A 288,358-nucleotide genomic window follows, 5' to 3' on the forward strand; every position below is an offset into this window, starting at 1 on the left:
AGCAAAATGTACAAAAAAGACAGCCAGTTCACCCATGACACAAGTCCGTATTCGACGTCTAGCCATGTCTGAGGACGTCAAGAGACGACGTGGAAACCGGCCACTAGGAGCAATAGTAAGCGCTGTTACCTTCAAGTAGGCTTGCTCCCCCGATTGATCAGTTTGGCTGCTGGCTAGCGATACGAAGAGTCTTGGTGGTTGCAGACTAATTCCATTTAAAAATTATGGAGGCCACTGTGTTCTTGGGGACCTTCAATGCTGCATAGATGTTTTAATACCCTTCCCCATATCTGTGCCTTGACACAATCTGACATGGTCTCAGAGATCTACAGACAATTCCTTTGGGTTTTGCTCTGTCATGCACTGTTAAGTACGGGACCTTATATAGACAGGTGTGTGCCTTTCCAAATCATGTCCTACTACCCTGCGTCTGACAGACACGGCGGTTGGAACCAAAAATCTCTAATTTTATCAGACCAAAGGACAGATTTCCATTGGTCTAATGTCCATTGCACATGTTTCTTGGTCCAAGCAAGTCTCTTCTTATTATTAGTGGGCTTTAGCTGTGGATTCTTTGCAGCAATTCTACCACGGAGGCCTGATTCTCCTCTGAACAGTTGATGTTGAGATGTATTACTTGAACTCTGTAAAGCATTTATTTGGGCTATAATTTCTGAGGCTGGTAACTCCAATGAACTTATCCTCTGCAGCAGAGGTAACTCTGGGTCTTCCTTTCCTTTGGCGGTCCTCATGAGAGCCAGTTTCATCATAGTGCTTGATGGTTTTTGCGACTGCACTTGAAGAAATGTTCAAAGTACTTGAAATTTTCAGAATTGTCTGACCTTCATGTCTTAAAGTAATGATGGACTGTCATGTCTCTTTGCTTATTTGAGCTGTTCTTGGCCATAATATGGACTTGGTTTTTTACCAAATAGGGCTATCTTCTGAATACCACCCCTACCTTCAAATTTTAGAAGGAAAGAAATTACACAAATTAACTTTTAACAAGGCACACCTGTTAATTGAAATGCATTCCAGGTGATTACCTCATGAAGCTGGTTGAGAGAATGCCAAGAGTGGGCAAAGCTGTCATTAAGACAAAGGGTGGCTACTTTGAACTGTCTACATGATTCCATATGTGTTATTTCAATGTCTTCACTATTATTCTACAATGTAGAAAATAGTCAAATAAATAAAAACCCTTAAATGAGTAGGTGTGTCCAAACTTTTGACTGGTACTGTATAAGCTATTCTGTTTTTTATTTGTAATACATTTACAAACATTTCTAAAAACGTTTTTTTGCTTTGTCATCATGGGGTATTGTATGTAGATAGATAGATGAGTGAAAAAAAAATATTTAATCAATTTTAGAATAAGGCTGTAATGTAACAGAACGTGGAGAAAGGGAACGGGTCTGAATACTTTCAGAAAGCACTGTATACCTAAAGGGTCCAAAAATCTAAATCAAGTAGCTAAATGATCCAAGGTATCTTAAAATAGTTCCATATGTTCCAAATTACCCCGCACTAGCTAAATCAGGGGCAGGATTTTACTTTTAAGGGAAGACACGCCTCTGGGGCGTGCCACAAGAGGTGAAAACTACGAGCTCAACCTTTCTCTCTTGTCATGACTACAGAAGAGGTCTTCCTCCGATTGAAGTTCAGTGCGTTTTCCTTCGACCCGCGCACGAAATGTCAACGATGGGCAGCTCTCTGTGCGCCGCGGCACTTTTAGCTTTCCTGGTCTTTTCTTTAAGTCTTTTTGTGAACAGTTGGCACTTCAGAGTTCATAAAGGAATTTTTACCAATGGAACTATTGAGGATGGTTTTGTTATGGAGCGTAACGGATTAGTTCGAGAACTCAACGAAAGACGCAAGGAAATTCTTCCTTTCCTCATCTCTTCTGGGGTAAAGAGGTTATTGGATGAATCGGGACACTTTGGGCAGCACAAATCATTTGAAAGTAAACATTTGGATGTTAGTTTGGAGAATGAGAGTGACGTTTCCAGTGGATCTATTAGAATGAATAATGATCATATTGGCTGTGATCAGCTTGTTGATATGAAAGCTGTGGATATCCTTGGCTCGGGCTATACCAAAATAGTACTTAAAGTTTTGCTATCGGAGGGACAGTCTGTGGCATTGAAAACTGTGTACGATCAAGGAACTGACATGGGGAGATGTCTCGAGGATTTTAAAGACCCCTTGGGCTGTCACGAGCTTGTGTCTTTTAAACTGAAAAAAGAAATAGTTTTATTGCAGAGACTGCAACATCCAAACATCATAAAGGTACGTGAATAAAGTATTATTCATTAAATAAATAATTAGCCTAAGGTAAACAGTAGAATATAACTTTATTGATCTCCAGGGTGTATATTTAAGGAGCTAACTGCTTCCCTGTGCCTATATGCTCTGCTGCATGTGGAATATTGATGAAAAGCCTCACTGCATCTGTAGGACCTTCCCATGTAATTCAATTACACCTCTTGAATCTCCCCTGATCTTGAGTCACACAGCTGGAGGAGATACAATGCCCCTTTCTATCTGTTAACCTAGAATAGGTGTAAAAATCCCCAAAGTCTATTATTACGGGCAAATGTGCAACTTGAATGTAAACAATCCTAACCTGTTTACAGGCTACCGTGTAACACAGTTTAATGAATACCTTTATGAACGCACCTATTCACTGTAATAGGCCAGAGTAGAACACCACATTGTACTGGTAGGTCCTGAGAACATGTGTTTTGATATTATTATGCTGCGCTCACATAATTTTATCCCTATGCTTTACTAGTTTACATTCCCGGTGTCAGGTTTACTGTGACACTAATAATGCAGTATAACATATTTCCTTTCTGCAGCTCCGAGGCCACTGCGAGGACAGTGTGGGGGCAGGAGGCATCACAGCCATCCTGGAGCAGGGCTTCCCACTGCAGATGATCCAGCTCCTACAGAGCCCCTGGGAGGAACGATTTCGGGTAAGAAGACCACTAGGCCCTCTGTCTCTCTCTGATCTCTCATCACACACACACACACACACACACACACACACACACACACACACACACACACACACACACAGACACACACACACACAGACACACACACACACACACACACACACACACACACACACACACACACACACACACACACACACACACTTAATCTCCCTCTCTCTTCCATGCCCCTCCTCCTCCACATCCCTGGAGAGAGTGTTAATCAGGAGTGGCCCACCCCCTGGCTCCCTCTGGGGCATACCTGGGGTGGGGATGGGAGGGATGGGGGTGGAGAAGGAGCTGCTGTTGGAGGATGACATTCTTTGCCTGGAATGGATTAACCCAGGCCCCATCTCCATTCCAACTGAGCCTGATCAAATACTCTGAAGGACAGATGTCTGCATTTAGGCGGATCTCGAATGTCGGTCCCCTCTTCTCATGCCTTAAGCCCTCTACTATCTTCTAGTGTGCGTAGTGCGTACTGTGTGTGTGACACTGATAGTGTGTGTGTGAGGGAGCATGCATATGAGTGTGCATGGGTATATGTCCAGAAGTACATAAATGTTCCTGTTTCCTTCAGACCAAGTAATTTCAATCATCCACGAAAGTGAGAAATGAGTAACAGTGAGCAACAGTTAGGGGTGAGGTGTTAAAGGAACACTTATTTCAACGTGCCTGGTCTCTCGGAGCAAAACGCTTCACCGCTGTAGAGTCATTCAAAAAGGTGTTTGGTTTCATCCACCTCTGTTTTTTATAGCGCTGCGGCTGCACTGAGAGACGTTCAACAGACTCGGCGGGTTACCTAATGTCCCAACTATGTTTGCAGCGTGACAAAATCATTTTCTGCCGCGTCAACGCATGGCAAATGCTACCCGTTTCATTTCTTTGTGGGCTGTGCCAACACGATGCTTGTTCCACCACTTTGTTTCATCTTGACAATTCTTCTATGGCTCATGTTGTACAGGGATGCAGTAACAAGCATAGATGTGATGTGATGCAGCAACTGCACAAATGTTCTGAAAAAGCAGTGTGATACAAGAAGAGTCTTTGTGCAATATAATTCGTTTTCTTCTTCTTTCCTTTTTTAGAGTGGGTAACACGTTACAAGATGTTGCCCATAAACCTGTGTAGTAACCCTTTAATTACACTTGTAACAACAATGTATTACAATGTATTTTCTTGCACATATTTTTTACATACCACAGGACATAGGCGAAAGAGCAGACTGTCAGAATAATACTATCACATATGATGACATCATCCCCATATCACCAAGTACATATGACATATACTGTACATGTCAATGGACAACAGAGTAGACAATGGCAACCATAATGTCAACAACATCCAACCTGTACATTTTTCCCTCAGGTTTGTTTGGGCCTGGTGAGGCTTCTCCACTACCTCTCCCACTCCCCTCTGGGTTCAGTGGCTCTATTGGACTTCCAGCCCCGTCAGTTTGTCATGGTGTCTGGGGAGCTGAAGCTCACAGACCTGGATGATGCCAGCGTGACGGAGCCTGCCTGTCAGATGGACCAGGACTGCATCTTACAGTTCCCCCTTCGCAACTTCAGCCTGCCCTGCTCGGCCCAGGGAGTGTGTGAGGGCCTAAACGAGATGAGGAACCTCTACAACGCCTACAGGTAATATAGCTGCACTCCCATTGCTAGGCTAAATCTGGGTAAAAAAATACAGAGCCATTTTCAAGTGTTTTACCAGGTTGGTGAGATGTCATTGCTGCACTCCTAGGGATAGTTTCCCAGATCCAGATGAAGCCTAAGTTTCTGCTAGACTAAAAAAACATGCTTAACGGAGTCTCTCCAATAACCAGGTTTCCATCCAACCATTTCATGCCGGGACAATCTTATAAATGCCGACAGACAATTTGTTCGTTCGACATGGTTGGATATTTTTCCGTCTGTAAAATTAATTATGCGAGAAATGGCAGTGCAAATATTGATACAATAACCATCATATCAAAGTAAACTTGGAGTCACGCGATGGAAATCATGCAGTTCATGAGGCTATAGATCAAATAAGGGTGGTGAAAGTGCAATTGATTAGCTTGATGGAATTTAACCACAAAAGTTATTTTTATGTGCCCTATGTCATCATGCACATACCTTTATCCATAATAAGTCAGTTTGATAGAAACACATCTCTAGCTGTGGAAAGTAAAATTTGTCCTACATTTTTGTTTAAGCATTGGAAAGGTGGGTGAGATGTGTTATAGCTCGCTTTGTTCTGTGACACTGCCATTTTGTAGGCTACATATATTCACTCATGATTCTGCCAGGTTTACTGCATGCTTGGTTTAATAGTGTGATGAAGAGTCAACATTTCATGAAATATGTGACGGGACTTGTCTAAATGAGAAGTGTTTCTTTTACCCTGCCTCAGGTATTTTTTCACCTATCTGCTGCCTCACCAAGCCCCGCCTGCTCTGAGACATCTGGTGGATCACATCATGAACTCAACGGGTGAGGACTGGAGTAGACTGAACATGACCCGCCATTACTATTAATCATTTGGAAAGACCAAATATGGCCCTTTCATATGTCATGTTAAAACCTAGAGTTTTTCCCTAACCATGTGCGCCTGACTAGGAAAATCTTTAGGCCCAAGTTGGAGTTGGTCATACTCTTCTTCTAGGTGAACAATACCATTTCCCCCACATATGAACATAACTAGAGTCAGGTGTTATGACCGACCACATTAGCCTGACCAGGAAAAACAAATTGTTCACCTATGACCAAGCGTGTGACCAATTCCAGGGGTGTTTCCACTCATACCTTTTTTGTGCTGACCAGTTCCGCTGTGTTTCTCCAGGAGAGCTGAAAGGGGATGTGAATGACACGCTGGAAGCTTTTGAAGACATGTTCCATCTGTACAAATCCGGCCTGCACCTGGACAACATGCCTTCGTCAATAATCAGAGGTATGAAGTGAACCCCTTCTTACCACAGTCTCCTGTTTTCTTTGATTCTTTGGTCTAAATGGCTTTTACAGTGCTCCAGACTGGCCCAGATCCTGCAGCTGTTTTTTCAAGCTGCTCAATGGTTTATACGGCTACATTATGAGTAGTAATCATAGTAAGCTCGGGAAGTGGATTGATTGGACTGAGTCTGGAAATATGAAGGAATGCTTTAGACCAACAGTGTTGTGATATATTAACACTGTAAGCTGCTAGGTCACGGCAAAGCAGTTCACAGTTCCTTTTTAGAACTCTAGTTCTCAAGTACGTGTCTTCAGTTACAGGCAAAATTGATTCCTGGGCCTATAGATCTCATGAATGGTATGTTGACTTTTGAGTATCTGGAACTCCATAGACAGAGGATATACATGGGAGACTCACTGTCCAAGACTTAAAATAAAACAGATAATCCCAATGTCTTCCCTTTTTCCAGATGATTTTCTTCTACTGAGTGTTCTTATAAAGAGCCTTCTGTTTGCCGCACTAATGCCCCAACTTGGAGCGGTTGTTCCCCTATTAATATGCCCCTTCCAACATTTTTACCCCCGGCCTTGTAGGTTTAGGTGAAGGAGTACCAATGGAGTAACATGACATCCCTGCCATCTTCCCCTCACTGTGAATAAGTTGTCTTCTGTTCTGATGTTGGGTCGGAGGGGGTCAGGCGTTCCTAATTTGCAGCCCATGAAAATGTTTAGCAGATGAGTTTGGCTCAGGCCCCACAACGTCTCTGAAAGACTGGTGTTTCTTCTCCCCCCATTAGATTATGCAGTCATGAAAGGCATGAGCACCTCTGGAAATATGGAATACAGATGCTGGCCCTCGTACAACCACCAAGGCTGCATGCTGTCGGTGCACAGCGACAAGGAGGCGGCCTTTATCTGTAACTCCCTTCCTCAGTGCACTAGCTTCAGCCTGAGCGACCAGAGGACTTGGACAGGTTAGTGTCACTGACTGTCAGCCTTGAGGCATTGACCGAATTGTGGTTGTCATCTCGAGTGGAACTGGAAAATGATTTATCTTTGGGAACTCCTAGTTGTCATTAATAAGCATGCCTAAAGCATTCACATTTAAACCCCTTAATACTTAAGTAAACTTTTATGGGTGCTCTCTTTATTGAACATTTGGCCTTTAAACATGATATCAAGCTCCAGTTGAGATGTACTGTAATTCTGAGTCACTGAAGAACTTTACTTTGGCATTTTTGTTATTTCTTTGCCTTTGCTTGTCTGCAGGACGGCTCCTCGCCTCGTTCCAAAGTGGTTTCAGCCATTTGGTTACAGATGGGAACTCGGAGGTGTATTTGAAAAAGACTAAAGCATCACCAGGAACTACGGTGTAAGGAGTGGGACAACGGGAGTTGGGGAATGCAGGGAGGGTGTTTTTGAAGCGAATGAATGAATGTGATATATTTATAGGGCTTTTGCTCAGTGGCTTGTTTGATCTGGCTGCCAATCCTGCATGCTGCCAATAATTATTTAAAGGGATTCCCCATCAGATATAATTATGAAAAAATAGTGTCCTCACTGTTCAGTCCCCCCTCTCTCTTTATTTGCATTGTGTGTTGTGTTTGCGAGGCTACATTGGTCCAGTGGTAGGACACGAAGCCCCACTCTGACTGTTTGATGCCTGGATGAGAAAAAAAACAACTACACTTTGATGTTAATGCGCCATGAAACTTTGCGGCTTGGGATAGGGATACGGGTTTGTGCATTGAGGGCTGCACATGGTAACAAGCATATAAGTGCTTTACATCACAGCAGTTGGCCTAGATGATTACAACCATTCCAGTCCCCAGTAGTTGTCTTTGATTTTAATGCCAAATTAAGTTAATGCCATATGTGATGTTAAAATATAATTATCATTACATTGTTTGTGTATAATATGTACACCTTGTGGGTGTGAACCTGTTTAACTTTTTCAATGAAAGGGATTCTGTTCAATGACAATTCATTCTGTACTTGACATTCTGTACTTTGTTATTATGGTTGTTTTATATTATAAATACTTTAATATATTTTGTTGTTTCGGAGTCTGTCTTTGTGAAACAGTATGCAATTCAAATGCTAGGATTAATTTGAACTAATAGCATATTCTATTCTTGTTAGTGACAATATAGGAATTGATCTGCTCTATACCCTACTCCAACCAACCAATCACACAATATGTGGGCATGTGTATGCACTCCTTTCAGCCCTCTCTTCCCACAATCTGTTACCCATTTCAAAGGGGGGAGATCCCAAGCCATACTGTGCTCTGCAAAGTTTACAAAAGCCCAGGGAATGCATGCCAATAATCACTTGCCGGGTCATTATGGGGCTTAATTAATACATGTAAATGTTCCTTGTTTTCAAGCTCTTTCTCATGGAACAGACCCATAATACAAAGGAGCACTAAGAACAATTCAAAGTAAATCTCCTTTTAGCACACGAATGGGACCAACCATCTGCCCTGTTTCGGGGAGTTCCATTGAGGTGTGTGGGTATTGATGATATGCAGAGCCAGAGATAAGCTAAAATAGCTACAGCCTGGGGTTGGCCTGGTAGGTCAGGTTCTGGAGGGCTAAGGTGGGGGACTGGAGTGTCTCATTGTACCCAACCCTGGACCCCTACCGTCTACGTCAGAGGTGGTTGAATTGATAAGGCCTTGGGGAGATAAGCCTACTTGAATGACTGACTGGGCCACTGCTATCTGGACTGAACTGAATGTAAAGTAGTACTGAATATACTGTAGTACTTGGCTGCGTTCAGCAGGGCACAACATTGTTGAAGTGAGGTCTCAAACTCCCGGAGGAGATGGCTGCCATTTTACAGTGCCCTAACCATTTTAAATGTTATTGGTCACATACATGGTTAGCAGATGTTAATGCGAGTGTAGCGAAATGCTTGTGTTTCTAGTTCCGACAACAAAGCAGTAATATCTAACAAGTAATCTAACAAAAATCACAACTACCTTATACACACAAATGTAAAGGGATGAATAAGAATATGTACATATAAATATATGGATGAGTGATGACTGTGCGTCATAGGCAAGATGCAGTAGATGGTATGGTATACACATATGAGATTAGTAATGTAGCATATGTAGACATTATTAAAGTAACTATTAAATCAATTTATTAAATGTATTAAAGTGGCCAGAGATTTGAGTCTATGTTGGCAGTAGCCAATCTATGTTAGTGATGGCTGTTTAACAGTCTGAAGGCCTTAAGAGAGAAGCTGTTTTTCAGTCTCTCGGTCCCAGCTTTGATGTACCTGTACTGACCTCACCTTCTGGCTGAAAGCAGTGGCTCGGGTGGTTGTTGTCCCTGATGACATTTTTGGCCTTCCTGTGACATTGTGTGCTGTAGGTGCACTGGAGGGCAGGTAGTTTGCCCCCGGTGATATGTTGGGCAGACCGCACTACCCTCTGAAGAGCCTTGTGGTTGTGGGTGGAGCAGTTGCTGCCCGACAGGATGCTCTCGATTGTGCATCTGTAAAAAAATGAGTGTTTAAGGTACCAATCCAAAATTCTTCAGCCTTCTGAGGTTGAAGAGGCGCTGTTGCACCTTCTTCCCCACGCTGTCTGTGTGGATGGACCATTTCGGTTTGTCCATGATGTGTATGCCGAGGAACTTGAAACTTTCAACATTCTCCACTACTGTCCCGTCAATGTGGATGGGGGCTCCCTCTGCTGTTTCCTGAAGTCCACAATCCTCTCCTATGTTTAGTTGACATCGCGTGAGGTTATTTTCCTGACACCACACTCCGAGGGGCCTCACCTCTCTGTAGGACATCTCGTCGTTGTTGGTAATCAAGCCTCCCACTCTAGTGTCGTCTGCAATCTTGATGATTGAGTTGGAGGCGTGCATGGCCACGCAGTCAGGAGTGAACAGGAAGTACAGGAGAGGGCTGAGAATGCATCCTTGTGGGGCCCCAGTGTTGAGGATCAGCGGGGTGGAGATGTTGTTTCCTACCCTCACCACCTGTGGGCGGCCCATCAGAAAGTCCAGGACTCAGTTGCACGGGGGGTCGAGACCTAGGGTCTCGAGCTTAATGACGGGTTTGGAGGGTACTATGATGTGAAATGCTGAGCTGTAGTCAATGAACAGCATTCTTACATACAGTAGGTTGTCTCTTGTCCAGATGGGATAGGACAGTGTGCAGTGTGATTGCGTCATCTGTGGACCTATTGGGGCGGTAAACAAATTGGAGGTGATATGATCCTTGACTTGTCTCTCAAAGCACTTCATGATGACAGAAGTGAGTGCTACGGGGCGGTAGTCATTAAGTTCAGTTACCTTAGCTTTCTTGGGAACAGGAACAATGGTGGCCATCTTGAAGCATGTGGGAACAGCAGACTTGGGATAGGGACTGATTGAATATGTCTGTAAACACACCACCCAGCTGGTCTGCGCATGCTCTGAGGACGCGGCTAGGGATGCCGTCTGGGACTGGAGCCTTGTAAAGGTAAACACATTTAAATGTTTTACTCACATTGGCTATGGTGAAGGAGAGCCCACAGACTTTGGTAGCGTGGCACTGTATTGTCCTCAAGGTGGGCAAAGAAGTGGTTTAATTTGTCTGGGAGCAAAGACATCAATGTCCGCGACGGGGCTGTTTTTCTTTTTGTAATCCGTGATTGACTGTTGACCCTGCCACATATGTCTTGTGTTTGAGCCGTTGAATTGTGACTCTACTTTGTCTCTATACTGACGCTTTGCTTATTTGATTGCCTTGCGGAGGGAATAGCTACACTGTTTGTATTCGGTCATGTTTCCAGTCGCCTTGCCATGATTTAAAAGCGGTGGTTCGCAGTTTCAGTTTTGCGCGAATGCCAGACCACATCTTCCCATGCACTTGCTAATGAACTCGCTCACCGAGTCAACATATACATCAATGTTGTTGTCAGAGGCTACCTGGAACATATCCCAGTCCACTTGATCGATGCAATCTTGAAACATGGAATATGATTGATCAGACCAGCATTGGATAGACCTGAGCATGGGCATTTCCTGTTTTAGTTTCTGTCTATAGGCAGGGAGCGACAAAATGGAGTCATGGTCAGATTTGGTCAGGGAGGGTGGGGGAGGGCTTTGTACAATAAATGCAACCTCGGGATATATGGTTTCCAGTTTACTTAGAGTCCAGTGAAGTTCTTTCAGGGTATCTGCTTGGGGGGGATATACACGGCTGTTACTATCATCGAAGAGAATTCTCTTGGTAGATAATGCGGTCGGCATTTGATTGTGAGGAATTCTAGGTCAGGTGGACAAAAGGACTTAAGTTCCTGTATGTTGCTATGATTATACAGTTAGTCGTTATTCATAAGGCAATCACCCCCACCCTTCTTCTTCCCGGAGAGATGTTTACTTCTGTCGGCCCAACGCAAAAAGAATCCAGGTGGCTGTGCCGACTCTGACAGTATATCCCGAGTGAGCCATGTTTCCGTGATGTCTCTCTGGAAGGCAACTCGTGCCCTAATTTCATCCACCTTGTTGTCTAGAGTTTGGACATTGGCGAGTAATATGCGGTGGATGATGTGCTACCTAAGTCTCACCAGTAGGCCACTCAGTCTGCCTCTCATGCGGCGACTGCATTGTTTTGGGTCGTACTCTGGGATAAGATCCCATGTCCAGGGTGGAGGTCCGAACAAAGGATCCGCTTCGGGAAAGTCGTATTCCTGGTCGTACTGTTGGTTGACGTCGCTTTTTTATCCAGTAGTTCTTCCCGGCTGTATGTATTAACACTTGAGATTTTCTGGGCTAACAAACAAAGTAATAATTCATTAAAAAAACAAATTACTGCATAGTTTCCTAAGGACCTAAAGCGAGGCGACCATCTCTGTGCTATTGTGTGTGTTTGTGTGCGTTATTTGTAACTTATTTTGTACATAATGTTTCTGCCACTGTCTCTTATGACCGAAAATAGCTTCTAGATATCAGGACAGCGATTACTCACCTCGTATTGGACGAAGATGTATCTTTAACGAGTCGGACGCAAAGGATTTACTAAAGACATATTCATATGAGAAAGAGATGTAGGTCAGGGTGCTTTGTAACGATCCGACGGCAAGTGGGTAATCTGCCTCTACCATCAGTCCTACTGTGTTAGCCAACGTACAATTATTGGGAAACAAAATAGAAGAACTACGATCATGTATATCCTACCAACAGGACAATTAAAACTGTAATATGTTATGTTTCACCGAGTCATGGGTGAACGACGACTTGAATAACATACAGTTGGTGGGGGTTACACTGCATTGGCAAGATAGAACAGCTGCCTCCGGTAAGACAAGGGGTGGCGGTCTGTGTATAGTTGTAAACAACAGCTGGTGCATGAAATCTAATAGTAAGGAAGTATCGAAGTTTGCTCGCCTGAGGTAGAGTATCTCATAATAACCTGTAGACCATACTATTTAGCAAGAGAGTTTTCATCTATATTCTTCATAGCTGTCCATTTACCACTACAAACCAATGCTGGCACTAAGACTGCACTCAATGTATATGGCCATAAGAAAACAGGAAAACGCTCATCCAGAGGCGGCGATCCTAGTTGCAGGGAAACTTAAATCATGTTTTCCTCATTAGCATGTTAAATGTGCAACCAGAAGAAGAAAAACTCTAGACCACCTTTACTCCACATATAGAGATGCGTACAAAGCTCTCCCTTGCCTCCTGATTCCTGCTTAAAAGCAAAAACTAAAAGGAGGAAGCACCAGTGAATCGCTCAGTAAAGTGATCAGATGATGCAAATGCTAAGCTACAGGACTGTTTTGCAAGCACAGACGGGATTCATCAAAAAGTGCATCGATGACGTCGACTGTACGTACATACCCTAATCATGGATTACAGGCAACATCCGCTCTGAGCTAGAGGGTAGAGCTGATGCTTTCAAGGAGCGGGACTCTAACCCGGAAGCATATAAGAAATCCCGCTATGCCCTCCGACGAACCATCAAACAGGCAAAAACGTCAATACAGGACTAAGATTGAATCGTACTACACCGGCTCGGACACTCGTCGGATGTGGCAGGGCTTGCAAACTATAGCATACCACAAAAGGGAAGCACAGCTGCGAGCTGCCCAGTGTCACGAGCCTTCCGGACGAGCTAAATTACTTCAATGCTTGCTTAGAGGCAAGAAACACTGAAGCATGCATGAGAGCATCAGCTGTTTAGGACGACTGTGTGATCACACTCTCCTCAGCATGATCACACAGTTCACCTGTTTAAAGTAAGACCTTTAAACAGGTCAACATTCATAAAACCCAGTCGAATTACCAGGATGTGTACTCCAAGTGTCTTCACTGACATTTCCAACTTCTCCCTGTCTGTAATACTAACATGTTTCAAGCAGACCACAATAGTCCCTGTGCCCAAGAACACTAAGTGATGACCTGCCTAAATGACTTACGACCCATAGCACTCACGTCTGTAGCCATGAAGTGCGTTGAAAAGCTCGTCATGGCTCACATCAACACCATTATCACAGAAACCCTAGACCCACTCCAATTTGCATACCGCCCCAACAGATCCACAGATGATGCAATCTCTATTGCACTCCACCCTGTCCTTTCCCACCTGGACAAAAGGAGCACCTATGTGCGAATGCTATTCATTGACTACAGCTCAGTGTTCAACACCATAGTGCGCTCAAAATCATCACTAAGCTAAGACCATGGGACTAAACACCTCCATCTGCAACTGGATCCTGGACTTCCTGACGTGCCGCCCCCAGGTGGTAAAGGTAGGTAACAACACATCTACCACGCTGATCCTCAACATGGGGGCCCCTCAGGGGTGCGTGCTCGGTCCCCTCCTGTACTCCCTGTTCACTCATGACTGCATGGCCAGGCACGACTCCAACACCATTAAGTTTGCAGACGACACAACAGTGTCACCGACAACGATGAGACAGCCTATAGGGAGGAGGTCAGAGACCTGGCCGTGTGGTGACAGGACAACAACCACTCCCTCAATGTGATCAAGACAAAGGAGATGATTGTGGACTACAGGAAAAAGTGGACTGAGCACGCCCCCATTCTCATCAATGGGGCTGTAGTGGAGCAGGCTGAGAGCTTCAAGTTCCTTGGTGTCCTCATCAACAACAAACTATCATGGTCCAAACATACCAAGACAGTAGTGAAGAAGACACGACAAAGCCTATTCCACTCAGGAGACTGAATAGATTTGGCATGGATCCTCAGATCGTCAAAAAGTTATTCAGCTGCACCATAAAGAGCATGATTGCATCAACGTCTTGTAGTATGGCAACAGCTCGGCATCCGACCACAAGGCACTACAGAGGGAAGTGCGTACGGCCCAGTACATCACTGTGACCAAGCTTCCTGCCATCCAGGATCTCTATACCAAGCGGTGTCAGAGGAAGGCACTAAAAATGTCAAGGACTCCAGACACCCTAGTCATTGACTGTTCTCTCTGCTACCGCACGTCAAGAGCTACCGGAGCACCAAGTCTAGGTCCAAAAGGCTTCTTAACAGCTTCTACCCCCAAACCATAAGACTCCTGAACAGCTAATAAAACAGATACACAGACTATTTGCATCGTCCCACCCAGGTCTACACTTGTTTTATTCGGCGCATGTGATGAATACAATTTGATTTAAGCCACATCAGGCCCAAAAACGTTCTTTTTGTGGCCTGCTGGTTTGAGACCACTGATGTTTGAGACCACACTGTGTTAACAAACGTCCAAATGAGCTTCAATGCCATACAACACTCCTTCTGTGTCCTTCAACTGCTCTTAAACGCTAGTTAAACTAAATGCATGCTTTTCAACCACACCCACCCGCCCAACTAGCATCACTACTCTGGACGGTTCTGATTTAGAATATGTGGACAAATACAAATACCTAGGTGTCTGGTTAGACTGTAAACTCTCCTTCTAGACTCATATTAAACATCTCCAATCCTAAATTAAATCTAGAATCGGCTTCCTATTTCGCAACAAAGCCTCATTTACACATGCTGCCAAACATGCCCTCGTAAAACGGACTATCCTACCGATCCTCGACTTTGGCGATGTCATTTACAATATAGCCTCCAACAGTCTACTCAGCAAACTGGATGCAGTCTATAACAGTGCCATCCGTTTTGTCACCAAAGCCACAAACTGTATGCTCTCGTCAGCTGGCCCTCGCTACATGTTCGTCGCAAGACCCACTGGCTCCAGGTCATATTTAAATCTTTGCTAGGTAAAGCTCCGACCTAATCTCAGCTCACTGGTCACCATAACAACACCCACCTGTAGCACGCTCTCAAGCAGGTATATCTCACTGGTCATCCCCAAAGCCAACACCTCCTTTGGCCGCCTTTTCTTCCAGTTCTCTGCTGCCAATGACTGGAAGAAATTGCAAAAATTGCTAAAGTTGGAGACTAATATATCCCTCAATAATTTTAAGCATCAGCTGTCAGAGTATCTTACCGATCGCTGCAGCTGTACACAGCCCATCTGTAAATAGCCCATCCAACTACCTACCTCATCCCCATATTGTTTTTATTTGCTTTTTTTCTGCTCTTTTGCACACCAGTATTTCGACTTGCACATCATCATCTGCACATCTATCACTCTAGTGTTCATTTGCTAAATTGTAATTACTTCGCTACTATGGCCTATTTACTGCCTTACGCCATTTGCACACACTGTATATAGATTTTTCTATTGCGTTATTGACTGTAGTTTTTTTTTCCGAACTGCTTTGCTTTATCGTCTTGACCAGGTCGCAGTTGTAAATGAAAACTTTTTCTCAACTGGCGTGCCTGGTTAAATAAAAAAATATATAAAAATTGTAAATAAGAATTTGTTCTTTACTGACTTGCCTAATAATAAATGTTAAATAAGAAAATGTAGAGTGTATATGCCTCTCTGACATACAGGAAATATGTAAGCTCTATTCATGACTTATCAATCGCAAGGTTCCACAATGTTTGCCTATTTATATGTAATTTTTATTTAACAAGGAAAGTCAGTTAAGAACAAATTCTTTTATTTTACAATTACGGCCTACCCCGGACAAACCCTAACAACGCTGAGCCAATTGTGCGCCGTGACAACAGTACATGGGCCTGGTCTTCTGGAAGGACAGTCCTGAATCTGATATAGTCGGGTGTTGTTCGTTGTTTGCCAGATGATGATCATGCCTCAATGTCTTCACTTTCACCAAATGACAAGAAAGATGCATTTTAAACTCAAACTGTAAACCATTGAATTTTAGGACCCCTTTAAAAATACAATGCATTCGGGAAAATATTCAGATCTATCTACACACATTACCCCATAATGACAAAGCAAATAAAGATTTTTAGAAATGTTTGCAAATGTATCACAAATAAAAAACAGAAATAACTTATTTTACATACAGTACCAGTCAAAAGTTGACACACTTACTCATTCAAGGGTTTGTCTTTATTTTGGACTATTTTCTACATTGTAGAATAATAGTGAAGACATCAAAATGATGAAATAACACATATGGTATAATGTAGAAACCAAAAAAAGTGTTAAACAAATCAAAATATATTTTATATTTGAGATTCTTTAAAGTAGCCATCCTTTGCCTTGATGACAGCTTTGCACACTCTTGGCATTCTCTCGACCAGCTTCATGAGGTAGTCACCTGGAATGCCTGGACTCCGGGATGCTGGCCTTCTAGGCAGAGTTCCTCTGTCCAGTGTCTGTTCTTTTGCCCATCTTAATCTTTTCTTTTTATTGACCAGTCTGCGATAATGGCTTTTGATTTGCAACTCTGCCTAGAAGATCAGCGTCCCGGAGTCGCCTCTTCACTGTTGACGTTGAGATGGGTACTATATAATGAAGCTGCCAGTTGAGGACCTGTGAGGCGTCTTTTTCTCAAACTAGACACTCTAATGTACTGTCCTCTTGCTCAGTTGTGCACCGGGGCCTCCCACTCCTTTTTCTATTCTGGTTAGTGCCAGTTTGCGTTGTTCTGTGAAGGGAGTAGTACACAGCTTTGTACGAGATCTTCAGTTTCTTGGCAATTTCTCGCATGGAATAGCCTTAATTTCTCAGAACAAGAATAGACTGACGAGTTTCAGAAGAAACGTCTTTGTTTCTGGCCATTTTGAGCCTGTAAATCGAACCCACAAATGCTGATGCTCCAGAGACTCAACTAGTCTAAAGAAGGCCAGTTGTAAATTGCTTCTTTAATCAGACAAGAGTTTTCACTTGTGCTAACATAGTTGCAAAAGGGGTTTCTAATGAACAATTAGCCTTTTAAAATGATAAACTTGGATTAGCTAACACAACTTGCCATTGGAACACAGGAGTGATGGTTGCTGATAATGAGCCTTTGTAGATATTACATTTGAAAAATCTGCTGTTTCCAGCTACAATACTTATTTACAACATTAACAATGTCTACACTGTATTTCTGATCAATTTGATGTTATTTTAATGGACAAGAAAAATAGCTTTCTTTCAAAAACAAGGACATTTCTAAATGACCCCAAACTTTGAACGGTAGTGTGTGTGTATGTGTGTATTTAATTATTATTATTTATTTTTTACATGAACCGCCCCAGGAGAAGGCTGCATTTTTCAAATTCTCCATAGGGATTGTCTGTTTCCTCCCTTTTTCTGCTTGTTGTTTGTTTAGCTTGAATTATACATGGTTTCAAGGTCGAGCTCTGGTCTTTTGGTGTAGAGCTTGAAAAGTGACTTCATTTTTTTTTTTTTTTTTTTGGCTGGATCATGTCCACACAAAAAAACTAAGATAATGATTCATTTAAACCCATCATACAGAACGTCTCTGTTCGAAACTGAGAAATTAGTATTTTTCAGGGAGATTGCTTACTCCATTGCTGCTGCTTCAATTTCCAGTTTCACTCAACTTGTTTCCATCGTTTTTATTTTTGACCTCCATCTGGACATAATATGTTCAGAAAAACAACTCATCAGCAGTCGTGAGACGTGTGAAGGGCATCGGTGAGCCTCGTTCGTTTTGGGTTTTGTCTGTTCTGAGAACTGCTAGGGGTTGAGTGAGTAGCTCTGAGGGCCATGTACTGAGTTCACAGATCGTGCTGTTATGTAGGGAGTACACTTTTTGAAATAGAGTGAAACAGGGATGTACATAGCTGAACTTTTTCCAATAAGAACACAGATTTTTGTTTTCAGATGTAAAATGTTTGGCAACATTGTGCCCTCCTGAACGTGACTCTGGGCTATCTGCTGACAGAGCTGTTCCTTTGAGTAGCCATATTGAACTTCACAGGCCCGGGGAGAGAGAGAGGGGCCATGGATCATGTTTTTAAAGCCCCCAAGTTAACCCCCAGCCAAAGGTTTATTCCACCTCCTATACCCGTGGAGCTACCATGGAGCCAAGGTAGCGTTTCACCATGGCTTCCAGTGACTATGCCCGTGAACCATGAATGGACTCAATCCACCAAAGGTTCAAAACCTAGCTCTTAAAAATTTCTTGAAACTGAGATGGCTGGGACTCAGTAAGGACAGCCCTGAATCTCATTCAGTTAACATATCCCCATGTGCACTTTCAGTCCGTGCAAGATCAGACGTTTGGGCCTGGATCAGCTTTCCTTTTGAAGCTTCTCTCCCTCTCACCCCCATCTCCCCCCGAGCCCATCCATCATACTGGAGCTCCAGCAGCCTCTCCTCCCCACCCTCCACCTCTCCCCAGTCCAGCACCTCTGTAAGTCATCCGTGACTGCCTGGCCCTTTCTACTGCAACCGAGGACCTGAGGGCAGGACTGGGGGAGGGGGAGTGGAGGGAAATGGATTCTGGCTACAGGAGTGGCCCGGTCTTGTCACTGCTGGAGTTAAAATCAAAGGCCGTTGCCTTTTGTTCTGGGGTCTCATATCCATTCTCCTCTTGTATCTTCACAGCCATTTCTCAGTGGAGCCAAACCTCCAGGAGCCCAGGACAGAATTAACATGTTCCAATATCCACACTAGTGTATTAATTAGAATGCATGGCCACTAGCTACATAGCTTAGTAGTATGCAAGTCTAGATATTGAAACAGTCACAGTCAGTTTCAAATTGATTAGGGCCTTTTGGTTAATTCTATTTGTTTTTCCAAACTAAAAGGCCTACATACAGGCGAAAAAAGGCATTGTCTACTTGATTTCACTTGTCTGCTCGAGAGTTTGCAGTATGTAGACCTCCCTTTGACCTTTAGCAAATGCATTTACTTGTTTTGTTTGTGACTGTGCTCTGACACGCCAAATGTAGGGTTCAGGAACCTTGTTGACACCGTTAAACCAAGGAGAGACCTGTAAAACGCTGTGAACAGCCACAAGTCCCTAATTAGCGTATTGCCTCATAAAACAGTTAAGGGAATCAATGAGGTGCTGTAAAAGTTAGCACCATTAGGAGTTAATTAGGGCATACAGTGCTGCATCATTAACATATTGCCAGTATATGTCCATCAGTTATATCAATTCAATACAAATCCTTGGCTGGTTACCTGTGGTAATGAATTATGGAGCTGGCTTACTTCAGGCAGACCATTAGAAATGTAAACTAGTAGGTAGGCTGTAACTCTGATGCAGTAAACACACCGTTTTACAGTTCCTCTACAAACTTGCACCGTAATTCCCCTTTAAAGTGCAAGCAAACATAATAGTGAGAAAAAAAATGAGAAGAATCATTCCATATATTACACAGAATTATATTTTTGCTGGCTGCCCAACTAAATTCTGCCCCAAAGTTAATTTGCACAGCATCATCTAATAACTTTGATATTTGTCAGATCAAATGTATTTTGCGTAAGTGGAGGAAGCAATTTGGGGTTGTGGAGTACATTACTTCCATTGAAAGTAATCTTAAACAATTAGAGAAGTAAAAACAGTCAACGCCAATCCAAAACTTTGTCAGCAAAGAGGGTTTGAGGTGGGGATTATGTTTGGGAGAATTTTTGTAAACAGGGGTTGGAGATCAAAGAAGAAGGCTGGTGTGGGATGGTGATTTTGGTCAGGGTCTTAGCAGGGCCTGGAGAGAGGGAGCCAAGCTTGGAAGAGACAGAGCTGCCCAGAGCGGTCACAACCGACTGCCCCTTCCCCTTCCACTTCAAAACACAACTCAAGCTCCAGCCAGCCTAGAGAAAGTAGGCTACTCATTCTCTGCTGTCGTTTAGGGTCACAGAATTGGTTTGAAGTGGTTGACAGAATGTATTCCTTTCCTGTCTCTCTAAACGTTATCTTTGGTGACAGATCTCCCCTGAAGTGCTGACGGAGAACTTTCTGACCCTAGGAGTACACGTTTGAACTTCCTCAAAAATAAACATCACGGTGACAGACCAAACACGGCAACCATTATTTAACACAAGACATCAAGTCAGCTGAATGCACCAACAATCTTTCACCTACAGCAACATACTTTTGTAGCTCAAAATAGAAGTAGTTAAGTGCATAAGGACTTCAGGGTCAGGGTTAGACAAATCTCCATATAAGATAAGATTTTTTGTGAGTACGTTATTGTAAGTCACCTATGAAATATATTGCAGTGTCAGTCTCTACTAACCCATTTCACTGCACCTATTCAGTGTAAGTGACAATATATGTTTTTTCCTAGGTTTGCCAGTCAGCACTGTACTGTGATCACCTTAGTCCAACTTAGGCAGCCTAGCCTGGATAGTCCAGACACGCTCCAGGTCTTGAAGTGTCAGGTAATATGTAAAGCTTCACCTAACCTCATATCACCACCTCTTCCCTTGCAATCTTGAACATGCTGCAATAGACTGGTGATGAAATGTGATATGGGGCCTGAAGGAGTCCTAGGTATGTTACCTATCAAATCAAAGCCTATTGGTCGTGTACACAGATTTGTAGATGTTATGGCAGGTGGAGCGAAAGCTTATGTTTCTAGCTCCAACAGTGCAGCAATATCTAGCAAAACAATAACAATAAAGAGTGGGATTAAAATGGATTTAATAGTCATTTTTTGTTAATGATCTACAGAAAATACTCTGTAATGTCAATGTGGAAGGAAAATGAACATTTGTAAAACATTTATAAAAATAACACCGTAATATATATATATATTTTTTTTTATTTACTTTTTATTATTATAATTTTTACCACTAATATATTTTGATTAGATAAGTACATGTTATTAACTTTTTTGGTTACTACATGATTCCATATGTGTTATTTCATTGTTTTGATGTCTTCACAATTTTTCTACAGTGTAGAAGTGGGTCTAGGGTGTCAGGTAAGGTAGAGGTGATATGATCCTTGACTTGTCTCTCAAAGCACTTCATGATGACAGAAGTGAGTGCTAAAAGGAACGATAGTCATTTAGTTCAGTAACCTTTGCTTTCTTGGGTACAGGAACAATGTTGGACATCTGGAAGCATGTAGGACCAGCAGACTGGGATAGGGAGAGATTGAATATGTCCGTAAACACTCCATCCAGCTGGTCTGCACATGCTCTGAGGATGCGACTAGAGATGCCATCTGGGCTGGCAGCCTTGCAAGGGTTAACACGCTTGTCTTACTCACGTCGGCCACGGCGAAGGAGAGCCCACAGTCCTTGGTAGTGGCCGCGTCGGTGGCACTGTGTTATCCTCAATGCGGGCAAAGAAGGTGTTTAGCTTGTTGGGAAGCAAGACGTCGGTTTATCTCTAGAATAAACTGACAGATTTTTATAAATTTGTTTGAATTATTTTGCTAATTAGATTTCCGCGGTGGCGCGACATAGACTCTAGGGGGTTAAAACTTCTTCGGGATCGGTGTCCCGTCCACAGGATGGTTGAGCTAATGCAATTAACATGAGGTTGTAAGTAACAAGACACAGACATATCTGATATTGGCAGAAAGCTTACATTCTTGTTAATCTAACTGCACTGTCCAATTTACAGTAGCTATTACAGTGAAAAAATACCATTCTATTGTTTGAGGAGAGTGCACAATTTAGAATATGAAAAGTTATTAATTAACAAATTAGGCACATTTGGGCAGTCTTGATACAAAATGTTGAACAAAAATGCAATAGTTCATTGGATCAATTTACAACTTTGCACATGCACTGCTGCCATCTAGTGGGCATAATCTAAATGGCACCTGTGCTGGAATAATACATTATGTCCTTTCTCTTGCAAAAAAAAGATGGTGCAGAAAAAATACACAAGAACGGTTCGTTTTATCTCTGTTTTAACTTTCACCAGATCTGTTGTTTTACTCTCCTACATTCCTTTCACATTTCCACAAACTTCAAAGTGTTTCTTTTCAAATGGTATCAAGAATATGCATATCCTTGCTTCAGGGCCTGAGCTACAGGCAGTTAGATTTGAGTATGTGATTTTCAGCTAAAATTGAAAAAAGGGCGGATATATATTTTACATTTGAGATTCTTCAAAGTAGCCACCCTTTGCCTTGATGACAACTTTTTACACTCTTGGCATTTTCTCAACCAGCTTCATGAGGAACCTGGAATGCAGTTCAATTAACAGGTGGGCCTTGTTCAAAGTTCATTTGTGGAATTTCATTCCTCTGCGTTTGAGCCAATCAGTTGTATTGTGACAAGGTAGGGGTGGTATACAAAAGATGGTAAAAGATCAAGTCCATATTATGGCAAGAACAGCTCGAATAAGCAAAGAGAAACAACAGTCCATCATTACTTTAAGACATAAAAGTCAGTCAATCAGGAACATTTCAAGAACTTTGAAAGTGTCTTCAAGTGCAGTTGCAAAAATCATGAAATGCTATGATGAAACTGGCTCTCATGGGGACCACAACAGGAAAGGAACACCTAGAGTGACCTCTGCTGCGGAGGATAAGTTCATTAGAGGTAACTGCACCTCAGATTTCAGCCCACACAAATTCTTCACAGAGTTCAAGTGACAGACACATCTCAACATCAACAGTTCAGAGGAGACTGTGTGAATCAGGCCTTAATGGTCAAATTGCTGCAAAGATACCACTACTAAAGGACACCAACAAGAAGAAGACAGTTATTTGGGCCAAGAAACACGAGCAATGGCACACTTAACCAGCAAAGCATTCTGCAGCAATACGCCATCCCATCTAGTTTGCGCTTAGTGGGACCATCATTTGTTTTTCAACAGGACCATGACCCAAAAACACACCTCCAGGCTGTGTAAGGGCTATTTGACCAAGGAGAGTGATGGGGTGCTGCGTCAGATGACCTGGCCTCCACAATCATCTGACCTCATCCCAGTTGAGATGGTTTTGGATGAGTTGGAACTCAGAGTGTAGGAAAAGCAGCCATCAAGTGCTCAGCATATGTCGGAACTCCTTCAAGACTGTTAGAAAAGCAATCCTCATGAAGCTGGATGAGAGAATGCCAAGAGTGTGGAAAGCTGTCATCAAGGAAAAGGCTGGCTGCTTTGAAGAATCAACTATCAGTCCCCCCCCCCCTTCCAGGACATTTTTTAACCTTTATTTAACTAGGCAAGTAAGTTAAGAACAAATTCTTAATTAAAATGACGGCCTAGGAACAGTGGGCTAACTGCCTTATTCAGGGGCAGAATGACAGATTTTTAAATTGTCAGCTCTGGGATTCAATCTTGCAACCTTTTGGTTAGTCTAACCACCACTCCAGGACAGAAAGCTTAAATTCTTGGTAACCTATCTGGACTGTCCAATTTATAGTAACTATTACATTGAAAGAATACCATGCTATTGTTTGAGTAGAGTGCACAATTATGAACTTGAAAATGTATTAATAAACCAATTAGGCACATTTGGGCAGTCTTGATTAATCATTTTCAACAGATATGCAATGGTTCATTGGATCAGTCTAATACTTTGCACATACACTGCTGCCATCTAGTGGCCAAAATCTAAATTGCGTTTGGGCTGGAATAATACATTATGGTCGTTCTCTTGCATTTCAAATATGTTTATTTACATTTTTTATTTTAACCATGCTTTTTTCTTTGTATTATCTCCTATGTATTCCCCTACATTAGTTTCACATTTCTACAAACTTCAAAGTGTTTTGATATCAAGAATATGCATACCCTAGCTTCAGGTCCTGAGCTACAGGCAGTTCGATTTCGGTATGTCATTTTAGGCGAACATTTAAAGATTTTGATGTCTCCACTATTATTCTACAATGTAGAAAATAGTAAAAATAAAGAAAAACCCTTGAAAGAGTAGTTGTGTCCAAACGTTTGACTGGTACTGTAGGTATTCCTACCTATGTACAGGCACGGGAGACAGTTAAGTATGTAAGATGATCTCTGTACGTTTGTGAGATCATCAACAAAAAACATATAGCCTTAAAGAATGTTCTCAGTTAGTTAAATTTTATTGAATTCCCTTGAGGAAATGTGTCTTGCGTCTCCCTCCAAACAACATAGTGTGTCTTCTCTCATACCATTGACAAGAAACATGATCAGATAACATGACAAGCTGAAAAACGAATTTAATAAGGAGATGAATGTGTTTGGAATATGATATCTTACAAATATGTTAATAATGCATTAATAAGAAATTGTTCAGATCATGTGAGAAGATTTATCATGTCCTCTTAGACTCATTGGAATGCACACCTTCCACTATACTTACATATTCGGTCATGAATGTACCCTGCAAATTGTGACGATTCCATCATTATATCTGTATATATTAATTTAGGTATTTATATTGCCTTCCTCAAGACACTTTGGCTCTTTCTCAATTGTCTATGAATCCATCCTCACCTACTTATTTTATTTTACCTAGCCTCCTCTCCCTCGTTGAACTGACCAGGTTAAAGACGGCCTAATGATGAGCACCATATTGTATTCACCAATCAAATATGTTCTATTCAGTGCAGATAAAGGGTGGGAGACAAGGAGATTTTTAAGCAATTGAGATAAAGCCTTTGCAGTGTTGCGCATGGAGACCAATACAGTGTTCAATTAAACATTACCGCCCTCTAGCAGCAGAAAGACACCACTACTGCTACCACCACCAATGTGGACACAGGAGCATATATTTGGTGGAGCTGCCCACCTGCCTTCCAGCAGATTTGTGCAGGAGTCTTTTAGACTGAGGAGGTAATAATCAGAGAAGGATAGAGATCTCTACTTGGAAATAACAGATACAAAGATGAGTCATGTAACTAAGTCTATGGTAACAACCAGGGCCATCATGCACTCCAAAAATCTGAGGGTGCACAAAATAAGTGAGGATGGCTGGAGTGTGGTCCATTAATTTAGAGAATTTAAACATTTTCAAACACCTGAAACAGATTGTTCCTCCAATCTAGAGCCAGGGTCCTAACTACATTTGATGACACCGAGGTCCAGACAGTGGCGTGTATTCATGGATGCCAAGGGAAGCCTGACTTCCCGCAAAAAAAAATCACCAATACATTTTTTTTTATAAACATGAAATTATTTCTTCGTCTCTCTGCGTTTCATAATTTTCCTTCAATTTGTAAGCGGCTGAATGTATCTCACAGGTGAAAGTATCCAAGCGAGTGAAACAGTGCCCCTCTGTCTTTCTAAGTGTAGGCCAGCGAACTGATGTGGTCTGGTCCAATGAGTATGATGTTGTTGCCACCCGTAGCATTGAAGGCAAGGGAAGCCCGCGAGCATCAGGTCTCTCTTGACAAAAAGTATTAAAAAATAATATGCCAATGAGCGTTGAGCTAAACTGAGCGAGCTCAACTGTGAATGGTCCTGGCGCACCGAAAGAAAGTGTCAAGGTTGGATTTGGCATCACTCCTGTAAAATCTCATAGAGAGCATATGTCATTGACAGGAAAACTTTAATTGTTGCATCTCGTTGTGTTGTTGTCCTCCAGGGGGTAGCTAGCCAGCTAGCTAAAATGGTCCGTTTCCTAAATTAGCCGTGGATGGAGATAGGGATTTTGACTTTTTGCTTAATTCTCTGTACTGGCCAATGATTATAACAGAGATTCTGATCCAACCATTAATTCATACATTGTTGTGCCCCTGGCCTGAGAGGATGGAAGTTCAATATGTAGCTAGATCTAGAAGGCTAATGTTTACTAGGTAACGTTGCCCATGAATGGAAGTTAGGCTAGCGAGCAAGCGTTTTAGCCAGGTAGCCTAGGACCACAAAAATACAAGCGTGTACTCTATGATAGACCGTTTTGTCCACATGATAGAGAGGAGGATGGCATGTTTTTCTACACGCATGAACACACACACGCACACTTAGAAATCAGAACCATGGACAGCCCCATCATATTTAGCTTATGCTGATTGGACTAAATGGGGCGACAGGGTAACCTAGTGTTTAGAGCGTTGGACTAGTAACCGGAAGGTTGCAAGTTCAAACCCCTGAGCTGACAAGGTACAAACAAATCTGTCATTCTGCCCCTGAACAGGCAGTTAACCCACTGTTCCTAGACCGTCATTGAAAATAAGAATTTGTTCTTAACTGACTTGCCTAGTTAATTAAATAAAGGTAAAATAAAAAATTGTATTTGGTATCTTTTAGTTGTCACTCTATTTGACTAAGCAGAGGTGATTTGATGATGTTGAAATGGTGCTGGAATAGTGGCGGCAGGGTCTCAACTTACTGTTGAGAGTTAGAATACACAAGGTGCTTAGTTGTGCATCAGCAGTGTTCCCCTTGTTATGTTACTCACTGACAGTCACTCAATTAGCCCATGTCAGTTAAAACATTTTAGATTGGTAAATTAGTCTAGCCATATTACCGAACAGGCACAAAAGAAAAAAACAAACATTGAATATCCCTTTGAGCATGTTGAAGTTATTAATTACACTTTGAATGGTGTACCAATACACCCAGTCACTACAGGCATCCTTCTTAACACAGTTGCCAGAGAGGAAGGAAACCGCTCAGGGATTTTATCATGAGACCAATTGTGACTTTAAAACAGTTAGACCATTAAAATTTTCTGCTGTGATAGGAGAAAAGAAATAGGAGAAAACTGAGAACGGATCAACAACATTGTAGTTACTCCACAATACTAACCTAACCTAATTGATAGAATGAAAATAAGGAAGCTTGAACGGAATAAAAATATTCCATAACATGCATCCTGTTTTTATAGTTGTTTTATTTAACCAGGCAAGTCAGTTAAGAACAAATTCTTATTTACAATGACAGCCTAGGAACAGTGGGTTAACTGCTGTCACGACTTCCTCCAAAGTCAGTCCCTCTCCTTATTCGGGCGGTGTTCGGCGGTCGACACCACCGACCTTCTAGCTTCTATTTTTTGTATATTTTGGTTTTTGGAATTGTATGAGCACTTAAACAACTCTGTTTATACCAAGTTCGTTTTCCTGAGCCTGACTTCCCTGCCACCGACACACACCCATTACAACTGCCTTGTTCAGAGGCAGAATGACATATTTTTTTATATTGCGGGGATTCAATCTAGCAACCTTTCGGTTACTGTCCCAAGGCTTTAAATAATAGGCTAACTTGCTGCCCCCTGTTTGCAACAAGGCTCTAAAGTAATACTGCAAAAAATGTGGCAAAGCAATTAACTTTATGCCCTGAATACAACATGTTATGTGTGGGGCAAATCCAATACAATGAATTACTAAGTACCGCTCCATATTTTCAAGCATGGTGGTGGCTGCATCATGTTATGGGTATGGTTGTAATCGTTAAGGACTGAGGAGTTTTTCAGGATAAACAAATAAATGGAATAGAGTTAAGCACAGGCTATATCCTAGAGGAAAATTTGGTTCAGTCTGTTTTCCACCAGACACAGAGATGAATTCACCTTTCAGCAGGACAATAACCCAAAATACAAGGCCGAGTTGCTTAACAAGAAGACAGTTCCTGAGTGACCGAGTTACAGTTTTGACTTAAATCTGCTTGATAATCTAAGGCAAGACCTCAAAATGATTGTCTGGCATTGATAAACAACCAATTTGACAGAGATTGAAGAATAATGGGAAAATGTGACACAATCCAGGTGTGGAAAGCTCTTAGACTTTCCCAGAAAGACTCACAGACAGTGTAGTGTTTGAGACCACCTAAAGCGAGACTGATTCAAGACCAAGGGGGGGTGGAGACCGAGACCGGGAAGGGGGACAAGGAGTCAAGAAAGAGACCAGAAAAATATGAGTCCAATTTCAGACCATGATTGTAATTTTGTCAAATCACCACCATAAGATTTCAAAATGTCCAGTATTTCTTTGTTCATATTTCAGACCACGTATGGATTATTTAAACATTCAGAAGAGTGAAAAAAATGCATGCTGAGGGAAAATAGTGCCACTACAAATTATTACTAACACAAACACATTGGGGAACAATGGGCCTTCTATGCCATCAGAGAAGGGCTACGGATTATAATTATATTATAATAATGATAATTATATTATTATTTTCAATCATCTTCTGATAAAATCTTTTCAGTTTTTGTTGGAAAGGAAAGGGTTACCGCTGAAGAGAAAAAAAGATCCAATTAGGATTTTTCTTTGCTGGGCTCTGTGGAGATAAATCTGCCTTCTTGAAGGCTAACAGGTCACTGCTCAGGTCATGTGTAACGCGCATGGGTATATATTTCACGTGCTTTGCAATTGTGCATTTGTATTTATTATGGATCCGCATTAGCCAAAGCAGCAGGTACTCTTCCTGGGGTCCGGCAAAATTAAGGCAGTTTTTACAATTTTAAAACATTACAATACATTCACAGATTTCACAACACACTGTGCCCTCAGGCCCCTACTCCACCACTACCACACATCAACAGTACTAAATCCATGTGTATGTATAGTGCATATGTTATCTTATGTCTTTCTAAAATTATCTCGCAAAATTGTTGCAACCCCTATTTACTAGCCTGTTCACCCTCTCTTTCGTATCGTCTGAGATCCCTAAAGAATGGAAAGCTGCCGCAGTCATCCACCTCTTCAAAGGAGGAGACACCCTAGACCCAAACTGCTACAGACCTATATCTATCCTACCCTGCCTTTCTAAGGTCTTCGAAAGCCAACTTAACAAACAGATAACTGATCATTTCGAATCCTACCGTACCTTCTCCGCTATGCAATCTGGTTTCCGAGCTGGTCATGGGTGCGCCTGGATTGGTTCTCAATCAGAGGCAGCTGTTTATCGTTGTGTCTGATTGGGGATCCATATTTAGGTAGCCATATTCCTTGGATAGTTTGTGGGTTGTTATTCTATTTTTAGTTGCCTGTTTGCACTAGTCATATAGCTTCACGGTTCGTTTTGTTCAGTGTTAGTTCTTTTCATTAAAAGAGTTATGTACACTGTACCTTGGTCTCCTCATTATGACGAACGTGACAGGCTTATTTAATCCATTTTGAATTCAGGGTGTAACAACAAAACAAATAATAAATTAAGGGGTATGAATACTTTGAAGTCACTGTATTATATTAACATGGCATAAGTCATGGCATTTGTTAACTTTTTGTTCATAAAATATTTTTCTACGAACAGATCCCCTTGTATATATCAAAATATAGTTAATGACCTGTGCTGAGTAAATGTGAGGTAATGTGTTGTGTAGATAACAGGTTGTGTTTGTTAATCGACTGAGGTGAATGAAGTTACAGGAACCAACATGATACCGGCTGGGGTGATTGTTTTGCCTGTTTTGCCTATTTTTGCTATTCTCCAAATATATTTTAGAGTTTTAAAAATTGTATAGAAGTGCAGTAAATGAGCTTCCACTTTCTTACCATTTCTTGGATGGAAGGGATCTTTGCTAAAACTCAGAACCTGGTTACGACCATGTCTAGAGCCATAATCATTTTGCTAAAATTCTATGTAAAAAAAAAAAAAAGTATATTCTTCTGCTTATCTAAGCAATACCTCTAGAGCGGTCTGTATCCTCTCTGAATCTATGCAGCAAAAGATTGAAAGGAATGTGAGTCTTATACAGTGCGTTAAATTATTGCTTGCTTTAAAAGTCTACCAATCAGGCATGCCAGCTGGGCGGCTGGATAGCCTAGTGGTTAGAGCATTGGACTAGTAACCGAAAGGTTGCAAGTTCAAATCCCCAAGCTGACAAGGTACAAAATCTGTCGTTCTGCCCTTGAACAGGCAGTTAACCCACTAGGCCGTCATTGAAAATAAGAATTTGTTCTTAACCGACTTGCCTAGTAAAATAAAGGTAAAAAAAAAATAGTTAGACAAGCTAACTATTAGACAAGCCACTTAATTGAGAGCCTGAAACAGTTTATTGGTAGCTAGTTCTGAGGTTGGGAGATTGGGAACCTCTGGGCTAGCTAAAGCCAACTTCATAAAATTGCTAAGTGGCTAGTAGAATTACAAAGAAAACAAAACAAAAATGTTAATAAAAGAAACAAGTTTTTTATTTTATTGTAAACAGGACAGATCGGAGTTGGCACATGCCTGTGTCTGTCCTCTATGGGCATGACACCTCTGGAAACAATACATAAAGGAATAGCTGTGTGCCAGGATGAAATCCTCCGTCTTCTGGGTTGCTGCTTCAGTTTGAAAACGTTTCTCCGCAGATGTGCCAGTATGAAAGTAATCTAATCTATATATTTGTTCATGTACAGTTGTTGTAGGAAGTTTACATACTTAGGTGTCATTAAAACTCATTTTTCAAACACTCCACAAATTTATTGTTAAATTATAGTTTTGGCTAGTCGGTTAGGACATTTACTTTGTGCCTTACGCAAGTAATTTTTCCAACAATTGTTTACAGACAGATTACTTGAAGGTACCACGTTCATCTGTATAAACAATAGTACGCAAGTATAAACACAGTGGGACCACGTGGCCAACATACCGCTCAGGAAGGACACGTGTTCTGTCTCCTAGAGATGAACGTACTTTGGTGCGAAAAATGAAACGGGTACAAAAGTATCTATATCCACAGTAAAAATGAGTCCTATGTCGACATAACCTGAAAGGCCGCTCAGCAAGGAAGAAGCCACTGCTCCAAAACCACCATAAAAAGCCAGACTATGGTTTGCAACTGCACATGGGGACAAAAAAAAAAATCGTACATTTTGGAGAAATGTCCTCTGGTCTCATGAAACAAATATATAGAACGGTTTGGCCATAATGACCATTGTTATGTTTGGAGGAAAAAGGGGGATGCTTGTAAGCCGAAGAACACCATCCCAACCGTGAAGCACGGGGGTGGCAGCATCATGTTGTGGGGGTGCTTTACTGCAGGAGGGACTGGTGCACTTCACAAAATAGATGGCATCATGAGGATGGAAATTTATGTGAATATATTGAAGCAACATTTACATTTAAGTCATTTAGCAGACGCTCTTATCCAGAGCGACTTACAAATTGGTGCATTCACCTTATGACATCCAGTGGAACAGCCACTTTACAATAGTGCATCTAAATCTTCTAGGGGGGTGAGAAGGATTACTTATCCTATCCTAGGTATTCCTTAAAGAGGTGGGGTTTCAGGTGTCTCCGGAAGGTGGTGATTGACTCCGCTGTCCTGGCGTTGTGAGGGAGTTTGTTCCACCATTGGGGGGCCAGAGCAGCGAACAGTTTTGACTGGGCTGAGCGGGAACTGTACTTCCTCAGTGGTAGGGAGGCGAGCAGGCCAGAGGTGGATGAACGCAGTGCCCTTGTTTGGGTGTAGGGCCTGGTCAGAGCCTGGAGGTACTGAGGTGCCGTTCCCCTCACAGCTCCGTAGGCAAGCACCATGGTCTTGTAGCGGATGCGAGCTTCAACTGGAAGCCAGTGGAGAGAGCGGAGGAGCGGGGTGACGTGAGAGAACTTGGGAAGGTTGAACACCAGACAGGCTGCGGCGTTCTGGATGAGTTGTAGGGGTTTAATGGAACAGGCAGGGAGCCCAGCCAACAGCGAGTTGCAGTAATCCAGACGGGAGATGACAAGTGCCTGGATTAGGACCTGCGCCGCTTCCTGTGTGAGGCAGGGTCGTACTCTGTGGATGTTGTAGAGCATGAACCTATAGGAACGGGCCACCGCCTTGATGTTAGTTGAGAACGACAGGGTGTTGTCCAGGATCACGCCAAGGTTCTTAGCGCTCTGGGAGGAGGACACAATGGAGTTGTCAACCGCGATGGCGAGATCATGGAACGGGCAGTCCTTCCCCGGGAGGAAGAGCAGCTCCGTCTTGCCGAGGTTCAGCTTGAGGTGGTGATCCGTCATCCACACTGATATGTCTGCCAGACATGCAGAGATGCGATTCGCCACCTGGTCATCAGAAGGGGGAAAGGAGAAGATTAATTGTGTGTCGTCTGCATAGCAATGATAGGAGAGACCATGTGAGGTTATGACAGAGCCAAGTGACTTGGTGTATAGCGAGAATAGGAGAGGGCCTAGAACAGAGCCCTGGGGGACACCAGTGGTGAGAGCGCGTGGTGAGGAGACAGATTCTCGCCACGCCACCTGGTAGGAGCGACCTGTCAGGTAGGACACAATCCAAGCGTGGGCCGCGCCGGAGATGCCCAACTCGGAGAGGGTGGAGAGGAGGATCTGATGGTTCACAGTATCGAAGGCAGCCGATAGGTCTAGAAGGATGAGAGCAGAGGAGAGAGAGTTAGCTTTAGCAGTGCGGAGTGCCTCTGATGCAGAGAAGAGCAGTCTCAGTTGAATGACTAGTCTTGAAACCTGACTGATTTGGATCAAGAAGGTCATTCTGAGAGAGATAGCGGTAGAGCTGGCCAAGGACGGCACGTTCAAGAGTTTGAGAGAAAAGAAAGAAGGGATACTGGTCTGTAGTTGTTGACATCGGAGGGATCGAGTGTAGGTTTTTTCAGAAGGGGTGCAACTCTCGCTCTCTTGAGGACGGAAGGGACGTAGCCAGCGGTCAGGGATGAGTTGATGAGCGAGGTGAGGTAAGGGAGGTAAGGTCTCCGGAAATGGTCTGGAGAAGAGAGGAGGGGATAGGGTCAAGCGGGCAGGTTGTTGGGCGGCCGGCCGTCACAAGACGCAAGATTTCATCTGGAGAGAGAGGGGGGAGAAAGAGGTCAGAGCACAGGGTAGGGCAGTGTGAGCAGAACCAGCGGTGTCGTTTGACTTAGCAAACGAGGATCGGATGTCGTCGACCTTCTTTTCAAAATGGTTGACGAAGTCATCTGCAGAGAGGGGGGGGGGGTGGGAGGAGGATTCAGGAGGGAGGAGAAGATGGCAAAGAGCTTCCTAGGGTTAGAAGCAGATGCTTGGAATTTAGAGTGGTAGAAAGTGGCTTTAGCAGCAGAGACCGAGGAGGAAAATGTAGAGAGGAGGGAGTGAAAGGATGCCAGTTCCGCAGGGAGGCGAGTTTTCCTCCATTTCCGCTCGGCTGCCCGGAGCCCTGTTCTGTGAGCTCGCAATGAGTCGTCGAGCCACGGAGCGGGAGGGGAGGACCGAGCTGGCCTGGAGGATAGGGGACATAGAGAGTCAAAGGATGCAGAAAGGGAGGAGAGGAGGGTTGAGGAGGCAGAATCAGGAGATAGGTTGGAGAAGGTTTGAGCAGAGGGAAGAGATGATAGGATGGAAGAGGAGAGAGTAGCGGGGGAGAGAGAGCGAAGGTTGGGACGGCGCGATACCATCCGAGTAGGGGCAGTGTGTGAAGTGTTGGATGAGAGCGAGAGGGAAAAGGATACAAGGTAGTGGTCGGAGACTTGGAGGGGAGTAGCATTTGGGGTTAGTGGAAGAACAGCATCTAGTAAAGATGAGGTCGAGCGTATTGCCTGCCTTGTGAGTAGGGGGGGAAGGTGAGAGGGTGAGGTCAAAAGAGGAGAGGAGTGGAAAGAAGGAGGCAGAGAGGAATGAGTCAAAGGTAGACGTGGGGAGGTTAAAGTCACCCAGAACTGTGAGAGGTGAGCCGTCCTCAGGAAAGGAGCTTATCAAGGCATCAAGCTCATTGATGAACTCTCCGAGGGAACCTGGAGGGTGATAAATGATAAGGATGTTAAGCTTGAAAGGGCTGGTAACTGTGACAGCATGGAATTCAAAGGAGGCGATAGACAGATGGGTAAGGGGAGAAAGAGAGAATGACCACTTGGGAGAGATGAGGATCCCGGTGCCACCACCCCGCTGACCAGAAGCTCTCGGGGTGTGCGAGAACACGTGGGCGGACGAGGAGAGAGCAGTAGGAGTAGCAGTGTTATCTGTGGTGATCCATGTTTCTGTCAGTGCCAAGAAGTCGAGGGACTGGAGGGAGGCATAGGCTGAGATGAACTCTGCCTTGTTGGCCGCAGATCGGCAGTTCCAGAGGCTACCGGAGACCTGGAACTCCACGTGGGTCGTGCGCGCTGGGACCACCAGATTAGGTGGCCGCGGCCATGCGGTGTGGAGCGTTTGTATGGTCTGTGCAGAGAGGAGAGAACAGGGATAGACAGACACATAGTTGACAGGCTACAGAAGAGGCTACGCTAATGCAAGGAGATTGGAATGACAAGTGGACTACACGTCTCGAATGTTCAGAAAGTTAAGCTTACGTAGCAAGAATCTTATTGACTAAAATGATTAAAATGATACAGTACTGCTGAAGTAGGCTAGCTGGCAGTGGCTGCGTTGTTGACACTACACTAATCAAGTCGTTCCGTTGAGTGTAATAGTTTCTACAGTGCTACTATTCGGGGGCTAGCTGGCTAGCTAGCAGTGTTGATTACGTTACGTTGCGTTAAAAGAACGACAATAGCTGGCTAGCTAACCTAGAAAATCGCTCTAGACTACACAATTATCTTTGATACAAGGACGGCTATATATATATATATATATATATGTAGCTACATAGCCGTCCTTGTATCAAAGATAATTGTGTAGTCTAGAGCGATCGTAGCTAGCTACGATCAAGCAAATCAAACCGTTGTGCTGTAATGAAATGAAATGAAAATGTGATACCACCTGTGGAGCGAAGCGGAATGCGACCGGGTTGTTGTTGGCTAGCTGTTAGCTGTTAGACATCAGTCAGGAAGTTAAAGCTTGGTCGCAAATGGGTGTTCCAAATAGACAATGACCCCAAGCATACTTCCAAAGTTGTGGCAAAATGGCTTAAGGACAACAAAGTCAAGGTATTGGAGTGGACATCACAAAGCCCTGACCTCAATCACATAGACATTTAGTGGGCAGAACTGAAAAAGCATGTGCAAGCAAGGAGGCCTACAAACCTGACTCAGTTACACCAGCTCTATCAGGAGGAATGGGCCAAAATTCACCCAACTTATTGTGGGAAGCTTGTGGAAGGCTACCCAAAACATTTGATCGAAGTTAGATAATTTAACTGCAATGTTACCAAATACTAATTGAGTGCATGTAAACTTCTGACCCACTGGGAATGTGATTCATTCTCTCTACTATTATTCTGAAATTTCACATTCTTAAAATAAAGTGGTGATCCTAACTGACCTAAGACAGGCAATGTTACCTAGTATTTAATGTCAGCAATTGTGAAAAACTGAGTTTAAATGTATTTGGTTAAGGTGTGTGTAATCTTCCTACTTCAACTGAATCTTTGTTTCTTAAGATAATTGATCACTGGTCTATGAAATTAACTGAAAATGTATGGACATTTAAAATCTAAAAGAAACCCTTAAGATTCAGAAAAAGTTGAAAAAACAGGAAAGGAAAAAACATGAACCTTGTCTATATAATAAGGTGGCCTATGAATATTAATAATGAGATTAAATTAGTTCAGTCATCCCAATGGGGAGGGCTGCTAACAGATGTACTATCCAATAGCAGCCTGGACATTAATGTTTGATAGTTATCCTTAGCGTCCTGTAGTCATAACACACTCAGAGGGACAGAAAGTCAGACCTTAGTCTTAGTAACACCACACACACACACACAGTCTGGGAGAGGAGGAAAAGCAACAGGAGCCACCTGACACTGCGGGACGGGAGAAGGCCGTTACCAACTGTCCCTCGTCACCATGTCGGACTGCGGATGCAAAGAACGGCCTATTGGTGCGCGTCGGACAGACAAGCAGGCAGGAAGACGGGCACAAAAACAGACACACAAAGAGAGAGAGAGAGGAGGCAGAAAGACGAGCAGGAAGGCAGGCAGAGTTGATCAGCTCCATGCTGTGTTGGCCTGAGACCACTGGGAAAGCTCACCCTGCAAATATTCAGCCAGAGGAGAGCTTCACATGAGGCCATATATGGGGAGTTATGTTTTTAGTCGGGATTTCTGTCACATCAAGACTTACATAACTGTGTGTATGTTTGTATTGGGGAGGGTGAGAGAGTGGAGCTGGGTCTTAACAATGGATTTCTGCTCAACAGTGCTTCACAACGAGTGGCAGATAGTGATGTGTATAATGTGTCACTGAATCTACTCTGAATCTAATCTAATCTAATCTGTCCTATTCCAGAGGGCATCTAGTTTTCCCAACATGGCATCAGCAATAAATGGTAATGAGCTGTTCCCAGATGGGGTTGTGGGCTTGTGTGCCCACATATCTTGTGTGACCGACAGGGCATTGATTGAGGGGTAATTTCTTACAAGTACTGAGAAGAGCTGAAGGTTTTCAGCATCTCTGGCAGGGGAGGAGAAAAAAAATCTGATATAAATAGGCTAGCACCCCTCCCTCTGCTGTCTGGGATAGTCTCCCACTCCCAGCACATTCACTCCCTAGCTATGATTAATACAATTGTGTAGCACCTAGGCCCGATCACCACTATAAGAGATGAAGGAGAGTCTGAGGAGTGGAGTGGCTTTCTAGTTTTCAATTCACATCCTTGCCTTAACTTTCATTGTGGCTGTCAAGATGACAATTTTTCTCTTTTGTTCTCAATTTTTTTTATTTCACCTTTACTGAACCAGGTAGGCCAGTTGAGAACAAGTTCTCATTTAAAACGGCGACCTGGCCAAGATAAAGCAAAGCAGTGGATCAAAAACGACAGAGTTAGACAAACGTATTGGTCCTCCATTGTTCCTCAAGCAAGAGGGGGGCACAAACAAGTCCAAACTGACTATATTGTAAAAATGTATGAAAACAAAAAGTTGCTGTTTGTCTTAATTTAAGGTTAGCATTGTCATTAAGGTTAGGTTTAAAATCAGATTTTAAGAAGATAAATTGTAGAACTAGGCGGGGCTTCTGACTTTTGGAACATGGCCAGATCGTGTTATAACTTCCTACCACTAGCTGCCAGTATGCACACATACTTACAATGTTTATACTCCTTCAGTAAGAGCAGAGGCCGGATATAATGATGAGATGATTGAGTCTCCATCCTAAGAATGGGATTCGTTTTCCACATGGCGGAACAGCGGGCTGTCAAGCACCCACCTATTCCGCTCTTTGAATTGGTGGATGCATCTCGTTATTTGGATATTCGATGAGGGGTGTTAACATCAACCGCCTGTATTCAATGGAGAGTGAGATGCTAGCCTCATGAATATGCAGAGACAGTCTCAAATTTCAACAGGGACAACTCAGCACAGGAGGCTCAATGTCTGGAACAGAGTAAATGGAAACCATGTATTTGATGTATTTGATACAATTCCACTAATTCTGCTCCAGTCATTAACATGAGCCTGTTCTCCCCAATTAAGGTGCCAACTTCCTGTGCAACTCAAATATAAATAAATAAAATTCTCTCAAAGTTGGGATAATGTCACATGCATCACATATCAGTACACTCTTAACCTAAGAATTACAAAACCTCTTAGATTAAGTAAGCCTCATGTATCAAAATAGCAATAAATGTTTATTTTGACAGAATTCAACACTCATTGCCACCCATACAAAATGCCTAATAATTAATGACCTACTTAACATGGACAAATGTTGGCCGGAGTTAACCCTCTCCCCCGCAGGTATAAGCAAAGGCTGGAAACTGTCTGGAAGTGGAAATTCTTGTCATGACAACAATCCATAAGAACGAAGACTAAACGCAAAAAAAGAAACGTCCCTTTTTCAGGACCGTCTTTCAAAGAGAATTTCTGAGAGAAGTTGGACTGGGGGCTTGTAGGCCTGTTGTAAGGCAGGTCCTCACCAGACATCAACGGCAACAACGTCACTTAAGGGCACAAACCCACTGTCGCTGGACCAGACAGGACTGGCAAAAAGTGCTCTCACTGACGAGTCGCGGTTTTGCCTCACCAGGGGTTATGGTCGTATTTGCGTTTATCATCAAAGGAATGAGTGTCACACCGAGGCCTGTACTCTGGAGTGAAATCGAGTTAGAGGGTCCATCATGGTCTAGTGTGGTGTGTCACAGAATCATCGGACTGAGTTTGTCGTCATTGCAGGCAATCGCAACGCTGTGCATTACAGGGAAGACATCCTCATGTGGTACCCTTCCTGCAGGCTCACCCTGACATGACCCTCCAGCATGACAATGCCACCAGCCATACTACTCATTGTGTGCAAGATTTCTTGCAAGACAGGAATGTCAGTGATCTGCCATGGCCAGCAAAGAGCCCGGATCTCATTGAGCATGCCTGGGACCTGATGGATCGGAGGGTGAGGACTAGGGCCATTCCCCCCAGAAATGTCAGGGGACATCTCACAGCAAGAACTGGCAAATTTGGTGCAGTCCATGAGGAGGAGATGCACTGTAGTACTTAACTTTTTACCCCCCCCCCTCTTATGGTCATACAAATACTTACAACATTAAGTTTGCTGAAAATAAAAGTTGATGGTGAAAATACATTTATTTTTTTGCTGAGTGGATTTCAACATTTTTATAGATCTTTAGCAAGTACCCATGACTGGAAAGCATCAGAAGACCACAAATACAATTTAGTGAAATGTAAGGCTTTCATGAACTGCAATATGAACAGATTGTTTAAGGTGTGCCTTCAAGATGGCTTTTTTAGACACATACCTTGTCACAGGAGTTGCCTGTGACAATTCCTGTGTGTTTTGTTAAGAGTATGACTACTCACCAAAACATGACAACCTACAAGAGTATAGCTATAATCATGTCAGCTACATTGAATGAAAAACCACAGCACACCATATCTACCTTTAGGCCATGTCCAAGATACATTCTCTATTTGATGGAATACATTACATTTACACTCAGGGCAAGCCCATACCAGTCATCCTGGGGCAAAAAACAAAGGATGAAAAGGTGCAATACTACAGAGGTGAAGCAGGTTAACTATACCGGTGATGAAACAGTTCTGCATGAGTGACAAATAACCATCAACTTGAACGCCGAGCTCCAGACATTACATGGGGATGGACATGTAATGTCCGGGCCACTGACGTCAGCCAGGCATCCCTCTATATGTCTTGAAGATGTGAACAAGTACCCCTAGTGGTATGATCTCAATTGTAGCCTAGTTTCACCTTTGACTAGTGAGGAATCCCAAATCTTTGGGTGAATTTTGCTTTTCATTTAAGTATTAAATGAGAGATCCTCAAATTAATCTGACAGTAATATTTGATCAAGGTACAGTATTTAACAATATATATGTAAATGTATACAGCACATTGGGATGTCCTCAACCATTTCCCCATGCAGTGTATATTCTTGCCTGTAGAGTCTTCGTCATTGATTTCAAGTCTATCGAAGATTACTTAAAATCACTTGCCAAGTGATGGATTCAAAGCCTGTATCAGATGCAGAATAAATATTTCTTAGTTATACAGTAACAGTATGCATTATCAGACTTGGAAGTGGGTGTGCACACATGCCCTTGTAACATGGGGAATGCACCATAAATAACTTTTCCTATAGCCAATATCCCATTTTTTTTATATACAAGGTGAGGATCTAAACATAAGTTTATATCAGGGAGTGGAGCATGGGAATAACTAGTCAGATAAATATAAATATGGGCTTTATTCACAATTCTGAAGAAACTCAATGAGATTGTTCTCAGACAGAAACTCTCATGGCTTTGCATTTAATACTCTCAACAGAAAATGTTTACAGCTCATTATCATAGATCAGCATCATCACAGACAAGTATTCAATCTCAATGCATCAGGTAGTTTCAATCAGAATTAAACAACATACCTAGCGAGGTACACCATGGGAGAAGGACAACCAGTGGCTACGGGCACATTTGCCACAAACATACTCACAATCCATTCTCATCATCAATTTGGTCTGGGTCACAGCCATCCGCCCAAGGCATGCCAGCCTGTACACAGTAAGAGAGATCCCTGAAAAGGCATAAACAGCACAGCTTGTATACATGGGCATGGCAGCCACGCCCCTAATTGACAATCACAGACACCTGGTGCTTGAAAGAGGGTGCGTTCAACAACTTCTTCAGTTTCACCCTGTTACACCCTCGTTCACTGCATATGTGTGTGTCCAGCTATCTCTGTGTGTTCCTATCTGCACAGAAAGTGGGGGAGGGGAGGAACATGAATTCAGAGCGGCCAAGACAGATGTGATTATTGTTGTAGTCGCTTCACAGAACATGAAGCATTGCATGTGTCAGAAAATACAAACGGTATGGACCCATTGGATTCCATTCTACACAGTAATGAATTATAGTGTCCACTGGACTGTAGGAAACATACACACACTGTAGTGAGTTTTAAGTCATAAGGTGAAAATAAAATGCGTCACATGATAGTTGTTGTGAGGTTGAAGTCAGACATCTCTGTCATAATCCAACCCCCACACTCTTAGAAAAAAGGTGCTATCTAGAACCTAAAAGTGTTCTTTGGCTGTCCCCTTAGGAGAACCCTTTGAAGAACCATTTTTGGTTCCAGGTAGAAGAACCCTTTTGAGTTCAATGTAGAACCCTTTATGCAGAGGGTTCTATATGGAACCAAAAATGTCTCTTCTATGGGGAACCCTTTTGGAACCCTTTTTTCTAAGAGTGCACTGTTCATGATTACCAGCTAATTTCTTCATCAAATTCTGTGAAATTGGCAGAACCGTGACCAAAACATGATTTTACATCCTAGCAATTCAATCTTTAGAGTTCTTCAGAAAATACCCAGGACTATGTGGTGCTGTACCCTATTCTTTTTCAATAAATCTTGTGCTCCATACTCCATAATATGTGTGGTCGTTGCTATCCAAACTATAGTTTCCCAACTGTTTATTGACCCTCAGTTGTATGCACACTGAAGTTATGCATTGTAGGTAACCAGCCTCACTGCTGAAAGCCTGGCTTAGTGTATGGCCTCTAATCCACACCTCAATGACATCATCATCCAGCTCAATTGGCCTAAATGGGGAGAGTGAGTTCAGCCAGTGATTGGTAAGGTGTGTGTGTATGCACTCCCACATGTATGTGTGTGAGTTCATTTGTGCGCATGTTGAGCACAGGGGCGGAGAACTCTATGATGTTATTGGCTGACTAGACGTACTCCACTGATCCACAGAAGCCCAGCCCAGAAGTAGGACTTAGCTATGAAGGTCAAGACGATGAGATGTGGTGAACAGCAGATACACATTGAAGCTACCCAGTTAAAATAATTGTGCATTGTATCTAGGATGTTGGCACTCAAAGGGAGATACAGTAGTTGCTATAATTGCCCCTGAGAGATGAATAGAGTTTAATTGTATTGAATATGACTTCTCAGTACTGTGATCACAGCCAAATCACAACAGCATTTAGTGCTTTGTACTTCTTGCTATTTAGCACTTGTGATTTGGAGAGAACATCAACCCCGTTAGCACATACACAGTCAGAGCCAGACACATGCCAGTGTGGCGTGCTGTGTCTTTGACTACATACCAAATGACACCCTATTCACTACTGATTAAAATAAGTACAATTCACTAGTTAATCTTTTGACTGATCAGATAAACTCTGAAAAAGACCTGATATGAAAATATCTGATGTGATTGGTCAAAAGACCAATTAGTGGATGAAGAAAAGTTTTCACCCACTAATTTTTCTTTAAAGACTCAGCCTCAAAGTTGACTTTCAGAATAGCCTAATAACTGTGTTTAATAACTGTGTTTCACACCCATATTGTAACGGTTTTCCTCCTCTTCTGAGGAGGAGTAGGAAAGATCGGACCAATGCGTAGCGTGGTAAGTGTCCATATTTTAATGAAATAACCAAACACTTAATACACAAGAACAAGAGAAATAAATGAAAACCGAAACAGTTCTGTATGGTAAAACACAGAAAACAACTTCCCGCAACCCATAGTGGGAAAACAGGCTGCCAAAGTATGGTTCTCAATCAGAGACAATGATCGACAGCTGCCTCTGATTGGGAACCATACCAGGCCAAACACAGAAATACATAACCTAGAATACACAACATAGAATGCCCACCCCAACTCACGCCCTGACCAAACTAAAACAGATATATAAAAAAGGAACTATGGTCAGGACGTGACACAGATCTTGATTTGATTGGTGATTTACTGAATCTAACTTTATGTAGCTCCATTTACAGTAAACAGTATGATGTCTACTGTATACATTAAATGCCCAATATGAGGTTCGAACAATACCAATGCTGGGACACCACCACTGTTTTGCTAAATAGCTGAGACATGGGTCTTGAGAACCACTCTCAAATTCATGGTGCTCTACAGTATTTGTTTACAATTACATTGTTTACAAACAAAGGAGTAAAACAAGCTGATATTTTGTATTCTGGTGGGGTACGGCAGTTGAAATAAACTCATGAGACATTTATAATTTATATTCTTCAAGTATCAATGTGTATATATCATTGATTTATATGTCAAAAAATGGATGTAGCAGCTGCCCCTTTAAGTGTTTGGTGATGGCTGCATTTCATTATTGCTGGCGCTAGAGGTAGAGCAGCTAATTGGCCTACCTATCCACAGCCTCTTCAGGATTATCGTCTATTTCCATCCCAGGTTCCTGCTTGTCCATCTGCCTGTGGCTGCATCTCAGTGAGGACACTCTTCGACTGCATTTCAATAGGCCAACTCTTCAGCTGCATCTCAATAGTCTTAATAGCAATTTCCTGTTCTCGTCTCTTCATCCCTTCTCCTTCATCTCTACTTATTAAAAAATCCAAAGCAGATAAAAGCTATATGGTGGATCCCTACAATTAACTTTTTGTATTGTTACGGGGAATTGGCATCCTCCTGTCCAATTTCTATCCCATCATCGGAGATTTTAAAAAGTGGAGGAGAAAAATAAGCTATTGAGATACAGCCGAGGACTGTTGTGAGTGACAAAGAACTCAGTCAGAGAGAGAGAGAGAGAGAGAGAGAGAGAACCAGCAGGAGACGGGAAGCTTTGTTTGAAGCCTCCGTGACGAGAACAATCGCTCCCCCAAAACAGATTTGCTTAACATTGAGTTAGAGAGAACAATGTTTTACTACATAGTCAAACTGTTGGCAGCAGTAGCCATTTTGTTGGTGTTGGTAATAACCACCCGAATCAGGGACAGACACCATGATAGTGAGATAGCAGTAAGATAGTACATTTTAGTCATTTTAAATATGCACATAATGCAATTATAGACTGTGACAAAAGACTAAGCCAGAACAAGGGCTGTGACCCAGATTCATAAATCATAAGAATCTTAGCTTCTATGATGAGGCACTATATGTGTACACACAGTACAGGGACAATGTTGCTGTGCTGAAGCTGTGACTAGAACTGATAGAATGAAATCAATAAGAATAAAATGTTCTTATTGATTTCCTCTGTTCCCAGTTCCTCTGTTTGTGACACGAGGCACTGTGGTGTGTAATGATACTGGCTGGTAATGTTGTGATATTGTCTGGTCATGTTATAATACTGGCTAGTCATGGTTTGATACTGGCTGATCATGTTGTGATATTGGCTGGTCATGTTGTGATACTGGCTGGTCATGTTTTGATACTGGCTGGTCATGTGATATTGGCAAGTCATGTTGTGATAACGGCAGGTCATGTGATATTAGCAGGTCATGCAATGATAATTAATGGCTTGTCATATAGTGTGGCAGGAATGATACTTGCTCGTTATGTTATGATACTGGCTGGTCATGTTATGATAGTGGCTGGTCATGTTGTGATATTGGCAGGTCATGATATGATAATGGCTGGTCATATAGTGTGACAGGAATGACACTGGATGGTCATATTGTGATATTACACTGTAAAAAAAATATGTTGATTTGATTCAACGTACAATTGTAAGGCAACCAGCTGAAATAGGATTGTGAGTTTGGCCAACAAATTTTTTCTTGAGCAAACTCACAATTCTATTGCAGCTGGTTGCCTTACAATTTTACATTGAATCAAAATATTTGTATAAAAGAAATACAGTGTAGCTGGTCATGTTATGGTCATGTTATGATTCTGGCCGGCCATGTTGTATGATAGTTCCACCAGTCACATGCCACTACTATTATAGATAAGGAAGAAAGCTTTAGTGCAGCTTTAGTCTTTAAATCCATCAGCCTTACACAATATTCATCTCATATCTCTGAATCTTTATATATCTGATGGGGAGGTTCTATATATGGAATAAAGCCATTTTTGAAAAATATATTTTCCGATTACAAACAACATATACATTTTTTTGTAGTGGGTAGTTTCAATTTAGCTTGTGGGTGGATGAACACAAAACATGAGAGTGACTGTACAACTGAGCATTAACAGTCCATCATCACATACTGTGACTTCTGTGTTTATGTAGGGCATGATATTTTGCTTGCCGATATTCCACAGTGACAATTAAAGTATTTATTTATTTTGTTGCTGACGCTAGGTGGTGAGACTTACTGCAAACAGGGCTTACTGTCACGTTCTGACCATAGTTATGTTATTTTATTATTTGTTTTAGTATGGTCAGTACGTGAGTTGGGGTGGGCGTTCTATGTTTGTTTTTAACTATGTTGTGTTTTGTGTTCGACCTAGTATGGTTCTCAATCAGAGGCAGGTGTTGTTAGTTGTCTCTGATTGAGAATCATACTTAGGTAGCCTGGGTTTCACTGTTGGTTTGTGGGTGTCTGTTTCCTTTTCAGTGTTTGTCGCCACACGGTACTGTTTTGTTTCTTCACGGTTCTTTTGTTATTTTTGTATTCAGTGTTCAGTGCTTTCTTTGATTAAAGTTATGGACATTTACCACGCTGCATCTTGGTCCGATCCTTACTCCTCTTCAGACGAAGATGAGATCTGCCGTTACAGAAGCACCCACCACAAGAGGACCACGCAGCGTGGTAACGGGCAGCAGCAGCGGCCGAAAACACAAGACTCCTGGTCTTGGGAGGAGATTTTGGACGGCAAGGGACCCTGGGCACAAGCAGGGGAATATCGCCGCCCTAAAGCAGGGCTGGAGGAAATCTGTTACAGAAACATAGACTGCCCACCCCAACTCATGCCCTGACCATACTAAAACAAAGAATAAAATAACAGAACTATGGTCAGAACGTGACACTTGCCTGGGGCAATATGGATCCAGTCGTGGAGAGATTCAGGCAGGCTCAGGATTTCATTTTCAAAAGAGGCGAAATATAGTAGTCTGAATAATATTCATAGCAAATGTGCCATTCTTCGTTGGAGAATGTACCATTAGGCTTCTCCACATGATTTCCATAGGCATTGAAAACAATGCAATGCACTGTCTTTCAAGTCTGTTCTGGACTATTTGATTCTTATTATAAACGTTTCAGTCATAATAGTGAAGTACATTGTAAGTGTTGGGTTAATTCTGTTTTTTTAATCCCTTTATGTACACTGCTCAAAAAAATAAAGGTAACACTTAAACAACACAATGTAACTCCACGTCAATTACACTTCTGTGAAATCACACTGTACACTTAGGAAGCAACACTGATTGACAATAAATTTCACATGCTGTTGTGCAAATGGAATAGACCACAGGTGGAAATTATAGGCAATTAGCAAGACACACACAATAAAGGAGTGGTTCTGCAGGTGGTGACCACAGAACACTTCTCAGTTCCTATGCTTCCTGGCTGATGTTTTGGTCACTTTTGAATGCTGGCAGTGCTTTCACTCTAGTGGTAGCATGAGACGGAGTCTACAACCCACACAAGTGGTTCGGGTAGTGCAGCTAATCCAGGATGGAACATCAATGCGAGCTGTGGCAAGGTTTGCTGTGTCTGTCAGCGTAGTGTCCAGAGCATGGAGGCACTACGAGGAGACAGGCCAGTACATCAGGAGATGTGGAGGAGGCCGTAGGAGGGCAACAACCCAGCAGCAGGACCGCTACCTCCACCTTTGTGCAAGGAGGAGCAGGAGGAGCACTGCCAGAGCCCTGCAAAATAACCTCCAGCAGGCCACAAATGTGCACGTGTCTGCTCAAATAGTCAGAAACAGACACCATGAGGGTGGTTTGAGGGCCCGACGTCCACAGGTGGGGGTTGTGCTTACAGCCCAACACCGTGCACAACGTTTGGCATTTGCCAGAGAACACCAAGATTGACAAATTCGCCACTGGCGCCCTGTGCTCTTCATAGATGAAAGCAGGTTCACACTGAGCACAGGTGACATATGTGACAGAGTCTGGAGACGCCGTGGAGAACGTTCTGCTGCCTGCAACATCCTCCAGCATGACCGGTTTGGCGGTGGGTCAGTCATGGTGTGGGGTGGCATTTCTTTGGGGGGCCGCACAGCCCTCCATGTGCTCGCCAGAGGTAGCCTGACTGCCATTAGGTACCGAGATGAGATCCTCAGACCATATGCTGGTGCGGTTGGCCCTGCGTTCCTCCTAATGCAAGACAATGCTTGACCTCATGTGGCTGGAGTGTGTCGGCAGTTCCTGCAAGAGGAAGGCATTGATGCTCTGGACTGGCCCGCCTGTTCCCCTGACCTGAATCCAATTGAGCACATCTGGGACATCATGTCTCGCTCCATCCATTGCACCACAGACTGTCCAGGAGTTGGCGGATGCTTTAGTCCAGGTCTGGGAGGAAATCCCTCAGGAGACCATCCGCCACCTCATCAGGAGCATGCCCAGGCATTGTAGGGAGGTCATACAGGCACGTGGGGGCCACACACACTACTGAGCCTCATTTTGACTTGTTTTAAGGACATTACATCAAAGTTGGATCAGCCTGTAGTGTGGCTTTCCACTTTAATTTTGAGTGTGACTCCAAATCCAGACCTCCATGGGTTGATAAATTTGATTTCCATTGATCATTTTTGTGTGATTTTATTGTCAGCACATTCAACTATGTAAAGAAAAAAGTATTTAATAAGAATATTTCATTCATTCAGATCTAGGATGTGTTATTTTAGTGTTCCCTTTATTTTTTGAGCAGTGTAGTTCATTATTCTATCCATCATTGGTATACATAGTGTTCTGTACTCAGTGTCTTGTCATAGTGTCTTGTGATTATACCTGGCCTGTATTGTGCAGTATGTATATTGTGGCACAGAAAGAGGCTATTTTCTCCAATATACACACGCACGTATCTCCACCACTATTTCCACTCTCCCATCCACAGGTCAGAACATTATGAAGAAAAGAGGTGCTGACCTGCTGTCACCCATAGAAATGGATTCTGTTTCTATGATGTCACCAACCTTATTTTTTTCACACTATCCAACTCTCACAGTCAGATGTGCCATCGTTAGAACAGAGCTCTATTCTGAGGCTCATGTGCTGGTGTGCTGAGCAGACCACTGATTAGCCCTATATGAACCTTGGCCCTCTCTTATCACTCATGAATAAGCACTTGGGGAAAACCCATCAGACTGACTAAAATAATTTTGGCTGCCTTTCTCTGACACATTTGTGCCCTAAGATCTGCAAACAGCACACTGTTTGACTAAGGCGAGAGGGGTGTGTTGGTGTGACACACCCCAATAACATCCGAACACTTGGAGAAGAGCAAATCACACAAAGGCAGACCATTTTGGCTCCAATCAACCATTTTTTCCCCCCAACTCATTTGGAACACATATTGAGTGCCCTCAGATCTCTCCAAAACAGACAAATTGGGATTTACCCTAATATTTGACTATGGCTTTGGGGACCTATTTGTGTGTCCCATTGGAGTCATCATCCCCCAGGCAGATGGTAGGTAGATCTTATAGAGGGATTAATCCTCTAGGATACCCATAACTCTTTTGATTGTGGGTTTAATCCTGGCCCACTGGCAGACTGGCAGGCCCTCTGTAATACTGCCGCAAAGCTGCTGTGTGGTTTAAGATGTGCTTCTGTTTCCAGCGGGGTAATGGAATGCATATCTGGAGAAAGCAGTGGTATCAAAGAAATAGAATGACTAGAGCAGACATTCCCATTCAAGTCAACGTTGAATGTTCTAGTAATTCTATGACAATGACTGGGATATCTTCCACAGAGCAGCATGAATGGATGGAAGCACGCTTCAGGTTAAGTTCCCTGTGAAGGGTTCCTCCGGTCACTGCTGGTGGGTTGTTGTGTGTAGTTTGCTGTCTACCAATACCTACCCCCTGAGGCCTGAGTATCTGTCTGACTGTGAGTGTGTGCTGGACCGCAGCCAGGGGCGGTGGAGAACAATGAGATTAGTGGGAGGGGGACGGGTGAGGTAGAAGAGCCCTCCTCCAGCTGCCACCCGCGGGAGGCCCCTGCCTCACGCCCCTCATCCAACCCCCGTATTGCCGCACCCTCTCCAGCCCTAATCTAGAGCTCCAATCTGCCCTCATACAGATTCCAATCTGAGTGTATTCCAATTTAGCCACAGTGAGGCTTTTCTCAGATAATAGTATTGTTTTTTTCAACTGAGGGCATCTAAAGGAAAGGAATATATATATATATTTTTACCTTTATTTAACTAGGCAAGTCAGTTAAGAACAAATTCTTTTTTTCAATGACAGCCTAGGAACAGTGGGTTAACTGCTTTATTCAGGGGCAAGACGACAGATTTTTACCTTGTCAGCTCGGGGATTCGATCTTGCAACCTTTCGCTTCCTAGTCAAACGCTCTAACCACTGACAAGCTGCCGCCCCATAACTAGCCCTTTCATAAATCAATCATAACTTTGGTATTATACATTTTTTTTGGTGTGTGCAAATTTGTATTACATACCACTATTCCAGGAGAAAAACAGATCAATATGAATTTGAACAGACAGATAAACACATTTTTAAAGGGAGTCCCCATCATTCATATTTACTATGATGCAGAAAGAATGGACAAGTGAAAGCAGAACTGCAACATTGTGATACAGACAGACCTATTCCAGTAATGTTTTCACTGTCTCTGATTTAGAAGCATTACAAAGGAGAGCCTTGTCTGCTCCTGTAGGTCACCAGAAAATAGGAGTCTTAGGGGGCCTTCATGCTGTTGTGTAATAGGCTAGCTAGATGGAACAGCACTGAGTGCAGTACAATCCCCTGAGGGGAAATAGAGGAGAACGCTCCACCACCAGTACCCACCTGGGATTACCCTAACTCAGCTATTCTGTAGGAATCAGTAGGAAAGCCTCTAACACATCACCGCCATGCTCTGAGACAAAGCGGTCTAGGTTGAAACAGATCTGAAATCTGCCTTAACAAATTATTGCCATGCTCCAAGACAAAGCAATCCAGGTGAAGCAGACCTGATATCTGTCCTTTCTTGCACAGATCATTAGAGCATTCTTTGTTGTGTTTTTGCCTTGTTTCCTTTCATGAGCCAGAACAGTGTGAGGAGTGTTTGAAAATAAGTAAATATAGACCCCAGAGTTATCTTTATGCATATTTTTTTCTTTCCATCCTGCGCCAGGCGCATGAATAATTGAAAGAGGTTTTCCACCATGATAGCTCCAGTCAGAAGACCCACAGTAAAAACAAAGAGGCAGTTTCTCTCTTTCCCTCCCTCCCTCCCTCCCTCCCTCCCTCCCTCCCTCCCTCCCTCCCTCCCTCCCTCCCTCCCTCCCTCCTCCCTCCCTCCCTCCCTCCCTCCCTCCCTCCCTCCCTCCCTCCCTCCCTCCCCTCTTCGTCTCCTTTGACAATTACACTGTCTGCTTTAAGACAGAAGGCTGAGAATAATAATGTTTAGCTTCAACACTGATTGTGTTCAACCATCTTCTTGTTTAGCTTCTTGGGATGATAGAGCAGGAATATTTAGATAGAGCAGTTTTATTTGTCAAGGACCATGTACAACATGTCATTTCACCAGATTTAGCTAGATAGCTAATTTTTATCTGTACTCCCAGGGCAGAAAAAAAATCAACATTAATACATCAATTACAATCCTACAGTATAACATACTATTAATATATATATGTATGTAATACTTGAGATTCTTCAAAGTAGCCACCTTTGCCTTGATGACAGCTTTGTCCACTCTTGGCAAATGTACTTATTTTCATCTCTTCAGTGGGTCATATAATTGAGTGTAGTCTGGCCCAGGAGTGTGAAGGTAAACGGAAAGGCTCTGGAGCAACGAACCGCCCTTGCTGTCTCTGCCTGGCCGGTTCCCCCCTTTCCACTGGGATTTTTTGCCTCTAACCCTATTACAGGGGATGAGTCACTGGCTTACTGGTGCTCTTTCATGCCGTCCCTAGGAGGGGTGTGTCACTTGAGTGTGGGTTGAGTCACTGATGTGATCTTTCTGTCTGGCATGATGACTCCTTGCTGTCCCCAGTCCACCTGGCCGTGCTGCTGCTCCAGTTTCAACTGTTCTGCCTGTGATTATTATTATTTGACCATGCTGGTAATTTATGAACATTTGAACATCTTGGCCATGTTCTGTTATAATCTCCACCCGGCACAGCCAGAAGAGGACTGGCCACCCCTCATAGCCTGGTTCCTCTCTAGGTTTCTTCCTAGATTTTGGCCTTTCTATGGAGTTTTACCTAGCCACCGTGCTTCTACACCTGCATTGCTTGCTGTTTGGGGTTTTAGGCTGGGTTTCTGTACAGCACTTTGAGATATCAGCTGATTTACGAAGGCCTATATAAATGAATTTGATTTGATTTGGCATTCTCGCAACCGGCTTCATGAGGTAGTCACCTGGAATGCATTTCAATTAACAGGTGTGCCTTGTTAAAAGTTCATTTGTGGAATTCCTTTCCTTCTTAATGCGTTTGAGCCAATCAGTTCTGCTGTGACAAGGTAGGGTTGGTATATAGAATGGCAAGAACAGCTGAAAAAAGCAAAGATAAACTACTATTATGTCTTTGTGAGATGTAGAGTACGTGAACAGATGATCTCTGCATTTGTGGTTCCCACCGTGAAGCATGGAGGAGGAGATGTGATGTTGTGGGGAAGCTTTGCTGGTGACACTGTCTGTGATTTATTTAGAGTTCAAGGCACACTTAACCAGGATTGCTACCACAGCATTCTGCAGCGATACGCCATCCCATCTGGTTTGGGCTTAGTAGGACTATCATTTGTTTTTCAAACGAACACTGACCGAACACACCTCCAGGCTGTGTAAGGGCTATTTGACCAAGAATGAGAGTGATGGAGCACTGCATCAGATGATCTGGCCTCAACAATCACCCGACCTCAACCCAAATGACATGGTTTGGGATGAGTTGGACCGCAGAATGAAGGAAAAGCAGCCAACTAGTGCTCAGCATATGTGGGAACTCCTTCAAGACTGTTGTAAAAGCATTCCAGGTGAAGTTGGTTGAGAGAATGCCAAGAGTGTGCAAAGCTGTCATTAAGGCAAAGGGTGGCTGTCACGTTCTGACCTTTATTTTCTGTGTTTTTGTATTTAGTTAGTATGGTCAGGGCGTGAGTTGGGTGGGCAGTCTATGTTTGTTTGTCTAGGTTTTGGGAATTTCTATGTTTCGGCCTAGTATGGTTCTCAATCAGAGGCAGGTGTCATTAGTTGTCTCTGATTGAGAATCATACTTAGGTGGCCTGGGTTTCACTGTGTGTTTGTGGGTGATTGTTCCTGTCTCTGTGTGTGCACCAGATAGGACTGTTTTGAGTTTCACATTTCTTGTTTTGTTAGTTTTGTTCATGTGTACCTTATAGCATTAAAAAGTACCATGGAAAATTACCACGCCGCGTATTGGTCCTCTGATCCGTTTCGCCTCTCCTCTTCGGAAGAAGAGGAGGAAACTCATTACAGAATCACCCACCAAAATCGGACCAAGCGGCGTGGTAAAGGACAGCGACGACAGCAGCAGCAGCATCAACAACAGAGGCCACCATCACAGGACTCCTGGACATGGGAGCAGATACTGAACGGAGAGGGACCCTGGGCACGGGCTGGGGAAAATCGCAGCCCCAAAGCAGAGCTGGAGGCAGCGAAAGCTGAGCGGCGGCAATATGAGGAGCCAGCACGGCAGTGCGACAGGTACGAGAGGCAGCCCCAAATTTTTTTTTGGGGGGGGCACACGAGGTGTGGTACTAAGCCAGGTAGCAGACCTGAGCTCACTCCTCGTGCTTATGATAAGCAGCGCATTACTGGTCAGGCACCGTGTTATGCGGTTGAGCGCACGGTGTCGCCAGTGCGTGTCCATAGCCCGGTGCGCTATAGGGCAGCCCCCGAGAGTGCCATGCGAGTGTGGGCATTGAGCCAGGGCGTATGGTGCCTGCTCAGCGGGTCTGGTCGCCGGTACGCAGTCTTGGTCCAGGTTATCCTGCGCCGGCTCTGCGTGCTGTGTCTCCGGGCGCTGGGAGGGTGCAGTGCGTCCTCTGCCTGCGCTCCGCTCGTACCGGGCAACTGTGGGAGTGGAGCCTAGGGGAGAGGTGCGTGTAGTAAGCACTAGATCTCCCGTGCTTACCCACAGCCCGGTTCAACCTGTGCCTGCACTCTGGAGGGTCCGGGCTCGAGTAGTTGTCCAGCCTGGGGAAGTGGTGCCAAGGTTGCGCACCAGAGCTCCAGTGCTCCCCACAGCCCGGTCTTTCAGGCTCCTCCTAACACCAAGCCTCCTGAAAGTCTCCCCAGCCTGGTAGTTCCTGTGGCAGCCCCACGCACCAGGCTGTCTCTCAGTCTCCTCCCTGCAGGTGCTCCCGCCTGTCCGGCGCCGCTGCCGGAGCGTCCCGCCTGTCCGGCGCCGCTGCCGGAGCGTCCCGCCTGTCCGGCGCCGCTGCCGGAGCCTCCCGCCTGTCCGGCGCCGCTGCCGGGCGCCGCCTGTCCGGGCGCCTGCCCTCCCTGTCCGGCGCCGTTGCCGGAGCCTCCCGCCTGTCCGGAGCCGCCCGCCTGTCCGGCGCCGCTGCCGGAGCCTCCCGCCTGTCCGGCGCCGCTGCCGGAGCCTCCCGCCTGTCCGGCGCCGCTGCTGGAGCGTCCCGCCTGTCCGGCGCCGCTGCCTCCTGTAGCAGCTCCACGCACCAGGCTGTCTCTCTGTCTCCTCTCTGCAGGTGCTCCCGCCTGTCCGGCGCCGCTGCCGGAGCGTCCCGCCTGTTCTGCGCCGTTGCCGGAGCGTCCCGCCTGTCCGGCGCCGCTGCCGGAGCCTCCCGCCTGTCCGGCGCCGCTGCCGGAGCGTCCCGCCTGTCCGGCGCCACTGCCGGAGCGTCCCGCCTGTCCGGCGCCGCTGCCGGAGCCTCCCGCCTGTCCGGCGCCGCTGCCGGAGCCTCCCGCCTGTCCGGCGCCGCTGCCAGAGCCTCCCGCCTGTCCGGCGCCGCTGCCGGAGCGTCCCGCCTGTCCGGCGCCGCTGCCGGAGCCCCTCAGCCCAGAGGCGCCAGAGCCCCTCAGCCCAGAGGCGCCAGAGCCCCTCAGCCCAGAGGCGCCAGAGCCCCTCAGCCCAGAGGCGCCAGAGCCCTCAGCCCAGAGGCGCCAGAGCCCCTGCCCCTCTGTCCAGAGCTTCTGCCCCTCTGTCCCGAGCTGCCCCTCTGTCCAGTGGGGTCATTGAGAGGGGTTGCCATGGTGAGAAAGCCACGGAGGCGGAAAATGAGGCGGACTAAAACAATGGTGAAGTGGGGGGTCCGCGTCCCGCGCCAGAACCGCCACCGCGGACAGACGCCCACCCAGACCCTCCCCTATAGGTCAAGGTTTTGCGGCCGGAGTCCGCACCTTTGGGGGTACTGTCACGTTCTGACCTTTATTTTCTGTGTTTTTGTATTTAGTTAGTATGGTCAGGGCGTGAGTTGGGTGGGCAGTCTATGTTTGTTTGTCTAGGTTTTGGGAATTTCTATGTTTCGGCCTAGTATGGTTCTCAATCAGAGGCAGGTGTCATTAGTTGTCTCTGATTGAGAATCATACTTAGGTGGCCTGGGTTTCACTGTGTGTTTGTGGGTGATTGTTCCTGTCTCTGTGTGTGCACCAGATAGGACTGTTTTGAGTTTCACATTTCTTGTTTTGTTAGTTTTGTTCATGTGTACCTTATAGCATTAAAAAGTACCATGGAAAATTACCACGCCGCGTATTGGTCCTCTGATCCGTTTCGCCTCTCCTCTTCGGAAGAAGAGGAGGAAACTCATTACAGTGGCTACTTTGATATTTGATAAAAGAGTAAAAAATAAAGAAAAACCATTGAATGAGTGTGTCAACTTTTGACTGGTACTATATATATATATATATATATTTACAACATGAACAATGTCTACACTGTATTTCTGATCAACTTGATGTTACTTCAATGGACACAAAATTAGCTTTTCTTTCAAAAACAAGGACATTTCTACGTGACCCAAACTTTTGAATGGTGTTGTATATATATATATAAATATATACAGTGGGGCAAATTGTGCAAGTTCTCCCACTTAAAAAGATGAGAGAGGCCTGTAATTTTCATCATAGGCAAATTATGGTGGAAAATAAGTATTTGGTCAATAACAAAAGTTTCTCAATACTTTGTTATATACCCTTTGTTGGCAATGACAGAGGTCAAACGTTTTCTGTAAGTCTACACAAGGTTTTCACACACTGTTGCTGGTATTTTGGCCCATTCCTCCAGAGCAGTGATGTTTTGGGGCTGTTGCTGGTCAACATGGACTTTCAACTCCCTCCAAAGATTTTCTATGGGGTTGAGATCTGGAGACTGGCTCGGCCACTCCAGGACCTTGAAATGCTTCTTACGAAGCCACTCCTTCGCTGCCCGGGCGGTGTGTTTGGGATCATTGTCATGCTGAAAGACCCAGCCACGTTTCATCTTCAATGCCCTTGCTGATGGTAGGCTTTGTTACTTTGGTCCCAGCTCTCTGCATGTCATTCACGAGGTCCCCCCCGTGTGGTTCTGGGATTTTTGCTCACCGTTCTTGTGATCATTTTGACCCCGCGGGGTGAGATCTTGAGTGGAGCCCCAGATCGAGGGAGATTATCAGTGGTCTTGTATATCTTCCATGTCCTAATAATTGCTCCCACAGTTGACTTCTTCAAACCAAGCTGCTTACCTATTGCAGATTCAGTCTTCCCAGCCTGGTGCAGGTCTACAATTTTGTTTCTGATGTCCTTTGACAGCTCTTTGGTCTTGGCCATAGTGGAGTTTGGAGTGTGACTGTTTGAGGTTGTGGACAGGTGTCTTTTATACTGATAACAAGTTCAAACAGGTGCCATTAATTCAGCTAAAAAGTGGAGGACAGAGAAGCCTCTTAAAGAAGAAGTTACAGGTCTGTGAGAGCCAGAAATCTTGCTTGTTTGTAGGTGACCAAATACTTATTTTCCACCATAATTTGCAAATAAATTCATTAAAAATCCTACAATGTGATTTTCAGGATTTTTTTTCTCATTTTGTCTGTCATAGTTGAAGTGTACCTATGGTGAAAATTACAGGCCTCTCTCATCTTTTTAAGTGGGAGAACTTGAACAATTGGTGGCTGACTAAATACTTTTTTGCCCCACACACTATATATATATACAACACCGTTCAAAAGTTTGGGTCACGTAGAAATGTCCTTATTTTTGAAAGAAAAGCTACTTTTTTGTCCATTGAAGTAACATTTAGCTGATCAGAAATACAGTGTAGACATTGTTAATGTTGTATTGACTATTGTAGCTGGAAACAGCAGACTATTTTTTATGGAATATCTACATAGGCGTACAGCAACCATCACTCCTGTGTTTAAATGGCACGTTGTGTTAGCTAATCCAAGTTTATCATTATAAAAGGCTAATTGATCATTAGAAAACCCTTTTGCAATTATGTTAGCACAGCTGAAAACTGTTGTCTGATTAAAGAAGCAATACAACTGGCCTTCTTTAGACTTGTTGAGTATTTGGAGCATCAGCATTTGTGGGTACGGTTACAGGCTCAAAATGGCCAGAAACAAAGAACTTTCTTCTGAAACCTATCAGTCTATTCTTGTTCTTAGAAATGAAGACAATTCCACACGAGAAATTGCCCAGAAACTGAAGATCTCGTACAACTCTGTACTACTCCCTTCACAGAACAGCACAAACGGGCTCTAACCAGAATAGAAAGAGGAGTGGGAGGCCCCGGTGCACAACTGAGTAAGAGGACAAGTACATTAGAATGTCTAGTTTGAGAAACAGACGCCTCACAAGTCCTCAACTGGAAGCCTCATTAAATAGTACCCGTAAAACACCAGTCTCAATGTCAACAGTGAAGAAGCAACTCCGGGATGCTGGCCTTCTAGGCAGAGTTCCTCTGTCCAGTGTCTGTGGTCTTTTGTCCATATTAATCTTTTCTTTTGATTGGCCAGACTGAGATATGGCTTTTTCTTTGCAACTCTGCCTAGAAGGCCAACATCCTGGAGTTGCCTCTTCACTGTTGACGTTGAGACTGGTGTTTTGCGGGTACTATTTAATGAAGCTGAGTACGCAGAGTACGACCCTGCCTCACACAGGAAGCGGCGCAGGTCCTAATCCAGGCACTTGTCATCTCCCGTCTGGATTACTGCAACTCGCTGTTGGCTGGGCTCCCTGCCTGTGCCATTAAACCCCTACAACTCATCCAGAACGCCGCAGCCCGTCTGGTGTTCAACCTTCCCAAGTTCTCTCACGTCACCCCGCTCCTCCGCTCTCTCCACTGGCTTCCAGTTGAAGCTCGCATTCGCTACAAGACCATGGTGCTTGCCTACGGAGCTGTGAGGGGAACGGCACCTCAGTACCTCCAGGCTCTGATCAGGCCCTACACCCAAACAAGGGCACTGCGTTCATCCACCTCTGGCCTGCTCGCCTCCCTACCACTGAGGAAGTACAGTTCCCCCTCAGCCCAGTCAAAACTGTTCGCTGCTCTGGCCCCCCAATGGTGGAACAAACTCCCTCACGACGCCAAGACAGCGGAGTCAATCACCACCTTCCGGAGACACCTGAAACCCCACCTCTTTAAGGAATACCTAGGATAGGATAAAGTAATCCTTCTCACCCCCCTTAAAAGATTTAGATGCACTATTGTAAAGTGGCTGTTCCACTGGATGTCATAAGGTGAATGCACCAATTTGTAAGTCGCTCTGGATAAGAGCGTCTGCTAAATGACTTAAATGTAAATGTAAATGTAAGCTGCCAGTTGAGGACTTGTGAGGCGTCAATAGTCATTGACAATAGTATTTAAAACATTAACAATGTCTACACTGTATTTCTGATTAATTTGATGTTATTTTAATGGACAAAAAAAATGAATTTCTTTCAAAAACAAGGACATTTCTAAGTGACCCCAAACTTTTGAACGGTAGTGTGTGTATATATAAAATATACAACAATAGACAATATAACGCTAATGTTACATGAGAATTTAAATGTGCCTTGGTCCTACAGTATCTGACATCTTAGGAGTTGCAATGTCTTAATGTTCACATGACTGGTTTACCTTCAGCCATCTTTTCAGGTTTGCCTTGAAGCTAGCAAAGGTACTGAACTCTCTCTCACATTGGTTGGCAGGTTGTTCCAAAATCTAGACGCTCTGACTGAAATAGCTTTCTGGCCAAATTTAGTGGACCTAAACTGAGTTGAGCAGCCCCCTCTGGTTGAAGCTCTTGTTGTCCTGGTATTGTCCTTGCAATATGTAGCAAACTGTTTAAGAGGTGGTGGGGCAAGGTCATGAGTGATCTTAAACAGCAGAGAAGTGTCATCAAGGCATAAGAAGCTATCAAAGCTCAGTAGGTATTATGTCTTTGTGATATTGCAGTGGTGTTTATTTTTTGTCCAGCACTTTCAGAGTTTGTTTACAAAGCTTTCCAAGTGGTTTCATTGCTGTGATACTAGCATTTGACCAGGTTGTGACACAGTACGAGAGATGGGACAGAAACATTGAGTACATGTACAGTTTACCACATCATTTTACGCATTAGTTTACGACATTTGGTTTCAGATAAATTATAAATTCACCAGGTTGTGTTTTGCTGTTCCATGCACTTTTTAAATATATTTTTTTAAGGAAAGGTTAGAGTCAATAATTATTCCTAAGTATTTAACATGTGAAACCACCTCAATCCTCTGTTCCTTTACAGTTCCCTCAGGCTGATGGGTCTCACTGTTCCTGATGGAGAAATACATGCAGAGATTGTCGACAGTTTTTGTTATATTCAATTTTAGACATGAGTGGTCCAACCAGTCATCTATTTTGTCCATTACTGCTGTAAGTTTACGAGCAGCCTGTTGCTTTGTCTTGGCATGGACATAGAAGACTGTGCCGTTGGCATGCATCTGCATTTTGATCTCGGGACATACAGGGGGGGTCAAGTCATTTATGTATACATGAATACTTGAAAGAGGTGTTCCACCATGACAGTTCCAGTCAGTCTCTTTCAATTTTCCCTCCATTTCTCTCCTTCTCATCCTCTTCCATCACTTATTTGATGGCTGCTGAAAACCCCCAGTCAAAATTAAGAGGCAGTTTTTCCCTCCCTCCCTCCCTCCCTCTCCCCCTCTTCGTCTTCTTTGATGATTACACTGTCTGCTTTAAGACAGATAAGGCTGAGAATAATAATGTTTCGCTTCAACACTGATTGTGCTCAACCTTGTTTAGCATCTGGTTTAGCTTCTTGGGATGATAGAGCGGGAAAATGTGATGTCGCATTGTTTTGTGACTTTGTGGTCCAAGTCCTTCTCTGCCCCAGTCTGACTCCAGGGCCAAATGTTGCAGATAAACATGTCTTGAATAGGGTTGACATTATTCAATGTTCTGCTTGTTAGAGGGGCATGTTTGTTCTACATCATATGTGAAGTTGTTGCAGTGTTGACTGGTAGACTGGGTCAAATCAAATCAAAGTTTATTTGTTGTGTACACAGATGTAAAAAAAAAAAAGAAGAAACAAGAGATTAAGTAATATCAGAATGAGCAATATCAGAACGAGCAATGTCAGAGTGCTGATATAAATGTGGTTTGTCTAGGCAGTATGGACAATATACAGTATAAGTAGGAAAAAGGTATGTACAGCTATAGTTATGTAGGATGATGGCTCACTGTTCTGCAACAGAAACCCATTTTCTTTGCTCGTCTCAGCATCCCTCTAATCTCTTCTGTGTTCCCTCTCTCTATTATTTTTCTCCTGAATGGATTGATTCCTCTCTTCTCTCGGATTCCTCTCCTCTCTTTGAGACTGAGAAAGAGCTTTATTCTATATATATTTATTAATTTCTGTGTGGTTTCTCTCATATCAGTGGCTCTTTGGGATTATTATTGTCACAAAAAGATTTCTGGCAGCATGCCAGAAGAGCTGAACAATAATATGGTGACTATATCAATATATAATCCCATTCTACTCATTCTACCAGCTGCATTTTTTTTTTCCTTGTGACCCTTCTATTCCCCTTATTCTCTTCCTGGTGATCAGAACCTCTCTCTCTCTCTCTCTCTCTCTCTCTCTCTCTCTCTCTCTCTCTCTCTCTCTCTCTCTCTCTCTCTCTCTCTCTCTCTCTCTCTTGCTCTCTGTCCTCTCTAGGCAAGGGGGATGATCTGTCTTTTGAAAGAGACCCAACCCCCTCTGCCCTTGTCCACAGTTAGTGAAAGTCTGGGGCCGGGGAAGGCTGTCCAAGGTATTATCCAAACACTCACACGCACACACGCGCTCTCTCTCTATTTCTCTCTCTCTCTCTCTGTCTCGCCCCTCTCTCTCTCTCTCTCTCTCTCTCTCTCTCTCTCTCTCTCTCTCTCTCTCTCTCTCTCTCTCTCTCTCTCTCTCTCTCTCTCTCACATGCACACACAGTTGCTGCTGCCAGCCCTCCACTTACAGCTCCAGCCTTTCAAAGCTGTTTTTCCTCTGGAGATCAGCACACGGTTTAACACCACACAGCTGCCACCGAAGAGACTGAGGGAAGGAGAGAAGAGTAAATAGAGAAAATAGGGAGCAAAAAGAAGAAGAGCAGGAAAGTGTTTTCAAATACTCCAGGTTTTTTGTGTTTTGAAATACTCCGGGTTTTTTGAGTTTACTCCTTGGGACCATTCAAAGAAGAGAAGAGAGTCTGAGTTCACAGGAAATTATCAGAGTGAATGGGTTGCCATGGTAACTGACACTGGCAGCCTGACACGAGAAAACTCAATGTTTAATGGAGGAAGATCCTCGGTGGTGGCAAGCAAGCGAAAGTAACAGGGATTTAAGGAAGGTGAGAGGGAACAAGAGAGGAGTGAGTGGAGGAGCTCGGTGGAAGTCCAGAATGGAGGACGGGTTTTCCAGCTACAGCAGCCTCTATGACACATCTTCGCTGCTGCAGTTCTGTAACGGTAAACTCATCCTCATCCCTGGTTATCATTATGTGTGCTTGACATGACATGTCACCACTGCCTGGTTAAACTTAACACCAAAGAAGTAGTCCCTGCCGGCAGGGCTGTTGCATGTAGGCATGAGGCTATTTTGGAGCTCAAGCTGGACTTGATGAAAGTGAAAGTTTATCCTTTGTGCTGTAAAGATGCAATCTTATGTGACAGACACAGATGGGATCGTAGGCTATAAGCTACATGACCCTAATTTAGACATAGCAGGGAACAATATTCAAATATTGAGTTTAACCATGCAGAGATTTGTCTTTCAAAACCTCCTGAGGAAATGTTTCTGCCAAGAATCTCAGTTGAAGGTCTCTGTGGCTGTTGTGTTCTTATGAAGCATTGTGCCTAATAATAATATGCCATTTAGCAAATGCTTTTATCCAAAGCAACTTCCATTGTACATATGGGTGGCCCCAGAGGGAATCAAACCCACAACCATTGGTGTTGAAAGCACCATGCTCTTCTGAGTGAGCCACAGAGTCTTCTCCCTGGTGTGCTGATTGTCATCTGTATCTAGTGGATAGTTCAAGTGTGATTTAACCTTTTTACAGCAGTGGGCTAAATCAGGGTCACACAGAGTGTTTCTTGGTCCTCTTAATCAAATCTACTTTGAAACAAAAGTATACACCTCACACACATGGTTATTGGCTTAAATAAAATAAGACACCTGTACCATGTCAGATATAGAGTTGAAATGTATTCAATTTTGAGTTGCATCACAATATTACATTTTCTACACATCACAAAAGACTGAACTATAACAAAACCGTTTGAAATAGAAACATCAGATTTTATGCGTAAAAAATGTAATGTTTATAAATTATAAAATTATGAGAAATATAAATAACATTCCACCTATGACGCCACTAGAGGGCAATTTGGACATTTGACTGCAGAAAAGGGTTTAAAAGGCTGAAGGGTGGAAGGGTGGAAGTGGAAGTGGAGTTGGGGTTGCAGGTTATTAGTGGAGTGAGTGAAGGTGCAGCACTTTGTCACAATTAATCAATCTATTATCAACAAAGCCTGATGTCTGCTCAGATACAGGAAACACTGTCTGACACTTATTTATAGCTCTGCTGAGCCAAAGGAAGTAGGGTGAAACGCTGGTCTTGGGCCAGTTTTGAGTTTTCCCAACTAATCCTAGATCTGTACCCTGGAGCAAAACAAAGAGAATACTCAAATTGTCTAACAATGTGGCTGATTAGTGAGTTACAGAAGGTTGGCAGTTTAAAACTTAATTACCATGGTTGGGAAATAAGAAAATCAATGACATTTACAAAGTAATGTCCTGAACATGAACTAATATTGTGTGGTGTGATGTGTGGTGTGCAGACATGCTGATAATGTCAATGATGTCACAGACATTCACTCAGGCATGTTGGATTATCTGAAAAACAGGTGTAGGCTGAATGTCAGGTTGGATAAAAAAAAAAATAAAGCTTCATTCTCCAAAGATGAGTTGACCTTTTAGAGTGTTACGAATGGCACTGTAATTTAAAGAAAGAAAAAAAGCTACTGCAACATGTCATATTGTTTAATTGCTGTCAACCTCAAGGGTGTTTCATTGAAGGATTCACACACATACAGGAGTATTGGGTCAAATTCGTGCAAGGGTCAAGACAAAATCCCTTTTCCCACTGTGTTGTCAAACATAAAAATATTGACTAAAGTCTCTGGGTTTTCAATGTTCTGAAGTCCCCCAATTGGCACCTACATGCATGCCCTAGTCTGACATGGTTGGCATTTTCTAATTATGTAGAGGTTAATGACTTTTCTGTGCAAGCGAAAGGCCAGTGAGTGCTTCAAATCACTGCCTTAATCTGTTTGTTATTACTTCAGAAAGTCCGGTTAGCACTTACAAGCCGGAAGACGAAACACGCCAATCTGTTGTGACTCTTGCCAGGGATTTTCAAATGTCCTCTCACTAAAATGACTAAGACTGTCATACTGATTGAGGGGCTTGGTTCATATCAAGCGAGAGGACCTCATTGTTCCAACATACAACTTAATTGTGTGAGTGTGTAGTCTGGAGGCTCTGAAATCACCCAATGGTGTGTTGGCCAGCTGTAGCTCTGCCTGTAAAAGTGATGTCATTTGTTCTTGAACGCTTCATGTGTTAGTGATCAGCCAACCAGACTAATGGCAGGGGAGACTGGGTCAGCGACTCAGCAAACTGGAAAAGCATGCTTTTGTCCCGAGGAGATTGGCTACTAAGGGAAATTATCCACATTTAGTAGCCTACTCGTCCAATTATCAGGGAGTTGCATCTTTAGAAGAGGATCTACAGTATTGAATGTATCCACCTTATGAGTGCCTTTAATGAAGAATTGATTAAAGGTGTATATTTTTTTACTGCCCATATCGCTAGGTGTCTGACTTAATACTGACAGTGGATGATCTGGTCGTATTCACTTAGCGTTGTTATGACTGATCAATAGATTATGAATCAAAACAAGGTGGTCAATCCAGAGAATTCAATGTTTCACCCTTCAGATTTAACCAGACATCCTTATCACTTCCCTATACACCCCCTCTCCTCTAGGGCCTGCAGTGTTGGCACTACCCGCCACATCACCAATGTCACCAAGAGATTGGTAGTTGGCACACAAACAGTGTGACACGGTTCCCTCTCCTCTTTGGTTTCTGTAAAGCCATTAATGGAAGCACATGCAAAGGGATTAGGGTTTAAATCCTGCTCACGTTACCAACAAACCAACAAAAACAGACAAACAAAAGGTTGGGCCAGGTCGGGTCAGCCCATGCCTGCCCACAGTCAAGGAATTCTGACCTGTACCCAAATGTGCTCTGACATTTCTACAGATTTTTGGTTTCCAAAAATTCCTGTTTTGTTGGCCTCTCCATGTTGGAGTAATGTTGACTAATCCAACAACATTGATCCTACTCAGTGACCACACTCTTGTGATGAGTAACCTTGCCAGAGACCTTGGGGCCTCATTTATAACCCTTGCATATATGTCACACTAAATATAATTTACCACATTAAAAGACTGAAGGACAGCTTTTTATTGTTGAAGCGAGTATTTCAGTTCTGTGGGTAAAATAACTCATCACTGCTGATCAAATTTAAGTTTGGCCATTCATTCCCTTTAGTTGCATTGGGCTCTCTTTCTGACTCTTCTGGTGATTTGTTTTCTCTGTTTGCTAAGTTGAAGCCAGACTACACTGAAGGATAAAAGTCATTTTCTCTCTTGAATGGAGAGATATTCAGAGGCAGTTTGGGCTGTTGTGGCACCATCATGCTGCACTCCTCTGCCAACTTATCTAACCCCCTTTCTCCTCTTCGGAGATAAGAGATCACCGTTAATTTTCTATGCTGTTGTTTCTGTTGTAGAATACAAAGCATAAACAGTGGAACTGACAGTTTGTTTCATATCTGCAAAGTAGTTCAAACAGACACATTATCAGTCAAAAATATAAAATTCCTAGTTTATGCTGCAAAAGCAACTTTAAGATTTTTTTTAAATAAGATATTTGACTCAAAATTCCATTACGTATAGTAAGGCATTGTTGGTTGAATAGATGGATGCAGTTCAATACATGATTAATATATAGTGAAAATAAAATCCAATAAAGTTTCCACATGCACAAAAACCTATTTGTCAAATTTTGTGCACAAATTTGTTTATATCCCCGTTAGAGAGTATTTCTCCTTTGCCAAGATAATCCATCCACCCTGACAGGTGTGGCATATGTGCACCTTGTGCTGGGGACAATAAAGGACCACTAAAATGTGCAGTTGTATTTCACAATGCGATAGCTGTCTCAAGTTGAGGGGGCGTGCAACTGGCATGCTGACTGCAGGAATGTCCACCAGAGCTGTTGCCAGATAATTTTATGTTAATTTCTCTACCATACCTGCAGCGTCATTTTAGAGAATTTGGGAGTTGGTCCAACCGGCCTCACAACCGCAGACCAGGTGTAACCATGCCAGCCCAGGACTTCCACATGCGGCTTCTTCACCTGCGGGATCATCTGAGACCAACCACCTGGACAGCTGATGAAACTGTGGGTTTGCAAAGCCAACAATTCTGCACAATATGTCATAAAACGTCTCAGGGAAGCTCATATACGTGCTCGTCGTCCTCACCAGGGTCTTGACATGACTGCAGTTCGGCGTTGTAACCGACTTCAGTGGGCAAATGCTCACATTTGATGGCCACTGACATGCTGGAGAAGTGTGCTCTTCACAGATGAATCCCGGTTTCAACTGTATCCGGCAGATGGCAGATGGTGTCGTGTGGGCGAGCGGTTTGCTGATGTGAACGTTGTGAACAGAGTGCCCCATGGTGGTGGTGGGGTTATGGTACAGGCAACGAACACATTTTATCAATGGCAGATACCGTGACAAGATCCTGAGCCCCATTGTCATGCCATTCAGACGCTGCCATCACCTCATGTTTCAGCATAATAATGCACGGCTCAGGATGTCGGAAGGATCTGAACACAATTCTGCATACTCCTGACAATTTGTGCACACAATTTGAGAGAAATAAGCTTTTTGTGCAAATGGAACATTTCTGGGATATTTTGTTTCAGCTCATGAAACATGGGACGAACACTTGACATGTTTATCAGGGCACAAGGCGAGACCCAGATGCAGACACAGAAGGCAGATGGTTGGAGTCTTAAATGTTTATTGATCCAGGCAAGAGAATGGTCATGGACAGGCAAAAGGTCAAAACCAGTTCAGAGTCCAGGAGGTACAGACGCAGGATCTTGTCCTTCTCCACAAAGAAAAACCCTGCGCATGCAGGAGATGCAGACGGACGGATGTATCCAGTAGCCAGAGATTCCTCAAAATACTCTTCCATAGCCTTTATCTCTAGGCCGGATAGAGAATGTAGACGACCACGAGGTGGTGTGGTGCCTAGGAGGAAATCAATGGCACAATCATAAGGACAGTAAGAGAAAGAGAATTAGCCAGTGCCTTACTGGAAACCTCCAGGAGGTTATGGTACCCAGCGGGGATGGCAGAGACATCCGTGGCTTTGCTCACGTCCTGAGGGGAACATTTCAAGGACGACTGTGCCGTTTTAAGGCAATGAGAATGACAAAACGGACTCCAACCCTGGATGGAGCCCGTGGTCCAGTCAATAACCGGATTGTGTTTCTGAAGCTAAGAAAATCCCAAAACCACAGGAACATGGGGTGAATCGATGAAGAGGAACTATATAGTCTCACTATGGTTTCCTGATACCCGTATATCAACGGGCACAGTGCTGTGGGTGACTCTTCCAATTGAACAGCCATCCATTGCCCTTGCATCCATGGGAACAGAGAAATGTTGAGTGGGAAAACCCAATTCAGAAACTATGGTAGCGTCCATAAAACTTCCATCAGCCCCAGAGTCAATGAGCACTCATAGACTTAGATTGTTCTCCCCACAGCAAAAGCACAAACAAAGGTGTGCAGGTGATGGAAATAAAGGAATTCCCAGTCAGGCTAACCAGAGTACTTGTACCGACCAGAGACACGGGTTTCCTTATAGGGCAGTTAGCTATACTGCCTCACAACAGTACAGACAACAGTTAGGGTTGAGTTCTAACTGATAACTGAGCTCACCCGTCGTAGATGGGCTTCAGAGCCTCTCGGAAAAACTGCCTTCGGAAACTTCCGGATTCCTTCGAAGATGAGCCAGCCCTAGCGAATGAACGAGGGGGCCCGAGGCCAGACCTCTTCTCACTCCAGCGTTCCCTTAGACGTCCATCAATTCTAATGGTGAGAGCGCTAAGGGAGTCGAGGTCCACCGGTAATTCCCGAGCAGCTAGCTTTTGACGTAATTCAAGAAGTTAACTCCTTAATTAGCTCCATGGTAGCCTTAAACCCTTGGTCATGGCGTTCCGTCAGGGAACAAGGCCCTTCCAACAGGTCCTGTAGTAGTTCGTCATGCCTCCCAATAGTGTCTCCCTGCAGGGAGACAATGTGGTGGAGCTGATCCAAGTCTGCTGGGTCTGTCATGGCCAGTTCGTACTATAAGGGCACAAGGCGAGACCCAGATGCAGACACAGGAGGCAAATGGTTGGAGTCTTAGATTTTTATTGATCCAAAAAGGGGTAGGCAAGAGAATGGTCATGGACAGGCAAAAGGTCAAAACCAGTTCAGAGTCCAGGAGGTACAGAGTGGCAGGCAGGCTCGAGGTCTGGTCAGGCAGGCAGGTAAAAAGTCCCGGCTTAAATTTAGAATTCAATGCCATTTTTTCAAGGCCCAGTACTAATCACACTAGATATAATTAACCTTATTCTGATGAGTGTCTCCCTGAGCTGATTGGTTGAATTCTGTTATTACAGGGGGGAAATGGGGAAAAGCCCAGTTTAGCAGATGGCTAAGAGATATGATTCCTAATTAGATTGTGTGTATATTCACATGATGGAGAAATCTATCAAGTTAGAAAACATTCACTATCACAGGTAAGGGAATAAAGAGAATGAGATAAAGCATTTAATAAATCCTCTTGGAAATCCCTCTCCCGGATCCGGGAGAATTGTCATCAACTGACACTAATTAGCATAACGCAACAGACAAAAAATATTACTTGAAAATATTCATATTCATGATATCAAGTGAAATATATTGAAACACAGCTTAGCCTTTTGTTAATCACCCTGTCATCTCAGATTTTGAAATGATGCTTTACAGCCAAAGCAAGACAATCATTTGTGTAAGTTTATCGATAGCCTAGCATAGCATTATGCCTAGCTAGCAGCAGGCAGCTTGGTCACGGAAATCAGAAAAGCAATCAAATTAAATCGTTTAACTTTGATGAGCTTCTGATGTTTTCACTCACGAGACTCCCAGTTAGACAGCAAATGTTCATTTTGTCCCATAAAGATTATTTTTATAGCCGAAACACCTCCGTTTGTAATTCACGTTTGGTTGAGAAATCGCCCGGAATCTGCGGTATCGACAGAAATATGGCAAACGTTTTTTATGATCAATCCTCAAGGTGTTTTTCAAATATCTATACGATAATATATCAACCGGGACAGGTAGCTTCTTAGTAGGAAAGAGAGAAACAATGGCCGCATTTGTCTTTTACGCACAAAACACTCTGATAGGGCCTCCAGCTGACCACTGACGCAATGTCGTTCAGGCTCATTTTTCAAAATAAAAGCCTGAAACTATGTATTGTGACACTAGACACATTAGGGAAGCCATAGAAAAGGGAATCTGGTTGATAGCCCATTCAATGCTCAATAGGGGCGCATCGGAACGCAGAGCTTTCAAAACATGAGTCACTTCCTGATTGGATTTTTCTCAGGCTTTCGCCTGCAATATCAGTTCTGTTATACTCACAGACAATATTTTTACAGTTTTGGAAACTTTAGAGTGTTTTCTATCATAAGCTGTCAATTATATGCATATTCTAGCATCTTGTCCTGACAAAATAGCCCGTTTACTTTGGGAACGTTATTTTCCCAAAAATGAAAATAGTGCCCTGTAGTTTCAAGAGGTTTTTAAGTAGCTCAGTTCAGACTTTCTCTTCAAAGAATATTATGTTTGACTCAGTTTTTATGCATTCCTTGTGCCCCTATAGGGTAGTTTTTTTCAACAACGTTGCATTTCTTACATGAATATGTCACTTTGATTTGTCTTACCTTCCAGGTCACCTACTTGGTCATTTTGTAAATATATATTATTTTCTGGAACTACTACATGTACCCATCTCATTGCTATTAAATTATTAGAGATACACATTGTTTTTGCACCCACCATGAGTCATGTCCACAATGTTCATGTGAGGTTAAATATGTATATTTTGGGATGTTTGACCTGACGAAGATCCATTTCGGATTGAAACGTTGTCAATAAATCGGTGAATTGGGAGCTTTAACAGTGTGCGGGCCTTCTTGTTCTTTACTACCATTCTTCTAAGCCCACACTATAACAGAAAACTGTCATTTATTTGGGGTATTATCAACAGTAAATGACTCAAACCTTTTACTGCAGCATACTGCATTCTGGGAAAATGTTGTTGGTGGGAAAATATATCATGTATTTCCAAATGGTACCGTAATTCAACCTCACATAATACTACAGTCCTGTACTGTGTCTTTGGAGCGCCAACAATCTTTTGACCACTAGTGGTGCATGGTATTGTTGTTTCTGGCTCAAAAACATATATTGAGGCGTGCCTCGTAAGAGGCTATATTTGTTGCACCCGTGAGTGAGAATGCTGTTACAATCTTATGTGGTTATAGTGCCTAATCAATTCGAAATGTATAGAGGACAGATTGGAATGGCAGCAGGTCTTAAAACCTTAAGTGGGTGAGCATTTTGCCATGTCTTTTTGGTCTGTTTTGCCCTGTGGTCGATGCCAGTTTAGAAGCCTTTGTTAAGGCCTCTAGAAGAGCAACTGATATAAAACACCAAGTATTCATTCATATGTTGTGATGTGTAAACACTTTAACTTAGCAGCCAACTTGCTTGCACCAATCCCTTGTAATTACAGTAAAACACTGAAATTCAAACCCCTCCCGTCAATGAATTTCATTCATTCATCCATTCTTTCATTCATTCATCCATTCATTCCGATTTTTTTTTACAGTATAATCGTCAATTTTACATCATTTTACTGTGTGTCAGTACACAGTACTTGCTTTGATACCATAATTATATTACAGTAGGTGTACTGTAATATGAAATACAGAATGTGACTTACCACCGAGCTGCCGGTAAAAGACTGCCAAATTCACTGTAAATTCATATGCTTGACATATGGTCTGCCCCATACACAGTATCTGGCTCGAAACATCCCTGATTGTCCATTGTTACCCTTCTCATTTGGTTTCCACACCATATGTAAATCCTAACTCTTACAACAACGCTGTCACTTGTCTGAACAACTGGATCGCCCAATGTTCCTAGCTGTTTGTTATTTGTGCACAAGGCCCTGTTTGTGGGAGAAAAAGTTAGCCAATCATGCACACTGAAAAAAGCATTGTGTCAAAGGAGTATTGAATGCCGTTTGGGTCTTTAGGTCTCAAAAAAGATACATGTGATAAATGACGTGATAAATAAGCTTTTAATTTGACACGTCAAATAACACAATTCTATTACATGCTAGCCAAGCGCCACCACTATCAGTAGCACTGTCAAAACTGTAGAAAAAGTCTGCAAACAAGCACACACCGGGCACGAACTATATGTTTACAATACCGTGTTGGTAATGAGGTATTATTTGTTTCTCCAACTTTTCTCATGTTGGAGTCAATAGAAATACGAAATTACATCATAAATATTTCCTTATCTTTGATGATCTTTCATCAGAATGCAGTGCCAGGAATCCTAGTTCCGCAATAAATCGTTGTTTTGTACGATAATATCCATTACTCGTGTCCAATTAGCTACTTTTGCTAGCACGTTTAGTTCACATGTCCAAAAGCTGGCGCCGGTCCAGGCGAACTCGGACGAAAACTTCAAAAAGTTATATTCCAGGTCGAATAAACTTGTCAAATTAAGTAGAGAATCAATCTTCAGGATGTTGAGCATTTGTTTTTGTCTACAGAGTAATGGAACGCATGGCGATATCATGAGTAATCCGCGTAACCTGGAACTGGCATTCTGCCAGACCACTGACTCACACTAGAAGTTTAATTCCATGTTCTACTGACTGTTGACATCTAGTGGAAGGCGTAGGAAGTGCGAACAGATCCATATCTTACTGGGATGTGAATAGACGGTGAGTTTAACATCAACCAGCCCCAGAATTTCCACTTCCTGTTTGGAAGTTTGCCTGCCATATGAGTTCTGTTATACTCACATACATAATTCAAACAGTTTTAGAAACTTCAGAGTGTTTTCTATCCAATAGTAATAATACTATGCATATATTAGCATCTGGGACAGAGTAAGAGGCAGTTCACTATGGGCACGCAATTCATCCAAAGTGAAAATGCTATTCTTATACGTATTTTTTATAACTGCATTGTTGGTTAGGGGCTCGTAAGTAAGCATTTCACTGTAAGGTCTACACATGTTGTATTCATGTAACTAATACAATTTGATTTAAAAATTTGATTTGATTAAACCGTACACTTATATGAAATCCCGCTAGGACCTCCAACGAGCTGTCAAACAACCCAGCGACGTGATCCTACCAGATGAGTAAATGCCTTCTGTGCTCGCTTCGATGCAAGCAACACTGAACCATGCATGAGAGCACCAGCTGTTCTGTAGCCAAGACATTATAATACAGGTTAATTTTTGCAAGGCTGCAGGGTCACATGGAATACCAGGACGTGTACTCAAGGCATCTTCATTGACATCTTCAACCTACCACTGACCCGGTCTGTTAATACCAATGTCACCAATGTCACACCCTGATCTGTTTCACCTGTCTTTGTGATTGTCTCCACCCATCTCCAGGTGTTGCCCTTCTTCCCCATGATCACCTGTGTATTTATACCTGTGTGAGCCATGACCAGCCTGGGAAAAGCAGGAGCTGTTTGTCTGTTGCCAGTTTGTCTTGTTTGTCAAGTCAACCAGTGTTTTTGTTCTCAGCTCCTGCTTTTCCCAGTCTCTTTTTCTCGCCCTCCTGGTTTTGACCCTTGCCTGTCCTGACTCTGAGCCTGCCTGACCACTCTGCCTGCCCCTGACCATGAGTCTGCCTGCCGAGCTGTACCTTTGCCCCACCTCTGGATTATTGACCTCTGCCTACCCTGACCCTGAGCCTGCCTGTCGTCCGGTACCATTGCCCCACCTCTGGTTTACTGACCCCTGCCTGCCTTGACCTGTCTATTGCCTGCCCCTGTTGGATTATTAAACCATTGTTAATTCAATGTTGTCTGCATCTGGGTCTTATCTTCATTCCTGATACCCAACTTATTTCAAGCAGACCACCATAGTCCCCTTGCCCATCAACGCTAAGGTAACCTAGCACTGATATCTATAGCCATGAAATCTTTTAAAAGGCTGGTCAGGGCTCACATCAACACCATCATCCCAGACACCCTGGACCCACTCCAATCTGCATACCACCCCAACAGATCCACAGATGACGCAATCTCCATTGCACTGCTCTCACCCACCTGGACAAAAGTAATACCTATGTAAGAGTGCTGTTCATTTACTACAGCTCAGCATTCAGCATCATAGTCCCCTCCAAGCAAAACACCAAGCCCAGGACCCTGAGACTGAACACCTCCCTTTGCAACTGGATCCTGACTTTCCTGAGAATCCACCCCCAGGCGCTGAGGGTAGTAAACAACACATCTGCCACGCTGACCATCAACACGGGGGCCATCAGCTGTATGTGCTTAGACCCTCCTGTACTCCCTGTTCAACCATGACTGCGTGGCTGCACACGACTCCAACACCATCATCAACTTTGCTGATGACACGATGATGAGGCAGCCTATAGGGAGGAGATCAGAGACCTGGCAATGTGGTGCCAGTGCAACAACCTCTCTCTCAACATAAGCAAGCATATACATCGATGGGGCTGTAGTGGAGCGGGTCGAGAGCTTCAAGATCCTCTGTGTCCACATCACTATTGAATTAACATGGTCCCCACCCACACAGTTGTGAAGAGGGCACGACAGAGCCTCTTCATCCTTAGGAAGCTGAAAAGAATTGGCATGGGCCCTCAGATCCTCAAAACGTATTACAGCTGCACCATTGAGAGCATCTCTTACTGGCTGCATCACCACTTTGTACAGCAACTGCAAGGCACCTGACCGTAAGGTGCTATAGAGGGGGGTGAGTACAGCCCAGTAGCAACAGTCATCAACATTGTTAAAAACAATTAGAATAAATGTAACCGTTGATGAAGATACCCCAAACGTTTTGAATTGAGAAAATCTGTCAGATATTGACTGAATTATAGCACATGAAACATTTTACTGGCATGAACAAATAATGAATGGGGTTCACGGATTTTGGTGGGAATTCAGGTACATAAAGGGGTGAAACAGGGCTGCAACCACCAAAAGGCCGCTCCAGTCATTACCACATGCCCATTCTCCCCAATTAAGGTGACATCAACCTCCTGCGGTCTAGGCCTACATGCACTCACCTGCACTGTCTAGACTGCCTTATTAATTACTGTTGTTGTCATGTTCTGTTGTGTGTCAATTGCAGGATTACATTTACATTTAAGTCATTTAGCAGACTTTCTTATCCAGAGCGACTTACAAATTGGTGCATTCACCTTATGACATCCAGTGGTACAGCCACTTTACAATAGTGCATCTAAATATTTTAAGGGGGGTGAGAAGGATTACTTTATCCTATCCTAGGTATTCCTTAAAGAGGTGGGGTTTCAGGTGTCTCCGGAAGGTGGTGATTGACTCCGCTGTCCTGGCGTCGTGAGGGAGTGTGTTCCACCATTGGGGAGCCAGATACCCTCAGATAAAAAATCAAGACGCTTGGCTCTAGATTATACCAATCTAGTGTATATATACTCTACATTGTTTGCAAGATCAGACACATATCACTATAATCTGAGTGTTCATTTTCAGAAGTTGCATTCATTTCAGTGCGTCTAATTTGTAAACATTTCAACTGTGTTAAATTAACAAAAAATGTACACCGATTTAAATAGTTATCCTTCTCTTTCTTGTGATGTAAGTGTTGAGATGATGTGTTAAATCCCAGACAAAGCTTCAGCATTCTTATTGATGCAACAGAAAGACAATGTATTTCATTGAGCCCATTTCAGTCATTACCAGGGTGTGTTTGACAGGTCATTACAAACATTTCCGCTGTGCTAACGTTAATGGGAATAAATGACAGACACAAGCAAGAGTATGAAAGAGTCATACACTTTTGGGCACTAACTCTCCTGCACTGACTCTATGCACATACACTGGACTCACACTCACACTCACACACTCACACATACTTACACTAAAACACACACACGCACACACACACACACACACGCACATGCACACACACACGCACACTCCCATACACGCTTTCACTCACCACATATGTTGTTGCTACTGTCTATTATCTATCCTGTTCCCTAGTCACTTTACCCCTACCTACAGTGCCTTCAGAAAGTATTCATACCTCTTGACTTATTCCAGATTTAGTTGTGTTACAGCCTGAATTCAAAATGGATGAAATACTATTTTTTTCACTCATCTACACACATTAACTCATAATGACAAAGTGAAAACATGTTTTTTGAAATGTTAGCAAATTTATTGAGAATGAAATACAGTATCTAATTTACATAGGTATTCGCATGTTAGAATCACCTTTGGCAGCGATTACAGCTGTGAGTCTTTCTGGGTAAGCCTCTAAGAGCTGGATTGTACACCTGGATTGTACAATATTTGCACATGATTCTTTTTTAAATTCTTCAGACACTGTTAAGGTGGTTGTTGATCATTGCTAGACAGCCATTTTCAAATCTTACCATAGATTTTCAAGCGCTTTTTAAGTCAAATCTGTAACTAGGCCGCTCAGGAACTCCAGTATTATTTAGGTTATTGGCCTGCTGAAAGGCCAATAACCTTTCCACCCAGTGTCTGGTGGAAAACAGACTGAACCAGGTTTTTATCTAGAATTTTGCCTGTGCGTAGCTCCATTACATTTATTTGTTATCCTGAAATACACCCCAGTCCTTAACAATTACAAGCATACACATAACATGATGCAGCCACTACTATGCTTGAAAATATGGAGAGTGGTACTCAGTAATGCATTGTATTGGATTTGCTCCAAACATAACACTTTGTATTCAGGACAAGAAGTTACTTGCTTTGCCACATTTTTTGCAGCATTACTTTAGTGCCTTATTGCAAATAGGATGCATGTTTTGGCAGAGCTTGAGAGGATCTGCAGAGCTTTAATCGTTGCTAAAGATGCTTCAATAAATTACTGAGTAAAGGGTCTGAATACTTATGTAAATGTAATATTTCAGTCTTTATTTTGAATATATTTGCAAGAATTTCTATTAACCTGTTTTCGCTTTGTCATTATGGGGTATTGTGAGAAGATTGATGAGGGAAAAAAACTATTTAATACATTTTAGAATAAGGCTAATGTAACAAAATGTGGAAAAAGTCAATGGGTCTGAATACTTTCAGAATGCACTGTATATATATATATATATATATATGTATTATTCTATATTTGTTTACATACAGTGGGGCAAAAAAAAATATTTAGTCAGCCACCAATTGTGCAAGTTCTCCCACTTAAAAAGATGAGAGGCCTGCAATTTTCATCATAGGTACACTTCAACTATGACAGACAAAATTAGAAAAAAAATCCAGAAAATCACATTGTAGGATTTTAAAATTATTTATTTGCAAATTATGGTGGAAAATAAGTATTTGGTCACCTACAAACAAGCAAGATTTCTGAATCTCACAGAACTGTAACTTCTTCTTTCTTCTGTCCTCCACTCGTTACCTGTATTAATGGCACCTGTTTGAACTTGTTATCACTATAAAAGACACCTGTCCACTACCTCAAACAGTCACACTCCAAACTCCACTATGGCCAAGACCAAAGAGCTGTCAAAGGACACCAGAAACAAAATTGTAGACATGCACCAGGCTGGGAAGACTGCATCTGCAATAGGTAAGCAGCTTGGTTTGAAGAACTCAACTGTGAGAGCAATTATTAGGAAATTTAAGACATACAAGACCACTGATAATCTCCCTCGATCTGGGGCTCCACGCAAGATCTCACCCCGTGGGGTCAAAATGATCACAAGAACGGTGAGCAAAAATCTCAGAACCACACGGGGGGACCTAGTGAATGACCTGCAGAGAGCTGGGACCAAAGTAACAAAGCCTACCATCAGTAATACACTATGCCGCCAGGGACTCAAATCCTGCAGTGCCAGACGTGTCCCCCTGCTTAAGCCAGCACATGTCCAGGCCCGTCTGAAGTTTGCTAGAGAGCATTTGGATGATCCAGAAGAAGATTGGGAGAATGTCAGATGAAACCAAAATATGACTTTTCGGTAAAAACTCAACTCATCGTGTTTGGAGGACAAATAATGCTGAGTTGCATCCAAAGAACACCATACCTACTGTGAAGCATGGGGGTGGAAACATCATGCTTTGGGGCTGTTTTTCTACAAAGGGACCAGGACGACTGATCCGTGTAAAGGAAAGAATGAATGGGGCCATGTATTGTGAGATTTTGAGTGAAAACATCCTTCCATCAGCAAGGGCATTGAATATGAAACGTGGCTGGGTCTTTCAGCATGACAATGATCCCAAACACACCGCCCGGGCAACAAAGGAGTGGCTTCGTAAGAAGCATTCCAAGGTCCTGGAGTGACCTAGCCAGTCTACAGATCTCAACCCCATAGAAAATCTTTGGAGGGAGTTGAACGTTCATGTTGCCCAGCAACAGCCCCAAGCATCAAATCAAATCAAATCAAATTGTATTGATATAGCCCTTCGTACATCAGCTGATATCTGAAAGTGCTGTACAGAAACCCAGCCTAAAACCCCAAACAGCAAGCAATGCAGGTGTAGAAGCACGGTGGCTAGGAAAAACTCCCTAGAAAGGCCAAAACCTAGGAAGAAACCTAGAGAGGAACCAGGCTATGTGGGGTGGCCAGTCCTCTTCTGGCTGTGCCGGGTGGAGATCATAACAGAACATGGCCAAGATGTTAAAATGTTCATAAATGACCAGCATGGTCGAATAATAACAAGGCAGAACAGTTGAAACTGGAGCAGCAGCACAGTCAGGTGGACTGGGGACAGCAAGGAGTCATCATGTCAGGTCGTCCCGGGGCACAGTCCTTGGGCTCAGGTCCTCCGAGAGTGAGAAAGAAAGAGAGAATTAGAGAGAGCATATGTGGGGTGGGGACAGCAAGGAGTCATCAACATCACTGCTCTAGAGGAGATCTGCATGGAGGAATGGGCCAAAATACCAGCAACAGTGTGTGAAAACATTGTGAAGACTTGCAGAAAACGTTTGACCTCTGTCATTGCCAACAAAGGGTATATAACAAAGTATTAAGATAAACTTTTGTTATTGACCAAATACTTATTTTCCACCATAATTTGCAAATAAATTCATTAAAAATCCTACAATGTGATTTTCTGGATGTTTTTTTTCTCATTTTGTCTGTCATAGTTGTAGTGTACCTATGATGAAAATACTAATCTCTCATCTTTTTAAGTGGGAGAATTTGCACAATTGGTGGCTGGCTAAATACTTTTTTACCCCACTGTATATATATATATATATATATATATATATATATATATATATATATATATATATATATATATATATATATATAAATCCTTATGGCTGGGGGCAGTATTGCGTAGCTTGGATGAATAAGGTGCCCATAGTAAACTGCCTGCTACCCAGGACCAGAAGCTAAGATATGCACATTATTAATTGGATAGAACACACTCTGAAGTTTCTGAAACGGTTTGAATGATGTCTGTGAGTATAACAGAACTCATATGGCAGGCAAAACTCTGAGAAAAAGTCCAACCAGGAAGTGGGAAATCTGAGGTTTGTAGGTTTTGTAAGTCTTTGCCTACCCAATATACAGTGTCTATGGGGTCATATTGCACTTCCTAAGGCTTCCACTAGATGTCAACCATCTTTAGAACCTTGTTTCAGGCTTCTACTGTGAAGGGGGAAAGAATAAGAGCTGATTGAGTAAGAGGTCTGGCAGAATGCCATGAGCTCAGTCAGGCGCTCACCTGTGAGAGTTAGCTGCGTTCCTTTTCCTTTCTAAAGACAAAGGAATTCTCAGGTTGAAACTTTATTGAAGATGTATGTTAAACACATCCTAAAGATTGATTCTATACATCGTTTGACATGTTTCTACAAATTGTAATGGCATTTTTTGACATTTGGATTTGTGATTTGTGAACTAAAAGCATGAACAAAAAGGAGGTATTTGGACATAAATTATGTACTTTATCGAACAAAACAAACATTTATTGTGGAACTGGGATTCCTGGGAGTGTATTCTGATGAAGATCATCAAAGGTAAGGGAATATTTAAAATGCTATTTCTGACTTCTGTTGACTCCAGAAGATGGCGGGTATCTGCATGGCTTGTTTTGGTCTCTGAGCCCTGTACTCAGATTATTGCATGGTGTGCTTTTCTGGCAAGCTTTTTTGAAATCTGACACAGCGGTTGCATTAAGGAGAAGTTTATCTAAAGTTCCATGCATAACACTTGTATCTTTTATCAGAATACAGTATTTCTGTAAATGTATGTTGCTCTCTGCAAAATCACTGGATGTTCACTGGATGTTTTGGAAGCAAAACATTACTGAACATAACGCGCCAAATGTAAACTCAAATTTTGGATATACAGTGCCTTGCGAAAGTATTCCAAAGATTTGAGACTGGGACGGAGGTTCACTTTCCAGCAGGACAATGACCCTAAGCATACTGCTAAAACAAAACTTGAGTGGTTTAAGGGGGGACATTTAATAATTAAATGTCTTGGAATGGCCTAGTCAAAGTCCAGACCTCAATCCAATTGAGAATCTGTGGTATGACTTAAAGATTTCTGTACACCAGCAGAATCCATCCAACTTGATGGAGCTGGAGCAGTTTTGCCTTGAAGAATGGGAAAAAAAATCCCAGTGGCTAGATGTGCCAAGCTTATAGAGACATACCCCAAGAGACTTGCAGCTGTAATTGTTGCAAAGGGTGGCTCTACAAAGTATTGACTTTGGGAGGGGTGAATAGTTATGCACGCTCAAGTTCTCTGGCTTTTTTTTGGTCTAATTTCTAGTTTGTTTCAAAATTTGCTTCTTCAAAGGGCATGTTGTGTAAATCAAATGATACAAATCCGCAACCAATCCATTTTAATTCCAGGTTGTAAGGCAACGAAATAGGAAAAAATGCCAGGGGGTGAATACTTTCGCAAGCCACTGTATATTATCATGTTTGTGGCAGTGTGGAGAATGGGAGTCTGCTGTGAAGGGTTCTGCCTCAGAGAGCACACATCTTTTGACTCCTCTGGCTGAGATTGGGGGATTAGCCTAAGCCTATATACAGTAGCTTTAACAACAGTCCGCCAATCTCCCCTGTGCTTGCTACTGGCTCAGGTTTCTACTGGCTCCTTGTACAGACAGACAGAGCGGTTTAACAGAATGGGGGGGTGGACAATCCATTGTGCTCCTGGCACTGTATTAAAGATATGCACATGCAAGGTGCACTTTGCATGCTAATAGGGTTTCCTGGCTCTTGGCCTTTTGGCTTCGCTGCTCTATGGGGGACAGGTGCCAAAATTAAGTGGTTCCAAGGACAGCCTGTCAGCTTCTCTTGGTTTTCATCATCAAACCTATTATCTGTTTGTTGTATCCCTTCAGCCAGACCTTTTAAACACCACATAATGCTTCACTTATCTACTTCATCTCTCCAGATGCCTTGACCTAGCCTTGAGTTCTTGGCTTCCTCACGTTCGTCTTGGGAGGTCAAAACCGACCGGTTCCTTATTAAACCCCCAAACCGGCAGGGTGGGAGAGGGGGTGTTCGCTAACGCTTTAACATGTTGACCGCTGATTGACCTGAGGAAGGATGTGGCAGATGTTAGGAGGATGCTTGGGTAGTCCTCCAAGGACATGTAGTGGGGTCCCAGGAGGGTAGTTGACCCCTCGATCATCTAGAATCTGTACCTCTCGCTCCGTTTTCCTCCTTTCTTTCCTGCTTTCCTCTTTTACACAGGTCATCTCTGATCCACCCTGCACTATTTAAGCCAGGGCATTTGTTCATGAAATGGACAAACTGTATTCTGTCCAGCTCATTGGCTAATACACCTCTGTCAGATGACCCACCTCCTCTCAATGACAGCTGGGTTAGATTAGGTAGTATTTTTTTTACCCCTACTACGGTATGTTTTTTTTTTAGATATTCAATAAACGGAGAGTGTTTGTGCCAAACTTGAAATGGGACAGGGCAGATACAGTGCATTCAGAAAGTATTCAGAGCCCTTTTTCCACATTTTGCTATGTTACAGCCTTATTCTAAAATGTATTAAATACTTTTTTCCCCTCATCAATCTACACATAATGCCTCATAATGACAAAGCGAAAACAGATGTTTAGACATGTTTGCACATTTATTAAAAATTAAAAGCAGAAATACCAACCTGACAGAGCTTGAGGGTATCTGCAGAGAAGAATGGGAGAAACTCTCCAAAATCAGGTTTGCCAAGCTTGTAGCGTCATACCCAAGAAGAGTTGAGGCTGTAATTGCCGCCAAAGGTGCTTCAACAAAATCACAGATTCTCAATCAGGGAGTGACCGTTCAGACATTGAATCTGGAGGTTTCTGAACTTTAGGTGTCATCTTACAATCCAGTCAATTAATTGTGATCTTTGTTCATGGCCTTGAGGAAAAAAGGTTAAAGAGGATAGGTTGAGTGAGTTAAAACCCCTTACACTTGGCCTATATATGGATAGGGAAAAATTTAAATGTTACTTCAAGAAAAAATATGGAAAGCATAACCATGATAGCAATTAAAAGAGAACAGTCTGGATATTATGGGAAATTATTAGACTAAAGGTGAGGACATAACAATTCATCTGACGCAAGATTGAAACAAAATATTACACTGTTGATTTTATGTGCATTTTACATTTACTGTACTTTGATGCATTTGTTGATAACCTCAAGGGAGGTGATGGTAGTGAACTGGATAATTATCGGCCCATCTCTATGCTCTCCTGTTTGGCTAAAATTCTAGAGTCATTGGTGAATAGGCAACTACAATCTTTTTTAACTGTTAACAATACTCTTTCTAGTAATCAATCTGGCTTCAGACCTAAACACAGTACTATTATGGCCACTGTAAGTGTTGTAAATGATATTACTAATGCCCTAGATAATAGAAAGTACTGTGCCGCCTTGTTCATAGATTTGTCTAAAGCTTTTGACACTGTAGACCATGCGATACTTTTGAGAAAGCTGTCGTCAATAGGATTGGGATTGGATGCCTGTCGTTGGTTTCATGACTATCTAAAGGATAGAAGTCAGGCTGTTAGAGTCGACGGCATCCAGTCGGAGCCATTGGAGTTGGTTAAAGGGGTCCCACAAGGTTCTATACTTTGCCCATTATTTTTATTTTATTTTTATTTCACCTTTATTTAACAAGGTAGGCTAGTTGAGAACAAGTTCTCATTTACAACTGCGACCTGGCCAAGATAAAGCATAGCAGTGTGAACAGACAACACAGAGTTACACATGGAGTAAACAATAAACAAGTCAATAACACATTGGAAAGAAAAAAGAGTCTATATACATTGTGTGCAAAAGGCATGAGGAGGTAGGCGGATAATTAAAACATTTCAGATTAACACTGTAGTGATAAATTATCAGATGGTCATGTGCAGGTAGAGATATTGGTGTGCAAAAGAGCAGAAAAGTAAATAAATATAAAAGGTATGGGGTTGAGGTAGGTCAATTGGGTGGGCTATTTACCGATGGACTATGTACAGCTGCAGCGATCGGTTAGCTGCTCAGATAGCAGATGTTTGAAGTTGGTGAGGGAGATGAAAGTCTCCAACTTCAACGATTTTTGCAATTCGTTCCAGTCACAGCCAGCAGAGAACTGGAAGGAAAGGCGGCCAAATGAGGTGTTGGCTTTAGGGATGATCAGTGAGATACACCTGCTGGAGCATGTGCTACGGGTGGGTGTAGCTATCGTGACCAGTGAACTGAGGTAAGGCGGAGCTAGCTACCTAGCATGGACTTGTAGATGACCTGGAGCCAGTGGGTCTGGCGATGAATATGTAGCGAGGGCCAGCCGACTAGAGCATACAGGTCGCAGTGGTGGGTGGTAAAAGGTGCTTTAGTAACAAAACGGATGGCACTGTGATAAACTGCATCCAGTTTGCTGAGTAGAGTATTGGAAGCTATTTTGTAGATGACATCGCCGAAGTCGAGGATCGGTTGGATAGTCAGTTTTACGAGGGTAAGTTTGGTGGCGTGAGTGAAGGAGGCTTTGTTGCGGAATAGAAAGCCGACACTAGATTTGATTTTAGATTGGAGATGTTTGATATGAGTCTGGAAGGAGAGTTTACAGTCTAGCCAGACACCCAGGTACTTATAGATGTCCACATATTCTAGTTCGGAACCATCCAGGGTGGTGATGCTAGTCGGGCGTGCGGGTGCAGGCAGCGAACGGTTGAAAAGCATGCATTTGGTTTTATTAGCGTTTAAGAGCAGTTGGAGGCCACGGAAGGAGTGTTGTATGGCATTGAAGCTCATTTGGAGGATAGATAGCACAGTTTCCAAGGATGGGGCAGAAGTATACAGAATGGTGTCGTCTGCGCAGAGGTGGATCAGGGAATCCCCGCAGCAAGAGCAACATCATTGATATATATAGAGAAAAGAGTCAGCTCGAGTATTGAACCCTGTGGCACCCCCATAGAGACTGCCAGAGGACCGCACAACATGCCCTCCGATTTGACACACTGAACTCTGTCTGCAAAGTAGTTGGTGCACCAGGCAAGGCAGTCATTAGAAAAACCTAGGCTACTGAGTCTGCCGATAAGAATATGGTGATTGACAGAGTCGAAAGCCTTGGCCAGGTAGATGAAGACGGCTGCACAATACTGTCTTTTATCGATGGCGGTTATGATATCGTTTATTACCTTGAGCGTGGCTGAGGTGCACCAGTGACCGGCTCGGAAACTAGATTGCACAGTGGAGAAGGTACGGTGGGATTCGAGATGGTCAGAGCTCTGTTTGTTGACAAGGCTTTCGAAGACCTTAGATAAGCAGGGCAGGATGGATATAGGTCTGTAACAGTTTGGGTCCAGGGTGTCTCCCCCTTTGAATAGGGGGATGACTGCGGCAGCTTTCCAATCCTTGGGGATCTCAGACGATATGAAAGAGAGGTTGAACAGGCTGGTAATAGGGGTTGCGACAATGGCGGCGGATAGTTTCAGAAATAGAGGGTCCAGATTGTCAAGCTCAGCTGATTTGTACGGGTCCAGGTTTTGAAACTCTTTCAGAACATCTGCTATCTGGATTTGGGTAAAGGAGAAGTTGGGGAGGCTTGGGCGAGTAGCTGCAGGGGGGGGCGGAGCTGTTGGCCGAGGTTGGAGTAACCAGGAGGAAGGCATGGCCAGCCGTTGAGAAATGCTTGTTGAAGTTTTCGATAATCATGGATTTATCGGTGGTGACCGTGTTACCTAGCCTCAGTGCAGTGGGCAGCTGGGAGGAGGTGCTCTTGTTCTCCATAGACTTTATAGTGTCCCAGAACTTTTTGGAGTTAGAGCTACAGGATGCAAATTTCTGCTTGAAGAAGCTGGCCTTTGCTTTCCTGACTTCCCTGAACAGTTGCATATTGCGGGGACTATTCGATGCTATTGCAGTCCGCCACAGGATGTTTTTGTGCTGGTCGAGGGCAGTCAGGTCTGGAGTGAACCAAGGGAATGAATCTGAATCTGTTCTTCGTTCTGCATTTTTTGAACGGAGCATGCTTATCTAAGATGGTTAGGAAGTTACTTTTAAATAATGACCAGGCATCCTCAACTGACGGGATGAGGTCAATATCCTTCCATGATACCGGGGCCATGTCGATTAGAAAGGCCTGCTCGCAGAAGTGTTTTAGGGAGCATTTGACAGTGATGAGGGGTGGTCGTTTGACAGCGGACCCGTAGAGGATACATCCTGGTTGAAGACAGCGGAGGTGTATTTGGAGGGCCAGTTGGTCAGGATAACGTCTATGAGGGTGCCCTTGTTTACAGATTTAGGGTTGTACCTGGTGGGTTCCTTGATGATTTGTGTGAGATTGAGGGCATCTAGCTTAGATTGTAGGACTGCCGGGGTTGTTAAGCATATTTCAGTTTAGGTCCCCTAACAGAACAAACTCTGAAGCTAGATGGGGGGCGATCAATTCACAAATGGTGTCCAGGGCACAGCTGGGAGCTGAGGGGGATCGGTAGCAGGCGGCAACAGTGAGAGACTTATTTTTGGAGAGAGTCATTTTTAAAATTAGTAGTTCGAACTGTTTGGGTATGGACCTGGAAAGTATGACATGACTTTGCAGGCTATCTCTGCAGTAGACTGCAACTCATCCACCTTTTGACATCTTGATGAAAAATGTTATAGTTGGGTATGGAAATCTCAGAATTTTTGGTGGCCTTCCTAAGCCATGATTCAAACACGGCAAGGACATCAGGGTTGGCAGAGTGTGCTAAAGCAGTGAGTAAAACAAACTTAGGGAGGAGGCTTCTGATGTTGACATGCATGAAACCAAGGCTTTTTCGATCACAGAAGTCAACAAATGAGCATGCATGGGGACATGCAGGGCCTGGGTTTACCTCTACATCACCCGCGGAACAGAGGATGAGTAGTATGAGGGTGCGGCTAAAGGCTATCAAAACTGGTCGCCGAGAGCGTTGAGGACAAAGAATAAAAGAAGCAGATTTCTGGGCATGGTAGAATATATTCAGGGCATAATGCACAGACAGGGGTATGGTGCGGGTACAGCGGAGGTAAGCCCAGGCACTGGGTGATGATAAGAGAGCTTGTATCACTGGACATGCTGGTTGTAATGGGTGAGGTCACCGCATGTGTGGGAGGTGGGACAAAGGAGGTATCAGAGGTATGAGGAGTGGAACTAGGGGCTCCATTGTAAACTAAAACAATGATAACTAACCTGAACAACAGTATATAAGGCATATTGACATTTGAGAGAGACATACAGCAAGGCATACAGTAATCGGAGGTGTTGATTGGGAGAGCTAGCTAAAACAACAGGTGAGACAACAATAGCTAATCGGCTAGCACAACAACTGCAGGTAAAATGGCGATGACTTGGCAGAGAGGGGCGGATTAACTACACACAGAGCCTGAGTTCGAGGCTGGGGCCGACAGATAACACATAAACAAACAGAATGGAGTACCGTGATTAATGGACAGTCCAGCAGGCATCAGCTATGTAGCTGTATTATCCAGGATAAAAAATAGGGCTGGCTGTGCAGGAGGTAAAAGCCGCTAGCAGTGGCTAACAATGACTAAATAGCTTGTAGCTAATTAGCTGGTTAGCTTCTGGAGGTTCTTGAATGTGAATTACTGTTCACTCTTTACATAAACAATATCAATGATGAGATAAAAAAGTGTCAAATTAATTTATATGCTGATGACACTGTCATGTACTCTATCGCTTCAACAGCTGACCAAGCATTATCACTATTGGAGACAGATTTTAAGATATTACAAGGTTTTTTTATACAGCTGAAACTTGTTTTAAATGCAAGGAAAATTAATTGGTTCAAAATGTTGGTTGAAAATACACTTGCACTTACGAGCTTAGATGGTTCTCGAATTAATCAGGTCTCTGCATAAAAATACTTAGGGATAAGGTTGGATAATAAACTGTCTTTTAAAATGCATATTGACAACCTTTGTAAACAGCTAAAAATCAAGCTAGGATTCCTCTATAGAAAAAGGACAAGTTTGTCCTCTACAAATTTAAGACAAATTGTACAAGCTACTTTTATGTCTGTTATAGATTATGGGGATATTATCTACATTCATGCTACGGTATCAACACGTAAATCGCTGGATGCTACTTACCATTGCACTCTTAGGTTTATTATGAGTTCTAGCTACAGAACTGTGTTTTATGTCAAAATGTGGGTTGGACTTCGCTGTTCATGAGACGAGAACAACATGCTCTTGTGTTTGTCTATAAAGCACTTATGAATAAACTGCCTTCTTATTTATCATCACTCATCAATATTAGAATTAGAATTCCTAAAACCAGGTCTCAAGCATGGATTACACTTGAGGCCCATGTGATTTCCACAGAGTTGGGTATGGCTGCCTTTTCCTGTTTACGCTCCTTGCCTATGGAATAGCCTGCAGAGTAAACTTAAACTTGAGACTCTTGTCCCCCTGTTGCCCATTTTAAACCTTTATTGGAGGATTTTTATTTTTGTATTGCTTGTAACTGTTTTAGGTAATGCAAGTTCTTGTGCTGTTAGGGGAATAACCTAAATGTAACAATCTGCTGTTGTATTTTTTTGTGTTATCTGTGATCGTTTTGTTTGTCTTGTGTAGTTTCTTAGTCATTGTACCTAAACGGTATGTGTAAACATGTATACACAGGGCCCAGCTGTAAAAAGAGACCTTGGTCTCAATCTGGGTTCCTTGTTGAATTAAAGGTATAATAATAATAATAATAATAATAATAATGACGAAATCGGAAAATCTCTGTGTACATTCAGTAACATAAGACTATTCTTTCAAAATTTGGGGTAGGTGCAACATACAACAAAAAAAATGACAAAGGTTTGAGTGAGAGGTCTTACTGATGTTTCCAAGTGGTCACACACCTCTCCAAAGTGTGCACAGTTCCAATGCACTTTTATGACTCAAAGAAGAGTCTTCAACTATAAGATGCTTTTTTGAACTTTCCTAGCTGTGCCGTTGAGGAACTAGAGCAAGCATACTTGTAGTTGTTTTGTTTGGAACACAGCCCTGCTTCCCCTCCTTTACCCAAAAACGGTCCATTATAAATCGCAATCTGTGTCAGGTGGCAATCATTTGAAAGCTTGTTCTATTGCCAACATGACTAGCTAAATTCCAAAATATAATCATACAGTGTTAGGCTTTCACAAGGCAATTTAGAGAAGCTGATCGACATTTGGTGCGCATAGAATGGAGTCATAAGTACATTCAGATGCGTTGTCTGCGGCCAAGTTTCTTCACAATACAACAACCATAGGCTCTGTATATTACTTCAGTTTATGATATGGAAATGTGAAGTGCGCATTTTGCTTGCTTGTATAACATAAAAGCGGTATTTATTTTAATTCTCAATGTCTCATCTTTCAAAATACATAGAGTCCTCGTAATTTACAGCATTTCACTCACTGAGACAAGCAAACATTTGCTAAAGTTGCCCAATTAGTGGAAGAGATGGGGTGAACTTCTTCTTGCTTGCAGTGCTCAAGTTGTCAGTCAAAACCAATACAAAGCTGTGAAGCAAAGACGCTGAGCTCTGACATCATGTGTAGCATGTTACTGTACAGCCACTGCATTCCAATTTAGGTGCATTATCAGTGTCCAAATCTGCCATTTCAACCCATATACGGGTACCAGTGTAAACAGTTCCAATTGTAGTCCTCAACACGAGGAGACTTGTGTCAGGGCCCAATTTGACTATTTTATATTTGAGAGCAAGACATTTAGAACTCACTTTGTGCTAATCTACTGGGCTTTGCTTCAGTGAAGCCAGGCCGCCAGATGGATTTTGTGTGGAAATGGGGTCTATATTGTGACTATATTGGGTCCAGAGAGATGTTGTAGTATAAAACCCCTGCTGCATGTCAGTGTTTACAGTCCGGTTTTCTTAGGTCAATTTAGCTGTATCATTTGGCCTCTCCAGCCTGTTAAAGGGAAAAGCAATGAACATCCATCCCACAGCTAGGATAATAATATTTTATCCTAGAGAGGCAGCTGCCTAAAAATATAAGAACATTCGGAGACAGGGTTAAGATATAATCTCATAAAGCAACATAGATGAGTCCTCTGTGGCAATTTAACTTTCACTTCCCTTGCAGTTCTCGTTCATTTATCGTTCATTTCTCATCTCAACCTCACCTCAGATGCTGGGGAATAAAAGGATAAGCAAAGCGAGTCAGCGAGATGGTGAACGCACGCAGCCTAACAGGCAGAGTAGGTGTATAATTAATGAGGTTACACTGGAATACAGAGAGTCCCCATCTGCTTTGATCCACAGCCCTTTTTTTATTCCTGTCTCCTCTGATATACCATTGACAGAAGCTGTGAATTCGACAGGGGTAGAAGGTTAAGGTGCTATGTTGTTGATCATTAATGGCCTCGGGGTCTGGCATTTAAAGAAGCAGGCCGGTGGCCTTTGTCAACCATCACGACATTGGTTATTTTTGGAGAAAGGTAATCAGGGTGAGGAATATAGAGGGAATGTAGAGGATGGTGATGGATGTGTTCTGTAATGGACTCTGACACTTCTTGGGACAGCATCTATCCTGAATGGATTGATATTGACACCGGCACTGAGGGTTAAGAGGACAGCCAGATATATATATATATAACCCACTGGACACAAACTGGTTTAATCAACGTTGTTTCAACTTAATTTGTCAACGTATTGTGAAGTGGAATCTACGTGGAAAATAGATTGGAATTAAAAAATATGTTTTGAGGGTGAAATTTCAACACAGGATTATGTCATCAGGGTAACCACATTTCAACATAGACAAACATTTTATAAATATGTTGAATTTGATCCTTTAAAACAATGTCAGATCTTCAACGTTATGTCCTCTATCAGCAAAAAAAAAGCAATAGACTGGGCAGCACCTCCTACTGGAGAGTTGATAGCTACACTTTGGTCTCCCATCCAGGGTTGTACCCAAGCCCAGCCCCGTTTAGCTATGATATTTGTCACTGTATATTACCAATGTGCTATCGTGAGAATGACTGATGAGAGTTCTCCATTTTAAAACTAAATAGATTCACTGTCTGCTTTCCAAAGGGTACCCCTAGAGTCAATGTCTGTTTAAGCTAGAGATATCAATTTTTGGGGTGCCCGCGTTATAGCCAGCTAAATCGGTCTGCTAATACAGGATTAGTAAAGGCCCAGTGCATAACTATTGTGAGATTTATTTTTTTAAATATACACTTCCAGTCAAAAGTTTGGACATTCAAAGGTTTTTCTTAATTTTTACTAATTTCTAGAATAATAGTGAAGACATCAAAACTATGAAATAACACACATGGAATCATGTAGTAAGCAGTTTATTTATTTAGAATTCAAGGCACACTTAACCAGCATGGCTACTACAGCATTCTGCAGCAATACGCCATCCCATCTGGTTTGCTCTTAGTTGGAATATCACTTGTTTTTCAACAGGACAATGACCCAAAACACACCTCCGGGCTGAGTTAGGGCTATTTGACCAAGAAGTAGAGTGATCGAGTGCTGCGTCAGATGACCTGGCCTCCACAATCACCAGACCTCAACCCAATTGAGATGATTTGGGATTAGTTGGACTGCAGAGTGACGGAAAAGCAGCCAACAGGTGCTCAGCATATGTGGGAACTCCTTCAAGCCGGTTGGAAAAGCATTCCAGGTGAAGCTGGTTGAGAGAATGCCAAGAGTGTGCAAAGCTGTCATCAAGGCAAAGGGTGGCTACTTTGGAGAATCTGGAATATAAAATACATTTTGATTTGTTTAAGACTTTACTTTACTGCATATGTGTTATTTCACAGTGTTGATGTCTTCACTATTATTCTACAATGTAGAAAATATACAAAATAAAGAAAAACCCTTGAATGAGTAGGTGTGTCCAAACTTTTGACTGGTACTGTAAATATATATTTTGTATTCATATACATTTTTTTAATTCCTACTTCCTGCAGCTATGGCTACAGCTGTGTTTGTCAGACAAGGAAACATCCTAAAAATCGGTCTTCTCAAGAAAATATCTGTAGTGTCCGAATGGTTTGGCCTACAAAACTAACATGACCCCTCTATGGAAAGATGAGACTCTCACGAACACTATGGTGTTATTTTGCTCTACGACCCCCACAAGCGTCACAGGACTTGTTGCAAGTCGGTACAGCTGATCTGCCAACTTCTGTCTGTAGTGTCCAAACAGTTTGGGCTACACACTAATATGACCCCGCCAACGAAAGGTTTTGCTCTAGGACACCCACAAGCTTCACAGGATTCTGAAGACTGAAGGTATCCCGGTACCAGTTAAAACAAATTATGAAAGAATATACTGTATGGAAGTACTTTAGTGACAAAAAAAGGGTTAAATATGGGTAAAAAATTCTACAAATTATTATCCTGATCTTTCTTATATCTCTCAGACATAGGACAGACACTTAAAAACATACCTCCTTTTCATGTATTTTTTGACTACCTGTTGCCATGCATGAATATGTTATTCAATGCATTTCTATGGTCTAATAGCAGTAAGGCCAAATTCAATGTCTCATCAAATAATACAAAAATCTTTACTTGGCTCATCCCGCTCTAGCCACTCCTTGTGGCGGGCCGGGTGCCTGCAGGCTGACCTCGGTCGTCAGGTGAATAGTGTTTCCTCTGACACATTGGTTTGGCTGACCTCCGGGTCAAGCAGACGGATGTTTCGAAACGCGGTTGGGAGGGTCAGGTTTTGGAGGACGCATGACTCGACCTTCGCCTCCCGAGCCCATTTGGAGAGTTGCAGCGATAAAATAAGATCGAAATGGTTGTCAACGCAACCAAATGTCAACATTTGAAGGAGATGTTGGATTCACGTCTACTTCTCAATCAAAAATGTAAGTTAAAGAATAGGACTAAATCAAATAAATATTTATTTCAAGTGCATTTAAAGTGAGTTTTTATTTCATTTCATCCTATTCTTTAACTTATATTTTTGTGTTGAGATGTAGACGTGAATCCAACATTTCAATTATTAATTTGAAGACGAACTGACTTAGTCAATGGCACAGATGGAACTCTCCAAGCAGAAGATAAATCTCCTTCAAATGTTGATATTTGTTTGAAAAACAAAAACAATTCAATATCACTTTTGAAATAACCCAATAAAATAGCCTTTAAACTTGTCGTAACAAAATATATGTTGGATTCACATATCCAACTCAACCAAATGTTAAAGAATGGGATTAAGCCAGTTGCTCACATGGATCTACCCAAGCAGTAGATACATGTCCTTTAAATGTGGATATTTGGTTATTATTATTCATTATTACTTTTGTAAAACAGTAAATAGCCTAAAATTAAGGCTATCTTAAAAAATAATGTAACATTTAACCTTTAAATGAGTAACACATCCCGTGGCCACATTGAGGTTACTGTAACTAAACATATATTCTTATGTAGAGCATCTATAGGTTTACTTAGACATTTTGTGCGTTCTTTTCTCAAGGGCTTTCTGCTTAAAAACCAATCAACTACTTTGTAACTGTCCTATGACCTTCTGATCCAGTGTTTCTCAACAACAACAAAAATACCAGACCCAAGCACTGGCAAGCTATAGTCTTTCTAGTACCAGGAATTTACAAGCAATGGTCCTTCCTTCTACGGGACAGCTTACATTACAAATATCACTTGACAACAGTCTAAATCAGTGTCAGCTAACCTTCTCAGGAACTGGACAGCATCATCTCAGGGAACGGTATCAGTCCATAGGCTGGATGTTGAGAAACAATGAATGTACTGTCATCTTTCATGGAGGAGAACACCGTGAGGTATATCACCAAGGTGTGTTTACTCTGATTCAATTGCCTGACTTATTCTCTCTGTTATTTAGCAGCCTGTTGTGTGTATAAGGAATAGTCAATTCCAGTGAAAGCCCAGGTGACATGAGTGAGCGGTACAATCAGCTAACCAATCACAGTGGTATCAGGGCTGTGACAGGCAGTCATTGTATCCATGCTCGTACCAAGCCCTAAGCAGCTGCTAGCACTGAGACTAGGGCTTTGTACTCCTTAGAATACATTGCTGTAGTAGCAGCTCCGGCTTTACAGATTAATCTAAAAAAGGTCCATCAAATGAATCATTTATAACCTTAAAAAAAGCCTTCACATTGGGTTAGGCGACCATTTGTTTGAGTACTGTATGTTTAAAGGCCCAGTAAGTAAGATAGGCTTCTTCCTCTGTAAATATTTGTCATTGTGATTGATTCAGCATGCAGAATCTAACCTAGCTACTCAGTGGATGACAGTAGTGCAGATCCAATTGAAATGGACAAGCCACGAAAGAAGACCACACCATCTTGATCTTGATGTAAATTCCCAGATCTATCTATCTAACCATGCAGTCAAGGCTATCTGGCAGTATGGGCCAGTATGAAGTGGTTTACCTGGCCTATCTCTCCAATGGAGCATTAATCAAAAGGGTACAGTAATAATGGCTGCAATCATTACTGTAGGGATGCCAAGTGAATTTAAAGTGGGGTGGCTGGAGGCCACGGGATGGCATTGGTTCGGTGTGGGGTTGGGGGGACGGGGGGGTGACTTTGTGTGTGTGGAGGAGAGGGTGTGTGTGTGTGTGTGTGTGTGTGTGTGTGTGTGTGTGTGTGTGTGTGTGTGTGTGTGTGTGTGTGTGTGTGTGTGTGTGTGTGTGTGTGTGTGTGTGTACAGCAAAAGGGTTTGAGTATTTGGTCATTAGCAACCCACTCATTTAGATATATTTAGTCCAATTTAAAAATGCAAAAACCGTATGACTGAACATATCTCTTCACTGTCTATATGCTTAACTGGTAATGCTGTCCTTAATGTGTGCATCTATTCTATTTAGCATTACATTACCAGCCATATTAGATTGAGACCGAGAATTAACATGTTTCCATATTTTGTTTATTTATAAGAATCTATGCCTCTGTCTCGACTTAATTCAACACAGATAAAAACACTATTTTGATTGCCTTATTACCAGCTGCTTCCGCCCTCTGCATAATTCATAGGGAGGTTGTTATCAATCTCCAGGCGAACACAACACTGATTCCCATTAATATTTAATCTCACTGACTTCAAAGTCTCAGCAGAGCAGACCCCTGGACTTGGCCAATACATTGGACATGATTACTATGGTGGTGTTAAGCTCATTTGAACAGACAGATGGACAGACAGACAAACGGGCCGGGAGGATAATAGATGGACTTACAGAGGTACGGACATGTACTGTAGGCAGAAAGACAGACAGACATGACAGAGAGCTCATGGATAAAAATGTCTTGTACAAAAAGCCTTTGCCCATTGTGTTTGAGGTGCGACGCTAACACCAAAATCATTCAAGGACACAGAGAGAAAGCCATAATCAATATTTCTACAGATACTACTGCAAATTGTACATATTGCAACACTGTAGGTGTTCCACATCCATTGAGCATGTGAGATACCTGAGAGCTCAGGCGAAACCACCAGTTTATTTATGTGTGTTCAACCCATGCTATGTGTGCTCTCATCCATGCTAAATTTGTGTCCAACCCATATTAATTGTGTCTTTCTCTACCATCCCCAGATGACAGTGCGTCGGCAGCCAGCAGCATGGAGGTCATGGACCGCATTGCCTCCCTGGAGCAGCGTGTCCAGATGCAGGAGGACGAGATCCAGCTGCTCAAGTCAGCGCTGGCCGACGTGGTGCGCCGCCTCAACATCTCTGAGGAGCAAAACGTCATGATTAACAGGAGGGGACCCACTAAAGGTAACTGATGCGTCACACAAACAGGCACAGACAGATACACACACATGTACATATGTATGCACACACGCATGTGCACACATACAGGTATACACACATCCCAGGGAGGTTTCATTAACGTTTTGAGAAGGTTTCAATAAAACACAGCTGGCTTAGGTTAACTTTTGAAAAACTCCAAGCACAGATAGGACACATGGAAATTAATTTATCATGCAAACACATTTCTTTTTTTTTTGTGGCACAGCATCAGTGCGATCCAAACCTATGATCTTCTGTTCTCTGTCCATGGAATTATTCCACTGGCCAACAGGATGGAGCTAGGGTGACATTTTTTTTACTCAAACAAAGCTGTTCATTTTAGTGTATTCAATTAGTGGGTGTGGCCAACACACCTGAACACACTTAACAAGATAGACAATAGAGAGAGTTTTGTTGATGCTTTCTTTGTGTTCTATGTTTTTAAATAACATTTTTAGAATGTTCTTTAAACATTACTAATGTTTTCTTAATGTTCTGATAACATGACGTTAAGTAAACCCAGAGAAAACCTGCAGTACTGAACTTCCTACAGAAGAACATTCATACCTTCCCTGAACTATTTGAGAACATTCCCAATGTCAAACCAGTTGGAGAACGCTCATAGGATATTACCAATCATTTTTTAAACGTAACCATGTGTTAACTTTTAGGAAACGTTCTGTTAAAGTAATGAAATACCAAATAAAATGTGTTTTTTGTCAAGTTCCTTAAATGTGCTGAGAATGTTCCAAAGCTAAGCAACTATTCTGCACCAATTCCCAGAATGTTGTGGGAAGGTTGTATTCAAAATAACCACAAGACAACCACACTCTCACCAAGCTCTAAGAAACACGTTGTTCTCAGAACGTTATGTGCTGGCTGGGATAGGATCTCACACACCCACACACACGTGTAACCTTTTGGTTCCCTCCCATTCCCTCCCATTCTAGTCTCCTATTGTTTCTCCATCTATGGTATCTCACTGTTTACGCTACTTTCATCTTCCTGTCATCCTTTCCTGGACTCTATTGTTGTGGTATGTGTATGTACGGCTGTGGACCCAGCTTTGATGAAAAGGTCCCCATCGTCAGACAGCAATGGTGGAAAGCCAGGTAGGCTCTGTCCCTTCTAACATGGCCTGTCAGGTAGGCTCTGTCCCTTCTAACATGGCCTGTCAGGTAGGCTCTGTCCCTTCTAAAATGGCCTGCTTTGTGCAACTCTATTGAGCACTACTGTGTCTACTGTGTATTTTTAGTACGGTTTACATTTTAGGACATCCCTACTCCCTATGACAAAAGTCCATAGTCTCTATGACAAAAGGGAGTAGGGATGTCCTAAAATGTACATTGTGCACTAGTGTCTACTAAGCACTACTGTGTATACTGTCTGAGCACTAGCGTCCACTGAGTCTACTGACACTTAGCACATTGTCAATGAAGGACATTCTGATGTTGTTGCACTAGACTGCATGCCACTCAAGTTCCCTTAACTCAGAGTAGGTGAGAGGTGTTATGCTGTGGAAACACTTGCATGGTTTTTCCTTAATTCTCGCATCTCACATTATGTGTCTACAATTAATTCACATGCATACTTTGAGATGCTAGTTACTTAAGTCAATTTTGTCACACAATGCATATTTTGACTGTACCCTCAGTGAGATACAGGGTAAGTAATCGCTCCTCTGCTCTACACAGAGCCGACCCATGGCACTCAAACACAGTGGTTCGTTTGAAATACACAGTCCCCACTCACTCTCTCACTCTCTGACTGGTGCCCCTATTTGATCTAATTCTGCTGTATCACACACACACACACACACACACACACACACACACACACACACACACACACACACACACACACACACACACACACACACACACACACACACACACACACACACACACACACACACACACCAGCTGGCAAAGCAAGCATAACAAACCCCACCAGCTTCTCTGCAGTGATAAATATTTCAAAGCCACTGCAGTCCATACAAATTACAGGCCTTGCTACCCTTATCAGTGCTGTTAGCAATTATGCTGAGGAGGTAAAGTGGGCCCCTAATGGCATAAGAATGGAGCGCATGGAGTCACTCGAGGTGTGAGTGATGGTCTAGCAGTGTGACTACACATATTGAGGCATGTGTCTATTGAACTATTGTTTCAATGAATCTCAAATCAATGTTATACCAAATACAATAAAATTGTATTTGCCACATGCTTCGTAAAAACAACAGGTGTAGACAGTGAAATCCTTACTTAAGGGCCCTTCCCAACAATGCAGAGAGAAAAGAAAGACAAATAATATAAAAAGAATAACACAAGAGATAAAGGGTTCCAGTCTTGGTGCATCAACACCGCTTGAACAGTCTATGACCTGGCTGGCTGGAGTTGTAAAAAAATGTTTAGGGCCTTCCGCTGACACCACCTGGTATAGAGGTTCTGGATGGCTGGGAGCTCGGCCTCAGTGACGTACTGGGCTGTACGCACTACAATCTGTAGCAGCTTGCTGTCAGAGGCCAAGCAGTTGACATACCAAGCGGTGATGCAGCCCGTCAATATGGTCTCAATGGTGCAGCTATAGAACTTTTTGAGGATCCAAGGGCCCATGCCAAATCTTTTCTGCCTCCTGAGGGAGATGAGACATTGTCATGCCTTCTTCACGACTTTGTTGGTGTGTGTGGACCATGATAATTCCTCAGTGATGTGGACACCAAGGACCATGAAGCTCTCGACCTGCTCCACTACAACCCCGTTGATGTGGTTGGGGCCATGCTTGGCCCTCCATTTCCTTTAGTCAGCTCCTTTGTCTTGCTGACATTGAGGGAGAGATTGTTGTCCTGGCATCACACTCCCAGGTCACTGACCTCCTCCCTGTCTCATCGTCGTCGGTGATCAGGCCTACCACCGTCCAGTCGTCGGCAAACTTAATGATGGTGTTTGAGTCATGCGCGGCCACTGAGGCGAGGGTGAACAGGGAATACAGGAGGGGACTAAGCACACACCCCTGAGGAGCCCCCGTGTTGAGGGTTGGAGGGCACTATGGTGTTGAACGCTGAGCTGTAGTCAATGAACAGAATTATCACGTAGGTGTTCCTTTTGTCCAGATGGGATAGGGCAGTGTGGAGTGCAATAGAGATTGTGTCATCTGTGGATCTGTTGGCACGGTATGAGAATTGGAGTAGGTCCAGGGTGTTTGGGATGATGGTGTTGATATGAGTCATGGCCCGCCTTTCAAGGAATTTCATGGCTACAGATGTGCGATAGTCATTTAGACATGTTACCTTGGCATTCTTGGGCCCAGGGACAATGGTGGTTTGCTTGAAACATGTATTAGACTGGGTCAGGGAAAATCTATGTGGTCTCTTAAGTTCTAATCAAGAAACAAAAGCCTTCACACGGTATATGCAGCTCGAAGGGTAACAAACGCCATTGCAGCTGAAAAGTTGTATATGTGGGTGCAGTTGTGAATTCAACATTTCTGAAGGCGATGTTCAATACAGTTTGTTGAATGCTTCAGCTCAATCCCATGAATTTTCCATCAGTCTATTACTCATACACCTATTGTGGAGGGCAGTTTATTGATTTCCATATAGGGCTTCTGAAGAGTTTCAAAATGTTGGACACTTTTCCAAAGTTCCCAGGTTTTTCAGAAAACCCAGGATTTCAGAAAAACCCCGGAGCTTTGGGAAAGTTTCTAGCATTTTGCAACCCTATATCTGAATTTCAATAGCTGACCACTGTGAAAAGTGTAGTTTCTGCATGTTCCAGCTAGTTCAATGCGAAGCACCATTTACCCTGTGGTACTGTGTGTGTTTGTCTTACAGCCAGACCCATGATAGCTGCCCTGCCTCTAAGGCACACTGTCAGCAACGGCACTGTCCTGCCCAAGAAAAGCTGTGGCACGCTACCGTCCCCCACCAGCTCCAGGAAGGATGCTGCTGTACCAGCAACCAAAAGGTAAACACAGCTCAAATGCTCCCCATTTCCTTCCCTTATGAAAAATGTTTGCAGTCAGAGAGCAGTATAACTCCAGTACACTGCAGTATAAATACAGTATGCTCCAAATAGTGCGACCAAAATAACAGTTTTTTTAACGACAGTAATTTTGCAGTGTAACTGCAGTTTTGTAAGGGTTATGGTAGAGGCCTTAGGCCAAGAGTTTTCCTGACCATGTGACCTGACCAGCAGGGCCAGTTTATGAGATATCTTTCAACAGTATTTTTGTGGTAAAACCAACTCTGTTTTAGTTTTGGCTTTTTAAACCTAGAGGCTTTAAAAAACTGGAGCAGTAATGACTGTGTTTTCTATATTTGGGGTATTAATATTGTAGTATAGTCAGACTAAATTGTACCCTAAAAGCTCAATAAGTGCACACTATTTAAATACACATTTCTTCCTCAACTAAAAATGTATAAAACATATGAAATCATTGCACTGTTGGTGTGTTTATTTTATTAGTCCACACAAAGTCAACACATTATTTGATTCCTGAAAACAGGAATCTGTGTGTCTTTCACTGTATTACTACTATCTCCCTGTGGCCTGTCTGCCTGTGCTAATTTTCCCCTCGCATATGTGTACCCTCCTCTGAAGGGAGAGCCATTGACATGAATAATAAACACAGGTACAGTGCTGTCACAGGCATCCCCATTTACACCACAGTGGCATTCAGAGACGGCATTGATTTACTGATTGGGGCTGACTGGGACCAAGGGAGTGCAGGTAATAAATCACAACTGGCAAGGGAACAATAGGCACTCCTCCAATGATGTTCATGCCTGGAGTCTACTTATCATAATCCAGGACTCAGGAATGGATGGTATATGGATGAGACTATAGAGTAAATAGGTACGAAGGGGGGAGGGGGAGGATAGGAGGAAGGGATGGAGTTCCTAACATGGATGCAGTATAGGTGAACCATCTCCAGACTGAAGCAATAGATATAGAGTGATATGGAGCTGACCAGGCTAGACTCGGTAACACACTAAGGCACAGGGGAAATGTCAAAGGTCTGTTGTGTATTAATAGGACTAGAAGTGTAAATGGTTTGTCCATGCATGAAAGATAACAATGAATCCCTGGTCGTGTGCTCATAGAGGCCAAATTGATTCGGCCTCCTTCAGATCTTGACTTCTGAACTTTAAGTCTTTGCACAAAGGATAGCTCACCCACCCATACTTCCTAACTCTGTGTTATTTTAGGATGAGAAGGAAGGAAGTCTGCAGGAAGCAGAATTGTTTACATTGGAGACTATTATTTGTATTTGTGCTGTGTGCCGATGTTTCCACAAGAGATCCCTTCATACAGGTAGACACACGCATATACTCATATTTGATAATAGACATACGGTATGTATTCCTATTCATCACAACACCATTTTCACCATACCGCCATTCACGCCAGTTGATCTCTATCCCATTTATATGGCACTTTTGCAGTCTAACCACAGCTCTGTTCTGTAAAAGGTAATATCTATCAAACTGACAATTTGGTCCAAAACCAGACTTGAGACATCCTCTTTGAACAAACTGGTATTGGCAGTGTGTATCCACTAGCCACAATACTGGACTTGATTCAAATGGATGCAGATGTTATAGTCAACTACTGTATCTACACATCAATTATCTTTTTAAAAAATCACAGAGCGTGATACTGTAAATCACCAGTCTTTTTTGTCTTACCACCATTCACGGTCTCCTTTTCCACTTCCCTGTTTCCCTGTTTCCCTTCTCCGCCATGCATGCCCCCTGTCTGTCCAGTCTCTCCAGTCTGTCTGGCATACCCACCAGACTTATCTACATCACTTCTCCTTACAGGTGAGAGGGTGGCCAAACTGTGACACCATCACCATCCTCAAAGCTCATAATGTTACCTCAATGTTACCCATCTCTCATAGATCCATGAATCATTGAATTAACAGATCATTTCTATGAACAATGAATAACAACATTCATCACAAAAATATCTCTCTCCCTGGAAAACAGTGGCAATTGTTGTAGTTACTGAGTGGACTATCCTGGTTACATATTGACTAATGCATTGTTGGGTTTAGAGCTTGGAAGACGTGAAACTTTAAACTTAAATGAAATGAATGGATATCTCTCTCTTTCTCTCTCTCTGTCTTTTCTCTCTCTCTTTCTCTGTGTGTGTGGGGTGGGAATCAGATCAACTACAGAAGGTGCTGCTCCCATGCCAACCAAAGTTGGCAAAGAGACCAAAGGTTTCAATAAATCCCCCATGGCCTAATTAACTCCATTCCTGATCTAGGTATGCCTGCTGCCTAGCATACATCAACTAACAAAGGTCCCCTCACAAACACACACAAACAAACACACACACACACACACACACACACACACACACACACACACACACACACACACACACACACACACACACACACACACACACACACACACACACACACACACACACAAAGACACACATCCCAAACCCTGTTTCAGGGGGATAACATCAGCCACAAACGGGAGGATTGAATGGACTTTGGTCTAGCAGGCTGGATTAGAACCGTAGACATTCCAGCCAATAAACTGCTGATTGGGCCGTTCTTTTGTGAAGGCATTTTTAATGGCCCACTTTTTAACATGTTTCAACCATCTCTAATACCATCATAAATGTGGCCATGAATGAGTCACAGGGGAGAGAGAGGGAAAATGATCTCTCTGTCATGGATCAGTAATCTGGTTTCCTAGTATAGGGCCTTCTGTACTATGATATTCTGTACTTACAGTGTCATATGAGGACTTGTAGTAGATAGTGTTATTAATAGGTTGCTGGTATGATCTTTGCTTGATGTTACCCTTACACTCAAAATCAAGTTTGAAGTCTTTGATAGTTCCGGTGATAGATTATATTCATTATAAGGATTTGCAACTGAAGAATCTCTGAGGGGATACAGTTAAATAACAGCCTAGTTTAACACTATTCCCCGGACAGTTAAGGCTATGCTTCTTTCACCATTAGGTAATTGCATCATCCATTTTACTATCTCTCCCACAGAGAGATATATCTTGGGTATTTATTTCATGAGATCATGAAATTTCTTTTAAGCACCTTTATTTATTCAAAATACACCATTAGGTAGATTTATCATCCATTTGACCATCTATTCCTCCAGCACTGTGAGGAGAACCAACTCCAACGAAACAATGGGTACACTGACTCGTAAAGACAGCGGCGACTCCAAGAGCAACCGCATCCGCACCGGCTCTACCGGGAGCAACTCCAGCGGCAAGAGAGCCAGCGAAAGGTACAGCCAGCCTAATAACAATAGGCCACACTGTAGCAAAATGTTTTAAAACAGAAAACGAAAACAAGCCGTTCTTATTGGAAACCTACAGGTTAGAGTCAGTTCCATGGGTCCTTCTGTAGCTCAGTTGGTAGAGCATGGCGCTTGTAACGCCAGGGTAGTGGGTTCAATCCCCGGGACCACCCATACGTAGAATGTATGCACACATGACTGTAAGTCGCTTTGGATAAAAGCGTCTGCTAAATGGCATATATATAATGATTCACCAATTTACATACATTTACATTTAAGTCATTTAGCAGACGCTCTTATCCAGAGCGACTTACAAATTGGTGCATTCACCTTATGACATCCAGTGGAACAGCCACTTTACAATAGTGCATCTAAATCTTTTAAGGGGGGGGGGGGGGGGTGAGAAGGATTACTTTATCCTATCCTAGGTATTCCTTAAAGAGGTGGGGTTTCAGGTGTCTCCGGAAGGTGGTGATTGACTCCGCTGTCCTGGCGTCGTGAGGGAGTTTGTTCCACCATTGGGGAGCCAGAGCAGCGAACAGTTTTGACTGGGCTGAGCGGGAACTGTACTTCCTCAGTGGTAGGGAGGCGAGCAGGCCAGAGGTGGATGAACGCAGTGCCCTTGTTTGGGTGTAGGGCCTGATCAGAGCCTGGAGGTACTGAGGTGCCGTTCCCCTCACAGCTCCGTAGGCAAGCACCATGGTCTTGTAGCAGATGCGAGCTTCAACTGGAAGCCAGTGGAGAGAGCGGAGGAGCGGGGTGACGTGAGAGAACTTGGGAAGGTTGAACACCAGACGGGCTGCGGCGTTCTGGATGAGTTGTAGGGGTTTAATGGCACCCTACTGCACATGACCCTGGGATTAAGTAGTGTTTGTTTTCTTTCAAAATACTTTATCTGCACTTTATTAAACCTATCTGGCGCAATGCCTGGTTCAGTGTTGACAATTTTTTTTTTTTACTCACTCCGCAGCAAACTTAAGGAGCCCGTTTTCAATGCAGGTAAGAGTCAACTATATCAGTGATGCCATGCACTCAGTTGCTCCCTGTAAATTAGAGATTTAAAGATTTGAGAGACATACCGTCACATAACCCTTGAAAATGTCCTTGCTTTTGTTTTGCATGATCTACAGACATATGATAGATATGATAGATGTTATCAACTGACCATTTGAGCCATTGTTCGGTTAAATCGTTGGATTCATACACTTTGTCAGCATTGTTTGTCAGACGTGCAAAATAAATACAAGGTATGTTACAGGTTAAAGCCAGGCTAAAGCCAGGGCCTGTGTCCCAGCAGGCAAAACTGGTTGCAATGATGTCTTTGTCACATCATTTTTGGTTATAATGATGTGGTAATGAAATCATTTAAACCACTTTTGCCCACTTGGTCAATTCCTAGCTCACGGAGTACCACTCAAGGATGTTCCGTGATGTGCTGTGATGTATAGTGGTGACATTTGTCTTGTAACGTATTGAAAATGTTCATCCTTCAACCAATAATCATCCCTCCATAACCACTTCCATCCTCCCATAAGTTCTTATGAAGTATTTCAACCTCCATTGTCATCTATGATTTCCTTTTTCCTTTCCATAACAGGAGTCATGCACATGTGATATTTATTTATTTTACTGTATGAGTGTGTATACTGCAGTAGTAACAATAAACACCACGAGATAAGATTAATTGTGATGAGAAAGAAGCGTCTCCAGAATGGTATTGATCGCTGGGCAAATTAGACTGCTGTAACCCATTAGGCTGATTTACCTGGTTTAATTCTCCCTGATAGATCATCACCCCTCTGAACCTTACTTTGGCTCGGGGTTACTTTGGCTTGAATGCTGATAAGCAGAGAAAATGTACTGGAACCACGATTAATGTAGTCTTGTTGAAGATTTAAATGAATTATTGTCCTATAATAACCTGATCAAACCAGCATAGTCCCAGGATAGTGTCATGAACGTTCAACTCTAAAGAGAAGTCATTCAGTCAATGTAAATAACTGATTAGACATAACAGCAATTGAGATGATACCTAAATAGTACTCCCAAAGAATATGTGAAATTGTTTACTGTTTTTTAGAATCTCTCTATAGCCCATCATAAGCTGATCTTCCAATAATCCTTAAAGAAACAAACAAGGGACACAAACAGTACATGCTTAGCCTATGGGAAATCATTAGCTGCTCCTGTTCAGACTGGTAGATCAGATTGATAGCTAGATCGATACATAGATAGATACAGAAATTACCTTAAGCACAATAGCCTAAGTGTTGCCAAGAAGAGACTGAGACATGGTGCTGGCATAAAACGGAGGTGACACAAAAAATGTAATGGAAAAAATTACAATGATGAGTAAGTCCAGGTCAGGAACCAATGCAAAACCTCACCTGGTCCTTCTGTCCCCTTCTCTGTGAAATCACTAGGGATGCGACGAGTGACACACTGCAAAGGTAGGCCTTGGTCCTCAAGCCCCCTTACCTTAGCAGCTCTCTGGACATTGTGTTCTCCTAAGGCCTTAGAAGAAAGCGTTAAAATACACATAAATTAGCCATATGTGGCATGGAGGGGTTTTTCCCGACAGACTATCCCACCATCATGGGAATTGCGCCCAAGGATATTGTCTGGTGCCTAAAATCTCACCATGCCGCAATGTGGCATAGTCGGCCAGATATTACATTGCACATATCTGCTGCTATTAGAGTTAGACTACCAGCTATTGTTCTTTTCTCATGCGAGAATGTATAATAAAGGCTACTGACTCTTGCTTTTGCCTTAGTGATTCATAGGCCCAATTCACAGAGAGCTGCCCCATGGTAGGGGTAGGGTTGGGTTGACAGTGAGTGTGATAGTAGCCCTTCCCAATATGTCAGCCAACAGTGGACTAATAAACACTCTCTAACACACTGAGAGTTTGAACTGTGTGTGGTTGATTACAGTGCTGCTGTTACACTAGCTGTCAAACGTATTGTGGAATTGCCACTTTCTAGATGTGTTTGCTCACAGCCATGCAGCGCTCTTTTGTCCTTGTCACCATAGAAACCCCACCAAATATTTCCTGCAGTGCACACTGATCTTCTAAGAGACCCTTTTCAGAGCACAACGAGCCAATTTTATTGTGCTTGTATAATGTATCTTCAAAAGGGCTGTTTGCATTACCAGCCGAAGTCTTTACTTTATAGCTTTTGAAATCTTTAGCCATCTCTTGCATGGCTTTCAGTATGGGTTTTTGATACACAGCTTGCGGGTCATTTCCATAAGCTTGGCTAAAGAAAGATGATTTGAGAAAGAGACATGTTTGGAAGCAGAGTGTTGTGAAACTCATGGTCCTTTAGCCAGGCTGTCATCTTTCACAGTGGAAAAATACATTTTTAAAAAGAAAAGAAATGGCAGGTCCATGGTAAATGCTGGGTCAAGTGAAGTGAACATATTTAAATAATTCATGTAATTCACCTTGATGCCAGCAAAAGTATACCAAAAGAGTCACTTCATTATGTCAGATTTATCATAGACAATAGTTATATGTTGAGCTACTGATGCACTCTTTTTGTAAAAGTCTCAAACTTGACTTAACGAGTGAGAGCCCCAGTAATTTAGCCCACCTGCGGTTGTTACCCAGTAGATACTGAAACGTGTCTTGTACCAGTCCCGTGTTTTGTGGTCGTCCATTGTAGCATAGCAGCCAGTTGTCGATCACATCTAACTTGGATATATTCTACCAACCCCTCCTACCCATTCCTTCTGGCCCCTCTCCAATTCTACCACCTCACCTACCTAGTAACCGTGCAGATATATCTGGCCCATCCGTCAAAAAGGACCGGAACTGCTGAGGCGCCCAAATCCACCGCAGCAGCCGTATCTGGCCCCTTCTCCGCTCCCCCCACTGCGCCTGACTCCAAGAGCGCATCTGACAAGTCTGTCAGGTCCAATGGAGTCAGGAAGACCCCAACGTTTGCGCTCCCCCTGAGAAAGTCAGTCAGCCAGTCGTCCTACACCCCCTACTCCCCCTTAGACAAGCCAAGCTATAGGAGCCCCATCAAGTCCCCCAGCCAGTACTTCCAAATCTGTTACTAAGCTAGGCCTATACCAGCATTTGGAATTAGGTTGAAAGAGGTTCTGTGGTAACTGTGGATGTAAAAATGGACTTCAAAAACCATTCCTCTCATGACTGTCATATTTCAGTTTATTTGTTGTGTGTTTTTTTCCATATTTCTTGTGGTTTTTGGTCACACATTGACAAGGATTTGACTCTTATTTGTGTGTCCTCTGGTTGGTTTGTTCAGATTTTGTTTTTCATTCCCCTGCTGTGGCACCATAAGCCTATGTTTTTGCTTGCGTTGTTTTCTTTTGTTTACTTGTGTGTTGTACTGTACATTAAACAAATGCTATAATGCTACATAACAATGCAAACTGCCTGCTTTTCATTTTGCACCATTCATTGTTATTGTCTGAATGTATTTGAAATTACTAATAAAAGGGAATCAAAAGCCCATCCATCTCTGTGTTTGCTAATCTATACTTTTCCTTACTAAATTAATTCACTCCTTTGCAACAAAAAAAAGTGTTGTACATCAACATCTCATAACCATAACTGTTGATACTTTCTTTCTCTTTGCATCTTCCTCTCAAGCATTAGTCTCGGAACCACACTTTCATTTTCACTCCTCTCATACACTGTTCTCACCATCACAAACACTCCTTCCTTGTTACCAATGAGTCATGACAAATTGTCCACTGAAAATGTCTGTTGCTTTTTTTAGAGGAAGGGTATGTGAAAATGTATTTGAAGGGACGACCCATCACCATGTACATGCCCAAAGACCTTGTGGAGACCTACTGCCTGGAAGCCAAATCGGACCTGCCAAACATAAAGCTCAAATTGGACTGGGTGTATCCTTTTTTCACTGTTGTAGGTTCAGTACTTTTCAGACAGTTAGGTGTATATTTCAATAGATAAGAAACTGTTTGTTTACGTGGCATTACAACATTTGAGTTATGCATGAAAGTCCATGCTTTCAGGAGAGAGATGTATTATGACTCGCAAGCTGTATCCCCCTATGTATTGTGAGGTTACACATTTGCCAAAGTTATATTCATATTGTATTCTATTGCACAGGTGTGAAAGTCACATCTGGATGTTCCAATAAATCTTTTTCCCTAATCAATAAAATGGAATCAATCAAATGTATTTATAAAGCCCTTCTTACATAAGCAGATGTCCCCAGGTGCTTATACAGAAACCCAGCCTAAAACTAAACAGCAAGCAATGCCGATGTAGAAGCACGGTGGCTAGGAAAAACTCTCTAGAAAGGCAGGAACCTAGGAAGAAACCTAGCGAGAAACCAGGCTATGGGTGGCCAGGCTATGGGTGGCCAAATCTCTTCTGGCTGTGCCGGGTGGAGATTATAAGAGTACATGGCCATTAAGACCAAATCTTTCATCAAGATGTTCAAACGTTCATAGATGACCAGCAGGGTAAAACAATAATCACAGTAGTTGTAGAGGGTGCAACAAGTTTCAGCGGGTGCGGAAAAGAGGGAGAGAGAGAGAGAGAAAGAGAGAGAGAGAGAGAGAGAGAGAGAGAGAGAGAGAGAGAGAGAGAGAGAGAGAGAGAGAGAGAGAGAGAGAGAGAGAGAGGGTCCAAAACAGCAAGTCCGGGACAAGGTAGCACATCTAGTGAACAGGCCAGGGTTCCATAGCCGCAAGCAGAAAAGTTGAAACTGGAGCAGCAGCACGACAAGGTAGCACGTCCAGTAAACAGGTCAGGGTTTCATAGCCACGGGCAAAACAACAGAAACTGGATCAGCAACACGACCAGGTGGACTGGGGATGGGGATAGACAGGTACTGCTGAGGAATGGTCCTAGGGCTCCGGTCCTCCGGGAGGGGAGAGAGGGAGAGAGAGATGGGAGAATTAGAGGGTGTATATTTAAGTTCACACAGGCCACAGATAAGACAGGAGAATTAAACCAGATAGGACAGACTGACCCTAGCCCTCCGGCACATAGACTATTGCAGAATAGATTCTGGAGGCTGAGACCGGGGGGGGGACACTGTGGCCCCATCCGACGATACCCACAGACAGTGCCAATCAAGTGGGATATAACCCCACCTACTACAGCCCCCACCCCACTAGAGGGATATCATCAGATCACCAACTTATTACCCTGAGACAAGGCTGATAGCCCACAGTGGTCTTCTACACCGCACATAAGTGACTCAACCCACTATAGTCAAGTATAGCGAAAAAAGCCTGGCACAAAGTGATACAGACCTCCTAGTTGTACAGTCGTCTCAAATAAAACTGTGAAGGACCTTGGCGTTACTCTGGACCCTGATCTCTCTTTTGACGAACATATTAAGTATATTTCAAGGGCAGCTTTCTTCCATCTTTGAAACCTTGTAAAAATCAGAAACTTTTTGTCCAAAAATTATCCAGAAAAATTAATCAATGCTTTTGTCACTTCTAGGTTAGACTACTTGGCTACCTGAAAAAACTACTAAATAAATTTCAGTTAGGGGTGGCAGCGTAGCCTAGTGGTTAGAGCGTTGGACTAGTAACCGGAAGGTTGCGAGTTCAAACCCCCGAGCTGACAAGGTACAAATCTGTCTTTCTGCCCCTGAACAGGCAGTGTTCCCAGGCCGTCATTGAACATAAGAATATGTTCTTAACTGACTTGCCTGGTTAAATAAAGATAAAAAAATAAATAAAAAGTGCTAAATACGGCTGCTAGAATCTTGACTAGAATCCAAAAATGTGATCATTTTTAACCATTTTAACCTGTACCTGCTACCCACGGGAGAGACGGTCTACTTCATTGCATCCAGTGCAAGCCTCTCAACACCGGCTTTCTGTTAACCTTTTTGGGATAGGGGGCAGCATTTTCACTTTTGGATGAATAGCGTGCCCAGAGTGAACTGCCTCCTACTCTGTCCCAGATGCTAATATATGCATATTATTATTAGTATTGGATAGAAAACACTCTGAAGTTTCTAAAACTGTTTGAATGATGTCTGTATAAATGATTTATACCTTGGACTTGCTTCTTTTATTGGCACTCCAATATGTCCCATAAACATCACAATTGGTCCTTTTGTTTCGATTCATTCCGTCCATATATATCCAAAATGTCAATTTATTTGGCACGTTTGATCCATAAAAAAACAGCTTTCAGTTTGCGCAACGTCACTACAAAATATTTCAAAGGTTACCTGTAAACTTTGACAAAACATTTCAAACTACTTTTGTAATACAACTTTAGGTATTTTTAAACGTTAATAATCGTTCAAATTGAAGACGGGTCTATCTGTGTTCAAAACAGGAAGACAACAAACTAACCCTACTTTTCAAGTCTTGCGCAACTCTCAACAGTGTTACCCAGTTCCTAGATGGCCGTACTTAATCATTGCACAAAGGAATAACCTCAACCAAATTCCAAAGACTGGTGACATCCAGTGGAAGCTGTAGGAACTGCAAACAAGTGCGTAAGAAATACAGTTTCCCAATGAGACCTCACTGAACAGACAGAGAAAAAAATTCTGAATGGTTAGTCCTCTGGGTTTGCCTGCAACATAAGTTCTGTTATACTCACAGAAATGATTCAAACAGTTTTAGAAACTTCAGTATTTTCTATTAATAATATGCATATCTTATATTCTTGGTATGAGAAGCAGGAAGTTGAAATTGGGCACGCTATTTATCCAAAAGTGGAAATGCTGCCCCCTATACCTTAAGAAGTTAATATGTAGGCTAACATTGATGTCCTATTGAAGTTATGTGGATCTTGACCAAGATGCCCAGTTATGGGTACAGAGGACGTGACTGTCGCTCTAACCTGTACCTGCTACCCACGGGAGAGACGGTCTACTTCATTGCATCTGTTGTGGTGCTGTACAACGTGGACGAGCAGCTCCAGAGACACTACACCGGGCACACTGATGACATCAAGTGGTGAGAAGAAACAGAATGTGACAACACTTTATTTCTCCTGTACTGTACAACCTTTGTCTATGAAAGAATTTTGACCTGAGCTGTACGTGTGATGCTGTCCTAATATGTACACTGTACTTGTAAAGGCGTCTGTGTGTAGCTGGTGAGATGATTCAGGTGCAGGACAGCAGATATGAGTAATAAAATACTTTACTCAAGAATTCAAACATAACAAGTAATATACATGGCCACACAATGCGGACCTCAATACAACAAACAATCACTCACAAATACAACATGTAGAACAAGGGGTTAAATAATAAACAAGTAATTGATTAAGTGAAGCCAGGTGTGATAAGACAAAGGCAGAACAAATGGAAAATGAAAAGTGGATCTGCGGTGGCAAGAAAGCCGGTGACGTCGACTGCCAAACGTCGCCCGAACAAGGAGATGGACCGACTTTTTTATTTATTTATTTTTATTTCACCTTTATTTAACCAGGTAGGCTAGTTGAGAACAAGTTCTCATTTGCAACTGCGACCTGGCCAAGATAAAGCATAGCAGTGTGAACAGACAACACAGAGTTACACATGGAGTAAACAATTAACAAGTCGATAACACAGTAGAAAAAAAAGAGAGTCTATATATATTGTGTGCAAAAGGCATGAGGAGGTAGGTGAATAATTACACTTTTGCAGATTAACACTGTAGTGATAAATGATCAGCTGGTCATGTACAGGTAGAGATATTGGTGTGCAAAAGAGCAGAAAAGTAAATAAATAAAAACAGTATGGGGATGAGGTAGGTAAAAATGGGTGGGCTATTTACCGATTGACTATGTACAGCTGCAGCGATTGGTTAGCTGCTCAGATAGCAGATATTTGAAGTTGGTGAGGGAGATAAAAGTCTCCAACTTCAGCGATTTTTGCAATTCGTTCCAGTCACAGGCAGCAGAGAACTGGAACGAAAGGCGGCCAAATGAGGTGTTGGCTTTAGGGATGATCAGAGAGATACCCCTGCTGGAGCGCGTGCTACGGGTGGGTGTTGCCATCGTGAGCAGTGAATTGAGATAAGGCGGAGCTTTACCTAGCATGGACTTGTAGATGACCTAGAGCCAGTGGGTCTGGCGACGAATATGTAGCGAGGGCCAGCCGACTAGAGCATACAGGTCGCAGTGGTGGGTGGTATAAGGTGCTTTAGCGACCAAACGGATGGCACTGTGATAAACTGCATCCAGTTTGCTGAGTAGAGTGTTGGAAGCTATTTTGTAGATGACATCGCCGATGTCTTTGACTTTGGCGGAAGTCGTGACAGTACTCATCAAACACTGCCCTAATTCACCTAGCTACAGTATAAATCATTTTCACCATCATCCATGTATTTTCAGACCAACAGTACAGTCGAGTAATTTATTAAGCAAATATTTTTTTTTAAATCTACAGTATGTTTCTGGCATCCAAAGTTGGAAGGGCTTTGCAACCCACCTTGTTGCACAACTGTGTCACACTACCTTTGATATAAAATCCTCGCTATTTCAGTACAGACAGAGCTACCGTGACACCACTGCTTTAATCAGTTTTCTCGTACAGTCCCATGGAATAACCCCTTCACCATTAGGCAGGCTAGGGTAAGCAGGTGGCTGGTTTGCAGCTGCTTTGTCCTCAGTGATAGCGTTGGCCAGGTAATTATCTCAGACAGAAAAGGGTGGTCCATAATATAATAAGCTGAAACTCGAGGGGTCGCCCTGGGGTCATGCTCATTATGAATAATTAGAGTTGAGTCAAGCCTGGGCATAGAAAAATGTTAGCTGCTTTTTCACTGTCGTACAGATAATCTTGACTTTCACTTATTTCTGTAAGGCATAGTGCCCTTCTGTTGTGCCCTTCTATCGGAAGCTGATAGTCTTGTCAACATTAGTAAGAATCAATCACACATGACTTAGGCTACTGTAACTGAATCCCATAAGCTTCAGTCTGACAGACTAGAACAACATCTATGATATATATGATACGTGCTTCAACACCTGCATTGCTTGCTGTTTGGGGTTTTAGGCTGGGTCTCTGTACAGCACTTTGAGATATCAGCTGATGTACGAAGGGCTATATAAATACATTTTATTTTATTTGATATATTAGCAACTCATAGTTTCAGACTACACAAAACACTTCTCTTTGATATGCTTTGAGGTCTCTGTGGTTTTTAATCATTGTTCAAATCGACCTTCAGATGTTCAAAGTGTTTGCCGTCTCTCTGTTCCTCTGTTTGTGTTCTATAGTCTGGCTGTCCATCCTGATAAAATCACCATAGCAACGGGACAGGTGGCAGGCACCTCTTCTGAAGGCAAAGTAAGTGACCTCTCACCCTCAAATAACTTTGAACCTATGAACAGTTCACTTATTTAATAATAAGAAATAATGTGTGTGTGTACGTGTGTGTGTACTGACAGCAGTTGGCTCCTCATGTGCGGGTTTGGGACTCTGTGAGCCTCAACACCCTCCACATTCTGGGGACAGGTTTCTTTGACCGCGCCCTGGTTTGTCTTGCCTTCTCCAAGTCGGTAAGCAATGGATCTTGGCAACAAAAAAAACTGAATACATATCATATCTCATATGTGAACCAGATTTTGAGTTTGCCTTTACTGGTCAGAAAAGCTTTGCTAAATAACTGAGGACAGGGCTGATCCATCTCTGTTGGTCTGTCTAGAATGGAGGCAACACGCTGTGTGTAGTAGACGACTCCAATGACCATGTGCTCTCTGTGTGGGACTGGCAGAGAGAGGAAAGACTAGCTGATGTCAAGGTGAGTGTCTATGTGTCCGACTGGGGTTTGAACCTGTGCGCATCAAGACTTTGTTAGCCCTCTAAACTGAAGCCTAGGCATTAGCTCGGGGTTCAACACAAGTCTTCAGGTCTCAGGAAAGCTTACCTGGCTTTGGAGTTGCTCTATTGATCCTCATAAACGTTTGACAAGTGTAACGATAATTTTTTCTGTCCCATTACAGTGTTCCAACGAGGCAGTGTTCGCTGCCGACTTCCACCCCACTGACACCAACATTATAGTCACGAGTGGGAAGTCACACCTCTACTTCTGGACACTGGAGAGGGGTACCCTTACCAAGAAGCAAGGCTTGTTTGAGGTATGACATGAGATTTCTCATTTATACTGCCTCATGTTCACTTGCTTGATTATTTGAGTTTTAGAGGAAATGTATTTGCCAAAATCAATATAATTTATGTCATTTTGCAGAAAGTTTTATCTAAATTCAATGTCGAGGCTGTGTTGCTTTTGCTCTTTAGTTCTTCACCCAATGTTAGAGTATGTCATATTTTCAGGTTTTCAGTAGTTAGTTTCTCTGTAGTGTTTATTGAAGCTTGCACGTCTGTCTCTGTCTGTTTTCTGACAATACAACTCTGTTTTATCTCTGCCCCCCAAGTAAATAAAGCCATATTTATGTTCCTTGCAGAAACAAGAAAAGCCCAAGTTTGTCTTGTGTGTGACTTTTTCAGAAAATGGAGACACCATAACTGGGGACTCAAGTGGAAATATACTGGTGTGGGGAAAAGGTAAAACTGTCATTCGATAGAATGAACCATCAAACTCAAAAGGGTTCTACCTGGAACCAAAAAGGCTTCTTCAAAGGGTTATCCTATGGGGACAGCCAAAGAACCCCTTTTTAGGTTCCTTTTCTAAGAATGCAGGTCCCTGTCCAGTTGTGTTTATTACATTTACATTTTAGTCATTTAGCAGACACTCTTATCCAAATAGACTTACAGGAGCAATTGGTGTTAAGTGCCTTGCTCAAGGGGGAACATTGACAGAATTTAAAAATATATTTTTAAAAAGGGCACATAGACAGATTTTTCAGCTAGTTGGCTTGGTCCTTCAAACTAGCGACCTTTCAGTTACTGGCCCATTGTTTTTCCCCTTTTTTGCTCATCAAAAGACTCTTTATTATGAGAGAGTTGTCAGGTGGCTGGGGTCAGAATATGGTCATGCCTAGGATAGAACAACAAGGCCTGTCTTGTGAGTGAACCGCTCCTGACCATGTGTTATAGAACAAACAGCTAGCTATCTTCTGCCTTCTCCAATGGTGTTTTGTCTTTCTCTCTGTTTTACAGGCACTAATCGAATTAGCCACGCAATTCAGGGTGCACACGAGGGGAGCATCTTTGCACTGTGTATGTTGAGGAACAGCACACTGGTGTCAGGGGGAAAAGATCGGAAACTCCTCTCTTGGGATGGGAGCTACCAGCAGATCCAATCGGTTGAGGTGAGACACATGCGGAATCGTGTACATACACCCCAAAAAGTAGTCCCATGATTTTGGCCATTTCTATAGTACACTTTTTATTAATGCATCTACAGTATAAGTGCTTAGAAAGAAGACTGATTCTGCATACTGCAACCCTGGCAAAAGATGATGCTAGCTTTCTCAGAAATATGGGGTTTTTGGTTAATGCATATACACAGTAAGTATTTATGTAAACAGTAGTACCAATTATTTGTACAAGGAAAACAATGTTCTCTTTTACAATTTCTCTTCTCCGTAACCCCCACCCAGCCATCTGTAAAAATCAAACATGGGATAAAATAAAGAAAACAACCCTCACCTTTACGGTGGGAGGAAGCTTACCACAATAATATTTATTTTCCCACCTTTCCCAGGTTCCTGAGTTATTTGGCCCCGTCCGCACTGTTGCCGAGGGCAAAATGGAGAGTGTGCTTATTGGGACCACCAGGAACTATGTTCTACAAGGCAGTTTATATGGCGAATTTACCCCCATCACACAAGTGGGTAAAATCAAAGCCATATATATATATATATATGGCTGCTGGTATAATTATCTGACATTCTAGTTCATGCAGACCTAGGGTGATTTCAGTTCATTCAGACATTCTTTAAGCCCATTAGCTGGTTATTTAGTAATGTCCAGCATCTCCTGGCTAGCGTGTTTGGTGCATGTATCAATGCTAATGGAAACAGATGGACCCAGTTAGAGGAAAGTACAGAATGGGACTACATTAAGCAAGTACTCTTTCGAGCAACTGATTGCCAACGATGCTAACTATGCTCCCTAACTCTTCCAGGGTCACACCGATGAGCTGTGGGGGTTGGCCGTGCACCCTTGGAAACCCCACTTCCTCACCTGTGGCCACGACAAGCATGTCAGCCTGTGGGACGCCTCCTCGCACCAGCCTGTCTGGACCAAGACTATGGAGGTAGACAGGCAGGCAGTGCTCCCTGGGGACAACTCTTACTATACTCAGTTAACATGAAATGTATGAGTAAAAGGGCCACAAGCTCAGCTTGTTCCCTGATATGTTTGTGCTGTACAGCCAACAACTGTCACTGTATATGCAATCGTAAATCAAGTCCTTTCAACCATCGAGCATCTGAGCTGCAGGAGGGACTGGTGCACTTCACAAAATAGATGGCATCATGAGTACGGAAAATGATGTGGATATATTGAAGCAACATCTCAAGACATCGGTCAGGAAGTTAAAGCTTGGTCACAAATGGGTCTTCCAAATGGACAATGACCCCAAGCATACTTCCAAAGTTGTGGCAAAATGGCTTATGGACAACAAAGTCAAGGTATTGGAGTGGCCATCACAAAGCCCTGACCTCAAAAAGAACATTTGTCAGTAGAACTGAAAATGTGTGTGAGAGCAAGGAGGCCTACAAACCTGACTCAGTTACACCAGCTCTGTCAACGTTAATGGGACAAAATTCACCCAACGTATTGTGGGAAGCTTGTGGAAGGCTACCAGAAACGTTTTACCCAAGTTAAACAATTTACAGGAAATGCTACCAAATACTAATTGAGTGTATGTAAACTTCTGACCCACTGGGAATGTGATGAAAGAAATAGAAGCTAAAATAAATAATTCTCTCTGCTATTATTCTGACATTTCACATTCTTAAAATAAAGTGATGATCCTTATTGACAAAAGACAGGGAATTTTTACAATGAGTAAAATGTCGGGAATTGTGAAAAACGGAGTGTAAATGTTTTCGGCTAATGTGTAAACTTCCGACTTCAACTGTATATATAATTGCAAAAAAAATATTTGGGGGACTGGAAGTGATGCAGACCGTTACTTTGATGGAAGCCAGTCTATCTGCAATATTAAAGCTGATCTACCCCCTAAATAAAAAAGAATAACAATAAATAAACTGTCATGCCAAGTATGTTGGCTATACAGCACAAACATATCTGGGACCAGGCTACCACAAGCTTTTGCTGACCACATGATCTGATTTAGAAAAACTATGTTTTTGCCCTGGTTATAATAGTGGAGAAATGAGTAGGGTACTATCTAAATCCTTTGTGTTTATTAATCTCTCAAAAAGCTTCAGTCTCTCTCTCTTCTAATAGATCTTCACTGAGACTGGTTATTTAGGTGCGGTAAAATGTATAAGGATGCAGTACTGAAATTAGACATCCTTTGTTTCTTTAATTTACAGGACGCAGCTCAGTCTGCTGGATTCCATCCCTCTGGAGCAGTGGTTGCTATAGGAACGCAGACCGGCAGGTGAGAAAGTACTGCTCGAGGAGAATATTGTTAGGACAATTAAATCACAAAAGCCATAGAGATCTGCCAGTAATAATAATAACACATGTAGTTTGTATAGTGCTTTTTATTACAATATAAATCTCAAAAGGGTGTTGTGAAACTACAGGAGAGATGTGATGTGGATAATCATGAGAGGATGGATAACTTTCCTCATACAGGTGGCTGGTGCTGGATACTGACTCTAAGGATCTAGTCACAGTGCACACAGATGGGAATGAACAGCTGTCTGTTATACGCTTTGCACCGGGTAAGTGTTCTTAAGGCTCTTATATTGCTATATATAATATATAATATATATATAAGCATTCGTGAGGCTTTATTATGACTTATAAAAATGATTATAATAGGTTACGTCTCTCTCTGTAGCAAATCTTCTAATTAAAACCGCTGTCATTTAGTCAGGATCATTATCAGATGATAGATTAAACGAACGTGTTGTGACATTTTTGACGCTGTTAATCTCATCTCCATTTCTTCACCGCGGGGGTTTTACTAACCTATCATATGGAATTGTTTTAAGATGCTCATACCAACAATAATTTAGCTATTTGATTTTGAATTTTAGGACCCCTTTAGGTATCAAAATATATATGAAAAAACTATTTGCTAAAACATTTCATTTGACTTTAGCCCATAGAAACATATTGAATAACAGATTCATGCAGTAAAAAACTAATCTAAATTAATTTTGTTTTGAAGTGTCTCTCCTATATCTGAAATATATTTTATTTTTAGTTTTTTTTTTTACACATATTTAACACATTTAACATGTATTTTAGGCACTAAACTACTTCCATATGAACTGAGTATGTAAAACACATAAAACACTATTTCCATGACCAGGTGAATCCAGTAAAAAATGAAATGAGTCTACAAAACATTAGGCACACCTTTTCTAATATTGAGTTGAACCTCCTTTTGCCCTAAGAACAGCTTCAATTCGTCAGGGCGTGGAAGCATTCCACAGGGATGCTGGCCCATGTTGTGCCAGCAACTTTCACCCTCGGAGTGGCACACAATCGCAATCCATATCTCAACTGTCTCAAGGTTTAAACATCCTTATTTAACCTGTCTCCTCCCCTTCATCTACACTGATTGAAGTGGATTCAACAAGTGACTTCAATAAAGGATAGCTTTCACCTGGATTCACCTGGTGTCATGGAAAGAGCAGGTGTTCTTAATGTTTTGTACACTCAATGTAGATTGACTGTGATACGGACGTTTTATTTATGTCGGGGACATTATCTGTTCGAACCTACATCTCCTGTCCCTATTCCTAGATGGAAATTTCCTGGCGATTGGCTCTCACGACAACTACATCTATATCTACGCAGTGGGGGAGAGCGGCAGGAAGTACGGTCGAGTGGGAAAGTGCTCGGTGAGCACCTTTTATTTTTAGTACACCCCTCTTCTCCTCAGCATCACATCAGGAGGGCATGCTAAATGATGCGCATTCACATCATAGTGTATTATGGTTTAAATAGGTATTCAAAGTCAGGGTCGAGGGGGAATTGCAGTGAGATTGCCAATATAAAAAATAAAATAAAAAGTTCATCCCCAAAAATGTTTTGGGGGAACAAAACATTTATTAGTCTATAATAATAATCATTATTGTATGGGACAATATACAACGTTTTTGAGAAAGATCATTTTAGTAAATTGAGTAAATGTATTTATTGGTTCTCTTAATTTTTATGAGAGATGAAAATGTAATGGATTGAAGATTATTTGTTGATATTATGATTAAGTTTATTTGAACAAGGACAATGTACAACAGAACATACTTCTTAGTACACTTGAGAAAAGATGCATTATACCCAGTGGCGATTTAGCATGTAAATCTTGGTGGGGCAAACTCCACAAAAAATTGTAGATGCATGCCAGGAAAGCCACTACACAACACAACACAACAATAAATAATACATGATTTGGACTAACGGTGCAACAAACATGTGTTACTTGTCACATGCGCCGAATAAAACCTTACCGTGAAATACTTACTTACAAGCCCTTAACCAACAATGCAGTTCAAGAAAAAAAGTGAAGAAAATATCAACTAAATAAACTCAAGTAAAAAATGTAATAAAAAGTAACACAATAAAATAACAATAACGAGGCTATATATACAGGGGGTACCGGTACCGAGTCAATGTGCGGGGGTACAGGTTAGTCAAGGTAATTTTTACATGTAGGTATCGGTAAAGTGACTATGCATATATAATAAAAGTGGGGGTCAATGTAAATAATCCGGGTGGCCATTTGATGAATTGTTCAGCAGTCTTATGCATTGGGGGTAGAAGCTGTTAAGGAGCCTTTTTCGACCTAGACTTGGCACTCTGGTACCACTTGCTGTGCCATACTTGGGTGACTGGAGTCCTTGACCATTTTTTGGGCCTTCCTCTGACACTGCCTAGATGGATGGATGGCAGGAAGCTTGGCCCCAGTGATGTACTGGGCTGTATGCACTACCCTCTGTAAAGGGGGTAGTGCCATACCAGGCGGTGATGCAACCGAACAGGATGCTCTCGATGGTGCAGCTGTAGACATTTTTGAGGATCTGGGGACCCATGCCAAAATCTTAAGGGGGTCTCCTGAGGCGGAAAAGGGGTTGTCGTGCCCTCTTCACAACTTTCTTGGTGTGTTTGGATCATGATAGTTGGTTGGTGATGTGGACACCAATGAAATTGAAACTCTCGACCCGCTCCACTACAGCCCTGTCAATGTGAATAGGGGTTAGTTCGGCCCTCCTTTTCCGATCAACTCCTTTGTCTTGCTCACATTGAGGCAGAGGTTGTTGTCCTGGCAACACACTGCCAGGTCTCTAATCTCCTATCTATAGGCTGTCTCATCATTGTCGGTGATCAGGCATACCACTGTTGTGTCGTCAGCAAACTTAATGATAGTGTTGGAGTCTTGCTTGGACACGCAGTTGTGGGTAAACAGGGAGTACAGAAGGAGACTAAGCATGCACCCCTGAAGGGCCCCCGTGTTGATGATCAGCGTGGCAGATGTGTTGTGGCCTACCTTTGCCACCTCGGGGCATCACGTCAGAAAGTCCAGGATCCAGTTGTTGAGGGAGGTGTTTAGTCCCAGGGTCCTTAGCTTAGTGATGAGCTTTGTGTGTACTATGGTTGAACACTGAGCTGTAGTCAATGAACAGCATTCTCACACAGATGTTCCTTTTGTCCAGGTGGAAAAGGGCAGTATGGACGGTGATTGAGATTGCGTTATCTGTGGATCTGTTGGGGCTGTATGCGAATTGGAGTGTTTACTAGAGTTTCCCGCGATGATGGTGTTGATGTGAGCCATGAACAGCCTTCATAAAACTGTCCCAACAGCGGAGTCCCAATAGCAGTCCCTACACCTTACCACTGTTACACCTGGCTATCAGCAGAGCCTTGTCCAGCAGTGAAACAGTTCATTCAGCCTCATTTACTGACTTTAAAAAAAATGTAGCTGATATGGCTGACTTGCTTACACAAATGTGGTTTCTACTGACAATTGAGATGTACAGACTATGGCATCAGGGAACGATGAGTGGATAAAAGGCAATCGTAATTTCAATTAAGTCATTAATGAGAGAGCGAGGACGGATGTCGTCAATGAAATGTACAGTGACAGATTGACATCAAACTTTGTTATCAAAGACTGGCATTCTCTGGATTTATGGTGCTTTCAAGACAACTGGGAACTCAAATCATAACCTCAGTGATGTTCAGGTCGAACTCACTGAACTCACTGAAGTCTGAGATGTAGTAGTTCCGAGTTTCCAGTTATTTTGAAAGTGGCAGAAGTCATGCTGGATTGACAGCATGGCTAATTTTCAATGTTTATCCTTTTAAGCTTGGAAAAAAGACCCTTAAACCCAGACTTGGACCACACATCCACTCCACTGAGTAGCAGGCTAGTGATTGCATTGCAATGCTTGCAGTTAGCCACTGATTTCTTCCAAACCACTCATTGTTAAATTTGCGATTTCTAACTTGTGTAATGTTTATATCCAATGGCCGATGAGCATTGATACCTTTTATCTATAATTTCTCTACATATTACAAGGATTGAAAAGAATTTGCCAGTAGTTTGTTAACTTGATTCATGATGATGACTGCTACCTTGCTAGCTCAGTCCAATCAAAGCTACTGTAAATATAACGTCATTTGATGTCACTTTATCTGTAGCCAATGACATTGAGCCTTCTTCTAATGTAACTCTATGGCAGCACCCAAGGGGCTTGAATTTTTGAGCTCTCCCTGTTGATTTTGTGGTGATGTATTGTCCCCATGAGTGACAGAACACTGAGCCAATCACTGCGCAACTAGAGAACATTACCAACCTCTATGCTAATTTTTTCCGCTGGCTGCCCCAACATCACAGAAAGCACTGAGCTGGGCTAAAACATTTTTTTTTACATTGTTTGTAAACTGATATGTGACACGTATTAATGCTAAAATAACATGCAAAACAGGCACCACATTATTATAATTTTTTAAAAACTAAACAGGTGGGCTAAAAACAGGTGGGGCTCTTCGATGACTGAAATGGCCATGGCATATGGTTTACGTTGTTTTCATGTTCATCAAACCATTCAGTGATCACTTGTGACCTGTGGATGGGGGCATTGTCATCAAATGGGGCATAGCCATGGTAGCCAAAATAATAAACAAAATAATGCATTTTTATACATGACCCTAAGCATGATGGGATGTTAATTGCTTAATTAACTCAGGAACCACACCGGTGTGGAAGCACCTGCTTTCATTAAACTTTGTATCCCTGAGTCTCCCGCCTGTCCAGAGCTGCTAGAGTCTCCCGCCTGTCCAGAGCTGCTAGAGTCTCCCGCCTGTCCAGAGCTGCTAGAGTCTCCCGCCTGTCCAGAGCTGCTAGAGTCTCCCGCCTGTCCAGAGCTGCTAGAGTCTCCCGCCTGTCCAGAGCTGCTAGAGTCTCCCGCCTGTCCAGAGCTGCTAGAGTCTCCCGCCTGTCCAGAGCTGCTAGAGTCTCCCGCCTGTCCAGAGCTGCTAGAGTCTCCCGCCTGCCCAGAGCTGCTAGAGTCTGCCGCCTGTCTGCCAGGAGCCGCCAGAGCCGCCAGTCTGCCAGGAGCCGCCAGTCTGCCAGGAGCCGCCAGGATCCGCCAGAGCCTCCAGCCAGCCAGGATCCGCCAGTCAGCCAGGATCCGCCAGAGCCGCCAGTCAGCCAGGATCCGCCAGGATCCGCCAGATCCGCCATTCAGCCAGGATCCGCCAGAGCCGCCAGTCAGCCAGGATCCGCCAGGATCCGCCAGATCCGCCATTCATTCAATGTTAGTCAGCCAGAAGCTGCCAAAGCTGTCAACCAGCATGAGCTGCCCCTCGGTCCTGAGCTGCCCCTCGGTCCTGAGCTGCCCCTCGGTCCTGAGCTACCCCTCGGTCCGGAGGAGTTTGTTTAGTCCAGTGGGGCCCTTTAGTAGGGTTGCCAATCCTAGGTCGGCGGCGAGGGACGCCGTTCTTAGGAGGAGACTAAAGTGGACAAAGACTATTGTGGAGTCCACGTCCTGCGCCAGAGCCGCCACCGCGGACAGATGCCCACCCAGACCCTCCCCTATAGGTTCAAGTTTTGCGGCCGGAGTCTGACCATAGTTCATTTGTGTTTTCTTTGTTTTAGTGTTGGTCAGGACGTGAGCTGAGTGGGCATTCTATGTTGTATGTATAGTTTGTCTATTTCTATGTTTGGTCTGATATGGTTCTCAATCAGAGGCAGCTCTTAGTCATTGTCTCTGACTGGGAACCATATTTAGGTAGCCTGTTTTGTGGGTGGTTGTCTTCTGTCTTTGTGTCTATGCACCAGATAGGACTGTTTCGTTTTTTTCACATTTGTTGTTTTGTATTTTGTAGTGTTCACGTTTATTGTTCTTATTAAACATGTTGAACACTAACAATGCATTTTGGTCCTCTCCTTCAACGGAAGAAAACCGTTACATTGACACACATGAGGCAGGTCATTTATATATAAACTAAAGAGTAAAGCCCAGGTCCCAGACAATGAGACTTTCTGTTTGATTCTAACACACTATTCTGTCAGATAAATATGAATCCATCCATTTTAAAGCATTTGGGGAGAAATTACATTCAGCTAGTTTAGAGAGTAGAATTCTGTGATGTACAGTATCAAATGCTTTTTGCAAATCTAAAAACACAGATCTTACCACTCCCTCTATGTCAAGTTTAAATGTAACCTTCTACATAAAATGACCGTTTTCTGACTAATGAGAAATCACTAGTATTCAAGTGATCAGTCAATTACTCAGTAACTACCCTCTTTCCAGCCTTTGAAATGATTGGCAAAATACGTATAGGTCTATAATTATTGACCATAAAACAATCAGCTGACTTGAAAATTAGGTTAACCGCTGACTTCCATTCCCCTGGGAATTTATGGGAAATTAATGGAATCTGTTATTGGCAGGGGCGCAACATTCTGAATGTCACGTCCTGACCATAGAAAGCTTTAATTTTCTATGGTAGAGTAGGTCAGGGAGTGACTGGGGAGATTTTCTAGTTTCTATTTTCTATGTGGGGTTCTCGGTTTATTTTTCTATGTTGGTGATTTGTATGATTCCCAATTAGAGGCAGCTGGTTATCGTTGTCTCTAATTGGGGATCATACTTAAGTAGCATTTTTTCCACCTTTGGGTTATGGGATATTGTGTATGTTTAGTTGCCTGCTAGCACTGCATTGTCGTCACGGTTAGTTTATTCTGTATTGTTTGTTTTTTCTAAGTTTCACTTTCGTTAATAAATAATGTGGAACTCTATGTACGTTGCACGTTGGTCCGACCATTATTACGAACATTGTGACACTGAAATTGCATTCTGAAATCCCCCCTCCCACAGTTTTATAATTGGAATGTGATATAAATGAGGCAACTGTCACGCTGTTTATTCTCTGTGTTGGTTGGTGTATGATAGTGACTTGGCTGGATCATCTAGGTGAATTTATGGTGGCCTGATATGGTTCCCAATCAGAGGCAGCTGTTTATCATTGTCTCTGATTGGGTATCATATTTATTTAGCCATTTCCCCATAGTTATTCGTGGGATCTTGTCTACATTTAGTTGCCTGAGTGCACACCAGTAGCGTCACGGTTCATTTGTGCTTTATTGTTTTGTTTTTTGGGTGAGTTTAATTTTATTAAAATATGTGGAAATCTACTCATTACAACAAACGTGACTGCAACGGTGTGCTTTAGGACCATGCGGTGCCTCAGAGAGGTAGGCTGTTTGGAGTGTTTATCCAACTGGGGGAAAAAAAGAAACAAAAAATATATCGAAACAATATGCCCCCCCACTTCTAAAACCAAAGATGTGCCCCTTGTTATTTATGATGTCAAAGTATCTTTATGTGTTTTCAAGTTCAGGTGCCCTACAAAAAAAATCCATTAGGTTTGAATTTAGGGTCCCACACGACCTTAGCATGGTTCACTGTTTGAAAGGTCTTAAAGGGCGACTGTACCTCCTGATTTGGCATTGTTTTGAAGATTGCTCATTAAGAAAAGCTAGTGGCCATGACTAAAGCCAAAAAAGTCGTCTTGGGGTGTGGTTTGATGTGGGTGTGAAATGTTTGCATATCGTACCCTGGCAGGCACTGTTGTTTGTCCCTCCAGAGCCACTGTAGCAACAACATAGCCACTTCCTCAAAATAGTCATTTCTTTAACCTCTTGAACCTATGGGGGTGCTATTTCATTATTGGATAAAAAAAAACATGCCCGTTTTAAGCGCAATATTTTGTCACAAAAAGATGCTCGACTATGCATATAATTGACAGCTTTGGAAAGAAAACACTCTGACGTTCCCAAAACTGCAAAGATATTATCTGTGAGTGCCACAGAACTGATGCTACATGCGAAACCAAGATGAAACTTCAAACAGGAAATTAGCAGAATTTTTGAGGCTCTGTTTTCCATTGTCTCCTTATATGGCTGTGAATGTGCCCTGAATGAGCCTACGCTTTCTGCCGTTTGCCCAAGGTGTCTGCAGCATTGTGATGTATTTGTATGCATATCATTGGAAGATTGGCCATAAGAGACTACATTTACCAGGTGTCCGCCCGGTGTCCTTTGTCTAAATTGGTGCGTAATCTTCAGCTGCAGGCATTTTCCCATGGGATTCAGAGGAGAAAGCACACTTCCACGAACGATATATCATCGAAGAGATATGTGAAAAACACCTTGAGGATTGATTCTAAACAATGTTTGCCATGTTTCAGTCGATATTATGGAGTTAATTTGGAAAAAAAGCATTTTGATGACTGAATTTTCGGGGTTTTTTGGTAGCCAAACGTGATGTACCAAACGGAGCGATTTCTCCTATACAAAGAATCTTTTTGGACAAACTGAACATTTGCTATCTAACTGAGAGTCTCCTCATTGAAAACATCCAAAGTTCTTCAAAGGTAAATAATTTTATTTGAATGATTTTCTTGTTTTTGTGAAAATGTTGCCTGCTGAATGCTAACGCTAAATGCTACGCTAGCTATCAATACTGTTACACAAATGCTTGCTATGGTTGAGAAGCATATTTTGAAAATCTGAGATGACAGTGTTGTTAACAAAAGGCTAAGCTTGAGAGCTAGCAGATTTATTTCATTTCATTTGCGATTTTCATGAATAGTTATGGTAATGGGCTTGAGGCTGTAGTCACGATCCCGGATCCGGGATGGCTCGACGCAAGAAGTTAAAATAGTCAGAATTCATGTAAGACAAATCAAGAAATCTGTAATTAATTTAAAACATTTTTTCAGATGAGGTTTTAGTAGTGCAATTTTACATCTAGCTAAGGTGTTTGGTGCAGTATTTCTCAAGTAACAAAATGTGCATGAAAAATGAGCACTGCATACAGTCTATTGAGTCGGCAAAGGCTGGCTGCTTGCTCTGGACTGATTTCTGAGAACAATAACATGCCTACAGCTTCATCGTCTGCAAGCTGTCAAACTATTGTGAATAAAGCACAAACTACACACTGTTTATCAGTGCTTGAAATCACTAAGTTCCAACTCTGTGTTTTTCAATGAAGCTAGCAAGTAGTAGCTGGCAGGCACATTGAGCAGCCAGGCCACAATCAGCTTATCAAGTCACTGAGTGGCAACATGTGTGCTTCGGTGCCGTTTAGACTACATCGGAGAGTGGATAAGCCGCCTCTGCCCTCTATTCTATTGGTGAAAGTGCAATCACTGGAGAATAAACTGGAAGAGCTCCGTTTGAGACTATCCTATCAATGTGATCTGAAGAACTATAATATCCTACGTGAAACACTAATCCAGACTAAACAAACAGGCTAAACGAGTGAAACACCAAACAAATAGGCAAAACATCAATACAGGACCAAGATAGAATCTTATTACACCAGCTCTGATGCTCTTCGGATGTGGCAGAACTTGCGAACTATCACGGATTGCAAAGGGACACCCAGCCACTAGCTGTCCAGTGACGCGAGCCATGTAGACAAGGAAAACAACACTAAACCATGAATGAGAGCACCAGTTGTTCCGGACAACTGTGTGATCACGCTCTCTGTAGCTGATGTGAGTAAGACCTTTAAACAGGTTAACATTCACAAGGCCACAGGGCCAGACGGATTGCCAGGACACGTACTCAGAGCCTGAATGCACGCCCCCATTCATATTGATGGGGGTTTTGGTGGAGTGGGTCGAGAGCTTCAAGTTTCTTGGTGTCTACATCACTAAGGCTCCAAACCCAATCGTAAAAAGGGCACAACAATGCCTCTTTCCCCTCAGGAGGCGGAAAAGATTTGGCATGGCCCCTCAGATCTTCAAAAAGTTCTACAGCTGCACCATTTAGAGCATCTTAATTGGCTGCATCACCACTTTGTATAGCAAATGCTTGGCATCTGACTGCAGGAGCCACAGAGGATAGTGCCACTATATCACTGGGGCTGAGCTCCCTGCCATCTAGGACCTCTTTACCAGGTGCTGTCAGAGAAAGACCCCAAAAATTGTCAAAGACTTTAGCAAGCTCTCTCTGGGAGTCTGGGACCAAAAGGCTTCTGAACAGCTTCTACCCCCAAGTCATAAGACAATTAATCAAATGGCTATCCAGACTATTTGCATTGCAAAGTTTTTTTGCACTGACCTTCTTGCACAAGCCCTATGCACACTCACTGGACTCTACCCACACACTCACACATACTACACTTTAACACACACATACACACACTACATACGCTCACACACACAAAACACACACATGCATATTGTCGCACTGTCTGGAGGATCTGGCTGCTGTGATTGGATAGAGCAGGAATCCCCTATTGGTGGCCCATGGGCCGAATTTGCCCCGCTGGTGGTTTTACTTGGCCCACCAAGTTCTCTGAGCAAAAACATTTTTTTAAGACTGTAAAAACACCAGGAAATCAGCTCCTAGTGATTTTTATATAAGAAATCTGCTCCCAATTATTCCCACACATAATAGAGAGACACTACATGTGATCATACACAAATGTGAGCAAGGTTTGAAATTATTATGTATAGTTAACCTCATAGTCCGCCCCATCCCGCATGCGGTCGCGTTACTACAGCCTCAAGCTCATTACCATAACGCAACATTAGCGATTTCTAAAAATCGCAAATGAAATTAAATGAAATAAATATGCCTGCTCTCAAGCTTATCCTTTTCTTAACAATCCTGTCGTCTCAGATTTTCAAAATATGCTTTAGAACCAGAGAAAATCAATAATTTGTGTAAGAGTGGTGATAGCTAGCTTAGCATTTAGCGTTAGCATTTAGCACGCAACATATTCACAAAAACCAGCAAAGGGATCAAATAAAATAATTTACCTTTGAAGAACTTCAGATGTTTCAATGAGGAGACTCTCAGTTACATAGCAGATGTCCAGTTTTTCCTGAAAGATTCTTGTGTAGGACACATCGTTCCGTTTTGTCACTATGCATTTGGCTACCGAAACTAACCGAAAATTCAGTCACCTACACGTCAAACTTTTTTCCGAATTAACTCCATAATATCGACTGAAACATGGAAAATGTTGTTTGAATCAATCCTCAAGGTGTTTTGTCATATATGTCTTCATTGAAATGGCAGTCCTAGAAGCCTTCTTTGTTCTCTGATTCGGATGGAAAAATACTGGTAGCTGACTTTTGCGCACCAATTTCCACGCAGACACCGTGCGGGACACTTGGCAATTGTAGTCTCTTATGGTCAATCTTCCAATGATATGCCTACAAATACGTCACAATGCTGCAGACACCTTGGGGAAACGCTAGAAAGTGTCCTTTCATTCCTATCGCATTCACAGCCATATAAGGCGATCATGGAAAACGTACCTTCAAAAATCCTGTTCATTTCCTGGTCGCTCAAACATCTTGGTTTTGCCTGAAGCTTTTGTTATAAGGCACTCACAGTGAAAATCTTTGCAGTTCTGGAAACGTAAGAGTGTCTTCTTTCCAAAACTATCAATTCCAAGCATAGTCGAGCATCTTTTCGTGACAAAATATTGCGCTTAAAATGGGCACGTCTTTTTATCCAAAAATGAAATAATGCCCCTAGTGGACTAACAGGTTAAACATTATATCCGTTTGGGCTTCTTGTGGACAATTTGCAGTCTACAAATGATTTGTAATTATGCTACCCCCCGGCCATCCCCTACAGAAATAAAATCTGTCAGCGACTGCTTTTAGATGATGATACCTGCGATAGAGCGTGCTCAGATGATAGAGCACAATCAGCATAGCTCTTTCTCACATGTTAGTGGGCACTGGGCAAGTGGGCATAATTGTAATCCATACCCAACCCTGCAGTCACTCATGACGAACTCACCAACAACACTCATTTTTGGACACGTCTGGCTTTATGGCCAAAAGTATCCTATTCACACGTTTGACTTATGTCAATACCACATAGGCCGTCTAAAACCAGAGAAGTTTGTTCTACGTTAAGGGGTAGTTGACCTTTAAAGGCCCAATGCAGTCGTTTTTATCTCAATATCAAATAATTTCTGGGTAACTTAAGTTTTCAATAAAAATAGTCAACAAAAGAATTGCTTCTGAGCAAAGAGCAATTTCTCAAACAATAATGTTTATAGTACTGTCAGGGAGTGGGGAGGGGAAAAACTGCAAAGTAGCTGTTATTGGCAGAGAGGTTTGGAACTGTCTTTCTTATTTGTCTATTAACACATTTAATAGACCATCCAACCAAAACAGGTTGACATTTCAGCTGGCCTTTTCAAACAGCTCTTACACTCAAAGTGCATTATCATAATTTTCAAAATTTCACATTATTATTCCTACCTCATAGTGTGGAAATGTATACGGTACCAGTCAAAAGTTTGGACACACCTACTCATTCCATGTTTTTCCTTTATTTTAACTATTTTCTACATTGTAGAATAATAGTGAAGACATCAAAACTACGAAATAACACACATGGAACCATGTAGTAACCAAACAAGCGATAAATAAATCAAAATATATTTTATATTTGAGATTCCTCTAAGTAGCCACCCTTTGCCTTGATGACAGCTTTGCATACTCTTGGCATTCTCTCAACCAGCTTCATGAGATAGTCACCTGGAATGCATTTCAATTAACAGGTGTGCCTTGTTAAAAGTTCATACAGTATGTGCAATTTCTTTCCTTCTTAATGCGTTTGAGCCAATCAGTTGTGTTGTGACAAGGTTGGGGTGATGACAGTCCATCATTACTTTAAGACATGAAGGTCAGTCAATGCGGAAAATGTCAAGAATGTCAAGAAGAATGTTTCTTCAAGTGCGGTCGCAAAAACCATCAAGCGCTATGATGAAACTACTAAAGGACACCAATAAGAAGAAGAGACTTGCTTGGGGCAAGAAACAAGAGCAATGGACATTTGACCTGTGAGGCCGTTGGTGAAATTGAATAAAGGCAAAGTCAGGCGCAAGACACAGTTCTGAGTAATAATCGACGATTTACTCAATAAATGGTAATATTCCAACAAGGAACATATACAATAAACTAAAGCACAAACAACGAGGACCCACATTACAATCAATAACGCACAAAACAGAGAAGGAACTCAGAGGGTTAAATAATGAACATAATTCATGGAATGGAAACCGGGTGTGTAAATAATCAATACAAAACAAAACGAAAATGAAACATGGATTGGTGGTGTCTAGAAAGCCGGTGACGTCGACCGCCGAACACCGCCCGAAGAAGGAGAGGGACCAACTTCGGCCGAAGTCGTGACAAGACCGGTGGAAATCTGTCCTTTGGTCTGATGAGTCCAAATTGGAACATTTTGGATCCAATCACTGTGTCTTTGTGAGACATAGAGTAGGTGAACGAATGATCTCTGCATATGTGTTTCCCAACAATGAAGTATGGAGGAGGAGGTGTGATGGTGTGGGGGTGCTTTGCTGGTGACAATGTCTGTGATTTATTTAGAATTCAAGGCACACTTAACCAGCATGGCTACCACAGCATTCTCGAGCTTAGTGGGATGAGCATTTGTTTTTCAACAGGACAATGACCCAACACACCTCCAGGCTGTGTAAGGGCTATTTGACCAAGAAGGAGAGTGATGGAGTGCTGCATCAGATGACCTGGCCTACACAATCACCCGACCTCAACCCATTTGAGATGGTTTGGGATTACTTGGACCACAGAGTGAAGGAAAAGCAGCCAACAAGTGCTCAGCATATGTGGGAACTCCTTCAAGACTGTTGTAAAAGCATTCCAGGTGAAGCTGGTTGAGAGATTGCCAAGAGTGTGCAAAGCTGTCATCAATGCAAATTGTGGATAAAAAAAAATGTTTACACTTTTTTGTTTACTACATGATTCCATATGTGTTATTTCATAGTTCTGATGTCTTCACTGTTATTTTACAATGTAGAAAACAGTAAAAATTTAAGAAAAACACTTGAATAAGTAGGTGTGTCCAAACTTTTGACTGGTACTGTATAAAACACAAGAAAATAACTGTTTTGACTGCACTGGTTCTTTAACGGTTCACTGTTTCAAAACTGCAGGGTTTCTTCACATATTTGTTATACTTTTTATGTTCCAAAAATTACATGTATTCAAGTTTTGAACAAATAATGTTCAGCAAATGTCTTATCTAGTGAAGTTCTGCTGCAGCAGGGTTCTCTTGCCTTTGTACTACAGCTGCATACAATCTCTCTCTGTCTCTCTCTCTCTCTCTCTTTCTGTCTCTCAGGGCCACTCCAGCTTCATCACCCATCTGGACTGGTCAGTGGACTCTCAGTACCTGGTGTCCAACTCAGGAGACTATGAGATACTCTATTGTAAGTATGGTCATGTTCAGTAAAGCTGTTTTGCAACTGAAAATGAAAATCTGTGTTCTTATTGGAAAACTTCAGGTAGCACCTCCACATTTCAATCTGCTGTGTGTCATTCCAGGGATCCCATCCGTGTGTAAACAGGTGGTGAGTGTGGAGACCACACGGGACATCCCCTGGGCCACGTCCAACTGCACTCTGGGCTTCCAAGTCTTTGGTGAGCAATGCAGCTGGATATGTGTTTGCTGGACACATACTGTACAATGTCTCGTGGACAGATGGACGTAACATTTGATGGTATCGTAGCATCTGGTCCTTCTGTAGCTCAGTTGGTAGAGCATGGCGCTTGTAACGCCAGGGTAGTGGGTTCGATTCCCGGGACCACCCATACGTAGAATGTATGCACACATGACTGTAAGTCGCTTTGGATAAAAGCGTCCGCTAAATGGCATATATTATTATTATTATTATTATCTGTCAACATACTGTGGGATGTGACGACTAATGAGGAACTTCCCTGTGCACAGATTTTTTTTCACTGGTCATTTGGACTAATCACGATTTCGCATCTTTCAAATTTCTGAAGAGGAGGGGCCATTTGACCCATACTTTGGCTGAGAGATTAATTTATGGGGGTGGAGACTTTGTTTGTCTTGTCAGTACTTCTCCCCTAAGAACCTAATCGAGCATATGATGCAATTACAGTATGCAACATTTTTGTTCTGGGTTTCCAAGATTACATACTGTATGACCGTTCACTTTGAACATTTTGTGTAGGGTATAACATAATGAGATAGATACTGTAACTCTGGTCCTGATCCACAGGGTTATGGCCTGACGGCTCTGACGGGACTGACATCAACGCCGTCTCCAGATCCAATGACAAAAGGCTGCTCGTCACAGGAGACAACTTCGGAAAAGTCCAACTTTTCTCATTCCCCTGCTCTCAATTCCGGGTAAGATTGAAAATCTATTGAATATTTAGATGAGAAGAGCCTGTGAAGATGATGTGAGGCAGTTTGATTGATTGATTTTCTTCTTCTTCCAGGCTCCCAGTCATGTTTATGGCGGACACAGCAGTCATGTGACCAACGTAAAATTCCTGTTTGACGATAGTTGCCTGGTTTCCACTGGGGGCAAGGACATGAGCGTCATGCAGTGGCGGGTCGTGTGAGGTGGCCATTTTGGGGCAACAGACAGACAGTTTCTTTATGGATCAGGATAGGGTGGTAAGGGAAGGGTTGTACTCATAGAGGCTTCCCTGTACAATGAGCTTACGATGATGTTGCCCCAAGAAGCTGATCTTGGATCAGTTTTGTATTTACCCCATTAATGGGTTAGAATTTGGGGAGGGCTGATTCTAGATCTGTTCCTAGGGTTGACTTCACTCCAGAGTTTAGCTTTTTGGTGGGTGGGATGGGACGTGGGTGGGTGGGTTGGGGACGAAGAGCATCGTAACAAATGATGATACAACAGGGAGTACCTATTGTTTCGTCTTTTATCGTTCCGTCTGTCTCCTTTATTTTGTATATTTCACACCTCAGGAAACCAATAGAAAATTAGGAGTTGAATTTATTCCCTTTGCCATATCAATGGCCTCTACTCTGGCCTGGTAGAGATAGCACTCCACATTTGAAAGTGGATGGCAGGTAGCCTAGTGGTTAAGAGTGTTGAGCCAGTGAGCAAAATGTTGCTGGTTTGAATCCCCAAGCTGATTAGGGGAAAAATCTGTTGAGCAAGGCATTTTAGCCAAATTGCTCTGGGTAAGAGTGGATGCATAATGGAAGTTTTCATTTTTACTATGTGCATTTACTATGTGCACATACATTTGGTTCAAACTGATGCTGACAGAGAGTAAATGACCAATATTCCAATGATTACACTCTTTCGTCATATGATGTTTATTTTATAATGAATACATCAGGTTTATCCCAGGCAGTTTGTTACTAGGCCAAGTGTGCGGTTGAATAGATGCGAATTCTGTGACGCTACATGGGAATATGAAGATATTAACTCTCTGCTGCCACTGTCTGGCTTCCTGAGATATTGAATGGTGTCATAATGACTACTTCACTAATGCTCTGCAAACTATAATACATGATAAAGTATCACACTGGCATTTCAAAGAGCCATTTAAAAACAAATGAATAATTATTTAAATTAATAATCAATGACACCTGTTGAAAAGCATCATTTTGGGACACAAATGACTGAAGTTAAACTACATTTCAAACATATTTGGATTGCACTGTTATATATCTGCTGCCGATGTCACTTCCTTCCTGAGCCTCCCTTTTCTTCCTGTATGGTCCTCAAACTAGTTAGGTAAATAAGAGGATTGTACTAATCAGACCATTGCACTGTAATTGTTTTCTCTCCAATACCCTTTTCACACTATAGTGCCGAACCAATCCGTACAGTGCTGACTCAATATTTTCTTTTCACATTGTCCTTTTCAGCACGGCTACAGTAACTACATGGAAGCTAACCAGATTAGCTCAGTACAGCTTGTTTGGCTCGGTTTGGCTCAGTAGTGTGAAAAGTCCTAATGTGTGCTCCCCTATTGTGCACTGTTTGCCATAGGCAAGTAATCACTACTCCAAGGCTTAAGGCCCACTCTTGATATTTACAGCTGTTTTTGATCTCTCCAAGGCTTAAAATAACCTGTGATTTAGCTACCATACTGACCTTGTCGTCTTGACTCATGCCTCTTGTTTACTATGAACAAAACATGTAATTCATATTGAAAGCTTTCCCAAAGCCAGGAAAAATAATCGCACCAAGAGTTAACTGTACCACACTGCTAATGTCTGAAATGGACTGGTCATTCATCTGGCATTTGCTTTATAGTGATAAAAAGTGATGAAAAGTATCCAGAGCATGCATAACATTGGTTATACCTGGGCTGCATTCAGAAGGGCACAACATTGTGGAACGTTCATATAGAAATATACTACGAAGAACAAACATGCCTTTCTGACATGTAGGATGAAGAATCACGTCAGCTCTATTCATGTAATTTCTTTTTAAAAAAATTAGGCACTTAGCAAATTCCATGTCTGCTAAGCACAAACTTGAACATTGTGAACATTTGGTGCAACTTCCAGCGCGTGTTTACTGTGAACACTTAGGCTGTACCCACTTTAAGTTACAGTTTTAACAGTGGTCAAGTTGGCTAGTGGCTATTTAATCATAATATAGGCTTACCAGAGTGGCCTACCATCAAAAACAATGGAGAAAGTGCATCCCATAACATTTTAACAAAGAAATAGCTGTTCTATAGTTCAGTCTACAGTAGCAGCCAATGTGTGGTGTTCCATGCAGGACTTGACATTAACCTGTTTATCCACTTGCCCTTCAGACAAGGAGGTGACTGAATATTTTGTTGTGTTTGTTTGATGCAAGAAATCACTTTACAAAATAAAATGCATTTTTATTCACATACCATTATTATAGAGAATCAGACAAATTATACTACCCTCTACCTATTGGCTACTTGGCTTATTCAAGCCTGTCTCAACATACAACACTGCTCTACCCGACTCGCTTTTCAAAGATGTCTAGAAATGTACACGTTTTGTGCTATTGTAGGAAGCAATCGCTCCCCTATTGCTGACTACTATAACTGGGCTAATAACTCACTAACTAACAAAGGATCTTTATTTTACTGGGCTGATGTTACCTGCTTCTGATGGTCAGTCTCAGCAGAGGGAGAGAGCAGCACGGGCATGATACACTAGCACAGGATGCCTCGTAGTGAAACACAGCTGCCCATTCATTTCAATGGAAGGAAAGCAGTGAGAAAAGGAGACGGCGGGGGACCTTTTGGGCGGTGCAAAGGTGGCGTGGGAGTCGGTGAAATATATGAACTTTTACCAACTTCATGCAAATCACCAGCGGCGACCGCTGGGCAATGACTAATCATATCGAGTGGTTCCCATGACGAATGTGACGCTATGTGACCCTAGACTTTCTTCAAATACTTGGATGGAAGCAAATGTAAGTGACTATAACATTATAAGGAATAATGCACAAAAATGTACAGTTGACAGGAATATGTTAGTTCATGTAGAGACAAATGATTAAGCATATTTTTTTAATCATAAAGTTAACTTACGAAAATCGCAAATTAGCATGCTAGCTGACTAGCTAACATTAGCTAGCTCATTTGAGTTAGACTGCACTGTAAGTAGCTAGTTAGCTAATAATACATCATTTTTTTACATTTTCGAAATGTATTTACTTACTTGAATAGGTTCTCCTAGCCATGTGGACGATTGTTAACAGGGGCAGCAAAGTTTGTTTGTCACCAGAGCGTTTCTGTACAGCACTTTGAGATATCAGTTGATGTGAGAAGGGCTTTATAAATTCATTTGATTTGATTTTAGAGGATATTACTATTGAACTAGACCTTCATACAAACTTGCTATGCTGAATTATTGACGCACAATCGAACACGCTGCCACATGCTGCCAGCACGCCCAACAGTGTGTCACAGTGGGCGGCCTAAGCAGCACGCTGCATATTACCGCCATCTAGTGTACAGTACATTCACCGCGAGACTGACCAAAAAGGGTTACTGTCTTCCAGCTGCTGGCGAAACTTGAGTCGCACCGCATTATTTCTTCCTCGTGCACAAATTCATGTTGTTACTCCTATAAACAGAGAAAGGGAAATATTATTTGATATTAAACAAGACCCAAGCCACTAATAACGCAAGCCTAGAAATACACTTTCCTACCAATTCATTACTGGTGCAGTGTAGCGCTGTGTGAAAATAAGTAGAACGTGCATTTTATGGCTTATAAAAGTGTTGAATATACAGTAGTGACAGTGCTAAGTAAGAACTTAAACAGGAATTCACTCAAAAACAGCAGCTCTTTGCTGTATTCATTGACAGTTACTCGCTAGTCATGGTTTTAAACATTTTGTAATCTCACAGTATCATATTTACTGTAGCTTTATTTTATGCCTGGTACGGCACAGCACGCAGGGCAGCGGAATCGGGTGCACATACCGCCAACAGCATTTTGGGTTTTTACATAAATGTTTGGCAATCGGTTAGGAATTCCTTGGAGATCGACATGTTGAGCGTGATTGAGCAGTTGGTGACAACTGCTCTAGAAGGTTGAGTGAAGTTCAATCTCCTACTTCTCTCTGTGTGCTGAAATTTCTTCAGTCCCAGGGGAGCTGCATGGCAGTCTTGGGGCTATTGCTCACCCACACAGCAATGTTCCACAATGTTTGCCTCCTGAACAAAGCCCTGTTTTTGCAGATCTACACATAATTGGACATATGCAGATGTGACAAGTTACCATAACAAAGTAACCAAGATGGAATTATTTAATTTGAGGGGTCATTCCCTATGAGCACAAGAGATTGAAAAGACATTGAAAAACATTTTTGGTTGAAAAAATCTTGTGCTCACTGGGCTGGTCTTATCAAGGCAAGACCCAAATGCAGATAAAGGGGGCAGATGGTTGAAGTCTTACAATGTTTATTTATTCAAAGGGGAAGGCAAGAGAATGGTCGTGGACAGGCAAAAAGGTCAAAACCAGATCAGAGTCCAGGAGGTACAGAGTGGCCGATAGGCTCGTGGTCAAGGCATGCAGAATGGTCAGGCAGACGGGCACAAAGTCCAGAAACAGGCAAGGGTCCAAACCAGGAGGCCTAGAAAAAGGAGAATGCAAAAAGCAGGAGAATAGGAAAACCACTGGTTGACATGGAAACATACAAGCTGAACTGACACAGAGAGATAGGAAACACAGGGATAAATACACTGGGGAATACAAGCAACACCTGGAGGGTGTGGAGACAATAACAAGGACAGGTGAAACTGATCAAGGTGTGACAGGTCTTCTCTTTTGTATATCATTATTAGAGAAGATGATTTGTTTAGAGTGGGTGTGGAACGTGGCTAGGGGTTCCGCTAGCGGCACCCCTCGACAATATTCTACTGAAAAGGCAGCGCGCGAAATTCAAAAATATTAAATAACAAGTGCAATACACCAAATGAAAGATACACTTCTTGTTAATCTACCCATCGTGTCTGATTTTTTAAAAAGGCTTTACAGCAAAAGCACAACATAAGATTATGTTAGGTCAGAGCCAAGTCACAAAAACACACACAGCCATTTCTCCAGCCAAAGATAGGAGTCATAAAAAGCAGAAATAGAGATAAAATTAATCACTAAACCTTTGATGATCTTCATCAGATGACACGCATAGGACATCATGTTTACACAAAAAATGTATGTTTTGTTCGATAAAGTGCATATTTATATCCAAAAATCTCAGTTTACATTGGCGTGTTAAATTCAGTAATGTTTTGCTTCCAAAACATCCGGTGATTTTGCAGAGAGCCACATCAATTTACAGAAATACTCATAATAAACATTGATAAAAGATACAAGTGTTATTCACAGAATTAAAGATAGGATTCTCCTTAATACAACCGCTGTATCAGATTTCAAAAAAACTTTACGGAAAAAGCAAACCATGCAATAATCTGAGTACGGCGCTCGGAGACCAAACCAGCCAAAGAAATATCCGCCATGTTTGAGTCAACATTAATCAGAAATAGCATTATAAATATTCACTTACCTTTGATGATCTTCATCAGAATGCACCCCCAGGAATCCCAGTTCCACAATAAATGTTTGATTTGTTTGATAAAGTTCATCATTTATATCCAAATTCCTCCTTGTTGTTCGCGCGTTCATCCCAGTAATCCATCTTCATGAGGAGCGAACACTAGGTCCAGACAAAGTCCAAAAGTTCCGTTACAGTCTGTTTACATCAAACGATGTAAAGAATCAATCTTTATGATGTCTTTAACATGAATCTACAATAATGTTCCAACCGGAGAATTCCTTTGTCTGTAGAAAAGCAATGGAACATGAACTACCTCTCACGTGAACGAGCGGCACGAGTTTGTGGCACTCTCTGCCAGACCACTGACTCAAAGAGCTCTTATGAGCCCCTCCTTTACAGTAGAAGCCTCAAACAAGTTTCTAAAGATGGTTGACATCTAGTGGAAGTCTTAGGAAGTGCAATTTGACCCCATAGACACTGGGTTTTCGATAGGCCAAGCTGTAAAAAACTACAAACCGCAGATTTCCCACTTCCTGGTTGGATTCTTCTCAGGTTTTCGCCTGCCATATGAGTTCTGTTATACTCACAGACATCATTCAAACAGTTTTAGAAACTTCAGCGGGTTTTCTATCCAAATCTACTAATAATGCATATATTAGCAACTGGGACTGAGTAGCAGGCAGTTTACTCTGGGCACGCTTTTCATCCAAAGGTGAAAATGCTGCACCCTATCCCAAACAGGTTAAAGACATTGGAAGCCTTGCAGGGTTGGTTGTTGTCGTTGTTTGGGTGTATGGAAACGGATGCAGAACACTCCCATTCAGAGTGAATGTAAAATGGTTTATGAATACACGTATGAATACAGTAAACACAGTGTTTGACAGTAAACACCATTTTTTGGGACTGATTTTTGGTCCTCTTCTTGATTTACATTTTGAAATTCCAAAGTTTATTTTAGGTGTGTTGAAATTATGAAATGATTGGGAAAGGAAAGGTCTGATATTTGCAATTGATGCAGGGTATAATATTTATTATGAGTGATTATATTATAATCGAATTATATTGTTCTGAGAGAGAGCGTGTGAGAGAGAGAGAGAAAGATGAGGGGGAGGAGGAGGAAGATGAATAGGATGCTTTTCTCGGTGGTCGTCGCAAGTGGGCAGCAATGGACCGGTCGCATGCTGATGTCAGCTATTTTATGAAATCTCCACTTTCCAAAATACCAGAAATACGGGGAAAATATGGCAACTCAGAGGCGCAGTCAACCACAATCCCCCCATCTTCTAATTGAGACAACAGCGACCATCTTTTGAACATGGAATTAAGGATGCAAGAGAATAAGCGGAGTGCAAAGCTTTTGAGAGAGAAAGAGAACGTTCGTATCCTCACATTGCATTTCAGCAACAGACTGACATTGCATTGCCAACAGGCATACATAATTGGTGTAGCCTACATTGGTGAATGATCTTTTAGTTATAGTGAATTAGAACGTTCTGCTTTACAAACGGTCTGACAGGTAAACATCCACATACGTCCATTTTTTTCATGTCATCGTCTCATTGAATAGGAGAGAAAAATGAGGTAAGCAATTGCGCATGTGTTGGGTTTGCATTGTGGCATCATTTGTCAGAACGCGACATGTTCCTTTATAGTAATGTGTATGTGAACGTTTCCACTATATATTGTATATCAGTCATCACAACATGGTAGGCTACATTTTCAAAGTAGCCAATTCATACATTAGATAATTTAAACAATAGACAAATCCATTATTTGTGAAGGATCACTGGTAAAATGAATTACAAACCCCTTTCTGCGTTTGCAAACATTGCTGCACGAGGGCGATGCGCGCAAATTGGTGGCAGAACAAGGGTGCTGTTCTTCTAGAACGCCAGCAAAACAAACTATATTTACATGTTGCTTATGTGTGAATTCACATTACTTTTGAGGGTCGTAAGAATGTCCTTAATATGCATAATATGTTTGTTTTTTAAGTATAATGGCTCTTTGGCCATTTTACTGGTCTAGCAAACAATTGATGCATCCAAAATAGTCATTTTGTAAAGATCCCAAACAAATAGTCTTAGCAATTGTTCAAGCAAGAAGCAAAACATCACTGTACACATAACCCCAAAATGTTTTTGTTTCGAAGTAATAACTTAAATCTAGCCTATGTTGAATGGCCACAGATGGTGATGGCTTTCTTACTGCCGCCAATAGTCGCGCGTGAAGTCAGTGTGTCCTGTACAAGAAAGGGATCTATAGAGTAGTCTACAGAACTATGGAATCAACATTTTTTCCTACTCTAGTCCATAGCATACTATTCCATTCATCTTTCTTCTATACACACCTATCCATTTCCTTTATTGGCTTGTCTGCATGAAATAGCAATGTTGTCATTGAAAGGAGACCACACAAACTATTTTATTGACTGGTTTAGCTGCATTTATTTATTTTTCTTTGGGGGGTAGATCAGCTTTAATAATGCAGATAGACTGGCTTCCATCAATGTAACTGTCTGCATCATTTCCAATCCCCCATATTTTTTGTAAATGTATAAAATGCAGTGCCTTACGGAAAGTATTCAAACCCCTTGACGTTCCACATTTCGATACATTACAGCTTTGTTCTAAAATGAATTAAATAGTTTGTCCCTCATTCTACACACAATACCCCATTAATGGAAAGCAATAACAGGTTTTTAGAAATGATTGCACATTTTTTTTTTTTTTAAGTACAAAAAACAGATCACATTTACATATGTATTCAGACCCTTAACTCAGTATTTTGTTAACACCTTTGGTAGGGATTACAACGTCGAGTCTTCTTGGGTATGACGCCACAAGCTTGGCACATCTGTATTTGGGGAGTTTCTCCCATTCTTCTCTGCAGATCCTCTCAGGCTCTGTCAGGTTGGATTGGGAGTGTCGCTGCACAGCTATTTTCAAGTCTCTCCAGAGATGTTAGATCGGATTCAATTCCGGGCTCTGGCGAGGCCACTTGGCTGTGTGCTTACGGTCGTTTTCCAGTTGGAAGGTGTACATTCTCCCCAGTCTGAGGTCCTGATTGCTATGGAGCATGTTTTCATAATGGATCTCTCTGTACTTTGCTCCGTTCATCTTTCTCTCGATCCTGACTAGTCTCCCAATCCCTGCCGCTGAAAAACATCCCCACAGCATGATGCTACCACCACCATGCTTCACCATAGAGATGGTGTCAGGTTTCCTCCAGACGTGACATTTGGCATTCAGTTCAATCTTGGTTTCATCAGACCAGATAATCTTGTTTCTCATGGTCTGAGTCCTTTAGGGGCCTTTCGGCAAATTTCAAGTGGGTAGTCATGTGCCTTTTACCGAGAAGTGGCTTCCGTCTGGCCACTCTACCATAAAGGCCTAATTAGTGGTGTGCAGAGATGGTTGTCCTTCTGGAAGGTTCTCCCATCTCCACAGAAGAGCTCTGGAGCGCTGTCAGAGTGACAATCGGGTTCTTGGTCACCTCCCTGAGGCCCTTCTCCCCTGATTGCTCAGTTTTGCCGGGCGGCAAGCTCTAGGAAGAGTCTTGGTGGTTCCAAACATCTTCCATTTAAGAATGACGGAGGTCACTGTGTTCTTGGGGACTTTCAATGTTGCATAAATGTTTTTGTACCCTTTCCCAGATGTGTGCCTCGCCACAGTCCTGTCTCAGAGCTCTACAGACAAAATTCATTTGACCTCATGGCTTGGTTTTTGCTCTGACATGCACTGTCAACTGTGGGACCTTATATAGACAGTTGTGTGCCTTTCCAAATCATGTCTAATCAATTGAATTTACCACAGGTGGACTCCAATCAAGTTGTAGAAATGATCAATGGAAACATGATGCACCTGAGCTCAATTTTGAGTCTCATAGCAAAAGGTCTGAATACTTATGAAAATAAGGTATTTCAATTTTTAATAAGTTTGCAAAAATTTCTAAAACCTGTTTTTGTTTTGTCATTATAGGTTGTGAGTAGATTGATGAGGAAAACATGTAATTTAATCAATTTTAGAATAAGGCTGTAACTTAAACTTAAAAATGTGGAAGATCTAGCAAGATCTTGTCTATTTTTGCCAACTGTCTATTAAAATGTATTGTAGTAAGATAATTTATTTATTTGGGGATATAAATATCGAGTATGTCCACTTCACCGTCACACTATTTATTGGTAAACTACACAGTAAATGTAAAAGTTGTATTTTTTAGTGATCCAATATCTAGCTGCATCATTATGGTAGATCAGCTCAGTCAACAAACAACAACACACCTAAAGATTAGTAGAGACAATAGAATGATTGAGAGCTTTGACACAAATTACAGTTCTCAGCTCTCTGGGTGGAGAAATAATATTGTAAGCCTTAAAGTGTCAAATAAATCCTGTGCCCTGTGGGTCAATTGTATTTTGGAACCTTCGGTTATGTTGGTATGCAGCAGGCTACACAGTCACCAAGACCTGAATAGCCTACATGAATACTCTACGGAAAAATACAGTAGGGAGTCTCTGTAAATCTATCTGTGCAATCTCTATCTGCTTGTGAAAACCAAAGCAATAATTCAAGAGATTTTTAAAAATGTAACTAGGCATATCAGTTAAGAACACATTCTTATTTACAATGATGCCTTACCGGGCAACAGTGGGTTAACTGCCTTGTTCAGGGGTAGAAAAAAAGATTTTTACCTTGTCAGCTCTGGGAATCGATCCACCAATGCTCTAACCACTAGGCTACCTGCTGCTCCAGATTTGAAGCTTTGGATATTCTCTGACAGATGGACACAGGTGTAGTTCCTTGTCCTATACCCTTTGTTTTTAGATATTCGCTCATCAGCATGTGCAGGGCACTCTTTTGTATGTGAACTATTTGTGGTTGCACATGTGATTGTCTTCATGGTGACAGTGACGGCATGTATGGCTGTATATGCTCTCATAGAGCTGTATAGAGCGAAGAGTTATGGCTTTATATTAACATAGTCGAATGCGCTACAGCGGTCAAATGTTATGTTCCCACGAAGTACATCAGACTAATATTAAACACGGGTAGCTATCAGACTAACTCTAGTGTACACACACACACACACACACACACACACACATGCACACACCACGTGTGGTCATGCTTTCTTTGTAGCCATTTGGCACCACTGTGACGTTGTTATAGGCCTAAGGCACAGCTTTCCATTTACCCCAAATGATGAAAGATAGATAAGGTACATCCTGATAAACACTGCACATAAAAATGTCACATTGTTCTAAGGATACATCCCCATGCCTCCAAATCTGCTGGAGTGTAACATCACTGAAACGCAGTTGATACATGTTTGACAAGTTGATGCATCTCATTTAACACCATAGCATACATGTATAATATGATTCATATATTGTCTCATTGTATAGAGGGATGAATGTGTGTAAGTGTCTTATATCATGCTTTTTGAAGCTCTCCATGTGTCCTGTAGCCTATGTCTCACCAGAGGCTGTTCTTTCAGTCAGGAAGCCAAAGGGAAGTCTTACATCTTCAGAAGGACACAAGGTGACTGGAAAGATTTAATTAAATTATTTATTCAACCTCAGTGCTTCCATTGCAGCCACTGCACTCCACTGCTGTCCTATGCACGGCTATTTATAGCTTTAGCATTAGTGTTTTATCATGCTATGATGACTTTGTATTCTCCCTGCCAGCCATACTCAGTCATTGCATATGGAGAAAATCTCCTGGGAAACGTTAATGCCGAATGATTTTTGAGCGCGGTTACCACGGTGACTCATCTGCCGGAAAAAAAGGTAGCTGGCAATGTGAAAACGCTGAGTTATAGGTTTTCCTGCAGGCTTTTCAGATTAGTGGCTTCTCGTGTGATCCAGCTCGACGAGCCCTAACCTTATCATATGCATCGTATTCTACTAAAGATGATGTCCTCTGCAGTTTATTGATGAAGATCCAGATTCCGCTTCTTGTATTCCCACTCCATGTAGAAACCAACCATACATGTAGAAGAGTCCTTATTTTGCATGTTGTTTTCAGTGTGTGTGTGTGTGTCAGGATCATCATCAGAACAGACCCAAAACACCCTGGTTCGACTGTCTGTTGGACTATAGATTCCCACTAGCATATTGTTTCATTGTAGTAGCAATTAACCCTATATATGGCTCCTTGAAGGCTCCTTGAAGCAATGAATCTAAACCCTCCTTTGCAGGGCTGAGAGAATGCTTTTTGTTTTCCACACTTTGCTTTGTTGCATAGCAGTTTATTGATCTATGCTTGCATCAGACTGATGGAATCTCATTGAGGAAGAATCCCCCTAATTAACGATGCCATAAATAACTGCAGTAACACTAAGTGTAGAAGCTGTGCAGTGGCAAATAGGTCAAGTGAAAGTCATGAAAAACCTGCTTATCCATATTAGGCATATTAGGATCTGACAGAAATGAGGCTAAATGACCAGAGTTTTAATTTATTTGGCAACAGAATGAAATTAATCAAATGTTAATGTGAAATTGTGTATGTATTTCAGCAAAAATACTAAATCTAAGACAGGTGCATGTGTGACAGTGTTGCCAGGAGACATTTTTACAAGTTCCTATCATGCCGTTAGACTGGTCCCTGATCTGCTGTTTGGCATTGACAAAGACTATAGTCGTTGGCTATAGAGCACAAACAGATCTGGGACCAGGCTATCATGCCGTGCTTATACACTGGTTACAGGGATCATGTGGCTCTTTCAGTGCTTTCAATGGGCGAGAATCCTCAGAAGCAGATAGGCTATACAGACCTCCAATCCTTTGAGTGGACGTGGGTATAGGCAAGGTGACTGGGCTGGCGTGATCACATGTTCTCTGTTCTCTCTCTCATTCTCTCTCTCTGACTCTCTCTTACTGACTTTCTCGCACACACTTGCTATCGCCTTCTCTCTCTCTCTTTCCCTTCCTCTCTCACACTCAGACAAACACACTGTCACACTCACTCCTTCCATTTCTCTTCACTAACTCTCTAAGCCAGCTGCACTCTTTTTCCTTCACATCAGTTTAATGAGGATCCTTCTGCTTCTAGAATGATTATTTATTTTTACCTGTCTGAAGAAGATAGAAGATGAGGTGTGCGTTCCACATACTCTCCAGTCTCACTAATGCTTTCCTTTCCATGTAATCTCCGGCACTTTTCATTTTTCATCTTTTCACTTCTACCTCCTCCATTGACACCACCTGCCAACCATGTATTCCTTTGATGACTTCGGGTAAGGATAATTGCCTTTCTCACTGTGTTGCTTTTGCCTTGTCCATCTGCCTCAGAGTTTTCTGTTTATAGTATATGTTCAGGAATAGGCTTGACTTTCTCATCCAAGATGAGAAATGGTTTTGGTAGCTAGTTATTAAAAATAAAACTGAAGTTGCTCTCTGCCACAGGGTGGCAGGTAGCCTAGTGTTTAGAGTGTTGGGCCAATAACCAAAAGGTTGCTAGATCAAATCCCCGAGCTGACAAGGTAAAAATTCTCCTTCTGCCCCTGAAGTAGTCAGTTAACCCACTGTCATTTTAAATTTGTTCTTAACTGACTTGCCTAGTTAAATAATAAATAAATAGTTCAACATTTTACTATTCAGGTGTGAAGTGTATTGATCAGAGATGTGATTGGACAACAATGTAAATACAATAATATCAAATGCTTATGGCCTAGAAGAAAATGGTTTTGGTAGGTAGTTCCTATACAACACGGAATCTCTGTTTTCAGCTCGGTAAGAAACCATTGGCTGTTTGTGTCAGTAAAAACACTGAACAGTTCCAAGGAGTGTTTCCTTCAATCCACTGAGCTGAGACTGCAGCCAGCTGTTCAGAGGAATGAGTTTGATAAATCTCTCCATTCTTCCCAGAGGAAAAGGAGATGAGTTTCAATCAGTGTGTCAGCTTTGCCTCAGAGAGGATTGATCCCATCTTACGCTTGTATACAGACTTTTCCATGCTCAGGAATGCTAAGCTAATGCTAATTTGTGTAGTATGGTGGGATTCCCACCACAAGCTAGCTGGGTCTCAAAAACAAAGGACTGGGACCAGGGTTGGGGTCAATTCCATTTCAATTCAGTCAATTCAGGAAGTAAACTGAAATATAGGGGAATAGGAATACTTCTTGAATTGAAATGGAATTGGCCCTGACTAGGACATGGTGATTTGTGAGGATTGGATTTTTAGGGTTGTGTTCATTAAGTGCCAAACGGAAGGAAAAAAACGGAGTTAAACAGCGAAGGACATCCTGCTACTATTGAACACAACCCAGGTGATGTCGTCAGTATGCGGGAAGAATAACCTAGCTTTATATGACATCACTGGGATTTTACAACCTTGTTGTAAAATTGTGCATTGTTTGTTGATTTGAAGGAGGGGAATGTAGCTGTTTTATGACTTTCTTGATAAGGTCCAATGCCATGTTTCACACATTTAATTTATTTTTTTACCTTTATTTTACTAGGCAAGTCAGTTAAGAACAAATTCTTATTTTCAATGACGGCCTAGGAACAGTGGGTTAACTGCCTGTTCAGGGGCAGAACGACAGATTTGTACCTTGTCAGCTATGGGATTCGAACTTGTAACCTTTCGGTTACTAGTCCAACGCTCTAACCACTAGGCTACCCTGCCACCCCATAGGACTGTGGACAAATCTTACAACTGACTGTAAGCACAATGATGCCAGGAGTAACAGTTTTAGGAACATTGTCACTTGACAAACTGAATGCATTTACTGCCAAAGTGAACTCAGTTGGAGACCGCTGAACATTTTAATGGTATAATAACAAGCTTATAATATATATTATCCTTATGAACTTGTGAAAATTGCATTTGGTCGAAAATAACAGTTCATATAGAATGACAAGCATATTGATTTCACTCTGGTCAGGGATCTGCATTCAGGAGGCACAACAGGGCCTGACAACCCTGGGGAGCTTTGCTGTTGCTGAACCTGCAGTTATTGGCTTTTAAACTACCTCAGCCTCTCTCTCCCCCCTCTCTAACCCTAACCCTAACTCCCCCTGCTCTCGTTCTCTCTCTCTGGCATTCTCTCCCCCTCTGCTATCTTCCTTACCTTTCAGTTGACGACTGACCCATAACATCAAACAGATAAGTTGTGTTAGCTGCTAGCCTAACTCCCTAGTGGTAGTGCTTCCTCAGGCCCTTAACTAGCTAGTCACTACAGTACCAAATTAGCTGCATTTCCCTTTAAGGATAATGATTAGTGACAGATAGGGAGGGACCTGCAGTTACAGAGGGCTTGGGGTGGGGGAAGGGCTGGATCCAGTAGCCATGTGTCTACTACTTACTTACCCCTTTCTTATCCTTGGTGATCACACACCATGTCATTACTGCAATTCCTTAAAGTTTGGAAGACTTGAGATGACCCACCCATTTCTGATGTGTCATTTCTGATGTGTCTCTCTCCAATGTTTGATACCAACAATATCTTTTTCCCAATATGTTAGCATCATGGATCTGTTTTTTTTTATTCCTGGAGCGACAGAGTCACTTATAGTAATTCAGCTTGACAATGGCCTATGTTCAGCCTAGTTCGTCCCAATACTCTGCCCACCAATCCTAACTGAGGAGGACTAATTTAACCAATCCAAAACAGTGGTTCAACCCATAGTGGTGCTCTCACCCTCAGCGACTCCGTGTCAACTAGTCAGAGTATAGCGTAGCTATCATAATAACATTTGAGATTGTTCCGCTTTTTTTCTGACACAACAAGAAATTGTGTTATTGAGGGTGTAGAGGGTTGGAGGACGAAGCATGGGACGGCTCATCCACACAGTGCAGTTTAGAGACATGGCCTGGCTCATATGTCAACCACCCACCATTACTCAAATCACAACATTCCATTTCCAATTAAGTTGTATGTGTCATGGTACTTTATGTCTACTGAGATGTGTGTATGTGTGTGTGCTTGCGTGTACAGTGCATTCAAAACGTTTTCAGACCCCTTGACTTTTTCCACATTTTGTTACGTTAAAATGGATTAAACCGTGTTTTTTACTCATCAATCTACACACAATACCCAATAATGACAAAGTAAAAACAGGTTTTTAGAAATGTTTGCAAATGTATTAAACATAAAAAGCTTAAAGATCACATTTACATAAGTATTCAGACCCTTTACTCAGTACTTTGTTGAAGCACCTTTGGCAGCGATTACAGCCTTGAGTCTTCTTGGGTATGACGCTACATGCTTGGCAATCCTGTATTTGGGGAGTTTCTCCCATTCTTTCTGCAGTTCCTCTCAAGCTCTGTCAGGTTGGATGGAACGTGTCGCTGCACAGCTATTTTCAGGTCTCTCTAGAGATGTTAGATTGTGCTCAAGTCTGGGCTCTGGCTGGGCCCCTGAAGGACATTCAGAGACTTGTCCTGAAGCCACTCCTGCGTTGTTTTGGCTATGTGCTTAGGGTCGTTTTCCTGTTGGAAGAACCCCCCAGTCTCAGGTTCTGAGCGCTCTTGAGGAGGTTTTCATCAATGATTTCTCTATACTTCGCTTTGTTCATTTTCCCCTCAATCCTGACTAGTCTCCCAATACCTGCCGCTGAAAAACATCTCCACAGCATGATGCTACCACCACCATGCTTCACCAGGATGGTGCCAGGTTTCCTCCAGACGTGACACTTGGCAGTCAGGACAAAGAGTTTCATCTTGGTTTCATCAGACCAGAGAATTTTGTTTCGCATGGTCTGAGTTCTTCAGGTACCTTTTTACAAACTCCAAAGCGGGCTGTCAAGTGGCTTTCGTTTGGCCACTCGACCATAAAGACCTGATTGGTGGAGTGATGCCGAGATGTCCTTCTGGAAGGTTGTTCTGTCAGAGTGGCCATCGGGTTCTTGGTCACCCGATGGCCCTTCTCCTCCGATTGCTCAGTTTTGGCTGGGTGGCCAGCTCTAGGAAGAGTCTTGGTAGTTCCAAACTCCTTCCATTTAAGAATGATGGAGTCCAATGTGTTCTTGGGGACCTTCAATGCTGCAGAAATGTTTTTGTACCCTTCCCCAGATCTGTGCCTCAACACAATCCTGTCTCAGAGCTCTATGGACAATTCCTTCGACGTCATGGCTTGCTCAGACATGCGCTGTCAACTGTGGGACCTGTATATAGACAGGTGTGGGCCTTTCCAAATCAAGTCCAATCAATTGAATTTACCACAGGTGGACCCCAATAAGGTTGTAGAGACATCTCAAGGATGATCAAAGGATACATGATGCACCTGAGCTCAATTTCGAGTCTCATAGCAAAAGGTCTGAATACTTGTAAATACGTTTTTGTTTTTGTAAAAAAAATGTGCTAACGTTTCTCAAAACCTTTTTTTGTTTTGGCATTATGGGGCATTGTGTGTAGATTGATGAGGATGTGTATTTATTTCATCGATTTTTGATGAAGGCTGATACATAACAAAATGTGGAAAAAGTCAAGGGGTCCGAATACTTTCCGAATGCAATGTATATGATTGTCTGTATGTAGACTAATTGACTTGCATGCCAGACAGATCAACTATATGTATTTGACCTTATTCAGATGACCAACTTCCACAAGGTGACAAAGGCAAAGTGCAAACACTCATCACTCCATCAATGTCCTATTGTCTTCATTGTAAATCCAGTGCTGGATGGCACAGCAAGGGGCATCCCAATTAAAACAGACTACGAACAGGCCCTGCATGCTGGGTGGCCATGGCGACAGCTGGCTGCTGGCTGGTTTAAGGGAAGGGTGTGTGTGTGTGTGTGTGTGTGTGTGTGTGTGTGTGTGTGTGTGTGTGTGTGTGTGTGTGTGTGTGTGTGTGTGTGTGTGTGTGTGTGTGTGTGTGTGTGTGTGTGTGTGTGTGTGTGTGTGTGTGTGTGTGTGTGTGTGTGTGTGCACGCGCATGCACAAGCAATCTGTAAATTCTCAGTGTGTGTATGTTTGGTCTACACCCTGTCACAGCTGGGTGGGGGGTTGGGGTAGGATATAGGCTAACAGAGGCAAACAGAAGAACAACAGGAGGACAACAGCACTCAGGGGGTGATGCCTACAGGAGCAGCACCACTAGGAGCATCAGCCATCTGTAATATGATCACAAGCCATCTGCAGCAGGCCCTACAACAGGCCTTTCAGTGACTTCATCGTCGCTAATCTCTTTGTGTTTACTCTGCACTCAGACTAGAAAAAAAGGGGCATATTTGGGGGGGGTTTGTGAGAGTCCCCTCTTAATGAAAAAAAAACAGTTTTATGACTACTGTCAAGTTGTTCCCTGATGGGTTTGAATAATCTTTTGAGGATAATAAAACAACTGATCTGTAGATTTTAAAGTGTGGTATGGCATTCTGGAAGCAAGCCCAGTAATGTGACAGTTTTGCAACAAAAACAAAGAAGGTGTTTTTCAAAAATAAGTGTTTTTTTGTAATCAATATGGATAGCCACCAGCTCCAAGCACTACGGCTCTACATGCCTCAGAGTGTAAGTGATTCTGGACTCTTCTACAGCAACTACTCAGCCAGGTTGGTTGTGCATTCATTTGGCAACACTTCATGATCATTAAGGAATAAGCATTAATACATGTTTTTTTAACAGTTTGCAAGTTGTTAAAAAGTATTCATAGGCATTTATACATACCGGTATGCATTAGCATTTGTAATGTCTAATTCATTCATGTTTTTAAGAAGAATAACCAACACATTTTACTATGGCCAATTGGCAACTGTTAGGGAGTTAATGACTTAGTGACTTAGTTATTCTAAACAAAAAAACTAAAACATTGTAAACTTCTAATGCTAATGTCACTATAGATTATAATGCATACAGCAGCAAATCCCCTGGTGTTAAAATGTTAAATGGACCTTAAATATGCTGAATTCATCTCTGAGTATTCTACCATTTAAAAACGGTATTTTATTATTGATTGAAAGGCATTTATTTCACTGGAATTGTAATGCAAACACAAATGTTTTGCAGATGTAAGTGGTTGACAGAACTTTTGAACATTTCTATTTTGACCTACTGAGTACTAACAAAGGTAGCTTCTTCATCCAGGGAATGACAGATGGACTTGACTGAAATGACAGGGAAAATTACTGAAATGACCTTGTGACTGAAATGACTGCCTGACTAAAATGACCATGTGGCTGAAATGACACATCCAAAGGAATACTTCTAATATAGTCTCTAATCATTCTAATGTATTAACCCCCTGGTGTTAACATTATATGTTAAAGCAACCAACATCCACCAACTGATCATGATAAGAATAGAACAGCATGTGAATGCTACACTGAACAATCTTTTTTCAGGGTGCACTATATTCTCTGAATCTCTGAAAAGACACTGTATAAGGAACCATGTTTAATTTACACTCGTATTGAAGCACGGCTTCAGGCTAAACTCAACTCCAATGCCCTTCTTATGTTCCTCCTGAAAAGATGGCTGGAATGTTTTGTTGCTGTCCCAGATGGAGATGGCTGTATACAGTGAAGACTACTGTTCACCTGGTTTCAGATCTGTTTGTGCTGTCTATAATAGGAGTTGGCTATACAGCACAACTGATCATGAATACAGTACAACTGATTTGGGACCAGGCTTACAGTAGCCTTCACTTTCCTTTAAGCATGCATTGTGCATATGACATCATGCTGGTTGCTTAGTGAGTACTGCTTCCTCCTGATTTGGCTCGCACCAAGGCTCAAACCCAGGACATCTGCCTTGCTAGCACACATAACCACCCTCCCAAAGCATCTTACCAGTCAGCAACACTTGAAAAGCTAGCTATTTGCTGGTGCAAGTTGGGACTCTTCAAGCTGAGGAGTAAATTTCACACATCCCCATGTGCTACACATACATTAGAGACTGGTAATTAAACCTGATTAAGTCGAATATGTTTTTGTAGCGTCAAATGGAAATTTGCACACCTAACTGTTACCTCGACTTTTGTCTAGTTTGCGTGACACTAGTTTGGACTAGAGGTCGACCGATTAATCGGAATGGCCGATTAATTAGGGCCGATTTCAAGTTTTCATAACAATCGGAAATCGGTATTTTTGGACACCGATTTTGGCAATTTTTTTTTTAATTATTTTTTTTACACCTTTATTCAACAAGGCAAGTCAGTTAAGAACACATTCTTATTTTCAATGACGGCCTAGGAACGGTGGGTTAACTGCCTTGTTCAGGGGCAGAACGACAGAGTTTTACCTTGTCAGCTATGGGATTCAATCTTGCAACCTTACGGTTACTAGTCCAATGCTCTAACCACCTGATTACATTGCACTCCATGAGGAGCCTGCCTGTTACGCGAATGCAGTAAGATGCCATGGTAAGTTGCTAGCTAGCATTTAACTTATCTTGTAAAAAAACAATCAATCAATCATAATCACTCGTTAACTACACATGGTTGATGATATTACTAGTTTATCTAGCGTGTCCTGCGTTGCATATAATGGATATAATTGTGCACATTTGCAATAAAGGACTGTCGTTGCTCCAACGTGTACCTAACCATAAACATCAATGCCTTTCTTAAAATCAATACACAGAAGTATATATTTTTTAACCTGCATATTTAGCTAAAAGAAATCCAGGTTAGCAGGCAATATTAACCAGGTGAAATTGTGTCACTTCTCTTGCGTTCATTGCACGCAGAGTCAGGGTATATGCAACAGTTTGGGCCGCCTGGCTCGTTGCGAACTAATTTGCCAGAATTTTACGTAAATATGACATAACATTGAAGGTTGTGCAATGTAACAGGAATATTTAGACTTATGGATGCCACCCGTTAGATAAAATACGTAACAATTCCGTATTTCACTGAAAGAATAAACGTTTTGTTTTCGAGATGATAGTTTCCGGATTTGACTATATTAATGACCTAAGGCTCGTATTTCTGTGTGTTATTATGTTATAATTAAGTCTATGATTTGATAGAGCAGTCTGACTGAGCAGTGGTAGGCACCAGCAGGCTCGTAAGCATTCATTCAAACAGCACTTTTGTGTGTTTGCCAGCAGCTCTTCACAAAGCTTCAAGCATTGAGCTGTTTATGACTTCAAGCCTATCAACTCCCGAGATTAGGCTGGTGTAACCGATGTGAAATGGCTAGCTAGTTAGCGGGGTGCACGCTAATAGCGTTTCAAACGGTACTCGCTCTGAGACTTGGAATGGTTGTTCCCCTTGCTCTGCAACGCTGCTTCGAGGGTGGCTGTTGTCAATGTGTTTCTGGTTCGAGCCCAGGTAGGGGCGAGGAGAGGGACGGAATCTATACTGTTACACTGGCAATACTAAAGTGTCTATAAGAACTAGAGGTCAACCGATTATGATTTTTCAACGCCGATACCGATTATTGGAGGACAAAAAAAGCCTATACCGATGAATCGGACGATTTTTTAAATGTATTTGTAATAATGACAATTACAACAATACTGAATGAACTCTTATTTTAACTTAATATAATACATCAATTTAGCCTCAAATAAATAATGAAACATGTTCAATTTGGTTTAAATAATGCAAAAAAAAGTGTTGGAAAAGAAGGTAAAAGTGCAATATGTGCCATATAAGAAAGCTAATGTTGAAGTCCCTTGCTCAGAACATGAGAACATATGAAAGCTGGTGGTTCCTTTTAACATGAGTCTTCAATATTCCCAGGTAAGAAGTTTTAGGTTGTAGTTATTATAGGAATTATAGGCTAATTTCACTCTATACCATTTGTCCTATACTATTGGATGTTCTTATAGGCACTTTAGAATTGCCAGTGTAACAGTATAGCTTCCGTACCTCTCCTCGCTCCTACTTGGGATTGAACCAGGAACACAACGACAACAGCCACCCTCGAAGTAGCATTACCCATGCAGAGCAAGGGGAACAACTACTCCAAGTCTCAGAGCGAGTGACGTTTGAAACGCTAACTAGCTAGCCATTTCACATCACATCAGTTACACCAGCCTAATCTCGGGAATTGATTGGCTTGAAGTTATAAACAGCAGAGCTGCTGGCAAAATGCAAAATTTCCGATTTCTGATTGTTATGAAAACTTGAAATGGCCCTAATTATTTCGATTAATCTGTCAACCTCTAATAAGAACATCCAACAGTCAAAGGTATATGAAATACAAATCGTATCGTGAGAAATAGTCCTATAATTCCTATAATAACTACAACCTTTGTGGTGGAGGAGGCTTAGTGTGTGTGTGTGTGCCGTTTTTTCACAAGCAGGGACATTTAGCTAAGAAGATAAGCACATTAATGGAGCAGGAGGAAAAGACCATTAAGGACCACATCCCTCTCTCCTATATATGGCTTATTTCTCATCCATTCAACGTGCTATACTTTCATATGATGTTAGAGTGGTGGGGGCAGGGTAAAACATTGAGCGTGTCTGTCATGTGGTGTCCATCAAAGTGATTCCTAGGGATTGAAGTTGGAGTTTGGTGACAGAGTATTCTGTATTGTTTGCTGAAAAAAATGCAGTGCATTAATGAGCACAAAGGTTTCTTTTTTATTTATCTTTTATTTCAATGCTCAGTTTACAGCTATGTAAATCCTCATACTTTATGGCATTATTGTGCAATATTTGAAAAAGTCTCAAAGAAGTTTACCATTGTCCGAAAATTGTCTTGGCAGTCTTTTCTGTCCCTTATATAACCACACTTGCCACCAGGTCTTCCAACAGAGTGGAGTTCAATAGGTTACACTGTAACAAAACATTTTGTAATGGAAAACAAGTGTTTATTTTTGGACAAAATCATGTAGTCCCTCCCTGTTTCTGTCCATTTTCTACTGTTTGGTGCCTAATGAATACCACCCAGGACTTCTGGGAAGTTGCCCTCCCTTCCAGTGGGACTTTCTCTGTGCTGAGATTACAGCCTGGTGCCTAAATGAGAGATAAACCCTCGTTAATTTAGCCTTAAAACAGGAGTGAGGTAACGATCTCCTCGGAAGTCGCCTGTAATCCCGCCACTGAGTTGCTCTCTGTCAGCTGGTGCGTGTGTGTGTTGGAGCTGCCCAAAAATAATTATACTGCACTGCACTCTGGGAAAAACACTAGTGTATAATCCACTCGGAAGTCGCCTGTAATCCCGCCACTGAGTTGCTCTCTGTCAGCTGGTGCGTGTGTGTGTGGTGGAGCTGCCCAAAAATGATTATACTGCACTGCACTCTGGGAAAAACACTAGTGTATAATCCACTCTATCCCCTCCCTGCTGCCCTCTTTTTAATAACAGGGAAGGAACTCCACTTCTCCTTTTTTAACTCATTCACCAAATGTGCATGCTGCTGTTTTCCTTCATCGTCGGTGTGTGGAGCAAGGAGTCAGGGAGGGTACAGAATACAGACTGAATGGGAGAGGAAACTTTAATTAAGTCTGCTGTTCTAATGGGAGTCCCCCTCTACTGCTGATGGGACTGGCAGCTCTGGTTTCATTCTCACTGGTCTCTCTACTACACCTGAGGATGAGTACCTGTCTGTGTAAGACAAGAGACAGTGCTGTACTCCACAGCATGCATGTGTGGGACCTGTATTGAGAGACTCTTATTTTGTCAGCGTAGACTCTGGCTCTGAAGTATAGAGCAGGGGTTGCTGGGAGATCTCCAGCTTAGATTTTGGTGCCACTGCAGGTGCACGATCTCTGCTTTTATTCTTTGTATTGTATTTGTCCCCTTTAGGCTCGATAGTCTCTAATTAATCCTTGAAGTCTAATAATGAAGTCATTGTCCCTGGATCTTCATTTTTTTATCATCAGCATTACATTTGGAGGCAGCTGTGGAATTTCTTAATCTGCCTTACATATTTTTCATTACAGGTCTCATACTTTATTTTTGGCTTTGCACTTGATGTGACTGAAATGTGAACTACAATTAGCAGAATAGCAGACATATCATTGTTACCCAGTAAACGGAGTGAGCGAGAAAGGCCTTACAAATCAATCACATGATGCAGCAGACAGAGAGAGTGATGCTGTGTTGTGTTCTATTATTTGGGTCTGTTCGGGTACGTTCCACTGAACCAGCAGCATTAACCAAATGCCCTGCCTGTCAACAAAGGGTTTGCCCCCTGGCTGGCTGGTCATCACCTAGGGTTGTTGTCCTCTCACCGCTTGATGCCTGCTCTGCCTCCAGGGTTCCCATGGAAACCCTGAATTGGTCCCAGGCAAAATGTTATTTATTTGTCATGATGAGGAAATTAGGCCAACAACTTCTGTGCCAAACCGGCATCCTGCTTTCAGAAAAAACGCTGCTCAAATTGAATGCTGCTTACTATTAATTTAACCCATCCCCAATTTGAGTATCCCTGGAAAAAGCCGGTAAACCAGGAGTGTGCACACCGTAGTAAAAACGTTGTCCAACTAAAAACATTTTGCAACAAAAAATAGCGTTTCTTATTGGACAAGTTCAGGTTAGTACATCCCTGTATCTGCCGTTTGCTTCCGTTTGGTTCCTAGTGAATACATCCCAGAACTGTACTACCAGAAAGTACTCAGCTAACGGATACAGTACATTACACCGAAACCCAACATCCATGTTACATGAAAGACCCTGTGTATGTGCGTGTGCGTATGTACAGCAGAGGCTTGCTTTGTGTCTGTGTAGGGGCAGAGCTTGCTTAATTCAAAAGGCTAGAAACATGGTGGCCTCCTTTATCCAGTTCACCCATGAGGCTTATTTGACATGGTTAAGCACTCAATGTAGCAGAAGCCTCCATCCAGCATCTCACTCCCACTCTTCTAGCTAGAACATGTCTGGAGGCTAGCATTATCACAACTTCTGCCTCAAGATCCTTATAAGGTACCTCTGTGTAATAGCTATTTCAAGGTATCCCCAAAGAAAACGCAAATACCGTATTATAATAGTGATGTGTCTGAGCACTCCTGTCCAATCCCAGTAAGCAAAGCTGGTTGTAAAGATGTCATTTCAAATGCAAAACTGGTTGAAAGTACATATTTTCAACTGGTTTTGCTCAGTGGGATAGGCCTATACACTTACACAGGTACAGGGGTGATTTTAATTGTATTTAACTACATTGTTATTGACTGGCTATATTGTTTTGAGTGTTATATTGAATGGATGTTCCTTAAAATGAAATAAGTCACACAAAAGTCTCCAATAGATATTACACACACATAGCCTGTCAATGGTCATTTAATTATTCAGGGATGTTTAGAAACAAAGACCCCATATTATTGTCTGTTTTGTTCCTGTCACGTTCTGACCTTAGTTCCTTTGTTTTGTCTTTGTTTTAGTATGGTCAGGGCGTGAGTTGGGGTGGGCAGTCTATGTTCCTTTTTCTATAATTTGGGATTTCTGTGTTTGGCCTCAGAGGCAGCTGTCAATCGTTGTCCCAGATTGAGAACCATACTTAGGTAGCCTGGTTTCACTTTTAGGTTGTGGGTGATTATTTTCTGTTTAGTGTGTGTTGCACCTGACAGAGATGTTTCGTTTGATCTCTTTTGTTACTTTGTATTTCAGTTCAGTTTATTAAAACGATGAACACTTACCACGCTGCGCATTGGTCCGATCCTTGCTACTCCTCAGAAGAGGAAGAGGAAAGCCGTTACAGTTCCCGATAATTCTGTTCATTTGTGTTTATCAATATTTTGACTACTGTTCATGACTTGGACATGAAAAGTGCTTATACATTTTTTAAAGGTCTTGAGTATAAGGAAGACTGACAGGGTTTAAGCCCATAGTGACTGACAAGGAGAGCCAGTCGCCACTTAACTTCTACATTAATGTGGATGCGACCATGATATTTGTGCGTCAGTAACTTTCTCACTCATCATTATTCACGATTCATTCAGGATTATCCGTAATCATGGTAGCATCCACATTAATGAAGAAGTGTTTAGAAACTATCTATTTTCTATTTACAATAAAAGTGACTCCAAAATGACACAATACATCATTTTTTTATTCATTTCTATTGGGCACAAAATAATCTGAAACACAACCAAAACAAACAACAAATGCATCCAACACACAAGCTTGATGTCGTCGTTGTGTGCCATGAATGTGGGACCAAATACTTCACTTTTTACTTCTTTAATACACAAGTGAATTTGTCCCAATACTTTTGGTCCCCTAGAATGGGAGAACTATATACAAAAAGTGCTGTAAATTCTAAACGGTTCACCCGATATGGAAGAAACTACCCTCAGCTGACAGTCTGCACCTTAACCTCATAGCCATTGTATCATTTCAAATCCAAAGTGCTGGAGTACAGAGCCAAAAAAAAAAAAAACATTTGTCACTGTCCCAATACTTTGAGCTCATTGTATACTGTTTATGATTTGTAGGTGCAGTGCAGTATGCGACCTACGAGAATCGGTCTTGGATCAGGAAGATGTTGATGTTTGTACACACACCCACTACCACCAAATGCTAATATTAGTATTCTCTAACCACAAACCAGTCAGTGGAGGCCAACCCAATATAGAATGTGTTAAAAATGTGCTGCAGTTGTATGACTAGGCCTTTGTATTAGTTCCAGTGCAAATACTGTTACCATCGTGCTAAAGTGTGATGCTCATAGTTCGTCAGGGGCAGTGCAGGAGTTTGCAGTCTGTATGATTTGACCATTCCCATTGTGTCATGTAGACATTGCCCACTCTGTCACCCTAACTTGCAGTGCTGTAGCTCCCTTTAGCTTAGTTGTATTTGTCAGGCTGCCCTTTTCTCAAAGTTATTTTTACGTCCCCAGCGACTGCAAAGTATTTGAGTTCTTTAAAAATGGCTTTGGAGACAGCCGCTAGTCTCAGATGACTATTAATAAGAGATCTGTGTCTCTTTTAAAGCTTTTTATCAGGAAGCAAGGTAAGACCCAAGTGCAGATTGTGTGAAGTAACAATGTTTATTGTAACAGGGGCAGACAAACGACAGGTCAAGGCAGGCAGGGATCAATAATCCAGAGTAGGAGCAAAGGTACAGGACGGCAGGCAGGCTCAGGGTCAGGCAGAGTGGTCGGGCGGGCGGGTACAGGGTCAGGACAGGCAAGGGTCAAAAACCAAGAGGATGAGAAAAAGCGAGGCTGGCGAAAGACAGGAGCTGACAGGAACAAGCATTGGTAAGCTTGAAAACCAAGACGAACTGGCACAGACAGACAGAAAACAGGCATAAATACCCAGAGGATAAGTGGGGGAAGATGGGCGACACCTGGAGGGGGTGGAAACGGGCACCAGTACAGGTGAAACAGATCAGGGCGTGACACATGTGGTTGTTTTACAGCAAGTATCCTCATTAAGAGTGGTCATAACCCAAATTATATTCATAGCTCTAATGTGGTTACAATAGCACTATCTTCTATAGTGGTGGAAGTCTGGTAGAAGACAGGAATCTGAATTGAGTGACAAGCCTACATCAAATAAAACATTTGCACCCCAAAAACATTTTTTTTAAAAAATGCAATAACGAGGCTTACAAGGAGTACCGGTACCGATTTAATGTGCTGGGGTTACGAGGTAGTCGAGGTGATTGAGGTAATATCTACATGTAGGTAGGGGTAAAAGTCACTAGGCAATCAGGATAGATAATAAACAGAGTAGCAGCAGCGTGTGTGAAAGTGTGTATGTATGTGTGCGTGTGTGTGGCGTCAATATGTGTGTGTGTGTGTTGGAGTGTCAATGTAGCAGCAGTGTGTGTGCGCATAGAGTCAGTGCAAAAAAAAAGTCTGGGTAGGTATTTGATTACCTGTTCAGCAGTCTTATTGCTTGTGGGTAGAATCTGTTCAGGAGCCTTTTGGTCCCAGACTAGGACGATCCGGTACCGCTGGTCGTGCGGTAGCAGAGAGAACAGTCTATGACTTGGTTGGCTGGAGTTGGCCTTCCTCTGACACCGCCTGGTAAGAGATCCTGGATGGCAGGGAGCTCGGCCTCAGCGACATTCGAGGAGCCTACAGTCGTTAAGCTTTAAGTTGCATCACATGCGATGATTGAGCAATGTCAGTCAGACAAATTGACGGCGCTATGCTTTATTTCTGACTTAGCCTGGTGGGGTACTGAAACCAATGCTTCACAGAGAAGGCATATAAACCCTCGACTCCAAATGACTCCAGAAATAGGGCTTGTTTTTGTAAGGGGATCTGTCAGACACTAAAGAACTGAGTATCTCCTCAGGGACATGGGTGGTCTCTGTACTGTGTAGAAGCACCTGTTATGTGATTAGATTGAGCCCAACTCAATTTAGAACCAGATAGAATAAATCTTTATGCTCTAAGTCCCAGTAATGTCTTTGAAAGCTTTGAGTAAGGAAATCCGTCTTGTGTGGACTCGGGATATCCTCCTTTGCTAAGTCCTACTTGACTGAGTAGGATGACTGGTGAACTATGCCCACAGTTGAGTCTAAAACATGTTGGGGTCTACCTGTGGTTCCCAGGATACCAGAGAGGCATAAGCTTTAAGCTTTATTTTGGATTTATTTGAATGGCTTTTATTGTTTTAGTTAATGACTCAATTGAGCCCAAGACTTCCCTATTTTGAATGTGGTAAATGAAGATGCTCTCAAACCTTCTCCTCCATTTATTGCCGTTAGCCTTCAGTTATTAGCTGTTAGCCTTTGCTTCCGTTGCTGAGATATTATTTCACCTACTGTGTCAAACTAAACCTCACTCAAATGAAGCACAGCACTGTTGCCTGCTGCGCTAACTGGCTGAGATGTCACAAAGGGTAAACCAAACTTGCTATATCCAACTGCATGCTCAATGTCTCCTCAAGGACTCACTGGGCAATGATTGGATTTTTAGATTATCTGTAATTGATTACCACACTGCGCGTCAATTTAATTTGAAAAGCACTTGCAAGGATAGTGATGGTGACTGATTGTGTGATGACTGTCTGATGGTTGATACTGAAGTGTAGTGAGAATGTGTCAGTGCCAGGCTTACAGTAGGTTAGTATTCAAGGAGGGACAGCTGTCTGTCCCTGTCCTACGGCATTCTTTCAGAGCCTGACCCTCTAATATTGTTGTAGTGTACTGCGCTGGCCTGATTACACATCTGCCATAGTTGCTGGAACTGTACTGGAAAGGACAGTGTGAAAATAAACTAATGTACTATGAGCTGTTCGGTTCGGGATGGCACAATAGTGTGAAAAAGGTAGTAGATGTTGGTGCAAGAGGTTCTGAATCCTGCACTCATACTGCCTCACCCATTCGCTGTGCTGAGGCATGGCTGAAGTGTCAGTCTCCATGTCCTCCACCTCCTCGGGAGGAAGGAGATCACAGAGGATGGCCACATGCTGGCATTTGAATGCTAGTGATGTCCTAGGGGCCTTAGAGTCTAGATGACCCATTGTCTGTCTGTGGTGGAATCTTGATTTAGCTGCGATATTTTAAATACTTATTTTGGATATTGAAAAGGCTTTCTATGTTGAGGCACCCACTTTGCAAAATATATCCTTTAAGTATTGGTGTCTTGAAATGACAGCTGTGAATGCTGTGCTAATTTGCCAGTCTGTACAATAAAGACTAAGAATGTTGGGTCGCCTGAAGTAGCAGAGTAAGATAATTATTTAAAGCAGTTAGCTCAAATAGCAGAGCTTTGCTGTCCCTTTGGTAATCAAGGTGAACATTTTAAAACTTTGTCACTTCACAGTCCCCTGAGGGCAAAAGCAAATCTCGCCTTTTAGAGCTCCATGTGTGAAACATCAATACCCTGTCATGCTGTCAGGAATATCACACCATATTGTTATTCATACTCTTAAATCACCCGCCGGGTGCACGGCTGAGTCAAACTTATTAGCAAGATTGGATTATTTGAATCAGCTGTTTAGTGCTAGGGCACAAACCAAAACGTGCACCCTGGGTGCCCCAGGAAAGACTTTGTAAAGCCCTGCTGTTCAGGCTGTTGGTGTACTGGAAACATTTTCCCTATGAGCAAAAGATGTTGAAAATACATATTTTGGGTTGAAAAGACTTTGAAAATGTGTATTTAGTTCTCTCTGGTTTGTATCAACATCTCAATGTAGATTTTTATTTACATAGATTGAAAGAAGTCATTGAAAGTGACGCATGGAGATACATGTTTTTTCCAGGACTCCGACACCACCTCCAAGGCGTTATCATTAGTGCTTTGAAATGTTCTTGTTCACCACAAGTCAATTGTTTAATTATTGTTGTCGAAAGGGATGGAGAGTTTGGAATCAAGTCAGTCTCTGCCTGGACCAAAATCATGGTTATTTGTGATGGTGATCAGATAGTTAATTAGACACTGATTTTCACTCACCGTGTTATCATAGATCAGCAACACACACCTTTCCGCCCTACACCCAAACAAGGGCACTGCGTTCATCCACCTCTGGCCTGCTCGCCTCCCTACCACTGAGGAAGTACAGTTCCCGCTCAGCCCAGTCAAAACTGTTCGCTGCTCTGGCCCCCCAATGGTGGAACAAACTCCCTCACGACGCCAGGACAGCGGAGTCAATCACCACCTTCCGGAGACACCTGAAACCCCACCTCTTTAAGGAATACCTAGGATAGGATAAGTAATCCTTCTCACCCCCCTTTAAGATTTAGATGCACTATTGTAAAGTGACTGTTCTACTGGATGTCATAAGGTGAATGCACCAATTTGTAAGTCGCTCTGGATAAGAGCGTCTGCTAAATGACTTAAATGTAAATGTAAATGTCTCCAAACATTCTGACATATACCAACTAGCGCATGTTCCGAGAACCATTACATTTCAGTAATTTAGCAAACACTCTCATCCAGAGCGACTTACAGTAGTGAGTGCATACTTTTTCGTATTGGTCCCCCTTTGGAATCGAACCCACAACCCTGGCACTGCAAGCATTTCTTAAAGCTTGGTGAGAGCATGGTTGTCCTATGGTTATTTTGATACAACCTTCCCACAACTTTCTGGGATAGTTGCTTGGCTTTGGAACATTCTCAGCACATTTAAGAAACTTGACCCCCAAAAAACATGTTATTTTTGGTATTTCATTGCTCTGACACAGAACGTGTCAGAGCAGTTAAAACATGGTTACATTTCATTTCAATTTTGGTGATGTTCTAGGAAATTTTTCTAACTGGTTTGACATTGGGAATGTTCTCAAATAGTTCAGAGAACGTTAAGAAAAACTTCTCCAGTGGGAATTTCAGTACACCAGCAAAACATTTCCTGCACGTTTCCTCGTGGTTCTACTTAAGGTCATGTTCTTAAATTGTTCCGAGAACGCTAAGAGAACTTTCCATAGGCCTCCCGAGTGGTGCAGCAGTCTAAGGCACTACATACCAATGCTTGAGGCATCACTACAGACACGGGTTAGATTCCAGGCTGTGTCACAACTGGCTGTGACTTAAGTCCCATAGGGGAGCGCACATTGGCCCAGCATCGTCCGGGTTAGGGGAGCGTTTGGCCCGGGGGGCTTTACTTGGCTCATCGCGCTCTAGAGACTCCTTATGGTAGGCTGGGTGCCTGCAGACTGACTTGTTGTCATCAATGGAACAGTGTTTCCTCCGACACATTGGTGCAGCTGGCTTCCAGGTTAAGTAGGCGGGTTAGAAGGGTCATGTTTCGGAGGAAGCATGATTCGACCTTCGCCTCTCCCGTGGCAGTTGGGGGGTTGTAGCGATGAGACAGATTGTAATTGGATATCACGAAATTGGGGCGAAAAAGGGGTTTAAACAAAAAAAGAAACATTCCATGGAAACATAAATTCCGTTCTCAGCAATTAAAATGAACAGTTTTGTATGCGTAAAAAACATGGCATGGTAGTTCCATCCTGGTGGCCCAGTGGACTAATTCCATAGACAGAGAAGATAAGATTACAGGTTTGAATCTCACTGATGCCGTGTCACAATAAAAAATAAATGTGTTTGCATGATTAATGCCTAAGGAAAGGAATTTACATGTGTTCTATCTATGCTTGTAGTTCAAAAAAGTTAACCCAAAATAAGCTAGCAGTGTTATTAAAAGTATTATTTTTATTTATTTTTATTTTATTTCACCTTTATTTAACCAGGTAGGCGAGTTGAGAACAAGTTCTCATTTGCAACTGCGACCTGGCCAAGATAAAGAATAGCAATTCGTTGCAGTCATGGGCAGCAGAGAACTGGAAGGAAAGACGACCAAAGGAGGAATTGGCTTTGGGGGTGACCAGTGAGATATATCTGCTGGAGCGCGTGCTATGAGTGGGTGCTGCTATGGTGACCAGTAAGCTGAGATAAGGCGGGGCTTTACCTAGCAGAGACTTGTAGATAACCTGTAGCCAGTGGGTTTGGCGACAAGTATGAAGCGGGACAACCAACGAAAGCATACAGGTCGCAATGGTGGGTAGTGTATGGGGCTTTGGTGACAAAACGGATGGCACTGTGATAGACTGCATCCAGTTTGTTGAGTAGAGTGTTGGAAGCTATTTTATAGATGACATCACCGAAGTCGAGGATCGGTAGGATGGTCAGTTTTACGAGGGTATGTTTGGCAGCATGAGTGAAGGATGCTTTGTTGCGATATAGGAAGCCGATTCTAGATTTCATTTTGGATTGGAGATGCTTAATGTGAGTCTGGAAGGAGAGTTTACAGTCTAACCAGGCTTTTGTAGTTGTCCAAGTATTCTAAGTCAGAGCAGGCAGGTGCGGGCAGTGATCGATTGAATCGCATGCATTTCGTTTTATTTGCGTTTAAGAGCAGTTGGAGGCCATGGAAGGAGAGTTGTAATGGCATTGAAGCTCGTCTGGAGGTTAGTTAACAGTGTCCAAGGAGGGGCCAGAAGTATACAGAATGGTGTCGTCTGCGTAGAGGTGGATCAGAGAATCACCAGCAGCAAGAGCAACATCATTGATGTATACATAAAAGAGAGTTGGCCTGAGAATTGAACTCTGTGGCACATCCATAGAGACTGTCCGAGGACCGGACAACAGTCCCTCCGATTTGACACACTGAACTCTATCAGAGAAGTAGTTGGTAAACCAGGCGAGGCAATCATTTGAGAAACCAAGGCTGTCGAATCTGCCAATAAGAATGTTGTGATTGACAGAGTCGAAAGCCTTGGCCAGGTCGCTGAATACGGCTGCACAGTAATGTCTCTTATCCATGGTGGTTAATGATGTCGTTTAGAACCTTGAGCGTGGCTGAGGTGCACCCATGACCAGCTCTGAAACCAGATTGCATAGCGGAGAAGGTATGGTGGTATTCGAAATAGTCAGTAATCTGTTTATTAACTTGGCTTTCGAAGACCTTATAAAGACAGGGTAGGATAGATATAGGTCTGTAAGCAGTTTGGGTCTAGCCCTTTGAAGAGGGGGATGACCGCGGCAGCTTTCCAATCTTTGGGAATCTCAGACGATACGAAAGAGAGATTGAACAGGCTAGTAATAGGGGTTGCAACAATTTCGGCAGATATTTTTAGAAAGAGAGGGTCCAGATTGTCTTGCCCGGCTGATTTGTAGGGGTCCAGATTTTGCAGCTCTTTCAGAACATCAGCTATCTGGATTTGGGTAAAGGAGAAATGGTGGGGGCTTTGGCGGGTTGCTGTGGAGGGTGCTGGGCAGTTGACCAGGGTAGGGGTAGCCAGGTGGAAAGCATGTCCAGCCGTAGAGAAATGCTTATTGAATGCTTATTGGTGCCCATGCTTACTGATTTGGGGTTGAACCTGGCAGGTTCATTGGTTCATAATCTGGGTGAGATTGAGGCCATCAAGCTTAGTTTGTAGGATGGCCGGCATGTCCCAGTTTAGGTCACCTAATAGCATGAGCTCAGAAGATAGATGGGGGGCAATCAATTCACATATGGTTTTGAGGGCACAGCTGGGGCAGAGGGAGGTCTATAGCAAGCAGCAACAGTGAGAGACTTTCTGGAAAATTGAATTTTTAGAAGTAGAAGCTCAAATTGTTTGGGTACAGACTAAGATAGTAATACAGAACTCTGCAGGCTATCTCTGCAGTAGATTGCAAAACCGCCCCCTTTGGCAGTTCTATCTTGGCGGAAAACGTTATAGTTAGGAATGGAAATTTCAAGGTTTTTGATGGTTTTCCTAAGACAGGATTCAGACACGGCTAAGACATCTGGGTTGGCAGAGTGTGCTAAATCAGTGAAAAAAACAAACTTAGGGAGTAGGCTTCTAATGTTAACATGCATGAAACCACGGCTTTTACGTTTACAGAAGTCAACAAATGAGAGCACCTGTGGGGTGGGAGTGGAGCTAGGCACTGCAGGACCTGGATTAACCTCCACAGCACCAGAGGAACAGAGGAGAAGTAGGATAAGGGTACGGCTAAAGACTATACGAACTGGCCGTCTAGCACGTTCAGAACAGAGAGTAAAAGGAGCAGGTTTCTGGGCACAATAGCATAGATTCAAGGCATAGTGTACAGACAAAGGTAAGGTAGGATGCGAGTACATTGTAGGTAAACCTAGGCATTGAGTAAATGAAGAGAGAGATATAGTCTCTAGAGATGTTTAAACCAGGTGATGTCATGTAGGAGGTGGACCATGGTTGGTTAAGGCATATTGAGCAGGGCTAGAGGCTCTACAGTGAAATAAGACAGTAATCACTAACCAGGATAGTAATGGACAAGGCATATTGATATTAGAGAGAGGCATGCGTAGCCAAGTGAATATATGGGTCCAGTGAGTGGTTGGGCTGGCTGGGGACACAGCGATTCAGACAGTTAGCAGGCCGATTCTAACAAGCTTACAGTTAGTAGGCCGGGGCTGAACAAGCTAGCAGCTCGTAGACCGGGGCAAGCTAGCAGTTAGCAGGCCGGGTTAGCAAGCAAGCAGTTAGCATGGGCTAGCAGTTACAGACCGGGCAGGTAAGCTAGCAATTAGCAGGCCGGGGCCGGAAACTAGCAGTTAGTAGACTGTTGCAATTATTATTATTATTATTATTGAAACATTCAGTGAAAGATTTAAGGAAGTTATACAAAAACCTCCAAATAACCCATAATTTCTGTTCCCATAGCGTTAATAAAACCTCCCAGGGAAACTTTCAAGGGACCAGAGTAAAACGTTCTCAGAACCTTCCTGTAACCTAAAAATAAACATTGCCAGAACAGGTGAAATGAGGATTTTTTTATTATTTTTTTTACATTAACCCTATGTCTTTGTTGTTGACCTCTAACCCTTGTGTCTTCCTCCTTCACAGTGAACAGAGTATCTGCCAAGCCCGCGCCTCGGTCATGGTGTACGATGACGCCAGTAAGAAGTGGGTGCCAATCAAGCCGGGACAGCAGGGCTTCAGCCGCATCAACATCTACCACAACACGGCCAACAACACCTTCCGCGTGGTTGGGGTCAAACTACAGGACCAGCAGGTACACACACACACACACACACTAAGGTGAATTTGTCTGTTCTAGTCATTTCTATGGACCTACATATGTGACGTAGATATGGGGGAAGACATGTTTCACTGCAAGCCTATTCATCACACACACTGGCTTAAGGATAATAATAGAGAGTCCATCTCTTATGCAAGACAATCTCTTTCAAATTCAGCACTGTGATAAAAATAAAAATGCAAACAATGTTTTTGAAATGTACCAGTAATTTCTATGGCACTATTGATGGAATTCCATCCATCACTGATCTAAGCTGGTCCTTCTGTGGCTCAGTTGGTAGAGCATGGCGCTTGTAACGCCAGGGTAGTGGGTTCGATTCCCGGGACCACCCATACGTAGAATGTATGCACACATGACTGTAAGTCGCTTTTGATAAAAGCGTCAGCTAAATGGCATATATTATATTATTATATAAGCTGACAATAGTATTTGGCAATGAATGATTGATGAGTACTTGGCTGTCTGTCTGTCTCTCAGGTTGTGATCAACTACTCCATAGTAAAGGGGCTGAAGTATAATCAGGCCACACCCACCTTCCACCAGTGGCGTGATGCCAGGCAGGTGTACGGTCTCAACTTCGCCAGCAAGGAGGAGGCCACCACCTTCTCCACCGCCATGATGTTTGCCCTCAATGTGCTCAGCTCGCAAGACGGAGGTGGGACCCTTTCCAGTGTGGCAATAACCTGTATGTCAGTCTGTTTATGTCACAGTCAAAGGGTTTAGCTGGGCTGTAGCTGAAACTGATGAATGTTAATTGTCAGTTGTACTCGACACGCTAGCTACTAATTGTCAGTCAAAATGCAAATCTTTTTAGCCAGTCATTTGTGGCCAGTTTAACTCCACTATCATCCCAGGATTGTTGGAACAACAAAATATTTTTTTGAACATGTTTAGGTAGTTGTAAGATATAATATCTCTTATAGATATAATCTATTTTCAGAAAGGATTTCAACCTTTTCAGTTTACACTTGGTTCAGCCAATGACATTAGTGCTGTAGGTGCTAGTCAGTCTGGTTGCTGGGTTGATCTCAACTGAGTTCTTTTCTTTTCTTTTTGTTAACTAGGCAAGTCAGTTAAGAACAAATTCTTAATTAAAATGACAGCCTAGGAACAGTGGGTTAACTGCCTTGTTCAGGGACAGAACAACATACAATCCCAGCTTGGGATTTGATCTAGCAACCTTTTGGTTACTGGCCCAACACTAACCACCTGCCGCCGTTCTACCTCCCTCTGCTGGATATCAAGCTCTAAGGTGAAAACAGAACCATAACTAGTGTTTCTCTATGGCTCAGGGTGAAATCTTTCAGCAAAGTGTGGGAAATTGGTAATACAAAAGAACCCTGCTTGACTAAACTCAGTGACCTATGTCGTGTTCAGTAGGGCACGTTTAAAAATGTTATGCAACGGAAAATTATTTAAAAGGTCTTATTGGACAAGATCAAATAGTACATCCCCATTTCACTTAGTTTCAAAATGTTTTTCCCTATTGAACACAACCCAGGCTAGGGCCCAGGCTGCCAGACTTAGATATGTTCAGTAGCCTGGTCATTGGTCATTTAAGCATAAAGTATGAGGGCTGATTGCAGACAGTTGTGACAATAGTGCATGCCTAATGCAACACTATCCAAACTAACCATTACAACTATAAACACTATCACACCAGGAAAGACACTTGCACACATCAATGTAAAGACCTGTAGTTAGAGGAGATGTATGGTCCTGCTAGTTTATGACAACAGAAATGTAGTGAGGTCTTTATATGAAGCCTTCCAGACTCTACCCATACTTAACAAATAGCACATGTGCCTCTCCTATTACAGGCTGCTACTTATACGCTGTTGGGAGGGGGAGTTCGGTGACGGCTCCATTCCGTCCTCTAGCCTTCCTATTGGTGCACAGCCTGGCTAAAATACCCTTGGAGCCAAACTGTCTTAGACTGCCAAATCTCACATGGCATTCTCCTTTTTTGGGGAACCTTTTGAGGTGACCGGAGTGGGCCATGTTGGAGGTGAGCTGAGCTATGGGGCTCCTCAAGCAAACCCAAGGTGCTTCTTTGGTCCAGGGAACGCAGTCGCAGGCATTCTCCTGCTTTATACATGCTACGGTCCCATGTCGGATCACCAGACTCGTGGCTAATGCTATTCCAGTAGTCTGGCCAGCTGCCTGACTAGAAGCCATAGTTAGTACGTATACTGCATGCAGTAATAGCTTGCTAAAGACACTGTAAGAACAGCAGAGAGTGTCTCACGATTATTCTTACTCCAGTGATGTCACCAGCCACTATCAGAAGGTGCACTTCTGCGAAGATCACCCTCAGTAAGTAGAGTAGGTGATAGAGGGGGGTAATCAGGGTGATCTATTGCATGAGGGCGCTGCTGGCAATGTGAGGCTAAAATAGGGAGGTGATGTTCTGGAAATCACTATGCAGATGTGTAAGCTGTTAATCATCACTAATCATGTAAAGCTTAAGCTGTATGCATTTCTGTTAACTGCCAATGAAAGTTTTCCATTTAAACACCATGGTGGCCCTAAGGGGGTAAAGTAGCATTTATATTTGATCATGTTTTGGGGCTACAGCACAACAGGGTGCTTAGATGTGGGGTTTGAATGTGTCCTGAGGTTTGAATACTGTTTTTTAGCATCATATTTCACTCAACTTACATTTAGGCAATTAGGTAAACACCATCTGAGTTAGAGAGTGTGAGAAAAAGCAGGCCTTGTATAGCGTTCATAATAACCCTTGATTGTGTTAATGGGGTTGGCTATTGTGTACTAATCTAAAAGCCTTTAATTGTGCAGTCGCTGTGAGGCTGCAGTTGCCAAGTGATATTGACGAGTGGTCCACATTGTTGTATTTGAAATATTAGGCAACTCTTTACCAGCCTAATACCAACGTATCTTATGTTTAGTTACTTTGTTGTGTCTGGAGCTGAAAGTAAGTGGCTAATAGTGATGTACCGATATTACATTTTTGTCCGATGCCCAATATTTTCCTTGCCAAAAAAACAGATACCGATAACCGATATTTAAAATGTTAGGGGCCTTAAGCATTCTAGTACAGTTAAATAGTTAACACACACACACGGACGCAGCGGTCTAAGGCACTGCATGAGGCGTCACCACAGTCCTTGGTTCAAATCCAGGCTGTATCACATCCGGCCGTGATTGGGAGTACCCATAGGGCAGCGCACAATTGGCCCAGCTTTGTCCGGGTTTGGCAATCATTGTAAATAAATAAGAATTTGTTCTTAACTGACTAGCCTAGTTAAATAAAGGTTACACACACACCAACAAATGATTTTGTTGGCATCTACATATGTCCCATAACCACTAAAACATCATCAAAACCTATTTCTTTCACTTACTTGCTGTGCTGTTTCGTTGTTTATTTGTTCTGTTTCATTCTCAACGCCGTTTTGGGTCTTTGCGTGTCAAAAAAGATATGTCAAATAACACTATTTGACCTGTCAAATAAGCTTGTTAACCAATCAGGACCTGACTATGACTACACGTCACATAATTTAACGTGTTCATACATTTTTTTACTTAGTTGTTACATGATAACTCTGAGGAGGATGTTGGAAAAACATATATTGGGTATTGAGTAGACTGATACCCCATTTCATTGAACCACATTTCATTGATCCCCCATTTCATTGAACCACATTTCATTGAACCCCAATTCTTAAGTAAAGCTGTACAGTGCAATATGAATGTCAATACACACAATAGGCTGACTGGGGAGGTGATTTCACACATTCACAGTCCCACGATAAGAGCTACAATGTTAATATTTGCGTAAACTCTTCACAGTTGGGTTCTGTGGGTGTCATTGAGTAGACTGATACCCCATTTCATTGCTTCACATTCCAACCTTGTTTAGCAGTATCTAGTCTAAATATGGCATGATTCCACCAATTGTAACTTTCTGCATCACTTTCAAATATGTACTTTTATTTTTAAGGCAAACCGCAAATTCCACTATTGTGACCAATCCTTAATGTGGCTAGCTTCACACAACCCGGTCTGGTCGAGCGTCACTAGCCAGATGAAGCTAGCTGGTTGCTTATAATGTTAGACTTTGGGCCACAGGGTTAAGTAGCTGGCTAGCTATTTATTTTCATGAACTGAAGTTCAATTTCATTAGGCAAACAACAAGTGGCTACCTAGCTAATACTTACTCACAAGAATTCCTAAATCATTGGTAAGATTAATGAAATTGACTGCAGTTTCTACTGGTCATTGTTTTCAGGCTGGTTGTATTGGTGCTAGCTAGGTACCAAGCTAAAACTAGCTAGCTACCCCAGAAGTTGCGGTCAAACAAATAATGCTTTATTACCAATGCGGTATTGTAAACACATTGTTTGTGGCCGGTGTTTGCAGACTTTTTTGTACAGTTTTTACAGTGCTACTGATAGTAGTGGTGGTGCTTGGCTTGCATGTGCAAATTCAGAACACACAACATTCTATAATTGAACTGTGTTATTTGATATGTCAAATTAAAAACGTATTTAACGCATTATGGTGTTATTTCACGTGTACCTTTTTGACATTCAAAGACCCAAACAGCGTTCAATAGTGTGCCGTGAAGCTAATAGCAGCGACGCTATTACTGTGTAACTCCGGTAGGGCAACATCTGAAAAATAGTGCACTTGGTAATGTGTACCGGTGCTCGACCAGTGGCGAAAGCCAACATCACCCACGACAGAGAACGGTTGATTGTCAAGGGCAGTGAATTACATCATCTTGGCGTTAATGGATTTTGCCTTTGAGTTGTCTCTCTGAAATGTTCTTACTCTTTCAAATGACTGCTCGATTTGTTGAATGCTGGATCCATACAGCTGACATTGTGGACTAGGTTAGGAATGCTGTGTTGCACGTGTAGGGGAAAATGTTATGTTATTTAGGTATGCACGGCAGCTTTGACATCGGTTTTGCACATCGGCGTTAAACTAGACATCGGGCAAATACCGATGTTGGCGTTTTTAGGTAATATCGGCCGATTCCGATATGGTCACCGATATATCGTGCATCCCTAGTGGCTACAAAAGTATGCCTACCAAAAGATAGCACATTAGCTTGGCAATGGTTTCCTTTGATCGCAAATACTATACAGTATATAGTTCAAATTCTTGGTTTCATGTATTCCAAACAAAACCATGAAAAGATCAGGTTGGAGGTGGGCTCAGGTTGGCTCATAGACAACATGATAGATTACTGCCCTCAATGGCGATTATGAGTATTTTGGCTGTTTTATGACATAAGCGCAAGTTGGATATGTGCTAACATTAGGTGCCAAAGCATTATAGATAATTATCAGCTGCTAACAAGGGGAATTCAGAGTAGTGTCAAGAAGAATGTAAACAAGACATCCCAAGACATCACCTATCAGAGAGATGAAGGCTGAGAGAACAAAGAAGAGCAGCACACACACAGACAGGGACACACACAACTAAACTCCTCATAGGCAGTGTTGTGATGAAACAATGTACAGTAGGGAATGATTTATATTTATGTGCTATTTTCTGAAAAAGGTGGCAGAAATGTGAAGCCTATGATTGGGTCTCTTTGATGATGATAGAATATTAATATTTCCCCTTCATGAGACGATGACTGTGGGAGATGAAACATGAAAGACTGTTTGGGATTGGGAATTAATCTAGTTTTAAAAAGTGTTACAGTACCTTATTAAAAAACAGCCATCAGCACAAATGAAGCCAACATCCCTGCCTTAGTTGCTCATTAAGAATTGGATTCATGTATTATAAAGCCAACTTGAATACATCAGTAATGTCAAGCGAATTCTGAAAACAAACCAAGATTCCAAACCTATAGATGGTTGGATATGGTAAGGACTCGTTGAAAATATGTATTTTTGGTTGAAAATAAGTATTTTCAATATCTTGTGCTCACTGGGTAAGCAGTATCCATATAAAGATGTTCCACGTGTTCCTCATGCCGAACACACCCAGCGGAAATGACACCCAAGGGCACACAAGTGTTTCAAAGGGGCGTCTAGAGTTTATTGTTCGGTATTCCTGATATGAAATACGTGATCTCCCGGATAGCCCTTTTTAACTGCTCGGTCTCAGAATAGTGTCTCATCCTCAGTTAGGGCAGTAGGGTATGACTCAGTAACCACTTAGTTCACACTATGCAGTACCCCAGTCAGTATACACTACCAGTGATGTCAAGGCACGTCATAACGATTTCAAGCAAAGACGGCCTATTTTGGTCTAGTCACTAAAAATATGTCTGAATATTTCTAGTATACCTCACCATGATGTCATAATGACAGTTTTGTCCACTGTTTTTTTTTTTTTTTTGACTGGGCCATTGTCCATCTATGTCCGTCATTGTTGATCCTGCTGTTGAATATTTTGACAAAGTCTTGTGAAGTTAGACGTTTTTCCCAATGGAAATTAAGAATATTACATTCAATCCAATACAATCATGTTTGCCCTTGAATCTGGTTCAGGATTGGCAATAAAGGAAGGTTGGGATTCATGCATTTGTTATGTTGAATGCAGAATGCACTGTAGAAATTGTACCCAGGTGTGTATGGGAAGGAGGGAAGGGAAGGTCAGGTCTATTCTGGTCCACGGTGCTGCTGGCCCTGTTTAGTTGAGGTTTCCTGTGGAAATGCCTGTGATTTACATCAATCATGCTATGGGGAAAAACACAGTCTGTCTCTTCAGGGCAGAGGCATAGCACCTCATGTGATGTGTGGTGTGTTTCACAACTGACTATTCCTACCCGCATAGCCTGGTCCCAGATCTGCTTGTACTGGATAGCCAACTCCTATGATCATTGTCATGCCAATGACCACATAGGAGTTGACAAGACAGCACAAACAAATCTCAGACCAGGTTACCCTGCATCCACCCCACTCCAGACATTAACTCCTTGTACTTATTAAGACCGTCTCAAAAAGTCTCAGTATCATCATGAGGACAACCATTTATGCCTGGGCAGGTTCCAAACCCGGCATATGTTTGTAAAATAATTCCTAATGTCAAAATAAGCTGACAGACAACAATGCACCACTTCCAATGTAAACAAGCAAGACATACTAATAATGTCTAGTGCTAAATGTATTGAACCCCATGGTAAATGCTAATATGCTAATGTCAACAACCAAGACATGCCATGGCTAATCATGTGTCTTTCTCGGGAGAATTTAGAGGAGAGGAGTGCGTGAGGATACACAATAGCAGCAAGAGAGAGGACGGGGGAGGGACACACTTCCCTTGTGAGATGACACATGCCATTTGACCCAGCATGCAATTTATGGAATTAACTGGCTGTCTGTCAAAGCCCTGTCTGCATTTGAGGCGGTTATTTTGGCTGTTAGGTTGTATTGTCATTATTTTTTACATTGAACAAGATAAGGCAGCGCCATGAGCAATAGTGTGGTTGTCACGACTTCTTGTTAAACTAAATTGACACATCTCACCAGATCAGCACCTGTATACTGTACAAATACAGTTTAATATGTGCTCAGTGTTGTAAAAAGACAGACCCACAGGCAAAATAGACACTGCTGCCGGACCCTTACATCATTATTTATCTGTTGGTTATTGTTATACTGTATGTAACCTCAGGCCTACATTCAATATGCTAAATATATATCTCTATTACTGCTGGGGACGGTGTGGCATGTGAAGAAACTATTCACAAAACACCAACGATACACAAGAATATATGTCCTTCCGTACAGGTTGTCTTTTTCTAAAAGCTGAAAATCTGTTTGTTTCTCACCTCAGGCCCTGCTGTCCAACGTAAAAATGGGCCCTCCTCAGAAGACCCCGATGCACACAGGAGGTAAGGCCCCTCTGACCTTCATAAAAACACCAAATAGTGATGACAAAGCGTGGTGCACAGTAGAACTCACAAAACAAAAGACATTGATAAAGAAACTGGTTTGAAAACTTGCTTGTATCCATCACTGAAAGTGTTCTTCATTTAATTTGTCTGAAGGTGTTTAAGGATACAAAACACATCAGGCCTACCACATACCCAGTGGCTCGTGTTGTGTTCTTAGTCCACTCTAGTAGTGGAAAGAGGTGCTAAACTCACATTAGGGTTGAATATTTTCCCTGTATTTTACAAATGTTCAATCCAGAGAATAAATCACTTTTCTCCCACGTAACCTAGTATTTTTTGCTAAAACCGGAAGTGTCATTCAAAAGAAAAGAAATATGTCTGGATTTGATTAGAGCTTTGATCAGCATGAAAATTAAAACCTGATGCTACCTGAGCCTGATGAGCCATATATTAAATACATTTTATGAGCCGAACCCGACATTAACAACATTTAATGAGCCAAGCCCAAAAAGCCCAAATGATTGTGCCACTATCCAATACATACACTATATAAACAAAAGTATGTGGACACCACTTGAGTGGATTCAGCTATTTCAGCCACACCCGTTGCTGACAGGTGTATAAAATCGAGCACACGGCCATGCAATCTCCATAGACAAACATTGGAAGTAGAAAGTCCTTACTGAAGAGCTGTGACTCAACTTGGAAGCTTCATGAAACGGGTTTCCATAGCGGAGCAGCCTAAGATCAATTCTGCACAATTCCAATTGTCGGCTGGGGTGGTATAAAGCTCGCCACCATTGGACTCTGGAGGGATGAGTCACGCTTCACCATCTGGCAGTCCGACTGATGAATCTGGGTTTGACGGATGCCAGGAGAACGCTACCTGCTCGAATGCATAGTGCCAACTGTAAAGTTTGGTGGAGGAGGAATAATGGTCAGGGGTTGTTTTTCATGGTTTGGGCTCGACCCCTTTAGTTCCAGTGACGGGAACTCTTAAAACTACAGCATACAATGAAAAACATCAAATTAGCACAGACGATTCTGTGCTTCAAACTTTGTGGCAACAGTCTGGGGAAAAACCAAACCCGAAATGGTTTGTCGAGATCTGTGTGGAAGAACTTGACTGGCTTACTTTCTCCTGGCATCTGCCAAACCCAGATTTGTCCGTCACACTGCCAGATGGTGAAGCGTGATTCATCACTCCAGAGAACACATTTCAACTGCTCCAATGGCGGCGAGCATTACACCACTCCAGCCGACGCTTGGCATTGCGCATGCTGATCTTAGGCTTGTGTGTGGCTGCTCGTCCATGGAAAACAATTTCATGAAGCTCCCGACAAACAGTTATTGTGCTGACGTTGCTTTCAGAGGCAGTTTGGATTTCGGTAGTGAGTGTTGCAACCGAGGACAGGCGATTTTTAAGCGCCACATGTTTCAGCACTCAGCGGTCCCGTTCTGTGAACTTGTGTGGCGTACCACTTCACGGCCTAGCCGTTGTTGCTCCTAAACGTTTCCACAACACAATAATAGCACAGACTGGGGTAGCTCTCGCAGGGCAGAATTTTGCTGCACTGACTTGTTGAAAAGGTGGCATCCTATGACGGTACCATGTTGAAAGTCACTGAGCTCTTCAATAAGGCCATTCTAATGTTTGTCTATGGAGATTGTATGGCTGTGTGCTCAATTTTATACACCGGTCAGCCATGAGTGTGAAATAGCCAAATCCAGTAATATAAAAAGGGTTGTCCACGTACTTTTGTATAGTATATAGAGTATAAATCTAAAACAGGATTATATATTTTGGCTGCAAATGTTATGAAACTCTGGTGATGGCCTTGCAGTACAGGCTGGCAGTGTGGTGCAAGGACAACAACCTCTCCCTCAATGTGAGCAAGTCAAAGGAGCTGATCGTGGACTACAGGAAAAGGCGGGCTGAACAGGCCCCCATTAACATCGACAGGGCTGTAGTGGAGCAGGTCGAGAGTTTCAAGTTCCTTGGTGTCAACATCAACAATGAACTATCATGGTCCAAATACACCAAAACAGTCTTGAAGAGGGCACGACCAAACCTTTTCCCCCTCAGGATTAAAAATGTAAAAACACATCACGACAAGAGACAACACAACACTACATAAAGAGAGACCTAAGACGACAACACAGCATGGTAGCAACCCAACGTGACAGCAGCACAACATGGTTGCTGCACAAAACATGGTACAAACATTAATTGGGCAAAGACAACAGCGCAAAGGGCAAAAAGGTAGAGACAACAATCACGTGAAGCAGCCACAACTGTCAGTAAGACTGTCCATGATTGAGTCTTTGAATTAAGAGATGGAGATAAAATGTTCCAGTTTGAGAGTTTTTTGCAGCTCGTTCCAGTCACCAGGTGCTGCGAATTAAAAAGAGGAGCGACCCTGCTTTGGGGACCTTTAACAGAATGTGACTGGCAAAACGGGTGTTGTATGTGGAGGAAGAGGGCTGCAGTAGGTATCTCAGATAGGGGGGGAGTGAGGCCAAGAGGGTTTTATAAATAAGCATCAACCAGTGGGGTCTTGTGACGGGTATACAGAGATTACCTGTTTACAGAGGAGTATAGAGTGCAGTGATATGTCCTATAAGGAGCATTGGTGGCAAATCTTGTATTTCTCTCTCCAAGTTTGTGGTTTCCAATTGGTTGTTACAGTCTTGTCCCACCGCTGCAACTCCCATACGGACTCGGTTGAGGCGAATGTCGAGAGCCGTGTGTCCCCCACAACACAACCAAGCCAAGCCGCACCAATGTGTCGGAGGAAACACTGTGCTCCTGGTGACGATGGGACAAGAACATCCCTGCCGACCAAACCCTCCCCTCACCCGGACGATGCTGGGCCAAATTGTGTGCCGCCCGATGGGTCTCCCGGTCACAGCCGGCTGCAACAGAGCCTGGGCTCGACCAGGATCTCTAGTGGCACAGCTAGCACTGCAATGCAATGCCTTAGACCACTGCGCCACTCGGGGGGCCATTGGTGGCAAATGATGGCCATTGATGGTCGAATGGTAAAGAACATCTAGCCATTCGAGAGCACCCTTACCTGCCGATCTATAGATTATGTCTCCGTAATCTAGCATGGGTAGGATGGTCATCTGAATCAGGGTTAGTTTGGCAGCTGTGGTGAAGGAGGAGCGATTACGATAGAGGAAACACAAGTCTAGATGTAAGCATAGCCTGCAGCTTTGATGTGCTGAGTACCGTCTAGCCATACTCACAAGTACTTGTATGAGGTGACTACCTCAAGCTCTAAACCCTCAGAGGTAGTCATCACACCGGTGGGGAAAGGGGCATTATTCTTACCAAACCACGTGACCTTTTGTTTAGGAGGTGTTCAGAACAAGGTTAAGGGCAGAGAAAGCTTGTTGGACACTAAGAAAGCTTTTAACACAAAATCCAGGGAGGGGCCAGCTGAGTATAAGACTGTATCATCTGCATATGAATGAGAGAGCTTCCTACTGCTTGAGCTATGTTGTTGATGTAAATTGAGAAGAGTGTGGGGCCTAGGATCAAGCCTTGGGGTACTCCCTTGGTGACAGGCAGTGGTTGAAATGGCAGATGTTCTGACTTTATACACTGCACTCTTTGAGAGAGGTAGTTAGCAAACCAAATACCCCTCAGAGACACCAATTAGCCGGCCCACAAGAATGGAATGGTCTACCGTATCAAAAGCTTTGGCCAAGTCAATAAAAATAGCAGTCCAACATTTCTTAGAGTCAAGGGCAATGGTGACATCATTTACGACCTTTAAGGTTGCAGTGACACATCCATAACCTGAACCGAAACCAGATTACATACCCGAAAGAATACTATAGACATCAAGAAAGCCAGTCACTTAATTATTGACATGTTTTTCCAACATTTTTGATAAAAAGGGCAAAATAGAAATTGGCCTTATAACAGTTAGGATCAGCTTGATCTCCCCTTTTAAATAAAGGACTGCATTGTGGCTGCATTCCAAGCAATGGGAACCTCCCCAGGGAGCAGAGACAGGCTTGGCAACGATAGGAGCAGCAACCTTAAAGAAGAAAGGGTCTGAACAAGATGTTTTTTTTGAGGTCAAGATTAAGGAGCTCCTTTAGCACCTCGGACTCAGTGACCACCTGCAGGGAGAAACTTTGTTGCGGGGCAGGGGAAAAAGAGGGAGGATGATTGGGGATAGTCACATTAAAAGGGATGGGAGATGAGGAAATGTTGGACAGGCAAGGAGGCATGGCAGAGTCAAATAGGAATCTTGACTTAATGAAGTGGTGATTAGAGCTCAGCCATGTGCTCATCATTGTCAACATTAAGGGATATGGACAGCCGTGAGGAGGAGGGTATATTCTCCAGGTCTTTAACCATTTTCCATAATTTCTTGGGGTTAGACCCACAGAGAGAGAACTGCTCCTTAAAGTAACTAACTTTTCCCTTCCTGATAGCCTGAGTGCACTTATTTCTAATTTTCCTGGACGATAGCTAGTCAGCCTGAGTATGCATTGTCATGACTCTCCTGGCTGAGGAGCCATGGCCTCAAATCAGCTTGGCAAATGGCTGATGATGACCACACCCCTCTCACGCACAGAAGAGGAAAGGGGGGACTGGGCCGGTTTTGACTGTCATAAATTAGGGAGGAGGGGAATCTCACTCCTGCTCTTCAGTATCAACCCTAGGAATGCTTTGTCCCCCAGAAGACTTTTGCAGCCAAAACTATAACACCCAGAAAGTGAATACTCAAACAATATTTCTAAGATAGGAATGTTAGGAATGGTCAGTGCAGAGATAAAGAATAATGATGTCATATTACTTGTCATTTTGTGATGTTATTAAAAACTGTATAAACTAAATACTGTAACTTAGGAAAGAAACCCCCCTTGGCTGTCAAGTTTCCATCTAATACATTGTGAATACAATATGAAGAGAATGATTAAACTTTTGTTGCTAAGATAGGAATGTGATTTTGGTTTTCTAATGAGATAATGTTTTTTTAATGTCCTTTGCACATTAAGTAGCCACTTCCCGAATGAGGTGTGATGGACCAGAGTGCTTAAAAGGACTCACTAAGAATTAACATACCATACCAGAAGATGTGAAGATAACACTAGAGGAGCTGATGGTAGCCGATAACACCCAGCAACAGTCAACAAAGATTTATTTGAAAGCTTAATGCGTAAAACCAGCAAATGAAATTGTTTGGGGAATGACTTGGTGGAGACAACCAAGCACTGAAAGTGTTCCTTGGTAAAGATTGCCACTCCACCACTTTTGGAAGATCTTTCTTGCCCAAAAAGGTTAGAACCAGAAAGGTTAACAACAGTGTTCAAAACACTATTTCTTAACCACGTCTCAGTAATTACCAACACATCAGGATTGGAGCTGTGAATCCACACTTTCAATTGATACATTTCAGGTAATAAGCGTCTAGTGTTAACGTGCAGAAAACCCAGGCTTTTACGAGAGCAGAAATCAGTGAAGCAGATATCAGAGCACAAATCAGAATTGGGGCTAGCAACAGTAGATGGGCCAGGGTGTACATTTCCATATATAATCAACTGTAATACAATCAGGGCATGGCAGAGGACTGCTCTGCAGTGTTGATTTATAACATTTGAATGTGCATTAGATGGCAACAAGATCATATTGTACAGCAATTTCATCAGGTAACATGATCACAAAGCCAACAAGAGGTGGTTAGAATAGGATGGGATTCCAAGAATCTGTGTAAACAATAGAGAGTCAGAGTCCCGAGTGTGGGAATAAACAGACTGTCCCCCGGTTGGGTAAACAAGCAAGTTCATAGTCAACAAAGAACACAGGAGTCAAAAGGCAAATAGCATAGAGTACAAGTGAAAAATATAACAACTTTAGGGCTAGCCATTACAAGTTCAGAGTCACTCGACTCAACAGTGCATGTGTGCTGGAGGCGATCGAAAGCTCGGGAGAGAGGGGGGAGTGTGGCGAGGGTACCTATACCAGACAGGGGGAGACAGGCCAGGGAAGATGGTGAACAGATCGCCAGGTGGAATCCAAGCAGCAGTGCAGCAGGCACCCGGGAGTAGGAGAAGCATTTTTGGGAGGCAGATTCCTTGTAGAAAAATCCCAGCTAGCTAGCTAATGTAGCTCGCAAGTCTCTGTCCGTCTTTTCCACGTGGAAAAGGAGATCGTTAGCAAGCTATATCTTTCCAGTATCTACGAATGATCCTTTACAACGTCCAAACAAAGTTGTCCTGTGGCTGTTGTATTTTGGGGATTCTGAGGAGGATATCTTCTCTGCAAAGATGGAGGGGACTTCAAAGGCCTCTGCATTTAGGTCGGGAGGGGCTGTGAAACTCTCCTGCCGTTGTTAGCCTTAAGAGTTCACACCTCTCTCTTCACACTTATGTGCTAATTTCAGTCAGATTCTTTCCTAGCAGCTTGGTAGCCTTATTTAAGCTTTATATAACAACATTACAGAGAGGTAATTGTCTTTTACTTTTTGGCTTCAGAAAGTAGGTTCAGACTGAATATTACTCACTCAATTTTGTGTTGGATGGTATTTCCAGGTTCCGCTGTGTTTCTTCTGTAGGTTTTGGCTTGTTAGAAGTTTTTTTCTTCTTGATAGGCCTTGGTAGTAATAGTCCATTCAGGTAATTTTGTCCAAAGTCAAGGTTTTAGGTATGGAATTGTGAATTGGAACTAAGGTTTTGATGTTGAGGTTAGTATCCTGTTTATGTCCTAGCAAAAAAATGCAAGTTTATCTACATTTATCCAACTCTAATTTTATATTTTTGCAGAAGAACTCAGGAGCCCATGCTCTGTGTCTATTCACTCTCTCTCTGAAACAATGTATTCGTGGGCCCAGATTGAAAGGCTGGAAATAGGGAGAGGCTAAAACTTGTCTGTGTCCTCTGTGTATCTGCAGGCAAATGATGGAGCAGCATCAGATGCAGATGCAGGGAGTGGCCCACAAAGAGAGGGAACGACAGACATCTGGCTCAGGTAAGGCCTGCAGACAAACATACTTACTGTGGACAAACACTACCATGTTAGACAAGGGTCTGTCAACACACAAGTCACAATATGTTTTACCCATGTCAGATAACATCTTAAGATGCTATTCTCTCCATGGGAATAGCATGACAATCATGGTAACCAAACACAGCCTAGTGTAGCAGCGCATATGGGTTGTATTCATTTGGCACCAATGGTGAGAAAACAGACTGAAACAGGGAGGAACTACTTGTATATGTCCAATAAGATATGCTCACTATGGTTTTCCGTTGTAAAATGTTGTGCTACAGTGTACCCTAATGAATACGACCATGAGAGCTACCTCTGAGATAGAGAGCTACCTCGGACACATCTGTGCTTGTGCTGAACCCCCCTCTTTATTTACTCATGCTTATCCATGCACAAACAGGAGCCACACTCATTCTGTCAGCGTGCTATCGGCAGCTGAATGGCAATGCGACTTCCTGCTTTCCTGAGAGTTCGCATTCTGCTTCTTTTTCTTATGTAATTGTTTGTCTTTGTTTCTTTTTCTTTGCTTAGTTTCTCATTATTCTCTCTTTCACATCCTTTGTTTTCTACCCCACCCTCCTCCATCTGTGTGTTATAGTTGTTTCCACCCTCCAATATAAGGTGTCCTCCCCTCCCTCTCACCCGTCAAACACCCCTCCTGAGTACAGACACTACCGGGCCGCCACACTGCCGCCTTCCTACGCCCGAGTGGCCTCCAACTCCTCCCCCTCCTCCTCCTCCTCCTCCTCCTCCCAGGAAAGAGAGGTGCTGGGCGGACGGGTTGGCGACAACTCCGCCCAGCTCTCCCAGCTCTCCACCTCCCTGGCCTCGGCCTTCTCACCCGTGCAGCCAGGGGTGCCCATGGTCCCGACCCGGCAGGTGCGCCAGATCCCCCTCTCTCCCCCCACTGCTCGGACACTCCACCACACCCAGTCCCTCCACCAGGGTCATGCCCTGCAAGACCCTGTGCTGCCCCCCAAACATGGCACCTGGTCAGCCTCCCATGCCCACATGTATGGCTCCGTGCCCTCCACGCCCCCCTTGGTGGGCATGATGCCTGTGCACATGCCCCCCGTTCCCCAGCCCCAGCATGTCGTCCCCGTGGCCCACCCTCTGCCGCCCCTCCACAGCCGCGTCAAGACCCACCCCCTAGACCAGCCTGACCAACCCCACATCCCGTCCCACCTCCCCCACGCCAACGGCCAATCAGAGGACTATTATAACCTTGCTCAGCAGCAACAGCAGCAACAGCTAGGTTACGGCGAGGCTTCTTCCTTACCCCCTCTGATTGGTCTGTCTGCCCAGGGCCCTGTCCCCGTCTCTGCCCACCAGCCCCAGTACCCGTCCTCCTTTCACCCCCAGCAGCAGATGTACCAGGCCACGCCCCCACCACCACCAGCACCCCAATTCTCTCCCCCCTCATACACCACAGCCCAATCAGAGGGGGCTCGCCCAAGCAGACACCCTCTCCTGTCGCTCAGGCTGCCACGGCCACCTGCAGTAAGTATAAGCAGAGCTCAATTGAGCAAGGCACTTGAACAACTAGTGTGTGTTCTGTGTGTGTCAGGGATGGGGACTCCACACACCATTCATCTGGCTTATATGGATGGAAGCATATACCTATTATGAATACAATAAACAGTTCCCATAGAAAATTCAGCCATCTGTACTTTTGCATTTTGATTAACTTTAAATTAAATTATTCTTATCTGAGACCATTAATCTAATCAGTTCCAATCAGTGCTCGCCAACAGTGTTAGCCAATGAGGAATCTGATGTCACCTGATGTGAACCTATGCTGTTTCTCTCCCAGGTCCGGTTTCTCTTCCCTCATTGCTGGCTTTGGCCCCACCAGTGGCCCCACCTATGCCTATGCCCCCCCCTGCCCCTATGGCATCCATGGCCCCACCTCCTCCACCAGGCCCCCCACCTCCGGCCACAGTGCCACCGCCCATGCCCCCTCCACTGCCGGTTGATGCAGGACCACCGGTAGGGGAGGCAGGGAATGAGCTGGCGCAGCCACTCTCAGGACTGGCGGCTGCCCTCGCTGGAGCCAAACTCCGTAAAGTTGCAAGGGTTAGTATCTCAGCTTAGACTTGGATCATGGTCAGTAAGAAGAAAACGTTTTGAAACAAGGAGGTACTACCTAAATGTCCAATAAGAAACTTAATTTTTTTGTTTCTTTGCAATACCTTTGAAAATGTGCAAAGGTGTGACCCACTGAACAAGACCATTCATATCTATGTGAAAATTACTTGGACATTCTAACCATACACACATTACCTGTTGGTTGGCTTCTATAAAATGGAACTCGTATGGTGACCAATGTTGTGTCTCCTCAGGATGAGAACAGTCCACCAGGAACAGGTGGAGCCAAGAACGATGCCAACCGCTTGAGTGGAGGTAGTGGTGCTGGAGGGGAGGGGCTGATGCAGGAAATGAACGCCCTTCTAGCACGCAGGTGAGAGGAAAACAACAGTGTGAAAGAAATATTTATTTAATCGAATTGAAATACATGTAATTGAAAATCCCTACCCCAGCTATAGCACATCAAAATACCACATTTTTTTAAATGAACATTCTGGAGTTCAAAAAGGTATTCCTTGATGTTATTGTAAGTAATTAGGCTACTAGCCTGTGAAATAACATAAAATGACTGGAGTTGTCTTTTTCATTATCTAAATGCCTGAATTTGCTTTTCCTGCAGACGGAAAGCCTCAGAGAGACCTGAAGAGGTAATACAGTTTCTTCTTTTAAAATATCAAGTATTAGTTTCCTAGGGTGGGTCTATCCAGCAACAATAATTGCATTCAAGCAATCTAAAGAGACTTGTGCACACACTTACTCGTACACTGAGTGTACAAAACAATAGGAACACCTTCCTAATATTGATTTGCACACCCTTTTGCCCTCAGAACAACCTCAATTCGTCGGGGCATGGACTCTACAAGGTGTCGAAAGCATTCTGCAGGGATGCTGGCCCATGTTGACTCCAATGCCTCCCACAGTTGTGTCAAGTTGGCTGGATGTCCTTTGGATGGTGGACCAATCTTGGCGCACATGGGAAACTGAAAAATCGAGCAGTGTTACAGTTCTTTACACACTAAAACCGGTGCGCCTGGCACCTACTACCATACACCGCTCAAAGGCACTTAAATATTTTGTCTTGCCCATTCACCCTCTGAAAAGCACACATACACGATCCATGTCTCAATTGTCTCAAGGCTTAAAAATCCTTCTTTAACCTGTCGCCTCCCCTTCACCTAAACTGATTAAAGTGGATTTAACAGGTGACATCAATAAGGGATCATAGCTTTCACCTGGATTAACCTGGTCCCTCTGTCAGGAAAAAGAGCTGGTGTTCCTAATGTCTTCTACACTCAGTATATATATTGTTTATATATATATACACACAGTACCAGTCAAAAGTTTGGACACATGTACTCATTCAACCATTTTTCTTTATTTTTACTATTTTCTACATTGTAGAATAATAGTAAAGACATCCAAATTATGAAATAGCACATATGGAATCATGTAGTAACCAAAAAAAAACATTTAGTATCTTCAAAGTAGCCACCCTTCGCCTTGATGCCAGCTTTGCACACTCTTGGCATTCTCTCAGCCAACCTGGAATGCATTTCACTTAACAGGTGTGCCTTGTTAAAAGTGAGTTTGTGGAATTTCTTTCCTTAATGCGTTTGAGCCAATCAGTTGAGTTGTGGCAAGGTAGGGGTGGTATACAGAAGATAGCCCTATTTGGTAAAGTACCAAGTGCATATTGGTAAAGTACCAAGTCCATATTATGTCAGGAACAGCTCAAATAAGCAAAGAGAAATGACAGTCCCATCTTTACTTTAAGACATAAAGGTCAGTCAATCTGGAACATTTCAAGAACTTTCAAGTGCAGTCGCGAAAACCATCAAGCACTATGATAAAACTGGCTCTCATGAGGACCGCAACAGGAAAGGAAGACCCAGAGTCACCTCTGCTACAGAGGATAAGTTAATTGGAGTTAACTGCACCTCAGATTACAGCACAAATAAATGCTTCACGGAGTTCAAGTAATAACATCAACTGTTCAGATGAGAATGTGTGAATCAGGCCTTCATGGTTGAATTGCTGCAAATAAATCACTACTAAAGGACAACAATAAGAAGAAGAGACTTGCTTGGGCCAAGAAACAGGAGCAAATAGCACATATTTGGACTCACATTTGGACAGGTGAGTCCAAATGTAAAAATGTTGTGAGCCAAAGTAGATGAAAGGATGATCTCTGCATATGTGGTTCCCACCGTGAAGCATTGGGGAGGAGGTGTGATTGTGAGGGGGTGGATGGAGAGGATGGCTGTGGTTTCATTGGCTCTTAACCAATCGTGCTATTTTGTTTGTTTTTCCACATTGTTTGTAACTTATTTTTTACTGTTGAATTCGGAAGTTTACATACACTTTAGCCAAATACGCTAACTCAGTTTTTCAGAATTCCTGACATTTAATCCAAGTAAAAAGTCCCTGTTTTCGGTCAGTTAGGATCACCACTTTATTTTAAGAATGTAAAATGTCAGAATAATAGTAGAGATAATTATTTATTTCAGCTTTTATTTCTTTCATCACATTCCCAGTGAAGTTTACATACACTCAATTAGTATTTGGTAGCATTACCTTTAAATGGTTTAACTTGGGTCAAACGTTTCGGGGTAGCCTTCCACAACCTTCCCACAATAAGTTGGGTGAATTTTGTCCATTCCTCCTGATAGAGTCAGGTTTGTAGGCCTCCTTGCTCGCACACACTTTTTCAGTTCTGCCCACAAATGTTCTATGGGATTGAGGTCAGGGCTTTGTGATGGCCACTCCAATACCTTGACTTTGTTGTCCTTAAGCCATTTTGGCACAACTTTGGAAGTATGCTTGGGGTCATTGTCCATTTGGAAGACCCATTTGCGACCAAGCTTCAACTTCTTGACTGATGTCTTGAGATGTTGCTTCAATATATTCACATAAATTTCCATCCTCATGATGCCATCTATTTTGTGAAGTGCACCAGGCCCTTCTGCAGCAAAGCACCCCCACAACATGATGCTGCCACCCCCGTGCTTCACGGTTGGGATGGTGTTCTTCAGCTTGCAAGCCTCCCCCTTTTTCCTCCAAAGATAACAATGGTCATTATGGCCAGTTATATTTTTGTTTCATCAGACCAGAGGACATTTCTCTAAAAAGTACGATCTTTGTCCCCATGTGCTGTTGCAAACCGTAGTCTGGCTTTTTTGGGTCGGTTTTGGAGCAGTGAATTCTTCTTTGCTGAGCGGCCATTCAGGTTATGTGGATATAGAACAAATTTTACTGTGGATATAGATACTTTGGTACCTGTTGCCTCCAGCATCTTCACAAGGTCCTTTGCTGTAGTTCTGGGATTGATTTGCACCAAAGTACGTTCATCTCTAGGAGACAGAACGCATCTCCTTCCTGAGCGATATGACAGCTGCGTGGTCCCATGGTGTTTATAATTGCGTACTATTGTTTGTACAGATGAACGTGGTACCTTCAGGCGTTTGGAAATTGCTCCCAAGGATGAACAAGATTTGTGGAGGTCTACAATTTTTTTCTGGGGTCTTGGCTGATTTCTTTTGATTTTCCCAAAGAGGCACTGAGTTTGAAGATAGGCCTTGAAATACATCCACAGGTACACCTCCAATTTACTCAAATGATGTCAAATGATTATTAGCCTATCAGAAGCTTCTAAAGCCATGGCATCATTTTCTGGAATTTTCCAAGCTGTTTAAAGGCACAGTCAAATTAGTGTATGTCAACTTCTGACCTACTGGAATTGTGATACAGTGAATTATAAGTTAAATAATCTGTCTGTAAACAATTGTTGGAAAAGTTACTTGTGTCATATACAAAGTAGATGTCCTAACCGACTTCCCAAAACTGTAGTTTGTTAACTTGGAACTCCCTCTCCCGGATCCGGGAGAATTGTCATCAACTGACACTCATTAGCATAACGCAACGGACAAATAATATTACTAGAAAATATTCATGTTCATGAAATCACAAGTGAAATATATTGAAACACAGCTTAGCCTTTTGTTAATCACCCTGTCATCTCAGATTTTGAAATTATGCTTTACAGCCAAAGCAAGACAAGCTAGCAGCAGGCAACCTGGTCACGAAAATCAGAAAATAATCAAATGAATTTGTTTACCTTTGATGAGCTTCGGATGTTTTCACTCACGAGACTCCCAGTTAGATAGCAAGTGTTCCTTTTTTCGAAAAATATTATTTTTGTAGCTGAAATAACTCCATTAGTTCTTCACGTTTGGTTGAGAATTCGACCGGAAATTGCGGTCATGACAACGCTGAAAAATATTCCAAATTACCTCCATAATATCGACAGAAACATGGCAAACTTTGTTTATAATAAATCCTCAATGTGTTTTTCAAATATCTATTCGATAATATATCAACAGGAACAGCTGTATTTTCAGTAAGACCGGGAGGAAAAATAGCTACCTCTGTCTATTACGCAAGAATTACTCTGAGAGCCCTCAGCCGGACACTTACGCAATGTAGTCGTTTACGCTCATTCTTCAATATAAAAGCCTGAAATGCTGTAGACACCTTGGGGAATACGTAGAAAAACGAATCTGGTTGATAGCCCATTCACTGCTCAATAGGGAGGCATCGGAACGCAGAGCTTTCAAAACATGAGTCACTTCCTGATTGGATTTTTCTCAGGCTTTCGCCTGCAAAATCAGTTCTGTTATACTCACAGACAATATTTGTACAGTTTTGGAAACTTTTGAGTGTTTTCTATCCTAAGCTGTCAATTATATGCATATTCTAGCATCTTGTCCTGACAAAATAGCCTGTTTACTTTGGGAACGTTATTTTTCCAAAAATGAAAATAGTGCCCCGTAGTTTCAAGATGAACAAGAAATTTGTGGAGTGGTTGAAAAACAAGTTTTAATGACTCCAACCTAAGTGTATGTAAACTTCCGACTTCAACTGTACATAATGTTGTTGCTACCGTCTTTTATGATCTCAAAGATCTTCTGGACATCAGAATAGCGATTACTCACCTTGAATTGGATGAAGATTTTTTCTTTAATGAGTCAGACGAGAGGGATTTACTCTTGACACCCAAACAGGCCCTCATCCTCATAATTTGCAGGAGAAAGAGATGGAATAGTTATCGCCATCGGTCCCATTGGCCAACGTATCATCGCTGCATAATAAATTGGAAGAACTTAAAGCACATATCCTACCAACGGGACATTAAAAGCTGTAATATCTTATGTTTCACCGAGTCGTGGCTGATCGACGACATTAACAACATACAGCTGGCGGGTCATACACTCTATCAGCAGGATAGAACAGCAGCCTCTGGTAAGACAAGGGGTGTGGTCTATGTTTATTTTTAAACAAGTGCACGATATATTCGGAAATCTCAAGGTTTTGCTCGCCTGAGGTAGAGTATCTCATGATAAGCTGTAGACCACACCTAGCGTTTTCATCTGTATTTGTCGCAGCTGTCTACATACCACCACAGAGCGATGCTGGCACTAAGACCGCACTCAATGAGCTGTATACTGCCATAAGCAAACAGGAAAACGCTCCTCCAGAGACGGTGCTCCTAGTAGCCAGGGACTTGAATGCAGGGGAACTTAATTCCGTTTGACCTCATTTCTACCAACATGTTAAATGTGCAACCAGAGGGAAAAAAACTATAGACCACCTTTACTCCACACACAGAGACGCGTACAAAGCTCTCTGTCGCCCTCCATTTGGCAAATCTGACCATAATTCTATCCTCCTGAAAGCTGCTTACAAGCAAAAATTAAAGCAGGAAGCACAAGTGACTCGGTCAATAAAAAAAGTGGTCAGATGAAACAGATGATAAGCTACAGGACTGTTTTGCTAGCACAGACTGGAATTTGTTACTGGATTCTTCTGATGGCATTGAGGAGTACACCACATCAGTCACTGGCTTCATCAATTAGTGCATCGATGACGTTGTCCCCACAGTGACTGTATGTACATACCCCAACCAGAAGCCATGGATGACAGGACACATCCGCACTGAGCTAAAAGGAGCGGGACTCTAACCCAAAAGCTTATAAGAAATCACACTATGCCCTCCGATGAACCATCAAACAGGCAAGCGTCAATACAGGACTAAGATCAAATCGTACTACACCGGCTCCGACGCTCGTCGGATGTGGCAGGGCTTGCAAATATTACAGACTACAAAGGGAAGCACAGCCGAGAGCTTCCCAGTGACACACATCCAGGCTGTGTAAGAACTATTTGACCAAGAAGGAGGAGTGATGGAGTGCTGCATCAGATGACCTGGCCTCCACAATCACCTGACCTCAACCGAAATGAGATGGTTTGGGGATGAGTTGGACTGCAGAGTGAAGGAAATGCAGCCAACAAGTGCTCAGTATATGTGGGAACTCCTTCGAGACTGTTTGAAAATCATTCCTCATGAAGCTGGTTGAGAGAATTTAACTAGGCAGGTCAGCTAAGAACAAATTCAAATTTTCAATGGGTTAACTGCCTTGTTCAGGGGCAGAACAACATATTCTTTACCTAGTCATCTCAGGGATTGGATCTTGCAACCTTTCAGTTACTAGTTCAACACTCTAACCACTAGGCTACCTGTCGCTCCAGTTGATGATACTAACGATACTAGAATGCCAAGAATTTCCGAAGCTGTCATCAAGGCAAAGCTTGGCTACTTTGAAGCCTCTAAAATCTCAAATTTATTTTGATTTGTTTAACACCTTTTAAATAACTACATGATGCCATATATGTTATTTAATAGTGTTGATGTCTTCGCTATTATTCTACAATGTAGAAAATTGTAAAAAAGAAAGAACACACATACATATATATGTGTGTGTGTGTATGTGTGTGTGTGTGTGTGTGTGTGTGTGTGTGTGTGTGTGTGTGTGTGTGTGTGTGTGTGTGTGTGTTGTGTATATATATTTATATATATTTACACACACACACACACCCAATCATCCATTTTAATTTTCCATTATAGGAGGATCCCAAGCCAGGACAGAACTTTACAGGTATACACACTCTTGCCTCCACATTTTTCTGAGTCTGACCATTATATTTTTTATTGCCTGTTTTGAGCGATATTGCTTTTTAAAATGTGTCTCTTCTAATTGTGATCGTCTCTCCTTCTAGGTGCTGGGAAGAATCCATGGGACCGAGTAAACTCTGTAGATAACTCTTCACTGGTATTAAGGTTAGTATCGTCATCTGTTTGATAGGGGCTCCCAAACCTTTTAAAATATCTTGTGGCACAATGAGAAGGGATACAGTGCCTAGTGAAAGTCTACACACCCCTTGCACCCACCCCTTCACGTTTTGCTGCCTTAACATGTTCACTAAAAATGTATACAGATCTACACAACCTACTTCACATTTTCAAAATGAAAAAAAGTTCTAGAAAATGTAAAAAAAAATAAAAAGATGTCTTGATTGCAGATGTCTTCACAACCCAGAGCTGATACTTGATGGAAGAACCTTTGTCAGACATTACAGCTGAGAATAATTTGGAATAAGATTCTAGCAGCATTGCACAACATACAGTGCTTTCAGAAAGTATTCATACCCCTTGACTTATTCCACATTTTGTTGTTACAGCCTGAATTCAAAATAGATTTTAAAAAACACAATACCCCATAACTAAATAAAAAGATGTTAGTAATACATGGAAATGTTTAGAAAATTAAATAGAAAAATGCATAATTTACATAAGTATTCACACCCCTGAGTCAATACATGTTAGAATCACCTTTTGAGAGGCGCATACGTGTACCGATAGAACAGTAGCTCTGTTTTGTATTGTCAAAACTGTGATTATATGAAGAAGCCATAGAAGAAGCCATGACTCGAACCCAACAAGCCATGGCTTCCCTTAGAGGAAAAGACGAAGAACAACGGAGATGAAAATAACGACCAGCTAATGGATATCCAGGATAACACCAAAACAAAATAACTGTTACAATCTGTTGTTAAAAAAAAGGTGATTTTCTCGAAAGGAAAGTAGAGTCTATCGTGTCAGATATGCATATACAGGGCGGGTGCATGGACAAACAGGACAACAAAATTTGCCTTCTGGAAACAAAGGAGCACATTTTAGAAGAGAAACTGGACCAGCAAGAAAACAAAATGAGTGACATAACTCTCCAACTGATTGCAGCAATACTGCAACAATGGAAGAGGCAAGTGGAAGGGGAGAAGGTAAGGAACTTGTCTGTTGACCCTACATTAAAGACCAAATTGGTTAAAGAAAATTGTGCTAAATAAAATAAGTATACCAGTTTCATTTAAGGACCAATAAATTGACAGCTGCGCCATACAGGTTGAAAAATAGTTGGGAAGATATTTTTGATGTGCCGAGTCCATGGCACATGGTTTATGTATGAACTGATACACAAAACAACGCAGGATTAAAAACTTAGAGTTTTTCGATTTAATTTATTATACAAAATTATTGCAGCCAATATAGAATGTTATGAATATGAGGGATACAACCATCCTGTAACGGCGTTCGTCTGTTGAAGGAGAGTCGGACCAAAATGCAGCGTGGTGGTTACTCATGTTCTTTAATGAAGAAAAGTGATACATGAAATAACTAAATAAATAAAAAACAACAAACGGAACGTGAAAACCTATACAGCCTGTCTGGTGAATAACTAACACAGAGACAGGAACAATCACCCACAAAATACACAGTGAATATGGTTCCCAATCAGAGACAACGAGAATCACCTGACTCTGATTGAGAACCGCCTCAGGCAGCCAAGCCTATGCTAGACACACCCCTAATCAGCCACAATCCAGCGTAATCTGAGTCAGGGGAGGGTTTGGTAGGCAGGGATGTCCTTGTCCCATCGGGCACCAGCAACTCCTGTGGCGGGCTGGGCGCAGTGCACTCTGACACGGTCGCCAGGTGTACAGTATTTCCTCTGACACATTGGTGCAGCTGGCTTCCGGGTTAGGTGGGCATTGTGTCAAGACGCAGTGCAGCTTGGTTGGGTTGTGTTTCGGAGGACGCCCAGCTCTCGCCTCTCTGTACAGGAGTTGCAGCGATGAGACAAGACTGTAACTACCAATTGGATACCATGAAATTGGCGAGGAAAAAGGGGTAACCATTTTTTATAATAACAATCATAATACAAATAAAAAAACAATTATAAACTCTGAAGAGGTGACTCCAGGATGCTAGCCTTCTAGGCATAGTTCCTCTGTCCAGTGTCTGTGTTCTTTTGCCCATCTTAATCTTTTCTTTTATTGGCCAGTCTGAGATATGGATTTTTCTTTGCAACTCAGCCTAGAAGGCCAGCATCCCAGAGTCGCCTCTTCACTTTTTCATTATGAGGTATTGTGTGGAGATTGATGAGGGAAAAACAATTTAATTAATTTTAGAAAAAGGGTTACATTTTTAAAAAAGGAGAAATTGAATATTTAAAGAGGAGTTGGAGAAGCCTTTGCTACCACCTACTGTAGTAACAGCAGAGGTGTAGGAATCCTGATAAATGAGAATACATTGTTATACCCTTATATCCAAGCACATGGACCAAGAATATTTTCTAATGTTGAATTGTACTTTACATGGTTAAAAATACACCTTGATTTCAATGTCCGTCCAACCAGCGGCAAATATGGTGTTTTTAGATAGAATTCAAGCTATTAGATCAAATCCAGACAGGAACTGTTATTTTAGCAGGTGACCTAAATCATATATTTGATAAGATTGACAGGCGTAGTAATAAAAAAAAAGGCAAAGTCAAACTTAAATGAATAATTCTTTATTGTCAGTTAACTGGAGAGGTTCCAACAAACGTGATACACCATAGCACACGTTTGTCAGGAGCAGGGGCAGTTCCGTTAGTTCTCTTATACAGTGGGGCAAAAAAGTATTTAGTCAGCCACCAATTGTGCAAGTTCTCCCACTTAAAAAGATGAGAGAGCCCTGTAATTTTCATCATAGGTACACTTCAACTGTGACAGACAAAATGAGAAAAAAAATCCAGAAAACCACATTGTAGGATTTTTTTTATGAATTTATTTGCAAATTATGGTGGAAAATAAGTATTTGGTCACCTACAAACAAGCAAGATTTCTGGCTCTCACAGACCTGTAACTTCTTGTTTAAGAGGCTCCTCTGTCCTCCACTCGTTACCTGTATTAATGGCACCTGTTTGAACTTGTTAACAGTATAAAAGACACCTGTCCACAACCTCAAACAGTCACACTCCAAACTCTACTATGGCCAAGACCAAAGAGCTGTCAAAGGACACCAGAAAAAAAATTGTAGACCTGCACCAGGCTGGGAAGACTGAATCTGCAATAGTTAAGCAGCTTGGTTTGAAGAAATCAACTGTGGGAGCAATTATTAAATAATAATAATACAATTACAATTGGTGGCTGACTAAATACTTTTTTGCCCCACTGTATACTGCTTACACTGAAGTTATTTTTGCATGATTCAGCTTATTAATTATTCATAATGAATGAATCATTAACATTTGGTTCATGCATGTGACCGGCCAATACTGGTTCATGCATGTGACAGAACAATACCTCACAAGGCTTCATCTCTCCAAGCTTAGACCTTGTAACTGAGATATCCTTTCGTTCTCAAAACAAAGTTCTGGGCGTGCTGCCAAATTGCAGATACTGATAGTGACGATTTTTTTTCAATCAGTCACTTGCATTAACACAGAAATTGGTTATTAGAAGAAACACAAACATAACATTTTCCATCACACTATCTTGGAAAACAATAATCCATGCTTTCTGGGAAAGTCTAAAAGTTATGAACTGAGCTAGAAAGTTGGCTGTCCGAACTATTACAATGTAAACTTACTTTCAATCTGTCTGTCTGCATATTTCAAGACATTGTAACGGCGTTCGTCAGTTGAAGGAGAAGCGGACCAAAATGCAGCGTGGTGGTTACTCATGTCCTTTAATGTAGAATCGACGATACATGAAATAACATAATATACAAAAACAACAAACGAAACGCAAAACCTATTACAGCCTATCTGGTGAACACTAACACAGAGACAGGAACAATCACCCACGAAAACACTCACAGAATATGGCTGCCTAAATATGGTTCCCAATCAGAGACAACGATAAATCACCTGACTCTGATTGAGAACCGCCTCAGGCAGCCATAGACTAAGTCGTCACCCCACAAAACCCCAAGACAAAAAGCACACCACAATAACCCATGTCACACCCTGGCCTTACCAAATAAAGAAAGAAAACACAAAATACTAAGACCAAGGCGTGACAGACATGGCATATGGGGGTGTACTTAGATACCCAATGGGCTGGACAATTATCTTCTCATCTTGAATTTCTTTAAATAAAAAACGTGGAAATCAATCAAGCCGCCCATTATTAACACAATGGAAAAATCAAATAATGTATTATTGAAATGTGGCAAACGTAGTCAGTTGTACAACTGAAATGTGTCTTCTGCTTTTAACCCAGGGTTTCGATCCAGCAACCTTTGGGTTACTGACCCAACGCTCTAACAACTAGGCTACCTGCATTCTGTAACACAACTAAATGTGGAAAAAGTCAATGGGTGTGAATACTTTCCTAAGGCATATTGTTTTTATAAAAATTGTTCAAGCTCAGTAAATTTGGTTGGGAATCGTTTATGGACAGCAATATTCAAACCTTGTCTCTGATTTTCACGCTAGGACTGAGACTGGACCAATCAGGAACACTCAACACTTCTTGGAAAGCCATTCTGGTGTGTCTTTGGCATAATTTGTCATTGTCATTGAAAAATAAAACTCTATAACAGGGTTAGGTTTTCAAAAGACTGAGTCAGATTTTTCTTAAACTTTTTACCTGGGCTTTGCTCCTTTCATATTTGTTTTGATCCTGAGCAACTCCCCAGTCCCTGCCGATGACAAGAATATCTATAACATGATGCTGCCACCACAATACTTGAAAATACAAAGGGGTTCACTCTGTGTTGTATTGTATTGGATTTGACCCAAACCTGTAGTTTTTAATTTAGGCCAAAAAGTTAATTTATTTGGTGTGTTTTCTTGCAGTGATACTTAACAGCCTTGTTACAAACAGAATGGATGATTTGAAGAGGAATTTTTAACACAGGCTTATTTGTCATACAGACCAGTAATATGGACCGAATGCAATGTTGTATAGTTGGGGCAATGTTATGGGTATGTTGTCACCACAGGGACTGGGGAGTTTGTTAGAATCAAAATAAATATGAAAAGAGCAAAGCCGAGGTAAAAACAACAACAACAACTCAGTCTTCTGAAAACCTAACCCTGGGATAGGGTTTTGTTTTTCTGCGGGACAATTACACAAATTGTAATGCAAAAAAAACACAACAGAATGGCTTTGCAAGAGAGGTAGAGTGTTCCTGAATGGTCCAGTATAAATCCTGACTTAAAACTGCTTAAAAAATCCAAGACAAGGTTTAAATATTGCTGTCCATCAATGATTTCCTTCCAAATATACTGAGCTTCAGCAATTCTGACCAAAAAAATGAGTTGGGGCATGGACTCTACAAGGTGTCGATAGCGTTCCACAGGGATGCTGGCCCATGTTGACTGCAATGCTTCCCATAGTTGTGTCAAGTTGGCTGGATGTCATTTGGGTGGTTGACCGTTCTTGATACTGTTGTGTCTTTGGCATCATTTAAAGTGAAGACTGTTATTTTATTGAATCAATTCTCTATAATTATTATTACGTGATTAAACTAATCTTGTAAATGTAATTAAATAGGAATTCGGGGCACCACGGAAAATCTTCAGATTACAAAGTTAGAATTTTCCGATTATAACTCTTCAGATATTTTCATGTCTGATCAATTAGTCTTCTATTAATTAATTATTCTTTACCTCACGTCAGTCTCACTCCAAACGTCGTAAATTGTTGGTTATCTGCACGAACCCAGCCTTTATTATAAATCATCCATACACCAATTGGCTTAATCATTTATTTACTAACTAACTAAATAATCACAGAAATGCATAAACAAACAAACAGTAGATATTTGTTACTAACAAGGATAGGGAAGATTCTCTAGTGGGCTAAGCCGTTATGACGGCTTGGTGGACAAAGAGAAGTGGGTGTGTACTGAGAAAGAGCGGGAAAGACAAAAGTTGACACAGTTGATAATTATATTAATTTAAATGCTAATTCTTTGCACATGAATGCTCACTCATTTGGGAATAATTGCTAAAAATATATATTTACGCCCATGTGTCGTGATCTTCTCTGTTGGAATCGTCAGTCCGTCTGCTGGAGAGTCAGTTCATCCGAATCTCTCTCTTTCTTTTGTTGTTAGAATGGATACTTCAGAGTACCATTCAAAAATGTTCTCATAGATAGATGTTTCGGCGGTTGTCGGTATTCTCATCCCAGGTTTACATCATTTCTAGCTTCAGACTATTAATTAGTATCTAAGATTTGCTCTTATTCTGTAGGGATTGATAGTCTCAGAGTTGAACCATTTCCAGCTGTGTAGCCAATGCTCCACGTGGACTAGTTTTTTAGTTTTGGTAATCAAACCTGTGCCCCCTCAGCTTACACCGAGGTATGCGTGGTCTAAACTATTTGCAATCACAGCTCACGCTGTGGGTTTTCTCAGTTTGAAGAGGATATTCTTAGGAGGGGCTTTTATTCGTAACAATAGGAAAGGCGGTTCTATGATGCCAGATCATGTCGGTGCTCACAGGGGCGGGCAATTGACTTAGTTAAACTTTAAAGGGAATACAATTATCTCACATTAAAGGTTTAACATCACATTACATAATTTCACAAATAGTTGAATCTTTACTCATTCATTATATACAATAATTAGATTGCAAACCTTATAACTGAGGAACCTGTGTAAACAGATTTAGGGTAATGTGGCTGTATTATCTTTCATGAGGTCACAAACATGAAACAAAATGGACCGGGTCGTAGCTGGCTTCTCGACCGACCGTTTACACATTCTCCAAAAGATGGATATTAATTCAATTCTCAAATTCTGGAATGTACTAGAATTTGGCTGGAGTTCCTTTGTTCTACTGTGAAACTCTCTCCATACTGCATGGCCAGGGGGAGAGAGTCTCCGCCGGGAATTTACGACCTGAGATAACAGAACCTGGATGTAGGAGAGAGTGAGAGAGGGGGAAGCCACGATCTACGGGAAACTGTTGAGCGTGAAAAACTGGTGCGCCTGGCACCTTCTACCATTCACCATTCAAATATTTTTTCTAGCCCATTCACCCTCTTAATGACACACATACACAATCCATGTCTCAATTGTATCAAGGTTTAAAAATCCTTCGTTAACCTGTCTCCTCCCCTTCATCTACACTGATTGAAGTGGATATAAAAAGTGACATCAATAAGGGATCATAGCTTTCACCTGGATTCACCTGGTCATTGGTCATGGAAAGAGCAGATTTTCATAATACTTTGTACACCAAGTGTATTTTGCCCTAAGAGTTGTGCAAAGTTGGTAGAATCTTATTGAAAATGATTCACAGCTGCAATGGCTGCCAGAGATGTTTCCACCAAGTATTAACTCTGGAGTGTGAAGACATACGCAATCAAGACATGGATTGTTGCCTTACATTGCTAACACCACCATGCTATATCAATATAAGATACTGTACCTTCATCTAATAATCAAGGATGAATGTTGCTTGTCACTTGTCATTAGCTGTAGAACAGTTCTGCTTTAATGTACTGTATAGGTCTTATTTACTATGAAATTAATATTTATCGATCATTTCCAATCATCCCTATGGTTGTTGTTGTTTTGCAGGGTGCGACCAGTGGGCAGCACTAGTGAAGGAGACATAGACTTTGACAGGATGAAGCAGGTAGAAATCTCATTTCAAAACTGTAAAACATATTGGACGGATCAGTGTGGCATTCTTCAATTGTTAATGGAATAAAAGTATTGTGAAAGAAGCAGAAAATGTCAACTGTATTCTTTATCCCCACAGGAAATATTGGAGGAAGTTGTACGTGAATTGCAGAAGGTGAAAGATGAGATCATTAATGGTAGGTGGTACAAAGTGTTTATGCATGTTGTTATTGAAAAGGCTTGCCAGCATCAGTGAGCAATTTACCCCGAAACTGTCCTTCCTATTCATGTTCTATACACTTTCTGTAGTTCGATTCAGTTTTTCCGTTACGGCGAACAAAGGTATCCTAATTAATTATGTCCTAAGATGATGCTAGGCATACAGTTAATCTATTTACTTCTTCATAGAAAATTCCATTTTTTTTAAATAGATGAAGGTTCAGTGATAATGCTGTCCTCCAGTACCCATTCTCTACAGAACACACACACACACGCACACGTGATTTTCTCAGTTTTGTGTTCTCTTTCAGCCATTAGACAAGAAATTGGTCGAATCCATACATCATAATATCTGGACAGTGGGACATGCGGGAAGTATGAAGGATAAGATCTGCTCGGAAGAAATGTTCTCAACGTTTCTGTGATGATATGAAACATTGCTGTGACGCTGCAGAAAATTTGAGCCAACACTGAGTCTGCTGTGCAGAACAGAGGGATGAAAAAAAGTGAGAATGAGAGAGATAAAATAATGGTTAAATGAAGAACGTACGGACGGAAGGATGGACGGACGCTTGCACCGTTTTCCGTTTTTTCCTTGCATTTGCAGACTCAGTTCAGTTTGCAGGTTTCTGCTCTGTCTGTTCTAAGTCTTACAAAAGGAAATATTTTTGTTTTCTACGTTTGTACTGTTTTATTATTTTAAAAAAACGTGATTATTTTATTATTTGTAATATTATATATAGATACAGACAACTGTTGTTCTACATTGGCGGGTCCTGGAGGAAACTTGCACACCATTTACATCAGCCTTTTATATTTTATATGATTTACTTTATCCTTGGGTGTTTGACCAGCACATATGGCACATACTGTGCTTTAGTCACCTGACCTCAGCAGTTTTTAAAAAGCTTTTTATCTATTTACCAGTAACAGGGCAGTGTTCATTAGGCACCAAACAGAAGACAACTGACTGAACCAGGGAGGGACTACCTGGACATGTCCAATAAGAAACACTCATTTTTGTTGTACGTTGCTAAAAGTTTTCATTTGTGGATCGTTCACAAAAAAAGTATCCAAAACTGTAAATTCACCATCTAAGTTTTCCCAATATAGATCAAATTATCCATAGGCTATCCCTACGAAACCCAAAGTAACTATACAGTATGTGTATATGATTTGTTCCTGTGTTTAACCATGCATGAATCTGATCTTTATTAATTTTTTAATTGGGTTTTAAAAAAAGTGGTATGTTTACAATGGTGGTTTGTTTTTGTGAATGTCCTCCTTGCTATTTAAGGTTGAACTTGAATTTGATATGTGAAAATAGAGCCAGTTGCTCTTGCAAAATGAATAGAATACATACATCAGTGCAACAATTATTTGTGATGATAGGAAAATGCTTATTTGAGGAAAATATTTGATTGAATACCGGTTGTGACATTATGTTAACTTTGACTAAGTTCTGAATAAAATTTCAAAATTGAAAGTAAATTAATTTAAACAAAACAATAGACCTGTCTACAGTATAGAGTGGTGTGTTTTATTTATACATCGTTATGACATAGAAAAAGACACTGAGGCCTAGATTCAATCAAATCAAGCGAGAACCGACACACGCATAGCTGATGTTTTGGCAGTGTCGGAGGTGGAACTGCGTTGAAGCTGACACATCGGTAAGCAGCTGCTGTTGATCATTGTCACAAAGCCACACTCATGCTAGAAGTTCAGAACGAGAAAGTGTAGGCTATATAGAAATAATGATGCAAAATTAAATGAAATATTGAGAAATTCTATAAACCTAATCGAGGTGTAGATTACATCTCACATTCCAGTGTTCGAAATTCTAAACAAGGCTGCATGGAATTTATCTTAATGCAACTCCATGTAGCCAATGGCAATGTCTGCTTTAGGAATAATGCTCGGAGCCGCTTGTGGATTTGACAGCTCTAACGCAGTTCCACCTTGAACACCGCCAAAGCAATTGCTTTGCGAATGATGGCTAAAGCGGATCTGATTGAATAGAGCCCTGAATCTACAACTAGTACTTACAGTGTAGGCAATACAAAACCTGACTGATATAGAAGTTATGTGATTTTATTATGAAAACAGTTAGTTCTCGTGAAGAAATATCAGTTACATAGTTCTGGCATTACACATGTATATGCACACACAGAATCATCTCACCTTAAATTTAAAAAAAAATCTAATTTAAATAGCTAAATTCAACTCTGTTGAACATTGTTAGCAATATTTAATATTTCTCTTCTTGAATGAAAAATATATTCTGTGGGGAGCGTCAAACAGTTTCACTGAAGAAAGCTCCTCTCACTGCAAGGTAAGTTTCAATGCTCATTTCATCTCTGCACTGTACTGCACCCTCATGGTGAATAAACATAAATACAATAGATTGAAATAGCTTGTTATCCTTTGTATTGAATGTATATAGCTAGGGTCTTATTTTATATTCCTATCTAATTGGTAGAGCCAGTTGATTAGCTATTGCTTGTCCCTTTATTCTAAAATTATTGGTCACTCATTTGAACAAGTCATCAGCCAATCAGAGTTGAATGGTTCTGACTCTTCTCTTGTTCTTGTGCCCATGGATTTTAGTGGTGGACAGTCTATCACTCGATTTGTGCTTCTCAAACCAGAGTTGAGCTTCTTTGACCTGTCAGAAACAAATATTTCAGTATTACAATCAGTAGCACTGGATGTTGAGGTGTTTTTGTGGCACCTACTCACTCCTGTTTGACAAGCTCATATTCCCGCTTGATCCTGGCGTATGGACTTAAGCTACCATCAAGGACAAAGTCCGACAACACCCGGGTCCTGGAAGTGTGCTGTGGTAGGGAGTCATAGAACTCTGCTGCTATCTTCTTCACCTACCACAGATAACAATTAGTTAGAGGGTGCTCTGTCGGCATGAGGAGCCAACATAAGACTTTCTGACTCACTGCAACATGTTAGTTCATTATTTGATGTTGATAATGACATATTCCTAGTAACATAACATGAAATATCACTAGGGCGTGTCATTTACAAGGAGAATACTGTGCACAAAATCATCTTTCCAAAAACTGACAAAACTACCTGAGGGGCACACATTTTATGAAGACAAATAAAAAGACCCGCGACAGTCGACTTTGGAGTTCATGTTTGTAGAGGTTAAGTGTCAAATGATTATAATTGTCATTCTCGGGCAGATACACCTATAGATAATGAGTTACAAATTCAGGCCAATCTTTCAATCAATATTTGCAGTTCAAATGGCTTTTGTCTGCTATCTGAAGCTTCTCCCACTGGTGACATTTAGAGTGCTATCTTTCAGACAGACATCTGCAACCAGCAATCGTTTCCCTGAGCCACAACTAATCAAGTAGGCCACATATACAGTGCCTAAAGAAAGTACCCCTTGACTTCTTTTGTTGTTTGAATTGAAAATGGATCAAATTAATTTTACACACAAAACTCCATAATGAAAAAGTGAGAAAAAAAATTTGAAATGTTTGCAAATATATTGAAATTTTATACAGAAATATCTAATTTACCTAAGTATTCACACCCCTGAGACAATACTTTGTAGAAGCACATTTGGCAATGATTACAGCTGTGAGTCTTTCTAGGTAAGTCTCTTAAGAGCTGTCCACACCTAGATTGTACAACATTTTATCCATTATTCTTTTCAAAATTCTTCAAGCTCCATCAAATTGGTTGTTGATCATTGCTAGACAACCATTTTAAGGTCTTTCCATTGATTTTCAAATATATTTAAGTCAAAACTGTAACTCGGTGATAGAGGAAATTATGGTTGAAATGACTAATTATGTATACATTCCAATCAGAACTGACTAGTCCAAATGCTATAATGTACTGTACATGTGAATCTTCTCTCTTGCTCCCATTCCCAATTGTATATAATGTAGTCAGGAGTTTAGTAACAATGAAGGTCACCATCTCTCCTTAGTTCATTCAGTTGTACAAATCTCCAGGTGGTGGGAACAGCCCATCTCCAGATTGTCTAGAATGTTGATTTATACTGACTGGCCTTGACTTCGTGCTGATAACGCGATGGCTCGAGAGCTAGAGGGCCCCTCTACTTGTAAATGGAACGTTTGGAAAACGCTGACGTCATTTTCAGTTTATAACCTGTGGAAATATGTGTATGCGTTTAGTACTCTCTTGAAATAAACGCTGTTACCTTTGGCTTTTAAGACTGGTCTCAATCTACTTCATGCATAATTAATGAACTTACAACTCATTAATGAATTAGAAATGAGTGCGAATTGGTTTTGGCAATAAAACATACAGGAATTTAGAATTCCTCTATCACTCGGCCACTCAAGAACGTTCACAGTCTTCTTGGTATTTAGGCCTATGTAAATTAATCTCAACCAGATGCATTGTTGAAAGAACCATGAGTTGATTATTATAGTTTGATTTAAGTTTCATTGAATACCTTTTCACAAATTCTTTATACAACAAACACAAAACTAGGCTACACAATACATTGACATTATCGATATTGTTACAATAAATGAAAACAATGATTCTCAACTGGTGGGGCGCTAATTAGAGCAGTGGTTCCCAAACTGTTTTTAGTCCTGTACCCCTTCAAACATTCAACCTCAACCATGGTCAACGCACTCTCAAATGTTGTTTTTTTGCCATCATTGTAATTCTGCCACACACACACTATACAATGCATTTATTAAACATAAGAATGAGTATGAGTTTTTGTCACAACACAGCTCGTGGGAAGTGACAAAGAGCTCTTACAGGACCAGGGCACAAATAATAATATAATAGTAATCAATAATGATGCTCTTTATTTAACCATCTTACATATAAAACCTTATTTGTTCATCGAAAATTGTGAATAACTCATCACAGGTTAATGAAAAGGGTGTGCTTGAAAGGATGCACATACCTCTGCAATGTTGGGTTGTATTGGAGAGAGTCTCAGTCTTAAATCATTTGCCACACACAGTCTGCGCCTGTATTTGGTTTCCATGCTAGTTAGGGCTGAGAATCCACTCTCACATAGGTACGTGGTTTTAAAGGGCATCAGTGTCTTAACAGCTCGATTTGCCAAGGCAGGATACTCTGAGCGCAGCCCAGAAATATGGCAGTGAATTCTGATTAAATTAAATTTCACAGAAACACATGTTGCAAATTCGATGAAGCTCTCTTGTTCTAATATCGGTATGTGGACTGGAGGCAGTTCATGAAACTAATCCAGTTGTTTGTGTCATCCGTTTCGGGAAAGTACCTACGTAACTGCGCACCCAACTCACTCAGTGTCACGTTCTGACCTTTATTTCCTTTGTTTTGTCATTATTTAGTATGGTCAGGGCGTGAGTTGGGGTGGGCAGTCTATGTTTGTTTTTCTATGATTTGGGTATTTCTATGTTTCGGCCTAGTATGGTTCTCAATCAGAGGCAGGTGTCATTAGTTGTCTCTGATTGAGAACTTAGGTAGCCTGGGTTTCACTGTGTGTTTTTTGGGTGATTGTTCCTGTCTCTGTGTTTGCACCAGATAGGACGGTTTTGGGTTTTCATGTTTCTTGTTTTTGTATTCAGTTGTTCATGTGTACATTTACGTATTAAAAGGAACCATGGACACTTACCACGCCGCATATTGGTCCTCTGATCCGTTTTTCCTCTCCTCTTCGGAAGAAGGAAATCCCTTACACTCAGGTGCTTCGCTATATCACATTTGACATTGTCCGTAAGCTTGAGTTCATTTGCACACAAATCATATAATGATGGAAAGACCTGTGTTGTCCTTGTTAATGCTGACAGAGAAGAGCTCCAACTTCTTAATCATAGCCACAATTTTGTCCCACACATTGAATATAGTTGCGGAGAATCCCTGTAATCCTAGATTCAGACCATTCATGCGAGAAAAAACATCACCCAGATAGGCCAGTCGTGTGAGAAATTCCTCAACATGCAAGTGGTCGGACAAGTGAAAATTATGGTCAGTAAAAACTTTAAGCTAGTCTCTCAATTTTATTTATTTTTTCAAAACTTTCCCTTTGATAACCAGCACACAGTATGTTGTAAAAATATTACATGGTCACTGCCCATATCATTGCATAGTGCAGAAAATACACAAGAGTTCTGGTGCTTGCTTTAACAATGTTAACCATGTTCACTGGAGTGTCCAAAACGTCTTTCAAGCTGTCAGGCATTCCCTTGGCAGCAAGAGCCTCTCGGTGGATGCTGCAGTGTACCCAAGTGGCGTCGGGATCAACTGCTTTCACGCGCATTACCACTCCACTATGTCTCCCTGTCATGGCTTTTGCACCATCAGTACAGATATCAACACATCCTGACCACCAAAGTCCATTTGATGTCACAAAGCTGTCCAGTACTTTAAAAATATCCTCTCCTGTTGTCCTGGTTTCCAGAAGAGGATGTCTTCCTTAATTGACCCCCCATAAACATAACGGACATATACCATATACCGTCACATCTGTTGACTCATCCAGCTGTAATGCATAGAATTCACTGCCTTGTATTGTGGGAATTTTGTGGAAGGCTACCAGAAACGTTTGACCCAAGTTAAACAATTTAAAGGCAATGCTACCAAATACTAGTTGAGTGTATGTAAACTTCTGACCCACTGGGAATGTGATGAAAGAAATACAAGCTGAAATAAATAATTCTCTCTACTATTTTTCTGACATTTCACATTCTTAAAATAAAGTGGTGATCTTAACTGACCTAAGACAGGGACCTAAATGTCAGGAATTGTGAAAAACTGAGTTGAAATGTATTTGGCTAAAGTATATGTAAACTTCCGACTTCAACTGCATATTGCATTAAAACATACTTTTCCAGATATTTTTGTGTTTTTTTTGCAATGCGAATATTGGGCCATGAGTAGCGACTGAGCCAACCGGTTTAATTTGGGTCGCAAGGCAAAACCAGTTGAGAACGACTGAATTAATAGCTATAATATAACCTAGTGCAAGGGCTACTCACCAAAAATGAATTGTTCCGTGCCCCAGAAAACAGAACTGCAAAAATTCAGCAACATGTTATTTATAGCCTACTGTGTGATTCAAAGCTTGTAAAAGTTACACATACATTTTCGTTATCTTATTTGTGCATTCTGTGTTCGTCCTTGTATCAGCTCAACTGGTTACTTGATCCATAAGAACCTCGAAACGAGGAAATATGTTTCAACCATTATACAATGGTTTTCTCACTTAATATAAGACCTTTGGATTAAAACTAAAGACAGGACAACAAACAGCTCTCAAAACAAGCATGTGTCATCTGAGCCTTACAGCCTTATTACAGCCTTATTCTAAACTTGATTCTATTCTTGACACTATTGTAAAGTGGCTGTTCCACTGGATGTCATAAGGTGAATGCACCAATTTGTAAGTCGCTCTGGATAAGAGCGTCTGCTAAATGACTTAGATGTAGATGATTCAATAAAAAACATCCTCAGCAATCTACACACACAGGTTGACATTTTTGCAAATGTATTAAAAATAAAAAGCAGAAATACGTTATTTACATAAATATTCAGACCCTCTGCTATGAGACTCGAAATTGAGCTCAGGTGCATCCTGTTTCCATTGAATGTCCTTGAGATGTTTCTACAACTTTACTGGAGTCCACCTGTGGTAAATTCAATTGATTGAACATGATTTGGATATACAGTCCCACAGTTGACAGTGTATGTCAGAGCAAAAACCAAGCCACTCCTCAGTAAAAGGCACCTAAAGACTCTTAGACCATGAGAAACAAGATTCTCTGGTCTGATGAAACCAATATTGAACTCTTTGGCCTGAATGCCAAGTGTCACATCTGGAGGAAACTTGGCACCATCCCTACGGTAAAGCATGGTGGTGGCAGTATCATGCTGTGGGGATGTTTTTCAGCGGCAGGATCGAGGGAAAGATGAACGGAGTAAACTACAGAAAGATCCTTGATGAAAACCTGCTTGAGCGCTCAGGACCTCAGACTGGGGAGAAGGTTCACCTTCCAACACAACAACAACCCTAAGCACCTTGTAATGAATACTTAGGGAGAAAACGGTGTAGATTCCCACGCAAAGAACAGCAGGTGTTTATTTCTCCTTCACAGCATGAATCATGGTCACAGGCAGGCAATGGTCATACACAGGCAGGCAAACAGGCAGGTGAAAAAAAACTAGGACTGAAGGCTATAACTGGTTCTCACAAATTAGTTAGGAAAAGGCTGAGTAGAGTCAAAATGAACAATACCTTACAAAGGCACAAACAGAATGAACTGAACTAAATAAGGAGCTGATGAGACCAGGTGAGCAACTAACACAGGTTAAATCAATGAACAAAAATGAAAGACAGGGCTACGTTCAAGAACACAATGAAACAGAACACAAGGTTGACTAAGAAAATAAATACAGAACCTTACACACACAGCCAAGACAACGCAGGAGTGACTTTTGGACAAGTCTCTGAATGTCCTTTTTTTAATAAACCTTTATTTAACCTTTATCCAACCTGACAAAGCTTGAGAGGATCTGCAGACAAGAATGGGAGAAACTACCCAAATACAGGTGTGCCAAGCTTGTAGCGTCATACCAAGAAGACTCGAGGCTGTAATCGCTGCCAAAGGTGCTTCAACAAAGTACTGAGTAAAGGATCTGAATACTTGTGTAAATGTAATATTTCCAGGGGCTTTTTAAATGTTTTTATCCATTTTAGAGTAAGGCTGTAAAATGTAGAAAAAGTAAAGCTGTCTGATACTTTCTGAATGCACTGTATTTAGCATGTTCCAACAGCTCTGATCTTGTATTGTTTCAGGATTCCTTCAGTCCGGTAGCCTGTAGGGATGCTTATAACTCTGGAAATCCCTTCTGTTTTTACTGAGTTAGGTAAATCAGTTTGTTTTATTGAACCGTAATTATGGAACAATCAAATAAATATTCTCATATTGGATGTTTTGGTGCCTCTAGGGCAATTCAGAGAGCTGATCGGGGACGTTATAATGAATGTGTCTGTTTGTGTTTTCTTCTGCTTGCATTTAGTAGGCCTATTTGTATTTTGATGTTTCTATTTCTGTAATTCAGAGCTCATCTGGAAAAGAGACCTTGGTCTTAGTATGACTCCTTAAAAATATGTAACATGGCAACCTGTAACGGCTCTCGTTGGTGCTAGGAAGAGTGGACCAACGCGCATCGTGGTAAGTGTTCATGATTCCTTATATTCAAAATAACAAACGTGAACAGTTCTGTCAGACACTAAACAGAAAACAAGATCCCACAAAACCCAAAAGGAAAGCGACAACGTATATATACTGCTAGCTAGCCAGCTAGCCCCGAATAGCAGCACTGTAGAAACTATTACACTCAACGGAACGACTTGATTAGTGTAGTGTCAACAACGCAGCCACTGCCAGCTAGCCTACAAAGTCAACAACGCAGCCACTGCCAGCTAGCCTACTTCAGCAGTACTGTATCATTTTAATTATTTTAGTCAATAAGATTCTTGCTACGTAAGCTTATCTTTCTGAACATTCGAGACGTGTAGTCCACTTGTCATTCCAATCTCCTTGCATTAGCGTAGCCTCTTCTGTAGCCTGTCAACTATGTGTCTGTCTATCCCTGTTCTCTCCTCTCTGCACAGACCATACAAACGCTCCACACCGCGTGGCCGCGGCCACCCTTATCTGGTGGTCCCAGCGCGCACGACCCACGTGGAGTTCCAGGTCTCCGGTAGCCTCTGGAACTGCCGATCTGCGGCCAACAAGGCAGAGTTCATCTCAGCCTATGCCTCCCTCCAGTCCCTCGACTTCTTGGCACTGACGGAAACATGGATCACCACAGATAACACTGCTACTCCTACTGCTCTCTTTCGTCCGCCCACGTGTTCTCGCACACCCCGAGAGCTTCTGGTCAGCGGGGTGGTGGCACCGGGATCCTCATCTCTCCCAAGTGGTCATTCTCTCTTTCTCCCCTTACCCATCTGTCTATCGCCTCCTTTGAATTCCATGCTGTCACAGTTACCAGCCCTTTCAAGCTTAACATCCTTATCATTTATCGCCCTCCAGGTTCCCTCGGAGAGTTCATCAATGAGCTTGATGCCTTGATAAGCTCCTTTCCTGAGGACGGCTCACCTCTCACAGTTCTGGGCGACTTTAACCTCCCCACGTCTACCTTTGACTCATTCCTCTCTGCCTCCTTCTTTCCACTCCTCTCCTCTTTTGACCTCACCCTCTCACCTTCCCCCTACTCACAAGGCAGGCAATACGCTCAACCTCATCTTTACTAGATGCTGTTCTTCCACTAACCTCATTGCAACTCCCTCCAAGTCTCCGACCACTACCTTGTATCCTTTTCCCTCTCGCTCTCATCCAACACTTCCCACACTGCCCCTACTCGGATGGTATCGTGCCGTCCCAACCTTCGCTCTCTCTCCCCCGCTACTCTCTCCTCTTCCATCCTATCATCTCTTCCCTCTGCTCAAACCTGCTCAAACCTTCTCCAACCTATCTCCTGATTCTGCCTCCTCAACCCTCATCTCCTCCCTTTCTGCATCCTTTGACTCTCTATGTCCCCTATCCTCCAGGCCGGCTCGGTCCTCCCCTCCCGCTCCGTGGCTCGACGACTCATTGCGAGCTCACAGAACAGGGCTCCGGGCAGCCGAGCGGAAATGGAGGAAAACTCACCTCCCTGCGGACCTGGCATCCTTTCACTCCCTCCTCTCTACATTTTCCTCCTCTGTCTCTGCTGCTAAAGCCACTTTCTACCACTCTAAATTCCAAGCATCTGCCTCTAACCCTAGGAAGCTCTTTGCCACCTTCTCCTCCCTCCTGAATCCTCCTCCCCTCCTCCCTCTCTGCAGATGACTTCGTCAACCATTTTGAAAAGAAGGTCGACGACATCCGATCCTCGTTTGCTAAGTCAAACGACACCGCTGGTTCTGCTCACACTGCCCTACCCTGTGCTCTGACCTCTTTCTCCCTCTCTCTCCAGATGAAATCTCGCGTCTTGTGACGGCCGGCCGCCCAACAACCTGCCCGCTTGACTCTATCCCCTCCTCTCTTCTCCAGACCATTTCCGGAGACCTTCTCCCTTACCTCACCTCGCTCATCAACTCATCCCTGACCGCTGGCTACGTCCCTTCAGTCTTCAAGAGAGCGAGAGTTGCACCCCTTCTGAAAAAACCTACACTCGATCCCTCCGATGTCAACAACTACAGACCAGTATCCCTTCTTTCTTTTCTCTCCAAAACTCTTGAACGTGCCGTCCTTGGCCAGCTCTCCCGCTATCTCTCTCAGAATGACCTTCTTGATCCAAATCAGTCAGGTTTCAAGACTAGTCATTCAACTGAGACTGCTCTTCTCTGTATCACGGAGGCGCTCCGCACTGCTAAAGCTAACTCTCTCTCCTCTGCTCTCATCCTTCTAGACCTATCGGCTGCCTTCGATACTGTGAACCATCAGATCCTCCTCTCCACCCTCTCCGAGTTGGGCATCTCCGGCGCGGCCCACGCTTGGATTGCGTCCTACCTGACAGGTCGCTCCTACCAGGTGGCGTGGCGAGAATCTGTCTCCTCACCACGCGCTCTCACCACTGGTGTCCCCCAGGGCTCTGTTCTAGGCCCTCTCCTATTCTCGCTATACACCAAGTCACTTGGCTCTGTCATAACCTCACATGGTCTCTCCTATCATTGCTATGCAGACGACACACAATTAATCTTCTCCTTTCCCCCTTCTGATGACCAGGTGGCGAATCGCATCTCTGCATGTCTGGCAGACATATCAGTGTGGATGACGGATCACCACCTCAAGCTGAACCTCGGCAAGACGGAGCTGCTCTTCCTCCCGGGAAGGACTACCCGTTCCATGATCTCGCCATCACGGTTGACAACTCCATTGTGTCCTCCTCCCAGAGCGCTAAGAACCTTGGCGTGATCCTGGACAACACCCTGTCGTTCTCAACTAACATCAAGGCGGTGGCCCGTTCCTGTAGGTTCATGCTCTACAACATCCGCAGAGTACGACCCTGCCTCACACAGGAAGCGGCGCAGGTCCTAATCCAGGCACTTGTCATCTCCCGTCTGGATTACTACAACTCGCTGTTGGCTGGGCTCCCTGCCTGTGCCATTAAACCCCTACAACTCATCCAGAACGCCGCAGCCCGTCTGGTGTTCAACCTTCCCAAGTTCTCTCACGTCACCCCGCTCCTCCGCTCTCTCCACTGGCTTCCAGTTGAAGCTCGCATCCGCTACAAGACCATGGTGCTTGCCTACGGAGCTGTGAGGGGAACGGCACCTCAGTACCTCCAGGCTCTGATCAGGCCCTACACCCAAACAAGGGCACTGCGTTCATCCACCTCTGGCCTGCTCGCCTCCCTACCACTGAGAAAGTACAGTTCCCGCTCAGCCCAGTCAAAACTGTTCGCTGCTCTGGCCCCCAATGGTGGAACAAACTCCCTCACGACGCCAGGACAGCGGAGTCAATCACCACCTTCCGGAGACACCTGAAACCCCACCTCTTTAAGGAATACCTAGGATAGGATAAAGTAATCCTTCTCACCCCCCTTAAAGGATTTAGATGCACTATTGTAAAGTGGCTGTTCCACTGGATGTCATAAGGTGAATGCACCAATTTGTAAGTCGCTCTGGATAAGAGCGTCTGCTAAATGACAAATGTAAATGTAAATGTAAATGTAAATATATGATTCCCAATCAGAGACAACGATAGACAGCTGCCTCTGATTGGGAACCCCCCCACACACACACACACGGCCAAAACCAAAGAAATTGAAAACATAGACTTTCCCACCTGAGTCACACCCTGACCTAACCAAACATAGAAAATAATAAGGAACTCTAAGGTCAGGGTGTGACACAACCTCAATGTTGCTAAGGGAAATTACCCAAAATACCCCAAAAATGTGCAAAATTAACTTGTAAATTTTACACGTTTTTTACCTATACAGTATTCATATTCATAAATCATCTACATAATGATGTTGGAATGTTGCCTGTTTTGGTGGGTGGCCTGTGTGTCTAGGTCACGGCTGCAATAAGAGGTGTGTGTGTAAAACACAAGTCTCGCGAGACTACGTAGCCAAAGCGAGACCCATGAAATCAGCGACATTAACTGGGTCATGGCTAGAAGGGTTCCAGGGCTTCAAAATTGCTCAAAAAGCTTCAAATTAAAAGTCCTACGTTTACTTGAACAAGATCACAAATCATAGTATATTTTTCCTGTTTCAAGATACATTCTATTTCTCTGATCCTATCCACTCTCCTTGATGCCATGTTAGGAGGCATTGAGGCATATTGTTGAGTTCTAGTGGTTATTTGTAGTCTGCTCCCAATAAGGGGTCTGAGGATTCAGAAACCAAATAGTTTATGCTCTTGAAACATCTGTGCATTGTTAGATGTGCTGTACATTGTTATAAACAGTTATGTTACACTGTTATTGACTGTTATAGATGCGTATAACATTATACAGCACATGTACAGTGCCTTCAGAAAGTATTTCACACTCCTTGACTTTTTCCACATTTTGTTGTGCCTGAATTTAAAATTAATAAAATTGAGATTTTTACAAATTAATTAAAAATGAAAAGTTGGAAAGCTGAAATGTCTTGAGTCAATAAGTATTCAACCCCTTTGTTATGGATAGCCAAAATAAGAGGTAAACGTGTTTAATAAGTCACATACTAAGTTGTATGGACTGTGTAACATGATTTTATCTGTAAGGTCCCTCAGCCGAGCAGTGAATTTCAATCACACATTCAACAACAAAAAGATCAGAGGGGTTTTCCAATGCCTCGCAAAGAAGGGCACCTATTGGTAGATGGGTAAAAAATGTAAAAAGCAGACATTGAATATCCCTTTGAGCATGGTGAAGTTATTAATTACACTTTGGATGGTGTATCAATACACCCAGTCACTACAAAGACTAACTCAGTTGCCGGAGAGGAAGGAAATCACTCAGGGATTTCACCATGAGGCCAATGGTCTCTTTGTGACCTGCACTTTTGGAGCTCAGAGCTTAAGAATTTTACTGTACCTTGCAATTACATCTGCGACCCATTGCATGTGACTAATAAACAAATCAAATCTAACTTTAAAACAGTTATTTAATGGCTGTGAAAGGAGAAAACAGAGGATGGTCAACAACATTGTAGTTACGCCACAATTCTAACCTAATTGATAGAGTGAAATGAAGGCAGCCTGTACAGAATAAAACATATCACAAAACATACATCCTGTTTGCAAAAAGGCATTAAAGTAATACTTTCCCCCTTCTGATGACCAGGTGGCGAATCGCATCTCTGCATGTCTGGCAGACATATCAGTGTGGATGACGGATCACCACCTCAAGCTGAACCTCGGCAAGACTGAGCTGCTCTTCCTCCCGGGGAAGGACTGCCCATTCCATGATCTCGCCATCACGGTTGACAACTCCATTGTGTCCTCCTCCCAGAGCGCTAAGAACCTTGGTGTGATCCTGGACAACACCCTGTCGTTCTCAACTAACATCAAGGCGGTGGCCCGTTCCTGTAGGTTCATGCTCTACAACATCCGCAGAGTACGACCCTGCCTCACACAGGAAACGGTGCAGGTCCTAATCCAGGCACTTGTCATCTCCCGTCTGGATTACTGCAACTCGCTGTTGGCTGGGCTCCCTGCCTGTGCCATTAAACCCCTACAACTCATCCAGAACGCCGCAGCCCGTCTGGTGTTCAACCTTCCCAAGTTCTCTCACGTCACCCCGCTCCTCCGCTCTCTCCACTGGCTTCCAGTTGAAGCTCGCATCCGCTACAAGACCATGGTGCTTGCCTACGGAGCTGTGAGGGGAACGGCACCTCAGTACCTCCAGGCTCTGATCAGGCCCTACACCCAAACAAGGGCACTGCGTTCATCCACCTCTGGCCTGCTCGCCTCCCTACCACTGAGGAAGTACAGTTCCCGCTCAGCCCAGTCAAAACTGTTCGCTGCTCTGGCCCCCAATGGTGGAACAAACTCCCTCACGACGCCAGGACAGCGGAGTCAATCACCACCTTCCGGAGACACCTGAAACCCCACCTCTTTAAGGAATACCTAGGATAGGATAAGTAATCCTTCTCACCCCCCTTTAAGATTTAGATGCACTATTGTAAAGTGACTGTTCCACTGGATGTCATAAGGTGAATGCACCAATTTGTAAGTCGCTCTGGATAAGAGCGTCTGCTAAATGACTTAAATGTAAAATGTAAATGTAATACTGCAAAAAATGTGGCAAAGCAATTAACATTTTGTCCTGATGTCACGATCGTCGAATGGAGGGGACCAAAGAGCAGCGTGGTGTGAATACATTCTTCTTTATTGAAGGAAGAACACAAAGAACACTTAAATAAAAACAACAAAATGATAAGACGAACGTGACTGCTATTTAAACACTGTGCTAACATGCAACATAACATATACAGTACAAAAACGCATACATCACCCATGTCACACCCTGATCTAAACAAAATAATAAAGAAAACAAAGAATACTAAGGTCAGGGCGTGACACCTGAATACAAAGTGTTTGGGGCAAATCCAATACAATACATTACTGAGTACTCCTCTCCATATTTTCAAGCATAGTGGTGGCTGCATCATGTAATGGGTATAATCATTAAGAAATCATTAAGGACTGGGGAGTTTCTTTTCTCTCCAAAACTCTTGAACGTGCCGTCCTTGGCCAGCTCTCCCGCTATCTCTCTCAGAATGACCTTCTTGATCTAAATCAGTCAGGTTTCAAGACTAGTCATTCAACTGAGACTGCTCTTCTCTGTATCACGGAGGCGCTCCGCACCGCTAAAGCTAACTCTCTCTCCTCTGCTCTCATCCTTCTAGACCTATCGGCTGCCTTCGATACTGTGAACCATCAGATCCTCCTCTCCACCCTCTCCGAGTTGGGCATCTCCGGCGCGGCCCACGCTTGGATTGCGTCCTACCTGACAGGTCGCTCCTACCAGGTGGCGTGGCGAGAATCTGTCTCCTCACCACGCGCTCTCACCACTGGTGTCCCCCAGGGCTCTGTTCTAGGCCCTCTCCTATTCTCGCTATACACCAAGTCACTTGGCTCTGTCATAACCTCACATGGTCTCTCCTATCATTGCTATGCAGACGACACACAATTAATCTTCTCCTTTCCCCCTTCTGATGACCAGGTGGCGAATCGCATCTCTGCATGTCTGGCAGACATATCAGTGTGGATGACGGATCACCACCTCAAGCTGAACCTCGGCAAGACGGAGCTGCTCTTCCTCCCGGGAAGGACTGCCCGTTCCATGATCTCGCCATCACGGTTGACAACTCCATTGTGTCCTCCTCCCAGAGCGCTAAGAACCTTGGCGTGATCCTGGACAACACCCTGTCGTTCTCAACTAACATCAAGGCGGTGGCCCGTTCCTGTAGGTTCATGCTCTACAACATCCGCAGAGTACGACCCTGCCTCACACAGGAAGCGGCGCAGGTCCTAATCCAGGCACTTGTCATCTCCCGTCTGGATTACTGCAACTCGCTGTTGGCTGGGCTGTGCCATTAAACCCCTACAACTCATCCAGAACGCCGCAGCCCGTCTGGTGTTCAACCTTCCCAAGTTCTCTCACGTCACCCCGCTCCTCTGCTCTCTCCACTGGCTTCCAGTTGAAGCTCGCATCCGCTACAAGACCATGGTGCTTGCCTACGGAGCTGTGAGGGGAACGGCACCTCAGTACCTAATAATAATAATAATAATATATGCCATTTAGCAGACGCTTTTATCCAAAGCGACTTACAGTCATGTGTGCATACATTCTACGTATGGGTGGTCCCGGGGATCGAACCCACTACCCTGGCGTTACAAGCGCCATGCTCTACCAACTGAGCTACAGGACTACCTCCAGGCTCTGATCAGGCCCTACACCCAAACAAGGGCACTGCGTTCATCCACCTCTGGCCTGCTCGCCTCCCTACCACTGAGGAAGTACAGTTCCCGCTCAGCCTAGTCAAAACTGTTCGCTGCTCTGGCTCCCCAATGGTGGAACACACTCCCTCACGACGCCAGGACAGCGGAGTCAATCACCACCTTCCGGAGAGACCTGAAACCCCACCTCTTTAAGGAATACCTAGGATAGGATAAAGTAATCCTTCTCACCCCCCTTAAAAGATTTAGATGCACTATTGTAAAGTGGCTGTTCCACTGGATGTCATAAGGTGAATGCACCAATTTGTAAGTCGCTCAAATGTTAAATGTAAATGTAAATGAGTATTTCAGGATAAAAACAGACGTAATGGAACTAAGAACCGTCTAAGTCATAGTGGAAAAGCTGGTTCAGTCTGCTTTCCACCAGACACCGGGAGATTAATTCACCCTTCAGCAGGACAATAACCTTAAACACAAGGCCAAATCTACACTGGAGTTGCTTACCAAGACGACAGTGAATGTTCCTGAGTGCAGTTTTGACTTAAATTTGCTTGAAAATCTATGGCAAGACCTAAAAATGTTTTTCTAGCAGCAATCAACAAGCAAAGCTCTGACTTTCTGCACATTATCACACATCCCTGTGGCTACCAGACCTATATTATACTGCTCAGTTTATACACTTGCCCTCCATCCCTCATTCCCAATACACGTGTAAATATTGTACTATAAATTGTGCCTTCCTGTATTATACTTTTGCTAAAATATTATTATATTCTACTGTCATTTACTTTATATTTGTATTCTTATATTTTACTATTTCTTATTGTTCTTGTATTGTCGAGAAGGAACCTCCAAGTAACCATTTTGTTGGACAATGTATACCATGCATATCCTATACATACAACTAATACAACTTTAAACTTGTGATGAGGATCTGTGGTAAGAATGTCAACTTTCGTCAGCGGAGATACTGAAATTGTATGGTGACAACTTCTATACTTTTAACAGTACAGTAGAAAACAGCTGTATAGGGCTGTAAATGAGGAACTACATGTATGTTCAGAATATCCATTTTTGTCACCGGTGACAGTAGATTTTGGCTGAAAAAAAGTATCTTATGCAGTCAATCTCTATAGTATGACACTGGTGTTCTGGGACACGGTAGCACACCCATTGAATCAGGTCAGGGTTACATAGCTGCAGAACTGGGTGGACTGGGGAACAGGGACAGTCAGGAGTCGTCAGGCGAGGTAGAGGCATGTTCCTATGGCTCAGGTCCTCTGGGAGGGGAGACAAAGAGAGAAAGGGAGAGAGAGTGAAATTAGAAAGAGCATGCCTAAGATCACACGGTACACCAGATAAGACAGACTGACCATAGCCTCCTGGCACACAGGCTATTGCAGCATAGGGGCTGTCGGGGGACACTGTGCCCCATCCAAAGTTACTCTTGGAATGGACCAATTTGAAAATGTTATCTTCAAAGTATGATTAAATCCTGTTCTGTTACGAGTTGACACCTCTGGGCAACAGTGTTGGTATTGTGTGGTTATTGTTGTTGTTTTTTACAGGGGACTATAACAATCAACATCATCATTATATACTGATCAAAAATATAAATGCAAAATGCAACAAATTCTCCTCATGGTATTTTTGTGCATTGAAATTGCCATCAATAAAATGCAATTGTTTTCGTTGTCCTTAGCTTATGCCTACCTATACCATAACCCCACCGCCACCATGTGGCACTCATGACATCAACAAACCGCTCGCCCACACGACATTGACATCAACATCAACAAACCGCTTGCCCACACGAGACCATACACGTTGTTTGCGGTTGTGAGGCTGGTTGTACATACTGCCAAATTCTCTAAAACGGCATTGGCGGCGGCTTATGGTAAAGAAAATAACCTAAAATTCTCTGGCAACAGCTCTGTTGGACATTCCGGCAGTCAGCATGTCAATTGCACCCTCCCTCAAAACTTGAGACATCTATGGCATTGTATTGTGTGGCAAACTACACATTTTAGAGTGGCCTTTTATCATCACCAGCACAAGGTGCACTTGTGTAATGATCTTGCTGTTTAATGAGATTCTTGAAATGCCACACCTGTCAGGTGGATGGATTATCTTGGCAATGGAGAAAGGCTCATTAACAGGGATGTAAACAAATGTGTGGACAACATTTTAAAGAAATAACCTTTGTAAAACCTATGTAAAATGTATGGGATCTTTTATTTCAACTCATGAAACATGGGTCCAAGACTTTAACATGTTGCATATAATTTCAGTGTAGTTAAATTGATTTCAAAAATATATTGTTCGTTTTTTCAATAAATGTATGTTTAAGTAACTAAACTATATTTGTTGTGATTTTAATTTAGTAAAAGGAGGACTTTTATTTTGAAAAGTAGCCGTATAATCACGTGACCTTAAAGTCGCTTTTTTTTTTCACAATGCTGTGGAGACGGGAGTAGAACAGAGTTGAGTAGGTTGAAGACAGTAAAAAAAAAAAAAACATAACAGGTGGTGAGGAATTCAGGGGTTTCCAACATGGCATCATGCGATACCCTGTACATCGAAACGGACGGCTCAGAGATGCCAGCTGAGATAGTGGAACTCCATGAAATCGAAGTGGAGACCATAGAGACAACAGTTGTTGGAGAGGACGACGATGAACAGCCCATGATCGCTTTACAGCCCCTTGACTCCGATGATCCACACTCAATGCATCACCATCATCAGGAGGTAATATTGGTGCAAACACGAGAAGAGGTGGTTGGTGAAGATGATTCGGACATGCACGGAGACGATGATTACGAGGACCAAATTCTTATACCTGTCCCAGTCCCTGCCGCCGAAGAGGAATATATCGAACAAACTCTAGTGACTGTCGCCGGGAAGAGTTCGGGGCGAATGAAGAAGGGGGGAAGCGTGAGGAGAAATAAAAAGAGTTACTTGGGTGCACCGGAGGCCAGTGGTAGAAAATGGGAACAGAAACAAGTACAGATAAAGACTTTGGAAGGAGAGTTTTCGGTGACCATGTGGGCATCGGGTAAGTTTAACGTTAGAGTTCTATTGAAAGTGTGTTCTTGCAAATTTGCCAGCTGTGTTCTTGCGTTGTGTGCCCTGTAAACTGGGCCTCGTACGGGCGTTGTTCTCTGGCTAATTTTAGCAGAATTCTTAACTGTTTTTCTAGTCCGAATTGCATGCTGTGTATTTGAAATGTTTTTGTTTTTATGGGAAGCCATGTTTTATGTGTTGATGGGCGCCGCCATGTTCCCCTGGAACAGTATGGCGGACCGGAAAATGGTGTTGATTTGGCCGGGGAAAGATGGCGGCGGTTGGGAGCGAGCGCGCTGTTGCTGGCTCCAGGAGTAGGCCGCTGTGGCGCAGTTCAACACAGGGGCCTCTGTTCGAAACTCGTGAAAAGCGGGGGAGGGTGGGGAGGGTAGATGTCAGACTGGATATGCTACAGCTAGCCACCGTTCTAACCGCGGCGAAGAGTCGACAAGAATGGAATCTCAATCATTTATATGCGTCTTTAAAACAAAAAAAAAACAAATTGTGCGAAGTCTGCCTTGTTGGCTTTATGAGACCGACTGACCTGAGTGAGAAGATGTCGTTCGATTATTTGACTTTCGTCAGACAGTTCGCTATGGCTAGCTAACTTTAATTCTAGTAACAAATTAATTTGTTCACAAACTTAAAACGGCAGCCAGTTAGCTAGCTACGTTGATTAGAGTTTTTCCCAAATCCCGATGTTAGTCTGTCTGCATTGTTGCAAGTACAGCTATGGCTATTCACTAAGTCGTGCCATTTAAATGGAACTAAAATGTGCACTTGCAGTTCAACTGTGCAGACCAAATACTGCTTTCAACTGTAAAATATGAGATTATCAAATGCAAATAATATCCGTTTTAACTCTGCTCTTTTGCTCGGACTCAGATGACAAGAAGGAAATTGACCATGACACTATGGTGGAGGAGCATGTCATCGGGGAGAGTTCCCCTCCCGATTACTCAGAGTACATGACAGGGAAGAAGCTCCCGCCTGGAGGCATCCCAGGGATTGACCTGTCAGACCCCAAACAGCTGGCAGAGTTCGCCAGGTGAGCTGGTGACACAAGCACATGTTCATTAGGCACCTAACGGAGGGAAACTGGGAGGGACTTGTCCATTTAGAAACCCTTGTTTTTGTTTTCTGTTGCAAAACATTACCTGTTTTTATTTAACTAGGCAAGTCAGTTAAAGAACAAATTCTTATTTTCAATGACGCCTAGGAACAGTGGGTTAACTGCCTTGTTCAGGGGCAGTACGACAGATTTTTACCCTGTCAGTTCGGGGATTCGATCTTGCAACCTTACAGTTAACTAGTCCAACGCTCTAACCACTAGGCTACCTGACGCCCCTGTTGCGTGATATAATAAATAAAACCATATGTAGGCTTATGTACTGTTACAACGTTCCCCTCTTGAATTCTCCTCAAGTGTAGTGAATACATGTTTTGACCTATCATGTCTTTTACAGGATGAAGCCACGGAAAATAAAGGAGGACGACTCTCCCAGGACGATAGCCTGCCCCCATAAAGTAAGCATGTTCTACTAGTCTTAAGGACTAGATTCCATCGTTAGCGTTGTCAAATCCACAAGTGGTACCTTTGCGTTACCTTATCGCAGACACTGCCATTGGATGCAACAAAACCACACCCTACTTTATGTCAGACAAAATCCCTTGCAGCCATGTACGTTTATGCCACCGCGCTACAAGTTCAAACATTCGAATGCGTGATGTTCTATTGTCTACAGCTTGATTACACTGATAAGATATAGCCCCCCCCCCATATCCAGATTTACATCAAAACATGTATATAAGCATATCGTTATTTCTATCATTGATAGAGCCTAGACTTTCTAGCGCCGGTTTTGAACTTCTAACTTGGTAGGTATAATAGGAAGAGTTGCTTTTGACACGAGCAGACGCTCACCGATTTGTTGGTTTGTGTTTACATGTTGTGTAGCCATTAGCGATGATGCCAATGATAACTTTCTTCTGGTAGAGATGGAAAGGCGTTCCCAAAAACCTTCTCAGTTAACTAAAAAGTAGCCCATGGCTACCTGTCAGAATGATATGATTAATGGTATCTGTCCAGTGGCCATTTGTTTAGCAAACTGCAATCATATGAGTGCTACAGCAACACTGCTTAACCTCTGTGGGATACGTGGGGACGCTAGCGTCCCACCTGGGATTCAAATAAATTACTATAAAAATGAAACCTTCATTAAATCACACACGTAAGATACCAAATTAAAGCTACACTTGTTGTGAATCCAGCCAACATGTCAGATTTCAAAAAGGCTTTTCGGCAAAAGCAAACGATGCTATTATCTGAGGATAGCACCATAGTAAACAAAGAGAGAGAAGCATATTTTTAACCTTGCAGGCGCTACACAACGCAGAAATAAAAATATAATTTATGCCTTACCTTTGACGAGCTTCTTTTGTTGGCACTCCAATATGTCCCGGAAACATCACAAATGGTCCTTTTGTTCGATTAATTCTGTCGATATATATATATCCAAAATGTCCATTTATTTGGCGCGTTTGATCCAGAAAAACACCGGTTCCAACTTGCGCACCGTGACTACAAAATATCTCAAAAGTTACCTGTAAACTTTGCCAAAACATTTCAAACGACTTTTGTAATACAACTTTAGGTATTTTTTAACGTAAATAATCAATGAAATTGAAGACGGGATGATCTGTGTTCAATACAGCAGGAAAACAAACTGGAGCTAGCTTTCTGGTCACGCGCCTCTATCTAACAGTACACTACAAGTGACCCTCGTTTTGAACAGGGCTAATTCATTACACAGAGGAAAAACCTCAACCAATTTCTCAAAACTGGTGACATCCAGTGGAAACGGTAGGAACTACAAGAAGGTCCCTTAGAACTCTGGATTCCCCATGAAAACCCATTGAAAAGAGTGACCTAAAAAAAACTGAATGGTTTGTCCTCGGAGTTTCGCCTGCTAAATAAGTTCTGTTATACTCGCAGACATGATTCAAACAGTTTTAGAAACTTCAGAGTGTTTTCTATCAAAATCCTATCCAAATGGGATTTCTACCCAAATTCTATCCAAATACTAATAATATTAGTACCTTCTGGGGATGAGTAGCAGGCAGTTCAATTTGGGCATGCTTTTCATCCAGATGTGAAAATACTGTCCCCTGTCATCAAGAAGTTAACCAAACAGTCTCTTCCTGGTGAGCACTTGCGTTAAAGGGTAACACCCATAAATACAATTCTTACATTTTTCCCAGACCTCGAGTAGTCTCCTAATGTGGTTTAACCTCTTGCTCCTACCTGACACGCAGGCGTCCCATCTAGACATCTGGAAATGCAAATGCGCTACGCTAAATGCTAATAGTACTAGTTAAATCTCAAACGTTCATTAAAATACACATGCAGGGTATTGAATTTAAGCTACACTCATTGTGAATCCTGGCAACAAGTCAGATTTTTAAAATGCTTTTCGGCGAAAGCATGAGAAGCTATTATCTGATACCATGTAACACCCCAAAAGACCCGCAGGGGACGTAAACAAAATAATTAGCATAGTCGGCGCTACACAAACCGCACAAATAAAATATAAAACATTCATTACCTTTGACCATCTTCTTTGTTGGCACTCCTAGATGTCCCATAATCACTATTGGGTCTTTTTTTTCCCGTATATAGCCTAGATATCGATCCATGAAGACTGTGTGATAAACGGAATAAAATAGCGTCTTATAACGTAACGTCATTTTTTTTAATTAAAAAAGTCGACAATAAACTTTCACAAAACACTTCGAAATACTTTTGTAATGCAACTTTAGGTATTAGTAAACGTTAATAAGCAATCAAATTAATCACGAGACGAAGTGTATTCTATAGGGGTACGTCTGGAAATAATGTCCGGGTAAATCTTAACCAAAACCTTTTCGATGAAACGCACGTTCTGTTAGTCACAGCCGTGATTTAACCAGTTTTATAAACGTCTGAGTGTTTTCTATCCACACATACTAATCATATGCATATAGTAAAATTCCTGGCCTGAGTAGCAGGGCGCTGAAATGTTGCGTGATTTTTAACAGAATGTTCGAAAAAGTAGGGGGTAGGAGTAACAGGTTAAACATTGTTGAGGACATCTTTTTAAAATAGTGTGCTTTTGGGAAAACAGAAACCTGGAGAAAGGTTTAAGTGCTCTGATGTGGACCTTTTGATCTTGTCATTTCTGAAATTACACAATGATTAATTGCTACCTTTGCCTCTGCAGGGGTGCACTAAAATGTTCAGGGATAACTCGGCGATGAGGAAGCATTTGCACACCCACGGACCGCGTGTTCACGTCTGCGCCGAATGTGGAAAGGCCTTTGTTGAAAGCTCTAAACTGAAGAGGCACCAACTTGTTCATACCGGAGAGAAGCCTTTCCAGGTATGTTTCCCCCAGCCCCTTCAAAATGGCTTCTAATTGAGAGATCTACTTCTTGTCTAACAATTACAGTTTCACAGGGATGCCATCTGCACTTTTCGGCGATATTTGCCATTTTGATCTCAATAGGTAATCCACATGAGTAGTGTAGAGCCATAAAAATCGGGCGGTGGCGCTATAAAAGAGGGGCATGAACAGATCTCCCTGGGAGAATCTCATTTGCATACTCCTCGTGTCCTCTCTCACCTCCTCAAAACTCAGCCAGAGGATGCGAGGGGTATGCAATTGAGTCTCACCCTGTGTGATCACATTTGGAATGCAACTCCAGGTAAGCAACCTGTGTTTGAAATAATAATGTGACTATAGTTGCATGTATGTTTTGAAAGCACAAATTATTACACACAAAGTTATTAATGTTAGCAAGCTGCTTTGCTGTCACACTGCCATAGAGGAAAAATGGAGCACAGTGACAGTCATGCTTGTGCCTTTACATCACTGAAAATTGTCAGTTTCTAGCCCAAACCACTCAAAAGTTATGCCCCATATTACCGGATCTACCTTCTCCGCTTTCTACTGCAATACTACTCGGTATCGTCATACCTGTCCTGGTATCACATTGTTAGTAAAATTTTGGTGTTCTGAAAACCCCATTCTAGCAGTTTACACTGTTCTTCTTGTTTCCGTGTGCTTTTGTCACTTTTTTGTGCCCTCACCAGTTTGCATCCCTGTGTATACATTTTGTTTGATTTGCAACACTTTCAACTTAACTTAAACATGGCATGTATAGCCATACACCCATAGGTGTCCTAATTGTCAACCAGCATTGTAGCCTCATAATAAAATCTACTCTCTCCTTCTCTTTAAGTGCACGTTTGAGGGCTGCGGTAAGCGGTTCTCTTTGGACTTTAACTTACGCACGCACGTGCGGATTCACACTGGAGACCGACCCTACGTCTGTCCGTTCGACGGCTGCAACAAGAAGTTTGCCCAATCTACCAACCTCAAGTCTCACATCCTCACACATGCTAAAGCTAAAAACAATCAGTGAATCAACTAACCACTGTGAGGGTACGCCCCCCCATATCTTCGCCTAATGTACAGAGAAGAAAACAACAAACTCTAATGATGCTTAACACCAACCCTGCCACCTTGGCACGATCTTGAAAGAAAAGCATAACGTTTCTTCTTGTGAAGATAGGAAGTTCTTGGACCTGCAACCGATAAGACAAGTTATTTATAATGCAGCACCCAAAGAGAAGGAATTGACATTTTAAAGTTATGTTCTCCATCAGCATAGCAAAATAATTGCTTTTAAATTTTGTACCCTTTTTTTAAGTGTGCATATTGTACACTTTCTCTGGCTTAGTGGTATTTATGCATGTTTGTTTTCCCTGGGGATTGAAATCTATGATGGCTCTTGGGAGGAGAATTTTCAGTTTATTGTACTTCCTTGCTTTTCCCCCCTGTAAAACGTGGGTAGGGTTGTTCTTTACAGATTTTCATTTTGTATAATTGTAACGTACACATGTATTGGAATCATGTAAATAATGGCAATGTGATTTTAAGTAGTGGTTTTCTTTTATCCCTGCACTGCCAGAGAGTAAAAACATGTCATATCCATCAAATCCTTTCTGTTTAGTTGAACACACAATACAACCAGAACTGGTGAAACAATTGCGTTATTGAAATATTTTTTACAGGCACAATTAACTTTCGCTAATATTGACCTCCCCAATAAGCGGCCAATAAAAACCTGTCCATAAGCAAGCAATGATTTGTTTGTTTCAGACAATTCCTATTGTATTTTTTTTATTTAACCAGGTAAGACCCATTGAGGTTAAACTTCTTTTGCGAGGGTGACCTGGCAGGAAATGGCAGCGTGTACATGAGAAATTCTAAATACAAACAAGACTGTGTCACAGGTTGGGGATACAATTTAAAGATTAGAAACAACTGAAGCTATTGCAAACAGTGTTGTCGATCAGTCTTAAAGACAGGCAAGGACACTAAAGTCCCTTAACTTTATCTTTTGAAGCATGTTCCAGGTTGAAGGGGCATAATGGGAGAAAAAAAAATACACATCTCAGTTCTTGCCTTAGGAACAGACAAGGACAGCAGCGACTGTGAGCAAAGACTTCGAGTGACTGATCTGGTCAGTAAGGAACATAGATACAAAGGGAGTTGTCCTATCAATGTTTGTTTGTAAACAAGTGTACCAGTGGTTAAGAGAGAGGTCCATTGCACCATAGCATACAGATCACAGTGATGGGTGAGTGATCTAGCATTTGTAATAAATCTTAAAACACCATAATATACACTGTATCCAGAGTTTAAGGTACTTGCTGAGGCCTGCATATAGACTATCGCCATAATCCGGCACTGATAAAGTGCTTTGAACAAGATCCTTGACTAACATTGAAACGCAAGATTTGTTCCTAAAATAGAAACCCAATTTCAGTTTCTCAATCAAGTTATGTGCTGTTGTAAAATTCAGCTTTTTATCTAACCACTTCCCAAGATACTTATAGGAGGTGACTGTATCAATTTGCTGGCCTTAGTTAAAATATGCAAGTGACTCCGTCTGTTTGCTTTCAGGGAAGATAATCATACGTTTCAATTTGAAAAGCTACCTTTGAATAACATCAAAGCCAACTAAGTCCTGAAAAGCCTCAATATTAGATGCGCTAGAATAAATTATTTTGTAATCAGCATGGAGATTTGCAGAGTCAACCGTCTTCCCTATATCATTTATATACAGTGTAAAAAGGATCGGACCTAAAATTGAGGCCTGGGGAACTCCTTTTGTAAGCTTTTGAAACTCTGATTCCATACCCTTCTGTGCTACACACTGTTTTGTCAGAAAGGTAGTTTTGGAACCAATCCATTGCATTAGCGCTTTTAAACCAACCTTTTTTAGTCTATACAACAGCAAGGCATTGTCAAGTATCGAAGGCCTTTGATAAGTCAATAAAATGTGAAAAACTGATTTTTCTCTTCATGGGTATCTAGAATATCACCTACAATGTTACTTACTGCAATAATTGTACAATGCTTGGCTCTAAAACTTGACTGGAATTGAGGACTGAGTTATTATGAAGAAAGCGAGTTTACCAGGTTTTACATATCTTTTGCCAGTGCAGACAGTTTAGATGTGGGATTTATTTATTTAATTTTACCTTTATTTAACCAGGTAGGCCAGTTGAGAACAAGTTCTCATTTACAACTGCGACCTGGCCAAGATAAAGCAAAGCAGTGTGACACAAACAACACAGAGTTTCACATAAGCAAAGACGGTCAATAACACAATAGAAAAATCTGTGTACAGTGTGTGCAAAGGTAGAAGAGTAGGGAGGTAGGCAATAAATAGGCCCTAGAGGTGAAAATAATGACGATTTAGCATAAATACTGGAGTAATAAATGTACAGATGATAATGTGCAAGTAGGGATACTGGGGTGCAAGAGGGTAAGTAATAATATGGGGTTGAGGTTGTTGGGTGTGCTATTTACAGTTTGGCTGTGTACAGGTACAGTGATCAATTCAAACATTTTCAAATACATTTTTATTTGTCACTTACACATGGTTAGCAGATGTAAATGCGAGCGTAGCGAAATGCTTGTGCTTCTAGTTCCGACAATGCAGTAATAACCAACGAGTAATCTAACCTAACAATTTCACAACCGCTACCTTATACACACAAGTGTAAAGCGATGAATATGTACATAACGATATATGAATGAGTGATGGTACAGAACGGCATAGGGAAGATGCAGTAGATGGTATTGAGTACAGTATATACAGTGGGGAGAACAACTATTTGATACACTGCCGATTTTGCAGGTTCTCCTACTTACAAAGCGTGTAGAGGTCTGTCATTTTTATCATAGGTACACTTCAACTGTGAGAGAAGGAATCTAAAAATACAGAAAATCACATTGTATGATTTTTAAGTAATTAATTTGCATTTTATTGCATGACATAAGTATTTGATCACCTACCAACCAGTAAGAATTCCGGCTCTCACAGACCTGTTCGTTTTTCTTTAAGAAGCACTCCTGTTCTCCACTCATTACCTGTATTAACTGCACCTATTTGAACTCGTTACCTGTATAAAAGACACCTGCCCACACACTCAATCAAACAGACTCCAACCTCTCCACAATGACCAAGACCAGAGAGCTGTGTAAGGACATCAGGGCAAAAATTGTAGACCTGCACAAGGCTGGGATGGGCTACAGGACAATAGGCAAGCAGCTTGGTGAGAAGGCAACAACTGTTGGCACAATTATTAGAAAATGGAATAAGTTCAAGATGACGGTCAATCACCCTCAGTCTGGGGCTCCATGCAAGATCTCACCTCGTGGGGCATCAATGATCATGAGGTAGGTGAGGGATCAGCCCAGAACTACATGACAGGACCTGGTCAATGACCTGAAGAGAGCTGAGACCATAGTCTCAAAGAAAACCATTAGTAACACACTACACCGTCATGGATTAAAATCCTGCAGCGCACGCAAGGTCCCCCTGCTCAAGCCAGCGCGTGTCCAGGCCCATCTGAAGTTTGCCAATGTCCATCTGGATGATCCAGAGGAGGAATGGGAGAAGGTCATGTGGTCTGATGAGACACAAATTGAGCTTTTTGGTCTAAACTCCACTCGCCTTGTTTGGAGGCAGAAGAAGGATGAGTACAACCCCAAGCACCCCATCCCAACCGTGAAGCATGGAGGTGGAAACATCATTCTTTGGGGATGCATTTCTGCAAAGGGGACAGGATGACTGCACCATATTGAGGGGAGGATGGACATGTATCGCGAGATCTTGGCCAACAACCTCCTTCCCTCAGTAAGAGCATTGAAGATGGGTCGTGGCTGGGTCTTCCAGCATGACAACGACCCGAAACACACAGCTAGGGCAACTAAGGAGTGGCTCCATAAGAAGCATCTCAAGGTCCTGGAGTGGCCTAGCCAGTCTCCAGACCTGAACCCAATAGAAAATCTTGGAGGGAGCTGAGAGTCCATATAGCCCAGCGACAGCTCCAAAACCTGAAGGATCTGGTGAAAGTCTGTATGGAGGAGTGGACCAAAATCCCTGCTGCAGTGTGTGCAAACCTGGTCAAGAACTACAGGAAACGTATGATCTCTGTAATTGCAAACAAAGGTTGTTGTACCAAATATTAGGTTCTGCATTTCTGATGTTTCAAATACTTATTTTATGCAATAGAATGCAAATGAATTACTTGAAAATCATACAATGTGATTTTCTGGATTTTTGTTTTAGATTCCGTCTCTCAAGTGTACCTATGATAAAAATCATAGACCTCTACATGCGTTGTAAGTAGGAAAATCGGCAGTGTATCAAATACTTGTTCTCCCCACTGTACATATGAGATGAGTAATGTAGGGTATGCAAAAAATATTAAGTGGCGTTGTTTAAAGTGGCTAGTGATAAATTTATTTTACATGTATGGCAGCAGCCACTCAATGTTAGTGGTGGCTGTTTAACAGTCTGATTGCCTTGAGATAGAAGCTGTTTTTCAGTCTCTCGGTCCCTGCTTTGATGCACCTGCACTGACCTCGCCTTCTGGATGTTAGCGGGGTGAACAGGCAGTGGCTCGGGTGGTTGTTGTCCTTGATGCTCTTTACGGCCTTCCTGTGACATCGGGTGGTGTAGGTGTCCTGGAGGGCAGGTAGTTTGCACCCGGTGATGCGCTGTGCAGACCTCACTACCCTCTGGAGAGCCTTAACGGTTGTGGTCGGAGCAGTTGCTGTACCAGGTGGTGATACAGCCCGACAGGATGCTCTCGATTGTCCATCTGTAAAAGTTTGTGAGTGCTTTTTGTGACAAGCCAAATGTCTTAATTCCCCTGAGGTTGAAGAGGCACTGCTGTGCCTTCTTCACCACGCTGTCTGTGTGGGTGGACCAATTCAGTTTGTCTGCGATGTGTACGCCGAGGAACTTAAAACTTCTCCCCTCTCCACTACTGTCCCGTCGATGTGGATAGGTGGGTGCTCCCTCTGCTGTTTCCTGAAGTCCACGATCATCTCCTTTGTTTTGTTGACATTGAGTGTGAGGTTATTTTCCTGACACCACACTCCGAGGGCCCTCACCTCCTCCCTGTAGGCCGTCTCGTCGTTGTTGGTAATCAAGCCTACCACTGTAGTGTCATCTGCAAACTTGATGATTGAGTTGGATGCGTGCATGGCCACACAGTCGTGGGTGAACAGGGAGTACAGGAGAGGGCTAAGAACGCACCCTTGTGTGGCCCCAGTGTTGAGAATCAGCGGGGTGGAGATGTTGTTACCTACCCTCACCACCTGGGGGCGGCCCGTCAGGAAGTCCAGTACCCAGTTGCACAGGGCGGGGTCGAGACCCAGGGTCTCGAGTTTGATGACGAGTTTGGAGGGCACTATGGTGTTAAATGCTGAACTGTAGTCGATGAACAGCATTCTCACATAGGTATTCCTCTTGTCCAGATGGGTTAGGGCAGTGTGCAGTGTGGTTGCGATTGCGTCGTCTGTGGACCTATTGGGGCGGTAAGCGAATTGGAGTGGGTCTAGGGTGTCAGGTGGAGGTGATATGCACATCATGATGATGGAAGTGCTACGGGGCAGTAGTTGTTTAGCTCAGTTACCTTCGCTTTCGTGGGAACAGGAACAATGGTGGTCCTCTTGAAGCAGGTGGGAACAGCAGACTGGGATAAGGTATGATTGAATATGCACGTAAACACACCAGCAAGCTGGTCTGCGCATGCTCTGAGGAAGCGGCTTGGGATGCCATCTGGGCCTGCAGCCTTGCGAGGGTTAACACGTTTAAATGTTTTACTCACGTCGGCTGCAGTGAAGGAGAGTCTGCAGGTTTTGGTAGCGGGTCATGTCAATGGCACTGTATTGTCCTCAAAGCGAGCAAAGAAGTTGTTTAGTCTGTCTAGGAGCAAGACATCCTGGTCCGCGACAGGGCTGGTTTTCTTTTTGTAATCTGTGATTGACAGTCTACCCTGCCACATACCTCTTGTGTCTGAGCCGTTGAATTGCGACTCTACTTTGTCTCTATACTGACGCTGAGCTTCTTTGATTGCCTTGCGGAGAGGAATAGCTACACTGTTTGTATTGGGTCATGTTTCCGGTCACCTTGCCCTGGTTAAAAGCAGGAGTTCGCGCTTTAAGTTTCACGCAAATGTTGCCATCAATCCACAGTTTTTGGTTGGGGAATGTTTTAATAGTTGTTGTGGGTACGACATAGCCAATGCACTTGCTAATAATCTCGCTCAGCGAATCAGCGGATTCGTCAATGTTGTTGTTTGCTTCGATTACATGGATTGGGATATGTTCCGCATTACGTCAATCTTGAAGCATGGAATCAGATTGATCGGACCAGTGTTGAACAGACCTGAGAGCGGGTGCTTCCTGTTTTAGTTTCTGTCTATAGGCTGGAAGCAACAAAATGGAGTCGTGGTCAGCTTTTCCGAATTTCGAAGCTAGAGGGCGGGGTAGGGCCTTATATGCGTCGCGGAAGTTAGCATAACAATGATCCAGGGTTTTACCAGCCCTGGTAGCACAATCGATATAGTCTTGTTTTCAGTTTAGCCTTGTTAAAATCCCCTGCTGCAATGAATGCAGCCTCAGGATATGTGGTTTCCACATAAGCTGCTCAGACAGCTGATGCTTAAAGTTAGTGAGGGAGATATAAGACTCGCGCTTCAGAGATTTTTGCAATTCGTTCCAGTCATTGGCAGCAGAGAACTGTAAGGAAAAGCGGCCAGAGGAAGTGTTGGCTTTGGGGATGACAAGTGCAATATACCTGCTGGAGCGTGTGCTTCGGGTGAGTGTTGCTATGGTGACCAGTGAGCTGAGATAAGGCGGGGCTTTACCTAGCAATGACTTACAGATGACCTGGAGCCAGTGGGTTTGGCGACGACTATGAAGTGAAGGCCAGCCAATGAGAGCATACAGGTCGTGGTGGTGGGTAGTATATGTGGCTTTGGTGATAAAACGGATGGCACTGTGATAGACTACATCCAGTTTGAGTGTTGGGGGGTATTTTCTAAATTACATCGCCGAAGTCAAGGATCAGTATGATAGTCAGTTTTACGAGGGTATGTTTGGCGGCATGAGTGAAGGAGGCTTTGTTGCAAAATAGGAAGCCGATTCTAGATTTAATTTTGGATTGGAGATTTACAGTCTACAGTCTAACCAGACTAACCAGACACCTAGGTATTTGTAGTTGTCCACATATTCTAGGTCAGAACCGTCCAGAGTAGTGATGCTAGTCAGGCAGGTGGGTGCGGGCAGAAATTGGTTGAAGAGCATGCACTTAGTTTTACTAGCATTTAAGAGCAGTTGGAGGCCATGGAAGGAGTGTTGTATGGCGTTGAAGCTCGTTTGGAGGGTTTTTAGCACAGTCTCCAAGGAAGGGCTATCATTGATATATACATAGAAAAGAGTCGGCCTGAGAATTGAACCCTGTGGCACCCCCATAGAGACTGCCAGAGGTCCGGACAACAGGCCCTCCGATTTGACACACTGAACTCTATCGGAGAAGTAGTTGGTGAACCAGGCGAGGCAGTCATTTGATAAGCCAAGGCTATCAAGTCTGCCGATAAGAATGTGGTGATTGACAGTGTCAAAAGCCTTGGCCAGGTCAATGAAGACGGCTGCACAGTACTGTATTTTAGCGTGGCTGAGGTGCACCCATGACCAGCTCGGAAACCAGATTGCATAGTGGAGAAGGTATGGTGGGATTCGATATGGTCGGTGATCTGTTTATTAACTTGGCTTTTGAAGATTTTAGAAAGGCAGGGCAGGATGGATATTGGTCTATAACAGTTTGGGTCTAGAGTGTCTCCCCCTTTGAAGAGGGGGATGACCGCAGCAGCTTTCCAATCTTTGGCGATCTCAGATGATACGAAAGAGAGGTTGAGTAGGCTAGTAATAGGAGTTGCAACAATTTTGGCTGATAATTTTAGAAAGAGAGGGTCCAGATTGTCTAGACCGCTGATTTGTAGGGATTCCAGATTTAGCAGTTGGGGGGTGCTGCAAGGGGTGCTGAGATGTTGGCAGCCAGATGGAATGCATGGCCAGCCGTGCAAAAATGCTTATTGAAATGATCGATAATCATAGATTTATCGGTGGTGACAGTGCTTCCTGTCCTCAGTGCAGTGGGCAGCTGAAAGGAGGTGCTCTTATGCCTTTATTTAAAGGCGTGACAGGCTGCTTTCCAGAATTTTGGAATGGTATTACTCACCAATTAAATATTTAATATGAAAGTGAGAGGGGCAGCAATGATCTCTGCACCAATTTTTAGAAAATAAGGTTTTAATTCATCCTGGCCAGCCGCTTTCTTAATATCAATAGATGCGAGTGCCTTTTACAACTTCTGAAAGCTCAATCTCGGTAAAATGGATTTAGTGGGTTTCCATAATTTCGAAGCTAGATTTGCATTTCCGTGTTAACAAGGTGGACTTATTTCTCAGTACCCTGAATAACTGCCATTCTGCCTGGGAATTACCCTTTCTGGTTTTGGCCCATTGTGTATTTGTTTATGGATCAAATCAGATAATTCACCTGTAAACCAGGCTAACAACATTATCTTGAATGAAGTGTCTGAGCTGTAAATTGAGGACCAATTAAATCAGATTCCCTTCCTCCTGCAAAAAAAATGAGGAAGACAACTGATTAAATATTTTTAAACAAATATTTTTTGGTTAATGTAACAATACCTATCACATTTAGTAATGACAGAATGCATTTGAAACTTCACACACGTTATAACTTGTTTGACTTAATCCTTTTTTTATCGATAGTCGGCTGGAAAAGGTGCTTAAGGTAGCGGCAGATAGCCTAGTGGTTAAGAGCGTTGGGCCAGTAACAAAAAGGTTGGTGGTTCAATTGCTGAGCCGGCAAGTTGGAAAAACTTGCCGTTCTGCCCATGAGCAACACAGTTAACCCCCCAACAACTGCCCCATCGGCCTCGATCACATCAACCGTGATTTGTATTTTGGTACACCAGAAGTACATTAATTTCCAATAGAACGCTGCATTTTCCTTGCAGCATTGCGTTGCAGATGCAGTGCGTTCTGTGGTGCATACGTTGGATTTAACGAACTATGCGTGGACGGTTTGACAGAAATGTTAGCAGAAGGTGAATGTTGGACTTTTGTTACACACAAATCCAGATGATGCTGTGTACTATTTTGCGTAAGACACTGTCGGTGTGATCAAGGCATAAGGCAGCGGGCACCTCTCTGATTCCACCCCATACAATCATATAATCGACGCCTATCAAGCGATATGAATCAGACATTGGGGCGCCGCCTGACCCACTAGTTGGTCAGATAGTTCAAATCAACGTTTCATTTTGTGGTGTAGATGTACTGTGTTGACAATGACACAATAACGCGAGAACACATTTCCAGCATGGCCGATGACCAGACCTCCCTTGCCTTGCCCGCCATAGGAAGCAAAATGGTAATTCATAAATAATAAGTGCATTGCATTTGTAGCTACGAAATTAATACAAAATATCTAAAACATTGTTTTAAACTTCCTCTGAATGAGCTCCGGCAACTCGTGACCCACCTGGCTAGCTTAACGAGCCTGTGGTCTCGTTGCTAGACCGAGGGAGCGTTCCAGGTTGCAGGCCGACACGGGTGCATTCATTGCTCGGCTGCGGTTGTGTTGCTAGCCCATGGGTTGGTTCAAATTGCTGAACCGGCAAGGTGGAAAAACCTACACCGGTGCATTCCAGATGGTCTTCATTGCTTCATAATTTCTGGGTGTATTACGACAGATAGTTAACATAACAGAGTCGAATAATTGGTTCAGATGATTTGATGATTTATTGGCCTCGTATTTATTTTTTTACAAATCCCAAATCAGAAAACCATATATCCTGAGGCTGCTTTTATTGTAGCTGGGGATTTTTAACAAAGCTAATTTGAGAACAAGACTACCTAAATTCAACCAGCACATTTACTGTTGTACCCGCTCTAGCAGAAACACTGGACCACTGCTACTCTTACTTCCGCGATGCATACAAGGCCCTCCCCCGCGCTCCCTTTGGCAAATCCGACCACGACTCCATCTTGCTTGTGCAGTCCTATAGGCAGAAACTCAAACAGGATGTACCCGTGACAAGAACCATTCAACACTGGTCTGACCAATCGGAGTCCACGCTTCAAGATTGTTTTGATCGCGTGGACTGGAAAATGTTCTGGGAAGCCTCAGACAATAACATTGATTTATACGCTGACTCGGTGAGTGAGTTTATTAGGAAGTGCATTGGAGATGTTGTACCTACTGTGACTACTAAAACCTATCCCAACCAGAAACCTTGGATAGAAGGCGTCATTCGCGCAAAACTGAAAGCACAAACCACGAACCACCTCATTCAACCATGGAAAGAGGTTGGGGGAATGTGGCTGATTAAAAACTGTAGTTATTCCCTCTGCAAGGCAATCAAACAAGCGAAATGTCGGTATAGGGACAAAATGGAGTCGCAATTCAACGGCCCAGACACGAGACTTTTGTGGCAGGGTGTACAGGCAATTATGGACTACAAAAAGAAAACCAGCCACCAGGACACCGATGTCTTGCTCCCAGACAAGCTAAACACTGTCTTTGCGCGCTTTGTAGATAATACAGTGCCATTGACGCGGCCCGCTATGAAGGACAGCGGGCTCTCCTTCTCCGTGGCCGAAGTGAGTAAAACATTTAAATGTGTTAACACTCGCAAGGCTGCTGGCCCATCCCTAGCCGCATCCTCAGAGCATGCGCAGACCAGCTGGCTGGTGTGTTTACAGACATATTCAATCGCTCCCATATCCCAGTCTGCTGTCCTCACATGCTTCAAGATGGCCACCATTGTTCCTGTACCAAAGAAGGCAAAGATAACTGAACTAAATGACTATTGCCCTGTAGCACTCACTTCTGTCATCATGAAGTGCTTTGAGAGACTTGTTAAGGATCATTTCACCTCCACCTTACCTGCCACCCTACACCCACTTCAGTTTGCATACTGCCCCAACAGGTCCACAGACGATGCAATCTCCATCATACTGCACACTGCCCTACCCCATCTGGACAAGAGAAATACCTATGTAAGAATGCTGTTCATTGACTAGAGCTCAGCATTCAACACCATAGTACCCCCCCCCCCAAGCTCATCATTAAGCTTAAGGCACTGGGTCTCAACGCTGACCTGTGTAATTGGGTAACAGTAACTTTCTGATGGGCCGCCCCCAGGTGGTGAAGGTAGGAAACTACATCTCCACTTCGCTGATCCTCAACACTGGGGCCCCACAAGGATGCGTGCTGAGCCCCCTTTCCTGTACTCCTTGTTCACCCATGATTGCGTGGCCATGCATGCCTCCAACTCAATCATCAAGTTTGCAGACGACACAACAGTACTGGGCTTGATTACCAACAATGACGAGACAGCCTACAGGGAGGAGGTGAGGGCACTCGAAGTGTGGTGTCAGGAAAACAACCTCTCACTCAATGTGGACTTCAGGAAACAACAGAGGGAGCACCCCCCCCCCCCTATCCACATTGATGGGGCAGTAGTGGAGAAGGTGGAAAGTTTCAAGTTCCTCGGCGTACACATCACAGACAAACTGAAATGGTCCACCCACACAGACAGCGTGGTGAAGAAGGCTGAAGAAATTTGTCTTGTCACCTAAATCCCTCACGCACTTTTACAGATACACAATCGAGAGCATCCTGTCGGGCTGTATCACCGCCGGGGACGGCAACTGCACCACAAGCCTCTCCCGAGGGTAGTGCGTGATCTGCACAACTTATCACCGGGGGCAAACTACCTGCCCTCCGGCACACCTACAGCACCCGATGTCACAGGAAGGTCAAAAATATCATCAAGGACAACAACCACCTGAGCCACCGCCTGTTCACCCCACTATCATCCAGAAGTTGAGGTCAGTACAGGTGCATCAAAGCTGGGACCGAGAGACTGAATAACCATCTATCTTAAGGCCATCAGACTGCTAAACAGCCATTACTAACATACAGACCCATATCACTGTCCACTTTAATTAATGGATTTAATAAAGGTATCACTAGTCACTTTAACTTCTTCGAGATAGGGGGCGCTCTTTTATTTTTTGGATAAAAAACGTTCCCATTTTTAACAAGATATTTTGTCACGAAAAGATGCTCGACTATGCATGTAATTGACAACTTTGGAAATAAAAAACTCTGAAGTTTCCAAAACTGCAAAGATATTATCTGTGAGTGCCCCAGAACAAATGCTACAGGCAAAACCAAGATCCGGGTTGGAGCGAGCGGTCGCATCGCACTTCGCTCCGCAGGTTGTATAACTTTTTCATTACATTTCATTATTTCATTTCATTATAGTACAACGGTTGATTTGTCTAATCTTAGCAATTTCTTCTTAGCTAGCTACATAGCCGTCCTTGTATCAGAGATAATTGCATAATTATCGTATTTCGTCGCCCTAACGTAGCCTTCACTGCTATTCGCCCAGGAGCTAGCAAACGCTAGCAAACGCCCACAGATTAGCATCACTGTAGTGCTATTCACTCAACTGAACGACTTGATTAGTTTAGTGTTAGCTAGCTACATAGCTGTCTTTGTTTCCAAGATAATTGTGTAGTTTAGAGTGTGTAGTCTTGGAGTGATTATCTTAATTTACAGAGGTTCGCTAGCCAGCTATTTGTCGTCCTTAACGTAGGAGACTCTGCTAGCTAGCCAACAGCTAACAGCTAACAGCTAGCCAACGTCACCACACACACGTCTACTGAATCGAATTCAACAACCCGGTCGCAGTCACAGGTAGTATCACATTTTCATTTCATTTCATTACAGTACAACGGTTTGATTTGTTTGATCGTAGCTAGCTACATAGCTAGCTACATAGCCGTCTTTGTTTCAAAGATAATTGTGTAGTCTAGAGCAATTTTCTAGGTTAGCTAGCCAGCTATTGTCGTTCTTTTAACGCAACGTAACGTAAACAACACTGCTAGCTAGCCAGCTAGCCCCCGAATAGTAGCACTGTAGAAACTATTACACCCAACGGAACGACTTGATTAGTGTAGTGTCAACAACGCAGCTACTGCCAGCTAGCCTACTTCAGCAGTACTGTATCATTTTAATCATTTTAGTCAATAAGATTCTTGCTACGTAAGCTTAACTTTCTGAACATTCGAGACTGTAGTCCACTTGTCATTCCAATCTCCTTGCATTAGCGTAGCCTCTTCTGTAGCCTGTCAACTATGTGTCTGTCTATCCCTGTTCTCTCCTCTCTGCACAGACCATACAAACGCTCCACACCGCGTGGCCGCGGCCACCCTAATCTGGTGGTCCCAGCGCGTACGACCCACGTGGAGTTCCAGGTCTCCGGTAGCCTCTGGAACTGCCGATCTGCGGCCAACAAGGCAGAGTTCATCTCAGCCTATGCCTCCCTCCAGTCCCTCGACTTCTTGGCACTGACGGAAACATGGATCACCACAGATAACACTGCTACTCCTACTGCTCTCTCCTCGTCCGCCCACGTGTTCTCGCACACCCGAGAGCTTCTGGTCAGCGGGGTGGTGGCACCGGGATCCTCATCTCTCCCAAGTGGTCTTTCTCTCTTTCTCCCCTTACCCATCTGTCTATTGCCTCCTTTGAATTCCATGCTGTCACAGTTACCAGCCCTTTCAAGCTTAACATCCTTATCATTTATCGCCCTCCAGGTTCCCTTGGAGAGTTCATCAATGAGCTTGATGCCTTGATAAGCTCCTTTCCTGAGGACGGCTCACCTCTCACAGTTCTGGGCGACTTTAACCTCCCCACGTCTACCTTTGACTCATTCCTCTCTGCCTCCTTCTTTCCACTCCTCTCCTCTTTTGACCTCACCCTCTCACCTTCCCCCTACTCACAAGGCAGGCAATACGCTTGACCTCATCTTTACTAGATGCTGTTCTTCCACTAACCTCATTGCAACTCCCCTCCAAGTCTCCGACCACTACCTTGTATCCTTTTCCCTCTCGCTCTCATCCAACACTTCCCACACTGCCCCTACTCGGATGGTATCGCGCCGTCCCAACCTTCGCTCTCTCTCCCCCGCTACTCTCTCCTCTTCCATCCTATCATCTCTTCCCTCTGCTCAAACCTTCTCCAACCTATCTCCTGATTCTGCCTCCTCAACCCTCCTCTCCTCCCTTTCTGCATCCTTTGACTCTCTATGTCCCCTATCCTCCAGGCCGGCTCGGTCCTCCCCTCCCGCTCCGTGGCTCGACGACTCATTGCGAGCTCACAGAACAGGGCTCCGGGCAGCCGAGCGGAAATGGAGGAAAACTCGCCTCCCTGCGGACCTGGCATCCTTTCACTCCCTCCTCTCTACATTTTCCTCCTCTGTCTCTGCTGCTAAAGCCACTTTCTACCATTCTAAATTCCAAGAATCTGCCTCTAACCCTAGGAAGCTCTTTGCCACCTTCTCCTCCCTCCTGAATCCTCCTCCCCCCCTCCCTCTCTGCAGATGACTTCGTCAACCATTTTGAAAAGAAGGTCGACGACATCCGATCCTCGTTTGCTAAGTCAAACGACACCGCTGGTTCTGCTCACACTGCCCTACCCTATGCTCTGACCTCTTTCTCCCCTCTCTCTCCAGATGAAATCTCGCGTCTTGTGACGGCCGGCCGGCCGCCCAACAACCTGCCCGCTTGACCCTATCCCCTCCTCTCTTCTCCAGACCATTTCCGGAGACCTTCTCCCTTACCTCACCTCGCTCATCAACTCATCCCTGACCGCTGGCTACGTCCCTTCCGTTTTCAAGAGAGCGAGAGTTGCACCCCTTCTGAAAAAACCTACACTCGATCCCTCCGATGTCAACAACTACAGACCAGTATCCCTTCTCTCTTTTCTCTCCAAAACTCTTGAGCGTGCCGTCCTTGGCCAGCTCTACCGCTATCTCTCTCAGAATGACCTTCTTGATCCAAATCAGTCAGGTTTCAAGACTAGTCATTCAACTGAGACTGCTCTTCTCTGTATCACGGAGGCGCTCCGCACTGCTAAAGCTAACTCTCTCTCCTCTGCTCTCATCCTTCTAGACCTATCGGCTGCCTTCGATACTGTGAACCATCAGATCCTCCTCTCCACCCTCTCCGAGTTGGGCATCTCCGGCGCGGCCCGCGCTTGGATTGCGTCCTACCTGACAGGTCGCTCCTACCAGGTGGCGTGGCGAGAATCTGTCTCCTCACCACGCGCTCTCACCACTGGTGTCCCCCAGGGCTCTGTTCTAGGCCCTCTCTTATTCTCGCTATACACCAAGTCACTTGGCTCTGTCATAACCTCACATGGTCTCTCCTATCATTGCTATGCAGACGACACACAATTAATCTTCTCCTTTCCCCCTTCTGATGACCAGGTGGCGAATCGCATCTCTGCATGTCTGGCAGACATATCAGTGTGGATGACGGATCACCACCTCAAGCTGAACCTCAGCAAGACGGAGCTCCTCTTCCTCCCGGGGAAGGACTGCCCGTTCCATGATCTCGCCATCACGGTTGACAACTCCATTGTGTCCTCCTCCCAGAGCGCTAAGAACCTTGGCGTGATCCTGGACAACACCCTGTCGTTCTCAACTAACATCAAGGCGGTGTCCCGTTCCTGTAGGTTCATGCTCTACAACATCCGCAGAGTACGACCCTGCCTCACACAGGAAGCAGCGCAGGTCCTAATCCAGGCACTTGTCATCTCCCGTCTTGATTACTGCAACTCGCTGTTGGCTGGGCTCCTGCCTGTGCCATTAAACCCCTACAACTCATCCAGAACGCCGCAGCCCGTCTGGTGTTCAACCTTCCCAAGTTCTCTCACGTCACTCCGCTCCTCCGCTCTCTCCACTGGCTTCCAGTTGAAGCTTGCATCCGCTACAAGACCATGGTGCTTGCCTACGGAGCTGTGAGGGGAACGGCACCTCAGTACCTCCAGGCTCTGATCAGGCCCTACACCCAAACAAGGGCACTGCGTTCATCCACCTCTGGCCTGCTCGCCTCCCTACCACTGAGGAAGTACAGTTCCCGCTCAGCCCAGTCAAAACTGTTCGCTGCTCTGGCCCCCCAATGGTGGAACAAACTCCCTCACGACGCCAGGACAGCGGAGTCAATCACCACCTTCCGGAGACACCTGAAACCCCACCTCTTCAAGGAATACCTAGGATTGGGTAAGTAATCCTTCTCAACCCCCCCCCCCCCTAAAAAGATTTAGATGCACATTGTAAAGTGGCTGTTCCATTGGATGTCATAAGGTGTATGCACCAATTTGTAAGTCGCTCTGGATAAGAGCGTCTGCTAAATGACTTAAATGTAAATGTAATGTAAATGAAATTTCATACAGGAAATGCTCCAGACTTTTCCCAGATGGCCTGTGTTCCAATGTCTCCTTATATGGCTGTGAATGCGCCAGGAATGAGCCTGCACTTTCTGTCGTTTCCCCAAGGTGTCTGCAGCATTGTGACGTATTTGTAGGCATATCATTGGAAGATTGACCATAAGAGACTACATTTACCAGGTGTCCGCCCGGTGTCCTCCGTCGAAATTATTGCGTAATCTCCAGCGACTAAGATAGAATCGTACCACACCGGCTCCGATTCTCGTCGGATGTGACAGGGCTCGCAAACTATTACAGACTACATCATCGGGGTCAAGCTTCCTGTGATCCATTACCTCTATACCAGGCGATGTCAGAGGAAGGCCCTAAAAATTGTCAAAGACTCCAGCCACCCTAGTCATAGACTGTTCTTTCTGCTGCTTTCTTACCGCATGGCAAGTGGTACCGTAGCACCAAGTCTAGGTCCCAGAGGATTCTAAACCCCCAAGCCATAAGACTCCTGAACAGCTTATCAAATGGCTACCCAGACTATTTGCATTGCCCCCACCCTCTTCTATGCTGCTTACTACTCTCTGTTATTATCTATGCATTGTCACTTTAATAACTCTACCAACAAGTACACTAGCGTTCAACGGTTTGGGGTCACTTAGAAATGTCCTTGTTTTTGAAAGAAGAGCACATTTTTTGTACGTTAAAATAACATCAAATTGATCCGAAATACAGTGTAGACATTATTAATGTTGAGAATTACTATTATAGCTGGAAACGGCAGATTTCTTATAGAAAATCTACATAGGCGTACAGAGGCCCATTATCAGCAACCATCACTTCTGTGTTCCAATGTCACGTTGTGTTTGCTAATCCAAGTTTATAATTTTAAAAGGCTAATTCATCATTATAAAACCCTTTTGCAATTATGTTAGCACAGCTGAAAACTGTTGTCCTGATGATTAAAGAAGCAATAAACTGCCCTTCTTTAGACTAGTTGAGTATCTGGAGCATCAGCATTTGTGGGTTTGATTACAGGCTCAAAATGGCCAGAAACAAAGACCTTTCTTCTGAAACTTGTCAGTATATTCTTGTTCTGAGAAATTAAGGCTATTCCATGCGAGAAATTGCCAAGAAACTGAAGATCTCATATAACGCTGTGTACTACTCCCGTCACAGAACGGCGTAAACAGGCTCTAACCAGAATAGGAAGAGGAGTGGGAGGCCCCAGTGCATAACTGAGTAAGAGGACAAGTACATTAGTGTCTAGTTTGAGAAACAGATACCTCAAGTTCTCAACTGGCAGCTTCATTAAATAGTACCTGCAAAATACCAGTCTCAACGTCAACAGTGAAGAGGCGACTCTGGAATTGCTGTCCTTCTAGGCAGAGTTCCTCTGTCCAGTGTCTGTGTTCTTTTGCCCATCTTAATCTTTTCTTTTTATTGGCCAGTCTGTGATATGGATTTTTCTGTGCAACTCTGCTTAGAAGGCCAGCATCCCAGAGTCGCCTCACCAGAATTGTACTGTCAGAGAGAGTGGTGGAGGTGAGGGTCATTAATGTTCTGTTTTATATTCCGTGAACATAGGTGGTTTTGTCTTTTTGTAATATCTCTGTGGGTTCTGGGCAAAACATTTGGCTTAGGACTTCTTCCTTTGGCCTCACCTTTTAAATAAGACATTAATTGAAAGAATCCTAACCTTCTGCTTCCTTGGGTGGTATGGTTCGGCAGTGCCAAGTCTCAAAGCATCCCATCATTCTACAAATCAAGAACCATCCATAAATCCAGACAATTTTACTAAGACTATATGACCATGGCTAGCTATCAGAGGGTTATGACTGAAAAAAGAACATTACAATCCTGGATCCTATCCTCTGCTGTTGTGATAATAATAGTAATTCCTAAGTTATTTAAACTTTTCCCATAGCGATTTGTGTTTTGCCTCTAGTTTATATCAGGGCTCCTTTTTCAATCATCTGCTAGATAAAAAGCTGAGTTGGTGGAGCAATATTTTTGTCTACTCTTTATAAAGTACTATGTGCAATTGCTCTGATTTGAAATGTGATTCAGTATTATTTACTATTGTGTTATCTTCCTATTGTTTCCTCTAGAATTGGTTTGGAATGAAAGAAGAAAATTGGCCCAGAGTCAAGCTGTCCCTCAAATAAAACTAAGCTCTACAAATTTAACATGTCAGCTTACAACCTGTTTATGAGGGATCACCGTAAAGCAAAAGGTGTACCCACTAAAATTCTCAGGTAGAGGGCTGACATTTGATTTATAAAAACATCTGTGGTAGCTGTGCCTTGTTGGTTTACATTGTTGATATTCAAGTAAGCAGATTTCTGGATCACTGGTAGAAGTGTGGAATAATGTGTTACACTTGATTTTCCTTCACTAAAGCCTTATTTCTGTTTATGTTTAGATGAAGCAAGTGGACATGGCAGAGTTCCATATGGCTGTGGATGCCAAGAAGGTGGTCATTGAAGTAGAGGGCATGCCAGGTGGAATAGAGTTTTTTTTAAAGCCTTCCCACTATGGCATGGACCAACTATCTACCATTTTGGAGGCAGGCCATGGCATCAAGTTCACAATAAGTAAGATGCAACACTCTACAATGTTTCAATTCAGAATTGTAATGTCTTGGTCATTGAGATGAACAACATTGACATGTACAGTACAGGCAGTGGCTTGACCCATTACTTTAGACAATCATGACATTCCCTTTGAACAGATACCCATTGTGGCCACTGCTCTCGCTAAAGGGCAACGGTGGGCTTTGCTATATATGGCCATCTACCACTTGTTTTTTTCTGCTTTTGTCTGCTGATTATGAAAATATAGAGCAAATGTTTGATTTTTAGAATATCTGTTTTCAGCTGGGGATGGTGCTGGGCCTAGAGCTGGCGGTAGGAGTTGAGATGGGAGTGGAGCTGGGCCTGGAACAGGGAAAATTACATCCGGCCAACTTGACACAACTGTGGGAAGCATTGGAGTCGAAATAGGCCAGCATCCCTGGTGAACGCTTCCAACACATTGTAGAGTTAAATCAAATTGTATTTTTCACATGCGCCGAACACAATAGGTGTAGACCTTACCGTGAAATGCTTACTGACAAGCCCTTAACCAACAATGCTGTTAAGAAAATATTTACTAAGTAAAGTAAAAAAAAGTAGCAATAAAATAACGAGGCTATATACAGGAGGTACTGGTATCGAGTCAATGTGCAGTGGTACAGGTCCATGCCTTGATGAATTGAGGCTGTTCTGAGGGCAGGTGTTCCTAATGTTTGGAATACTCAGTGTATAGTTTGTCTGTGTAGAACTCACACGCAAACACAGACAGACATTAATTCCTCAATCTTCTGAATCAATGTCCTCCTCTACATCTGTGCTGACCGAGCAATCACTAGTCAACATTGAAAATGCTTGCTGGAGCTTTAATATGTTCTGCATTTTATTTCGGAGCAGCACAGAGTCACCCAGGGGAAAGCGTGTTGGCTCAGCCTCACACTGCCCAAGAGAAGCAAGTGCCTCCTCAAAAGCCCCAACTCTCTCTGGCAATTAAAAAAAAGGCAATTTTGTATGTTATGCAGCATCACTGCACGCTGCTTTGCCCAGAGCAGACTGTCCCCCAAATTGTTGGACAACTAGGACCAGACTATATGGTCTTTCTGGAGAACATCCACGTACTCCAGTCTTGGGTGGAATTGAGGTGACTTGTTCCTTCAATTGTAGGCGTTGATCTGCTGTTTTATTCGCTCTCGTGTCCGCTTGATTTTTCTGGAGAGCCGCACAGCAACGGTTTGTCCATCTGAAAAACAATTTTAAGAAATGTTAATAAAAAATCTTGAATTATGATAGAAATCTTTGATATAGTTCAAAGCACCTGGGTGAATGAGATTTAGCAGTGATATGCCAGGGTGTGATGGAGTGTTCAACAACACTGAATTGGCTGCAGTACTTGCATACTTTCTGACCAGGCCACGATAGAAAGAGGACCAGCCAATGGATTGTAGCCAGCAGACAGATAGTCATCTTAGTCTGCAGACTTTCCATAATTGCTGTACAGTGTTGAAGAAACCAGCATACAATCCAGTTTCTCTTCTCCATGGCCTTCAACTTTTTCTCCAGGCTGAAAGGTGAACATTTATGTTTAAAACCTCCATTGACTAACCCCAATACAGTGGGACAAATATGATGGAGACACACTAAAAAAAGCGATTTACTATTCAAGGCGAGTAGTCAACTGAGCATTCCTATCATCAGTGATTGAAGGGGACATCATGTCAGACCTAGAAAATATTATACAAATATATAAGCGAAAATACAACATAAAACTATCCAGTTTGAGTGGATTATGCAGTGTGAAGTGTTGGCACACAGGTCAGAAGATTTCATGTACAGTTGTGCCCCCAAATTTTGAGAATGTTAAAAAACTGCTGCCTCATTTTGTATGATGGCAATTTGCATATACTCCAGAATGTTATGAAGAGTGAGAAGATGAATTGCAATTAATTGCAAAGTCCCTCTTTGCCATGCAAATGAATTGAATCCCCAAAAAAACATTTCCACTGCATTTCAGCCCTGCCACAAAAGGACCAGCTGACATGTCAGTGATTCTCTTGTTAACACAGGTGTGAGTGTTGACGAGGACACGGCTGGAGATCACTCTGTCATGCTGATTGAGTTCGAATAACAGACTGGAAGCTTCAAAAGGAGGGTGGTGCTTGGAATCATTGTTCTTCCTCTGTCAACCATGGTTACCTGCAAGGAAACACGTGCTGTCATCATTGCTTTGCACAAAAAGGGCTTCACAGGCAAGGATATTGCTGCCATTAAGATTGCATCTAAAATCAACCATTTATCGGATCATCAAGAACTTCAAGGAGAGAGGTTCAATTGTTGTGAAGAAGGCTTCAGGGTGCCCAAGAAAGTCCAGCAAGCGCCAGGACCATCTCCTAAAGTTGATTCAGTTGCTGGATTGGGGCACCACCAGTACAGAGCTTGCTCAGGAATGGCAGCAGGCAGGTGTGAGTGCATCTGCATGCAAAGTGAGGTGAAGACTTTTGGAGGATGGCCTGGTGTCAAGAAGGGCAGCAAAGAAGCCACTTCTGTCCAGGAAAAACATCAGGGACAGACTGGTATTCTGCAAAAGGTACAGGGATTGGACTGCTGAGGACTGAGGTAAAGTAATTTTCTCTGATGAATCCCCTTTCCGATTGTTTGGGGCATCTGGAAAAAACTTGTCCGGAGAAGATAAGGTGAGCGCTACCATCAGTCCTGTGTCATGCCAACAGTAAAGCATCCTGAGACCATTCATGTGTGGGGTTGCTTCTCAACCAACAGAGTGGGCTGACTCACAATTTTGCCTAAGAACACAGCCATGAATAAAGAATGGTACCAACACATTCTCCGAGAGCAACTTCTGCCAACCATCCAGGAACAGTTTGTTGACGCACAATGCCTTTTCCATCATGATGGAGCACCTTGCCATAAGGCAAAAGTGATAACTAAGTGGCTCGGGGAACAAAACATCATTATTTTGTGTCCATGGCCAGGAAACTCCCAATACCTTTAATCCCATTGAGAACTTGTCGTCAATCCTCAAGGCGGGTGGAGAAACAAAAACCCACAAATTCTGACAAACTCCAAGCATTGATTTTGCAAGAATGGGCTGCCATCAGTGTGGCCCATAAGTTAATTGACAGCATGCCAAAAAAAGGGTCAACACTGCAAATATTGACTCTTTGCATCAACTTCATGTAATTGTCAATAAAAGCCTTTGACACTCATTAAATGCTTGTAATTATACTGCAGTATTCCAAAGTAACATCTGACAAAAAAATATCTAAAGACACCGACGCAGCAAACTTTGTGGAAATTAATATTTGTGTCGTTCTCAAAACCTTTGGCCACGACTGTAGAATAGATTAAGCAGGGGAGGGGGGAACTCATGTTTCTCAGATATGTAGTGGACAGGGTCAGGTGACAGCATGAGGTGGTGATAACTGTATAAAATAACAGGAATTAGCTATGCAGAGCCAAGAGATTGTGGGACCAGGACACAGCAAGGTATAGGAACGTGGCAGTCATTACTGGTAGGGCTAAGCCAGACAGAAATGGGTGTTTAGAGGTGGGATAAAACCTTAGGTCAGAGGTGTAGCAACTACTTACGCGACTTACTGTTGTTCTGCGAGAGTTTCCACGTATCTCTAACAGGTAAGGAACAACATTCTCTGGCCTGTGAGGTTCTCCTTTATCTGACGGTTCCAAACTTCCACATCCGACTATGCTGCCTACAACATAATTAAGGGCCTAATTACATCTATTGCAGAACAAAATAAACCACACTGGCAGTTGTGCTGAGTTCTACAATTGCAATGCTCACAAGTTAGAGAAAAAATATCTTAAGGACAATGTTAGGAATTTTACAAAAATATCTAATTGTTAGTGAAAGCACAGCAAGGATATCATCAAATCAAAATGTATTTTATAAGGCCCTTTTTACATCAGCAGTTGTAAAACAGCATCACAAAGAGCTTTGCAGATACACTGCCTAAAACCCCAAAGAGCAAGGAACGCAGAGGCAGAAGCACAATAAATGCGGTTCATGGTGTGCATGCTTGTCAGGCCGATGGATACATCAGAACAGGATAGAGCACAGAAAAACACTTTCAAACATTCATGGATTTGATTTTTAAAGACCATAATGGCTATAGAGGGTGCAAACATTTAATGAAGCTAGGGTCAGATGGCTTTCATGTTTAAGGGTGGGGTGGGTTGTCGGGGCTAATACCTTTCCGTTCACCTTCCCACCCATGGGCCAGACGACACTCAGTCATCTGACTGACAGAAGAGAGAAGTCTTCAGTCTAGACTTTAAGGTTGAGAGTCTGATTCTCTCACGTCAGCAAACCATTCCATAAAGAGGAGCTCTGTAGGAGAAAGCCTTGCCTCCAGCTACTGAAGCCCTGCATCCAATTCATCAGATTTAATTAGCAGAAAAGGATCATTACATATTAGCAAAAATTATGGAAAAAAAATATAGAATCTAATCTGGAATGCTGATTAGCAGCACCATCAACTCCCTTTGCCTCAGTTTCCTCCTTCAGGCCAACGGAGTTGTATTGCTGGAAGAAATATACACAGGCAGTTAGGAAAGCTAAGGCTAGCTTTTTCAAACAGAAATTTGCATCCTGTAGTACTAACTCCAAAAAGGTTCTGGAACACTGTAAAGTCCATGGAGAATAAGAGCACCTCCTCCCAGCTGCCCAATGTTCTGAGGCTAGGAAACACTGTTACCACTGATAAATGCACTATAATTGAGAATTTCAATAAACATTTCTCTACAGCTGGACATGCTTTTCACCTGGCTACCCCTACCCTGGTCAACTGCCCGGCACCCTCCACAGCAACCCGCCAAAGCCCCCACCATTTCTCCTCCACCCAAATCCAGATAGCTGATGTTCTGAAAGAGCTGCACAATCTGGACCCATACTAATCAGCCGGGCTAGACAATCTGGACCCTCTTTTTCTAAAATTATCTGCCGAAATTGTTGCAACTCCTATTACTAGCCTGTTCAAACCTCTCTTTCATATCGACTGAGATCCCTAAAGATTGGAAAGCTGCCGCGGTCATCCCCCTCTTCAAAGGGGGTGACACTCTAGACCCAAACTGCTACAGACCTATATCTATCCTACCCTGTCTTTCTAAGGTCTTCGAAAGCCAAGTTAACAATCAGATTACCGACCATTTCGAATCCCACCGTACCTTCTCCCCTATGCAATCTGGTTTCAGAGCTGGTCACGGGTCCAAACCAACATCATATCCGCCATCGATAAGAGACATTACTGTGCAGCTGTATTCATCGACCTGGCCAACAAGGCTTTCGACTCTGTCAATCACAACATTCTTATTGGCAGATTCGACAGCCTTGGTTTCTCAAATTGTCTCTATGGGTGTGCCACAGGGTTCAATTCTCGGTCCGACTCTCTTTTCTGTATAGATTAATGATGTTGCTCTTGCTGCTGGTGATTCTCTGATCCACCTCTACGCAGACGACACCATTCTGTATACTTCTGGCCCCTCTTTGGACACTGTTAACTAACATCCAGACGAGCTTCAATGCCATACAACTCTACTTCCGTGGTCTCCAACTGCTCCTAAACGCAAGTAAAACTAACTGCATGCTTTTCAATCGATCACTGCCCGCACCTGCTTTCCCGTCCAGCATCACTACTCTGGACGGCTCTGACTTAGAATACGTGGACTACAAATACCTGGGTGTCTGGTTAGACTGTAAACTCTCCTTCCAGACTCACATTAAGCATCTCCAATCCAAAATGAAATCTAGAATCGGCCTCCTATATCGCAACAAAGCATTCTTCACTCATGCTGCAAAACATACCCTTGTAAAACTGACCATCCTACCGATCCTCGACTTCGGTGATGTCATCTATAAAATAGCCTCCAACACTCTACTCATCAAATTGGATGCAATCTATCACAGTGCCATCCGTTTTGTCACCCAAGCCCCATACACTGCCCACCATTGCGACCTGTACGCTCTCGTTGGTTGGTCCTCGCTTCATACTCGTCGCCAAACCCACTGGCTACAGGTTATCTACAAGTCTCTGCTAGGTAAAGCCCCTCCTTATCTCAGCTCACTGATCACCAAAGCAGCACCCACTCGTAGCACGCGCTCCAGCAGGTATATCTCACTGGTCACCCCCAAAGCCAATTACTCCTTTGGTCGTCTTTCCTTCCAGTTCTCTGCTGCCCATGACTGGAACGAACTGCAAAAATCTCTGAAGCTGGAGACTCACATCTCCCTCACTAGTTTTAAGCACCAGCTGTCAGAGCAGCTCACTGCACTTGTACATGGCCCACTCTGTCATGTCTGTCACGTGCTCAGTGTCAACCTGCTTTCATCTGTGAAGAGCAAAGTGGCGAATTTGCCAATTTTGGTGTTCTCTGGCAAATGCCAAACGTCCTGCACGGTGTTGGGCTATAAGAACAACCCCCACCTGTGGACGTCGGGCCCTCATACCACCCTCATGGAGTCTGTTTCTGGCCGTTTGAGCAGACACATGCACATTTGTGGCCTGCTGTAGGTCATTTTGCAGGGCTCTGGCAGTGCTCCTCCTGCTCCTCCTTGCACAAAGGCGGAGGTAGCGGTCCTCCCGCTGGGTTGTTGCCCTCCTACGGCCTCCTCCACGTCTCCTGATGTACTGGCCTGTCTCCTGGTAGTGCCTCCATGCTCTGGACACTACGCTGACAGACACAGCAAGCCTTCTTGCCACAGCTCGCATTGATGTGCCATCCTAGATGAGCTGCACTACCTGAGCCACTTGTGTGGGTCTGTAGACTCTCATGCTACCACAAGAAGGAAATCACCACCAGCATTCAAAAGTGACCAAAACATTATCCAGGAAGCATAGGAACTGAGAAGTGGTCTGTGGTCGCCACCTGCAGAACCACTCCTTTATTGGGGTGTCTTCCTCATTGCCTATAATTTCCACCTGTTTTCTATTCCATTTGCACAACAGCATGTGACATTTATTGTCAATCAGTGTTGCTTCCTAAGTGGACAGTTTGATTTCACAGAGGTGTGATTGACTTGGAGTTACATTGTGTTGTGTTCCCTTTATTTTTTTGAGCAGTGTATTTACCCAAAAAATATGTGGGGGATTGGAAATGATGCAGACAATTACATTGATGGAAGTAAAATTCTTTCCGCAATATTAAGCTGATCCACCCCTTAAAAAAAAGAAAAAAGAATAGGGGTGTTAACCCTGGTGTCCTGGCTAAATTCCCAATCTGGCCCTCAAACCATCAGTCACCTAATAATCCACAGTTTATGATTGGCTCATTCCTCTCCCCTGTAACTATCCATTGCTGGATGTTTCAGCATTGCCTCAAAGAGTTTAGCGTTTGACTAGCCACATGCACGCGCAGTTATGAGCCTGCTCGAGTCAGCAGGCGGACGAGCGAGATCTACCATCATAGTACAGATGAAGCCTGAGCTAGAATGTGAGGCTGGCTAGCTTTAGAAAACCCTGAGTAGATCTCGCTTCAAATCATAGTATACCCCTCTGAGAGTAAGACAGATGAACTATGCACATTTAAGTTACATTGAGTACACCAAACATTACGAATACCTTTTGCTCTCAGAACAGCGTCAATTCGTTGGGGCATGGACTACAAGCTGTCGAAAGCATTCCAGAGATGCTGATGTCCTTTGGATGGTGGACAATTCTTGAAACCCAGCAGCACTGCAGTTCTTGAAACAAACTGTTGAACCTACCACCATAGCCTGCTCAAAGGCACTTAGTCTTTCCCAATCCCCTCTGAATGGCCCACATACACAATCCATGTCTCAAGGCTTAAAAATCCTTCTTTAACTTGTCTCCTCCCCTTCATCTACACTGATTGAAGTAGATTTAACAAATGACATCAATTAAGGATCATAGCATGCACCTGGCCAGCCTGTCATGTAAAGAGCTGATGTTTAGTACACAGTGAATATGCAAGAATCAAATGGATGAATATCATTATGTCCAAAAATTGATGCAGTACCTGCAAGAGCGCCCCTTTAAGGTTGTACAGATAAAATATATTTAATCTGTTGTGACATTTCCTATTGGTAAGGACTGTTCCCAATAAGTACCAACATGGTGTACTAACATGGTGTACAATGTCTTTTCAATAAATGGTCAGAATGCCACATTTTCTATTTTTTTTTCCCTTTCTCTGCCACACATCTGATTTTGCTCTGCAGTTTTATACTCACACAGTGACCCATGGATAGTCATCCTGTTCTTATATCCATTTGTGGTTGGTTATTCAGTCTTATTACTGATACAATTTCACGTACACACAGTTTAATTCCTAAAGGCAAAGACTTTAATTAACAAGCATGTTTACAATCAATGTGACATATGCAGTCTTTAATACATTGCATGGACCATTTCCCCCTAAATCTATTAAAAAAAGTAAAAACAAGTGCAACAATTCTGGTGGATAGAGATTAGCGGAATTAATTTGTTCAATGAGCACATCAAGAGTAAAATCGGTAAGTATTTGGTATCGGCCTCTGTGTGCAACCACAGCAGAACATATTTTAAATCAGTAACGCGATGGTAAATGTTGCTTCTCTCATACAAAACTCTGGCCAAGATTCAGATAAATGTAAAGCATGGGCCTAACTTTAACCTCCTTTGAGCAGAAATATTTATCAGAGCACACATGCAAAAACAAGATACACAGGGTTTTTTTTTTGTCGACCTACGTTGTCATTGATTACCCCACCTGATCTGGTTACAATCATATGGCTGACTGATGAACTTGTGAAAATGAATGTACATTTTACATCACTGACCACATTAAATGAGTCCATCCTTCAAAAAGTATCAAACAACCTGAGACGAAAGAAACGCCAAAATGGCATTTTTCCATTTAAAAATGAAGAATCTGTCCAGTGTAATTTACAATGGAAAGGGACATTGCTAGACACCATATAAGCAGGCAGCTGAAATACTTCAAATGTGTCAGGGGTGTATTCTGAGGTGAAACGTTCAGAATGTTGCAGCTAGAAATGTAACAAATATAGAGCTGACACATTCCTTACTCTACAAAGGTTTGTTCCACACACTAGCTTCGTTACATTTCCACTTTCTGAACAGAGCCCCAGGAGTTCATTTCTCCAACACCAGGGCAGCCAGCAGAGCAGGGTAGTTGGGCGTTCCCCATCCGGTGACTGGGTCCCATGACGGTGCCGCGCAGAATCCCTGCCCCTGGACCTGCTCGTCCAGACAGCTCAGGTGACAACCATCAGTCACCTGGGGGTAGGAACAGAAAACAGTCAGTAAATGCAATGACTCTTCTCTACTGCCATCTTTTGGTGGTGTTCAGAATAGAAGACTGGGAAACACTAAATCAGGGGTTCTCAAACTTTTAGTTTAATCTGTTTTTAGTAACATTAAAAAATGATATACATTAATCTGGCTGCAGATCCCCTGCAGTACTCTAGGACCCCGACACAAGATGCTCCATTGCTGCAAATCAGATGGTGTAAAGTACTTAAGTAAAAATACTTTAAAGTAGTACTTAAGTAGTTTTTGGGAGCATCTGTACTTTACCATTTATGTTTGACAACTTTTCCTTTACTTACATTCCTCAAGAAAATAATGTACTTTTTACTCTATACATTTTCCCTGACACCCAAAGGTACTCGTTACATTTTGAATGCTTAGTTAGTAGGACAGGAAAATGGTTAAATTCAACCACGTATCAAAACATCCTAGGTCATCCCTACTGCTTCTGAGCTGGTGACTCACTAAACACAATTGCTTCATTTGTAAATATGTCTAAGTGTTACAGTGTGCCCCTAGCTATCAATAAGTAAATGCTGTGTGGTTGGAGTTCGAAGTGATTAATACGTAAAGATATTTTAGAAATTACATGTATTTTTTGATACTTAAGTATATTTTAAACCAAATACTTTTACTCTAGTATTTTACCAGTTGACTTTCACTCGAGTCATTTTTGATTATAGTATATTTACTTTAACTCAAGTATGACTATTGGATAGTTTTTTTTCCACCACTGCTGTGAATATACACAAAAGATAAATACATGACACTACCATACACAACAAGAAACTAGTCTTATTTTTCCATATCTAATGATCAGTGACTTACATCAAAGAGTCCCTGGCCCTGCAGCTGATACAGGCGGGGATTGAGGAAGCCCAGAGAAGGCAGGCCTTTCAGAAAGCGCTGGTCATTGATCAGAGAGAGGATTCCTCCAACCACAGGGGTGGAGGCCTAAAGAACAACACGAGTAAATATTAATTGTTAATGCATTATATGATCCAAGAGTCGACAGGTAGCTTAATGGTTAAGAGCATTGGGCCAGTAACCGAAAGGTCGCTGGTTCAAATCCCCGAGCCGACTAGGTGAAACATATGTCGATGTGCCCTTGAGCAAGGCACAACCCTAATTGCTCCTGTACATCGCTCTGGATAAGAGTCTAAAATAACTAAAATGTAAATATAATATTTCTCTCAGATAATTGAAAACCTTATATATTTGGGAGATAAGCAGGTGAGAGAAGAAAAAAAAATCTATAGGTGAATCTAAAAAGTCTTGAGTTTTTACTTTGCCTCCTTCTCAAGGTATATTGGAGGTTTGAGAGAAGGAACCTCAGATCTTCTCCAATCTGTTGAGGTTGTGAGAGGACATGAGGAATCAACAAAATATACTTTGAGATTCACCCTATGAGATACTATTTTCTTACCGAAGTACCAGACACCCAGGGGATGGGTACCCTGTCGGTGACCACCCAGTAGTTGTCTGAGAGAGCAGCTATGTCTGGGTAGGCCCTTCCACTGGTGTTGAAGTAAGTCTTTGGAGGGAGACCCGGCACTGCTTTCAGATAACCCTCCACAGCACCGACCTGTGGCAAAAAGTGACAGGCTATCAGATGATTGAATAAGTCTATCCAAATAAACCATACGGAAATAAATACTTCACACATTTACTATGCATCAGTGATGGCTAATTCTACCAGTAGACAGGACCTCATTTGTTGAGAGAACCTTTGTGTACCTAATCTGATAGTTAGTGAATACATGTTAGTCTTTTCACTCAGTTACATACAACATATCGTTTTTCAAATTCTAAAGATCAATTTTAAAAAGCACAGATCTGGGAAAACCTATGGCCGTATCTGTGGGTTTATGTCCTGTATAGACAGACACTCTTAATACCTGGTAGTCCGGCATCTTAAAAACATTGCTGAAGCCGCCGCCACTGATGTAGTCGGTGACCTCATAGGTGACTTTGAATGGATTCTTGAATGAAGTTCCCCCCACTGTCGTCACGTATGGGCTGAAAAAGCATATAAACTTAACTTCAGAGAACAGATGATTTGGGTATGGACAGGAAAACAGACCCCAAAGACACTGGTTCTTATTCTATTGATTTCAGATTACAAAACAGACTATTGTTGACTAGTTTAGAGACTAAGTATTTAGCCTCAGAAGCACACACATTGCACTGCTGCATTTAAATGCTGTTGCCACATTAAACACTGCACATGTGAAATCAATCAAGTAATTCCCTTTAAAAAAACGCAATGCCTATAACCCGCACCTGGATTGAACACTTTTCATACTTCATGGATTCAAATAAAAACATTGAATACCCCAAAAAATACAAGTGCCATTAGTTTATTTTGACAGTGGCAATGACTCACCTTGATGCAGGAAAGCTTGGTCGGAAAGAATTCTCTCCTTTAGTCAAGTGTCTGCAGCCAGCTCCACTATCACCTGAGGCAAGACAGTTCAAGTATGAAAGCGAACGCCAAGGAAATTATCTTACTCATGATTTATGGTTTATAAAAAAAAACTGTTGTCCACAATTTTAGTCGTCAATTTACTCAACTATAGATGGTGACTTGTTCATGTTTCATAGGCCTGCCTGACTCATCTGACATTACGCACACATTTCCAGAGTAACTAAATGGCAGCCCCACAAAAACCAAGGCCACCTCACACAACATCCACAACACCTGCTTGAGTTTGAACTATTCAAATAGTCTATACCATATTAAATCCGCTGACACTGACTACTCGATCAAGATCGTAAAACACTTCCAAGTAATATTTTTTACATTTTTAAAAATGTAATCACATTTTCTAAGTGGCACTGATTTGGTTCCAGAACGAGTTGTGTGCTTTTCCCAACACCATTGGTCATGAAATGTGTGACAATGACAATTGGTGTTGGCATAAACAGATTTGGGCCCAGGCTAGCACAGACTAACCTGAGGCAAACAGTATAGAAATGCCCCGTACGCCAGCCTTCATGAACTCAGTGTTGATGCGCATCATGTAGGCGGAGGACAAGCTGTCCTCATCGTCCCCGTAGCTGATGGTGTGGACCCAAGGTATGTCTGTCATGTTGCTGAGCAGCAACATCCACTGGAGGAATGGCTCCTGGGTCTCATGCCGACCTGATGAGCAGTCAAGCAGTGTCCCATTATCAAACCACTATCAGAAAAAGGCTGTTTCAACATCAACACCATACTACCTACCTGTACTAAGAGTGCAACCCCAATGCATTGCTTCATTATAAAGTGGTATATTAGTATAAACATATGGTACCAGTCAAAAGTTTGGACACACCTGCTCATTCCAGGGTTCTTCCTTTATTTTTACTATTTTCTACAATGTAGAATAATAGTGTAGACATCAAAACTATAAGATAATGTAAAAAATAAAATTGAAGTGTTAAATCAAAATAGTTTATATTTGAATTTCTAGTAGCCACATCATGCCTGGATGGCAGCTTTGCGCACTCTTCTTTCAACCAGCTTCAGGAGGTCGTCACCTGGAATACATTTCAATTAACAGGTGTGCCTTGTTAAAAAAGTTACTTTGTGGAATTTCTTTCCTTCTTAATGCGTTTGAGCCAATCAGTTGTTCTGACAAGGTAGGGGTGGTATACAGAAGATAGCCCTATTTGGTAAAAGACCAAGTCCATATTATGGCAAGAACAGCGCAAATAAGTTAAAGAGAAACGACAGTTCATCATTACTTTAACACACGGTCGGTCAATTCTGAAGATTTCTTCAAGTGCAGTTGCCAAAACCATCAAGCACTATGATGAAACTGGCTCTCATGAAGACCGCCACAGGAAAGAAAGACGCGGAGTTACCTCTGCTGCAAAGGATAAACTCATTAGAGTTTACCAGCCTCAGAAATTGCAGCCCAAATAAATGCTTCATAGAGTTCAAGTAACAGACACATTTCAACATCAACTGTTCCGAGGAGACTGTGTGAGTCAGACCTTCATGGTCAAATTGATGCAAAGAAGCCACTACTAACGGACACCAATAAGAAGAGACTTGCTTGGGCCAAGAAACACGAGCAATGGACATTAGACCAGTGGAAATCTGTCCTTTGGTCTGATCAGTCCAAATTTCATATTTTTGGTTTCGACCGCCATGTCTGTGAGATGCAGAGTAGGTGAACAGATGATCTCTGCATGTGTGGTTCCCCCCCGTGAAGCATGGAAGAGGTGTGACAGTGCTTTGCTGGTGACACTGATTCATTTAGAATAAGGCACACTTAACCAGCATGGCTACCACAGCAATCTGCAGCGACACGCCATCCCATCTGGTTTGCGCTTAGTGGGACTATCATTTGTTTTTCAACAGGACAATGACCCAACACACCTCCAGGCTGTGGAAGGGCTAATTGACCAAGAAGGAGTGGCCTGGCCTCCACAATCACCTGACTTCAACACAATTAAGATTGTTTGAGATGAAATAGCCTGCAGAATGAAGGAAAAACAGCCAAGAAGTACTAAGCATATTTGGGAAATCCTTCGGGACTGTTGGAAAAGACTTCCAGGTGAAGCTGGTTGATAGAATGCCAAGAGTGTGCAAAGCCATCAAGGCAAAGGGTGGCAAATGTGGATAATCTAAAACACTTTTTTGGTTACTACATGATTCCATGTGTGTCGTCTCGTAGTTTTGATGTCTTCAGTATTATTCTACAATATAGTACAAATAAAGAAAAACCCTTGAAATAGTAGGTGTCCAAACTTTGGATTGGTACAATATGAGACATAGCTAAAGATACAGTTGGAAGAGGCTAAATATATACCACTTGGTATTTGATCTCAATAGCATTGTGGCCATTGCTAGCTTTTCTGGAAAGGTTTTAGCCTACTTACTACAATGATATGTGGTAGTCTCAAATTCCTTAGTTCAATTAACTTATTATAAGTCACGTCTGCCAAAGGATTAACATACATATTAAAATAATGCACTTGTCATGTGACTAAGGCTACATTCACACTCTGGTTTGTCATTGTTAGTATACCTGGATTGGTGAAGACCCATGTAGGTATGTTGGCCCCTGTGCTCATGATGTACTCTACATCCAGGCTGGCCTCCAGACCGGCCTTCCCTGCTCCCTGAACACCAACAACCCGGTCAATCTTAGACAGGTGCTGGAAGCTACGTCCGAACAGCGTCATGAACTCAGCCAGGTCAGCAGGGTGGTAGAACTGCTCCAAGAACTGGACAGATGATAAGATGATAGCTATGCTGGAATTCAATAAAACCATATCCACCATACAAATTTCACCCTATATCTGTGAGGGGGGGGGGGTCTACCTGGCAGTAGTTGTAGGTTTATATACAGTACCAAAGATCAGTTTATTTGACCATGGGAAAGAGAGTTACTGAGCAAAGTGTGCTAATTGAATTGAGCCTTTAAATTCCCATTATACCAGACAGGCAAGTTCATTGTTAGAATGAGGCAAAGCGTTTGCCCCCTGTATTTTCTATCAACTGTTCTCGTCTGACACAGCTATCCCATTGGTATTGACGTAACAAGGGGCCAAATACCTGAGCCACGGCTTGACTGTTGTTCTGAGCTGAACCCACGTCCGCTGCGGTCAGGTTGTAGCGAGACCTGAGGGTGGCGGGTGTGTTTCCAAGATGAAACTTCGCTCCAGACCGTCTCCTCTTTGTCAAGACTTCATTGAGGTCCTGCCCCTTGGGTGGAAAGCGGTGAACACCGCCAACTATGGGTGACAAAACAAATCACATCCATAACATCGTTTGTCATACTCTTAACTTATTTGTTGTTATACTACTACCAGACAAGCTATAAGATAATAGCATTTCTGTCGATAACCTCAGAAATGGTCAAGATGAAATTGCTGCTCACCAAAGTCAAGATGTTGGAGAACATCCTCATGCACGTGGTATGCAGATGATGACCTCACCAGGGAGATGCCATCTCTTACGTAGCGGTGAAACTCAATGCCTGGAAGCAGGGCCTCTGCCACTCTGAAACGGGAGAAGTAGAAAGCCTCACTCTCTGTGGCATCTGTATGGAGTGCAGGGCCTGTGTACTGGAGCGTCGGCTCTCGGACCAACAGGTTTCAAGACAGCTTCTACCCCAAGCCATAAGACTGCTAAATAGTTAATTAAATGGTTACCCGGACTGACTATGCACACTCACAAGATATACACACTTTCCACTCATTATGTTGCTGCTACTCTATTTATTATTATTAATCCTGATACCTAGTCACTTTACCCTGCCTTCATGTACACACACACACACACACACCTTTAAAATGAGTGGATTCAGCCATACCATTGCTGACAGGTGTATAAATCGAGCACACAGCCATGCAATCTCCATAAACAAACATTGGCAGTGGAATGTCCTTAATGAAGAGCTCAGTTACTCAACTTGGCACCGTCACAGGATGCCACCTTTCGAACAAGCCAGCGCGTCAAATTTCTGCACAAGCTCACAGAACAGGACCGCCGAGTGCTTTAGTGTGTAGCGCGTAAAATAGTCTGCCTCTGGAAGCAACGTCAGCCCAAACTGTTTGTCGGGTGGTTCATGAAATGAGTTTCCGTGGCCGAGCAGCCGGACACAAGCCTCAGATCACCATGCGAATGCCAAGCGTTGGCTGGAGTGGTGTAAAGCTCACCGCAGTGGAAACACGTTCTCTGGAGTGATGAATCACGCTTCACCATCTGGCAGTCTGACGGACAAATCTGGGTTTGGTGGATGCCAGAAGAATGCTACCTGCCCAAATTCATAGTGCAAACTGTCAAGTTTGGTGGAGGAGGAATAGTGGTCTGGGGCTGTTCATCATGGTTCGGGCTAGGCCCCTTAGTTCCAGTGAAGGGAAATCTTAATGGTACAGCATACAATGACAATAATTTGTTCTTAACTGACTTGCCTAGATAAATAAAGGTTAACATTTAAAAAATTTAAAAATTCTTCCAACTTGGTGGCAACAGTTTGGAGAAGGCCCTTTCCTGTTTCAGCATGTTTTTGTCAAGATCAGTGTAGAAGAACTTGACTGGCCTGCACAGAGCCCTGAACCTCAATACCATCGAACACCTTTGGGATGATTTGGAATGCCGACTGCAAACCAGGCCTAATCACCCAACCTCACTAATGCTCGTGGATGAATGGAAACAAGTCCACGCAGCAATGTTCCAACATCTAGTGAAAAACCTTCCCAGAAGAGTGGAAGCTGTTATAGCAGCAAACGGGGGGACGCAATGTTAATGTTAATGACTTTGGAATTAGATGTTCAACAAGCAGGTGACTACCTCAAATCCACATTGATCAGGTACTCCCTGTATATAGCTTTATTCTTGTATACTTCATTCCTCGTGTTACTATTATATATATTTTTTTACTTTGCATCGTTGGGAAGGGCTTGTAAGCAAGAATTTCACAGTAAAGTCTAGTCGGCGCATGTGATTTGAGAGAGAGGCCCTTACTGCGTGTTCATGGTGCATTGGAGGAAGTCTTGAGTGAGGATGGTCTGGCAGTCTGTGACCCCGTGACTCTGCAGCCAGTGACGAACCACTTTCTGGGTCAGCTGGGATGGACGTACTAAAGCGGCCACTTCCTCTAGAGTCAGATGCTTGCCTAAGACAAAATTGACAGTGCTGTAAAGGAGTACATGGTAATGCAAAATCCATTATCAGAGGGGATAAAAGTCAGGAAGTTCAAAATCTAATGGCCTAAAATGTTTGCCGTTGTAAGCATGAAATTATTTCTACCATATTGTGCCGACTCAGGGTCCGAAACCAGTAGCAGCAGGTGTTCCAGTTGATCCACATTCTGCTGCCTCAAAGCAAAGGTCAGCTCCAACTTCTCTGTGGGGTCAATCCTGCCTACACGAGTCCAGTCTTCTGGTATCCTGAAAATACATTATGTGAAGTAGCTTCAAATGATGGTAAAAAAAAAAAAAAAAACACACATGTAGTAGTTAATGTACAAAAGCTGTACAATGTCAGGGTTGTTTGCTCACAAGATGTCTTGATCAGCCTCAAGATGTTCACACAAAATCAATGAACTGCATATGAGGACACAGAAGGCCAACCTAAAATAAATAAAAAAAAGAGGGTGTTTAAAAACAAAATATCAGAGAAAACCATTCATAAATGTCTTCTTAAATTGCGCGAAAGCATTAACGTTATACATCTGGTAAATTAAAGTACAACATTATGAAAACGTTTGAACTCTGGGCTAAACAAAGGATCTGCGTTACTGCTTGTGCAAGGCTGCAGAGATTCTCGACAACTCAGTGGAAATCGTGCACAAAACAAAAATCTCTAGAATAGTTTCGGAAGTAACGTTATAGCTCAAAGGTCTTCATGTAAAATAGGTCAACAATGTATGCTTTTAGCTAGAAGCAAAAACCACAAGGACTTCAGGTGTTATTGTCCCATTCTAAACAATCAAACGTGGATAATTATATAATGGAAATACTTACAGAACCCTCATTTTGGTTACATTCGTTGACTCTCAACGCAAGGAACGACTTTGTTTTCGAATTGTTGTTTGCTGGATAATATTAGTGTCGGTTCCTCATCACATGACCATATGAGCTGTAGCCTGTCACGTGACTAGTTAACGGCATTAAAGGACAAAATGCTGTAAACTCAAGTCCCATGTTGCCGTCAGCTTTTTGCGGTGCTTATTCTTACTTTAGAATTTCATAAATAAATTATTCATTAGAATCCACATTTGTATGAGTGATGCAATGAACAAGATTTGTGAAACTCATGCTTTAAAAAAACTCTTACGGATCCGCCCCATTCTTTCAATTTTCGCCTAAAACGACATACCCAAATCTAACTGCCTGTAGCTCAGGACCTGAAGCAAGGATATGTATTCTTGATACCATTTGAAGGGAAACACTTTGAAGTTTGTGGAAATGTGAAATGAATTTATTTTTTTGCACCATCATCTTTGAAATACGAGAACGGCCATAATGTATTATTCCAACCACTTTTTTTTAATCAAAACTGCCCAAATGTGCCTAATTGGTTTATTAATAACTTTAAGTACATAACTGTGCACTCTCAAACAATAGCATGGTATTCCCACTGCAAACAGAACATTTTCATCTGGATCTTCACAACTAGCTAACCGCAACCCCGGATGACTACTCCTGGCTAGCGTTTCCATCCACTGCTTGAAGCTAGCCCGGCCAGAGCTCCTGTGCTACCACCAAAGCATACTCCTGGGCTACAATATCCAGACCCACGACCGGTCTATCGATGTCACCGCATGAAGAGGCATAAACAGACTTAAACCCATCGCGACGTCCCCCAAAGGCTAACTTTCTAGCCCTTGCTATCTGCTTACTTGCTAATTCGGCCTGCTAACTGCTAGCTTGTTTAGCCCCGGTCTGCTAACTGCTAGCTTGTTTAGCCCCGGCCTACTAACTGTTAGCTTGTTAGCACAGGCCTGCTAACTGTCTGAATCGCCGCGTCCCCAGCCAGCCCAACCACCCACTGGACCCATATTTACTTTCAATCTCTTTTCGATTTTTAATTCGATTATACCTTCTGGTAACCTGCCTCACCCAATGTGATACGGAATCGCTATTATTTTTAATTTTTAGAACACATTCAAGAACCTCCAGAAGCTAACCAGCTAACTAGATACAAGCCATTTAGTCATTATTAGCCACTGCTAGCGGCTTTTACCTTCTGCACAGCCAGTCAGTTTTTTTTCACTTGGCTACATAGCTGATGCTTGCTGGACTGTCCATTAATCACGGTACTCCATTCTGTTTGTTTATGTTTTATCTGTCGGCCGCACTCAGGCTCTGTGTGTAGTTAATCCAACCCTTTCTGCCTAGTCAACGCCATTTTACCGGCTGTTGTTGTGCTAGCTGATTAGCTGTTGTTGTCTCACCTACTGTTTTAGCTAGCTCTCCCATTCAACACCTGTGATTACTGTATGCCTTGCTGTATGTCTCTCTCAAATGTCAATATACCTTGTATACTGTTGTTCAGGTTAGTTATCATTGTTTTAGTTTACAATGGAGCCCCTAGTTCCACTCTTCATACCCCTGATACCTCCTTTGTTCCACCTCCCACACATGCGGTGACCTCACTACAACCAGCATTTCCAGTGAAGCAACCTCTCTTATCATCACCCAGTGCCTGGGCTTACCTCCGCTGAACCCGCACCCCGCCATACCCCTGTCTGCGCATTATGCCCTGAATATATTCTACCATGCCCAGAAATCTGCTCCTTTAATTCTTTGTCCCCAACGCTCTAGGCGACCAGTTTTGATAGCCTTTAGCCGCACCCTCATACTACTCCTCCTCTGTTCCGCGGGTGATGTGGAGGTAAACCCAGGCCCTGCATGTCCCCAGGCACCCTCACACCAGAAGCCTCCTCCCTAAGTTTGTTTTACTCACTGCTTTAGCACAGTCTGCTAACCCTGATATCCTTGCCGTGTCTGAATCCTGGCTCAGGAAGGCCACCAAAAATTCTGAGATTTCCATACCCAACTATAACATTTTCCGTCAAGATAGAACTGCCAAAGGGGGAGGAGTTGCAGTCTACTGCAGAGATAGCCTGCAAAGTAATGTCATACTTTCCAGGTCCATACCCAAACAGTTCGAACTACTAATTTGAAAAATTACTCTCTCCAGAAATAAGTCTCTCACTGTTGCCGCCTGCTACCGACCCCCCTCAGCTCCCAGCCGTTCCCTGGACACCAGTTGTGAATTGATACGCCCCCCATCTAGCTTCAGAGTTTGTTCTGTTAGGTGACCTAAACTGGGATATGCTTAACACCCCTGCAGTCCTACAATCTAAGCTAGATGCCCTCAATCTCACACAAATCATCAAGGAACCCACCAGGTACTACCCTAAATCTGTAAACAAGGGCACCCTCATAGACGTCATCCTGACCAACTGGCCCTCCAAATACACCTCCGCTGTCTTCAACCAGGATCTCAGCGATCACTGCCTCATTGCCTGTATCTGCTACGGATCTGCAGTCAAACGACCACCCCTCATCACTGTCAAACGCTCCCTAAAACACTTCTGCGAGCAGGCCTTTCTAATCCACCTGGCCTGGGTATCCTGGAAGGATATTGACCTCATCCCGTCAGTTGAGGATGCCTGGTCATTCTTTAAAAGTAACTTCCTCACCATCTTAGATAAGCATGCTCCGTTCAAAAAAATGCAGAACAAAGAACAGATATAGCCCTTGGTTCACTCCAGAGCTGACTGCCCTCGACCAGCACAAAAACATCCTGTGGCGGACTGCAATAGCATCGAATAGTCCCCGCGATATGCAACTGTTCAGGGAAGTCAGGAACCAATACACGCAGTCAGTCAGGAAAGCAAAGGCCAGCTTCTTCAGGCAGAAATTTGCATCCTGTAGCTCTAACTCCAAAAAGTTCTGGGACACTGTGAAGTCCATGGAGAACAAGAGCACCTCAGTGCCCACTGCACTGAGGCTAGGTAACACGGTCACCACCGATAAATCCATGATTATAGAAAACTTCAACAAGCATTTCTCAACGGCTGGCCATGCCTTCCTCCTGGCTACTCCAACCTTGGCCAACAGCTCTGCCCGCCCCCGCAGCTACTCGCCCAAGCCTCTCCAGGTTCTCCTTTACCCAAATCCAGATAGCAGATGTTCTGAAAGAGCTGCAAAACCTGGACCCGTACAAATCAGCTGGGATTGACAATCTGGACCCTCTATTTCTGAAACTATCAACCGCCATTGTCGCAACACCTATTACCAGCCTGTTCAACCTCTCTTTCATATCGTCTGAGATCCCCAAGGACTGGAAAGCTGCCGCAGTCATCCCCCTCTTCAAAGGGGGAGACACCCTGGACCCAAACTGTTTACAGACCTATATCCACCCTGCCCTGCCTATCTAAGGTCTTCGAAAGCCAAGTCAACAAACAGGTCACTGACTGTGCTGCCATCCTATTAGAAGGTAACAGATTACAATGGTTAAATTGGATTTTCATTGTGTTCAATGGTGTTATTTGACCCTTAGTGGCGCTTTCTGGTACTTAGAAAGACGACTCAAACAGGAAGTACAGAATTTGTTTTGCACGCATAGAAGCAGCTACAAACAACGCTACGGTGCAGGTCTTTCAATGTAGTTATTTCTTGTCACGCTTCAGCCTTGGAAAAATATTTGTTTGTAAGTTCGATTCAAGCATTTAGCTAATGATGATAATCTTGTTATTGATAGAGTTGCTTACATATCAATGTTGGTTGCATTTACTCACAAATTGCAATGTCTTTAATGTATGTCGTTAGCTGTATTACTTTGCTCATGCGTCATGCAAACGAATTGTAAAATATACAATACTGTAGTTTTGTTACTGTTTCTAGTGTAATATGCTTTGTTATTCTACATAGATGGTTATACATTATTAGAGTAATGAAAGGAGCCAATTACAATATGGTTAACAATTAGCAATATGGTTTGGCATCATGCCAGATGCATGGTACCTTAGCGCGTGCTTTGTATTTATGCAACTTCAAATGTTTAATGTACAACTACAGTATGTCGTTGTGAATTGAATACTAAAGTATATTCTTTTCTGTATTTTACAGTTCCACAACATAAACGTTTTCAATATATTCATTCAAGAAAAGTCATGCCTTGGGAGTTTTATTGAAGACTTAGTTGTTAGCTATCTGTCTAGTTTTGCATGGGAACGCAACTCAAGGGCAGAATACTGACCATCTCAAATCCCACCGTACCTTCTCCGCTGTGCAATCTGGTTTCCGAGCCGGTCACGGGTGCACCTCAGCCACGCTCAAGGAACTAAACGATATCATAACCACCATCGATAAAAGACAGTACTGTGCAGCCGTCTTCATCGACCTTGCCAAGGCTTTCGACTCTGTCAATCACCATATTCTTATCGGCAGACTCAGTAGCCTCGGTTTTTCTGATGACTGCCTTGCCTGGTTCACAAACTACTTTGCAGACAGAGTTCAGTGTGTCAAATCGGAGGGCATGCTGTCCGGTCCTCTGGCAGTCTCTATGGGGTGCCACAGGGTTCAATTCTCGGGCCGAGTCTTTCTCTGTATATATCAATGATGTTGCTCTTGCTGCGGGCGATTCCCTGATCCACCTCTACGCAGACGACACCATTCTGTATACTTCCGGCCCGTCCTTGGACACTGTGCTATCTAACCTCCAAACGAGCTTCAATGCCATACAACACTCCTTCAGTGGCCTCCAACTGTTCTTAAACGCTAGTAAAACCAAATGCATGCTTTTCAACCGTTCGCTGCCTGCACCCGCACGCCCGACTAGCATCACCACCCTGGATGGTTCCGACCTAGAATATGTGGACATCTATAAGTACCTGGGTGTCTGGCTAGACTGTAAACTCTCCTTCCAGACTCATATCAAACATCTCCAATCTAAAATCAAATCTAGAATCGGCTTTCTATTCCGCAACAAAGCCTCCTTCACTCACGCCGCCAAACTTACCCTAGTAAAACTGACTATCCTACCGATCCTCGACTTCGGCGATGTCATAGCTTCCAACACTCTACTCAACAAACTGGATGCAGTTTATCACAGTGCCATCCGTTTTGTTACTAAAGCACCCTATACCACCCACCACTGCGACCTGTATGCTCTAGTCGGCTGGCCCTCTACATATTCGTCGCCAGACCCACTGGCTCCAGGTCATCTACAAGTCCATGCTAGGTAAAGTTCCGCCTTAACTCAGTTCACTGGTCACGATGGCAACACCCACCCGTAGCACGCGCTCCAGCAGGTGTATCTCACTGATCATCCCTAAAGCCAACACCTAATTTGGCCGCCTTTCGTTCCAGTTCTCTGCTGCCTGTGACTGGAACGAATTGCAAAAATCGCTGAAGTTGGAGACTTTGCTATCTGAGCAGCTAACCGATCGCTGCAGTTGTACATAGTCTATCGGTAAATAGCCCACCCAATTTTACCTACCTCATCCCCATACTGTTTATATTGATTTACTTTTCTGCTATTTTTCACACCAATATCTCTACCTGTACATGACCATCTGATCATTTTTCACTCCAGTGTTAATCTGCAATATTGTAATTATTAGCCTACCTCCTCATGCCTTTTGCACACAATGTATATAGACTCTCTCTTTTTTTCTACTGTGTTATTGACTTGTTAATTGTTTACTCCATGTGTAACTCTGTTTTGTCTGTTCACACTGCTATGCTTTATCTTGAACAGGTCGCAGTTGCAAATGAGAACTTGTTCTCAACTAGCCTACCTGGTTAAATAAAGGTGAAAAATAAAAAATAAAAAAATAAAAATAAACAGCTACTGTAAATTGGACAGTGCAGTTAGATTAACAAGAATTTAAGCGTTCTGCCAATATCAGATATGTCTTTGTCCTGGGAAATGCCCTTGTTACTTACAACCTCATGCTATTCGCATTAGCCTACTTTAGCTCAACTCAACTAGAGGGGGATCTTGTAGAGGTTTTGAATAAAAACACTTTAAAGTACTACTTAAGTAGTTTTTGGGGGTATCTGTACTTTTCTATTATACTTCACTACATTCCTAACAAAAATAATGTACTTTTGACTCCATGCATTTTCCCTGACACCAAAAAAAGTACTCGTTACATTGTCAATGGTTAACAGGTCAGGAAAATAGTCCAATTCACACAATTAACAAGAGAACATCCCCGGTCATGGCGGACTCACCAACCACAAATGTTTTGTTTGTAAATTATGTCTCAGTGTTGGAGAGTGCCCCTGGCTTTCTGTAAATGGGGTGGCAGGGTAGCCTAGTGGTTAGAGCGTTGGACTAGTTGGAAGTTGCAAGTTCAGACCCCCGAGCTGACAAGTAACAAATTTGTCGTTCTGCCCCTGAACAGGCAGTTAACCCACTGTTCCTAGGCCGTCATTGAAAATAAGAATTTGTTCTTAACTGACTTGCCTGGTTAAATAAAGGTAAAATAAAAATGGTGCTTAATAACATTAGGAATTTGAAATTATATTATTACTTATTAAGTATATTTTTTTGCAATTAGATTTACTCTTGATTTACTTTATTTACTCTTGATACTTAAGTATATTTAAAACCAAATACTTTCAGACTAGTAGCATTTTACTGGGTGACATTTTCTATTAAGTTTTACTTTACTTTTACTCAAGATTGAGAATTGGGTACTTTTTCCACCACTGAGCATTACAGGATACTAGAGAAGGTATCATCTTGGTCTGTATTCGGTGAAAAATGTATTGGAAACAACCACGATGAAAAAAATTGTTTGCCTTTTGTTGCACAATATAAACAACTTTGCCTTCATTGGCACAATATTCCAAACAAAACATTTTAAGAAACAGCAGTGGGGATTGAATCAAATAACCTAATTGACATAATAATACAGTCTATATTATCTATTGAGAGTCTTGGAGTATTTCACTTCCTGATTTAAAAAAAGAAATAATCCGAACAAGGTGTAGTGCAAACCATAGCAAAACGTTTTGCAACGACTTCGAGCGTTTTCTATTGTACATATTCAGGTAGGTGCCTCCCCATTTCAGCCCGTTTGCCTCTGATGTCTACTGAATACACCAATGATGAATCTGTAGCTCAGTCGTAATCCATGAAATAATAGTCCCCTTCTTTCCCACTTTCCACCGCATGGTCATCCTTGTCAGGGAACATTTCCCACACCACAAAAGTAGAATTATTCTCAGCTGAAAGACAAGTAAACACATTATTGAATGAATAAGGTTTCCAAATTCTCAAGTTCATCAAAAGTGTACAATACAATATTGCATCTCTTCAAAACATGTTTGGCTGATGGAGTTGGCATGTACTAGATGGAAAATGCAAATTTTACTTTTTTTTATATAACATTCTGTATACATCCTGTATAACAATAAGAATTCTAAACTATAAACAGTGAAATACTTTAAAAGGTCTCCTCTCCTGACTAGCACATTTTCGCCAGAGCACTGCACTAGGCAGTTGCTCCTGGCATCTTTGAGACAGCTTCATTTTCACAATGGCCCAAGACATACTGTACATGACTGAACAAAGCCATTATTTTGTTGATAAGTTCCTCAGAAATATTCCAACCAAAACATACCTTTGAAGCAGCCCCCAACTTATGCAGTTTCGCTTGGCTTTTTTTCATTATTTTTTTTAAGTTGGTAGACATACGCTGCCTCTGAAAAATGAGATGAAAAGTTTCAGATTTTACAATGAGCGACTGATTTAAAAACAAACATCGCACATTACAACTTAAATACAGTATTCAATCGCTCATATAAGCAGCAATTGGGTTAGCCTTTCATTTCAGAATATATGCAATTGTAGCAAACCCTTTTATCTAAAGCAACTTAGTCATACTTGTACATTTACATTACAGGTGGTCCCAGGAATCAAACCCACTACCCTGGCGTTGCAAGCGCCATGCTCTACCAACTGAGCTACAGAGGACCACTATGTCAGTGGGATAGTTCTGTTTACCGGTTCACTGAGCCCATCATGCTCGGGGTGATGTGGAGACACTAAGGAGTTTTCACTGATGGGAAGCCCGATGAACTAGGGGTTTGTAGATCCTGTTCAGAGCTCATGAACACATCATCATTCCCATTGGGAGACACTGTGGGCAACTAATTCACAAGAGAGCACACACTTAGTTCAGGCACTACCTTTCTGACTGCTGCACGTTTTTTATAAGCTTCAGAGAAGCAAGTAAAGCTATCGGCTGTATTGAAATATACATTTTGCACATACAAGCTTTTAGAAATGGAAGAGAATTAAGTATATGCATCAGTCGTTGTTAAATATACATTTTGCACATGCAAGCAAGATGACAATCTATATCTATATGGACTTAAGGACACACGTGGGAAGAATACAAGACTTGTGTGTGGGGTCTGCATATGCGGCCAGCGCTGCTGCACTCAGAGATCTTAGGCTGGTATTCTTGGGCTCTCCCAGGTGCTTAGACTTCAGACTTGGACGTCAGAGATGCTGGTCTGGCCCTCTTGGGTTTTCCAGGGCCTCTGGTGGAGAGGTTCTCAGGCTTAGACCACTGAAAGTTTGGACTAGTCTTCTTGGGTATTCTGTGGCCCATGTGAAAGGAGTTGTCCTCAGCTTTACACCTCTGAAGCTTGGGGGACCCGGGAGAGGGGTTCTTCTCTGGCTTCGACCTGTGATAGGCCGTCACTTTTCTCAGTGGCACTGCCTCCTCCTCACTGGTGTCATCTCGCATTTGCTCTGTAGAACACAACGTAACACTGTCAAATAAACTGCAGTCACCATCTTGGTTGGAGCTGGGATACGAGGATAAAGGCATTCCCAAGCTTATGTATAGAAAAAAACATACCTTCTGCTGGAGGTAAAAAAAACCTTGGGTGGTTTTGGTGGTAGCAGTGACAATACTCTGGCTACAGGTGTACTTATTTGCTGCGAAAGAAGGAAAATAACATAGTTTAATGCAGCAACACAACAACTCAATCTACAACAGTTTCCCAAACATCTCAGCAACCCCCAGTCATTCCACGTATTGGATGTGTTCCAGAACCAGCACACCTAATTCAACAAATGAATGGCTTGGTGATTAGTTGATTCAGGTGTGTTGAAAGTGGAATATATTACATAAGTGGAATGGCTTGGGGTACACTGCTCTACAATATACAGGACAAAAATGGACCAGAAGCTTACCAATTGAAGGATAGATGACTCGTCATAACCCCCATGAATGGTGACGTTTATGTCACAATCCAAGATGACTCTGGCCCCTTTCCAGTACTCCAGAGGGGTCTTGAGAAGGCGGCCACTCCGGGAAACCTTAAAACTGGTAGCCTCAGAGGTGGCACTGCAAGGAGCAGCTGTTGGAGTATAAATATTTAATTAACATATAATTCTAATTAAAACAAGAGACATGAGTACTACCAGTATAAATACAGTGAGCAACACAAACAGATATGACTACAACACTTGTTAAACCTGAATAGCCGAAGAGACAGATAAAGAGGTCAGAAATCAGAGGATTTTATATGTTGTCTTTATTTATCAGTCATTAAAAATGACACATTATATTTTAACGAGCTGATCTGGGACAGTATGCATCAAGCCTTTCAGAATAAGAGTGCTGATTTCGAATCAGTTTTGCCTTTTCGATCACTATGGCTGCGTTTACACAGACAGCCAAATTATGATCTATTGCACAGTTATTGGCAAAAGAGCTGATCTTATTTGGAATTGGGCTGCCTGTGTAAACACAGGCTATGAATAACAACACAGACACCGGGGACTTGATTCTAGATCAGCATAGCACTCCTACGCAGACGCTTGACACAAATTGCCCGACCTCAGAAACAACTTACCCTTTCGGCTCAAGACAAAAAGCACTCAAGGTATTCCTTCCAATTCGTTGGGAACCCAAAGAGAAACTTCTTCAACAGCCATGTTGGGAGTTCTTGTCGAGGAGAAAGGCACAAAAACAAGAAGAAAGCATTTATTATGTCTGTGCATAATTAACACATTCCAAAATGGCAGATCATTTCTGACTTACGAGTTCCGCTGAGATCCGGCTGCCAGTTGTGGTCTTCAGGATGTTTTTTGACATTCTCTCTGCAATGATGTTGCTATGCCAGAGCATTTTGTTGTCCCTTGGTGGACAATCATAGCGATAAGTGAATCAAAGTTTGCGTTTACCGAAAGAATGGCGTGCTATTGAACCTATGGTACAACTTTAGAATAGGATTCCGAGAAACAATCAATTCTACTTACACATGGGAACCTTCCGCATACAAGCTGTCGCTCCTACTCTTCAGGATCCAGTGCCTAAGGTGAATCCCTGTAGCCTATGAAGCAATAGACATAAATAGTTATATAGGTAGATACCGATCACATACACTGAACAAATATATAAACGCAACATGTAAAGTGTTAGTCCCATGTTTCATGAGCTGAAATAAAAGAAAAAGGAAAATGCTGCACACTGCTGCTCATGGTCCCTGGTGATATTATAATAACAACTTTGACCCTTGGGTCTTCATCAGGCCTAACGGTCCCAGGTGTGGGTGGAAGGTCCTATATATAGACATCACTTCCTGAAACAGGAGGTAAAAATATAACACAATATCAACATTCAATGTATCAAAATATATGACCATACACAAGGAATGTGATCAATATCTACACACAATATTCAAATTAGGATGAAAAAATAATAATAGTTTGGAACCATAAAAACGTTACGGGTCCAGAAAGATTCTCTTTGAAGAAGTTTCCTCTCATTGTCCCCTTCCCTGCATGACATCTTGAGCATATCTATTCCAATGTATTTCAGGGAAGTAATAGGATCTCCATCTTGTACAAAATGAACAGCAACTGTTTTTTCTGTCTCACCTGTCCGTATATTGAGACCAGCCACCTGGACAACTGATGAAACTGTGGGTTTACACAACCAAAGAATTTCTGCACAAACTGTCAGAAACCGTCACAGGGAAGCTCATCTGCGTGCTCGTCATCCTCACCAGAGTCTTGTCCTGACTGCAGTCCGGCATCGTAAATGACATTAGTCGGCAAATGCTCAGCTTCGATGGCCACTGGCATGTTGGAGAAGTGTGCTCTTCACAAATTAATCCCGGTTTCAACTGTGCCGAGCAGTATGAACTTGTGTAGGCGAGTGGTTTGCTGATGTCAACATTGTGAACAGAGTGCCCCATGGTGGCGGTGGGGTTATGGTATGGGAATGCATGAACTACGGACAACGAACACAATTGCATTTTATCGGTGGCAATTTGAATGCACAGAGACACCGTGACAAGATCCTGAGGTCCATTGTCGCGCCATTCATCCGCCGCCATCACCTCATGTTTCAGCATAATAATACACGGCCCCATGTCTCAATGATCTGTACACAATTCCTGGAAGCTGAAATTGTCCCAGTTCTTCCATGGCCTGCATATTCACCAGACATGTCACCCATTGAGCATGTTTGAGATGCTCTGGATCCGACAGAATGTTCCAGTTCCCGCCAATAACTTCGCACAGCCATTGAAGAGGAGTGGGACAACATTCCACTACTCTATATGAATGAGATGTGTCACGCTGCATGAGGCAAATGTTGGTGGTCACATCAGACACCATAGAAGAGAACATATAATTTCCCTGCAAAAATACAAAGCTAACAGCAACTCAGAGGAAAGAGCACCAGTCATCAGCCTATAAATCCAAAGGAAGCAGCATCATCAAGACCATCTACTTACATTGGATCCATTGGACCCGGCTATCTGCTTGGATTGGAATACAGCCACTTGCTTCTTAGGGATGGAGATCTTTGGTGAGACCTGTAAGGAGGGGTTCGAGCACCAGGTCTGGGAAGGGCCTAGGGTAGTACCCACACTGGCTGGGGTTGGGCTCTGGACTAGAGGGAATGCTGCTCTCTGATGGGCTAGTGGTCACTGTGGCGACACCACAGGTCACTTTCACACTGGCGTCCGCTTCGTTACCCCCGGTGACATGTGCAGGGGTCGAAAAGCTGCACACACGGGCACATCCTGTGAAGAGCAGAGAAAGGTGTTTTGTTGTTAAAGATTTCTTTATTTGTTGAGTCGAAATCAGACGCTCTACATTTCTAGTTCTAAATTTCTCTCTCACCTCCATTCATGGGATCCTGCGGTCTGCTCACTTGATAACCATTTTTTTGGTCCCTTTTTTGCCTTCTCTCTAACAAGAGAGAAAACATATTGGCTGGAGATTCCATAGAGGGCAGTCTATCCAAAGCAACACGACACACTGGTGCAAAAAAAAACGTTTATTTTTCTTCAAACACTTAAAAAATTGAATTAAAGTATTTCTGATAACCTAGCAACCTTAGCTGATAAGATAAACATCACAACTTACTGAAAACTGATGGATCTTGTACAATGTCATGTGCCCCAAATGCAGTTTTTCCATTGCAATCTTCAGTTGACTCGGACCTTTGCGTTGACCTTTTCACTGGTGTAGTTCTGTCGGTTGTTTGTCAGGCCCCTTTGAAGTCTTTGGGGGGGGTTGTTTGATGTCATTTGAGCTGAGTTGAGTGTACAGGTATGACAAAGCTTTCCTTGGGGATTGTGTTGAGAAAGCATCCAGAGTTAAGCCTTTCTTTTGTGTATTTCTGTTGGTTGGCTTAAATGCACTACGCATGTCTTTCAAGGGGGAGGGTATTTGAAGGTCTTGTGTGTGTACCGAGTGCGTATGTGTCAAACTCTTCCTTGGTGATTGAACTGGTGAGAGGGTCAGAGCCTCAGCCTCATCAGTGAAGTCAAAGGTCTGGCTTTCCTTGGGATGAGACAACGCTTTCGTTGTCCAGTGGGCCTTTAATTGGTGTATTTCTGTTGGTTGGCTTGAACGCACTACCCATGTCTTTCTGGGGTGATGGTCGTTGAAGGTCTTGTTTGTGGACAACAAAGTAGGGATGAGTCAAGCCCTTCCTTGGTGATTGACCTGGAGAAAGGGTCTGAGCCTCTGCCTCATTAGTGAATTCAAGGTCCTCGTCTTCCTTTTGTTCATAGTTCACCCAAGGCTGATGGCTTTTTCTTGGCGAGCTCTGCCATGTTTTTCTTCAACTCGTTTTTCTCTGACATTTTATCTCTAACTCGTTTTTCTTGGACAAGTTTAGGTGTTTTGGTCCCCTTATTCTCAACCAGTATTCTCTCTGTCTGAACTCTAGCTTTCAACCTCGCAAAAACCTTGGCTGGGCTTTCAATTAGTCGCCTGGGTATTGGGTCGCTTGTCCTCAAAGCCTTCTACGTGGGGAAAATAATTGACTCACCACCAAATGGATTTTCTTCATAAAAATAAGCAGATTTTCTGTTTTGTCTTGACGGAGTGAACATGTTTTTCACGATTTTGGACGAGACGTAGTGGAATGTCAATTGTAGCTACTCACGTCGACGTTAGTAAGCTAGGTATATGCAAAGTGATGCTCCTTATCTCTATGGTTATTGCTTGCTGGGTTCTCAGAGGCGAATTATTAGATGGAATCTGGTTAGATTGGGCTAGATCGTAGTGTTGATTTAGCTAGTAGCTGCGTGGTAGCAAAGTGACCAGACGGCTAGCTAACCAAATCATTGTTATTGTAATCACTCGATATCTAATGTTATAAATTAGTCCAGCAAGCTGCTAAGTTAACGTTAGCTAAAAACACGAAGGAAACGACCGGATAGCCAGCTACAGTAGCTGCTACATGCAATGGCATCTGCCGATTTAAAGGTAAAGCATTTGCGCTTATTCCTGGTTTAAATAGTAAATCTATATTCCATACTATTGTGAATGCAAGCATTAATTATACACCTTTAAACGGCAAAATAGCAAACAATTAGCTAAATTTCCTCACCGAGAGAGATCCGCTGTATTTTTAACTTTGAAAGTCGCGTGATTGGACCGCAATGTCAAAATTATCAAGCAATTTCCTAATTTGAAGAGGCTGGCTATTCGCAGGTGTTTCTGTGGCCATGGACTGTCTGATTCAATTGTGCCTCTGCAGCAATAACTCATTTTAGTATGTGTAAGATGCACTGTGCTCCAAGAGCGGAAATTGTTAGTGCTGTCTCAAAGCTCTCCCATCTGGCAGCTCTCTTTTATCACGGAGGCAATCATCCTAACCCAAGAGAGACATTCCACATAAGGCTAAACCGCTTGCCACATTTGAAGCATCGAACAGAACATGGCTCTCTCACATATTATTATTTTAATCTTTCTAAAACAATAAATGGCTCTCCAGGTAAGGCACACAGTTACAACCCAAGACAACAGCCATTGATTGTACCAGAGTTTATTTTTACTGATCATACAAAGCATTGGTAGTAAAATGAATGATAGGCCTAAACCTACCACTTGGTTTCCACTAGCTGATCACTTCATAGGCCTATGTTTGGTTTAGTGTCCATGTCGAAATATTGGTATGTATGGTAAGTATAGTAACCTATATCATCATAAATTGCATGTTATTCAATTCTGCGATAATGTCAATGTCTTCAGAAGAGCCGCATGTCAGGCAACCTTGCTTGACCAGTCTGGAGCTTCTTGACTACATGTACTAGAGGTTGACCGATTAATCGGAATGGCCGATTTAATTAGGACCGATTTCAAGTTTTCATAACAATTGGAAATCATTTTTTTGGACATTTTTTTTAATTTTTTCTTTTCTTTTTTACACCTTTATTTAATCTTTATTTAACTAGGCAAGTCAGTTAAGAACACATTCTTATTTTCAATGACGGCCTAGGAACGGTGGGTTAACTGCCATGTTCAGGGGCAGAACGACAGATTTGTACCTTGTCAGCTCAGGGATTCAATCTTGCAACCTTACAGTTAACTAGTCCAACGCTCTAACAACCTAATTACATTGCACACCATGAGGAGCCTGCCTGTTACGCGAATGCACTAAGAAGCCAAGGTAAGTTTCTAGCTAGCATTAAAAACGTATCTTATAAAAAACAATCAATCAATCATAATCACTAATTAACTACACGTGGTTGATGATATTACTAGTTTATCTAGTGTGTCCTGCGTTGCATATAATCAATGCGGTGCGTATTCGTGAAAAAGGACTGTCGTTGCTCCAATGTGTACCGAACCATAAACATGAATGCCTTTCTTAAAATCAATACACAGAAGTATATATTTTTAAACCTGCATAGTTAGCTAAAATAAATCCAGGTTAGCAGGCAATATTAACCAGGTGAAATTGTGTCACTGCTCTTGCGTTCATTGCACGTAGAGTCACTGTATAAAACAGTTTGGGCCACCTAATTTGCCAGAATTCGACGTAATTATGACATAACATTGAAGGTTGTGCAATGTAACAGGAATATTTAGCCTTATGGATGCCACCCGTTTGACAAAATACGGAACGGTTCCGTATTTCACTGAAAGAATAAACATCTTGTTTTCGAGATGATAGTTTCCGGATTCGACCATATTAATGACCTACGGCTCATATTTTTGTGTGTTATTATGTTATAATTAAGTCTATGATTTGATAGAGCAGTCTGACTGAGCGGTGGTAGGCATCAGGAGGCTCGTAAGTATTCATTCAAACAGCACTTTCGTGTGTTTGCCAGCAGCTCTTCAAAGCTTCAAGCATTGAGCTGTTTATAACTTCAAGCCTATCAACTCCCGAGATTAGGCTGGTGTAACTAATATGAAATGGCTAGCTAGTTAGCGGGGTGTGCGCTAATAGCATTTCAAACGTCACTCGCTCTGAGACTTGGAGTGGTTGTTCCCCTTGCTCTGCAAGGGCAGCTGCTTTTGTGGAGCGATGGGTAACGTTGCTTCGAGGGTGGCTGTTGTCGATGTGTTTCTGGTTCGAGCCCAGGTAGGAGTGAGGAGTGGGACGGAAGCTATACTGTTACACTGGCAATACTAAAAGTGCCTATAAGAACATCCAATAGTCAAAAGTTAATGAAATACAAATGGTAAAGAGAGAAATAATCCTATAATTCCTATAATAACTACAACCTAAAACTTCTTACCTGGGAATATTGAAGACTCATGTTAAAAGGAACCACCAGCTTATGTCTCATGTTCTGAGCAAGGAACTTAAACGTTAGCTTTCTTACATGGCACATATTGCACTTTTACTTTCTTCTCCAACACCTTGTTTTTGCATTATTTAAACCAAATTGAGCATGTTTCATTATTTATTTGAGGCTAAATTGGTTTTATTGATGTATTATATTAAGTTAAAATAAGTGTTCATTCAGTATTTTTGTAATTGTCATTCTTACAAATAAAATAAAATAAATCATAATCGGTCAACCTCTAACATGGACCCCACCTTATCTGAAAAGACAGGCAGTCTGTGCAGAGACAATCAATAAAAGCATTGTTGTAAAGTATTTTTTCCCCCTTCGATTCAATTTAACAGCATAATTACGTAATCTTTTATAATTCTGTTCATCAATTTCCAATTTTGATTTTGCTGCTAAGACTTTTGACATCTTTCTTTGAGAAAAAGCCTTGCGCAGTTCATCATCAATCCATGGAGATGGACGAGTAATAACTGTACTCTTTCATATAGGGGCATGATGGTCCATTACCTCAGTGAGCAAATCAATAAAACATTATGTAGTGTGATTTAAATCATCCTCTAGATAAATCAGCTCCCAGGGTACAGCAGCCAAATCATTTATAAATAGCTCACGATAAAAATGTTCAACATTTCTCTTGACCACAATCCTAGGGGGTTTCTTTGGAACCTTGGTGTTCATGGTTATGGTCACAATATTATGGTCTGTCCAGCCCACTGGCATTGATCTGGCTTTTAAGCATTGCAATGGTATATTACAGAAAATCAGATCAATGCATGTGTCTGACCGATGACCCAACTGAATTGATGAGTAGTATTGTTAACCATTTGTTTCAAACCACAGTTCTTGGCATATCTCATCAACTGTGTTCTATTCAAATGATTGTGATCCTTCCAATCTATATTAAAATTAAGATAAATACATCTCTGTTGCTATCTGTGGCCTGGTCAAACCCAGTGCATAAATCATCCAGATAGGACACCTTAGAGCTAGGAGGTCTATACACACATCCCACCAATATGGCTGCCTGGTGAGGCAGATGTACTTGAGCCCATAGTGCCTCTACTTGACATTAAGGTCATCCCTCCTCTTAAAATGTATACGATTCTGAATGTACAGAGCTACACCCCCACCATTCCTATTCCTGTCCCTTCTCAGTAGACTATATCCTTGAATGTTAATTTGCCCATCATTTACAGATGCATCTACCGATAAATGTGTTTCGGTCAAGGCCAAGATATGAATATGATTTATGTTGACCAAGTTAAAAACCTCATGTATTTTGTTAGGAAGGTTACATACATTAACCCAAGCTATATGCAACCCTTTCCTTGTCAAGTGAAGATCAATAGAGCATGTATTCTTTATAGTCGAAGTTGTCATGATACACTACAACACATAAACTCAGATTTGAACATTGGATTAAAATAGCCAGGGAGTTACTCTAGAGCCCCGATACAGTTGGATTAAAATAGCCAGGGAGTTACTCTAGAGCCCCGATACAGTTGCCAGATGTAAAGTTTATCCATCACCATGGAGACTAGTTGATTCAGGCAACGCTTTTCCTTCATGATGGGATATAGTTTTTTTCTCCTTTCATTGATCTCGGTGGGGAAGAGATCATTCATTCCAAATTCAGTGTTTCTGAATTCTCTCCCCATGTTCTTCATCATTTCCTTTTGCTTAAATTTGTCAAAATATGCATTAATAGCCCGTGGCCTATTTGCAGAGGCCTTACCTATTCTATGGACTCTGGAGAAAGTGACAACATCAGTGGGCAGGTTTTAGTTGAGTTGACATAAAGTCTCGGACTGTGTCCTCACAGCCCCTGCTGTTGTCATTGTCTGGTATCCCTGAAAAGAAAAGATTGTTCCGCATTGATCGACACCATACACCAAGCAAGGTTTCTTTAAGTTGTTTGTTCTCCCTTTGCACCACCTCCACCTTGCTATGAATAGAGTCTACAGTACCTTTCAGCGCCATGTTCTCTTTCCTTGAATTCAGCCAATATCAGATTGATGATCTTAGTCAATGCATAGTCAATAATGCATTGATGTCCTCTCGTAATCTATCCAAGATATCATGTTTGGCAAGCCTTTCATTGATGGATTTTAACAAGTCAACATCCATATCAGTAAACCTCTCCCTCTCCCGCCCCGCCCTCTATTGGCCAACCTGGTTTTGGTTTGTTTTGTTGATTGGGTTAGTTGTCCTTAACAATGCTTGGAGGAACACCCAATTGTGTATATCAGCCGAAAGCTGTCCCCCAGGGAGCGAAACTATGCTACTATGGAGAGAGAGGCGCTGGCGATTAAATGGGCGCTAGGGTATCTGAGGTACTACCTCCTGGGGAGAAGTTTCTGCCAGGTCACCGACCATGACGCGAGCCCCCATGGGTCTGGCTTGAGGGGGGATGTGTGAGGGATCAGCCAGATCAAGTGGTCCGACTGCGCCCTCACCTCGAGGTGGGCTGCAGTACAACCACTACTGATGAGCTCACCTGAGACCAACTGACTGATTACTATTTATGCTCTCTTAAGGACCTGACTGAAGGGGCAGAGGGGGGGAGTGTGATTATGAGCTGGAGACTATGCCAAATTCCGGGACAAGTAGGATTCCCTGTCATAGATTCGGCTCAAGCTGTTGGAGTGGCGTTGGGTATGAACTGTTAGTTTTAAAAAAATATTTTTTTGGGGGGATAGCCATTACCCTGGCCTTTGTTTGTACCGTCCCAGGGAGAGTTGAAAGAAGAACTCCCAATACAGTTTCCTTCTTTTTGTTGAAGTTACGTATCTGCATCTCATTTCACGCTGTCCCGCCTAGGATTCCAAATGCATTGTAAACAATAGGTGTAGACTAACAGTGGAATGCTTATTTATGGGCCCTTCACAACAATGCAGAGAGAAAAAAAGAGAGAAAAATAAACATGGGAAAAAAATGACACACAAGAAATAAATACACAATGAGTAATGATAACTTGGCTATAAACACAGGGTACCAGTGCCAAGGGGTAATTGAGGTAGGGATAAAGTGACTAGGCAACGGGATAGATAATAAACAGTAACAGCAGCCTGTGTGATGAGTCAAAAACAATTAGTGCAAATAGGGTCAATGCAGATATTCCAGGATAGTGAACGGTTAACTATTTAACAAACTATTTAGCAGTCTTATAGCTTGGGGTAGAAGCTGTTCAGAGTCCTGTTGGTTCTGGACTTGGTGAATCGGTACTTCTTGTCATGCGGTAGTAGAGAGAACAATGAATGACTTGAATGGCTGGAGTCTTTGACAATTTATTCCACAGGGCCTTTCTCTGATATCGCCTTGTATGGAGGTCCTGGATGGCAGAAAGCTCAGCCCCAGTGACGTACTGGGCAATACGTACTACCCTCTGTAGCGCCTTGCGGTCGGATGCCAAACAGTTGCCATACCAAGAGGTGATGCAGCCAGTTGCCTACCCTCACCACACAGGTTGGAATAATGTGAAATTGTGATTATGATAATACTCTTTTAGTGTCAGAACTGTTTGAAAAGACTGCCTGAATCTTCAGCCTGTTGGTGGGATGGAGTTGTGACCTGCCTGGTGACTTCACCAGGTGGTGAATTAGTTATTATACCAATGAGAAAGATCCAAACCTCTCTGCTAATAAGAACTAAGAGCTAGGTTTCAGTTTTCAGTCTTAACAAAATTCTTGCTTCAGAAATTGCTCTTGCTAAGAAGCTATTTTTGTTTATTTTTGACCATTTTGACTGAAAACAATCCTACTTTGATATTGAGATAATTGACAAAACCATAACTGATGTACTGTTGTGGTACCAACGCAGAGGTAAGAATAAACTGAGTTTCTAGTATAATCCTAATTAAGTGTTTAGTGTGTAATGTACACTTTTTCCAAAGGTTTGACACATGAATCTAAGCCAGGCAGATATACTGATATGCTTTTCTATTCCACTCTTTCAGATACTACAATGTACCAGAGAGGGAGTTATTGTGCCTCCAACAGTTGAAGCATTTGGAAGGTTTGGCGATCCTGGATGCACACAGTCCATGTCCTCACCTTCTGCAGCCGATCCACAAGCTGCAGGTCCTGACCAATCATAGAGCCCAAATCAACCATTCTCTAGGCCCTATAGATCCCACAGCCTGCTACTGTACTCACTACTAATCAGAGGAAGTGAACCTGTGACTGTGGCCAACGTTTTCAACAGCAGGTGTTATGATAAATCAAATCAAATTTTATTTGTCACATACACATGGTTAGCAGATGTTAATGCGAGTGTAGCGAAATGCTTGTGCTTCTAGTTCCCGACAATGCAGTAATAACCTACGAGTAATCTAACCTAACAATTCCACAACTACTACCTTATACACACAAGTGTAAAGGGATAAAGAATATGTACATAAAGATATATGAATGAGTGATGGTACAGAACGGCATAGGCAAGATGCAGTAGATGGTATTGAGTAGTATATACATACGAGATGAGTAATGTAGGGTATGTAAACATAATAGTGGCATAGTTTAAAGTGGCTAGTGATACATGTATTCCATGAAGATGGCAAGATGCAGTAGATGATATAGAGTACAGTATATACTGTTGTGTCTTTACTATCATTAACTGAAGACTGATAGTTTTTATCAAAGATTCTCTGTAATTAGTATTACGTGATCAACTGATTAATCACGTAACTGTAATTAACTAGATACAAAGTTATAATTTCCTAAAATAACTTTTCAGATATTTTATCTGATCAATTAGTCTTCGAATTAAGTAATTATTTACTTTACCTCACGTTAGTCTCATTCCAAACGTCGTAAATTGTTGGTTATCTGCACGAACCCAGTCTTCACTATGAGTCATCCATACATCAAATGTCTTAAATAATTTATTTATTACTAACTAAGTAATTCACAGAAGTGCATAAACAAACAAACAATGTAAATGTGGTTACATGAAATGAACCGGCATGGTGGCTTGTTAGACAAAAGGGGAAGTGGGGGTCGACTAAGAAGTCACTAAAGAGTGATAATTATAACAATTGAAATGCTAATCCTTTGCACATGAACGCTCACTCATTCGGGAACAATTGCAATCAATATATATATTTACGCTCAGTATCTCATCTTGATCACTGGTGAAAAGTTTGTTTCTTTTGTAGAATTGTCTGTCTCTCTCTTGTCGTGGTTATAGTGGATAGTTCAGAGTGACATTCATTCGTTTCGTTATAGAATGAATGTTTCGGTGGTTGTCGTTATATTTCATGCCTTACCTTTGACGAACTTCTTTTGTTTCTTTTGTCTCTTCTTTTCCAATATGTCCCATAAACAGCACAAATGGTCCTTTTGTACAATTAATTCCGTCGATATATATCCAAAATGTCAATTTATTTGGCGCATTTGATCGAGAAAAACATTGGTTCCAACTTGCGCAACGTGACTACAAAATATCTCAAAAGTTACCTGTAAACTTTGCCAAAACATTTCAAACTACTTTTGTAATACACCTTTAGGTATTTTTTTACTTAAATAATTGATAAAATTGAAGACAGGATGATCTGTGTTCAATACCGGAGTAAAACAAACTGTAGCTAGCTTTCTGGTGATGCACCTCTATCTAACAGTACTCTTCAAGTTAAGCTTGTTCAAGATGGCCGTACTTCTTCATTTACACAAAGGAAAAACCTCAACCAATTTTTAAAGACTGTTGACATCCAGTGGAAGCGATAGGAACTGCAAGAAGGTCCCTTAGAAATTTCAATTCCCAATGAAATCCCATTGAAAAGAGTGACCTCAAAAAAAAAATCTGAATGGTTTGTCCTTGGGGTTTTGCCTGCTAAATAAATCCTGTTATACTCACAGACATGATTGATTCAAACAGTTTTACAAACTTCAGAGTGTTTTCTACTAATAATATGCATATCTGGGGATGGCAGGCAGTTGAATTTGCGCATGCATTTCATCCGGATGTGAAAATACTGCCCCCTGTCACCAAGAAGTTAACTAACCTCTCAAAGCACTTCATGATGACAGAAGTGAGTGCTACGGGGCAATAGTCATTTCGTTCAGTTACCTTTGCTTTCTTGGGTACAGGAACAATGGTGGACATCTTGAAGCAAGTGGGGACAGCAGACTGGGATAGGGAGAGATTGAATATGCCCGTAAACATTCCAGTCAGCTGGTCTGTGCATGCTCTGAGGACGCGGCTAGGGATGCCGTCTCAGGCCGGCAGCCTTGTGATGCTTAACACGCTTAAATGTCTTACTCACGTCGGCCACGGAGAATGAAGCCAACAGGAGCAGTCCGCGGCAGTGGCACTGTGTTGTCCTCAAAATCGGCAGAGGTGGTGTTTAGCTTGTCCCGGAGCAAGATGTCAGTGTCCGCGACGTGATTGGTTTTCCCTTTGCAATCCGTGATTGTCTGGAGTCCCTGCCTCATACGTCTCATGTCTGAGTAGTTGCATTGCAACTCCACTTTGTCTCCGTACTGACGTTGTGCCTGTTTGATTGCCTTACGGAGGGCAAAACTGCACTGTTTTTATTCAACCGTATTCCCAGTCACCTTGCTGTGGTTAAATGCGGTGGTTCACGATTTCAGTTTTGTGCGAATGCTGCAATCTACCCATGGTTTTTGGTTTGGGTCGGTTTAAATAGTGGGAATAACATCAATGTGTTTACGTCAATGTTATTTTCAGATTCAACCCGGAACATATCCCAGTCCGCGTGTTCAAATCAATCTTGAAGCATGGGATTCCCATTGGTCAGACAAGTGTTGAATAGACTTTAGCACGGTTACTTCCTGTTTGAGTTTCTGCGTAAATGAAGGGAGGAGCAGGATGGAGTCGTGATCTGATTTGCTGAAGGGAGGGCCGGGGAGGGCCTTGTAGCCATCCCAGAAGGGAGAGTAACAATGGTTGAGAGTTTTTGAATCACAAGTAAAACAGGCAATGTCTTGATAGAACTTGGGTAGCATTTTCCTCAGATTTGCTTTATTAAACTCCCCGGCTACAATAAATGCCGCCCCAGGATATGTGATTCCCAGTTTGCACAAAGTTCACGCAGCCGTCATACCGCTCAGGAAGGAAATGTGTTCTGTCTCCTAGAGATGAACGTACTTTGGTGTGAAAAGTGCAAATCAATCCCAGAACAACAGTACAACAGTGAAGATGCTGGAGCAAACAGGTACAAAAGTATCTATATCCACAGTAAAACAAGTCCTATATCCACATAACCTGACAGCAAGGAAGAAGCCACTGCTCCAAAACCACCATTTAATAAAACAGACTATGGTTTGCAACTGCACATTCTCTCTATTATTCTGACGTTTCACATTCTTAAAAAAAATGGATCCTTACCGACCTAAGACAGAGAATATTTACTCTGATTAAATGTCAGGAATTGTAAAAAACTGAGTTTAAATGTATTTGGCTCAGGTGTATGTAAACTGCCCACTTAAACTGTAAGTTGGTGCTTGAGTAAGTAGCAGTTTTTAATGAATTTGACTGGTTACATATAATACATGTTGATAGAACGGCTGCGAGACAGAGAGACTGTTACTGTACTCTCAGGTAAGGCCCTTGCTTCCATCCGGAAGTTTGAAGAAGATGCATATCACCATCCAAGCCCATGTCACAGCATGCAGTGACAAATGCATTATGTACCTTTCATCACTAAAGCCATGTTCACTCCACATGTTGCTGAACAATTCAACCCTTTTGTTAGTGTCATTGACTTGGAAATTCAGTAATGCTGCTAGGGTCCTGTGGTGAAAACTGCTGTACAAGATATTGGACAACAGCTTTCTTCCCGGGCCCATATTCACAACCTATCTTCAGATTAGGAATAGTGATCTAGGACCAGCTCCCCTTTGTCAATGTAATTATTGATTGTGATATAAAAGGCTAAATTGATCCAAAAATCAGTACTCCTACTCTGAGATGCTTTGTGAAACCGGGACCTGGTCTGTCAGAGCACTAAAAAGCAGCATGCTAACTCCCTCATCTGAAATGCAACAACACCAAAAACATGAATAAGAATTTGCCTAGTCAGTCAGTAACTTAGTTTAACTAATTAAACACTAATGTAAATGTGCACAAACCTATTCAGCCAAATTATAGCAAAACTACCACCTACTTACAGTGAAATCTAGAGGGGAATTTTTCTTGGCAAATCACCAGTGCATCTATAAACAGGCAGGGCAACAAAGTAGTTTGACAAAAAGTGTTCACAAGTCAGTATTATAGCTAGCAAATATATAGTGGTCCTTCTGTAGCTCAGTTGGTAGAGCATGGCGCTTGTAACGCCAGGGTAGTGGGTTCGATTCCCGGGACCACCCATACGTAGAATGTATGCACACATGACTGTAAGTCGCTTTGGATAAAAGCGTCTGCTAAATGGCATATATTATTATTATTATTATTATATTTATAGTTATTTTCTAGAAACGTAGCTAGTTAGGTAATTTAGCTAACTTTCCCCCAGCAGTTTAAATCTAATGGCATTTTAGTCAACTTCATAAACCATATGGATAGCTTAGCAAATATAGCTGTATGTTTTCCCCTGGCATCTAAAGATGACTGATACAGCTAGCCAGTTTCTAGTAAAGTAGGATGAAGAAGCCAGCTAGCAAGGCCATGCCTTTTACTAACACAAATCATGTACACATACAAAAGAGACTATTACCTTCAAGCAGTTCATTTCAGTTTTATTCCAGGACTTCAGGAATTCAGGAATAATCGCTATTTGTTTGTAAAACTGTCTTCACCAGATGTTGTCCAGTCAGGAAAAATCCCAGGCTGCGTCATGCACTTGAGGGGGTGTTGCTTACTAGCACACGCACTTCGCACATTTTTTAAATTTCGCAGCCCTGGGAAATGAAATCCCCAAAAAAAGGGAAAGCCATCTACAAAGGGTGTATATTCTTTATTGGCAAATTTAACTTGCAACGTGGCCTTTAAAGCATGAGTTGATGTCTTGAGTATCCAATGATCCTGGCTTATCTCATCCCATTTTTTACTGAGTTGCCCCAAGAGGGCAGTAAACACGCACACAGAGTCAGACAGTCAATAGCTTTCTGTAGCCTGTTGGAGCACATTGCCTTGCTAACTTTGTGATGGTCCAGAGAGATACATTTCTGAAGCTGCATCACATTATAAGCTTAAACTCCACATATCACACCTGTGTTCTATTAGGAAGTGCATGCACACTCTTCGCATTTGATACCTTTGTTGCCACCCACAGATGTGTTGTTGTTTATTGGGTAGTTTCCCCTTCCATAATTTGCCATTTTGATGTGGATAAAGGACTGACGAAGAATTTTAAAATTCAATGTTGCTCTCAGGCAATTTATAATTGATCTTATAACAAAAATGTGTATTCCATGTAGCAAATTGTTTTAAATATCTTATAACAAAAATGTGTATGCCATGTAGCAAATTGTTTCATTTAAAGAGATTTACAATACAGTGAGAGCACACGGCATGGTTGAGTAATGTTCCTATCTGACTGGTGATACCATCATCACTCATCAGAGTGGGTTGTTTGTTGTTGTTGAACGCTGAAACCTTAACTTAAGACCTCGGTTTAAAAGCTGACAATATTTTTATATGCTTTTATTTTCTTTTGAATCCTCCGGCTGTGTTGGGCTAAATTGCTGTGAGCGCTGCTATCTGTCCCAGGATCCTGACAGATTCCGTATAGGGGGAGAGACGCGAAAGCCCAGCTAGCCTAGCTGGCTTGACGGTCTCAAATGGAGGCCGCTATTGAACGTTTCCAGCGTTGCAGGAGCTGCATTTAATTTGCTTTATTCCAGGACATTGTGGACCATGCTGACTTTCAATGTAGCAACTGCTTGCTTGCGGAGGACTACAGGAGCGAAGTAACTACTCTTAACAAGCAAATAGCAAACCTACATAAGCTACTGGGGAACCCACGCCCACCTACTTTTTATTTTCCTTCCACCCCAGTAGCCGGACGCCGCTCTGGTCTGGTGGAAGTTTTGTCGCCGTGCCGGCCATACACGTTTTTTTTGTTTGTTTATGTTTTATGACAGTTCGACATACATTTCTATAGCATGCAATAAGGCACCTATAATCTAACACAATCTATGCTACTGTTTGAAGCACAATTGTTTTTCAAAAAGGGGTAAAAGAATAAAGGCTGCTCAAAATCCCTGAAGGGGTCTCCCCCTTCTCTGGAGAACGGAGCTGATCTCGACCCAGCCAACCAGCCATGGAGGTACGTCACTCGCCATGGAAGTCGAAGAAGGTGTCCTCTGGCAACAGTGGTCCCCATCGAGATGTTGAGCCCGGAACGGACACAGACCATAAACAGCTTTGCCACCCTGGATCCAGAGGTTCCAGCGCCTTCGTCCTTGGTGGCTTCCCAATCAAAATTGGATCCGGAAGTACCCGTGTCTTCGTCCTCAGCTCTGTCTCCCTCTCCGGTGGCTTCTACCTCGGGTTCAGATCCTCGGAGCTCCCAGCCTCACCAGACTGCCTGAGAGGCTGGCCCACTGTCACAGGCAGCTCTATGGTGAGAAACATCCTGGTCCCCATGGCAAAAACCCTGTCCTACCCAGGAGCACAATTACAGGACATAACAAGGCTGCTTCCGACTGTTCTACCACATATGCCAGGAGCGGATACTGTCGTAGTCCATGTGTGGCTCAAACGACACCAGGAGGGCTAGCTCGGAACATTTGAAAATTAATTTTAAAGAACTGATTTTATTATTAAAAGACTCCAAAAAATGACCAATAATTTCAGGTCCAGTACCATCGTTGGTCCGCGGATGTGAAAGATTCAGCAGACTGCTGGCATTACACATCTGGCTGAAAGACTACTGTAGCTCTGCTGGAGTCACTTTTATTGATGACTTTGACACCTTCTGAAAACAGAAGATACTCTACAGCAATGACAATGTCCAGGACATCTTGGGTCATCTTTGTCCACACATTTCAAGGCTGAGTTAAAACAATGACTAGTAATTAATCCAAGACCAGCTCAGTTAATCCCTACCATTAATCCCTACCATTGTGGAAATGAGTCGCCATAATGCTGCATCAAATGTACATGATTTTAGGGGCATTGGCAAACACAATGTAAGTAATTTAATTTATGTACCCCTAATTGCACCGAATACATTTGTTTATCCTACGGCTATTGTAAGCAGTAATCATGAGCCTATAAACCACAGTTACACTGTTAGCACTGAGGCGGTGTGCAATAGTAGGAAGACCACTTCATACAGCTCACCCTGCACTATCAGCTCCAATGTAAATAACATGAGTAAGTCTACCTCTGATAAGCTTCCCAGTAAAAGCATTAAAAACAATCAAGCAACCCAGAAAAGTGCTATAAATAGCCCATATGTAGCCTAAGAAACAAGGTCCAAGAAGTCAATAACGTGCTTGTAACAGTTGACATTCATATTCTGACTATCTCTGAAACTCACTTAGATAATAACTTTGATGTGGTGGTACAGTGTTGGCAATACATGGTTATAACATCTACTGAAAATAAAAAATGCCAACGGAGGCGGTGTTGCGGTCTATATTCAGAACCACATACCTGTAAAGCTTAGAGATGATCTAATGTTAAATTCTGTTGAAGTAATATGGCATCACCTAAAGCCCATTCTTGTGGGAAGCTGCTATAGACCACCAAGTGCTAACAGTCAGTCTCTGGGTAATATGTGTGAAATGCTTGATAATGTATGTGATATCAACAGAGAAGTACATTTTCTGGGTGATTTAAATATTGACTGGCTATCATCAAGCTGCCCACTCAGGAAAAAACTTCAAACTGTGACCAGTGCCTGCAACCTGGATCAGATTGTCAACAAACCTACCAGGGTAGATACAAACAGCACAGGAATTAAATCATCAACATGTATTGATCACATTTTTACTAACGCTGCAGATATTTGCTTTAAAGCAGTATCCAAATCCATTGGATTTAATATATATATTTAATATATATTCAATATAATTGCCATATCTAGGAAAATCAAAGTTCAAAGGCTGGGCCTAATATAGTGTATAAAGAGGTCATACAAGAAATTCTGTAGTGATTCATATGTTGAAGATGTAATGAATATTTGCTGGTCTGTGGTGTGTAATGAGGAGCAACCAGCTGCTGCACTTGACGCATTTATAAAACTACTTATTCCAGTTACTAATAAGCATGTACCCATTAAGAAAATTATTGTAAAGACTGTTAAATCCCCTTGGATTGATGAGGAATTGAAAAATTGTATGGTTGAGAGGGATGAGGCAAAAGGTATGGCAATTAAATCTGGCAGCCCAACTAACTGGCAAACTTACTGCAAATTAAGAAATCATGTGACTAAACTAAATAAACATTTAAATAAACTACACTATGAAACAAAGATAAATTATATAAAGAATGATAGTAAAAAGCTTTGTGGCACCTTAAATTACATTTTGGGAAAAAAAGCTAACTCGGCTCCTTCATTCATTGAGTCAGATGGCTCATTCATCACAAAGCCCACTGATATTGCAAACTACTTTAATGACTTTTTCATTAGCAAGATAAGCAAGTGTGCCCTCAGGCCTGGAGGGAAGCTAAAGTCATGCCGCTACCCAAGAATAGTAAAGCCCCCTTTTACTGGCTCAAATACCGACCAATCAGCCTGTTACCAACCCTTAGAAACTTCTGGAAAAAAATTGTGTTTGACCAGATACAATGCTACTTCACAGTAAACAAATTGCCAACAGAATTTCAGCATGCTTATAGGGAAGGACACTCAACAAGCATAGCACTTACACAAATGACGATATTGATGATATTGATGATAAAATGATTGTGGGGGCTGTCTTGTTAGACTTCAGTGCAGCTTTTGACATTATCGATCATAGTCTAGGGCTGGAAAACGTATGTGTTATGTCTTTACACTGCCTGCTATAATGTGGATAAACACAGAGGGTCTGTGCCACCAGAGACTCTGGGTTCGCTCCCAGGCTCTGTCGTAACCGGCCGCGACCGGGAGGTCCGTGGGGTGACGCACAATTGGCCTAGCGCTGTCCGGGTTTGGCCGGTAGGAAAATCCTTGTCTCATCGCGCACCAGTGAATCCTGTGGCGGGCCGGAGCCAGTGCGCGCTAACCAAGGTTGCCAGGGGCACAGTGTTTCCTCTGACACATTGGTGCGGCTGGCTTCCGGGTTGGATGGCGCTGTGTTAAGAAGCAGTGCGTCTTGTTTGGGTTGTGTATCGGAGGATGCATGACTTTCAACCTTAAAAAAAAAACATAGAGAAATACACCCTATGGGGACTGTGATGCACTACAAACATAGGCACGGACACATGCATACAAACACACGATAACATGCACACTATACACCGTTGGTGGAAGATGGTGAGGACCAAGGTGCAGCGTGGTAAGTGTTCATCATTATTTTAATAAACTGAACACTAAATTACAACAAGGAACAAAAGAAACAACCGAAACAGCTCAAAACACCAAACAGAAAATATCTACCCACAAAACCCATGTGGGCAAGAGCTACCTAAGTATGGTTCTCAATCAGAGACAACGACAGACAGCTGTTCCTGATTGAGAACTATACCTGGCCAAAAACAAAGAAATACAAAAACATAGAAAAAAGAACAGAACGCCCACCCTAGTCACACCCTGGCCTAACCAAAATAGAGAATAAAAAGCCTCTCTATGGCCAGGGCGTGACACACACGTGCACATGAATTTTGCGTTGTGGATATGTGGTAGTAGAGTAGGGGCCTGAGGGCACACATTTAATATGTTGTGAAATATGTTGTAAATGTATTATAATGATATAATGATTATAATGATACAAAAAAAATGATAACTGCCTTAATTTTGCTAGGACCCCAGGAAGAATAGCTGATGCCTTGGCACAGCAGCTAATGGGGATCCATAATAAATACAAATACAGCAAAAGCTAGAAAATCTTACATTATATGTGTCATTAGCAAATAGGTACCTAAAATACTTTTTAAAAAGTTAGTTAATAATGTGTATGTCAAGCATACGCAAAGGAATTGGCAAAAGCAATTCGTTCATTAAGTTAACTCAGTTAGCA

The 288,358-nt window shown here is 42.6% G+C and overlaps 5 protein-coding genes and 2 long non-coding RNA genes across 16 annotated transcripts; 4 read left to right on the plus strand and 3 right to left on the minus strand.

Annotated features, from left to right (window-relative positions):
* The first annotated feature begins 1,632 nt into the window (after positions 1-1,632).
* pkdccb (protein kinase domain containing, cytoplasmic b) lies at positions 1,633-7,980 on the plus strand. The gene is made up of 7 exons (XM_035753745.2): positions 1,633-2,289; positions 2,862-2,978; positions 4,371-4,642; positions 5,400-5,479; positions 5,829-5,936; positions 6,733-6,909; positions 7,205-7,980. The coding sequence occupies exons 1-7, from the start codon at positions 1,693-1,695 to the stop codon at positions 7,309-7,311; spliced, it is 1,458 nt and encodes a 485-aa protein (XP_035609638.1). The 5' UTR covers positions 1,633-1,692; the 3' UTR covers positions 7,312-7,980.
* A 30,420-nt stretch (positions 7,981-38,400) lies between these two features.
* LOC118369289 (uncharacterized) lies at positions 38,401-42,829 on the minus strand. The gene is made up of 3 exons (XR_004822544.2): positions 42,503-42,829; positions 39,819-39,899; positions 38,401-39,341 (listed from the first exon to the last, which is right to left on the minus strand). It is a non-coding gene; the product is annotated as an uncharacterized LOC118369289 (long non-coding RNA).
* A 16,554-nt stretch (positions 42,830-59,383) lies between these two features.
* LOC118368587 (echinoderm microtubule-associated protein-like 1) lies at positions 59,384-129,772 on the plus strand. 5 transcript variants are annotated; one of them, XM_035752809.2, is made up of 24 exons: positions 59,384-60,082; positions 92,090-92,272; positions 96,117-96,249; positions 98,052-98,108; positions 99,431-99,562; positions 100,545-100,573; positions 101,998-102,024; positions 104,332-104,461; positions 107,372-107,521; positions 109,776-109,845; positions 109,947-110,057; positions 110,204-110,299; positions 110,502-110,636; positions 110,964-111,063; positions 111,619-111,770; positions 112,166-112,291; positions 112,589-112,720; positions 113,970-114,037; positions 114,238-114,326; positions 115,360-115,457; positions 128,276-128,363; positions 128,479-128,574; positions 129,183-129,313; positions 129,406-129,772. In XM_035752809.2, the coding sequence occupies exons 1-24, from the start codon at positions 59,908-59,910 to the stop codon at positions 129,529-129,531; spliced, it is 2,634 nt and encodes an 877-aa protein (XP_035608702.1). In that variant the 5' UTR covers positions 59,384-59,907; the 3' UTR covers positions 129,532-129,772. The 5 variants fall into 5 exon arrangements, with proteins under 5 accessions (XP_035608702.1, XP_035608703.1, XP_035608704.1 ...); XM_035752810.2 differs by having other exon boundaries at positions 109,950-110,057; XM_035752811.2 differs by lacking the exon at positions 101,998-102,024.
* A 6,295-nt stretch (positions 129,773-136,067) lies between these two features.
* Positions 136,068-197,676, plus strand: LOC118368588 (ena/VASP-like protein). Of its 5 annotated transcripts, XM_052497094.1 has the most exons (13): positions 141,832-142,193; positions 164,008-164,176; positions 164,681-164,858; positions 171,971-172,028; positions 178,946-179,022; positions 180,857-181,119; positions 181,386-181,504; positions 181,751-181,778; positions 188,093-188,123; positions 188,245-188,305; positions 195,890-195,947; positions 196,074-196,131; positions 196,465-197,676. In XM_052497094.1, the coding sequence occupies exons 1-13, from the start codon at positions 142,171-142,173 to the stop codon at positions 196,500-196,502; spliced, it is 1,161 nt and encodes a 386-aa protein (XP_052353054.1). In that variant the 5' UTR covers positions 141,832-142,170; the 3' UTR covers positions 196,503-197,676. The 5 variants fall into 5 exon arrangements, 1 of the variants encoding a protein (XP_052353054.1); XR_008093195.1 differs by lacking the exons at positions 141,832-142,193; positions 181,751-181,778; positions 188,093-188,123; ... (2 more) ...; positions 196,074-196,131; positions 196,465-197,676 and adding exons at positions 162,361-163,128; positions 163,825-163,918; positions 179,642-180,543; XR_008093194.1 differs by lacking the exons at positions 141,832-142,193; positions 181,751-181,778; positions 188,093-188,123; ... (2 more) ...; positions 196,074-196,131; positions 196,465-197,676 and adding exons at positions 136,068-136,532; positions 179,642-180,543.
* Positions 164,023-182,249, minus strand: LOC118368590 (uncharacterized). 2 transcript variants are annotated; one of them, XR_004822375.2, is made up of 4 exons: positions 181,889-182,249; positions 181,327-181,493; positions 164,737-164,898; positions 164,023-164,161 (listed from the first exon to the last, which is right to left on the minus strand). It is a non-coding gene; the product is annotated as an uncharacterized LOC118368590 (long non-coding RNA). The 2 variants fall into 2 exon arrangements; XR_008093197.1 differs by having other exon boundaries at positions 164,737-164,943.
* A 17,830-nt stretch (positions 197,677-215,506) lies between the features above and the next one.
* Positions 215,507-223,519, plus strand: LOC118368591 (transcriptional repressor protein YY1). Its single transcript, XM_035752818.2, has 5 exons — positions 215,507-216,111; positions 217,005-217,167; positions 217,586-217,646; positions 220,379-220,537; positions 221,400-223,519. Exons 1-5 carry the CDS (start codon positions 215,610-215,612, stop codon positions 221,580-221,582), a joined length of 1,068 nt encoding a protein of 355 aa, XP_035608711.1. The 5' UTR covers positions 215,507-215,609; the 3' UTR covers positions 221,583-223,519.
* A 25,227-nt stretch (positions 223,520-248,746) lies between these two features.
* tpp1 (tripeptidyl peptidase I) lies at positions 248,747-258,342 on the minus strand. The gene is made up of 13 exons (XM_035752820.2): positions 258,204-258,342; positions 257,739-257,810; positions 257,488-257,627; positions 257,203-257,353; positions 255,614-255,735; positions 255,289-255,467; positions 254,759-254,957; positions 252,694-252,882; positions 252,124-252,196; positions 251,636-251,756; positions 251,164-251,322; positions 250,566-250,691; positions 248,747-249,704 (listed from the first exon to the last, which is right to left on the minus strand). Exons 1-13 carry the CDS (start codon positions 258,212-258,214, stop codon positions 249,561-249,563), a joined length of 1,686 nt encoding a protein of 561 aa, XP_035608713.1. The 5' UTR covers positions 258,215-258,342; the 3' UTR covers positions 248,747-249,560.
* Positions 258,343-288,358: the final 30,016 nt, after the last annotated feature.

This window comes from Oncorhynchus keta, chromosome 35 (assembly GCF_023373465.1).
Source record: "Oncorhynchus keta strain PuntledgeMale-10-30-2019 chromosome 35, Oket_V2, whole genome shotgun sequence".
Taxonomy (NCBI): domain Eukaryota; kingdom Metazoa; phylum Chordata; class Actinopteri; order Salmoniformes; family Salmonidae; genus Oncorhynchus; species Oncorhynchus keta.

What these genes read in the sequence shown, in the direction of transcription:
- pkdccb (XM_035753745.2), top strand. Translation starts at nt 1,693, where the DNA reads ATGTCAACGATGGGCAGCTCTCTGTGCGCCGCGGCACTTTTAGCTTTC. An exon ending in GCCTTCGTCAATAATCAGAG is followed by an intron (nt 5,937 to 6,732) that starts GTATGAAGTGAA and finishes TCCCCCCATTAG; the next exon opens with ATTATGCAGTCATGAAAGGC. An exon ending in CGACCAGAGGACTTGGACAG is followed by an intron (nt 6,910 to 7,204) that starts GTTAGTGTCACT and finishes GCTTGTCTGCAG; the next exon opens with GACGGCTCCTCGCCTCGTTC.
- LOC118368588 (XM_052497094.1), top strand. Translation starts at nt 142,171, where the DNA reads ATGTATTCCTTTGATGACTTCGG. An exon ending in TCAAACTACAGGACCAGCAG is followed by an intron (nt 164,177 to 164,680) that starts GTACACACACAC and finishes TCTGTCTCTCAG; the next exon opens with GTTGTGATCAACTACTCCAT. An exon ending in GAAAGATGAGATCATTAATG is followed by an intron (nt 196,132 to 196,464) that starts GTAGGTGGTACA and finishes GTTCTCTTTCAG; the next exon opens with CCATTAGACAAGAAATTGGT.
- LOC118368587 (XM_035752809.2), top strand. Translation starts at nt 59,908, where the DNA reads ATGGAGGAAGATCCTCGGTGGTGGCAAGCAAGCGAAAGTAACAGGGAT. An exon ending in TATACTGGTGTGGGGAAAAG is followed by an intron (nt 111,064 to 111,618) that starts GTAAAACTGTCA and finishes TCTGTTTTACAG; the next exon opens with GCACTAATCGAATTAGCCAC. An exon ending in AGACTATGAGATACTCTATT is followed by an intron (nt 128,364 to 128,478) that starts GTAAGTATGGTC and finishes GTGTCATTCCAG; the next exon opens with GGATCCCATCCGTGTGTAAA.
- tpp1 (XM_035752820.2), bottom strand. An exon ending in CAATGCACCATGAACACGCA is followed by an intron (nt 255,736 to 257,202) that starts GTAAGGGCCTCT and finishes CTCCCGTTTCAG; the next exon opens with AGTGGCAGAGGCCCTGCTTC. An exon ending in TCTCCAACATCTTGACTTTG is followed by an intron (nt 255,468 to 255,613) that starts GTGAGCAGCAAT and finishes TGTCACCCATAG; the next exon opens with TTGGCGGTGTTCACCGCTTT.
- LOC118368591 (XM_035752818.2), top strand. Translation starts at nt 215,610, where the DNA reads ATGGCATCATGCGATACCCTGTACATCGAAACGGACGGCTCAGAGATG. An exon ending in GGTGACCATGTGGGCATCGG is followed by an intron (nt 216,112 to 217,004) that starts GTAAGTTTAACG and finishes GCTCGGACTCAG; the next exon opens with ATGACAAGAAGGAAATTGAC. An exon ending in CAGCTGGCAGAGTTCGCCAG is followed by an intron (nt 217,168 to 217,585) that starts GTGAGCTGGTGA and finishes TGTCTTTTACAG; the next exon opens with GATGAAGCCACGGAAAATAA.